This window comes from Canis aureus, chromosome 1 (genome assembly GCF_053574225.1).
Source record: "Canis aureus isolate CA01 chromosome 1, VMU_Caureus_v.1.0, whole genome shotgun sequence".
Lineage (NCBI taxonomy): Eukaryota > Metazoa > Chordata > Mammalia > Carnivora > Canidae > Canis > Canis aureus.
In genome coordinates this window covers 107129260-107395594 of record NC_135611.1, presented here as the reverse complement: position 1 = coordinate 107395594, position 266335 = coordinate 107129260, and the positions used below count along the sequence as shown (strand labels likewise).

The 266335-nt window shown below is 51.0% G+C and overlaps 14 protein-coding genes and 1 long non-coding RNA gene across 62 annotated transcripts; 7 read left to right on the top strand and 8 right to left on the bottom strand.

Moving 5' to 3' along the window:
- Nucleotides 1-4710: 4710 nt before the first annotated feature.
- On the top strand, nt 4711-38186 carry AP2A1 (adaptor related protein complex 2 subunit alpha 1). 2 transcript variants are annotated; one of them, XM_077844806.1, is made up of 25 exons: nt 4711-4921; nt 17787-17855; nt 17982-18124; nt 18427-18620; nt 25075-25204; nt 25650-25751; nt 27205-27313; nt 30538-30688; nt 30984-31152; nt 31283-31420; nt 31654-31836; nt 32293-32390; nt 32627-32858; nt 32957-33124; nt 33206-33369; nt 33651-33716; nt 34057-34113; nt 34221-34303; nt 34423-34513; nt 35583-35705; nt 35819-35935; nt 36037-36106; nt 36334-36468; nt 36781-37746; nt 37926-38186. In XM_077844806.1, exons 1-24 carry the CDS (start codon nt 4855-4857, stop codon nt 36856-36858), a joined length of 2937 nt encoding a protein of 978 aa, XP_077700932.1. In that variant the 5' UTR covers nt 4711-4854; the 3' UTR covers nt 36859-37746; nt 37926-38186. The 2 variants fall into 2 exon arrangements, with proteins under 2 accessions (XP_077700932.1, XP_077700939.1); XM_077844813.1 differs by lacking the exon at nt 33651-33716.
- Nucleotides 36999-41829, bottom strand: FUZ (fuzzy planar cell polarity protein). 5 transcript variants are annotated; one of them, XM_077844847.1, is made up of 11 exons: nt 41478-41819; nt 41094-41215; nt 40725-40809; nt 40542-40610; nt 40240-40344; nt 39260-39457; nt 39040-39135; nt 38618-38724; nt 38474-38538; nt 38324-38398; nt 37215-37482 (listed from the first exon to the last, which is right to left on the bottom strand). In XM_077844847.1, exons 1-11 carry the CDS (start codon nt 41586-41588, stop codon nt 37256-37258), a joined length of 1260 nt encoding a protein of 419 aa, XP_077700973.1. In that variant the 5' UTR covers nt 41589-41819; the 3' UTR covers nt 37215-37255. The 5 variants fall into 5 exon arrangements, with proteins under 5 accessions (XP_077700977.1, XP_077700973.1, XP_077701002.1 ...); XM_077844876.1 differs by having other exon boundaries at nt 41434-41565; XM_077844868.1 differs by lacking the exon at nt 38324-38398 and having other exon boundaries at nt 41478-41824.
- Nucleotides 41830-49486: 7657 nt separating this feature from the next.
- MED25 (mediator complex subunit 25) lies at nt 49487-65980 on the top strand. Of its 2 annotated transcripts, none has more exons than XM_077844827.1 (18): nt 49487-49676; nt 49773-49818; nt 50050-50174; nt 56777-56875; nt 57284-57404; nt 57680-57842; nt 57974-58104; nt 58397-58484; nt 58577-58770; nt 59203-59331; nt 59691-59776; nt 59854-59911; nt 60044-60151; nt 60362-60550; nt 60925-60996; nt 61130-61348; nt 61682-61859; nt 64177-65980. In XM_077844827.1, exons 1-18 carry the CDS (start codon nt 49543-49545, stop codon nt 64419-64421), a joined length of 2385 nt encoding a protein of 794 aa, XP_077700953.1. In that variant the 5' UTR covers nt 49487-49542; the 3' UTR covers nt 64422-65980. The 2 variants fall into 2 exon arrangements, with proteins under 2 accessions (XP_077700953.1, XP_077700960.1); XM_077844834.1 differs by lacking the exon at nt 64177-65980 and adding an exon at nt 62338-62469.
- Nucleotides 65981-77570: 11590 nt separating this feature from the next.
- PTOV1 (PTOV1 extended AT-hook containing adaptor protein) lies at nt 77571-86556 on the top strand. Of its 3 annotated transcripts, none has more exons than XM_077844716.1 (14): nt 77571-77918; nt 80463-80600; nt 80740-80822; nt 80898-80955; nt 81055-81162; nt 82564-82695; nt 82838-82921; nt 83508-83594; nt 83695-83768; nt 83847-83904; nt 84239-84343; nt 85810-86007; nt 86105-86174; nt 86332-86556. In XM_077844716.1, the coding sequence occupies exons 1-13, from the start codon at nt 77748-77750 to the stop codon at nt 86114-86116; spliced, it is 1308 nt and encodes a 435-aa protein (XP_077700842.1). In that variant the 5' UTR covers nt 77571-77747; the 3' UTR covers nt 86117-86174; nt 86332-86556. The 3 variants fall into 3 exon arrangements, with proteins under 3 accessions (XP_077700842.1, XP_077700835.1, XP_077700846.1); XM_077844709.1 differs by having other exon boundaries at nt 77572-77918; nt 86428-86556; XM_077844720.1 differs by lacking the exon at nt 82564-82695 and having other exon boundaries at nt 77577-77918; nt 82766-82921; nt 86428-86556.
- PNKP (polynucleotide kinase 3'-phosphatase) lies at nt 82300-93347 on the bottom strand. 4 transcript variants are annotated; one of them, XR_013350210.1, is made up of 19 exons: nt 93235-93347; nt 92793-92956; nt 92122-92168; nt 91450-91749; nt 90699-90778; nt 90562-90619; nt 90360-90467; nt 89979-90050; nt 88914-88962; nt 88765-88835; nt 88588-88680; nt 88417-88513; nt 88269-88330; nt 87997-88106; nt 87830-87917; nt 87685-87746; nt 87043-87407; nt 86746-86935; nt 82300-85980 (listed from the first exon to the last, which is right to left on the bottom strand). XR_013350210.1 is itself a non-coding variant. In XM_077844662.1 (17 exons), the coding sequence occupies exons 2-17, from the start codon at nt 92941-92943 to the stop codon at nt 87475-87477; spliced, it is 1566 nt and encodes a 521-aa protein (XP_077700788.1). In that variant the 5' UTR covers nt 92944-92956; nt 93220-93330; the 3' UTR covers nt 87431-87474. The 4 variants fall into 4 exon arrangements, 2 of the variants coding, with proteins under 2 accessions (XP_077700788.1, XP_077700769.1); XR_013350208.1 differs by having other exon boundaries at nt 86746-86908; XM_077844662.1 differs by lacking the exons at nt 82300-85980; nt 86746-86935; nt 87043-87407 and adding an exon at nt 87431-87592 and having other exon boundaries at nt 93220-93330.
- A 754-nt stretch (nt 93348-94101) lies between these two features.
- AKT1S1 (AKT1 substrate 1) lies at nt 94102-102631 on the bottom strand. Of its 5 annotated transcripts, XM_077844762.1 has the most exons (7): nt 101778-102427; nt 100972-101055; nt 99880-99935; nt 97983-98368; nt 96789-96866; nt 96530-96699; nt 94102-95175 (listed from the first exon to the last, which is right to left on the bottom strand). In XM_077844762.1, the coding sequence occupies exons 4-7, from the start codon at nt 98359-98361 to the stop codon at nt 95032-95034; spliced, it is 771 nt and encodes a 256-aa protein (XP_077700888.1). In that variant the 5' UTR covers nt 98362-98368; nt 99880-99935; nt 100972-101055; nt 101778-102427; the 3' UTR covers nt 94102-95031. The 5 variants fall into 5 exon arrangements, with proteins under 5 accessions (XP_077700888.1, XP_077700869.1, XP_077700878.1 ...); XM_077844743.1 differs by lacking the exons at nt 99880-99935; nt 100972-101055 and adding an exon at nt 102434-102631 and having other exon boundaries at nt 101778-101891; XM_077844752.1 differs by lacking the exons at nt 99880-99935; nt 100972-101055; nt 101778-102427 and adding an exon at nt 102434-102625.
- Nucleotides 102514-115005, top strand: TBC1D17 (TBC1 domain family member 17). 2 transcript variants are annotated; one of them, XM_077844621.1, is made up of 18 exons: nt 102515-102668; nt 102807-102941; nt 103218-103316; nt 103545-103619; nt 107188-107311; nt 108010-108217; nt 108724-108835; nt 108920-109078; nt 109433-109561; nt 109658-109761; nt 110342-110436; nt 110902-111018; nt 111098-111198; nt 111281-111380; nt 113030-113127; nt 113281-113397; nt 114105-114191; nt 114279-115005. In XM_077844621.1, exons 2-18 carry the CDS (start codon nt 102921-102923, stop codon nt 114477-114479), a joined length of 1947 nt encoding a protein of 648 aa, XP_077700747.1. In that variant the 5' UTR covers nt 102515-102668; nt 102807-102920; the 3' UTR covers nt 114480-115005. The 2 variants fall into 2 exon arrangements, with proteins under 2 accessions (XP_077700756.1, XP_077700747.1); XM_077844630.1 differs by lacking the exon at nt 114279-115005 and having other exon boundaries at nt 102514-102668; nt 114021-114160.
- Nucleotides 115006-115282: 277 nt separating this feature from the next.
- Nucleotides 115283-152229, bottom strand: IL4I1 (interleukin 4 induced 1). Of its 3 annotated transcripts, none has more exons than XM_077844682.1 (9): nt 152092-152229; nt 127036-127168; nt 124761-124966; nt 120762-121000; nt 120038-120150; nt 118976-119177; nt 117110-117178; nt 116718-116854; nt 115283-116241 (listed from the first exon to the last, which is right to left on the bottom strand). In XM_077844682.1, the coding sequence occupies exons 3-9, from the start codon at nt 124795-124797 to the stop codon at nt 115299-115301; spliced, it is 1740 nt and encodes a 579-aa protein (XP_077700808.1). In that variant the 5' UTR covers nt 124798-124966; nt 127036-127168; nt 152092-152229; the 3' UTR covers nt 115283-115298. The 3 variants fall into 3 exon arrangements, with proteins under 3 accessions (XP_077700808.1, XP_077700799.1, XP_077700809.1); XM_077844673.1 differs by having other exon boundaries at nt 124761-124904; XM_077844683.1 differs by lacking the exons at nt 124761-124966; nt 127036-127168; nt 152092-152229 and adding an exon at nt 121110-121269.
- Nucleotides 127437-152232, bottom strand: NUP62 (nucleoporin 62). Of its 3 annotated transcripts, none has more exons than XM_077844684.1 (2): nt 152092-152232; nt 127437-131204 (listed from the first exon to the last, which is right to left on the bottom strand). In XM_077844684.1, the coding sequence occupies exon 2, from the start codon at nt 131138-131140 to the stop codon at nt 129557-129559; it is 1584 nt and encodes a 527-aa protein (XP_077700810.1). In that variant the 5' UTR covers nt 131141-131204; nt 152092-152232; the 3' UTR covers nt 127437-129556. The 3 variants fall into 3 exon arrangements, with proteins under 3 accessions (XP_077700810.1, XP_077700817.1, XP_077700826.1); XM_077844691.1 differs by lacking the exon at nt 152092-152232 and adding an exon at nt 146998-147020; XM_077844700.1 differs by lacking the exon at nt 152092-152232 and adding an exon at nt 134403-134423.
- On the top strand, nt 151863-156782 carry ATF5 (activating transcription factor 5). 2 transcript variants are annotated; one of them, XM_077844782.1, is made up of 3 exons: nt 151863-152167; nt 154289-154585; nt 155476-156782. In XM_077844782.1, exons 2-3 carry the CDS (start codon nt 154408-154410, stop codon nt 156135-156137), a joined length of 840 nt encoding a protein of 279 aa, XP_077700908.1. In that variant the 5' UTR covers nt 151863-152167; nt 154289-154407; the 3' UTR covers nt 156138-156782. The 2 variants fall into 2 exon arrangements, with proteins under 2 accessions (XP_077700908.1, XP_077700917.1); XM_077844791.1 differs by lacking the exon at nt 151863-152167 and adding an exon at nt 152869-152929.
- A 16145-nt stretch (nt 156783-172927) lies between these two features.
- On the top strand, nt 172928-181740 carry SIGLEC11 (sialic acid binding Ig like lectin 11). 2 transcript variants are annotated; one of them, XR_013350204.1, is made up of 9 exons: nt 172928-173075; nt 173171-173551; nt 173737-174018; nt 174197-174244; nt 178106-178363; nt 178446-178730; nt 178974-179095; nt 179344-179425; nt 180997-181050. XR_013350204.1 is itself a non-coding variant. In XM_077844601.1 (9 exons), the coding sequence occupies exons 1-9, from the start codon at nt 173042-173044 to the stop codon at nt 181204-181206; spliced, it is 1677 nt and encodes a 558-aa protein (XP_077700727.1). In that variant the 5' UTR covers nt 172928-173041; the 3' UTR covers nt 181207-181740. The 2 variants fall into 2 exon arrangements, 1 of the variants encoding a protein (XP_077700727.1); XM_077844601.1 differs by having other exon boundaries at nt 178974-179070; nt 180997-181740.
- Nucleotides 181741-187160: 5420 nt separating this feature from the next.
- Nucleotides 187161-223676, bottom strand: VRK3 (VRK serine/threonine kinase 3). 9 transcript variants are annotated; one of them, XM_077844483.1, is made up of 15 exons: nt 223521-223675; nt 222551-222613; nt 218216-218355; nt 213431-213568; nt 212287-212502; nt 206317-206378; nt 204743-204809; nt 203264-203348; nt 202914-203019; nt 201319-201411; nt 199719-199851; nt 198422-198542; nt 192746-192804; nt 190138-190319; nt 187161-187531 (listed from the first exon to the last, which is right to left on the bottom strand). In XM_077844483.1, the coding sequence occupies exons 3-14, from the start codon at nt 218352-218354 to the stop codon at nt 190138-190140; spliced, it is 1401 nt and encodes a 466-aa protein (XP_077700609.1). In that variant the 5' UTR covers nt 218355; nt 222551-222613; nt 223521-223675; the 3' UTR covers nt 187161-187531. The 9 variants fall into 9 exon arrangements, 8 of the variants coding, with proteins under 8 accessions (XP_077700609.1, XP_077700638.1, XP_077700614.1 ...); XM_077844512.1 differs by having other exon boundaries at nt 190138-190286; nt 223521-223674; XM_077844488.1 differs by having other exon boundaries at nt 223431-223670.
- On the top strand, nt 223236-239342 carry ZNF473 (zinc finger protein 473). 13 transcript variants are annotated; one of them, XM_077844418.1, is made up of 8 exons: nt 223238-223373; nt 223888-224230; nt 226612-226695; nt 227429-227520; nt 227630-227679; nt 230775-230901; nt 232965-233054; nt 234256-239342. In XM_077844418.1, the coding sequence occupies exons 5-8, from the start codon at nt 227659-227661 to the stop codon at nt 236655-236657; spliced, it is 2640 nt and encodes an 879-aa protein (XP_077700544.1). In that variant the 5' UTR covers nt 223238-223373; nt 223888-224230; nt 226612-226695; nt 227429-227520; nt 227630-227658; the 3' UTR covers nt 236658-239342. The 13 variants fall into 13 exon arrangements, with proteins under 13 accessions (XP_077700531.1, XP_077700544.1, XP_077700534.1 ...); XM_077844408.1 differs by having other exon boundaries at nt 226489-226695; nt 227429-227503; XM_077844406.1 differs by having other exon boundaries at nt 226489-226695.
- A 3622-nt stretch (nt 239343-242964) lies between these two features.
- LOC144281808 (uncharacterized) lies at nt 242965-250448 on the bottom strand. 2 transcript variants are annotated; one of them, XR_013350200.1, is made up of 3 exons: nt 247440-250448; nt 245831-245968; nt 242965-244957 (listed from the first exon to the last, which is right to left on the bottom strand). It is a non-coding gene; the product is annotated as an uncharacterized LOC144281808 (long non-coding RNA). The 2 variants fall into 2 exon arrangements; XR_013350203.1 differs by having other exon boundaries at nt 242965-244591.
- Nucleotides 250449-253009: 2561 nt separating this feature from the next.
- LOC144281743 (uncharacterized) lies at nt 253010-265572 on the bottom strand. 5 transcript variants are annotated; one of them, XM_077844438.1, is made up of 5 exons: nt 265443-265572; nt 263162-263217; nt 262201-262327; nt 258890-258991; nt 253010-255427 (listed from the first exon to the last, which is right to left on the bottom strand). In XM_077844438.1, exons 2-5 carry the CDS (start codon nt 263174-263176, stop codon nt 253536-253538), a joined length of 2136 nt encoding a protein of 711 aa, XP_077700564.1. In that variant the 5' UTR covers nt 263177-263217; nt 265443-265572; the 3' UTR covers nt 253010-253535. The 5 variants fall into 5 exon arrangements, with proteins under 5 accessions (XP_077700564.1, XP_077700571.1, XP_077700577.1 ...); XM_077844445.1 differs by having other exon boundaries at nt 263162-263263; nt 265443-265568; XM_077844451.1 differs by having other exon boundaries at nt 263162-263263; nt 265408-265524.
- Between the last annotated feature and the right edge of the window lie 763 nt (nt 265573-266335).

Below are 266335 nucleotides of genomic sequence, written 5' to 3'. Positions count from 1 at the left end.
ATGATGGGCATGAAATAGTTGATGAGGACCACTTGCTTTAAAATAACCCAATAGCGAGGGTGCCTGGCTGGCTCAGTTGGTGGAGCATATGATTCTTGATTTCGGGGTTTGTGAGTTCGAGCCCCATGTTGGGTGTAGAGATGACTTAAAAAGAAAATCTTTAAAAATAATAACCCAATGGGGGTAGGGAAGTGAAATGGAGGGGTTACAGGTGAAACAATCAAGGTCATATGTTGTAGTTGGCTCTATGGGGGTGCATTATTCCCTTCTACTTTGGGGTATATTTGAAATTTTCTATGACAGACTTTTTTTTAAGAGAGTGAGAGTGAGAGAGAACACACTCATGGGGGGCAGTGGCAGGGGCAGGGACAGGGGCAGAGGGAGAGGGAGAGAGAGAATCTTAAGCAGGCTCATCACTGTGTGGTCAATCTCTTGACTCTGAGATCAAGCCTTGAGCTAAAATCAAGAGTCAGACGCTTAACCAACTGAGCCACCCAGGTGTCCTCGTAATAGACTTTTTAAAATGCTGCATAGTGTTTTTAAGTATCTACATCCAGCAGTTCTCTCTTGAGCTGAGATCTGAAGCTGGGGGAGGCTGGGTGTGGGGATGGGGTGTGGAAATGGGTCTGGAGGGTCTGAATGGCCAAGCAGAGGCCAAAGTGGCTGGAGCATTTGTGCTGTCGAAGGACACAGCTGACCAATGTTGTAAAAATGACCTGGTGTGTGTGTGGGGCGGGGGGATGCACTGTGAGTGGCCAGAATGGAAGCAGAGAGCCATGAGGGATGTCACTGCAAGATTCTAGGTAAGAGGGGCACCTGCTCAGTGGTGAGCATCTGCCTTCGGCTCAGGGCGTGATGCTGGTCCATGGATTGAGTCCCACATTGAGCTCCCCTCGGTGAGCTTGCTTCTCCCTCTGCTGTGTCCCTGCCTCTCTCTGTGAATCTCATGAATAAATAAATAAAATCTTAGAAAAAAAAAAAAAGGTTCCAGGGAAGAGATGATGGGGATGGTAGTCTGCATGGAGTGAGAAGTCCTGACAGAGGGAGGTGGGGGACTTCAGATGTCTTATTTCTGCCCTTAGTTTGGGATAAGGGACAGGGAGGGGTTCTGGCAACAGTGCCGGGGAGGTTGTTGGAGGGCCTGTTTGCGGAAATGGAAAGACTGGGGATGAATCAAGTTTTTCCGGAGAAAGTCAAGGGTTGGTTTGCTGAGGCCAGATTCTTAGAAACTATTGCTGGTTCAATCCATGGGATCCTTGAGGGGCTCCTGAAGCTTCCTCTTAATGCCCCATTTTAAAGCCAAATAGGGTCTGCTCAAAGCTCATTAGACCCAAATGTAGACATATTTATAGCCTGGTCTTAAAACCTAACAGTGGGTAAGCCACTAAGCCTCATAATGGTCTTGCTCAAAGTAGCCGTGTAATTCTTTTTTTTTTTTTTTTTAATGGTCCTATAATGCTGTCCAAGTTCACAGCCAGTATCAATGGCCTGTGGCTACTGAATGCCAGCAATGTGGTGAGTCTCAACCAAGATGTGCTATAAGTAGAAAACACAGATTTCAAAGACTTAGGAAAACTAGAATGGCAAATATGTTGCAATGATAATATTTGGGTATATCAGGTTAAATACAATATATTATTACAATTAATTTCACCTTTTTGAAAACTTTTTTTTAAATTTTTATTTATTTATGATAGTCACACACAGAGAGAGAGGCAGACGGAGAAGCAGGCTCCATGCACCAGGAGCCCAGCATGGGACTCGATCCCCGGTCTCCAGGATCGCACCCTGGGCCAAAGGCAGGCGCCAAACCGCTGCGCCACCCAGGGAGCCCCTTTTTGAAAACTTTAAAAAAAAAATTTGGCTGGTGGGGATCCCTGGGTGGCTCAGCGGTTCAGCGTCTGCCTTTGGCCCAGGGTGTGATTCTGGAGTCCCAGGATGGAGTTTCTCCTCAGGCTCCCAGCATGGAGCCTGCTTCTCCCTCTGCCTGTGTCTCCGCCTCTCTCCCTCTCTGTGTCTCTCTCTCTCTCTCATGAATAAATAAAATCTTTAAAAAAAAATGTGGCTGGAGTAAAAATGAAAATTATATATGTGGCTTCCACTGTATTTCTATTTGTAAATACGGCTCTAATTCAACAGAAGTCGGCACATGAGTTCCTGTGTCAGGGGGGCGCTTTCCATGTCTGCCCCACACAGGACCAAACAATCCTGGGTTTTCTAGAAGGTTAAATTGGCCTTCCCAATCTGAATCCCTATTAGAACTCAGAATGCCTTTGCTTTAGGCCGTCTTAAAAATTAAGTTTTGGTTACTTTTTTTTTTTTTTTTTTTAATTTTTATTTATTTATGATAGTCACAGAGAGAGAGAGAGGGGGGCAGAGACACAGGCAGAGGGAGAAGCAGGCTCCATGCACCGGGAGCCCGACGTGGGATTCGATCCTGGGTCTCCAGGATCGCGCCCTGGGCCAAAGGCAGGCGCCAAACCGCTGCGCCACCCAGGGATCCCAAGTTTTGGTTACTTTACCGGCTCTGGAATTGGGTGCGTGCGGAGGTCAGGAATGAGTTCCCCCACCTGTCTGTGATAGAGCCTAATTTCAGGACATCCTTTTCCCACCTCCCTACCTCCTCACACACTGACAAACCAGAGTAAACTTCATCTGGCCCCAGGTGGCTCTGGATGAAGGGTGGAAGATGACAGGTGAAAATAAGGTGCAAAGTTGAGGCGGGGAGGGACGCCTGGGTGGCTCAGCGGTTGGGCGTTGGGCGTCTGCCTTCGGCTTAGGATGTGATCCTGGAGACCCAGATCGAGTCCCACATTGGGATCCCTGCATGGAGCCTGCTTCTCCCTCTGCCTGTGTCTCTGCCTCTCTCTTTCTGTGTCTATCATGAATAAATAAATAAAATCTTTAAGAAAAAAAAGTTGAGGTGGGGAGACACACTTAAACACACTTTTCCTATTCTTGGGACTCTCCATGTCTCTTCACATCCCTCAAAAAGAAGACAAGTTCAAACCCCATTACTAATATATATATATATATATATATATATATATATATATATATATATATATAAAGTATTTATCCTTAGGAAGAGTTTCTTCATGTCATGAGTGGGCACCTCCAGTCCTTGCAATGTTTAATGTATCTTTCCATAAAAAGGACTTTTTCCAACTCAAATTCCTATTGTTTGTTGTTTTTAACCGGGCTGCTGTCCGTTCTCTGGGGGCAGACAGCACCCCCAACCCATATTAGGAATGGACTCTCCTGGTTACTAAAACAGCTCTGTGCATGTCCTTCTTCCTAGAACCCAGAATGATTTTCCCAAGCCCCATTCCTGGAAACCCAAATGGACTGTCCATTAAATTTGGAAAGTACGCCCCGCAGCTCTTGTCTTGGTACCCATCCCCCACCCTCACCCCACACTCCTGGGATTCCGAATGGAAGTTCACAGGATCCAGGACACTCCCCTCAAGGCTCATTCCAAGAATACTAGACGTCTCAGATTAGAAAAGTGATGTGGGGTTTAGTTCCTGTAAGTGACAGAAACAGCCGCTTCCAGTTCCCTTTGCCCCAAATTTCTCAATAGCTCGGGGCATCGTAGTTCCTGAGGCTTTGCCTTCCCCCAAAATCAGCGAATCAAAGGTCTCAGGGTGCCAAGGGGTAGTGGTTGGACCAAACCAAGCAGATTCATCTATTCCTTCCTTTTAACTAGTGTTCTTCAGTACCAGATCCCATTCTTGCTCAGGAGGAACTCTAAGTTTGGTGGAGGAGAGGTTCACGATTTTGATTTGATATCTGTAGAATGGCGTTATGGTTGCCCCCAAAAGGCATTGTACATTGGAAAGTGGTTAAAAGACAAAATGTAGGTTAAATCCCTGCTCTGTTATCCTGAGAGCTGTGTGACCTTGGGCAAGTCACGCAACCTCTCTGGACCACAGGTTTAAGGTCTGCCTAAATAGGCTTAGATTGAAATTACTGTTTCCTCGGTTCTGAGAACGGAGATTTCAACATCTTGGCCCCAGACAAGAGAGGGGGAAGGGGACGGGAAGACTTCCTGGAAGAAGATTTAAGGAGTCGGGGGTGGAAGAGAGGAGGGAGAAAGTGGAAACAGGCAGACGCTTGCGCAGTAAACATCTCACATTTTCTTGCCCCTCCCAACCACTTCTCTGCAGCGGGGAATTGCAGGCGACGCTCCACCTATCCAGGGCAAGACGAGTGACAACCCCGTCCCCCTTCCTTCTCTACCTATGATCGCCTTTCTCCCGCCCCCACAACCGCCCAATCGGGGGCGGGAACTGAGGAGGTCTGGCGAATCCGCGACGCCTGCGTGGGCGATCTGCCCGCTCATTGGTCTAGATAAATGCAAGTCCCGCCTCCCAAGCCCCCGCCCCCGCCTTCCTTCTTGTCAATCCCTCCCTTCGCCGGATCCAATCAGCAAGGGACCCGGCCTCACGGAGGGGGCGGTCCCACCACACGTAACCGAACTCCGCCCATCTCTCGGGCAACGCCCCTTTCCCCCGCCCCCCGCGAACGGAAATAGCGGGCCACTGGGCCAATCGCAGCAGCGTGCCTTTGTCCAGCGACCAATGAGAGAGAGGGCGGGGGGCGGTTGCGTCCGATTCTGAGCGGCAGTAACTCGAGCCAATGGGAGGTTGATAGCTCAGGACGGCGAACGGGAGGGGAGGGGCCGGGGGCGGAGCCGCGGCCTGCCGCCCGCCCGCCCGCCAGCCCGCCCTCCCCCCTGGCCGGCTCTGCTTCTCGGCGCTGCTTGGGGTCCTTTGCTCCCGGTCCCCGCCTGCCAGCCCCCGCTGCGCTGTGCCCTGCCCGGCCAGGCCTGGAGCCGACACCACCGCCATCATGCCGGCCGTCTCCAAGGGCGATGGGATGCGGGGGCTCGCGGTGTTCATCTCCGACATCCGGAACTGTGAGAGCGCGGCCGGGGGACACTGGAGGGCGGGGGAGCATGGAATTGAGGGGCTCGGGGATTACTGAGGGGCCCGGGGCATTGAAAGCCATCGCGGGCGAAGGGGGGGAGGATAGAGAGGCCCCGGGGGGAACTTTAGGGTGGGAGCAATGGAAGGACTTAGGGTGTCATAGAGTGCCTCTTGAGGTGACGACACGGAGTGGCTAGAGGCGTCCGGGAGGGTGTTAAAGGAAAGGTCCCGGGGCTGGGGACATAAGGGTGTCCCCTGGGAATGCTAGAGAGGCTGGAGGAACCTATCAATGGTGGGGAGAGAGAAATCCTTGATGTCGGTAGAAAGGGAAGGAGGTGCATGGGTGGGGGGTACCCTGTGGAGCGATAGAGTGGGAGAGGGCCCGAGGAGACCGGGAGGACGTAAAACACAGGAAGCATCATGGGGTCTGGCTTTGAGGGCCTAGCTGGGGGGTGTCATAGAAGGGAAGGGGCTAGGTAGGTCACAGAGGCTCCTGGGTGGTGCACAGAGCGAATCTGAGAGTAATAGAAAGTCCCAGGGGGTTGAGGAAGAGAGATGGGAAGGTGGGACTATATAGCAGGACCTTGAAGAGGGAGAGAGGGACTCCAGGATGGAGGGCAATGGAGAGGGGGGCTGAAGGGTCGCTACAGGGAAAGGAGGGGTTGAGGAATATGGAGGAGAGTTGCTGGGGGTGGAGGGTCTTGGGAGAACCCGAGACAGGAAGCTAGGGGCCTGGAACAAAGAAGAAGAGGTTACAAAGTGGGGGCTTGAGGAATGTGCCAGAATGGGGAGAGCCCAGAGCTCAAAAGAAGGGCCCAGGGAGCCTTAGGATTTTGTTGGGAAGAGATCTGGAAAGCTGGGGGTTGGGGGAAGCCTGATCCCAGAGGGAGGTCAGAGGTCAGGGAGCAGGCCAGTCCTGAATCTGGAGCCCTCTCTCATCTGACCACATCAATATGGGGACAGTGAGCAGCAGCAGCAAGAATTGTCGTGACGATGAGAGGCCTGGTGCCAAGTCAGCTTCCCAACTCCTGGGAGTGGGTGTTGGTGTTTGGAGCTGCCAAGAGCTTTGGAGGCTATATCCGCAGGGGCTCTAGGGTCAGCCGGACCTGAGCTTGAGTTTGAGTGCTGTCACTCCCTAACCATGTGACCTTGAATGGGGGATTTCGCCTTTCTATTTCCTCATCTGTCAGGAGGGACTGCTGATTGCACCTTCCTGATGAGGTTGTTGTGATAAATGCATGTGAGTGAGGCCTTCTGCACATTCCAAACACTGGACAGTCTTGGCTATTGTTTTTGTCATTTGGTGGATCTGACAAGTGGCCTCTGTTAGATGCCTGGAGATTATTTTGGAATTTGGTAGATATGAAAGGACTTAGTACATAGTAGGTGCTCAGCGAAAGAGGGCTGGAAGGTGTTGGGAGTCAGGTGAAGGAGAGATGTTGTGGTTACTATGGAAAGAGGTGAGTGAGAAGGGGCTGCGGGTTAGGTGGGGGGCCATCTATCAGGAGTAGGTGTGCATTGCCCCAGATGCCTACCAGCAATGTGAAGTGATGTGACTCTTGGCGAGTCATTTAACTTCTCTGAGTCCCAGTTTTTTCTTTTTTTCTTTCTTTTTTTCTTTCTTTCTTTCTTTCTTTCTTTCTTTCTTTCTTTCTTTCTTTCTTTCTTTTTCTTTCTTTCTTTTTCTTTTTTTTAGACTTATTTATTTTAGAGAGAGACAGAAAGAGAGCACAAGGAGGAGAGGCAGAGAGAGAGGGAAAGAGAGAGACTCTCAAGCAGACACTGCATTGAGCACAGAGCCCAACTCAGGGCTTCATCTCACGACCCTGAGATCACCACCTGAGCCAAAATCAAGAGTCAGCTGCTCAGGCACCTCGAGGCTCCTATTTTCTTATCTGTAAACTTCCTTGATAATATCATCTTGTCTCTGAAGGTTCATTCATTCATTTATTCAACAAATGCTTTTTGATCACTACTTTTTTTTTTTAGATTGTATTTATTTATTCATGAGAGACACAGAGAAAGAGGCAAGGACACAGGCTGAGGGAGAAGCAGGCTCTCTGCTGGGAGTCTGATGCGGGATCACGACTTGAGCCGAAGGCAGATACCCAACCACTGAACCACCCAGGTGCCCCTGATCACTACTTTTTGACACTACACCTGGGACTAGGCTATAACAGCCAACAAGAATCTCTGGCTTGGGAGCACCCAGGCCATGAGGGACATAGAAAATAAACACTGAACTACAATAAATGACACTATGTCAGAAGGTAATGTGAAGGAAAGTCAGGAAGGAAAGATAAGGAAGGACCAGGATTGAGATGGTGCCTGAGTAGGCCTCCCCAAGGGGGTGACATGTGAGTAGACTTTTGAGTGAAGTGAAGGAACAGACCCTGTAGATTTTGGAGGGCAGAGGGGTCCAGGTGGAGGGATGGTGCATTTAGAGGTCCTGGGGTGGCAGTATGCTTGACGTGTGTTCTGGTAAGAGGGAGGGGACTTGTGTGGTTGGAGCTGAGGGGGGAGAGGGCAGGAAATGAGGGCAGAGAGAGGGGACAGGGATTGTGGAGGGCTTTACAGGCCTTAGCACTCTGGCCTTTCTCTGGGTGAAACGAGAGAAGGGTTAGAGCACAGGAGGGGCTTGAGCTGACTGATGTTTTAAAATAATTCCTTTGCTGGCATGAAGAGAACAGACTCAAGAGGTAGTGGTGGAAGCAGGCAGATAATTAGGGGGCTGCTGCAGGCATCCAGGTGAGAGATGGTGTTGGCTTGACTGGGATGAGAAGGGAAGGATGAGAAGTGGTTGGTTTGGGGACAAATTTTGGAGGATTTGCAAGGGAATTGGATGATGGGGGTGGGGAAGGAAAGAGAAAACATGTTGGCTTCACTGCAGGATCCTAGAGGAAGAGAGTCTGACTTGGGGACAATAGAGGTAATTTGGCCAAGTGAATTGGAGCTAAAGAGTCAGGGATTCCTCTTATCCTTCGTCTTTTCATCAAATAAACATCAAGTGGCTGATGTTTCAAATGTTATTGAGGGTACAGGGGACACCATGGTGAATAGGACAGATTTATGAAGGAGACAGGTACTACATAAAAACTGTAGCCATCCTTCTCACAAACACTTGTATGCAGATGTTCATAGTAGGGTTACTCACCAGAGCCCCAAAATGGAAGCAAACAACCCAAATGTCCATCATCAGATGAATGGATGTACAAAACGTCATGGTACACCACGCAATGGAATGTTATCAAGTCATTAAAAAAGAATGACACACGCAGGGCGCCTTGGTGGCTCAGTTGAGCATCTGCCTTCAGCTCAGGTCATGATCCTGGGGTCCTGGGACTGGGCTCTGCATCGGGCTCCCTATTCAGCAGGGAGTCTGCTTCTCCCTCAGCTACCCCCCTACTCATGCTCTCACTCACTCTCTCTCAAATATGTTAAAAAAAAAAAAAAAGAATGACACACACTGTAACATGGATGAACCCTGAAAACCTTATTCTAAGTGAAAGAAGCCAGACACAGAAGGCCATATGATTTCATTTGTATGAGATGTCCAGAATAGGCAAATCCATAGAGATAGAAAGTAGGTTAGTGGCCACCTAGGGCTAGGTAGGGGGGTGGTGGAATGTGATGTGACTGCCAATGAATGTAGGGTTTCTTTTTGGAGTGATGAGAATGTTCTGGAAGTAGATAGTGGTGATTGTTACACCAGACTATGGATATACCAAAGACCACTGAATTACACACTTTAGAATGGTGGACTTTATGGTATGTGAATTATATCTCAGTTTTTTGGTGTAAGTGGAAAAAAACTTGTAGCCGTCCTAATTCCAGTGAGAGAAGGCCACAGTGTTGAAAGAAATGAAGACTCTGTCTGTTGGCATTGCTCAGACATGGGGCGGAGTTCTCCAGGCCAAGATAGGTGGAGAAGAGTGATGAAGGCAGAGGGACAGCAGTGCAAAGGTCCTGAGGCCCAGCAGAGACTAAGTGGAGGCCTATGTGGCTGGTGTACAAGAGGGATGGGATGGGATGTAGCATTGAGCAGGTGGGCAGAGGCCAGGTTGGTGTTTGTCCTGAGAGCACCAGGGAGAGCTTCAAGTAGGAGCGAGGGAAAAAGCCTGAAGGATGTAGATGAGCCAGCGCTCAGAGATGAGCAAGTGGAGGAAGGGGAGGAGTGTGGAGCCTTCCTGCTGGAAAATCTGAAGGGCATAGTGGAGTTCGGGGGAAGACTCTAGAAGGAGATGAAAGGCAGGCTTTTGAGAAGGAAAGGGCAAATTCTATAGATAAGAAGGGGAAAGGCTGGGGCGTCTGGGTTGCTCAGTTAGTTAAGCAGCTGCCTTCACCTCAGGTCATGATCCCAGGGTCCTGGGATCAAGCCCCAAGTCAGGCTCTCTGCTAAGTGGAGAGCCTGCTTCTCCCTCTGCCCCTCCCCCTACTCATTCTCTCTGTTGCTCAAATAAATAAATAAAATCTTTAAAAAAGGAGAGAGAAGGGGAAAGGTTTGGGTTGGGCCCAGCCTGAGGGCATGTCCTGTGCTGTCTTGAGCTCGAATCTGCCTCCCAGTCACTTAATCTGACTGGGAGCTTCCAGGGCCCAGGGTTGGGCTGTCTCCTCTTTGGGGTCCCAGCTCCCCCCAGGCCTGAGGAGTTTGCAAGTGATGGAATGGGAAGGGGGGTGCGGACTTGCTACAGTGGCCCGCGTGCCTCCATTAGGGTACATCCTCCAGATTGTGCCCCATTCCTTTCGTGGCTTCTCCCCTAGGCCCTAGAGCACAGGCCTGTTCTGATCCCTCCCTGGGTCCCCAGTTCTGCCTTCTGTGGGACCTGGCCCACGAGAGTCATCAGGAGACATTTGCTAGTTGAATGAATAAATGAATGAATGAATGAATGAACTAGCAGACAAACCAGTCTTTCCTGAGCACCAATTGAGTGCCAGACACTGCTCTAAGTAATGGGACTACAGCAGTGTACAAAAGTCCCCTCTCCATGGTGTTCATATCCTAAGGGGAAAAGGATCAGTACGCAAGTAAATATATAGTATTCAGGTATATAGATAGGTGGTGGGTGGGGGGTTGGGAAGAAATAAAGCAGGGAAGGGGTATAGGGACAAAGTTAGGGATAGCGCTCTTATATAAGCTGGTCAGAGTCTCTTGCTGAAAAGGTGACATTGGAGCAAAGAATCAAATTTGGTGGGTGAATTAGGCCTGCATAAATCTGGAGGAGGACATGCTTGGCAGCCTGTGCAAAGGCCCTGAGGCAGGACTGGGCTAGGAGGAATTTAGGGAGGAGGAGGAGCAGGAAGAGGAGGCTGCTGATGGTGGGGAGAGTAGGAGTTGTGGTCAGAGAGGGAACTAATAAATCTGTAGGGCCTGGAGGATGATGGTGAGGACTGTGCTTTTAGTATGGGTCAGATGGGAGCCACGGAGGGATTTGGAGCAGGAAGGGACAGGATCCCTTCAGACTACTGTGGAGAGACCAGAAAGGAGGAGTCTCACTTTGGTGGTTCTCCGACACCAGTGTGCCACCGGGGACCCCCTGCCTGCCTCCAGGCCCTGCCCTTGAAGAAATAGGCTTTAGGTTGTGAGTGTCCGCCAGATGCTGATGACAGACAGCCCCTGGCCTGAGCCTCAGGCTCACCCCCTTTCTGTGGGTCAGTATACTGACTCTAGTATACTAGAGTATACTTGGTCCACTATCTGCATTTAACACCTTTCCTGTGCCAGGACTATTTTGAGCTGTGGGGATGAAGCAGCCCTACTTCCTTGCCTTGACCAGAGGCCGAGGGTCCTCAACAAATCAGCACATACACCTTCTTAGGCTGCTGCTCAGGGATGGTCTTTGCAGCTGCGTTTGTTCGCAGCTGGTTGTTCCAAGAGACTATTTTCTCTCTCGGGTGGTGATGACTCTGATAGCACGAGCACCATCTAACCCAGCAAGCCGGATATAGAAGCTTTAAATGTTCCAGGAGCGCTTTGTGAAGTAAAGTCAGTGAAATTCATTTTATTTTTATTTATTATTATTTTAAAGATTTTATTTGTTTATTCATGAGAGACACAGGCAGAGAGAGAAGCAGGCTTCATGCCGGGAGCCCGATGTGGGACTCGATCACAGGACTCCAGGATCACGCCCTGAGCTGAAGGCAGACACTTAACCGCTGAGCCATCCAAGCATCCCTGAAATTCATTTTAATACATTTTACCTACACCAGTATGTTCATGATAGTATTTGAATGCACAGTTAGTATTTTATTTATTTTATTTTATTTTATTTTATTTTATTTTATTTTATTTTATTATTTTATTTTAAGATTTTATTTATTTATTCATGAGAGGCACAGAGAGAGAGGCAGAGACACAGGCAGAGGGAGAAGCAGGCTCCCCTCAGGGAGCCCAATGCGGGACTTGATCCCTGAACTCCAGGATCATGCCCTGAGTTGAAAGCAGACCTCAACTGCCGAGCCATCCAGGCATCCCACACAGTATTTTAAAAATGATCCATGAGACAGTTAGTGTTCCTTCTCAATGAGGCCAAATTTTCATTGGCAATACTTGTTCTGTCTTAAAGAAGCCACAAAACTTGAAAAAGCAGATTCACAAAGTAGCTGAGCTGTTCAGAATGTACCTTGCAGTGACTGAATTGAGAATTGCTTTTTGCATTTTAAATCTATGGAAAATAAGAATTTAATCCCTCAGTAGCACCAACTATGTGTCAAGAGCCCGATGGACCCATGTGGCTTGTGGCTCCCGCATTGAGCAGCATAGGGCCAATGTGTTCTGGATGTTTATGGTGGTCCAGAGTTAATATGTATCATCTGTCAGAACTCTCTTTGAGGACCCTGGGTTGTTGGGATTTGTGTGGGAGGCATAGCACAGGGGGTCCTGGTAGAGGGGAACATTTGTTACCTTGTATTGTAAACAGTAGCTGTCTCCCAGTGAGGTACTGGACCCCTTTGCCTGTTACCTCCATTAAGGCATGTCAATCCCTCTGCAGTGGAGGAACCTGGAGTTTTTAGGATGCCTTTTTTTTTAAGATTTTTTTTTAAATTGGAGTTCAATTTGCCTTTTTTAAGATTTTTATTCATTTATTCATGAGAGACAGAGAGAGAGAGGCAGAGATACAGGCAGAGGGAGAAGCAGGCTCCCTGCAGGGAGCCTGATATGGGACTCGACCTGGGACTCCAAGATCATGCCCTGGGCCAAAGAGAGATGTTCAACCCCTGAGCCACCCCAGCGTCCCTTTAGGATGCCTTTGGTGGCAGAGACAGACCCATCTGATGTTGCAGCAAAGGCTTTATCTCTCCCACCCCCGCCCCACTTGCTAGTGAAACCCCCAAGGTAGGGCAGATCTTTGCTCAGCAACCCATTGCCCTAACCTGCAGCAAGCCCTCTATTCCACCCACATGCTCCTCACACCTGGAGCTACCAGCAGAAGAGGGCCCTGCAGCCTCCCATGGCTCCCAGCACCCTGAGAAAACCCAGAAGAGGCTGGGAGGTCTGGCCTTGCCTGCTGCACTAACCTCCAGGCCCTTGCACTGCCTAGAGCACATTTCCTCTTATTTCTGCCACTCCATCTTTTGATCCTCAAATCCCAGGAGCTGTGTACCAGGAAGATTTCCTCCCCTGGGCTGATTCCAGCCTCCCAGCCCCCATCATGTTTGCATGTGTCAAAGTACTCGCTTGTCCCCAGCACCCTCCTTTCCAATCCAGGAGCTCCCCCAGAGTAGGGCTCGTGTGACTCATCTCTGAGCCTGGCCCAAGAAATGGTTGAGGATAAGAAATCCCTTTAAAATGCCCGGACATGGTTTCATGCCTCCTGTGATGGTGAACTCATTCCCCTGCCACTGGCTGGGCCTGAGTGCCAGAAAGTCCTTCCTTCCATTAACCCCGTTCTCTTCCAGCTGTCTTCAGCCCCTTTCTCCCATGTGTTACCCTCAGTAGCATCCATGTGCTATCTCTGGGCACCCAGGCTACTACTTGCCTCTAGATCCCTGCAGAGCCTGTGCCCTCTGCTAGGATGCTTTCCCTCCAAGGCTGCAGACCCTTCTTTCTGGACACTTGATGCTTTCTTCTCTTTGTGAATTCGGTGTTGTTGTTTTTTTTTTCTCCTAAGATTTTTTATTAATTTATTTGAGACAGAGAGAGAGCATGAGGAGGGAGTGACAGAGGAAGAGGGAGTTGCTGAGCAGGGAGCCTAACACGGGGCTTAATCCCAGGACCCTGGAATCATGACTTGAGCCGAAGGCAGACACTTAACCAACTGAGCCACGCAGGTGCCCCTGTGAATTCATTCTTTTTTCTTTTCTTTTCTCTTTTCTTTTCTCTTTTCTTTTCTCTTTTCTTTTCTCTTCTCTTTTCTTTCTTTCTTTCTTTTCCTTTCTTTCTTTCTTTCTTTCTTTCTTTCTTTCTTTCTTTCTTTCTTTCTTTCTTTCTTTCTTTCTTTCTTTCTTTCTTCTTTCTTTTCTTATTTATTTAATTCATGAGAGAGGGAGGAGGAGGGAGAGGCAGGCTCCCTGGGGAGCAGAGGGCCCGATGTAGGACTGGATCCCAGGACTCTGGGATCACAACCCGAGCCAAAGGCAGACACTCAACCGACTGAGCCACCCAGACACTCCGTGAATTCTTTGTTATAGCAAAGTATATCAATTGTGCAGGAGGCAATATCAAATAGGTGTGGATAGTTAAAGACTATCAAAAAAATATGCACACACATATGTATATTCTCTAAATATTCTTCAGATTGTCCTTATCTGCTTGGTACAGTCTTTTGCATAGGTGATTACTTCTCTATGAACACATATTTATGTGTAATTTAACATACAAGAACAATAATTTATATCTGTATATGTATATATATGGAGATAGAATATGTATTAAAAAGGCCACAGAAGGATGCCTGGGTAGCTCAGAGATTGAGTGTGTCTGCCTTTGGCTCAGGTTGTGATCCCGGGGTCCTGGGATCAAGTCCCACATCAGGCTCCCTGCAGGGAGTCTGCTTTTATCTCTGCCTGTGTCTCTGCCTCTCTCTGTGTGTCTCTCATAAATAAATAAACAAAATCTGAAAAAAAAAAAAAAAAAAAAGCCATGGATCCTAAATGTCAAGCTTGATGAACTTTTCCTGATTAAACACAGTTGTGGAATCAGCCCTCAGAGGCAGACACAACATCCCCCATCCCCAGTAGCTTCCTTGCTCACCCTCCCAGGCCCCTCCCCTGTCCCCACAAGAATAAGCACGACTCCATCATCCAACACCATAGGTTAGTTTGCCTGTATCTCAAAGCTTTTTTTTTTTTTTAAGATTTTATTTTTTTATTCATGAGAGACAGAGACATAGGCAGAGGCAGTGCAGGGAGTCTGATGTGGGAGTCGATCCCAAAACCCTGGGATCATGACCTGAGCCAAAGGCAGACACTCAACCACTGAGCTACCTAGGTGCCCCTTGAAGCTTTTAATAGTGGTTTATTTTTTTATTTTTTTATTTTTTTTTAATAGTGGTTTAAATGAAGTCCAGAGAATGCTTCAAGTTCAATTGCTGTTCAAATGCCCATCTCTCTGTGATGAAGTTTAAGCAGATGCTTTTGTTTTTAAGATTTTATTTAGTCATGAGAGACATAGAGAGGCAGAGACATAGGCAGAGGAAGATGTAGGCTCCCTGCGAGGAGCCCGATGTGGGACTCAATCCCCGGACCCCGGAATCATGCGCTCTGAGCTGAAGGCAGACACTCACCCACTGAACCACCCAGGTGTCCCTAAGCAGGTGCTCTGTAATTCATGGTCCATTTATAAAAGAGGGTGTTTTTTTCCTGGTCCCTACAGAATAGTTTTAAGGCAAGCTCTTGAAGCAGTTGGTGGTCATCCTCAAGAATAACATAGAGCAGGCACACTGGTTCCCAGGGCCCACCTTGCACCCTTGCCTGTCCTGGGGCCTCCTCCTCCTGCTGCCACCCTCATGCAGGCTATCCACAGTGGTGTGGCTTCCTTCCGGCCGCCCTCACCCGGTGAACTGCTCCTGAACCCTCCTCACCTTTCAGAGCTCTCCTCAAATGTCCCCTCCTCCTGGCAGCCAACACCGAGGCCCCGGGCAGCCTCTGTCTGCACATCTCATTCAGGTGTGGGGACAGGACCCATCGCCTGTGCCCTCTCAGGCCAGGAACCCCTGGGGGCAGATCAGAAGGGCCAGGTCTGCGTGGGTCCAAGGTGCTCAGCGTAGCCCCACTCAGGCCTGGCCCTTGGGGCTCTGGAAATGTGTAACTAATAAATGAAGGATCAGGTGGCCTGTGGGGCCACACAGGCCAATTCAAGCTCACCCTGAGGAACTGGCCCTTCCTCACCTGGGGCTCCAGAGACTCTCCCACCCTCATCCTCAGGCCCTCCACCCCCTTTCTGAGGATGGAGGCCCTTATTCATGTCTTCATGCCTTTTCTGAGCTTGGCACTCAGTAGGCCCTTGCAACATGGAGTTGCTGCCCAGAAAAGTGGCAGGTCCTCGGCCTGCCCTCTAGGGTCTCCTCGTGTGGTCTGGGGACAGGGGCAGACCCCAACACCGATGGCATGCGCTCTGTTGGAGGTGACACAGACCACATGGGAGCCCAGAGGAGGCCCTGGAACAGCGGTGTCTCAGACAGTGTGAGCCACACATGTGGTTTTAACTTTTCCAGTAGCCACATCCTAAAAGGAGAAAGAAACTAGTAAATTTAATTTTACTAACACGTTTACCTAATCTAAGATACCAAAATGTTGTCCTTTCAACATGTAATCAGTATTTAAAAAATTTTTTGATGAGATATTTTACATGCTTGTTTTTCTCCTACCCAGTCCCCCAAATCCAGTGTGTCTTTGCCACCTAAATCCCACCTCAGTTTGGAACAGCCATATTTCAGGTGTTCAAGAGCTGCCTGGCTGGTGGCCACCATATTGCACAGTGCAGCTCAGGGGCTGGTTGGCAGGAGCCCTGGGCAGGAGGTACTAATCAGAGAGGGCTTCCTGGAGTAGTTGATAGCTTCCCTGAAAGTTGGAGTTGAAAGTGAGGCAGGATTTCTAAAGACAAGGAATGCTCATACCCTTGCCTGTTCATTCATCCATTCGTTCATTGCACACAGCCTGCCAGGTGCCTGGCCACCTGCTCAGGGAGGTGGATGACACGGCCATAAATCTGAGCAGGCCTTTGTTCAAGTGGCCAGACATTTATTAAGCACTTGCTGTATGCCAGGTACTGTTCTGGAAGCTCCCTTGTGATGTTCCTAATCTGAAGTGGAAGCCAAGGGATGCCTGGGTGGCTCACTGGTTGAGCGCCTGCCTTTGGCCCAGGGTGTGATCCTGGAGTCCCAGGATTGAGTCCTGCATCGGGCTCCCTGCATGGAGCCTGCTTCTCCCTCTGCCTATATCTCTGCCTCTTTCTCTGGGTCTCTCATAAATAAGTAAATAAAATCTTTTTAAAAATGAAGATTGTACAGTAAATATAAATAAAAATAGTTACATGGTGTGAAAGATGCTAGGGAGGACTTTTTTCTTTTAATGGTGGAAACAAGGATAAGGCATTGGCTTGAATGAACTGGTCAGAATAGACCCTCTCAGAGGAGGTGACAAGAGCTAAGACTGAAGTGACAAGGAGATAACTTGAGAGATGGGCCCAAGCAGAGGGTATGGCATGTATTAGGCCCCTCCCTGAGATAGGAAGGAACATGGAGTGTCCATGAAAGTGGTGGAGGCCAGTGGGGCGAAACACTCAATAACGTGGTGAGGGGTGATATTGGTGGGATGGCCAGGGCAGGGCCAGAGGGCTAGGTAACCATGGGGTGGAGTTCCCCCCTCCCAGCAGGAGGCAAGGAGGTCAGAAAGGAGGCTACTGCAGTAATCTAGGTGAGTAAGCATCGGGTCTGGGTGAGGAGGTCGTAGGAGATGATCCCAGTATTCAGAAGGTCAAGCCAAGAGAACATGGCAACGGCCTGACTGGAGGTGTGGAATGCCCCGGTGTCCATTTGGATGTGCCTGTCAAGGACAAAATGGTGAAGTCTGGCTCCAGTGGAGCTAGGGGACATGACGAGGGACACAGCAAGCTGTGAGGGTGGCCAAGACCTGATCACAGTTCAGTGAGATTACCCTGACAGAGTTGCCTGGGCATCAAGAAACACAGGGAGCACAGGACCTGGCCTGTGGGGCCAGGGAGAGCCCTCTAAACTCATCCCATAAGTGGGTCTTGTCAGATGTGTAGGAATGTTGCACATAGCTTGGGGAGATGTTGGCAGCCAGGAGATGGAAGTAGTGGGTCTGTGGGCCTGGCGGCAGAGGACCAACAGGATGTAAGGAGGGATAGGACAGGAGAGGGCAAGCTCGGAACCTAAGGATCTGGCCCGGTGACTGGGAGGCAGTGGGACCTTCGTAACACTGGAGCAGGTTTTTCAGGAGATGCTGAACTTGGTGGGGATGTGGTAGGGGTGAGGGTCCTGGGAGACAGCTAAAAGACAGCCGAGCCCTTCATTCATTTGTTCCCTCGTCACATATTTCTTGCCGGACCAGTTCCAGGGGCTGGTGGTGGAGGCATGACCATAGCTGTGGGTGGAGACAGGAGACCCCAGGGCAAGGACAGTTCGAGGACCACAGTGAGAGGAGGAAAGAGGGACAAGTTGGGGATCACCCCATAGTGTGTGCCAGGCTTCTCCTCTTGGTCGTAAAGACCAACAAGCCATGGTTCCCACCTCCCAGCTAGAAATGGGGCCCAGGCTTGGCCTAAGCCCCGGGGCCCGGGGCCTCAGGGAGGAAGGAGTATGCCCTTCCAGCTGGAAGGACCTGGCCAAGGAAAGAGAGGACAGATAGTTCAACTGTCTGGGACCCTCATCACCTGCCCTGCCTTCTCCTCCCCAGGTAAGAGCAAGGAGGCAGAGATTAAGAGAATCAACAAGGAACTGGCCAATATCCGCTCTAAGTTCAAAGGTAAGCTGGAGGCCTAGATTCCTGGGTCTGAGGGAGGAGGGGACTGGGAACTAGGATACTTGGGACTTATAGGTATGATCCTTCCTCATCTGTTCCCCTCCCCCTTCCTGCTCCCTCTGGCCCTAGGGGACAAAGCCTTAGATGGCTACAGTAAGAAAAAATATGTGTGTAAACTGCTGTTCATCTTCCTGCTTGGCCATGACATTGACTTTGGGCACATGGAGGCCGTAAATCTGCTCAGCTCCAACAAGTACACAGAGAAGCAAATAGTGAGTCTGGGGAGGAAGGGCTGGGGGCCTGGACTCCTGGGTCTGAGGAGGAGGGGGCTGGGGATCTGGACTCCTGGGTCTGAGGGAAGAGGGGCTGGGGGCCTAGACTCTTGGGTTAGAGGGAGGAGGGGGCTGGGGGCCTATACTCTTGGATCTGAGGGAGGAAATTGTCTGAGGGAGGAAGTGGCTGGGGACCTGGACTCCTGGGTCTGAGGGAGGAAGGGGCTAAAAGTACAGACTCCAGGTCAGAGGATTGGGACCTAGGATCACTTAGCCACAGGGTTCCCACCTTCCTCACCCAGGGTTACCTCTTCATCTCCGTTCTGGTGAACTCAAATTCTGAGCTGATCCGGCTCATCAACAATGCCATCAAGAACGACCTGGCCAGCCGCAACCCCACCTTCATGTGCCTGGCCCTGCACTGCATCGCCAACGTGGGCAGCCGTGAGATGGGCGAGGCCTTTGCTGCTGACATCCCGCGCATCCTGGTGGCTGGGTGAGGCACTGGGGACCCAGGTGGGCTGGGGTTTGGAGTGGAATAGACAAGGTTTAGCCACGTTCGAGGGTCAGAGAGCTTGTGTCACCTGCCCAAGACCTCCAAGCCAGGATGTGGGGATAATGCTGGGCTTAGATTCAGCCCTGTGATTCTCTGTCTTCATCTCACCAACCCAACTCAGTGGTGCAACGCCAACCCAACAAAGCCAATGGGGTGTCTGTCTGATTAACTGACCTTTAATATCTAGTATAGATGAGGTGATAACTATTAAGTTACACCAGCAACAGCCCTCCAGAGCTTCTGCATCTTGGTTCATTCATTCAGCAAACATTTGTTGAGCATATATGCGTGCAAAGTGTTGTGTTGTGCTGCTTGCTAGGAATATAGTCATGACCAGAAATGGACATGGTCATCGTCTTCCCAAACACTCATGGCCCAGAGTGGGAAACATTGAATGACTGCAGAGTGAAATGTATAATTACTCTTGGAACCATGCTGTGGAGCACAGAAGTCTGGAAGGACATTTCGTTGGACACCTAGCCTAGTCTGAGGGATCAGGGAGAGGTTCCTAGAGGTTGTAGCATCAGGCTGAGACCTGGGTAAGGAGGAGTTGCTGGCTGTGTGAAGGGGAAAGGCATGAAAGACACTGGAGTCCTGAGGCAGGTCATTCATCAAATATTTTTTGAGTGCCTGCAGTGTGCTGGGCACTGTTGTGGGTTTTGGGAGGCAGGAGGGAGAAGCAAGGACTGTTGTGCCCAACCTTGGGAAGCTTACATTTTACAGGAAGCTTAAAAGAGCAAATATATACATAAAAAGTAAGATGAGTTCAGATAGTGATAAATGCTGTGAAGAAAACAAAACAGTAGTAGGGGGCGAGGGAGGTGGTGGTGGAAGCTACTTAAATACACTCATCAGGGAGGGTCTCTCCAAGATGATGACTTGTAATTTGAGACTAGAATGATGAGAAGATAATTATTTTAAAATGTTGGACACCTGGGTGGCTCAGCGGTTGGACACCTGCCTTTGGCTCAGGTCGTGATCCTGGGATCCCAGATCGAGTCCCACATCGGGCTCCCTGCAAGGAGCCTGCTTCTCCCTTTGCCTGTGTCTCTGCCTCTCTGTCTGTGTCTCTCATGAATAAATAAATAAGTCTTAAAAAAAATGTTGGAGAGTATCCAAGTGAAAGGAGCAGCACATGCAAAGGCTCTGAGGCATGAGCTTTCTGTATTCAAGGAACCAAGAGATAGTCTTTGTGGCTAGAGTGCAGTGAACAAGAGATAGAATAAGGGGAGTTTGGATTTTATTCTAATTGAAATGAGAGGGGTTGGCATGTTTTAAGTTGGCACGTGACATGATTGGCTTTGTATTTTTATTTATTATTTTAAAAATATTTATTTATTCATGAGAGACACAGAGAGAGAGGCAAAGACACAGGCAAAGGGAGAAGCATCATGCAGGGAGCCTGATGCAGGACTTGATCCCAGGACCCTGAGATCACACCCTGAGCGGAAGGCAGATGCTCAACCACTGAGCCACCCAGGCATCCCAGCTTTGTATTTTTAAAAGATCACTCAGCTTGGTGTGGGAGAAGGTACGGACTTATATTTCTGGCAACATGGTGGACTAGATTCCTGACTAATGCTCTTGCTGAAACGTATCAATGTGGGATGAAAGAGGAAAGGAAATATTCTTCAATGTATTCATGAGCTAGCAAGAGAGTAAGGAGCTTGCAGGCTACAAGCTAAGAGGAAAGATGAGCAGAGGGCCAAAGCCAGATTTTGCTTAGAGGGTGAACCTAGATATTGGTTTTGGGGCCCTGCAGCCTTTGGGAACAGGATACACAGCTTGTCCAAGGAGAGGCTCCAGAGGCCACACTTCAAAGTGAGGATGACCTAGAAATAAATCCCCTTGGGGGCTATAAGCAAAATTACCTGTTTTGAACCTTGGGTCAGAGCAGCCCACACACTGGTTTTCAGCCTGATTTCTCCCTACTTGGGTTGACTACAAATTCTTAAGCCAATCTTTAGTTTAAAGTGATTTAAACTGGTAGTAGCCCAGTGCCTGACAGAAGCAAGCAAGCCTTTTCTGGAGAAGCCTGCCCTCACCATAGATGAAGCTTCAAGTTGCTTGAGTAATTCAAGGTCAAAAATCTCACTAAACACAGGCCACAGGACACCATGAGGAAGAACCAGCAGAAAGGAAACTAGAAATAGCAGTTGAATTGGAACATTCATATACAATATAAAATAAATATGTGTAATATGTTTCAATAAATAAGAAAACAAAAAACAAGTGTAAGCAGATTTGAAAAAGAAGTGGAAAAAATTATTTAAGTAGCCTGGCTTAGCAGCAGGATCAACAGAGCCAAAGCAGAATTAGTAAACAAGGAGTAGAACTGAGGAAACCAAAAAAAAAAAGAACTGAGGAAACCAATCAGAATGCAGCCCAGAGAAACAGAGATGGGAGATTCCAAAACAGAGGTTAAGAGTCACGGAAGATGGAGGAGGTCTAACATACTACTATTTAGAGTTCTAGAGGGACGCCTGGCTGGCTCAGTTGGTAGAACATGCGATTCTTGATCTCGGGGTCATGAGTTCAAGTTCCAAGGTGGGTGTGGAGATTACTCAATAAACAAAACCAAAATCTTAAGAGCTCTAGGGGAAGAGAAGGAAGAGAATATGACAGAGGCACTGTTTGAACGGATAATGCTGGAGAACATTCCAGAACCAGTGAAAGAGGCTTATTCCTCAGAATCAAGTAGCTCAAGAGCCCATATGCAGAACTAGAAACTGGGGTGGCGGTAGCGACACTGAGATGTTTGTTGTTGTCCAGGTCAGAGCTGATGGTGACTGGGACCAGGGTTGTAGCAGTAGAGGTTATCACTGGGTATGTTCTGGGAGTGAAGCTTACAGCATGGATTACATGGGGTGGGAAAGCAGGAGAGAATGAGCTTGAATAGGTAGGTGGATGTGAAGCCTGGGGAGAAGCAGGGGAGCAAGAGGCAGGACCCAAGCTGGATTTTGCTCTTCTGGATATGAGGTGCCTATTGGACATCTGGGCAGAGACGTCCAGTAGGCAGCTGGACGACAGGCAGTTGAGCCAGAGAGGGAGTGTGGGAGAGACATGGACAGAGCTCTAAAAATAGAACTCGAGCCACACACATCCTCCACAGTTCTAGTTGCCACATCAGACAAAGTAAAAACAAGCAGATGAAACTTATTTTATTATTTTAATTTAACCTGGTCCATCTAAAGTATTTTCATTTGGATACTGGATCGACATGAAAATTATCCATGTAGTGGTTTACTTCCTTACCACATGTGAGGGTAATGTACACACACCAGTTGCAATTGGCCCCACCTCCTGTGTCCAGTAGTCACATGTGGTTGAGGCCACTGTAGGGGACAGCGCAGGATGGACGGTGATTAAAGTTGTAGCCAGATAAAGTCCCTCGGGGAATGTGAGAAGTGACCTAAGGTCACTTGGTGGTGGCCCAGTGTGTCGAGGTCTGTGGCCAGGGAAATGGGAGGAAAGTGTAGAAAGGGCAATGGCTCAGAACTCGAAGAAACTTACCCAGAGGACGGAGTGATCAGTTGTGGCAAAATTGCCGGCCATCCCAAGCAGGCAGAACTTGGTGCTTGTGAGGGCCAAGGAAACAGCCAGTGTGACAGACTCATCTGAGCAGAGGTGATATTCCAGTTTCACACCAAGGAACGAATGCTTTGCCAGAGTGGGGGCCAGGCTGGGCTTATCTCAGTGCTTGGCTATCCTCTCGACACCCAAAACTTGGCCTTGACGGTGACTGGGGCACAGAGGAATATGTTTTTTTTAGGCAGGTTTTTTTTTTTTTTTTAATTAAGATAAAATTCCAAGTTTTAACAGTTAACAGTGTAAAATTCAGTGGTCTTTAGTACATTCATGGTATTGTGCAGCTACTGCCACTAATTCCAGAACATTCCAATCACCCCAAAAAGAAGCCCCATACTCATTAGCAGCTCACTTCCCATTGCCTTTCCCCCTAACTCCAGACAGCCACTAATCTGCTTTCTGTTTCGTTGGATTTGCCTATTCTGGACATTTCAGATAAATGGGAGCATGTGATACGTGGCCTTTTCTGTCTGGCTTTTTTTTCGCTTGGCGTAACGTTTTCGGGATTCCTCCATATTGTATGCAGCTATACTTATTTCCTTTTTATGGCCCAATAATAATATTCTACTGCCTGGAGGGACCGCATTTTATTTATCCATTCATCAAAAAGTTTCCCTCTGACTCCTTTGAATAATGTACAAGTACATTGTGTGAAGTTTGTTTTTAGTTCTCATGGGTAGATACCTGGGTGTAGAATTTCTGGGTCATTATGGTATGACAGCTTTTTTTTTTTTTTTAAAGAAGGGAAACAGTTCAATTTCCCCCCTTCACACCCCTCATATCCTCTCCATCTTCTTCTCCCTCCCTGTGCCCCGCATTCGATGGTCATTATTCCCATTGTACCTCCTTGTCCTTTGATACCTGGGCATACGCACCTGTGTTACATAGTTGTTGTTTTTTAATTTCATTTATTTATTGACAGAACTTGAGCAGGGGGAGGGGAAGAGGGAGAAGGAGAATCTCAAGCAGACTCCCCGCTGAGCTTGGAGCCCAGTGCGGGGCTTATCCCAGGACCCCAAGATCATGACCTGAACTGAATGAAGACCAATGTTTAACTGACTGAGCCACCCAGGCACTCCTGCATTACATAATTTTAAGCTTTACCAAAATAGTCATATAGTCTCTGTTTAAATTACCCAAGGTGATAAATAACTCCTATTCCTCCATTCAGTGTGTGGATGGAAGTTCCCTTACACATAGCTGGAGGTGATGGTACAGGTCACCTCCCACAAGGGTTGGAGAAATACCTAGAACAGAGCATGGCTCGGGGTCAGTGCACATGACATGTGAGCTGTGAAGAGACCATTCCACTGGTTTGGGTTTTAAGTTAATGACCATCGGTCAGCGAACATTCTGGAGCCGTCACCTTGGACATGCACATGTGTCCACCTCAGGGTGGGTGTCCAGGAGCAGAATCACTGGGCATGTTCTGCATAGCTCCCAGTAGCATGCTGACCAGGGGTGGCCCCACTCCTCTTCTGAGGGCCTGTTCCCGTGACTGCATGAGGGCTCCTGTATTCCTGGCCTGGCCAACATGCATGCATCTGCCTGGCTGGCAGGAGGAATCAGAGCTGCCTTGTCGCTGCAATTCTTGTTTTCTCTTGCACATCTGGTGAAATGTCTTTTCACCTGGCCTTTGACTTGTGCGGGTCATCCCTCATGGGACTTCCTCTGTGTCTTTTGTTCAGGCTTTGGTTGGGTCCTGTCTAGGAAACCCTTGACTTTGAGGCCAGAGCCTGGGCTGTCAGGACATCCCTGCATGCCCCCTCTGTGCTTGAGTCTGTGCCAGCTTCTCGTCCACAGTGTCCTTTATTCATTCCCTAATTCCTCCTGAGGTAAAGAGTCCGAAAACAGTCTCAGCATCGTAATACCACCCATCAGTGAGGGTCAGCAGCTTCCCTTAGAACTGCACTCCATCAGTCAGGACCTCAGGCATGCATGTCTGACCCCAGTTCCTCAGTTTGCCCAAAAGAGGAGATGAATGAGTTAGTCACACAGGGTGCCTGGGTCAGAGCAAAAGGGCTCTGGGTGGTGCTTTTACCGCTTTCCCCTCGATTTTGCTGCTTCCCTGCTTGTCACCTGCAGCAGCTTCATGTCCCCCTAGGTAAAAGCAGGGTCATTACCATGGTTCTTGATGCCTTGCATGGTCTGGCTCATTGTCCCTCCATCCGATTTCCCCACCTTTCCCCCCGCATTGCTCACTCACTCACTGCAGCCACACATAGGCCCGTGGCTGCCCCAGGTCCTCCACACAGGCTGTGCCCTCTCCCTGGGTTGTGCAGTACAGAGATTTTCTGATTTTGCTCATTAAACCCAGTTCTCCACTCACCTGCCTTATTAGAGAGGCCTTTTTGCCAAATAGCATTCCCAGCGCTCCTTGTACCTGGCACTCATTGGTGCCATAGCACTGAAACCACAGTATCTGGTGTGTGCGCTAGGATACTGACTGCCTGGCTAGAAAGTAAGCTCTGTGAGGACAGTCACTTGGACCAGTGTGTTCACCTCTGAGCCTCCCAGTGGGCACAAAGTAAGTGTTTGGTAAAGGAATGAAGGAGCACAGCCAGGCTTGACATTTTGCATTGTTCTGCCGGTGGCCCCCAAGGTGACTGAGATGGAACCCATTTTGCAGATAAAAAAACTGAGGCTTGGTGGGTGAGAAGGGCAGCACCAGATTGGATCTCTGGTCCACCTGGCTCTGCCCAACTGCTGCTGGCTACCCTTCCTGAGGAGGACCAGGAGAGGAGGGGAGATCTGTGTGGGGCTGAGGTCACACTAACCATCCTCCTACCCAATCGTGTCACCATAGGGACAGCATGGACAGTGTGAAACAGAGCGCGGCCCTGTGCCTGCTACGGCTGTACAAGGCCTCACCTGACCTAGTGCCCATGGGCGAGTGGACGGCCCGTGTGGTGCACCTGCTCAATGACCAGCACATGGTGAGCCCCCTGCCTGGCACCTGGAGACTCCAGGCTGCTGGCTTCCAGAGCCACCCCCAGTAATTCACCCAAAGATCCTTCCACCGGACACCCATGGAAAATCCCAGGGACTGTCCACCCCTGCCCTGATTCCCACCTGGATGCCCAGGGCCCACCCCTGTCTCTGTCCATGCCTCTACTCAGGCACATTAGAGATCTTGGTCTAGTGTCCTTAGTACTTGTCACTAAGGACAAGTGACTAAGTCCCCGCAAGTGTCCAGAAACCCCCATATCCATCCCTGATACCCACCTGCCCCTGACTGCCCAGGGATCCTGCCCAGTGTCCCCATCACCCATCACCCACTCAGCCCTTGAGTCTCTGCTTTCAGGTCTACAGCCTGGACCCTTGTCCCCAGGCTGACCTCCAGCCCAGTAGCCCTGACTTGCCGCTTATCTGCCTCGGCAGGGTGTGGTCACGGCAGCTGTCAGCCTCATCACCTGCCTCTGCAAGAAGAACCCAGATGACTTCAAGACATGCATCTCCCTGGCAGTGTCCCGCCTGAGCCGGGTGGGTGTGGTCCCGTCGTGGGCTGCAGGAGGCCGGCCTGGCCATCTCTGTTCCCTGGAGCACCTCCCTGGTCCCCTCACTCTCCCAGAGAGGCAGCCCAGCACAGTGGTTACAAACTCAGCCTCTGAGCTAGGTTCATGCTGGTTCAGCCACTTCCTGGCTGTGTGGCCCTGGACAAGTGGCTTTACCTTTCTGGGCTTCACTTACCCCGTCTGTTCAATGGGAGACAGTACCAGTGCCCATCTCACAGTGTAGCTGCTGTGAGTCAGTCTATATAACATTAGTATGGGCCTGAGTATTGTGAGTGCCCAGGAGGTGAGAGTGGCTCTTCTAATATCCTCCCTTTTGCCCCACTATCTCATGCCTCTTCCTACTTTCCCTGCTGTTTCTCCTGACCCTCTTTCTCATATGTCTCCTTTCCTCTCCTTCCTTCTGCTCCTCTTACCACCTTCACCCCTGTCTTGGGAACATGGCCTGAGGCCGCCTGTGTGCCAGGCTCTGGGGACACAGATGAGTCAGACCCAAGCTCTACTGGAGCGCTCTGTCCTGTTGGCGGGAGGGGAAGGGGGGTGGGGATGTTGCAAGGCAGGCAGACCATCCCAGATTTTCCTAAAAGGGGTGATCTGTGCTGTCATGGAAGTAGTATAGGGCGTTATAGACCTGAAAAGAGGCACTTTAACCAGCCTGGAAGTCTAGGAAGGATTCCTGGGAAAGGTGATCCCCTAAATTGACACTTAGAGTGAATATAAACATTTCCTAGGCAGGTAAGAAGAGGCCTGGATTCTCAGGCCAAGAGAACAAACATACCAGCTCATTTGATCGCTTTGTCATCCATTCACCATACCCCTGAATACTCCCATATGCCAGGCTGGTCTGGGAGACCCAGACAGTGACACTGGAGGCCGGGCATATATGTGTTATCATGGCCGTGGCACAGGGCAGGGTGGGGATGATTCCTGGAAGAGGGATTTCCCACGCTGAGCAAGAGTTTGCCATAAGGAGAGAAAGTCCCACACTCTTTTACTAATTTTCCCACATCTTCCCTGAGCCTTTCTTACGTCTGATCTTGTCTTAGGCCTAGAATCTAGAAAAGAGGCAGAGCTGGTTCCTGCCCCTGAGCTGCTTCCAGTCCTGGGGCACAGCGACAAGGACACAAGTCCACAGTGAACTGGTGTGATCTATGATAACTGGAGGAACCCAGATCACTGTGAGGCTGCTGTTTGGATTAGGAGGCTCACTAAAGGGGATCAGATTGGCAGACTTCCTACTGGACAGCAGCATTACTGGAAAAGCCAGCGAGCCTTGGCTTAGGTCACTCACTGTGCCCCAGGCTTCCTCACTCCCCTCCCTGGGCCTCAGTTTTCTGCACCCCCTTGGGAAGATAGTGTTGCTCTGCCCTGCCCCTGTGCCATGCCCTTCCCTGTCCATTCCTCACCCCCTGTTCCGTCCCCAGATTGTGTCCTCGGCCTCCACCGACCTTCAGGACTACACCTACTACTTTGTCCCAGCACCCTGGCTCTCAGTGAAACTCCTGCGGCTGCTACAGTGCTACCCACCGCCAGGTACCACTGCCGCTGAGCCCATCCGGGTTGGGACCTGGGGCCTCTGATCTGGTGGTGGGACAGCGGGGGCCAGGGCCTGGGGTCTGTCAGGATTTCTTTGAGGCTGTAGGTATGGGGGAGGGCAGCTCAAAGAATCAAATAGGTCACTTGTGTTTTGTTGCTCCCCTGCTGTGGGGCCAGGATCCCTGTGAAGACATGCTTGTACTTGTGATCTAGCCCTGTAACATAGGGGCTTTTGTCACACCTATTTTGCAGGTGACAAAACTAAGGCTGGGGGAGGGGAGGTCCTTGGCCAGGGTCACCCAGCAGATGGAGGGGTGATTCTAGGCAATTCCAGGAGGTGCTGTTTGAATTAACATAGGTCTGTTAGACATTTTTGTGACCTTGTTGCTCAAGGCCATAGCCATGGTGTGGATGATGAGCCTCGTGTGAGCCAGGTCACACGCCAGGGGTGTCTGTGCCCTCCCAACAGAACTGGTGAAGGGGAGTCATCCCGGCAATATGCAAACAGGGAGGCTGAGGCTTGGAGAGGAGACCTTACCCTTCTAGGCCAAGGCAGTGACTTAAGAGGCAGAGCCTGACGCCACCATCTGGCTCCAAGTCCTTTGGACCTCTACCATATAGGCCATGGCTCACCCTGAGCTCCCATTTCCTCAGCTCCCCTGACCTCACAGAGCAATTTTGAGGGACCCCATGCTATGTGGTCAGCATGCAGCAGGTGATTGATAAGCTCGTTCCCTTTGGTTCACCCAGGGTACTGAGCACCCGCTGTAGCCAGGGACTGCTGTGTGGCCCTGAGTCTTCACAGCCAGCTGTGCACGAGCATGTGTGTGCACACATGTGTATATCTGTGAATGCATGATCAGGTGTGCAAGTCTGTGTGTGTCCACACGTCTGTGTGTGCAAACATACCAGAGTGTGCAGGCATATGCCAGTCAACTATAATAATGGAGGTGACACCAGAGGCCCCTTCCAGACTGTGAAAGCCAGTGTTGAATTTTGTTACATGGCCTTAGGGAAGCCTTGTTCCCCCTCTTGGCTCCTTTCTCATCCTGTAAGGAAGAGCTCAAGCCTCAGGCAGATCTCTAAGCTCACTTGCATCCCAGGAGCCCTGCCTCATCTTTTGGGGTGTGCCCAGAGCAGGCACCTCACTTCCTCTCACCCTCTGCGTTATAGGAATTGTAGCCATGGCCCCAAGCAAATGGTGCCGGGGAAGAGAGGCCATCCCCAATTTATCTACAAGAAATTTCTCTGATACTGTTATTATGAAAAATTTTTCCAATGTACAGACAGGTAGAGTACCCACCATCTAGACTTCACATTTTGTTGTGCACACGTGCTCTTACTTTGCTCTTTTTTTCCTGAAGTGTTTTTTTTTTTTTTTTAAGATTTTATTTATTCATTAGAGACACAGAGAGAGAGAGAGAGAGGCAGAGACATAGGCAGAGGGAGAAGCAGGCTCCCTGCAGGGAGCCCGATGCGGGACTCGATCCTGAGACCCCAGGATCATGCCCTGACCTGAAGGCAGACACTTAACTGCTGAGCCACCCAGGCGTCCCTTCCTAAAGTGTTTAAAAATCAGAGACATCATGATGGTTTTATCTTATATTTTGTGGCACATTTCTAAAAACTATAGGCATTTTTTTTCACAGCAGCAATTCTGTGGACACACTTGAAGAGCTAACAACAGCTCCCCAGTGGTCTCGACCCACTGTGGATTTTCTTAATTATCTCCGACATACAGTGTTCAAAATAAGATCCAATCAGGATGGAAGTGGGTTTTTTTTTTTTAATTTTTAAAAAGATTTGTTTACTTATTTTAGAGAGAGACAGAGAACGTGCAGGGAAGGAACAGGGGGAGAGAGAGAAAGAAAGACTCCCTGCTGAGTGTGGAGCCGGATGTGGGTCTCTATCTCACAACCCTGAGATCATGACCTGAGCTGAAATCAAGAATCGGATGCCCGAAAAAAAAAAAAGAATCGGATGCCCGATCAACTGAGTCACCCAGGCACCCCTTAAGATACAAGTATTGAAGGAGGCCTGGCTGGCTCAGTCAGTGGAGCATACTGCTCTTGACCTCAGGGTCATAAGTTTGATCCCCACATTGGGCATAGAGATTACTTAAAAATAAAAATTTTAAAAAGAAGAAGTAAAAGAAATATTGAATTTAATTATTTCCCATAAATTCCTGCCTTAATCTAGAAGGATTGCCTCTTTATTCTGTGACATTGACTTTCACCCCAACTTTTTATTATGAAAAATTTCAAACATAAAGATCACTTGCAAGAATAGCATAATGAGAGAGGCCCAGAGACCCAATGGAGACAGTTAATGCTGCTCTTTGTGCCCTTGTTGGCTTGCTCTCTCAAACACACACTTACTTGCTCACTTACTTGACAGAAATTGCAGACATCATAATGCCCCCACTCAAAAATACGTCTGCATGCATTTCAGGAGACCAAGAATGCTATGCAAAACCACAGTGCCCCTTGTCACACCTGAGAAGAATCAGGATCACTTCACAGCAGCATTTGCTGTCCAGGCACCATTCAAACCACCCCCATTGTCCACAGCTTTATTTGAATGGCTTGAACAAAATACAGTACGATCGAGAACCACAACTTAGATCTTATTATGTCTTTGTCTCTTTTGGGGGGTCTGGAATAGCCCTCCCAACCCCTACTACCTGTTTTTGAAGAAACCGGAAGAGTTTTGCGTTGTAAGGGTATCCCACATTCTGGATTTGGCTCAGAGCTGCCTGTTTCCTGTACCCCGAGAGCTGCCTGATATATTTGCGTGCAACATTTTTCCCTATGCACATGGTGTGACCTTGCATTCCACAGAATGGCAGTTGTTGGGATTTGTGTCAGCTCCTGGTTGGTGTGTGTGTGTCTGTCTCAGGCACTCAGATGGCTCCTCGAGGAGACCTCGGTTTCACAGCATCTCTGGGAAAGGTTTCTTTGCTCTATGAGAAACCTAAAGGGTATCAGTGTTGCAGACTGGGAAACTCACAGGGGTGGGAGTCAGCGCAGAGCAGGGCAACCATCGAGGTCTGGAGCGGTATCTTCCCTGATCACCTGGAGACCAAGGGTGAGTTTGAAGGAGCAGAGATCCCAGCCCGCACCCTTCCTGTGGAAGATGAGAGCCATGGGGTGGCCCCCTGTCCAGCCGATGGGCAGGGCCTACAGAGAGCTCATCCCGGGACATGCCCTCCATTTCTCCAGAGGATGCTGCTGTGAAGGGGCGGCTGGTGGAGTGTCTGGAGACCGTGCTCAACAAAGCCCAGGAGCCCCCCAAGTCCAAGAAGGTCCAGCACTCCAACGCCAAGAACGCTATCCTCTTTGAGACCATCAGCCTCATCATCCACTACGACAGGTGCCTGCCTGGGGCTGCTGGGGACCTGGACTCCTGCATCCTAGGAGATTGGGTCTGGGAATTGTGACTTCTAGGTGGGAGGGCAATGAGCTGTACACTGTTAGCTCACCAGATTGGGGCTGGACCCCTTCTGGAAAGCAGAATTCCTGACTCTCTTCATTTGGGCTCAACAGCCCAGATGTCTGGGTCACCAGGAGCAGTTATGACCAGGAGGAGGGCCAGAGTTAAGAGCCGGATCCTGAGGGTCCTGGAGGAGGCCCTGCTCACAGCCCCCTTCTCTGGTTCTTGCCGGCAGTGAGCCCAACCTCCTGGTGCGAGCCTGTAACCAGCTGGGCCAGTTCCTGCAGCACCGGGAGACCAACCTGCGCTACCTGGCCCTGGAGAGCATGTGCACGCTGGCCAGCTCCGAGTTCTCCCATGAGGCGGTCAAGACCCACATTGACACTGTCATCAACGCCCTCAAGGTACTGCACGTCGGAGCCTGCCCCAGGCCAGCCCCTGTACATTGGCCTGTATATCTCTCCCTCAGAGAGGTGCAGGGCTCAGAGGCCAGTGCAGAGCCTAGAACATACCCCACCTGCTCTCCTCCCTCAGACGGAGCGGGATGTCAGCGTGCGACAGCGGGCGGCTGACCTCCTCTATGCCATGTGTGATCGGAGCAATGCCAAGCAAATCGTGTCAGAAATGCTTAGGTACCTGGAGACAGCTGACTATGCCATCCGTGAAGAGATTGTAAGTTCTGGGAGGAGCTGGGCACTTGGACTCTTGTATCTGCAGGAGGAGGGGGCTGGGGGCCTGGACCCCTGGGTCTGAGGGTGGAGGGTCTTGGGACCTAGACTCCTGGGTCTGAGGGAGGGGGGGCTGGGGTTTCCAGATGGGAACAGTGGTGAGCCCAGACTTGATTATTCCACACTATGACGTGTGTGTGCACACACTCACACCTGTCCTCCCTCCCTGGCTGGCAGGTCCTGAAGGTGGCCATCCTGGCTGAGAAGTATGCAGTAGACTACAGCTGGTACGTGGATACTATCCTTAACCTCATCCGCATTGCGGGTGACTACGTGAGTGAGGAGGTATGGTACCGTGTGCTACAGATCGTCACCAACCGTGATGACGTCCAGGGCTACGCTGCCAAGACCGTCTTTGAGGTCAGCACCCCCACCTCACCCCCATAGTGGGGCAGTGAGGCAGAGTAAGGACAGCTAGGGTTGTGGGGCCAGCCACCCGTGGTCACCATCCTCCTCCCTTGTCCTCAGAGCAGCCCCCACCAAGGGACCTGGGGGCCAGGCCTGCACAGGCCACTGTGAGGGTTAGTGGGCCTTGGGGCAGCACCAATCCCCAGGTTTGGCAGTTTCCTACTCCCTCTGCCCCATTAAAGGGGGCCAGGTGGCACCTGATTTTACCACTTTGTGAGCAGGAGCCAGTCACTTAACCGATCTGGGCCTCAGTTTCCCCCATCTATTATCCCTGCCACAACATAGCATCATGAGTGTTCGGCAAGTTAATGGGCGTTGAGGGCCTCGCCCTGCTCCTGGCACCCCTGAGCAGTCCTAAGTCAGGACATGTTGCTCCTGTTATCCTCACCTGTCCTGTCCTGCCTCCAGGCGCTCCAGGCCCCAGCCTGCCACGAAAACATGGTGAAGGTTGGCGGCTACATCCTCGGGGAGTTTGGGAATCTGATTGCGGGGGACCCCCGCTCCAGGTGAGAGGGTGAATATGTGTACTTCTGAGGGGTCCAGGGCCGGTGGTGATGGGGCTCCCAGGGATCCTCTTGGCTTCTCACACAACCATGTGACTGCAGGAGAACCCAGCTCCCAGGAGCCTCTGGGACAGTGCATTGCAAAGGCCACTGCCCTGCATGGCCTCTTAGTGGGGGAGGGGCACTCCAGGAGGAGGCAGGGGAGCCACCTGCTGATGCCCCCCTGCCTCCCTGCACAGCCCCCCAGTGCAGTTCTCCCTGCTGCACTCCAAGTTCCACCTGTGCAGTGTGGCCACCCGGGCTCTGCTGCTGTCCACCTACATCAAGTTCATCAACCTCTTCCCGGAGACCAAGGCCACCATCCAGGGCGTGCTGCGCGCCGGCTCCCAGCTGCGCAACGCCGACGTGGAGCTGCAGCAGCGCGCTGTCGAGTATCTCACGCTCAGCTCGGTGGCCAGCACCGATGTCCTGGTCAGAACCACGGGCCCTTCCTCCACCCCTGTGCCTTGATTGCCCTCTCCTCTGCCATGGGGCTGTCCCTGACCCACGCTTGCCCTCTGCCCACGCAGGCCACAGTGCTGGAGGAGATGCCGCCCTTCCCGGAGCGAGAGTCGTCCATCCTGGCCAAGTTGAAACGCAAGAAGGGGCCTGGGGCCGGCAGCGCCCTGGATGACAGCCGGAGGGACCCCAGCAGCAATGACATCAATGGGGGCGTAGAGCCCACCCCTAGCACTGTGGTGAGTCCCCAGGGCTAGGCCCATGGGACTGGGTCCGCTGGCCACTACTCCTTTCTCACTTCTACCTGCACCTTCCTGCAGTCGACGCCCTCACCCTCCGCTGACCTCCTGGGGCTGCGGGCAGCCCCTCCCCCAGCCGCACCCCCAGCGACCTCGGGTGCAGGGAACCTCCTGGTGGACGTCTTCTCCGATGGCCCAGCTGCCCAACCCAGCTTGGGGCCCACCCCCGAGGAGGCCTTCCTCAGGTACCACCTGCCTGGGCCCTGGGCTGTCCCCTCACAGCCCCCACCCCCTCCCTGTCCCTGTGCCTCTGTCGCCGTGGCTGCCACTTCCTCTGGCCACTCTGGACTCTTGGCTGACCCTAGCCACCCTGTGTCGTCCTTCCCCATCACCATGTCTCAGCCTGCTCTTCCTTCTCTCTTTCCCTCTTCCCTCTTTCTCTTTCTCCGGCCCTCTGCTGCCTCTCTGGGATTGGCTGCCTGCCACGCCTGTCTTCTCTTGTCTGCTCTGGGATTGGATGGCCCAGCGAGCTGGAGCCGCCTGCCCCTGAGAGCCCCATGGCTTTGCTGGCTGACCCAGCTCCAGCTGCTGAGTAAGGGGTGGCCTCAGGGTTGGGGGGCAGATTTGTGTCCCCAGGGAGGGTTAGGGGGCTTCAAGCTCTTATCAAGGGGGTCCTGATGAGCTGCAGAGGCAAGGATTTGGAGGGGAATCAAAGTTGGGGTTCTCTGACAGGGGGCAGGGGTGGCAGCACACACCAGCATCCTAATCCCTTTAGAGGCAATCGCCAGCCTGCTTCTGGTGTTCTTTGGGGGAATCTGGGTATATGCATTCCGGGGTTCTGTCCTTTGAGGGGTTACTGTCTCCCACTTTTAGCTCCGGGTCTTCTCTAGCCCCCAACTTGTTCCCATCTCATTTGCTTTCCCCACCTGCAGCCCAGGTCCTGAGGACATCGGGCCACCCATCCCAGAAGCTGATGAGCTGCTGAATAAGTGAGTCATGGGAAAGATCAGGGAAGGAATGGGGACAGGTGGGGAGCACAGAGTGGGGCCTAGATAGGCCCCCTGGCATCCTGAGCTTCCCCACCACCCTCACCCAGGTTCGTTTGCAAGAACAATGGGGTCTTGTTTGAGAACCAGCTGTTGCAGATCGGAGTCAAGTCGGAGTTCCGGCAGAACTTAGGTGCGTCCAGAAGGGGGTGGTGTGGGGATGGGGTTTCCAGGACACTGGGGCTTGGGTGGTATCTGGAGAGGAGATTGAAGGAACTCAAACTGAGCCCTGCCTCTCCCCGCCCTCCGCAGGCCGCATGTATCTCTTCTATGGCAACAAGACATCGGTGCAGTTCCAGAACTTCTCACCCACTGTCGTCCACCCTGGAGACCTCCAGACTCATATCCTCCCGGCCTGGCCCAGCCCCCTTCCCCTCCCCCGGTCCTTCCAGGTCTGCCTTCCTGGCCACTGGGAAGCAGATGGACCCAGGTCCTGAGCCCTGGTCAGTCTTCTTACTTGAGATCCTGAGCATATGGTTACTTGATTCAGGGGTGGACCTCTCCCCACCCAGGACAGCCTGAGGACAGTGAAGTGATGGGATAAGTGTGCCTCAGTTTTTCCCTGTAAGGCCCCTTCCATGCCCTGACCTCATCCTCTATTGGGCTCCATACCCCTGATTCGAGTACCTCCCACACTCAAGAGCCAGGCCTGGCGGTCTTGGTGCTTGCTGATCAGGGTCTTCTGTGTGATCTGAACCAGTCACTTTGCCTCTTTGAGCCTTCCTATCTGAAGTATAGACCCTCTTCCTTCTCATAGCGTTGTTTTTGAAGGTCAATGTGGTTGGAAAACTCTAGAAGGGTGGCTGGCATAAAGGAAGGTGTAAGTCCTTTATCCTTTCTCTGATAGTGGTTTTCATGCCCATGAAATGACAGCAGCTAGGGTCCAAAGCTTTGAGGACTTTTTCAGCTCTTAGCTTCATTCAGTTGTCAGCATTTCCAGAGGCTCCCACAGGCTCAGCTCTGCACTGGGAATGGTGGGGGGCAGGGGCAGAGATGCATAAGACCCCATCCTTGCCAACCTGATGGTAGAGGTGATACTGCTGCTGCCATTTTTGGTGGCCTGACCATGCCAGACACACGAACAAGATGGGGCTGTGGTCAAGTAGCTTGCCTGTAGTCACTAAGGTGGTAAGATTTAGGATTCTAACTCAAGCCAGCCATCAGGGCCTCAGAAGGCTTCTGCCTTAGTACGCTGACGTGTGCCCCAATGGAGGTCACAGAGCCCATGGTGGAAGGCCGGAGTAGGACCCAGTGGGTGGCCAGAGGGCTCACTTGAGTTTGGGCCTTGTAGGCTGTGCCGGGGACGGCAGGGCCGGCCCCTCAGAGACCTGCAGGCTGGGGCTGTGGGGAAGGTTTGGAACCATTGGAGGTTCACGGCCTCTTCCTGGCTTCCTTGACCCCCGGCGGGCACAGCTAGCGGTGCAGACCAAGCGTGTGGCCGCACAGGTGGACGGCGGGGCGCAGGTACAGCAGGTGCTCAACATCGAGTGTCTGCGGGACTTCTTGACGCCCCCGCTCCTGTCCGTGCGCTTCCGGTGAGTGGGGCGGGGCAGGTGAGTGGTGCTGGGGTAGTGCCCAGCGGCTGAGCCGCGGAGGTCTCCTGGAGGCGGGGCGGGGGTCTGATGGAGCCTTCTTGGCCCCCTGCCAGGTATGGGGGCGCCCCCCAGTCCCTCACCCTGAAGCTCCCGGTGACCATCAACAAGTTCTTCCAGCCCACAGAAATGGCAGCCCAGGACTTTTTCCAGCGTTGGAAGCAGCTGAGCCTGTGAGCAGCAGGGGGGCGGGGCCGCAACGGGGGCGGAGCTGCAACAGGGGCAGGGCTACAGGGGGCTCCCCAGTACTGACCCGAACCTTCCCCACCCCCAGCCCCCAACAGGAGGCGCAGAAAATCTTCAAAGCCAACCACCCCATGGATGCAGAAGTCACTAAGGCCAAAGTGAGTGACCACTAAGCGAGACAGGAGAGGGGCCCCTGGACTCACACCCCAGTCCTGCCTCTCCCTAACTGGTCTTTGGGGAGGGGACCCCACTTTTCCATCCGGTTTCCCCCATCTGTAAAGTGGTGTAGTACAGTTCCCACTCGCAAGGGTTTTGGGGAGCTGGTTTGCCACTGCCTGGTGGCTACCAGATCTGGCCCCCTCTGACGGCTGCCCTTCTTCCCCAGCTCCTGGGGTTTGGCTCTGCTCTCCTGGACAATGTGGACCCCAACCCTGAGAACTTCGTGGGGGCTGGAATCATTCAGACTAAAGCCCTGCAGGTGGGCTGTCTGCTCCGGCTGGAGCCCAACGCCCAGGCTCAGGTGAGTGGTGGTCTAGGAGGTGGCCCTGAGGCTGACAAGTAACCCCTTGCCTCACTGTGCTCTTTTTTAATCACATCCCTGTGCTGTGTCCCTGTGTCCTCTGTCTACTGTCTGCCACTCCATTTCCTTTCCACTCTTCTGAGTTTCCTCCCCCCCCCCCCCTTTTGCTTTTATTCCTGCCTCCTCTCCCTTCCATCACTTTTATCCTTTGGCCCTTTTTTTCCTCTTCAATCTCTCTTGTGTCCTCCTCCCCTGGGTTCTCTGTCCCCTCTGCCTCCTCCCTGAGTCCCCACTGCCCTGTCCTCCACCCAGATGTACCGGCTGACCCTGCGCACCAGCAAGGAACCTGTCTCTCGTCACCTGTGTGAGCTGCTGGCCCAGCAGTTCTGAGCCCTGGACTCTGCCCCCGGGGATGTGGCCGGTGCCGGGCAGCCCCTAGGACTGAGGCAGCTTTGGTGGATGGGGCAGCGAGGGGACCTCCACTGGTGACAGGGAAGACCCCAGGGGTGGGGGGATGCCTGGGACCTTCCTCCGGCCTTTTGTATTTTTATTTTTGTTCATCTGCTGCTGTTTACATTCTGGGGGGTAAGGGGGAGACCCCTCCCTCCCTTTCCCCCTTAAGCACAGAGGGGAGAGGGGCCAGGGAAGTGGGCGCCTCCTCCCCTCCCACCCCACCCCATCGTAGCCCCTCCTGCCCTCTCCCCGTCCAGGGGCTGTGTATTATTGTGAGCGAATAAACAGAGAGATGCTAATAGCTGTGTCTGTGTTAAAGGCTCACACCCAGGGGTCAGAGGAGTGGGGTGAGGGCATGCAGAGTGTGGGTGGCCAAGCCCCGCAGCCCATGGGTAGGACTTTGGGGAGATAGCAGCAGCAGCAACCGCCGTGGCCCCAACTGCAGAGCCACCAGCCGCCATCCCGTGCCGGGCTCCTCGGGCCCGGACACCAGGTAGCAGGCTCTTGGCACCTGGGTCCTCTGGACTGCATCCTCCACCTTCTCCTCTGGTGCCCCCGGCTCTGGAGGAAGGACAGGAAGGGCCAAGGTGACCAGTGGGCCCAGAAAACTAGAATGCCAGCCTGCAGGAGCAACACCACACTTGAGCCTAAGTCTTGAGTCCTCATGGGTGAAGGCCTTATGGCTCCAGCTGGCTGGCAGTTGCGTGAAGAAAGACCTGGACCTTCTCCCCCTTCTTCCCAGCCAGCCCCCGTCCTCCACTTTCCTGGGGATGCTGTGTGCAGCCCTGAACAATCTGCTTAGCAATACAGATCACAGACACGCAGGTATGCTGACCAGGTGGCAGGCACTGGGCTCCAGGCACAGCCCTTGGAACCCTCCCACTTTACATGGGGAGGCAGGTGGGGGAGGTGGAGTCACAAACCCAGGAGGGGCCAGTCCTGTCCCTTCCTTCGTCTCCCTAGGGCCTTGGGGGTTCTAAGACAACTTTTCCTTCCTAATCTAGGCTCTGTGGAACACCTTCACCCTGAGGGGCATATTGTTGGCAAAGTCTATACTTGCAGCAGTACAATGGAGTGTGGACATGAGAACCAGGCTGACTGTGAATCATGGCTCCCTGCTGCTTACTAAGTGAGCCTCAGTTTCTTCATCTGTAGTATCAGAATGATGATATAGCGAGCCATCCCTCACCTGACCTATGATGATGAAGTGAGTCATTATGTATATAAGCACTTGGCGAGAGATTAAATCCCAGGGTTAACTGTTAGGCATTGCCCAGTAGATTGTGCGTTTCTAGGCTGGGACCTCCCTGCCCTCTGCATCAGTGTGGATGCCCCGTCCTCCCTGTGTGATCTGAGACTCAGTCCTAACATGTGCAAAGAGGGCACACTATCTGCCGCTGACCTGGTGGAAAGTGCGTGGCGGTGACCAAGGTGTAGAAAGAGCGCAGGAGGCGCCGACGCTGCTCAGGAGAAGGCTCTGGACCGGAAAAAGAGGGTGACAGATAGCCCCTCCTGGGCACAAGCCCCTCCCAGCCTCGTCCTCCTCAGTCACCTTGATCCCCAGAAGGTTCCACCGTGAAGAGGCAACGTTTCAGTTCCAGGTGGAGAAGCAGTAGCCTGTGAGAAAGGAGGTGGGGTCATGGCCAGGCCAGAGGGGATGAGGCCCCCCCAACCCACGCCCCCGTCCGAGCCCTACCCGAGGATGTCCACGTGCAGGGGGAAGCCAGCGGGCAGCGTTCGGGGTCCCAGCGGCACGCAGGCCCGCAGCAGGTCTAGCACTGGCTGCCACCAGCGGTCCAGAAGCTGAGGCCAGGCGGGTGGGTGAGGGCAGGGGCGGGTACTAGGGAGGGGGCGTGGCCAGGGAGAGGAGGGGCCCACGAAGATAGGGGAGCAGAGAGGACCAAGGAAAGGGCCAAGCCCGGAGGAACGGGATTCGAGAACGCAGACGGGAACGGGAATGGAACCGGGTCCAAGGAGGTGGGGCCTACTGGAGGGGCGGGGCCGGCGAGGGGTGGGCCCAGAGCAGATGGCGCCTGCAGGGCAAGGTGGGGGGAGAGGGGGTGGACTGGCGGGCCAAGGGCGTTAGAGGGGAAAAGCGGGGACATGGCGCAGACTGACCTGTGGATCCAGCTGGCTGAGGGGAGGGCGCGGCCCGCAGAGCAGACACAGCTCCAGGCCCGGCAGCAGCGTCAGGGTCAGAAGCCGGTGCGGGACCTGAAGCGGGGAGCCGCAAGGGGTGGCCGCAGCTCCGCCCCTCCCCACCGGAGCCCCGCCCCTCCCACTGGAGCCCCGCCTCCTCGCGTCCCACCTGTCCCCGACGCCCCGCCCCCCAACTCACCGTGGGACTCCCGTGCGGCAGGTACACCGGATAGTCGCGAGCGGCCTGAGGTGGCAGGGACCCCACCAGCCAGGGGAGCAACACAGCCTCCGGCGTCCCCAGCCGCCACCAGCTCTCTGTTGCTGCCACCACCCGGCCCGACACGACCAGGCAGCCAAAGGCCGTGCCCACCGCTTCGGTGAACCCAGCGAGGGCTTCCTGGGTGAGGAGACATGAGCAGGGGCGGGAATGACTTCGCAGGTGGGCGAGGAGTGTGAAGAGACCCACATACAATTCAGAGCTTGCCTAGTGGCATGCTCATGTGCCTCACCCTCCTTCACTTTCACATGCAAGTACAATCCCCAAGTCACACTAAATTAAACAGTAGGGTGGCTGCTCCCTAACATGACACGTGGTACTGAAGCAGAAAATCACAACAGACACAGGTGTGGTGTATTGAATCCTACTATGTCTCAAGAAGGTGCAATCAGCCACCTTCTCCTGCTTGGAGAGGTCAAATCACCTGCACCTAGTCACACCATGGGAGGCCTGCATGCCAGGGGAATCAAATAGAACCACATTTAAGGAAGCACAGATGGAAATTCACCAGCAAAAGGAACAGCATGTGCCAAAGCAAGGAAGTTGGGAAGCTGTTGGGATCGGGGGGACCCCTGAGGCAGCTGGGGGAAGGTGGATTGTGGAGTTAGCAGATGTCAGGGTGAGCACATTGGTGGGTTTCAGATTCCACAGGTCCTCAAACACGAGGCTGAGGCATCGGGAGCTTGTCCTGGGAGTGATGGAAGCCATGGGATGGCTGTGAGCTGGGGAGAGGTGGTGGGGTAAGCTCTTTGTGTAGAAAAACCCCTCTTAGGCCAAGTGGGGGTTAGAACAGAAGCCAAAAGGATGAGAAAAGGTTGAGGCAACGGTCCAGGGGTAAGAGGATGAGGACTGAGCCAGGGCCACAGTGACAGGTTTAAGGGTTCCCAGTGCATCCTCAGTACCTGCAGAAGAGACCCCTCTGGAGGAACCACGCAGTCCACACACTGGGTCAGATCCCCAATGAGCTCCGAGTCCCCCAGGAAACTGTCAATGAGGCGGTAACTGGCCTGGCAGGGGGGAAGGAGGGATGAGCTTAGGACCCAGGTGGACCCCAGATCTGCTGCCTCCCCTTCAGAAAACTAGCCCTGCTGAGCCCGGTTCTAGGGTCAAAAGACCAGGCTGCCCCAGGGGCTGCTGGGATCTGTAGTTCCAAATGTCAGTGATCTGGAATCCTAACTTCCATGCTCCTGTCCGGCAGCCTCACCCTCAACTCCTTCTTCAGTCTCTCTACGTTGCGGATATTGGTTAGTTCTTCAAGTCCTACAAGAAGAACCTAGAAGAACCAAATAAGAGAGGAGGGGCTGGGGATCTGGACTCCTGATGTGAGGGAGGACCATCCTGAGAGCTCAGATTTCTGGGTTTGGGGAAGAGGCCTGGGGAGTCTCACCATGGCCCCAAACACCATCTGGAGTAGTCTCTCCAGCCTCAGCTCCGAGGTGCCCTCCTCAGATGACAGAACAATGAGGGTGATGCTGTGAGAAAGGAAGGTGAGAAGGAAGAATGAGTCCAGGCCAAGGAAACAGGGCCATGAGGAGAGCAGAGTCTGCCCTTGCTCCTGGATGCTAGCTCCATCCTGTGCCAGCCAGCACAACCTGCTTCTCATACAGAGAAACTCAGGGGTCAGAGAGGGTAACTGGCTTGTGGAAGATTCCACAGTCAAGTAAACAGCTGGCCTTGGAGAGCTGGTAGGGCTAGGGGCTCAACAGGGGCCGTGGCCCAGGCCCTGTCCCTGCCCCCAGAGCTACCGCTTGGAGACCTGTCATGGAAGCTTTTCCACACCACGGTGGTGTCCTCCGTCCTTGCAGAACTCAGCTGCACCTCGAGATTCTGCCCAAACATGTGGACTCCATTGAGAGAACCGATGACAGAGAACGGGAGCTGGGGAAAGGTTGGGGACATCAGACAGGAGCCCCCAATCCCCTCCACCTTGAGACCCAAGTGTCCAGGGCCCCCGCCCCCTCCTCTTTCCGGATCCCCTGGCCCCACCTCTTCTGGGAACCAGGATTATTAGTCCATTCATTGCACCCTTGACTCTCTAAACTCAACTCTGAAACTTCTCCAGACCCTACTCCCTTGAAGACCCAGAGAGGACGTGCCTAGCCGCCTTCTATTTTGGAGATCCAGGCATCTAGGGCCCCACCTGCTGGCGGGCGGGGGCGCCGCCGCGGCTGCTTCTGCAGAACAAGGGGACTCCGCTGGAGGCCGCGAGGCAAAGTAGATGCACGGTGCCCTCCGTCCCTTCCTCGCCCATCTGGAACCCCCTCCAGTCCCCTCGTGGGGGCAGTCAGTGACCACTTTGGGGCATGACCGTAGTCACACTAAGTCGGGCTACCGGTCGGCCGTCCCAAGCTGCCAAAGGGCGAGATGGGGAGCTGATTGGAAGAGAAGTGGACTTCCCGCCTTCTTCATCCAACTCAAACCATCCCTAGGTCTTTATTCTAGCACCTCCCCCAAGCTGTTAGGTTCTCTTCCTCTTCAACCGGAAGTCAAATGCCCCTAACAAAGATGGCGCCCGTAGTTCTTGTAGACTTTCGTAATTTCTCTTTGAAATGGTTTGATTCCATTTATTTAAAAAGGAGAATGAAAAGCCCGGTTTTAAGGTAGTGACAGCGCCAAGGCGTTGTCTAGCAAGCATCAGGTAGGCTAGGATATCTCACTTTCTAAATTTATAAATAGCTGTGCTCCAAAGATGGTGGCGGCGCCGAGGCGTTGCCTAGCGACCACATTCCGTCTCAGACTGTAAGAGCCGTTCCCGGTTCAAAGATGGCCGCCTGTCGACTCGCCAGCAAAACCGAGAGAAATACCGTCTCCCCCTTCACCCTTGCGGATGGTTTGGTCCGGCCAACGTTGCCTAGTAACCACCAAAAGAGATGGTTGTTTTTGTTATTAGGAAAAAGAAAGATGAAATGCTTTATTTTCCAGAACCATAAAAATAAGAGTATTTCTGCAGTGAATTTATACATGTTGGTGCAGCATGCCGAACGTGAAAATGCTCCTCCCCCAAGTCCTTTCCCGAAACAAAAAGTTGACAGTTTAATACCGAGTATTCACAAATTTGGCAAATATGTTCACTGTGACAACGTTGCCTTCAAACTTTTTCTCATAAGACCATATAAAGAGACGTCGTTTAAAAAAAATATCTTTTTATAATCAACGTTATGGATGTAACAAAATCAATTTAGCTGATCCTGGATTGACATACGTTAGCTTCTTTCCTCTGTGTGTTTAAACTGATAAAGTAAAATTTCATTTAGTTACAATTTTAATCAGCTAGAACTTTTCTCTTTTGTGAGAACAGTAGCCTCCATTCACCCAAATGTATTTGCAAAATATATAGTAGTGTTAAAAAACACTTCCTTTCAGACATATTTTGCCTGCATTGTAGACTTGATTTTTTTTAAATATTGATTTATTTATTTTAGAGAGCACAGCAGAGGGAAAGAATCCCAAACAGAGTCCCTGCTGAGCCCAGAGCCGGACAAGGGACTTGATCTCCTTGAGATCAAGGAGATGATGATCTGAGCCAAAATCCAGAGTCAGATGCTTGATAGACTGAGCAACCCAGGCACCCCTCTAAATTTGATTTCTAATAGCTCATAATATTAAGACATTTATCTACACACTAAATTGCATCAACTTTTAGAGGAATAAAATATACATAACATAGTGAATTAAGTATGGAAGTGCGTAGCTGGCTCAGTCGGAGGAGCATACAGCTCTTGATTTTGGGATCGTGAGTTTGAGCACCATATTGGGTGTAGAGATTACTTAAAAAAAAAAAAAAATGAGGCAAGGGTGCCTGGGTGGTTCAATTGATTGGGCATCTGACTCTTGATTTCAGCTTGGGTGGTGATCTCAGTGTTGTGGGATACAGTCCCCTGTGGGGCTCTGGGTTCAGTGTGAAGCCTGCTTGAGGTTCTCTCTCTTCCTCTGCCTCACTCCGCACAAGCAATCTCTCTCTCTCTCAAATAAATAAATATTTTTTAAATGAAGTAAAATAGGGATCCCTGGGTGGCGCAGCGGTTTGGCGCCTGCCTTTGGCCCAGGGCGCGATCCTGGAGACCCGGGATCGAATCCCACATCGGGCTCCCGGTGCATGGAGCCTGCTTCTCCCTCTGCCTGTGTCTCTGCCTCTCTCTCTCTCTCTGTGTGACTATCGTAAATTAAAAAAAAAAAAAAAAAAAAAGTAAAATATTAATTTCTTTCTGGGTTCTATGAGTTTTTCTTTGGTACATTTATATTTATTATGATGACTACTGAGATATTTGGATGTGTTTCTACTGTCTTTTTTTTTTTATTACTGTCCTGCCTGTTTAATGTGTTTTTTTTTTTTTTCTGCTTTCCTATCTTTTTCTGGATTATTATTCATTTCCTCAAACCATTTTTTCCTCGCTCTTCTGGTTTCTATTTTTTTATTTTTTATTTTTTTATTTTTATTTTTTTAATTTATGATAGTCACAGAGAGAGAGAGGCAGAGACACAGGCAGAGGGAGAAGCAGGCTCCATGCACCGGGAGCCCGATGTGGGATTCGATCCCCGGTCTCCAGGATCGCGCCCTGGGCCAAAGGCAGGCGCCAAACCGCTGCGCCACCCAGGGATCCCTCGTTTCTATTTTTTTAATATTTTTTTCTTTATTTATTTATGATAGTCACACAGAGAGAGAGAGAAAGGGGCAGAGACACAGGCAGAGGGAGAAGCAGGCTCCATGCACCGGGAGCCCGACGTGGGATTCGATCCCGGGTCTCCAAGATCGCGCCCTGGGCCAAAGGCAGGCGCCAAACCGCTGTGCCACCCAGGGATCCCATGGTTTCTAATATATACACTGTAACTCTCTTTTGTTTTTATTGGTTACCCTTGAAATTTTACCATACACGTTTAATTTAGCAAAAAGTTAAACAAGATCTTAAGCACTCTCTCAAATAATACAAAGAGCATATAGCAGCTTACCTCTGTAAAACTTCATCCAGATAACCAACTAGATGTTGCATTCATGACTTTTTTATGCTTTCATTGAATATTTTTCTTATTTTATGCAGTGTTTATTTGTAATTACATAAATATTTATGATTCATTTCTCTCCCATTTCCTTCTTGCCTCTCAGACCATCCTTTCAACATAATTTTAAATTTGCCTCCTTCTTAAAGTACATCCTACTGGAAAGTTGTTTCTTTCTTTACCACACTTCTTTTTTAAACTATTTTTTTTTTTAAAGATTTTATTTATTTATTCATGATAGTCACAGAGAGAGAGAGAGAGAGAGGCAGAGACACAGGCAGAGGGGGAAGCAGGCTCCATGCACCGGGAGCCCGATGTGGGATTCGATCCCGGGTCTCCGGGATCGGCCCTGGGCCAAAGGCAGGCGCCAAACCGCTGCGCCACCCAGGGATCCCCTCTTTACCACACTTCTGACACCAAATGTGTGGGGTTTCCATATCAAGCAATTCTCCAGTTCTCTGTGGACACCAAGTGGATGTCTTACAAGTCAATTCATTTCTGACACTAACCACCTGGAGTCAGCATAGATCTGGAAGGTCAAGGGGATCGCTGGGTGGCTCAGCAGTTTAGTGCCTGCATTTGGCCCAGGGTGTAGTCCTGGAGTCCTGGGATTGAGCCCCACATCAGGCTGCCTACATGGAGCCTGCTTCTCTCTCTGCCTGTGTCTCTGCCTCTCTCTGTGTATCTAATGAATAAATAAATAAAATAATTAATAAGTAAATAAATAAATAAGTTTCCCATTGAGTTGGGTTTTTTTTCCCCAACAATTATATAAAATTTCTCCCAAATCTGCCTACTCTTTCTCCATATTTTCTTGATAATGGGCTGATCTTTATGATTGTGTTAGTGGCAAGCTGCTTCTAAAATGATTCCCAGTGATCTCCACCTCCAGCTACTCAGTATCTTTTCTCTTTCCGGGTGTGTGCATGGGACCTGTAGCTTGCTTTTAACAATGGAATTTATCGGAAGCGGTGGGATGTCACTTCTGAGATTAAGTTATAAATATTATGACTTCCATCTTGCTTGCATTTTCTCTTCTGTCGGTACTGTCTTGCTTGTTCTGATATAGCCAATGCTATGTTGTGATGCACCCAAAGGGGTGGTCCTTGGAATTGAGGACAGTCCCTGGCCTACAGCCCATGAAGAACTGAATCCTCCTAATGATTACAAGAGTACAGAAGCAGATCCTTCTCCAGTTCTGCCTTGAGATGATTACAGGGCTGCCTGATGCTTTGATCGAAGCCAGTGAGAGACTCAAACATACGAGCCAGTGAAATCAGAATTGGATTCCTGATCTATAGAAACTCTGAAATAATTAGTGTTGTTTTAAGCCACTACGGTGTTTTTTTTTTTTTTATTGTATTTATTTATTTGAGAGAGACAGAGCATGAGTAAGGGGGAGGAGGCAGAGGGAGAAGCAGTTTCCCTGCTGAGCAGAGAGCCCAATGTAGGGCTCGATCCCAGGACCCTGAGATCATGACCTGAGCTGAAGGCAGACCCTTAACCAACTGAGCCACCCAGGTACTCCTTAGGCCACTAAGCTTTGAGGTAATTTGTTACACAGCAAAAGATAACTTAGATAATGTCCTTTATTTCTCTCAACATTTTGCACATTATGGTACATTATGAACCCAACCATTGCAGGACCTAAAGTCCTGGAGGTGGGGATGTCACATCTGTTAACTGTTCTTTCTGTGGACTCTAACTTATAGTCCTTGCTTCTGCGGTGGTGGTCTTTGATCCGAACTCATTACCTGCTATTGACCGGAGTTCTATAAGGAGTACTGACTTCTACTTTTGCAAATTCTCAGAAATGTTACCAACCTGGAACGAGTTCAACTGCCCTGGGATGCTCTTGCTTAGCTGGAGAAAAAGACTCGGTTTTCCAATTCACAGCTACATTCAGGTTCTGTAATGCCAATGCAGCCCCTTCCCTGTGCAGGCAGTTCTATGCCAACATCCCCTTTTTTGTTAATTTTTGGCTGTCTTGGGAAGCCCCTGTGGCTTAGCGGTTTAGTGCGGCCTTCAGCCCAGGGCGTGATCCTGGAGACCTGGGATCCAGTCCCACGTTGGGCTCCCTGCATGGAGCCTGCTTCTCCCTCTGCCTATGTCTCTGCCTCTCTCTCTCTCTCTCTGTGTGACTATCATAAATAAATAAAAATAAAAAAAATAAAAAATAAAAAAAATAAAATCTTAAAAAAATTTTTTTGGCTGTCTTTTGGGGGGACAGTGGGGAGGGATTCTTGAAGACCTTTCATGAGGTCTACCTTTTAAGAAACCACCAATGTTGCAAAAATAGTATTATTACACCTAATCCATCATAATGCTAGAAGCTGAAGTCCAGGCTAAAATATCTAATTGTTCATTTTTACCATTTGTAATATATTAACAGAAATGTATTAAAAATCAGTTAAGGGTGCCTGGGTGGCTCAGTCAATTAACCGCCTGGCTTCAGTTCAGATCATGATCTCAGGGTCCTGGGATCGAAACCCACATTGGGCTCCCTGCTCAGTGGGGAATCTGCTTCTTCCTCTTCCTGTACCCTTCCCCCTTTCCTTGTGTGTTCTTTCTTTCTCTGTCTCAAATAAAATCTCTTTAAAAATCAGTTAATACAACCAGTCATACATTCAGCTTATCTAAAGAAAAGTTTCCTTTTACTTAATAGGGTGGATTTTAATTTTAGGAAGTATTTTAATCGTCTTACCTGTTGATCATTTTTCCTTTCTCCAATTTAATCTTCCTTATACTTTTATGTGATCCCTGGGTGGTGCAGCGGTTTAGCGCCTGCCTTTGGCCCAGGGCGCGATCCTGGAGACCCGGAATCGAATCCCACGTCGGGCTCCCGGTGCATGGAGCCTGCTTCTCCCTCTGCCTATGTCTCTGCCTCTCTCTCTCTCTGTGTGACTATCATAAATAAAGAAAAATTAAAAAAAAATCTTCCTTGTACTTTTATTAAAATTGAATTACACTGGCATAAAAAATGGGAGCTGCTTTAAATTAAAAGAAATTTAAGAGAGAAAAAAAGAAAAGAAATTTAAGAGTTATAATGTCTAAATATGTTTTTGGCCTTTGGATCCTAATGTAAATAAAACAATTGAAGAAAGACATTTTGAGAATCAGGGAAAGTTGACTGTGGATTCGTGTTAGATAATACCAAGAATAATTTTGTTAGGGGTGATAATGGCATAGTGGCTATGTAAGAAAATGTCCTCAAGGTTTTTTTGTTTTTGTTTTTTGTTTTTTTTGTTTTTTTTTTAAGAATTTTTATTTATGGGCAGCCTGGGTGGCTCAGCAGTTTAGTGCCGCCTTCAGCCCAGGGCCTGATCCTGGAGACCTAGGATACAGTCCCATGTCAGATTCCCTGCATGGAGCTTACTTCTCCTTCTGCCTGTGTCTCTGCCTCTCTCTCTGTGTCTCTGAATAAATAAATAAAATCTTTTAAAAAATGAAGTTTTATGTATTCATTTGAGAGAGTGTGAGCACAAACAGTGGGAAAGTAGAGAGAGAGAGAGAGAAGCAGACTCCCTGCTGAGCTGGAAGCCTGGCTGGGGCTCCATCCCAGGACCTAGAGATCATGACCTGAGCCAAAGGCAAGCCGCTCAACCATCTGAGCCACCAGGCTCCCCATCCTTAACTTTTTAGAGAGGTTTGCCAAGCAGATAGAGGTAAAATGATGATGGGATGTTGGGACTCTGCTTTAGAAGGCTTCAGCAGGCACATCTGGGTGGCCCAGTTGGTTAAGCGTCTGCCTTCTGCTTGGTTCAGGATACCAGGGTCCTGGGATTGGGCCTTGTGTAGTCAGTCAGTCTCCCTGCTCAGTGGGGAGCCTGCTTCTCCCTCTCCTCCCTGCTCCTGCTCTCTCTTGCTATCTCTGTCACTATCTCAATCCGTCTCTCTCAAATAAAGTCTTTAAAAAGAATAAAAATAATAAAAGACTTCAGCAAAGAAAATTAAAGCAAAAAGGGACGGATAAGGTAAATGTGACAAAATGGTGATATAACTGTATGCAAGAGGAATGCACCCTTTTATCTTGAAGTACATTGCCAAACGGCAGGAGGGCAAGTTATGCTAATTTACAGCCCCTTCTAGACTATGTCTGAGCCCAAACTCCCCCGACTTCATTGGCATCATTCTTTCCGATATTAATTAGCACGACAAAAGCAAAATGCTTTTTAATTGGTGAAGATAAGCAATTTTCAGGGGTTTAATTGCCATTTTAAATTGTTTTGTATGGGAGAAGAGAGAGCCTTCATACCAGTAAAAAAAAAAAAAAAAGTATTTCTCTTTTCCTACGTTTTTATTGATGAGTAAGTTATATTTATGTAGTAAAATTTCAGTCAATACATGTTACAAACGACTTTCCCAGTTTATCATATTTTTTTTCAACTTGGCTTATGGAGCCTTTTGAACAAATTGATCAATATTTTACGTTTCCTGGCTTTGCTATGATGATAAACTCTTTTCCCAGTCTTCAGGATTATGCGGTGTGTTCCTTTCTTCCTTCAGCTATTTTTAAGGTTTCATTTGTTGCATTTACATTTTTAATCCACCTGGAATGTATTTATGTTCTAGGCTAGTTTCTGGCCGCTCTCCCAGAAAACAACAATCAGGTGTTGCCTAGCAACCGCCACTTGGGTTGGAATTGGGCTTCTTTGAGAGGGAAGAACAGCTGCACTCCCCTCCGAGTGGCCGGCAACCCCAAGCGTTGCCTAGTAGCGCCATTTCAGAGGATGTGATTGGACCCTTCACACGACCCTCCCCCCATCTCTCCGCGGCAGAAAAAATTTAACCAGAAACCTAATCTCGCCGATAGAAAACTAGGGCAGCGTATGCGTTGCATAGCAACCAGGTCTCCGGCCCCTCCCATTGAAACCAGAGGCGGAGCGGGCGCCTCGCTCAAAGATGGCGGCCGACTACGGCTCTCTCCATGTCTGTCACTCTCCACAGTCCTGACAATGACCCAATCTTCCCCGTCAGGCCCCTGAAGGGGTTCGCTATGCTCTGAATCTTGCACGCGGCGGGTACCTACGAGGATGGAGATAGAACCAGCGCGCCCTGCGTGCCCCGCACAAACATGGCCGCGGGCGCGCCGAGCCGCGGCGCTAAGACGTCCCGCGCCGGGGGGCGCGCAGCGCAGGCGCACTTCCGCTCTTTCCACAGCGGCTGCGGCGGCCGCGGCGGTGGCGGCGGTGGCGGCTGCTGCGCGGGGCATGGTCCCCGGGTCGGAGGGCCCGGCCCGCGCCGGGGGCCTCGTGGCTGACGTGGTGTTTGTGATCGAGGGTACAGCCAACCTGGGGCCTTACTTCGAAGGGTTGCGCAAGCACTACCTGCTTCCGGCCATCGAGTGAGTGCCGTTTCCCCGACTTCCAGCCCGGCCCTCCGACTTTAGTTTTCCACAGTCTCTTGCCTGACCCCGACCTTTTACCTCCGACCCTCGCAGGTATTTTAATGGTGGTCCTCCTGCCGAGACGGACTTCGGAGGAGACGTGAGTCTTGGGACTCCTGAGTCTGTAGAAGGAGGGAGGCGGGGACCGGACTCCTGAGTCTGAGGAAGGAGGAGCCCGGGGACCGGACTCCAGGGTCCGAGGGGCGGAGGGGGCCGGGGATGGACTCCAGAGTCTGAGGGGGGAGGAGTCCAGGACCGGACTCCTGAGTCGGAGGGCGGAAGAGCTGGACGGGAGTTCCAGATGAAAAGTTCCTCCCTCCTCCTCTCCCAGTATGGGGGTACCCAGTACAGCCTCGTGGTGTTCAACACGGTGGACTGCGCTCCCGAGTCCTACGTACAGTGTCACGCTCCCACCAGCAGCGCCTATGAGTTTGTCACCTGGCTCGATGGCATTAAGTGAGCATTTTCTTGTGTTAGGGGGTGGGTTGGGGGACCCTGTGAGGGACCATGAACGGATGGCGGCTTGACTTGAGTTTCAGGAACCGTCGCTCACACTGGGTGGCTGAAAGGACTGAGAGGGATTGTTTTTGTCCATAAGTCACTTCTGCGGTGGGTTCCGTGTGCTCAGCGTTTTTGCCCTCCGATGTGGAAGTAGAAAAATCTTCTCAGTTTGGGAGGCCTGTTGAGCTCCAGCTCCGATCTCGTACTGTGTGGTTCTCCGCATTTGGTCGGCTGTTCCTCATCTCCACCGTAGTATTCCTATTTCACATGGGCCTCTTGAAGCCTGAGTGCAAGGGGGGCGTGGGGCCTAGGCCAGGATAGATCTCTCTGTGCTCTGAATGGGATTTGGAATGTTCACATTGCAGGCTCCCGCGGGTACAGATAGCCTGTGGTCATATCACAGCTAAACCATCGAACTCCCAGACCCAAGAGTCCCTGCTCCCTTTGTGCCTAATGTAGTTTATCTCTTGTCGCTTTATTTATTTTTTTTAAGATTTTATTTATTTATTTATGAGAGACACAGAGAGAGATGCAGAGACATAGGCAGAGGGAGAAGCAGGCTCCCTGCAAGGAGCCCAATGCGGGACTCGATCCTGGACCCCAGGATCATGCCCTGAGTCAAAGGCAGATGCTCAACCACTGAGCTACCCAGGCGTCCCTATCTCCTGTCTCTTTAAAGGGGGGGATTAACATTATAGTACTTGTGTTAATTATTTATTGTGTTATTTATTCTTTGTTGTGTAACACATTATCCCAAAACTTAGTTGCTCAAAACAATAAACGTTGATTATCTCATGCCATTTCTGTAAGTAAGGAATTCAGGACTGGCCTAGCTGGATAGTTCTGGCTCAGGGCCTCATGAGGTTGCAGTCATGCAAGGGACCAATTTGTTTTCAAGGTAGCTCACTCTGTGGCTGGGGGAATGTTCTCCTGACGTGGCAGCTGGCTTATTTCAGACGAAGCAACACAACAGAGAGGGCAAAGAGGAAGCTACAAGGGTTTTTATGATCGAGTTTTAGAAGCCACACAGCGTTGTCTCTGCCACATTCTGTTTGGTAGAGAAGTCAGTCCTGTTCAGTGCAGGGAGCATGAGGGGAGGTGAATCTCAAGGGTGTGAATAACAGGAGGTGGGGATTGTTGGGGGTGGGGGGTGCTAGCTACCATGACTTCATAGGCATAGGCATTCTTTGGGAATTGAATGAGTTAGTTGGCTACTACTTAAAACAGCACCTGACATGTATTAAGTGCTATGTTAGTGTTCACTGTTGTTTCATGCCTGTTTCTTGGTTTGTGAATAGATAATGGTAGTTCAAATGTCCATGCTCTCTGGAGGATCACAGGAACTAATTTTCCTATGGTGCCTTCATACTGCCTAGCCCAGGTCTGGTCTGTGGTTAGAGTTCATGAAACGGCACTGGTTCATGATGGCTCTTCTCTTCATTCGTTTGTACGGCAAGAGTTTGCTACTTAGCAAACTGAGTGCCTGCTCTGTTCCAGGCTATGTGTGTGCAGGACTAGGTGCTGCACGCCCACTGGGAAGTTGACACCCAAGTTTGACCCCTCATGGCCATTAGAACTAGTAGTCAGGACAGAGTAGGATTTCCCAACCTCAGTACTGTTGACACTTTGGGCCAGATAATTCATTATTGTGGGGGACTGTCCACATGGCAGGATGTTCAGTAGCCTCCCTGGCCTCTAGCCACCAGGTGCCAAGAGCCACCTCCAAGTTGTGACCAACAAAAACGTCTACAGATGATTGTCAGCTGTCCCCTGAGGCAGGGGGTAGGGAAGGACAAAATCCACCCCAAATGAGAAGTACCGAGATAGGTTGTTTTAAGACATGAATAATGGTAAGACGGGACTCCCTGATGCCCAAGTTCAAGTCTGATGTCTAAGTCCCTAGCGCCAAGCACAAGGTCTGGCACCAGGGCAGTCTAAGGAGAACTGGGTGGAATGAGGGAATATGTGAGTGAATGCCCAGAATGCATTTTATATATATATATATATATATAATTTTTTTTTTAAGATTTTACTTATTTATTTGAGAGGGAGACAGAGTGTGGCAGAGGGAGAGGGAGAAGCAGACTCCCCTCTGAGCAGAGAGCCTGAAGCCGAAACCTGGGCTCAATCCCAGGACTCTGAGATCATGACCTGAGTCAAAGGCAGATGCTTCACTGATGGATCCGCCCAGGCGCCCCCTGAATGCACTTTATACTCTGATTCTTCCCAGTGAACTATAAGCTTCAGGACCCAACTCAGAGGTCCCTTCCCTGATGCTGGCAAGCAGCCATCACTCCCTCCTCTGGGCCTGCCCCTCCCAGCCGTCCCCTGTCGCAGCCCCATGCCTCTGGACTATGAATGGCTAGGTCCCTGGTGGTCCTTCTGCTTTTTGTTTCCAGCTGGGGCCTGGCACTCAGAAGGTCTCAGAAGACCTTGACAGTAAATAAATGAGTGAAAGCCATGAAGAAGATAATCACCAAGAAACCAAAGCTTCTGGTAGGTGTTGACAGGTCAGGACAAGCAGTTAAACCCCTTTATTTGAAACTTCCCAGAGGCACCTGGGTGGCTCCATTGGAAGAGCATGTGACTCCCGATCTTGGGGTTGTGAGTTTGAGCTGCACACTGGGTGTAGAGATGACTTAAATAAGTAAAGAGAAACTTCAAAATAAAATAAAATAAAAAAACCTTAAAGATGGACAAATAAATAAATCTTTCCAGAGCCCCTGGAAGATAAGAGGGAGATACTTTTTGAGCACATTCAGCATATACCCACACCTCCTCCTAAATCAGCTTAGAATACACTATATCTTTAGCCAAATGAAAAAGCTTTGTATGCTGTGTGCTCCCTGCGGAATTCTCCCAATCGGTTGATAAACATTTTAAGCCATTTACATTGGCAGCAGTCAGCGGTTTACCAAGTCCTGTGTAACCACCTAAATTCAGTTTCTGTGACGTTGCCGGGGGAGTCTGGCAAAGAGATCACAGAGTTGGCGGGTTTTGTTCACGCCCTGAGAAGAAATCTTATCTTCTCCTGGAACGTCCCTAACTTAAGGAACAAAGTATGTAGTGTGATCTTTGAAACATCCTTGCTTTGGGAAGATTTATTTCTGATGTTCCAATTCCTTTCTTTCAAGAGGGGTGGGGATTGTTTCCTCCTCCCCTACAGCGATTGACCCAGAATCAGAAAGAATAGAGGTAGAAGGAAAAGAGCCCTGAGTGTGTTCTCCCTAGCACTGTGACAGTCTGTTTGTTCATTCATTCACTCCTTTTCACAAATGTTTGTGGAGGAAACTGTCCTGAGCCCTGAGGAACTGGGGACCTAAGACAGGCCAAGCCTGGCTGCTGTTCACATTCACTCATTTTGATCATACCTCAGTGGGGATGAGGACCCTCCAAAGGCTTATTACCCTGTGAAAGTGGGCACTGAAGACTCCAGTGGTTGTGGGGGGGAGGTGTGGGCATCAGCAAGAGACCTAGGGAAGCAGTAAGAATCAGAGCCCACCTGTAGCACCAGGGCACGTTCATCTTCATGTTTGCACCATTGAAGACTTTGCTTGGAATTCAGGTTCATCATGAACTTTATGATATTTAAAATATATTATGTAACTGACCAGATTTTTACTTCTCCCCATTTTCAAGTGTTTCTCATTTCCCAGACAAAATATTTGTTACATATCTCTCTGAGCACGGAACAGACAGCCTACACTCAGGAAGGGAAGAACAAGTTTTAGGATCTCAGGGTGATTGATTGGTCACATTTTCCCTCATAAGTTACTTTTTTAAATTGAGGTAAAATTCACATAACAGAAGTGATTGTTTTAAAGTGAACAATTCAGTGGCGTTTAGTATGCTTAACGCTGTGCAACCACACAGCCCCAAAACACAGTTTCATGCCCCTAAAAGGAGACATGCACACATGACACAGTTGTTCTGTATCTTACCCCCTGCACTCCCCCCTAGCCTTCTGGCCAGGCCCAGCCAGGGCACCTTTGGCTCTAAAAGGCTTATGAAAATAGTGGTTTGATTTATTCAGGAACAGGAAGCAGCTGCAGAGTGGATGCAGGGTTGGTTTATTCGTTGGGGTCTACCCCAACTCTGGCCTTAAAGTTCTGGTGCAGAACAGAGTCCCTGTGGTGAGGAAGAGAAGGTCTGGGAGCAGGGGGTGGGGGTAAGGAGCAGCAGCATAGCATGAATGCCCTGAGAGGGGGAAGGAAGGCATCGGAGTCATGGGGCCTAGCGGGAGAAGAGGGTGGAAGCCTGCAACTGGAAAGAATGGGCATGAGAGCTGGGGAAGGGAGTGGAGGGGTCGAGCTGCTGTGGCTTACTCATCCAGGAGGCCTTTTCTGAAGCCCTGTGTGTCCTTGAGCATGTTGGACACAAGCTAGAGATACCTCAGACCGACCACTTGGTCTCCCTCCCTGAAAGCTGCCCTGGCTCTGGGAGTCAGGTGCACTGTGGAGGTAAGCTTGACAGTCACAGTATACAGTGACATGTGATATGATTGAGGGTGGGGCCTAAAATCAGGTGGCAGCTGAGGCAGGCTTCCTGGGGAAGGTTGTTGGGCTTAGGTGGGGGGTGTCATAGGATAGATAAGCAGGGATTTTTCTCCTGGGCCAGAAGAGGGGTGAACAGCACAAGACAGAAGACTGGTTATGTGGCAGATCATGGAGACCAGGGACATGTGAGACATTCTGGGGTACTTGTACCCAGAGGAGGGTGGAGCAGGAAGGTGGGCAGAGCCCGAGGCACGGAGGGTCTCAGATGCCCAGCTAAGAGCATAGCTTTATTCTGGCCTTAACAGACATGGTTGGATTAGGCAGCCCTTTGTTACATGTATGTACGTGTGTATCTAAACTCTGTGTCACACATGGGGCTCAAAGTCCGACCCCAAGATCGAGAGTCCCACGCCCTGCCAACTGAGCCAGTCCCAAACCTTTAGCCATTCGTTTTTCAGCACACTTTTCCAGAGGCCTCCGTGATGCCAGACTGTGGGGTAAGAGAGGACTCAGACCTGTCCTTGCCTCAGGGAGACCAGCGCAAGGGCCACAACTCACGGGGACAGGGCCCTCAAAGCTCCCAGGGAGGGGCCCAGTCTGCACACATGTTCAGAGTCAGCCTTTAACAACCACGTGACCTGAAGAGCTGTGGTGATGGCAGCTGCACTCACCTAGAGGCCTTCCCTACACCACACCCCACATGACCCGGTGTCTTTTCTGCACATCAGATGGAAGAGAAACTGGAATCTGTATATTGGTTACCTGGGACTGCCAAAAGGAAATAGTAAAAACTGGTTGGCTTAGGGGCACCTGGGTGGCTCAGTCAGTTAATTAAGCGTCTGCCCTCGGCTCAGGTTATGGTCTCAGAGTCCTGGGATCGAGCCCTGCATCAGTCTCACTACTCAACAGGGAGTCTGCTTCTCCCCCTTCCTCTGCCTCACCCCCTACTTCTGTGTGTGGGTGCACTCGCACACTCAGTCAAATAGATAAGTAAAATCTTAAAAAGCAAAACAAAACTGGTTGGCTTAGAACCACAGAAAGAGGAATCCCTGGGCGGCTCAGCCGTTTGGCACCTGCCTTCAGCCCAGGGCGTGGTCCTGGAGACCCGGGATTGAGTCCCACATTGGGCTCCCAGCGTGGAGCCTGCTTCTCCCTCTGTCTGTGTCTCTGCTTCTCTCTCTCTCTCTGTGTCTCTCATGAATAAATAAATAAAATCTTAAAAAAAAAAAAAAAACACACACACACACAGAAAGGTAGTGACTCACAGTTTAGTGTGGAGGAGTCCAGGATCAAGGTGTGGGCAGGGCCATGTTCCCTCTGGAACCCCTAGGGGAGGCTCTTTGTCTCTTCCAGCCTCTGATGTCCCTAAATGATCCTTGGCTTGTGGTAGTGTTGCTCCAATATCCACATGGCATTCACCTTGTGTCTCTACATTGTCTTCCTTCTGAGCATGTCTGCTTCTGTATCCAAATGTCCACATTGGATTTTGATCACAAGGACACAGGTCATGTTGAATTAGGGCCGACCCTGTGACCTCTGTAGTCACCTCACCTCTGTAAATATCCCGTTTCCAAATAAGATCACGTTCTGGTACTGGGAGTTAGGACTTCAACATTTCTTGGGGAGCGGGGCACAATTCAACCCATGACAAGGGGAGGACGGAGGAGGCCCCCACATTGAGCTGGGAGGGTGGGCCAAGGCCAGGCTGGCTTTAAACATGGAACAGCCCAAAGGGAAGGTGCACAGGGATGGGGACACGGGATGAGATCCTAGGCCAGGTGTCCTGGGCTCTTCCCTGTTCTGTGTTCTGGCAGGACTGCTGGCCAGAGGGCCTCCATCAGGAGAAGACAAACAGCCCTCATCCGCATTCACTAGGCCTGGCGCTGAGTCAGCACGGGATAGAACAGGAAGCTCAACAGGGTCTCTATGCCCCAGTGCAAAGTGGAGTGTGGGGAGGAGGGTGACACAGGTGCAGGCTCTCCAGGTGTGAGCTGGGGGCTGGGAGGTGGCAGCCCTGGGTGCCACGGGGAACCCTGGGGCTGATAGTCTCACCCCTTGCAGGTTCATGGGCGGGGGTGGTGAGAGTTGTAGCCTCATCGCGGAAGGCCTCAGCACGGCCCTGCAGCTCTTCGATGACTTCAAGAAGATGCGGGAGCAGATGTGAGTGTGCCCAGTACGTGGGGCCCCTAGGTGTCTCCTTCCACCTGACTTTGTTTGTCGCAGGACTCCACCCACGCCTCACACCAGGTGGGGGGGGTGGGTGGGCTGAGTGCTGAGTGCTCTAGGCAGGCGGCAAGAGGTGTCCCCTGGCCAATGCCTGGTCTCGGTGTCCTCATTGGGAAGAGGAGCCTTGCTCTGGGTCTGCCGCCTGCTTCCCCTATCTGCTAGGGAAGCCAGAGGGAGTCAGGAACCTCTTGGGGTCTCGGTGTTCTCGGCTGTAAAATGGGGCTGGTACTCCCAACTTCCTGTGGGATGGACCACTTGCACCCTGCTGGGGCTAGGGCTGGGTCTGTCCCTTCTGGGGGCCCCTGTTGTTACCGGCTCCACGTCTTTCCTTCTCCCTGGCAGCGGCCAGACACACCGCGTCTGCCTCCTCATCTGTAACTCACCCCCGTACCTGCTCCCTGCCGTCGAGAGTACCACATACTCTGGGTACACCACAGAGAGCCTCGTGCAGAAGATAGGTGAGGTGAGGACTCCTGAGCCTGGGCAAGGGGCTAGGGCTCGACTCCCAGATCTCAGGGAAGAGGGGGCTGGGGCCCGGACTCCTGACTTGGGGCCTGCTCTGCAAACAAACACCTTTGGGAAGAACTATAACCCCAAATCCCCTGTGGCAGCTGATACAGGTCTCAGGGTTGTTTGTCTCAAAGCCTGATGGGAATCCTGTTTTAAGGCCCAGGAGATGTGGTAGCCTGGGGGTGGCCCCTGTGGCCCCACCCTCACCGCTTATCTCTCCTCCTGCAGCAAGGGATCCACTTCTCCATCGTGTCTCCCCGGAAGCTGCCTGCCCTGAGGCTTCTGTTCGAGAAGGCAGCTCCACCGGCCTTGCTGGAGCCGCTGCAGCCACCAACAGATGTGAGCCAGGATCCCCGGCACATGGTGCTGGTGCGGGGGCTTGTGCTGCCAGGTGAGGCCTGAGTACCAGCAGTGGAGTGAAGAGGAGAGGGGCAGGCCCCCTCAACTCTCTCTGACTTGGTTTTTTCTCCCCTTCCTCAAACCCCTTCATGGGGGGCTTGGTTGTTCATGCTTCACTCTCAGTTGGGGGTGGCTCAGCCCCAGGCCCCCTGCAGCCAAAGCAGCCGGTCCCCCTGCCTCCAGCTCCACCCTCGGGTGCCTCACTCTCAGCAGCGCCCCAGCAGCCTCTGCCCCCCGTCCCTCAGCAGTACCAGGTATGGATGTTGCCAGAAAGGGAATGTGTTCCTGGGTCCTTGTGGGATCCCTTGCCTCTTGGGGAGACCTAGCTGGGTGCTGGGGCTTGTAGGGTGACAGGACTCTCCACTGGGACGCTAGGATGGGTGGACTCTTGGGGCCAAGGAATCACATCCCTGTGGAGTGATGGGAGTCATCCTGCTGCGGTGTCACAACTGGGGTAGCTGTGCCTAGTTGGGAGGGGGCATGGTGGCATGATCCCACGGGACACCTTGACTGGGGTGTGTGGTCCTCATTGCCTTCCACTCCCAGGTCCCTGGGAACCTGAGTGCAGCTCAGGTGGCTGCCCAGAATGCAGTGGAAGCCGCCAAGAACCAGAAGGCTGGGCTGGGCCCCCGCTGTGAGTCCTGAGGCGGGAATCTGGGGTGGCCTGGGGTTGTCCAGACCTCTCTGCACATTTGTCCCCACCTCTTCTCTTGGTCTTTCCCACAGTCTCACCCATTAACCCTCTCCAACAAGCTGCTCCAGGAGTGGGTCCCCCCTTCAGCCAGGCACCGGCCCCACCACTACCCCCGGGGCCCCCTGGCGCCCCCAAGCCACCCCCTGCTTCCCAGCCCAGCCTGGTCTCCACTGTGGCTCCTGGCCCAGGCCTGGCCCCCCCTGCACAACCTGGGGCCCCATCCATGGTAGGTGTTTGTATGTCTGCCCCACTGCCCTACTCATTCCAGCTGCTAACAGAGCAGAGGCCAAGCAATTTGTCTTCCTGAGGAGGGTGTAAGGGTACATGAGTCTTGTTCTGGTTCCTCAGGGGTTCCTGGGGCTTGTGCCATGGACAACTGAGACTAGAGGGTCTGAGGATGGAATTGTGGGGCTTTGGCTTCTGGTGGGTTAGAACTGTTCAGAGGTGTCCCAAGGGATCCTGGGAGTCAGGATATCCATAGGTCTTCAGAGTCCTGGGATCCTACAGAGTCAGAGCATTTACGGTCTGAGGGACCATCGAGTGGTGTTGAGGAAGGCGCCTGTACTCTGCTCCTCCTGCTTGTCTGTCTCTCTCGGGTCACCCCTCCCAGGAGATGGTCTGACCCTGCTCCATTGCCCTCCTTGCTCCCCTCTGGCAGGCAGGCACGGTGGCCCCAGGTGGGGTGAGTGGCCCTGCCCCGGCGCAGCTGGGGGCCCCGGCCCTTGGGGGGCAGCAGTCAGTGTCCAACAAACTCCTGGCCTGGAGCGGGGTCCTCGAATGGCAGGAGGTGAGTAGCTTGAGGATCCCTATGGATCTCATGGCCTGTTAGGACTGGGGACTAGGCCAGGGTCCCTGTGGGGCCGTGGCTGGCCCTGTGGTCCTGAGTAGAGTCTCAAGGAAGCCTTGAATTGGCAACTAGGGAGCTAGTAAGAACTGGGTTGCAAGTGAAGAATGGAAAAGTCTCAGGTTTCAAGGTATGATGGGGGTTCGGGGGATCGTGGCTGATCTAAAAGAGGGGCCCAGGACTTGTGGGACTAATGCTGAGGGAGGTCCTGAGCTCCGGGCTCCCAGGGTTGGGTGGGAGAAGTGGAGGAGACTGGGCTTTGGGGCTCTCTCCGCCGTGACACACGCTGCCTTTCCACTCAGAAGCCCAAACCTGCCTCCGTGGACGCCAACACCAAGCTGACGCGATCGCTGCCTTGCCAGGTCTATGTGAATCACGGCGAGAACTTGTAGGTGACTGTAGGGCTGGGGGCTGGTTGGACCTGGGCTTGCCTCTACCTGACTCCTCTCCCATCCTGGCCCCCAGAAAGACTGAGCAGTGGCCTCAGAAGCTGATCATGCAGCTCATCCCACAGCAGTTGCTGGTGAGTGGCTCCCGGGAGCATTGCCCACCCCTGCTGGCTGGCTGGTCCCATTCTCTTCCCTCGTCCCTTCCTTGCCTGCCTTCCCCCCTCAGCATGCTGGCCGGCCTATGTGGGCCTGTGTCTCTCCCTCAGACCACCCTGGGCCCTTTGTTCCGGAACTCAAGGATGGTGCAGTTCCATTTCACCAACAAGGACCTGGAGTCCCTGAAAGGCCTCTACCGCATCATGGGCAATGGCTTTGTGAGTCTGGGGCTGGGCGGGGTTGGGCAGGAGCTGGGCACCTGCAGGGCTTCTAGAACCAAGATGGCGGGAGGGATGGGGTGCTCCCTTCTCCTTCCCTTCCCCTTCTTCCTCCTGCCCTTCTTCCTCCTCCACCCTCCTTCTCTTCCTCCTCCTCCTCCTCTTCCTCCTCCTGCTCCTCAGGGCTGACTGGTACGTGTCCTCTCCCAGGCTGGCTGTGTGCACTTCCCCCACACGGCGCCCTGTGAGGTGCGTGTGCTCATGCTCCTGTACTCGTCCAAGAAGAAGATTTTCATGGGCCTCATCCCCTATGACCAGAGCGGCTTCGTCAATGGCATCCGGCAGGTCATCACCAACCACAAGCAAGTCCAGCAGCAGAAGCTGGAGCAGCAGCGTGGGGTGAGCAAGCGGGCCCCCCTCCCTCCAGCACCCACCCCTGCCTACCTGGGTGGGCTTGTGGCCAGACCCCCGGCATCCCTCCTGGGCTCCCCTGCTGGAGCTTACTGTTCTCCGGCCATGTGGCCACCTGAATTCAGTCCCTTCCCCACGTTTTCCTGTGATCTTTGTACCCTTTAGGGTTTCCATTGTCTCTCAGACATGGCCCCCTCTTGGGGACTTGGGAGAATAAGGTTTACTTTGCAGACCATCCACCCCCAAAGAATGTTCCTAGCTCCTAACAGGTTCCCCCACGGGTTTCAGAAGGCTCCCTGACCCCCCAAACACAGGATCCCCCACTCCCACCCCGTCACTGACCTGCTCCCTGTCCCACACAGATGGGGGCACAGCAGGCACCCCCTGGGCTGGGCCCCATTCTGGAGGACCAGGCGAGACCCTCACAGAATCTGGTGAGGAGAGGGCTGGTGGGGTCAGGGCCAGGGCGGGGGAGACCCCAAAGGACACTGTCATTTTGAACTGATCTCAGAGGCCAAGAAGTGTGGGGAATCTGCCTCGTCCCTCATCCTCATCTCTTCCCACCAGCTCCAGCTCCGCCCACCACAGCCCCAACCTCAGGGCACTGTGGGGGCCTCTGCGGCCTCAGGACAGCCCCAGCCCCAAGGGGCTGCCCAGGCCCCCCCAGGTGCCCCCCAAGGTCCTCCTGGAGCAGCCCCTGGCCCCCCCCCTCCTGGACCCATCCTTCGGCCTCAGAACCCTGGGGCCAACCCCCAACTGCGGAGTCTCCTCCTCAACCCACCTCCGGTGAGATTTGGGGGTGGGGGGCAGATGGGAGCCATGGGGCTGGGCCCTAGGCCCTAGGCCCTGAGGTTCTGGTTGTTTTGTTCGGGAGGAAGGAGGTTGGCTTTGATCAGAGGGTGTGAATAGGGCCCCACCAAGGGCTCCAGGCAGACTGGTTCCTCTGTGTCTGTCTTACATGGGTTTCTGCTAAGATACCTTTAAAGAAAGACCCCCACCCCCCACCCCCTGCCCAACCACTGGATGAGATGTTCTCTGAGCACCTCTGTGCTAGAGGCTGCTTGGTGGGGTGGGGGCTCTCTACTGGGGGCCTCTGAGCCACTTTCTTTGTTCTCTCAGCCTCAGACTGGGGTGCCCCCACCCCAAGCTTCCCTCCACCACCTCCAGCCACCAGGGGCTCCAGCACTGTTGCCACCACACCAGGGCCTGGGGCAACCCCAGCTGGGGCCCCCCCTCCTGCACCCACCACCTGCCCAGTCCTGGCCCACACAGCTTCCCCCGAGAGCTCCGCTGCCAGGTAAGGAGTTCCCCGGGGAGGGCGGAGGTCTGGACTGAGTGTCCCAACAGCCCCTGGGCTAGAGCCTCAAGACTGAGGGCTCCTGGGAAGTGAAGTCCTGGATTCGAGAATGGAAGCTGCTCCCCGCCCCCTTCTTGGGAGGCTCTGAGGGCTATTGGAAAAATACAGCCCAGGGGGTCAAGATCTAGTAGGGCAAGAGCTCTTTTTGTGATTCCATTCCTGTGTGTCCCCGGGGTTGATGGGAAACCTAGTCTTAGGGCCAGAGAAGTAGTGTGGGGGATGGGCTCCTAAAGGCTCATGGGAATCAGCACATTTGCGACCAGACGGGGCCAGAAGGTGCCTCCGATGGATCCCCCTGGGGCTTCCTAGAAAAGTCATTACTTCGGGCTTCCAGAGGAAGAGGGCGGAAGCAGACCCAGGGCCCTCTAGGGCCCCAGGGACTACTGGGAGATGCAGTCCCTTCCCCACTGCCCCCCAGGTCAGATGCTGCTGAGCGGGGGTCCCCGGGGCCCGGTTCCCCAGCCGGGCCTGCAGCCCAGCGTCATGGAGGACGACATCCTCATGGATCTCATCTGAACCCCCGACACCCAATAAAGTTCCTTTTAACACACGCCCCGGCTCCCGTCACTGACGTCCCCCAGGACTGGGCAGGCGGAGACCTGGGGGGAGACCTCTGTGTCCCTGCTCTCGCTGCAGCACATGTCCCTGAGGCTCTGGGCTGGTGACACCAGGGCCTCTGCAGTGAGTCAGGCAGTCTGGTGCAGCCTGGCTTTGGGCTGGGGGGTGGGACATGGAGGTAGGCAGGCAGAGCCCAAAGGACCGTGTGCCCTGGTGGAAGTAGGGTTGGTACCCGGAAGAGGGCTCTGAGCCAGCTGAGCTCAGCAGTCTTGGAGGAGAAGCGGGAGTTGATGAGGCCAGGAAGGAAGGCAAATGGTTATCTAGGTATGGGGACAGCAGAAGTGAATGTGTGAAGGCAGGAGAAAGATTGGGATGATCAGAGGCCCAAGTCCAGCGTGAGGAAGGAGGGACCCAGAGAGGGAGGCAAGTGCCAGGTTGGGAGGAGGCTTGGGTTCTAAACTGAGTGGCTCGAGGTTTGTCCTGAGGACACAGAAGAGCCAGGGAAGGCCATGGGCAGGGAGCAGGTCTGGGCGGGCTGGCTAGCACAGCCTCTGGGTTGTGAAATGTGACGGGACAGGGCGAGACAAGGCCAGGAATGCAGGGAGGAGGCTAGGGTGGTGGCCTGGGGAGGGGAGAAGCCAGTGGAGGGGTTGGGGTCTGAGGCAGGGGGCAAGTGGGGTGAGTCTGGGAATGGCATGCCATGTGAAGGAATTGGGGGTGAAGAGGTGGGGTCAGAGTCAGTCCCTGGCTCCTGGCCTGGGTACTGGTAGATGGTTGAGCCTCCCCACGTGAGGGAACTGAGATAAGGAGCCAGTAGCGAGTGCTAATGGTCCAAGGAAAGTCGAAGTCACAGCTCACATGTGGGGAGTTCAGGATGTGTTCTTAGGAGACAGCATATGTTTGATTGTTGAAGCCACAGGAGTGGATGTGATTCCATGTGAGGAGAGGGCCAGTCCCAGGTCCCAGAGACTGACTTTCCAGGGCTTTAGACAGGGAAAACCTGGCAGGGAATAGGTTTGGAACGTGGCGAGGCAAGAATGGCCTCAGGGAGATGTCTAGGGGGCAGCTGGGTACAGACACGATGTGGAGTACAAGGATGGTCCAGCCAGGAGGCAGACAGCTCGTGGTCTGTTGCCAGACTCTAGACTATCCAGACTAGCATCACTCAGCGCGTGGTCCATGCCTGGACCACCAGCATCCGCATTGTTTGGGACGCTGGTTAACATCTGATTCCTGGGCCCCATCTCAGGAGAGAGGTTGCAATCTGGTGGCCCGTGGGCCACTCTACAGATGAGTTTTGTTTGGCCTTCCCTGTGTTAGCACCGGTAGCATTTTTTCCTAATGGGTTAGCTATAAAAATCAGGATAATTCACACACACACACACACACACACACACACAAACACACACACACACACTCTCACATACAGACACACATCCAATCTGCAGCCTTGGCTTCTCTTGACAAGTCAGAAGTTCTGGCACCTCTGGGCCTGCCCTTCTGCCTAGGAACAAGGGGCTGGAGCTGCCCCTTTCGATGGGGCGTGTGCTCTCTGATTCGCCACAGTCCCCACCACTCCCGTTTGGCTCCCCCACCGCCAGGCAGAGGGTCATTGCCTTTGGGCTGGCACTGTGGTTGTTCCTGTGGTAGCATTCAGAGGCAAGTGAAATCTCTTTTGTACCCATGTCTCTATCAAAAGTGGCAAAACGAAAGAGAGACCGAGAGGGCCACGTGTTTCGAGAAAAATGGGAGCGAGCCTATTTCTTTGTGGAAGTGAAGAGCATGCCTATGTGTTTAATATGCAAAAAAATCGTATCTGTGTTGAAAGAATACAACCTGAGACGTCATTACGAATCAAAGCACAGTAAGAGCTTCGACCAGTATACAGAACAGATGCGAGATGCGATACTCGCTGAGCTGAAAAAGGGCCTCAAGTGTCAGTAGGGTTCGCTTTGGAAAGAAAGCAGGTACGAGAAGCGGCGTGGCTGCAAAGTGCAGTTGGAGTAACGAGAAAAGCACTACCCCGGGCGTTAAAGCCTTCGACGGATGGCAGATGGCGAGTTTATAAAGGAGCAGGACAGCGGGTCCTGGGCAGAACCACTCGCCTGTTGAGACTATCCTCTTAGCCTGATGGGCGTTTGTGTTGCGCCATAAGTTGAAGATAAAACCAGAAGATTTACAAGTCCAGTTGCTTGAAAGAGTCGACTCCATTGTGGCCTTTTCTATCGTTGCTCATGAACTCTTACCACCTGGTTAGCTTTATTTATTTGTGGTATTGAGAATTTTGATGTGACCGAAGAAGTCTGTGACACGGTGCCCAGGCAGCCCCAACTCTGGGAGATGAGCTATTTTTTTGTGTGTCTATTGACAGATTTCCTAAGCACACTTGCAGACCGTCATGGTAACCTCATGATCTGTGTCACAGGGAGCCTTGTCAGGACACCTCAATCCCAGGAGGCAACATTTGGTGACACAAGTCAGCTCTTTGCCTCAGTCACCAGGACTTGAGTTGTGTTCAGAAGGAACACACTGAGGACGTCCTCCACACGCTCCTGTGCTTTAACCATGGGCAGGTGGATGGTGACCTTGACCCAATGTATTTTATAGAGGCTCTGTGACCTGGTCGTCACATGATGGTGTGGAAGGGATCTGAACTGTTGAAATCGACTTGATTCATCTCCAATGAGACAAAGGCCACACCTTCATTCCCCCCGAGAAGGTCAGGCAAAGACTTTTTGGTCGAGGTTATATGACCCTTCTGAACACTATTTCTCTGCAAAGATGTTCACAAACAGCTACTTGAATGTATGATCGTGTTTTGTCCAGGCCTGGCAAAAACAGGGAAGCCACCGGCAAGGAATATAATCCTTCGCCACTGTTGCTTTCCAGAAATGAAAGACATGGCCTGGACCATAGTCACCCAGACGGTGGGGTTCAAGACCAAATTCCCCCAAAGGCTCTCTATGTCCAGACTTTGTGAAAAAGAACTAACACTGTCCAGTTTGCCTTGGTCTGTTACTGTCGATCGTGTGAATGCAGACTACAAGTAGTAGTTCTGACTGCAGGGCGGTAGGGTGCTGGTTCCTAACTGTGATGCCATTGGAAGATCGCAACCCTACAACCATCTCCAGCTGGTGTCTTGAATCTTGGCGTTTGGAGGTGCCCATGCTTGTAAACAGCTGTTTTCCGTTACAAAATTGAATCAAATTAAATCCCGTTCCCAGTTACGGATTCAACGTTGAATTCTAAACCGCCTGTCCCACCGTGACATCCAAAGCCTGACGCTGACCTCTTGGTGCGGAAGGGGGTGAGGTCAGCCTTCTGGCTTCAAAATCAAAGGAGCAAAAGAATTATGAAAGAGAAAATTTTAATAATTAAATATTTCTATTTTTCAATTTGTATTTTTTCAATTTTGAATTTGAAATATAAACTCCAGTATCATACATGTTTGTATTATGTTCCATGCATTCACCATCGTTCAGTAAAGATACAATTTGATTATATTTCTGGCCGTCGACTTTTCTCATGCCTGGCTAGTTCACTCATTTATGTGGCCCGCCTGGCTCCTGTAGGCATTTGAGTTTACCATCCCTGCCCTGGCACTGCTGAATGGAATCTGGGGGGTGGGAGGGAGGCTGGAAATCAGCATTTTGAACGAGCTCCCTAGGTGGCTCTCACACAGACAAAAGGTGGAGCAGGAGACTCTGGAGGTAGATGAAGGGAAAGTGGGTGATGTTTCCCGGGCAGTGTGTGTAGCAGGGGTTTTTGAAAACTCAGATGGCTTCAGGGACCAGGCAGGTGATGGAAATGTGTGAAGCGGACAGGTGTAAGACAGTAGGGAGTGATGGGGACTGTGGCGAACTTGCAGAGTGCTTGCCCCACCTAGTGGCATTCAAATTGCAACAACAACAACAACAAAACACTGTGAGGACCAAACAAAATCCGGTTGGGGGTCTGACAAGGCCACCGGGCCGCCATTTTGCGACCTCTGGAAGAAGATTTGGGTCAAAGACATTCTTGGGACAGATCCACAAATCAGGGTTGGGCAGGGAGCCAGAAGGCAGGAGGACCAGGCAAGTGTGTTCTGGAAGCTGAGTGTTTTTGAGGAGAGAGAGTGATCATCAGATATGCTGCAAGGAGAAGATGAGGGGAGTGCAGCCAGCACTGTTTCCACCCGGTTGGTGGAAATAGCCCTGTAAGGAAACACAGGTTTGAGTCCGGGACAGATTGATCAAAAAGAAATGTTTCCAGCTGCTGGTTTGTCCATTTCCGGCCAGTGAGGCCCTCTTGACCTCAGCACCCAGGTAGATGAACCGAAGGGTCCAGCCTGATGCACTCACAGGCGCGTGTTCTTGAGGAGAGGCACAGGAGAGCCCAGGGTCACTAGAATGGAGAAGGAAATAGTGAAGAGCTTAGAACAGCAGGGGTTAAACTCCGGCTCTCTTACCCATTAGCTCTGGCTTCAGGCAGGTCCCTGTGGCTCTCTGAGCCAGTTTCCCCCGTGACAGGCAGCAGCTTCTCCACAGGGTTGAGCACGTGGCAGGCTCAGCACCGTCCTCCCCACGGGAGAGCTGCTCTTAGCTCTTGTTCTCACTGGTCAAATGCACTCCCAGAAGGCAAGTGTAGTGGGCCAGCCTGTTTCTAAAAGTGCAGGCCAACTTGTCAAGATCACCAGAGCATCCATGGAGGTTGTAATTGGTCAAGCGACTAGTGGAAACATTTCTTTTTAAGATTTAATTATTTATTTATTCATGAGAGAGACAGAGAGAGAGAGAGAGAGAAGCAGAGACACAGGCAGGGGGAGAAGCAGGCTCCATGCAGGGAGCGGAACGTGGGACTCGATCCTGGGTCTCCAGGATTATGCCCTGGGCCGAAGGCAGGTGTTAAACCACTGAGCCACCCAGGGATCCCTGGAAACATTTCATTTTTGATCAGTTTGCTTTGGCTGCATCCAGAGCTGGAAGCAAGACTAGGAAATTCGTGAGAATTCTCCCAACTGGCAAAAGTGGCAGAACATAAGTGTGTGTGTGGGGGGGGAGGTTAGAGCAAAAATGTTTATTTTATTTTATTTTATTTTATTTTATTTTATTTTATTTTATTTTATTTTATTTTTTATTTATTTTATTATTTTATTTATTATTTTATTTTATTTTATTTTTATTTTTATTTTTATTTTAATGAAAGACACAGAGAGGCAGAGACACAGACAGAGGGAGAAGCAGGCTCCCTGGGGGGAGCCCAATGGGGGATTTGATCCCAGGACCCCAGGATCACGAGCTAAGCGGAAGGCAGACGCTCAACCACTGAGCCACCCTGGCACCCCTGAAATATTTCATATATGTGGGGTCAGTTTATCTTGTTTTTTTCTTTTTTTTTTTCCACTTAAGTAGTGGCCTCGCATCTATATCATTCCTTGCATGTGACCCCATTAAATGGCCACATACCAATTCCACATGGCATCCAGTCTGTAGAGCTTGTGAGTGTGTAACAGACCCTACCAGGCAGGGACTTACACAGCAAGCATTTGGGGCACAGTTGCTCTGGGTCAGGAGTCCAGACGCAGCACAGCTCATACCTCCAGCTCATGGTCCGTCTGGGTTGCAATCTCATCTGAAGGCTCAGCTGGCAGAGGGCCGACTTCCAAGCTCATTCACCGGCTCACCGGTGAGTTTCAGGTCCTCGATGGTGAAAATCTCCCGCCCACCCCCGTTTCTGACCACAGAGGCCCCCCTCACGCTACTACTAGCATGGCTGCTGGCTTCTCTGGAAGTGAGTGGGTACCCAAGGTGGAAGCCAGAGTCTTCTTGTAACCCAGTCATAGAAGTGATATCCCATCACTTCGGCCATATTTTGCACATTACAACTCAGGAGGCCCAGCCCCCACTGAAGCTGAGGAAAAATAATGGGAATATAATACCAAGAGGTGTGGGGGTCCCAGGGGCCATGTTGGGAGCTCTGCCACATGGCACATGGCAGTTGGTTAGCTGTGCCAGTTTTCACTTAATCAAAAATGCTGTAGAAAATGAGCATATATGTATTTTCATATATTTTTTGTTCCTTTGTGCCAGCATTCCTGTGGGATCCATTCCTAAGAGCAAAATTTCAGGATTGGAGATCATGCCGATTTTGTTTCACTTCACTCTTTAAAAATTGAACTTTTTTTTTTTCCGTATATATAAAACCTTTATATGATTCATACTTTAAGAGGTTCTAAAACCAACCCAATGCATGGTCTCTCCCAGCTCCCTCTGGAGATCAATTACCAATTTTCTGGTGGTTTTTTTATTTTTTATTTTTTGTTTTGTGTAAGGTCCATGCTCAACATGGGGCTTGCACTCACAACCCTGAGATTGCGTTGTTTGCTTTACCGACTGAGCCAGCTAGGCGCCCCTCAATTTTTTTTTATAGATATTAGTTATTTATTCATGAGAGATAGGAGAGAGAGGGGCAGAGACACAGGCAGAGGGAGAAGCAGGCTCCATGCAGGGAGCCTGATTGGGCGGGGTGGGGGGGTTCCATCCAGGGACTGTGGGATCACACCCCGAGCTAAAGGCAGATGCTCAACCACTGAGCCACCCAGGCGCCCCTCAAGTACCAATTTTCTCATGTGTTCTTTTGGAGCTACGTACAAGCAGGTGGAAGCAAACAGAAAGACATTCATTTTCTGGGTCTGCTAACCAGTGCAGGCTAGTTTATATTTCTAAAACAGCTTTACAAAAAAAAAAAATAAATAAAACAGCTTTACAGGAGGTATAATTGATAAACAAAACCCTGCACATACTTTGATGAGTTTGGACATCTACATATACTCGTGAAATCGTCCCTGCAATCAAGGTAGACATCTGCCACCTACAAACTTATGTCCCTTTGGGTTTCTCTGTGTGTGTGTGGGGGGGGGTAAGAACACAAATGAGATCTACCCCCTTAAATTTCAGCTCACCGTAGAGAATTGCAGTCAGCATTGTGTCATACAGCAGAGCTCTAGAACTTTGATACAGCCTACTTTACTCTGTAGATTACTTTTTTCATCTGACAACATATCTTGCAATTTATACCAGGGCAAAAAGCCCTCTGTTCTTTTTCATGCCTGCAGAGTATTCCCTGTGTGAATTAGACCATTTTTTAAAGCACCTATTATTGGTCACATAGGATGCTTCTGACCTTTGTGGGTGCCCGTCTTTTTTTTTTTTTTCTTCTTTTTTTTTTAAAGATTTATTTATTTATTTATGATAGAGAGAGAGAGAGAGAGAGAGGCAGACACACAGGAGGAGGGAGAAGCAGGTTCCATGCCGGGAGCCCGACACGGGACTGGATCCCGGAACTCTGGGGCCATGCCCTGGGCCAAAGGCAGGTGCTAAACCGCTGAGCCACCCAGGGATCCCCCCCCCCTTTTTTTTCTTAAGATTTTTACTTATTTATTCATGAGAGAGGCAGAGACATAGGCAGAGGGAGAAGCAGGCTCCCTGCAGGGAGCCCGATTTGGAACTCCATCCTGGAACTCTAGGATCATGCTCTGAGCTGAAGGTAGACACTGAACCGCTGAGCCACCCAGGTGTCCCTGTGGGTGCCCATCTTAAGCTGAGGCAAAACTGCCAAATTGCCCTTCCAAAGCCATCTGGTTTCTTGTTAATTTGTGGGTATGGATCTCACCGCACCAGGAGAGGCGAGGTGGGATGTGGTCATCTCCATGAGAGGAAGAAGACCACTGGAGTGTTTGGAACAGTGTGCTGGGGGGGTGCAGGTAATGGCTGAGAGGCAGATGCGAGAAGTGCTGTGGTGACAGGGATGGGCAGGTCCCATCTTGAGTTGATAGCCATGGTGTGCCTCGGGGAAGAGGGACAGGAAAGTGAGGCATTCACTCCTGATGCCCCTCATTTTTTCCATCAGGTGGGGGTCACGAGCTTCTGCTGAGGTTAATCAGGAACCTGGGCTCAAGACCCCCCTCAGCCTGTTCTTGGCCATGATCTCAGGCTTCCACCTCCCCATCCTTGGGTTCCCTGTTTGTAGAATGAGGATGATAAGATTGCCATCCTCATGGCAGGAGTTTATTATTATTTTTTTTTTTAAATTTTTATTTATTTATGTATGATAGTCACAGAGAGAGAGAGAGGCAGAGACACAGGCAGAGGGAGAAGCAGGCTCCATACACCGGGAGCCCGATATGGGATGCGATCCCGGGTCTCCAGGATCGCGCCCTGGGCCAAAGGCAGGCGCTAAACCGCTGCGCCACCCAGGGATCCCTATTATTATTATTATTTTTTTATGGCAGGAGTTTAAAAGGGAAATGCTAAGCACAGTGTTCAGCAAGTACCTATTATTATTGCTTTGTCCCAAAAATGATATTTTTTAAAATTAAGTGTTCCAGGCTGGCACCAGCTCTGACCACCAGTCTGACCCACTCTACTGTGCGTGGCTGACGATAACCAGGCTATTGCTGAGACCCTTGAGGAACTTCATAGAATACCAGGAAGCAGCAGCAGGGGCCCAGTTAACACTGGAAGTCATAAATTTGCAATTCATTTATTTGAAAAATATCAATTGGATGCCTGCTAGGGGCTGGCGCTGAGGCGGTGAAAAAGATGGTGCGGTCCTGCCCTCTGTAGTTGGCAGGAAGCGGCCAGGTTGCTCACCTTGCAGATGGTTCTCTCCTGCCTGACCTTGAAGGGCCCTGGTGAGAGTTTAATAACTTCCCCCAGAGTCTAATGTGGGTCAGGCTGTTCCCCCTGGTGGCTGTCCTCATTCAAGAGTCCTGCTGCTGTCGTTCAATAGCCAACCCCTTCGTTTTGGGGTCTTTGGTCTCCAGCCTTGGGAATGGAGCATGGGCATGGAGAGTGCACACGGGCTTTTATCTGCCTGGGACCAGAAGTGATGCTCCTGATGTCATGTTGCTCATGCTTATGCTCCCACTGGTGAGAACGAAATCATCCCAATCTCCTCCAGGGGAAGCTGGGACAGGTGGTTTTCTGGTGCATGCTGGAAGGGGAAATGGGGTGTTGAACACATCACACCACTTCTGTAGAGGTGTGAAGGGCGTTCTGGGCAGGGGGTGGGATGTGCACTTGGACCTCGAGTGCTCTGTGACGGGCTTTTGGGACATGGCTGTGAATAAACAAACATGGTCCTTGTCTTTACAAAGCGCCCAGGCTAATGTGGAGGCCACAAATAATTACAAATGATGAGAAAGTTTAAGGAAGAATAATATATAGAGCCTGATGAGCACTTGGCAGACAGACTATTATATTTTTTAAAAATTTTTCTTTTATTTCAGAGAGACAGAGCACAAGCGGGGGTGGGGGGGGGAGCAGAGAGAGGGAGAAGCAGGCTCCCTGCTAAGCAGGGATTTTCCCCAACACAAGGCTCCATCCCAGGATCCCAAGATCATGACCTGGGCTGAAGGCAGATGCTTCAGCGACTGAGCCACCCAGATGCCCCCAGACTTTTTAAGATTTTATTTATTCATGAGAGACACACAGAGAGAGAGGGGCAGAGACATAGGCAGAGGGAGAAGCAGGCTCCCCATGGGGAGCCCGATGCAGGACTCAATCCCAGGACCCAGGGACCATGACCTGAGCTGAAGGCAGACGCTCAACACTTAGCCACCCAGGCATCCCGCCCCCAGAGTTTTCAAAAAAACAAAACATTTTGTAATCGCAAAACCAAAAACCAAAGATCTTCGAGACAGAGATCTCTTTACTCCCATTTTGTTATATAAAGCATTTTTATTTGTCCATGTTGCCTTTGTGTCCTTGTCTGTGTCACATACACATCTAACCCATACATGTCCCAGTTTGCCCTTTTAGTAAACTTAATCAGGTTGATAAAACAGGATTATTTGAAAAGGATATTTCAATGTCAGGATAGGCTGGGTTGGGTTGCAATAACAAACAACTTCCAAATTGGAGTGACTTGAGATAGCAAAGGGGTTTTCTCACTCCTGCTACCTATGGGGTCAGCTTGGAGCTGATGCTGAAAGATCTTGAACATTGCCAGCAGCAGAGGAAAGGCATAAAGAACTGTGGCCTTGCACTAGTAACTAAATACTCAAGACTGAATTCATATGTGTCATTTTGCTCACTGTCCCACTGGCCAGAATTAATCACATGGCCCCACTGGACCATGATGGGGCCAGGAAGTGCAATCCTTTTCATTACTGGGCGAGCAGGAGTTAGAAATACATGGCAAATAGCACTAATGAGCATCCAAACACTTTATTTTGTTTAAGATTTTATTTATTTATTCATGAGAGAGGAGAGGGAGAGGCAGAGACACAGGCAGAGGGAGAAGCGGGCTCCATGCAGGGAGCCCAATGCAGGACTCGATCCCGGGACCCCAGGATCACGCCCTGGGCCGAAGGCAGACGCTCAACCGCGGCAGACGCTCAACCGCGGAGCCACCCAGGCATCCCATCTAAATACTTTAAATGTTTTGTTTTAACCCAGAACATGTAAACAGACATTCATCTCTTTATGTAAGACTGAGACCTTTTAAGTATAAGTCTCCCATTTATCATACCATAGCATAATCTTATATAAACTACATCCACAAAGCACAAGTCATTTATCATTTGCAGTGTTTTGTCCTTTTTTTTTTTTTTAGATTTATTTATTGGAGTACCCAGGTGGCTCATTCAGTTAGGCGTCTGACTCGATTTTTGCTCAGGTCATGGTCTCATGGGTCATGGGATGGAGGAGCCCTGTGTTGGGTTCCAAGCTCAGCAGGGAGTCTGCTCAAGATTCTCTCTTTCCCTCTCCCTCTGCCCCTCCCACTTGCCAGCAGGATTTATTGACTTGAGAGAGAGGGAACACAAGTGGGGGGAGGGGCAGAGGGCAAGGGAGAGAGAGGATCTCAAGCCGACTCCCTGCTGAGCTCAGAGCCCAATACTAGGGCTCCACCCCATAACCCATGAGATCATGACCTGAGGTAAATTAAAGAGTCAGATGCTCAACCAACTGGGCTCCTGGGTGGCTCAGTTGGTTGAGTGTCTGCCTTCGGCTCGGGGACCGATGCTGGGGTCCAGGATCAAGTTCCATATTGGGCTCCTTGTGGGAGGCCTGCTTCTCCCTCTGCCTATGTCTCTGCCCTCCCCCCTCTCATGAATGAATAAATAAACTTAAAAAAAAAAGTGTCTGCCTTGGGCTCTGGTCATGATCTCGGAGTCCCCCCTGCTCGGCAGGGAATCTGCTTCTCTTTCTGCCCTTCCCCTGCTCGTGATCTCTTTCTCTCTCTCTCTCTCTCTCAAATAAATAAATAAAACCTTAAAAAAAAAGATGCTCAACCAAGTGACCCACCCAGGCACCCCAGTTTTGTCTTTTTTTTTTTTAAAGCAATTCACTTTTATTTCTTCAATGCAGGCATCCTGGTTTCCAAATAAACAACTCTCCTGCATTAATATTTCATTGGTTTGATAGGATTAAGTTATTAACTTAAGAGGCAAGTGGCATAAACAGGTTTGGTAGCAGACAGCTACTTTTCAGGAAGTACAGCATCATAGATGGGAGCCTAATTGCTCAGTCGTATCAGCCTACTAGCCTGGACAGCAGGTTTCATAGATGAAATGGGCAGTTGTCTTTCAAACTGGCTCCCCGGGTAAGCCAGTTGGTTTCAGAGAGCTGTACTGTAGTATTACTTAGAATTTCGGCCCACATTTTTGTTTCACATTCTGGGATGTTTCCATTTTGCTCCTGCTGGAGTGTATCCTGGCACAACTTTCTGTTTAGATATCCTGGGAATTCATACTCACACGTGTGTCCTGATGGGAGCTGAAGGATGATGAAAGAGATCATTCTGGATAGAGCAGCAGAAGTCCACCATGCGGGGCATTAGAAGAAGTGGATGATGAAAGAGATCATTCTGGATAGAGCAGCAGAAGTCCACCATGCGGGGCATTAGAAGAAGTTTGTATTGAACTCAAAGGGGATTGGGAAGCCACTGGAGTGTTTAGGAGGATGTTATCCAGGGAAGAGATTGTGGAGTCTTGGACCAATGGGAATGGTGAGAAATGAGGATTTGGGGGGATTAAGGAGGCTTCGCTCTCTGTGGTTCTGTCTCCTTGCTGCTGCCAGTGGTCAGTTGTCCTGACATGGATGATGGTCAGGGGTCTGGAGGTTAACTGTTGATATCTAACATGTGGTCTGGGTCCAGAGAGCACTGACTCCATTTGGTCACAACTCAGGTTTGGGTTCCAGTCAGCCCTGGGAAACCCTGGGCTGCTCAGCTTTAGTGGGTGGGGCAAAAAAGGACGGGGAAATACATCCTGGCCCCAGGCTTCTCCTATATCATGGGCCACCCCTCTGACTCGTTTGCTGGTTGCTCCTCAGGACTCTGACCTCTAAAGGGACAGAGTGTCCTGGTCTCTATCTATACACATGCTTTTTGTGACCTCGCTGTCTCATTGATTCAAACACATAAGACTCCTAAAGCTGTATCTCCAGACTCCCCTATCCACAGTGCTTAGTCAAGGTCTAAGTTAACACATCACAAATGGAAGCAGCGATTTCCACCTGCTCCCATAGCCAGTTTCCTTTCACTAAGTGGCACCCCTGTATGGGCAAAAACCTTGGAATCATGCTTCATATCTCCTTCTCTCACTTTATGCAAGTCCTTTGAGCTCCAGCTTGAAATAAATTGTGGAAACGACCACCTCCACGGTGGCCCCCCTGCCTGCCATCCATCCCATCTGTGCCTCTTAACTGGATTATTGGCACAGTCTTCACTCTGGCCGTCTGCTTCCATTCATCCCCTACCATCTTATTTTCAACACAGCTGCTGGAGGAATCCTTCAAAAAAATTTAACTATTTTTTTTAAAGATTTTATTTATTCATGAGAGACACACAGAGAGAGGCAGAGACAGAGGCAGAAGCAGGCTCTATGCAGGGGGCCCAATGTGGGACCCAATCCTGGAACTGAGGGACACGCCCTGAGCCAAAGGCAGACGTTCAACCACTGAGCCACCCAGGCGTCCCAAGACTTAACAATTTCTCAAGTTATTTTTCAGTAGGTAACATTTGCATATGGTAAAAATTCCAAATTGTCTAAGAGAGTAAACTGAGTCTCCCTTCCACCCTGCTGGTCCCATTCCCTCGGTCTGCTGCCTTCTCTCCTCAGAGGCGACTCACCTGTTTTCTGTAGACTTGTAGAGATATCCTGTGGATGTTTCTATGCATTCTATGAAAGACCTGTTTAAAAATAAGCGAGTCAAAAAATAAAAAATAGGGATTCCTGGGTGGCGCAGTGGTTTGGCGCCTGCCTTTGGTCCAGGGCGCGATCCTGGAGATCCGGGATCGAATCCCACGTCGGGCTCCCGGTGCATGGAGCCTGCTTCTCCCTCTGCCTGTGTCTCTGCCTCTCTCTCTCTCACTGTGTGCCTATCATAAAAAAAAAAAAAAAAAAAAAAAAAAAAGTCTATGTCACTCCCTTGTTGAAAACCTTCCCAGCAAAGTGAGATCCAAATTCAAATTTCAGGGTACCTGGGTGGCTCAGTTGCTTAAACATCTGCCTTCCACTCAGGATATGATCTCAGGGTTGTGGATGGAGCCTGACATCGGGCTCCCTGCTCAGCGGAGAATCTGCTTCTCCCTCTCCCTCTGCCCCTCCCCCCTACTCGAGTGCTCTCTCCCTCACACTCTCTCAAATAAATAAAATCTTAAAAAAACATTTCAAATCCCATCCCAAGGCTACAGGATCCTGCTTGTGGACCCCAGCACCTCCCCATTCCCATAGCTCTCCTCCACCCTCAATGCAATCCAGCTGCGCTGCTATCCTTACTCTCCTTCCAATCTCAGGATTGTACCCCTTGCTGTTCTCTCATCTTAGGACTCTTCCAGCCCAAGTAGAATCGGAGGCCGCCTAAAGGATACTTCCCTGACTCCTCATGGTCACCATGCCATTGTCCCGTGCATTTGCTCTTCTTTTTCAAATTTTTAAATATTTTATTTAAATGCAATTTGCCAATGTATAACACCCAGTGCTCATCCCATCAAGTGCCCTCCTTAGTATTCCTCACCCAGTCACCTCTTCCCCTCCCCCGCTTCTGCAACTCTGTTTCCCAGGGTTGCATCTGCGCTTTTTATAACATTTATCACAAACTGTGATTATTTGTCCTGTCCAGTGGACCTTGGGCTCTATGAGAGACCTGGTCTGTTTCGGTCATCACATTACACTTGCTGCCCACGCAAACTATAAATAGTAGTACTGATAATGATTTTTAACAGTTTTTATTTTAATCACCCCGTGTTCATCACAATGACTTTTTTCTTTTTTAAGAAAAGTTGACGTCTAAGTCGTTACCATGCTGAGTACTGATCCGACTACTTTAACTCATTGAATCCTCATAACCACTTTACAGCTACCTATTGTCCAAAGTTCAAGGACAGGCAAATTTAAGCAAAGAATGTTACACAACTCCTAGTAAGTGAATACGCAGTCGTGCAAGAGTCGAGCGAAGGAGTGAATCAATGAACAGCCCCGAGAAGCAGAGCAGCTAGAAGCCCCAAGAGGTACCTAGGGCGGTGGGCGGAGCCCAGGGCGCGGGGGCCAATGGGCACGCAGCAGTGACTGGCGGCCGCCCCTGGGACTCCTGGCACCGCCCAGGGCGCGCGGGGGCCGCTGGGATTTGTGGTCTCCGGCCCAGCTAGCCACGTCACTGCCTTCAAATATTAAGTCCTACCCTGATACAGGGTACAGTCCGTATCCCCAAACTTTTAGGTAGGTTCCTTTGCCCCCAGGCTCACTAATCCTTACTCCTCCTCTTCCCGAGGTCTCTTGGTGTAGTCTCCCGGTTCCGCGGGTCCGGGACTCGGGATAGGGTCTCTTGGAAACCTATCCCCCAGCCCGTAGCCAACTTGGTATCGTCTTCTACGTTCACCAACCCCCACCTCTACACCGTCCCGGTGGCCTCTCCCGCCACACCCCCCCTGAAGCGTGGCTCTCACGTCTTCTCAGTTCCTCCCCTGTAGCCCGAGCCGCCCAGAGCCTCTTCCAATGGCCGTGTTCCCCGCCCCACACACCCTCTCCGTTTCCCGAGGCCCCCCAGCTCTATTTTGGTACGGCCCGGCCACGCCCCCTCGCGGACGCTCTTGGTACGCGCCTCGCTCCCCCGCTCGCCGCAGTGGTTTGGCCGCGGCGACCCCTCTCCTGTGGCGCGTCCCCCGCGCTTGGTACAGTCCAGCCCGTCTCCCCCGAAGCCGCGCGCCCGCGCCCCTCAGTCGGTGGAGCCCGCAGCCCCCCGTGCGGCCCGTGGCAACCCCCAGCCCGCTCGGTCCGCTCCCGCTATGGTCCGTCCGCGCCGCGCTCCGCACCGCTCCGGCGCTGGGGGCCCCCTCGGGGGTCGCGGCCGCCCCCCGCGGCCCCTCACGGTGCGCGCCGCCCGCTCGCGCTCCTGGCCCGCCAGCCCCCGCGGCCCGCAGCCGCCGCGGATCCGGGCCCGCTCGGCCCCTCCCATGGTGAGCCCCCCGCCTTTTTTCCAGAGCCTTCCACGGCCCCGCCCCCGCCGGCCCCTCCCCCGGGCTTGGGTCTTTGTCCGCGGCCCCCTCCTCTCTCGGGTCTCCGGGTGGCCCTAGGGGTGGTCCCGCCTGGGGCCGGGTTCCCCCGTAGAACCCCCCGGGTGGTACGCGCCGGGCTCTCCTCTTTGTTGCGCGTTTGGGCTGGGGTGGCGGGGGTGGGGTACGGGGGCGGGGATGGCTCAAATTACTGCTGACTCCGCGTCCCGATTTAAACGCGGGGTGGGGGGCGGGCGGCGTTCACGCTTGTTTTTCCAATTGGAAAGTTGGTCTCTCTTCGGGCAGGAAACCTGGAAATGGGGGAGGGGGCCTCGGCGAGAGGGGCCCGCGCGTCCTGCGCTCGCGTGCCCAAGGTGTTGCACCCGGGGTGTTCTCCGGGCCCGCGCGCGTCTGCACGGCGCCCGTGGCGTGTGCGCCCGGGATTTGCACGCCCGCCCAGATGTGGGATGCCCTTACGGAGTGCAGCAAGCCCAAACATAAACATCTAGCTTCGCAGGTTTATTATTAACTACACGCGCCTCCCCAGACCCCAAATACACACGTACTTCTCAAGAATCTTAAGGTGTACCTGGAATAGTAAAACTGCACATCCTGACGTTTCACGCTTGCCCGGGTGTGCCTTTCGCCCTAGGCTGGCTCTCAGTTCGCCTCTTTCATGAACTGACCCCGACGTTGTGCAAGGCATGGAGCTGTGGCAGCCCCGCGCGAGTCTTAAAGCCGGCTTCGTGGGATCTTAAACCTGAGATACCAAGGCTCTGAACCTTCCCCGAAACTTAAACATACCCCTTCGCCCAACTGCCTCATCCTCTTAGTTCAGCAGCAATCACACCTAGTTGCTCAAGAGCGTTTTCTGGGTCCTTCAACGGGCATCCTAGGGTTTTGGTTCTCTTCCCAAGTTCGAAATAGGCTTCCTAGTAAACAACAATTCACATGTCGGAGGCACAGCCAAATTTTGCACACACTTGCCCAGATGGGAGATTTCCTCTAGGATTGCACGGAAGCCTAGTCCTTAAGGTGGTCCTCCACTTGGGTGTGTGGGCCACATTGTTACTGCAGGTGGACCCAGGCTTCTAGGTAACTGTTCCTGGTCTTTACATTCTAGACCTAAACATTTTTCAAAGCCTGCATGAGCAGTTTGCCCTCCAGACAAAGCGGACTTTAGGCACGTGCTCCTGCAGCTTACGCTGCCTGGGTCCTTAAATGCATTCACCTGGATTTCCAAAGGCTGTGTGCTCTAAGTCCTGATGCTCAGATGCTCTGCGCCCCACTTGTGGCACCTTCAAAGCGAGGGCCCCAACGCCCCTGTTCTGCATCTCAGATGTGGTCTAGCACTGAACGCTCGCCAACCTGTTCTTACACCAAGATGCTCTCTGGTTTTCTCCCTAATCTGATACTTTTGCCCAAATTCCAGAATCAGCCGCCCAGTTGAAGGACATGCAGGTTTGGGTTTTTGTTTTTGTTTTGCTTGCCTCTTAAGTCCCCGTAAGATACAACTTTTCTTGTCTGTTGTCCTGGGACAAAAGACATTTGTGTGCTTTGTAGGAAATGCAGAGTACCTGTTAGTAGTCAGATGAAAAGTAACAACCTTTACGATTTCTCTTGCTGCTCCGAGGCATTTACAAGTAGGTTTGCAGGGGTTTCTTGCTGCCAGCCTATTCCAAAGCCTTCCCTTGTTTGCCTTGAGATGTTTTTGGTTTAGAAAAAAGATACCTGGGAGAGTGCCCTGTGAAGAGTAGAATGTGTAGCTTTCCTTGGCTTTATTGCTGGAACGTTCTCCCTGTGTTCCTCAGATGCTCTCAAGATGTTGTGTTTGAGATCCCTCCAGGTGTTGTTACACTCTCTGTTCTGAAGGTCTCCTGGCCTCCCTGGATGGTTCTGTTCTGTGCTTCGCTTTACCTCCTCCATCCCCCTGGGGTCAAACTAGAGGGCAGGAGGGTCTGTGACTGCCTGGAAGGGCTGGCAGGAACTAGAGGGGAGAGTCCAGACTTCTGGAGGGCCATGGGGAGCTTTGGAAGAATTTTGAGCAAGGGTGGGTTGGGGCAAACCAGTGTGTCCAGGCTGGCCTGTGCATTGGAGTGGGGGTGCTTCAAGGAGGCCCTGGACCTAGAGACCTGGTTTGTGAGTTGAGTCAGGACAGAGGGACCAAGAGTTGATTGGGCTGGGGGTGTGAGTGAGTGGACGGCATCTTCTGAAGCAGGTGGGATGACATTGTAAGCAGAGAACACAGCTGGAGCAAAGTCTGGAAGGGGAAACAGATCAGTGTTGAGGTGACAAGTGGGATGGTGGGGGCCCTGGTTCTGGAGTTGTGGCAGGAAGAGGATGTGGAGGTCAGTCGCTTGGGGTCCTGACCCCTGGCACAGGGTTTGGATGTGACCCTGGGAGTTTCCGAGGGGGGATTTGGGTGTGAATCCAAATCCACAGACGTGGGGGGACAGCCTGTCCTTGTGGGTCCCTCAGCCTCAGTTTCTCTGCTCTCCTCTGCTGCAGCAAGGTGCTCGGGTCTTCGGCGCCTTGGGTCCCATCGGGCCCTCCTCTCCTGGGCTCGCCCTCGGGGGCCTGGCCGTAGGTGAGCACCGGCTCAGCAACAAGCTGCTGGCCTGGAGTGGCGTCCTCGAGTGGCAGGAGGTGAGCTGTGCCAGGTCCCCTTGTGAGTCCCCGAGGGGGCTGGGGGATGGCCTCAAGGGTCCCGGTTGCCCCTGTGGGTGGGGCACGCTGAGGCATCTAGGTTGTGTCCAGTGACCCCTCCCCCTCCCCCCCATGACAGAAGCGCAGACCCTACTCCGACTCTACTGCAAAGCTGAAGCGAGCCCTCCCCTGCCAGGCCTACGTGAATCAGGGCGAGAACCTGTGAGTAGTGATGGGCAGGCAGGGGGGTGGATGGCAGGGGGGCCTCCCTTGACCCTCTGCCCCCACTCCCCGCAGGGAGACGGACCAGTGGCCCCAGAAGCTGATCATGCAGCTCATCCCGCAGCAGCTGCTGGTAAAACCCTCCTCCAGCCTCTCCCCCCAAGCCCCCCAGCCCGCTCCCCAGAGACCCCGCAGCCCCAGAGTAACCCAGAGGTTCCTGTGTTGCCACCAGACCACCCTGGGCCCCCTGTTCCGCAACTCCCAGCTGGCGCAATTCCACTTCACCAACAGAGACTGCGACTCTCTCAAGGGGCTCTGCCGCGTGATGGGCAACGGCTTCGTGAGTAGAGTGGGTCCCGGGGCGGGTGGTGGTGAGGACAAGGACTCCTGAGTGCCTTGGTGACAGAGGACAGCAGGAGGCAGGGCTCTGCAGGGACCACCCCAGGCAGGGTCCCAGGACATCCCTCCTGAGGGGTCCAGGGGTGTCCTCTTGGTGGCGTCTCAGTCTCTGTCTGTAAATGAGGGTGTCAGAGCAGAGCACCTGCCTCGGGCTCCTGTAGCTTGGCTGGGCGGGGAGAGGACAGGGATGTGAGGGAGTGGAGGTCCAGGGCTGGCTCTCCCAGGACCCTGTGGGGGCCCAGCACTGTCAGGGACCTGCTAATGGAAGGTAGCTGGGGGAGGAGGTGAGTCGGGATGGGGGTGTCCTCTGTGCTGGGGCTGTTTCGTCTGGCAAATGGGGCTTCATGGTGGGACTCCCTCCTTAGGCTACGAGAAGTCAGCCTGTGGAAAGTGAGGCAGACACCCTGTAGACATGAGCTGGTGAGGCTGTGGTGCAGGGCACGTAGGGACTGAATCCCAGGGTGGTCTCTGTACCCACCCACCCCACCCCTCCCTGGTCTGGGCCTCCTCTCATGGAGGCCCTGGTATCGGCCAGTGACCCCCTCTCCCGGGGTCTGGTTGTGGAAGGAGATAGATGCTAGTAGGTTATCTGCCCAGGACACCCTAGGACTCAGTTCCGGGGTCCCCTCCAGTCTCTGGTCCCAGCACCTTCCCCATCCCTATCTCCAGGTGCTGGGTGGGCCATGATCCCCCATGTCCATGCAGATCCTGTTTCCTCAGGGTCTGTCCAGACCAGGGGTCGATTGGTGCAGGGTCTCTTGCCTGACTGGTCACCCCTTAACTCAGCACCATTCTGCGGGGGACCTGCTATCTGCCTGGCTAATGGGGCCTTCAGGCCATAAGAATGACAGGTCAGCGCACTTCTTGTGCCACCTGGCATGTTCTGCTCCTGGGGAGACCAGCTGTGTGGGGGTCCAGGAAGGTCGGGGTAAGTTCCCTGAGCAACAAGAGATGTCAGGCAGGCAGCGTGGGGTATTCTCCAAAGCGTACGCCCCTTTGTTCTGACAGCCCCGAGGGAGGAGTCTGGTCTGTCAGACTCCTAGCTCTTCCCATGTCCCACTGAGGAGGCACTAGCATCTCAAATAACAGATGTTTATGTGGTGTTGTCTCTGGAGGCTCCTGTGAAACCATTTTACAGACGGGAAAACTGAGGTCCGGGAATAGGGGATTTGTGTCTGAGCTCCCAGCTAGGAGGAAGCAGAGCTGGGTCTGTGCCCAGGGCCTCCCTGGAGGACATTCTGGCCTGGTTAGCAGGCGGGTCCTGCTCTTAAGAGACGGGGCTGGCATTGAGAGGGGGACAGGGGTGGGAGATGCATCCCTCTCAGGCTCCTTGCACCTGTAGGGTGGGGCCCGGGCCCCTGACCACAGATTGCCCAGGAGGGGAGACATGGAGATGCCCAGTCACCTCCTCTTGCAACATGTTTTGGTCTCCGGCTTCTCTTTGGTGTTGACTTTGAGGACAGAGCAGCCTCAGGTTAGCTTGGAGGGGTGGGCGGCAGTGCCCCAGGGTGCCTCACTGCCTTCCTGCTCCCCGCCCCTCCCAGGCGGGGTGTATGCTCTTTCCCCACATCTCCCCCTGCGAGGTGCGCGTACTCATGCTCCTGTACTCGTCCAAGAAAAAGATCTTCATGGGCCTCATCCCTTATGACCAGAGCGGCTTCGTCAATGCCATCCGGCAGGTTATCACCACGCGCAAACAGGTTGGTGCTGGCGGAGCCCAGGCCAGCCCTCGGGTCCCAGGCAGTGGACAGGTCAATGAGGCCTTGAAGAGCAAGGGGGGCGGTGGGGATGACCGTGGTCGCTGACAGGAGGGACACCCATGTGGGAGCAGAGCAGGGACGTGGATAGACAGGCACGAAGGCTTGTGGGGAACGCTGTGTGGCTGGTTGGAAGGCTCTGGAGGGGGGCCGTGTTGTGGCTCACCCCTTGTAAGTTACTTATGAATTTATGAATATTGTCCTCCTTCCCAGCAGTGTGTCTCTGTTGGGTGCAGTGAACTATGGGGCTGTTCAGTCTTAGAGGCAGACCCTTTGGGCTTGGTACCCCAGGTTGAGCATCTGAGACTTGTTTTCAGGGCCTTTGGGAGCCATGGGAGGTCTCGAGCAGGTGAAGGACAGGGCCAGCATGGGAGGCGGGGGAGTCCTCTGGGACTGTGGACAGACAGACTGGAGGCTGAAGATCTGGAGAGGAAGCTGGGGGTGAGGGTTCTGGGGTCAGCTCTGAGGTTTCCCAGAAGCCTCCCCTGGAGCGCTCCTGGGCACTGGTCCCCTGCTTTTGCTCCCACAGGCAGTGGGCCCTGGTGGTGTCGCGGGCCCGGTGCAGATCGTCAACAACAAGTTCCTAGCGTGGAGTGGAGTCATGGAGTGGCAAGAGGTGAGTCCTGGGGGGTACCTGGGTGCCCATAAGACCAGTGCATCCTTGCTGACTGGGGCACCTCCCACTGCTGATGTCACTTTCTTCCTCTCCCCAAAAGCCCAGGCCTGAGCCCAACAGTCGGTCCAAGAGGTGGCTGCCATCACATGTCTACGTGAACCAAGGGGAGATCCTGTGAGTGTCGGGCTGGGGGCCAAGGCAGGGTCTTGTCGAGGCCCGGCTTCCTGACCCTGGTCCCCTCATGCCCCGCAGGAGGACTGAGCAGTGGCCAAGGAAGCTGTACATGCAGCTCATCCCACAGCAGCTGCTGGTGAGAGTGAAGGGAGGCCCTGGGCCTGCCCCACCTGTGAGATAGCTGGTGTAGGCCTTGGGGCCACAGTGCTTTCCCTAAAGAAAAGCTAGAGAATTTTCTAGAGAGCATGTGCAAGGGCCCAGTGGCTGGTCATCCAACAAGTGCAGGCAGGCAGGGGTGGAGACCGGCTTGATGAGGGGGTCACACTCGGGAACCGTCCAAGGTGGTCCGTCGGGGTGAGGCCTATGGAGGCAGTGGCAGCTGCCATGTGGGGACCGTGCAGAGGCAGGACAGTGTGGCTGTGGCTCACTCAGGGTTCCTTTGTCATGGAGCCATACCGCCTTCCCTGCAGACCACCCTGGTACCACTGTTTCGGAACTCGCGCCTGGTCCAGTTCCACTTCACCAAGGACCTGGAGACGCTGAAGAGCCTGTGCCGGATCATGGACAATGGCTTTGTGAGTGGGGCAAGGGGCTGACGAGGAGGGCCCGGCTGGGGCGCACAGGGCCGGTTCCCTTTTGGGTTTAAGAACTGGGAGATGAGAGCCTGTGACCGTTCCTCCAGACCAGCTTGGGGGAGTGTGCAGGGGTGGCCCCCCAGTGACAGCAGGTTGGCCTTGTGTTTGGAAACGTGCTGCCTCTCAGGCCACATGACTCCCTGAGGCTCTGTGCTGTCCTGACCCCATTTTACAGATGGGGAAACTGAGGCCCAGAGGTAGTGTCTGAGGCTGAGATGTGCACCCCGCCTGGTGCAGGCCTCCAGGATTGACTCAGTGTCAAGGAGCTGGTACCACGGAGCGAGGATCCAGTGCCCCCAGGGCCTTCCTCCTGCTCTCCCTGGGGACAAGGAGCCACTGTCCATGCCCAATTTCTAGAGGAAAACCCAAGGCTCCTGGAGGCACCTTGCCAGGCAGGGAGGGCCACCTGTTTCCAGCCCCAGCCCTCAGAGCACTGGCCTCAGTTTCTCCATCTTTGAGGCGAGGCGTGTTGTGCTCTGGTGCTCATGAAGCACCACTGTCCGGGCACTCTGTGGGCGTTGCTGCACCGGGCCAGCGTCTGTCCTGCAGCCCTGCGACAGTGCGCTGAGGGGAAGCCCACGTGTTTCTTTTGCATTAAAAAAAAAAAATTGAGCAGCAGAGTTCCTCAGGGGAGCCTGCAGAGGCCCCGCTCCCTGTGTGCTGCGGCCGCTCAGGTAGGTGTGCGGGGCGGGCGCGCTTTGGAAGGGCTTCCCTCCGGGCACCTGCCACCATGGTCCCCCAAGGTAACGCAGAGGGAGGGCTTGGCCCTTCTGGTTCCAGGGGCTTGCTGTGAGTCCTCCAGCTCTGAGCCTCAGTTTGCCCACCTGTAGGGGGGTGGTGACCTGGGCTGTGGAGAGTCTTTTGGGGGGAGGTTGTCCAGTAAAACAGCCCTGGCCCTTGGGCCTCTTCCTTCAAGCAGGCATCACTGCTGCTACTTCAGCCATGTCTCAGGGCGGGGGAGACACAACAGCAGGGTCCCTGCCACTGGGGGGCTCACGGTCGGCACTTCAGCTGCTCCAGGGCTGCACGTGGGGGATCTTAGTGCTGGGCTTCCTGGGGCCTGATCGGCCTGTGCATCTCGCGTGGCCTCTGTGGGTCACAGCCACCAGGTGCTGTGGAGCAGCTCTGCGCGCTCGCCTGTCCGCTAGTGGGGAGCTTGGCTGTGGTGCTGCCAGCTCCTCAGTCCTTCCGTGCAGAGCCCATTGGTCCCTGGGCTGTTGTTGGTTTCTGTCCCCTTGTCCCCGAGCAGGAGTGACACTAGGGGTATGAGGACGGCTTTCAGGATGCATTGGTGTGCCGTGTGCTTCAGGTCTCAGGAGCACTGGCCTGTGCTTGAGCCCCTGAGGCTGTTGGGGGGTGGGGGGTGGAGTGGTCCGACCATGACCCGCCTGCTCTGCGCCCACCAGGCCGGCTGCGTGCACTTTTCCTACAAGGCATCGTGCGAGGTGCGCGTGCTCATGCTCCTGTACTCGTCAGAGAAGAAGATCTTCATCGGCCTCATCCCCCATGACCAGAGCAACTTCGTCAACGGCATCCGGCGTGTCATCGCCAACCAGCAGCAGGTCCTGCAGCGGAACCTGGAGCAGGAGCAGCAGCAGCGCGGGGTGAGGTGGCGAGCTCTCCCCCCAATCCCCTGCCCAGCTACCCCTCCTCACCCCCACCCCTACCACTGATGCCCCTCCCCACTTTCCTCCCCCACAGATGGGGGGGTAGTGGCCACCCCCAGGCTGGGCCCCTCCAGGAGTCACAGACGAGGCCCCCGCCAAAACTGGTGAGTAGCACCCGGCTCGAGCGCAGGAAGGACCCTCAGTGGTGTCCGGGTTTGGGATATGATCATGTGACCCTGGCGTGGAGTTCCAAGCAGAGAGGCGTATCTGTGCCTTGTGGTCCCCAGGTCTCCTGGGCAAGTATAGCCCTCTCTCCCCCAGGAGGTGATGAAGCTGTGGTTTCCAGGCTGGGATTGGAGGGCCCATGGGGTGCTGGGAGGCCCTGTCCAGGCCCTCCCACTCTCCTCCTGCCCCCAGGTCAGATGCTTCTGAGCAGGGGCCCCTGGGGATGGCTACTGCCCAGCGAGATGGAGGACAGCGTCCGGAGAGGTCTCCGCGGACGGTCCCCACCCCTGTACGTTTCCCCAATAAAGTCTTTTAAAAGCCCATTGGCCACTAGGCTCCGTGTCCAGATGCCTTGGCAGGGGAGATGCCAGTGGAGCCGAGCGCCATGGGTTCCCAGAAGGCTGATGGCCTAAGGCCCCCTGCCCTAGGCTAGAGTCCCTCAGCTTGATGGGACCCAGGAGTATGAATTTCCATCAGATTTCTGGGGGAGGCCACCTTTCGTGAGGTCACCTGAGCTAGAAGGAAGGACACTCTTCACAGAGCTGCTTGTGCCTTCAGGGGCAGGTGTGTCCCCAGCTGACTGGCCCACGCAGCGGATGGTGGCCCCATCTTCCTGGGCCTCCCTGGAGCTGGCCGGCTGTATTCCTGGGCCCAGGGCCTGCTCTCCTCCATCCTTTGGGATTCAACAGGCCTCACTTGGCTGGCAGCAAACACAGGCCATCCAGGACTTGCTGGGGGTTTGGGGCCTGGCAGGGCTCTCAGCAGCGCCCCCTACTGCTCAGGTCCGGGCTGCCATTCCTCACTCACCAGATTCGGGATCCAGCTCTTGTCCTCAGGGTCACATCATGGGTGCTCCTTGGCTGGCTCTGCAGCTGGGCAGCCCGCGGGTGAGGAAAAGCCCCCGCCCCCACCCCGCACCCCTTTGGGCCCTGCCCCTCTGGATTCCCCACCCTCTGTTTAGGGTGCCCACAGCCACAGTTCTGAGGAAGCCTAAACTACCCTCCCTGGGAAAGGCCTGTGGTCCGAGTGCGCAGCTCAGCGCAGATCCCTGGGGGTCCGTGCCCCGAGGCCTGGGAGGCCGGCAGGTCTGTGCTCCCCCATCCCCGGGGACTCGCCCGGGTGCCTGTCCTCACTGGGTAGACTACCCTTCTTTCAGCATGATGCTGTCCAAGCTTAAAAAAAAAAAAAAAACAATTTATTGGGGGCAGGGGCAGGGGCGGGGGGGTGGGGATGCGCAGCTCAGCCCTCTGAGAACTGGCAGTAGAGCCGTTCAAGCCGAGGCTCCAGGTTCAGCCGGAACGGGATTTCCAGGATTGCCGAAAATCCTTCTGCCAAGGTCGGGGCCTCGAACTGCTTTCTGGCAGCAGGGGTGATGGGGGAAGGTGAGACCCAGCTGGGGTCCGGTCCACCCCCCACCTCCTCACCTCCCCACTAGGCTTCTGTGTTTACCTGTAGCCATACATGACCACATCGGACACGGGGGCGTGAGAGGAGCCCGTCATCTCTCGGAACTGCAGGGGGTGGGGGTTGGGGTTAGGTCTGGGAATTGGGGGCCTGGAGGGGGTCGGGACGGCAGGGGCAGGGGCCAGCTTACCCGGTTATTGTGGCGTGCATGCTCCAGGGTGGTGCTGAAGAGGAAGCAGCGGCAGGGCACACCTGCGTCTCGGGCACACTTAATGTACCTGTTGGGGCCAGGAAGGGGCCAGGCTGGTAAGGGGTGCTGAGCCCACCCTATAGAGGCTGCCCATGGGAGCCCAGTACCTGGCCCGGGTCGGAGGGTCTGGGTTTGTGTTGTCAATCACAACCCGTTTCCTCTGCTTTAGAGCATTCTCACACGTGGTCACGCAGCGCTGCCATGAGCCCAGGGTGTCCTGGGGGATACAAGGTGACAGACCCTGAGTGGGAGAGGGCAGGAGAAACAAGGGAAGCAGACACCTAGGGAGAACCTAGGTGGGGTAGGGAATGGGCACAGAAGATGGAAAGATCAGGGACTCTGCGCTCAGCCTGGGCACATTGGGGGGGGCCTGTCTCACCCTGTTCACGTGCACGTATCCTGCTGACACAAGATGCTCTTGGAGGAAGGTGGACTTGCCAGCTGTGAGGCAGGGGCAAGGTCAGTGGGGGCCCAAGGACCCAGAGCTGGACTGGGGCTTCTGAGGTCAAGGGGTCAAGGTGTCTCACCCCCAGGAAATCCCACGGCGACAACCACTTCAGGGTCGTGGCTCAAGAGGGAGCTGGACTCCGGGAGGCAAAGCGGCCCCGAGGGGGAGACGGTTCTCTGGGAGGGGTGGTAGTGATGAGCAAGACCCTCTCCTCCTCTCCCGACTCCCACTCCCACCCCGAAGGCCTCACCGGGTCAAAGGTGGGGAGCACGAAGTTGGCAACGGGCCACTTGAGAAAGAACTCCTCTGGTGTGGCGAAGGGCAGGCCAAGGTTGAGAGCAAACTGGCGGGGAGGGGACGACAGGGGACACAGACATCAGATAAGGTGGGGACACAGCTCCAGGCCAGCAGGGGAAAGGAGCCTCACCAGACGGTCTGCACAAGAGAAGTCTTTCTTCTTTCGGCCAGGGGCCCAGTTGGCTGGTCGTCCAGCTGCATCTGGGACAGAAGACAGCTCCATGTCCACCAGCGGCCCAGCCGAGGGGATCCACACACTCCCCATCCCTGGGTCCTTACCTCCCACGAACATGCTGTCCCCGATGGAGACAGGCACACCTTCGTTGCCCTAGGGAGGGACAGGTGACAACAGGCAGTAAGGAACCCACCCACTCCCATGCCTGCTCCCCTAGAATACTAATGGGGGTTGCGAGGATGCTGAGCTGGGCCTGACGTCTGGCCTCTCCTGCCCCAGTTCAGCATCATATCCTGGTGGCACGTCTGGCCTCTCCTGCCCCAGTTCAGCATCATATCCTGGTGGCGCTGCCACTGCTGGGCCACTTCCTACCCCCCTTCACTGTTCCATCCCCATTGCGTCTGTTCCCTACACAGCCACCAGGGGGGTGCCAGTTCCCACTTCTGTAGATTCCTCTCCTCCCAGCCCTCCTGGGCCCCATCCCTTTGCCCCCCTGGCTGGGTAAAAGGGAAGACCTTACCTTACCCACAAGGCCTCACGATCTGACACCTGCCCGATCTCTGACCCTACGCCCACCCTTACCCCATCATCCATTCAGGTCCTGCTACCCAGGCCTCTTCACTGTCCCTGAACACACTAGTCATAGCCCTGCCTCGGGACCTTTACATGTGCTTTACACATGCTGTTACTCCCACCTGGAAGCTCTTCCTAGGTTCCCCTGCGAGGCTCCCTCCCTCACTAGCTTCATAATTACAAGGGCACCTTGGAGAGGCCTACCTAACCCCTGCAGGTAAACCCTGCCTCACCTCACTTCACTCCCACCATTTCACACCCAGTCTGTGCACCTCTAGTCTGCACCCTCGCTGGTGAGCCCCAGCAGGTCTGTTTCATACGCTAACAAATTCAGCTCAAGAAGCTGTTGAGCTTCAGAACAAAGGCACACACAAGAGAATACATGGACAACTGATGTGTCCCTGGACCATCCTGATCTTCAGAGTTGAAGAGTGCTGTCCGCCTGTACCTAGACTGGGACTGGTGGAAAAGGAGGCAAGGACCAGGGAATGAGATGAGAAGAGGAGAGAGGAGGTGGCCAAACAGCAGAGACCTGTGGCAGGGGGAGGCTGGGCTGAGTGAGGGAAGAAGGGAGCTACTGGGAGGCCACCACTCACCTGTTCCCGCAGATGGTCCCACATGCCGATCACTGGCTTCCGGTACAAGCCGGCGTGTGTGGCCACCAGCACCTGTGGGTGAAGGTCAGACACCCTCCTGGGCTCCTTCCCCAAATCCTTCGAGGGTGCATGGGTGCCAGGGATGCTACCCCTTCACCAACCCAGAGGACTCCAGATGCCCAAGAACCCATTTATGATGGGTTTCTACCAGCATAACCCTGCCGGGGGGCCTCCACTGCCTCCTGGTACGTATGCCTTCTCCCTGGGTCTCTGTTCCCTCCTGTCTGTCACGGTCTGACACCGTGACACTAACTCTGTCCCTGCCTCTGTCTGGGTCCCTGTCCCCCAACCTCTATGACTCAAGCTCCCTTGCAGCCATACCTGAAAGGGGAGGCCCAGTTTCTCCACCACAGCCTCCACTTTAGCCTTGAACTCCTCTGCCGGCAGCTTCCCGCGCCCAATGGCCATCTGGTTGGTGAAGATCACCAGCTGGGGGGGGGAAGCATGGATGTCACCTGGTGCCCTTCTCAGTGGGGCCCCAGCCTCCCTGTGGCCTGGTCTCCATGCACAAAAGCACACATACCTTGTAGCCTTCGGCATCCAGCTCCCGGAGCTTACGTGGAATCTCCAGGTATAAGATCCTAGGGTGGGTGGGAAAGCAGGTAGGTGACCTGGGGCCCACGGGGGCCTCACTCACCCCCTTGGTCTGCCTCTTATCACCTCCAGTCGGTGGGGCCGGTGGGAAAGACTTTCCCAGAGCGTGTGGTGATGAGGGTCCCGTCCAAATCAAAGCCAGCCACCTGATGTCAGCAAGAAAAGAGGAACAGCGACCCTGTTATGCCTCTGATCTCGACTCACAGGTTACATCACGTCACCTCTGCAACGTAGAGACATTACCACTTGCCCGTCACTAAATGGGAAACTGAGTCACAGCCTACACATCTTACGTTTAGGGGAAGGCACAGGAAGAATGTGTCCCTACCACCTGAGTGCAGAGCCCGAGATCTTCACTGTACCATCTCCTATTTCTCCTATGCCCCTGGGTATGCCAGCCTTTAAAATGGGGTTCACGTCATACTCACCCACCTCCCCTGGCCTTCACTTCAGGCTAATAACAGTGAAAATGAATACAGGAGTGAAGTTGGGTGCAAACCACATGTAGAGGACTGAGCCATGCGCTTTTCTGGGTTTATTACTTTACAGGGGACTGGGGGGCGGGGGGGATGGGGGGGAACTGTGAGGTCAGGTCTCTGGGTCCCTGTGAAAATGATGGTGTTCACTACTGTGCTTTCTGGGGCTCAAGCAGGAGCTGACATACATCGATGCCCCCAGGGCTTACAACACCCTCTGAACTTGTCATCAGATCCACTTCTCAAAAAAGTGGCAGCTAAGAGAGGTTGAATGGCCCAGGGGCACACAGCACACATCATTCAGCCCCAACTCCGTGTGGCTCCCTCAGCTTGGCTCTCACCTTGCTCCGAGGCTTCACCCCCGGTGCTGTAAATACTAGCAGCTTCTCGAAATTCTCCCAGCCCGGGGATGACTTCCGCATGCGTTTTTTCTGTGGCTCAACAGCCTCTGCCTCATGGGGAGCCACGGGAGGGGTGCCGGGTGGAGTGTCTTGCTGGGATACAGGCGTGCGGGCCTCTTCCCAGCGCAGGGTTAGCGGGTGGAGGCCGTTGACCAAGTACAGCGTGTCCCCCACCCTCAGAGAACCTTCTGATCCCGGACTCAGCTCCTGGGTCCCAGCAGTTGAGGGGTTAATTCCCAGCTGCAGAGAGAGACAGAGAGAGACAGAGAGAGAAAAGGAGGAGGAGGAGGAGGAGGAGCCGGGATTGGCTCCGGCCCCCAACCGGAACCTCCACGAATTAGAGGAAGGACAGCCTTCCCCCACCTGCCAATCAGACCCTTAAGCCCCGCCTCCTCACTGCGTACCACCAATCAGGGACGTGGGAGAGTTACTGTCGTCCAGCCTTAACCCAATTCAAACGTGGATGGATACGCGTTGAAAATGGCAATACCCCGAACCTTCTCTGCTGGCCACGTCCCCTTCCCTCAAACCGGGTTTTTCCAATGAGCCTGTTCCCTGCTGGGCTGCCATTCCTCCCCCAGGCCTCGCTGCGCCTTGCTGAGCAACTGGTACCTGTTTCACTGCCACGGTCCTGGTCCTGGGGTTTGCGACCAGCTCCACTGAGGGTTGAGAGGGTGGAGTGAGAATGTGCATCCTTGTGCGACGGCCTTCCTCACTACTGGGGAGCTTGGCCAGCTTCAGGCCACAGGATGGGGACATTCAGGCCATTCGGGACGGGAAAGCACTTTATTTCTAAATGGGGTCGGCTCTCTCTTTACATGCAGTAGTCAGAGAGAGGCCTCAGAATAGCCTGTGACGCCGGTCCTCGCCCAGCGGCAGGAGGCATTCTTCTGTACAGAACTGATTTCTCCTTGATGAGGCGTGTGACTGGGTGCAGGTCCTGGGCTACGCTCGTTACCACCTCGCCCTGCTTAGCAACCGCTACTTCTCACCGTAGCATCGGCTCTCTCCTTGGCAAGGGTCATGACCTGACTTAAGCCTTCCTGTGAGCATCGTCCTCTGACAACTGTCTCCCCACTAAGGGGTCTGGCTAGTTCCAGACCAGGCACAGCAGTTCTCTTCTTATGCTCCCCCGAGGGCACCTAACTGCAGGACGAGCTACACCACGCAATCTCGCCTGGCGGCCAAGCAGCTCCCTTACTGCACCGGCTGCCCACCATTCCCGCAGAGCACGTTCACGCTCCAGAGCGAGCCACAATCCCTACAGCTACGGCCCCGCCCACCTTGGTTTCTGGAGCACTTCCGGTCGGTAACCTGGGTCAAGGGTCCCCGGCCCAGGACAAGGGCTTGCCCGTCCGAGGGCAGGAAGATGGGGGGGGCTCCCCCAGGGGGGCTCTCCAGCCACAGGCGGCCCTGGGTCTCCACCTCGGCCATCCCAGGAGCCAGCCTAAGGGGAAGTAAACAGGTTTGAGTGGCAGAACGCCCTCAAACTGCTACAGCAAGTCCCGCCTCCCCCCGCCCCTCCACCAGGACTCTCCCTTCTTCCGCTTAGGGCTCCGGAAATCCCACCCCCTCGCCGGCCTCTGGCTCGCGCCGTTTCCCGGGCGACGACGCCCCGCTCAGTCCCGCGGAGAGTCCCGACCGGGACATTCCAGGGCAAAAGCCAAGAACCTCGCGCCCGCCCCCAGCTCGGCCCCGCAATCACCGTACCGGACCGGGACTCACTTCCCACTTGCGACCAGGGAACTCCTGCCCGAGGCGCTCTGCCCACAACTCGCCGGCGGCTTTCTCTGTTCCTCGGCGGACGGAAATGACTCGCCTACGGAAGGGGGCAGGGCTTTGGCTCCGCCCACGACGGAAGCCCCGCCCCTTCTCAGACCACCTGCTCCTTCGGGCCCTCGGCGGCTCTGACCTTCCTCTCTCCTCCAGCAGTGGGAGGCTCCGACCAGTAGGGGGTGTGGGTCCTCTTTCACAGATTTTCCTCTTTCCACCTGGAACTCTTTTAACATTTCATTCCCTTAGTTACAGCGGGACACACTTCTTTTTCATTTGAAGATCATCAGTCCAAGAAATGTCCACCCCTGACAGCAGCCCTGACCTTCAATACTGCAATTTTCTCATCTTTAAAGTGAGAATAATCGTTTCCCCTTCATGGGGTTACTAGGAAGAGTTACTAGATGGAACTAGTCTTATAAAAGTGGTTGATTGGCAGTTCTGTTTAAGTCTTGTCTATTGCTAGCATGTCCCAGGTGGTGGTCTGATGGGAGAGGAAGATTCCAGGTTTACTTGGCCCAGCCAGACTTCGGACCAGGTGCCATTTGTTCTCTAACTTTCAGCTGTCTTATATTAGGCAGAAAACTTCTGGCCTCAGCTGGTCGCTTCTGGCTGTCGGGACTGAGTGGATTCCAACACTCATCCCCCCCAAAGATCGGGGATCAGTGGTCACACAGAACTGGAATCTCCCCCTACAACCCCATGAATCTCTTATCTGCAAAATGGGAACAGTAATTCCAACTCCCAACTTTACACTGAAAGTCAACTAGGTGCTGCTCATTCGGCTTCAAAGTGTTGAATGAACACACTCTATACTCATTTGTCAGAGGTAAAACTCTTTTAATCTCAGACCACCGCTCCCAACTCCCGATCCCCACCCACGACTCTCTTCCCCACACAAGGGCCGGAGAGCGAGGGCCCCTGCCCCCCACCTCGGGTGGACAAGGGCCCTTTAAGGCACCTGTGGGGGTGGGGGGAGAGGGGCGGGAGCTGGTGCCGTCCTGACTGCAAGGACGGACTACGATTGGCAGGCTGTTGTGGGATGGAACCGAAGAGGGTGTCAGACGCAGGGACAGGATTGGGCCATCCCTGGGAGAGGGTAGAGGGGCACATAGTCAGGACTCGGTCAAAAGCGACCCCAGTCCCAGTAGTGTAAAGAACGTAAATTTAAGGCCGCAGGCCAATCCTGGGGTTAGGAGGGTTTGGCCACGCCCCCAGAGGGCTGGAGCCTATCAGGTGGGACAAACTAGGAAGGGTGGGCTGGCGACTCCGGGAGATTGGTCAAGCCCTTTGCGTTCAAGCCAATCAAATGAAGTTGCCTACTCTCTAGGCTGTAGTGGCTTACCACTCCCCAATCCTGTGGCTTGGCTGTTCTTTTTCAACCAATGCCGCGCGAGCGAAGCTCTGGTCACTGGGCGAAAACGACAGTTGACCCTTATGAGGGCTTAAAACTAGCCACGCCCCGGTCCGGGAGCGAGCCAATCCCTTAATCGAAAGAATCTGTCGCTGGGCAAAAAAAATGCAGCGACAGACCCAATCCGGAAACTAGATAGGTCCCGCTCCTCGGCGCGAGAGGGGGTCGTGGGCTGGAAGGACGGCGGGAATTGGCGGGGAAGGGGCAATCCTGGGACCCCGGGAACCTGAGAAGCCGGTCCCGGGTCTGACTCGGATTGGCCGGGCCCAGGGGCGGGGCAGGGGTGTAGTGTGGGGCGGGGCGGACGCTGGGCCTGGAAGCGCTCTCCCTGGGCCTCAGTATTTCCGCTTCAGCTTCTGGAAGTCGCTGGTGTTGAGCCGCGGCCGCGGCAGGTCCCCGAAGACCTGGGTGTCCTCGGCCTCCCGCAGCACCAGCGCGCGCATGCTCGCCGCGATGCGGTCCAGGTCCGGCGAAGAGGGCTGCGAGACCGGGGCGGGGTCAGCGCCCGCCGCGGCCCCGCCCCAGCACTTTTTGCCTACTGCCAGGAAGGCCCTTTACCCTATCTTGCTCCTTGTAGGATCCTTCTAACCAACCCAAATACCACCTCCTCCAAGAAGCCTTCCTGGCCCTCTCTTCCTTCCCTTCTTGGCCTAACTCTACGTGCAAGAACAGCTAACCGTCCCACTATCCTTCAGTTCCTTCTTACACAGTGGAAGTGCTGTTTCTCTGCTATCAAGGCTAGATACCAGGGGGTGTCATGTCTAAGGATGTGGGTTGGGCTTGGCATTGAGTCATGTAACAATCCAGCCTCTGCCAATGACTAGCTGTCAACAAGCATTTCATCTCCTGAGGCTTCAGTCTCCCCTTTAAAACGCGCAGCTGATGACAGCGCCTGAGACAATCAGCACAGTGAGTGCTCAAGAAGTGTGAGCTACCACGTTGCCAGCGCTATAGGGAAGGGGCCTGGTTTCACGATGGCCTCCACCCAGGAGGGGCCCTGTCATTCTGTCTGCTCCAGCAATTAGGGCAATCTCCCTTTTGGCCCCACACCTTGAGCTGGGCCTAGCCTCCAGGAGAATGGGAGAGGCCGCACGGACAGAGGCTGGACCTGAGCCGGTTCAGAGGTCAGACCAGCGCCCCCACCTCTCAGGCCTCAGATGTTGTTAACTGGCAATACAGGCAGAAGGCAGATGGATGCTGCCAATGTGTCAAAGAGGACACGGGAGGGGGGGGGGGCAGGGGCGCACGGGGGAGAGAGACACACGATGACCATGGGACTCCAGGGCTGCCTCCCTTGCAGTCTGTAACTCCTTTCCAAAAGGAGGCTGGGTTCCAATCCCAGCTCTGCCCTTTCCAAGCTGAGGTCCCGGGAAGTCACAGATACTCCCGGTGCCTCAGGGAAGTTCAGCGCTGGGTGAGGAGGAGCCACCCAGGCCAGGCCAGGAAAGCCACCTGAAGGATTGTGCCAGAGAAAGAGGAGGTAGGGGAGGAGCCAGGAACACGCAGGGTGGGGACAGAAGATGACCTAACCCCTCTGTGCCTCAGTTTCCCCTTCTGAAGGGGATACCAAAACACCTGTGCCTTGCCAGGAGCAGGTATTCTATAAATGAAGCTGTTCCTAAAACCCAGAAGAGGCTTTTCTCCATGGCACTGGGGTACACTGTAAGGCTGCAGTAGTTCAAGCTTTAGGGCTCTGGCCCAAAAATCTGCCTCCTGAGGTGGAGGGCAAGATCAAGCCCAGGAAATGTGGCTTCCATGCCAGAGGGCTTCCTGGAGGAAGTGGCTCTGAGTCCCTCCCTGCACCCTCCTCTTTTTCTCCCTTCTGCCCCTCACCGGCCCATTCTCTTCATCCGATGACCGTGCTTCTGGCCTCTTCTCCTTGAAGGCCCAGACGGGCACGGACACAGGCAGGGACTTGGCATACTGCTGCGTGGGCAGGGCTGAGGCCGGGGGCACGGAGTAGGCGGGGGGGCCAGCAGGGGTCTCCTCGCTCAGGCTGCCATCTGGGAGAGACAATGGCCTTCAGCCTCTGTCCTTGCCTTCATCCCAGCACCCTGGGGGTGGCGGAGTGGGGACAGCCTGGGACACTTACCATCTGTGCTCTCAGGGTCCGACTCACAGAAGGGGGGCAGGTCCTGGAGTGTGGCATCCTCGTCCATTACAAAGAGCCCTATGGATGAGGTTAGTGACTCAGGCCAGTCAGGTCCCCGCTGTACCCCATGTGCCACCACCACCATCTCCCCACTCCTTGCATCGGCCGGGCCCTCAAAAGCCTCAGGGCTTCTGGAATTATTCCCTCTGCCTCAAACACCCTCCCCCTTGGTTATCTGCCTGGTCATCGGCAGAAACAAATCCAGTTTCTGTCTGTTATGCCCTCAGGTGAAAACAACTGGCTGGATAAACATGAAATCTGCAAGATCTGTTTGGGATAAAGGACTCAAAATACAGACGGAGAGAACATGAGCCAACTGTGATCCCTGTTTGACAAAGAGGGACCAGGAGGCACAAGAGAAGTCAAATCACTTGCCCAAAGTTCCAGAGTTAATAATGCTGCTCGTACAGCATATTCAGTCACTAGGATTTGAATGCAGGCCTCCTGGTTCCAGAGTCTGTGCCCTGAATCCTATGCGGGTCTCCCCCAGCAACAATGAAGAAGCAAGCATTAATGGTGACAACACAGGAGTAAGTCCTACTTAGGGCACACACACCCCTCCCACAAACTCCTAATCACTCTCCAAAGCCCTAATGTCCAGTCTCTCTGAAGTATCCAACCTCCTGATTCCCCTCAAAACAGCCAGTTGCTTTCCCCGTGGCTCCCTTAAGCTGTGGCCTGCATTCCTGACTCCTCTGTAATTCCTACCTTTCTCACCAGCACTAGGCACCCCAGATTTGAAATAACTCGTTCTGCTCGAGCTCCCAGCTCAGGTTCCGACCCCATGGTCGCCACAGGGCACGGTCTCCTATTGGACTACCAATTCCTTGGCAGGACTGGGAGTCCCTCAAGAAAAGGGCCGAAGCTGGCTCTGTGTCTGTGTCTAGCACCTCCCAGCACAGAGCTGGCTCCCGGTTAACATGTAACCATACAGGCTGGGAGAGGGGAAATGACCTGCTCCAAGTCGCACAGCAGGGCCCAGGTCAAGCCAGCCTGCTCCCCCAAGGCTCTTTGAGCCTGAGGCTGCCACAGAACACCCGGGCACAGAGATAGGCGAGGCCCACCCCTCCGGGATTCTGACCTTGCAGGCCATTTGCCAAGCCCAAGAGCTACCCCAGCCCCCACCCCTCTCACCTCCATCATCGCTGACACCCAGCCGCTCCCCAGAGGTCTCCGTCTCTGTCCGCTCCTCCTCGTCTTCTTCGTCATCCTCCCTGGCCGGGGCAGGCCGAGGGGGACTCCGAGCAGGGCTGGGTGGCTGTGGTGCTGGCGGGGGCACGGGGGGCCGGGCAGCAGCAGCAGCCCTATGGGCCAGGGCGATGTCGTGGAGGCAACGGCGGGCAGCCTCAGCCAGGGCCCCACGGCCATGGGCCGCGTAGGCACAGGGGCCTGGGCGGGGTGGCGGGGGCGGCGCGGCAGTCAGCAGCACCAGCTCCGTGCCTGTCCGGGCCCGGAAGCGCTCGGCGGCCCCCACCACCGCCTCCCACAGCTCCTCGGGGCGCCCCGACGCCATCCACGCCCTGCAGGGCAGAGCAGGACAGAGAGCTGAGGCCCGGCTGGCTGCCCTGTCTGCACCTGGCCCCTACGTGTCCACCTGCCCCAAGACGCCGCTCCCACCCCTCCCAGCCACCTGGTCCCGGCTGAGCTCAGCCCCTTCCCCGAAATCTGCCACTCTCCACATTCCCCACCATCCACACCTCCTAGCACCGTCCCCAACCCTCCGGACCCATTCCTCCCGCCACGCCTAGTACCGACAGCCCCCGCCCCTCCTCTTGGCCCTGCCTAGTCCAATGTGGGCACCACCCGCCACCTGTGTGACTAAGGAGCCCTTGAGATGTGGCGGGTCCAAGGTGAGAGGTGCCATGAGTATGAAACCCACACTGGATTTTAGAAGACTTGGGACAAAAAAGGTTGGATGTCAGAGATCTCACTGGCAGTCTGAGGTTGATTACATGTGGAAAAGATGACATCTCAGATATAATGGCTAGTTGATATAAGGCGAAAATGACTTTTATCTGTTTCCTTTGACTTTTTTAATGCAGCTTATAGAAGATTTGAAGTTATATGCCTCGCCTGCATTCTTTTTCTGCGGGACAATCATTCCAGCCTCTTCCTGAACCTCTGAGCCTCCAGTTCGGGCCCCTTGGGGTCCTCCTACACTGGAACTGCCCTTGCCTCTCCCTAGTATCCCCAGGACATGGTCGTAACCCCGGCTCTGCACTCAGCTTCACAACCTTCCAGACTTCTGAGCCCTCAGACCTGCAGTTAAATAGTTCCCCTATACCAGGTCCCCCTATACCTGGATAACTTGTTCCCTGATTACTTGTTGACCTTTCTCTCACCCTAGCGTGGAAGGAGCTTCCCCTCATCCCAGATTGGCTCAGTCCCCACTCTCTGGACTCCTACAATGTCTGAGAGTCCTTCCATTCTAGCACATATTCCCATGGGGAGTACTGTCTGGATCCACCTCCATCTCCCCAGCCACTGTGGAGCCACCTGAGGGGGAGCCCATGGGATTAATCTCTGAGCCGCCAGCATTGCCCAGCACCTGACAGGCCTCAGAGACCAGGGATGGAGCAGAAAATGGTGTGCAAGCTGCTCTCTGCGCCTAGACTCCATCCATGAAGTTTTGTATTTCCTACAAGACTTTTCTGCCAGATGCCTTCCCTAGACCCACAATGCCCTGGGCTACATCCATTATACCTCACTGTCATTTGAGCTTGTGACAATTGTACCTGTCTGCCTCCTCCATCACACATCTGAGCTCCCCAAGGTCGGGGATCTGTACCCCAGAACAGGTCTGTCCTAAGCAGACAATCTACTGGATGCATCTACTTATGAAATGAAAAGAACAAGGGGTTGGGGTGCCTGGCTAGCTCAACTGGAAGAGCATGCAACTCTTGATCTTGGGATTGTAATCAAGAGCCCCACAAAGGGTGTAGAGATTATTTAAATAAATAAACAAACTTAAAGAAGAGAGAGAGAGAGAAAAGAGCAAGGGCAAGTGGGCTGGCTTCCGGCCATCTCAAACCTGCTGTGTGACCTTGGACCACTGACTGGCCCTCTCTGTGTCTCATTTTCTTCTTCCTGTAAATCAAAGTGGTTAAACCAGGACTGCTGGGAAGCCGAGAAGCCTCCTCAGGGAGGTAGGGGGCACCCCAACATTGGAGGAATTCAAGCAAGGTTCTAGTCCAGCCAGGGTTATTTGATTTCAATTTGCAGGCCCTTTTCAACTTATAATCACATGAACCAGTGTTTGCTGAGCACTGACTCTGTGTAGGGAGTCTACACCTCTCATTTCACCTCCCACCTGACCCACTAAGGTGGGAGCTGTTACCTCACTAATGAGACAGCCAAGACCCATAGAGTACAAAGCCCTTGCTGGAAGCCACACACAGTGAGGTCACAACCAGCACCATTCCTGACAGACCCCATGGCAAACTCACCCTGCACTTCCCACATGCCAGGCAGGGATGCAAATGGATCATCACCAATCTCATGCTACCTTCTCCCCAACCCTATGAGGCAGGGGTTGTTATTACCCTATTTCATGGTTGCACATCAAGGGCTTAGGGAGATTCAGTATCTCGATGAGGTAAAAGGGGCTGGAGAGGAGAGCCTGTTCTTAATCCCAAATGCCATCTTGCCTTCCTTATCAGGAAAGGTTTACATTCAGATGGAGAAAGTGAGGCTCAGACAGCCTAAGGCATTGGTCAGAGTCCCAGAAGTTAAATGGGTCAGAGCAGGGCTGACTCTGCTGTTTGCCTGACTCCAAAATCCAATAGAACTGAGAAGTGCTCAGGGTCTCACCTACCAGAAGGAGGAAACCAAGGCTCAGGGCAGGGAAATGACTGGCCCAAGGTCACACAGCCTGGCAGTGCTAGGCCTAGGGCTTTCACATCTCTGGGACATCAGGATTAAACTCTCTGTCCTAGATCTTAGAGTAGTTACAGGATTGAAAAGAGTGTAATGGGGGTGAGTGGGTGTGAGGGTCCTCCCACTGTAAAGAGGAGGAGAACTGGGCAAATACAAGGAGGGCAACTCAACTTCTCTGCCAAGGCCTGGGGGCTCTCTGGCATTAGTTGTTTAAAAGTAGAGTGGCCAAGACCAGGGGAGACTCTACCCTTTCAGCTGCTGGAGGAAGTCTTGTATCCTCTAAGGAGCTCAGAGATGGACAGAGGGTCCTCAGCCAACCAATTTGAGGAGCCTAGGATTAGGGAGAGAGGTGAGACTTGTCCCCCAGAGGAGGGGGAGGGGAAAGCTAAGGTAATTGGCCCTTTAGGATGAGATGAGGAGGTGAACTGAAAGAAGTAACTCTAGGAAGAGGTGAGGAAAGAGGCAAAGTCCACCACGGAAGGAGGAATGCTAATTAAGCCCCCTTCCGACCACCTGTCAAATTGGCAGTGCACCCCCGCCCCAAAGTGGGAGAAACTCGAGGGTGGCCCCCCAGCCCCCACCCCGCGAGGCCGGGGGAAAGGTGAAGGCCTGGGCTCTTCCTCGACCTCTCAGAAACCTTCTCCCCACCTCGCCCGGGGGTCCAGGGAGGACCCACTTCTCTAGGAAGAAAACAGGAAATCCCGCCCAGGTGGGGGGCCAGGACCGGAAGTCCCGCCTTTGGACGGGTGAGGGGAGCCCCGAGTCCCCTCGAGCAACCCCCAGACCCTGTGGACATGGTCCACCCCAAGGCAAGGATCCTAGTGGGTCTGCAGACCGGAGGATAAGTCTGTCTAGGTTTTGCCTCCAGTGAGACACAACGATTCCCGCGGGCTACCCCTTCCCAGCGCTCAGCGTAGGGTCGCTGGAAGATCTCTGCCCTCTGATCTACTCAGGCCATACCCCTCCCGCGAGCGGCTCGCCCTCCCAGCGCCCCTCTCCTCCGGACGGCCAAATCCTCCCCACACCGCGGTTCACAACGCCGCCTCCACTCACGTGCCCGTAGCCAGCATGGCCGGCCCGGCGCCGTCGCCGCCCTCAAAAGACATGGCGGCGCCTCGCGTCACTTCCGCGTGGTTGGCCCTCCTCCATGCTGCACACTCCGCCTCCCTTATCGGGGCCGCCCGAGACCATAATGACCACGGGGACATCACCGGATCACAGTGGGGCAGTGGCGACAGCAGGGTGCCCATAAGAAAGATGGTGAAAGAAAGGCTTCAGCTTGCTCGGAAACAAGCCAAGACCATTTCGATTTGCTAAGAAATACGGCCGTCGGCACGTGTATTCTCAGGACCACAGTAAACTAAGGCCAGCGACCTGACGCCCCTCACCCGTTGTCAACTTCTTCCACAGAAATGGAGGAAAGTAGTGCCCATTAACGACATGGCAACCATCCTAGCATCACTTGCCCAAAGCGTACATGGACTCTCCCTCCAGCCTATCCCCCTTTTCAGCACCAATGCTGGGGAAGATCCAATATGGCAACTTTTTTTGCTTCGCTTTGCCAGGCTTCAATATGGCGGCCTACACCGCCGCCTCCCGACGGTGACTCAGGAATTCGACTGGGTCCGCTTCGTACCCGGGGATACTGACGGCTTCATCCCGTTAACCCAAGTCCCTCAGCACCTCTCGTGACGTACGCCTCCTCTCACCTTCTTTTCCTTTACCCGTCTGTTTTCCAGGACCTTGCTGTTGCGCCCCTCAGAGAGATGGGACTGCCCCGCATTAACATGGCCGCAGCTGACAAGCTTTGGCCGTGCCCTCGAGCAAAATGGAATCTCCTTGGCTTCGATGCCAGTATACAATATGGAGAAAGAAGGAGGTGTTTCGGAGAGCGCTGGGGCGAAGGGGTGGAGCCCTTGGATCCTCCCCCTTGTTTACTCCATGGTAAGGGAAGCGGCACTGCGCATGCGCACTCTCGCTGGCCTACCCCTCCTTCCCCGTGCGTGCCATGTGACTTACACCCTCGTGGTTCAAGTTCAGCCACCCCGTTCTGAAAGGTGGTTACGTCCACTCCTGTTCTAGAACAGGCAAGGGCGCTACCACTGTCCAGGCTTGAGGGGAGTCTCCTATCCGGATGTGACAGCACGGTGACCCGGAAAGGGAGAGGGCCGGGGCAGTGGGACCTCGGCCGCGGCTATGGAGGGAGCCGGTTACAGGGTAAGCACTGGGAACGCGTTCTTTCCCTCCTGGGGATGCGAAGCGACGCCCTCTGGTAGTCGGCTTCGCCCAACGCCCTGCCGGAGCTCTGGGAGCCCGGCTGAGCCGGAGCAAAGACACCATTCCTTTATAAATACTCTGTTACCCTCCCCTCGGCTGCCCTAGGGAAGACCCTTACCTTGTGGCCCCGCCCCCGCCGGCTGGGACGTTCCTCTGGGCACCGCCCCCTGGCTGTCCTGCGCTTGGGTCCCGCCCCTCACCGATTTGTGTCCGCAGGTGGTGTTTGAGAAGGGTGGTGTGTATCTGCACACCAGCGCCAAGAAGCACCAGGACCCGGACTCCCTCATCGCTGGCGTCATCCGCGTTGTGGAGAAGGTGGGCCAGGAGGGAGCAGGGCTCCGGCGGGCCCTGGGCGAGATGGAGGCGGCGTCTAGAGGAGTATGATCTAGGAGGTCACGATGGGACCTTAAGAAGGCAGGAGCGCGGACTGGGGGTATAAGGGGGGCTTTGTAAGCCTGAGGGTCCGGGCCGGGGAAGAAGTACAGAAATACGGCTTGCGGTGATTGGAGGGGAGTCTCTCTAATTCCTCTTTTCTTTCCTCAGGACAGCGATGTTCTCCTGCATTGGGTTCCTGTAGAGGAGGCTGGAGATTCCACCCAAATTCTCTTCTCCAAGAAGGTAGGCTTTTCTCTCTTCTCGTTTCTCCATTCGCTTTTTTCCAGGTTCAGGCAGTGGAAGATGTTTGAAGGACCTGGATGCAAACCCAGACTTACTTTTGGAGCTTGTGTGATCCTTGTTGGGATCTAGGTTCTCTTTGCTCCTTGGTTTCCTCTTGTCTGTAAAATGGAGCTGAAGATGCCCGATCAAAAGAAAGCTGACACCATGAGATTTGTAGCCTAGGGGACAGCTGCCCCCTCATCTGTTTGCTCTTAGGAGAGCCCTGCCAGGGTGCGAGAGGACGGCGTGGCCTGTGGATTCGGGTTCCATGAGCTCTCAGTCCACAAGAGCCTGAAGGGGTGTGGCATGTCCCCTTCAGAGAGGAAACACACCCTGACCCAGGTGGCTCACCCACTTCCCAGGACACCTTCCTACCCTGGGTGCCAGACTTTGCCCTTCTTGTTCTTAGAGGCTCCTGAGGCTTTTTGTCACCAGGCTCTGTGCTGGGACCCAGAGAGGAGTCTGACTTGGACCCTGCCTCAGTCTTCACCCCCATTCTACTTTGGGAAACTGAGGCACAATGATTGGAAGTTCCTTTTGCAAGATCAAAAAGCTAGGAGGTGTTGGAACTTGAGTTTGATACCAGACTCTCTGATTCCAGAGGCCTGCCCCTTTCTGGAGGAAGCAGACATTGCGCTGGAACCGTAAGGATAAGGGAGCAAGAAAATACTTCAGGGATGGCAGGAGGAAATGGGGTGTCTCTGTAGAGCAGTTTGCTGGAAAGATGGTTGATTCTGAAATGCCCGACTGGGAAGCTTGGATGGTGTTCTAGAGGCCTCGGGGAACCATGGGAGGAGAAGGGTGTGGGTGTGGAAAGCTCTCCTGAGAGACCGTGCTGGGAATGGGCAGGTCCGAATAGAGGGAAGTTGGAGGCAGGGAGGTCAGGAAGAAGGTTAGAATGGTGTACCAGGGGTAGAGAGAATGAAGCCTCACTTGGGGCAGTGGGGGTTTGAATAACCTGGCGAGGGTGTGTATGTGTGTGTGAGACAAATGGAGATTCCAGAATTCTGCTCAAGCCAGGGTTGAGGAGGAAGCATCGAGCATTCTGCGTTTTTTGTCAGCTTCACAGGTCGGCTGAGTGCCTCTCTTGAAAATGTGACTGTCCTCTTCGGCAATCTTATTTTTGACTAACACAAACCCACTGAGTGGGGCTCCTGAGTGACTCAGTTGTTGAGCGTCTGCCTTTGGCTCAGGTTGTGATCCTGGGGTCCTGGGATCAAGTCTCGAGAGCCTACTTCTCCTGTCTACATTTCTGCCTCTCTCTGTGTGTCTCTAATGAAGAAATAAATAAAATCTTAAAAAAAAAAAAAAAAAAACTCGCTGAGGTAGACTGCAGTGGAAAAGGCACACACGCAGAATACGCTTAGCTCCAGGGAACACAAAATCTGGCGGAAGACAAGTTAACAGACAAGTTTATTTTTCTCATTTTATAAGACACTCAAAGAGGCTGCTGGCCTTGGCTGGCAATGTCGGGGCCCAGATTGTTGAGACCCTCCTTTGCGTGCCCTGGTAATTTTTTAATGATTTAGCTACAGCTCCTGTATCTGCCTTTTGAGGCAGGAAGAAGGGGGCAAGCAGGGTGCCAGTCACATCTGTCCTCATCAGAAAAAAACAAGGCATTTCCCAGATGCTCTGCATCAGGTAGGAGTTATATTTGGCCACGTGGAATAGAAACAGAAACGACCGTGGCTTCAGCTCGATAGTAGCTCATACTTCTCGCTTGAAAAGTCTAGAAGTCAGCAGTACAGGTTCACATGTCATCACCAATCCTTCCATCTTTGCTGTGTCCTTCTCGGCATGGGGCGCCTTCCTCACGGCTGCCTTATGGACCAAAAAGGCTGCTGGAGCTCCAGCTTTTTTGACTGGTTTTGCTCACTTTGTACGCGTTGCATGTTGGTCAGGAGCTTTGCTCGTCCTGATTACTTATGGAAGCCTGCTGCTAGAGCAGCCACCATTCCTTGTGGCAGAGGGCAAGAGCTCTTGCCAGGCAATTAAACAGTCCATCCTGGGAGGGGTACATCCCAGCCCTTTGGTCAGAACAGGTTGCATAGCTCCACCCAGCCAGTAGAGCTCAGTGAGCTACGATCCTGCCATGTGCCCAAGAAGCAGAGGGCTGCAAATGCTGGCAGAAAACAATACTGATTCTCGTTATGTTATGTAAACATTGATGAAACATGAGATTCATCTCACAAAACATGGGGACCAGGGATGGTTTTCCCAGGGATGGTTCAACAGCCCTGTGAACAGGTGTCTTAGTGACTTCCTTCATGGTCCCAGTTGGCTGCCAAAGCTCCAGACACCATGCTTTCCCTCAACAGCACCCAAAGACTGGCCTGAATAGGGTGCTGGTCAACCCTGTACATGCCTTTTTATAATCAAGAATTTCCCGGGATCCCTGGGTGGCGCAGCGGTTTGGCGCCTGCCTTTGGCTCAGGGCGCGATCCTGGAGACCCGGGATCGAATCCCACGTCGGGCTCCCGGCATGGGGCCTGCTTCTCCCTCTGCCTGTGTCTCTGCCTCTCTCTCTCTCTCTCTCTCTCTCTGTGTGTGACTATCATAAGTAAGTAAAAAAATTAAAAAAAAAAAAAAAGAATTTCCCTTTTAAACTCTCCACCAATGGCATCTCAGCTTCCACTGGCCAGAGGTAGGGCCCAAGGCTACTCAGAACCACAAAGAAGGCTGGGAAAACAAATAGTGGGAAGTTTTAGCTTCTGTTTTGGGGAGGGCTCTGTCAACGTAGAAGGAATAGCAGAAATGGCTTTCATGTAGGACCCATCTGGGTTCTTCCAACAAGGTCCCATCAGGCAGGGTTTCATCACAGGAGACACAAAACACTCCAATTACTGTCAGCAGGAAGGGATTAAAGGCAGATGAGTAGAAGCTTGCCAGATTTTACAAGGGCTAGTAGAACAGGAGTGACCTTATAGAACTGACCTGCCAGGGGAGTTGCCACCACTTCCAAAATGAGGGCAGTGAGGAGAGATCATCATGGCACCTATGGAGGCCCAAAAACACTACCACTCGAGCTGCCACCCAAGGGCAGGAAGCCAGTTGGCTCTCACCAAGCTAGATGACTGAATGCTGGGAGACTGAGCTAGCTGTCACTTCTATCCTAGTCACCTCTCTGTGTGGGAAAACAGGAGTGTCCACCATTAATGACACAGCCTGATTGGCAGGAAGTTGGCTCTTTCCTGCTTTCTACTTGCTTACATCTTGTGTCTTGACTTCTAGGCTTCAAAGGAGCCTGGGAAATGTGGTTTTCACTTTCGAGCCTTTGCCTGACAGGATGGTGCACACTAGCCTGGGAAGGGACTCCAGTCGCTGCAGCCCTCCCTGTCCTTCCCCATGGCTGGTGGCCAGCACCATCAGCTGTGACAGCACTGTGACCCTCAGCATGGCCTCATCTGCACTGCTGTCTGCCTCAGTTTCTTTATTTGTTCACTGAGGCTGCCTTCCAGGTCAGCCTTGCAGCTTGGATCTGGAAACTCTGAATCTACAGCCCCTCACTCTTTTCCTTTCATTTCCCAAGGATGTCAGTGGGGGTGACTCGTGTACTTCTGAGGAGGAACCGACCTTTGACCCCGGCTATGAACCCGACTGGGCAGTCATTAGCACTGTGCGGCCACAGTCCAGCCACTCAGAGCCCACTAGAGGTAGGCTGAGCCGGTGCCCCTGGGGGGCAGGTGGAGACATGTCTTACCCTCAGTGGTCATGGCTCCACAGGCTTTGCTGACCACAGTCAAGATGGCCATCGGTGCTGGCCTTCCAGTCTCAGGAGAATGGATCGGGGCGCAGGACTGTCCCTAGCCCAGGTCCAGCCTCGCAGGTCCTCCAGGGGTTGCAGCCTTGCTCATCTCACTGGGCTCCTGGATTGTTTGTGGGCAATCATGAGTCCTGCCTGTGAAGGTTTCCAGGCTGTAAGGGTGACAGTTACAGGGTGAGAGGGTGATGTAGGTTATCCCGGAGTGCAGGGGGCACCAGAGGAGGCATCTGGCCCCTCTGGGGAATGGAGAAGCCTTCCAGGAAGGAGTGATGCCAGCCCCTGGCTCTTGGGGGGAGACCTGGGAGTTTTCTCCCCAGCAGAGAGGCCAGCCATGCAAGGCCAGAGGCACAGGGCGGCCCTGGTGTGTTTAGGATATTCGAGCTGTGGCTCGAGTGTGGTGTCTGGAGTGAAGAGGGGGCAGGAGATAGACCTGAGGGGCCTGCCATGAGGTTGAGGAACATGGGCTTCACTCTGAGGGCCACAGAGCGCCAAGGGAGATCTTAGAGCAAGTCAGTTGTGTTTCCAAGGACATGGGAGGTGACCCAGGGCTCCCAAGCAGCTCTCAGAGGCTATCTGTGCTGTTCCTAGGTGTGGAGCCCAGTTCCCCCCGGGGCTCGTGGGCGTTCTCGGTGAGTCTTGGGGAGCTCAAGTCCATCCGCCGGTCCAAGCCTGGCCTCAGCTGGGCCTACCTGGTCCTGGTGACCCAGGCTGGAGGCTCCCTGCCTGCCCTGCACTTTCACCGCGGGGGTACCCGAGCCCTTCTCCGTGTCCTCAGCCGCTACCTGCTGTTGGCCAGGTGAGCCTCTTCCCAGCACCGGGCTTTTGCAGCTGCAGCCGGGCCCCTTGGGACTGTGAAAACAACAGCCTGATTGAAAGACAGAAAAAGGGGATCAACGGGCACGTGTAACCGTAAAGCCAAGGGATTGTCTGATTTCGGGCAGGACTTGGGTCCTGGAACATTAAGAAGAATTGTTTTTCTTCCCTCTGAGTTGGTATCGTGCTGGGGCAGGGGGGTTTCTGGAGACCTGGCTTAGCATCCCTGGTGACAGAAGCATCTCCTTCCCCAGCAGCATCCCCTGAGCTGCCTTGCACTGGCCTGTCCCTGAACCGGTCACTCTGGCAGGCAGGACGGCCTTGGCCCTCAGTGGCCAGCCCTGGGTTGTGTGGCTCGCCCCCGGGGTCCAGCTATGGTCAGGCCTTAGGTGAAGGATTTCCCGGGGGCCATTTGGCACTGGGCCCCAAGGGGGAAGGGACACAGGTGAGGCCTTTGGCCTGCATGTCACCATCCTGCCCCCTCCCCAGCTCCCCGCAGGACTCCCGCCTCTACCTTGTTTTCCCCCACGACTCGTCGGCCCTCTCCAGCTCCTTTCACCACCTCCAGCTCTTTGACCAGGACAGCTCCAACGTGGTGTCTGTGAGTGTCCCAGAGCCCTGCCTGGCCCCTGTGGGTGGGATGGGGTGGAGCTGTGACTCCCCTCCCCCTTGGCCCTGTCCACAGCGCTTTCTCCAGGACCCCTACTCCACCACCTTCAGCAGCTTCTCCCGCGTGACCAACTTCTTCCGGGGAGCCCTGCAGCCACACCCAGAGGGGGCCTCCCCCGACCTTCCTCCACCCCCTGATGACGAGCCAGAGCCTGGGTTTGAGGTCATTTCCTGTGTGAGTATCAGGCGGACCCTGCTGTCTTCTGGCTGTCACCTGGGCAGCCGACTATAAATCCGTGGGCCTCCTTTTCCCCGGTGTTGGGGATGATCCAGTCCCCCATTCATCAGATGGCATGAGGAGTGATTTCAGGGAGAGTGTTCGTAGCCTGCGTACCCATCACCTGTTATTACCGGGGGGCCCTTCCTGACGTGGAGGGTGGCTTTGGTGCTGACCCAGAGAAGTGGGTACTTCCCACCTTGCATGCTGTTTGTGGAGCTGAGAAGGACTCTGAGTTAACTTGCAGGTGGCCTGGGATGGGGCCAGGGAGGATGTGGGTGGCCTGGGGCTCACCAGCGTTGTATGGCGCAGGTGGAGTTGGGGCCACGGCCAGCTGTGGAGCGGGCCCCTCCAGTCACAGAGGAGGAGTGGACCCACCATGTGGGACCCGAGGGCCGCCTGCAGGAGGTCCCAGTGCTGAAGGCCCGCATCTTCTCGGGGGTAAGGCGCCGGGGGTGTCTTGTCAGGGGGCAGTTAGGGGGACTGGGTGGAGCCAGGGGCCCCCCTCTGAACCGCTGGACCCTCTCTCTCTCCCAGGGTCTGAGCCCTGGCCTGAGGCGTGACGCTTGGAAGTTCCTCCTGGGGTACCTCAGCTGGGAGGGCTCGGCCGAGGAGCATAAGGCCCATGTACGCAAGAAAACGTGAGTGAGAGGCTATGACCCCCCTCGCCAGGCTCCGGCTCCCCAAGTCGGACATATCCCCCATCACAGCACAGTACCTGGCACATCACGGGTGCACAGCGTCAGGCATGAGCCCTCTGTGTGCTGGGCACCGCCATCATACAGGCAGACAGCAGGAAGCAGGCAGGCTTGTCTCCCATGTCCATCGCTGTTTTTTTGTTCTAGCAATCATTGCTCTGTGGCGGGCTTCCTTACCCCATGGGGCCCGCTTCTCCTCTCACCTGGTACACGTTGCGCCCCTGCTATGTGTCCTGGCCCCCGCCCCAGTGCTCTCTGTCCAGCGAGGATGACAGACTTTGAACAAAAGCCCACAGAGGGGGCACCTGGCTGGCTCAGTCAGTAGAGCATGCAACTCTTGATCTTGGAGTTAGGAGTTCGAATCCTACGTTGGGGGATAGAGATTACTTTAAAAAAATTTCTTTAAAAAAAAAAAAACTCACGAGGATGTTCTGTGTCATGAGAGATGTCAGAAATAAGACGCTTGGGGGTGGCAAGGATGAGTAGGTGGCCTAGTTCTCACCTCCCCCCTCCCCCCACCCAGGGATGAGTACTTCCGAATGAAGCTGCAGTGGAAATCCGTGAGCCCCGAGCAGGAGCGGAGGAACTCACTGCTGCATGGTTACCGCAGCCTCATCGGTAGGTTGCGGAGCCAAGGGTGGGTGGAGAGATGGCAAACAGCAGGGAGAGGACGGGGAAGCCCCTGCCTCCCCAGGAATAGGATGACACCCTCTGCAATGGGGAGATGAGGGGGAGCAGTGGTGGGAGTAGCCAGGATGGGCAGGAGGAGATGGGGAGCAGATAAGGGAGCCAGACCCCTCAGGGTTTGGATCTGCTCTCTACTCCTCGTGAGATCTTGGCAAGTGATTTTGCCTCCTTGGGCCTCTGTTTCCCATCTGTGGATGGTTAGTAGCTGGGAGGCTGTGGCAGTGTGGCTAGCATGAAGCAGTGGAAATCCTCATGCCAAGGCACTCGAGATAGTTTCTGGACCGACTCATACCTGCCTGGGGTCTGCCACGGAGGAGTGGGGGCTGGTGCCTGGGGCCAGTAGTGATGGACCCCCGCAGCCTTTCCACCTTAGCGTTTTGCACCCTGTCTTTACAGAGAGAGATGTGAGCCGTACTGATAGGACCAACAAATTCTATGAGGGTCCTGAGAACCCAGGGCTGGGCCTGCTGAACGACATCCTCCTCACCTACTGCATGTACCACTTTGATCTCGGTGCGACGCCAGCCCAGGAAGGGGTTGGGGGCCAGGCCTTCCCTTGGGGGGTGCTGATCTCCTGTCCACCCACTGCCAGGCTATGTCCAGGGCATGAGTGATCTCCTCTCCCCGATCCTCTACGTCATTCAGAACGAGGTGGATGCCTTCTGGTGTTTCTGTGGCTTCATGGAGCTCGTGGTGAGGCCCAAGGCAGGCACGGGAGGCAGACCCCCTCCAAGGGATTGGGGTCTGGCTCCTCACGTGGCCCTCCCTCCTGCAGCACGGGAACTTCGAGGAGAGTCAGGAGACAATGAAGCGGCAACTCGGACAACTGCTGCTGCTCTTGAGAGTGCTGGACCCGCCGCTTTGTGATTTCCTGGGTAAGTGTCTCAGTGGGCCGGCAAGGAAGTGAGGGGCTGCAAGCCTGCCATGTCATCCCTGGAACTGGCCACTGACGGTGTCAAGGACATTTGGGCCGGGTCCAGACAAGAGAAACCTCTCTGCAAAAGCCAGAACCTAAAATATACACATAAAAGCAGGATTGGTTTGGAGCAAAACCCCAGTGAGTGTGGTTGTGAGCGCCTCGTGTACCCTGCCTGCCCCATGGAGCTGGCTCCTTCAGGCTACCCTCAATCCCATACTTTGCAGATGAGGCCTGGGGTTGGCTCCTGGCCCTTCTCACCTCCTCTCCCTTTGAGCCGGGGATCAGAACGCTGTTCTCTGGGCTCTGGGGCTGGGACTGCTGGAGTCTGGCTTTAAAATCATTTCTTGTTGCATATACGGTATTAAGGGGAGAAAAAAAATTCCCATAAAGAAAGTAAAAAATGCTATTGATGGTATTGTTCTCTCTTTTTTTTTTTTTTTTTTGGTATTGTTCTTTTGAACACAGATGATGAATTAACTCATTTATGGGCATTTCTTTACTGAAATTTAGGTGGCCTTGGGGGAGGGAGATATTGCTAGCATCACTTCACTGAAGAGGAAACAGTGCAAGAAAACACTTCCACGGGTGCTTGGACACTCGCTGCCCGACTTTGTGACCTTCTGTCTTAAATACGTACAAGAGGAGGTCAAACTCGATCTGCTGGACATTGAGGTTATTTGTAGTTTTTCATCAGGACGAATATTGTCTGGATAATTTCTTTACGTTAAATTCCAAGAAGTGGAATTATATTAGGGGCAGTAGATCTTTTTACAGCTTTTGAAACGTTTGTTCCTATCAGTGCTTTCCTGGAAATTTTTACCAGCTTATGTTTTTGTTAGCTGAGTTATGTGAGTGTCCACTTCCTCTCGTGTCCACTGTCATCGAGTATTAAAGATTTTTTTCCCTGAGTGTCCTGCATCCTTCTTATGAGACAGTAGAAAACGGAATTAGCTCACCTCATTTGGGAGTCTGGAAGGCAGGATGGAAAAGGTTCCTTTTGACACAGCATTCCTGGCTCACCCCTGAAGCCTTCCCTTCCTGGGCATAAGTTACTTGTCTAGACTGGTAGAGATTCTTTTTTTCTTTTTTTTTTAAGATTTTATTTATTCATAGAGAAAAGAGAGAGAGAGAGAGAGGCAGAGACACAGAGGGAGAAGCAGGCACCATGCAGGGAGCCTGACATGTGACTCGATCGCAGGTCTCCAGGATCACGCTGTGGGCTGCAGGGGGCGCTAAACTGCTGCGCCACTGGGACTGCCCACTGGTAGAGATTTTTTTTTTCTTTTTTTTTTCTTTTTTTTAATATTTTACTTATTTATTCATAAGAGACACACACAGAGAGAGGCAAAGACACAGGCAGAGGGAGAAGCAGGTTCCATGCCAGGAGCCCGATATGGGACTCGATTCCGGGTCTCCAGGATCACACCCCAGGCTGCAGGCGGCGCTAAACCGCTGCGCCACGGGGCTGCCCCTGGTAGAGATTCTTCCAGCCAGAATAGGAGTCTCAGTCTGACCACCATGCACACTGAATTAGAATGGGATTGGAATGGATTTTGAGCTTGTTCTTTGCTGAGTACCACCCTTCCCACCACTGTCTTCCTCCAGACTCCCAGGACTCTGGCTCTCTTTGCTTCTGCTTCCGGTGGCTGCTCATCTGGTTCAAGAGAGAATTCCCCTTCCCGGATGTCCTCCGGCTGTGGGAGGTGGGCCTGCCAGTTTGGGTGGAAGGGCAGAGAGAAATCGGTCAGCTGTTCTGAGCTGGGAGGCTGCTGGGAAATGGACAGAGGGGTGGGGGCAGACCTAGGTGGGACCTCAGGCAGAGCCTGGGCCATGACAACTCCCTCTGGTTCTTCTAGGTGCTGTGGACAGGCCTCCCTGGCCCCAATCTGCACCTGCTGGTGGCCTGTGCCATTCTGGACATGGAACGTGATACCCTCATGCTTTCTGGCTTTGGCTCCAATGAGATCCTCAAGGTGAGGCCCTGGCTCCTTCCCAGTCCTCCCCCTCTCCCTGCCCACCCTGACCTGGATAAATGGACATGTCAGTTGAGGTGAGAACTCTGTGGAGGCTGGCACTATGCCTGTGCCCCAGTACCTTGGGGTAGTAGGTATTCAAAATAGGGTTATTTAAAATCTGGTTGCCTAGGGATGCCTGGGTGGCTCAGCGGTTGGGCGCCTGCCCTCGGCTCAGGTCGTGATCCCGGGATTCGGGATCAAGTCTTGTATCAGGTTCCCTGCATGGTGCCCGCTTCTCCCTCTGCCTATGTCTCTGCCTCTGTCTGTCTCTCTCATGAATAAATAAAAATAAAATATGGTTGGCTAAGCGGTGAGGGAACCATGGCCATGAGACCCGGCCTGTTTTTCTCTACTCCATCCTATCCCTGGCTCCCAGCAGTGCCCTCAGTGTGGCCAGCACATGACGGGGGTACCTGTCCCTGCTCCAGTACATTAATGAGAGGCAGGGCCGTAGAGGTGGAGCTCAGTGTCCTTTCCCTTCACGGTATCCTGCAGCTGGCTAGCAGCCTAAGAGGGAATGACCTCCCCTTCCCCCCGAGTCCCCAGCTCCACCCACTGTCTTTCCTCCATTGTATCCCCAGCACGAGGCACTGAGTGGGCGCTCGGGCGGTGGTGGTTGAGTGCTGGCAGGCAGGCAGGCAGGCCTGACCCACCCCCTCCCACAGCACATCAACGAGCTGACCATGAAGCTGAGCGTAGAGGACGTGCTGACACGGGCTGAGGCCCTCTACCGGCAGCTGACCACCTGCCCGGTGAGTTCATGACCTCTCCCACAGCCTTCCCCACCGGCCACCTTTGGTAAACTGCTGACTTTTCGCATCCACCCCCCACCCCTCCAGGAGCTGCCCCACAATGTACAGGAGGTCTTGGGTCTGGTGCCACCCACAGAGCCCCGAAGTCCCTCGCCCCCTGCCTCGCCACTGCCTCTCTCCCCCACCCGGGCCCCACCAGCCCCACCGCCCCCTGAGGACACAGCCCCGCAGCCAGACAGCAGCCTGGAGATCCTGCCAGAGGAGGAAGAGGAAAGTGCAGAGTCCTAACCCCCTGGGCCGGTAGGCCCGCCCAGCACAGGCACTTTATCCAGCTCCCAGAGGCTGGGGAGGAAGGGTGCAAAAAGGGCAGGCCTTCCCACCGTGCCTCCCGTGCCCTCCCAGTGAGCTGATATCATTAAACTGACACTTCTGGCGTCCAGTTGTCCTCATGTAGGTGGAGGAAGGAGGCTGCCACCTTGGCACCGACCCGGATGGGGGAAGGGGGTGGCTTGTGGTCCCTTTTGGCCATGCTGCAGCGCTGACATCTGACCCCGGTGATCTTGATCCAGCCAATGAGATGTTAAGAGAAGGCCCCTTGTGGGCTCGTGGAGGTAGGGCTCTATCACCCGCCTGGATTTGGGGCTTTTGGAGGAGTGAGGATGGGGTGCTGGGGTATGGCCACCACCAGCAGCTGTGTGGGGACACTTCCTGGACATAATCGAGATGGAAGGGCCTGCAGAGCTGTTCAGACACTCTGGGGACTCTGCTTACCAGCTTCTTGTTATGTGAAAAAATAAACTAGTGTTTAACTCCAGTGCTTATCGAGCTTTCTGTTACTGGGATCAGGACTCCATTGTTTTGTGACAGCCAGAGTGGACACCGTGCTTACCATTTACCAGGGGCACAAAGCAGTGTCAGTCCTGTCCCTCCTCTCCCCCTCTCTCAGTGGAACCCCTACTCCCCAGGGACAGCTTCTGGGACTCCAGAATAGGTGCAGCCCCTTCTACTGTGAAGGCTACTGGCTTCGGCTCCAATGAGATCCTCAAGGTGAGGCCCTTGGGAACCCAGGGAGAGGGCAGGACCACACGGGATTTTCTGAAAATACATTTAATGCTCGGCTCTCTTGTGGGTGCTGTGCCGAACAGTAATCCTATGTTCGCCCGGGCTGTGGGTGGCACCACCCTTCTGGAACTCGCAGCGGGGATGGTGGGGCACCAGACGGGGATGGTTGGGCACCAGACGGACAAGCCCCTCTTCGCTGTTGCTGTCGCTCCACGTGTGCTCCTCTCGGCTGTTGATCAACACAGCCGCCCGAAGCGCCGACTTGACCGCGGTCTCCACCCAGCCGTGAGGGTAGGCCGTGTGCTCACCCGCGAAGTAGATGCGGCCGTAAGGGACCGCCCAGTTGTAGTCCTTCCCGTCTTCCCTGTCTTCGTGCCACAGCAATGGCGGCTGTACCACGAAGCCCCCCTGGCTGTGCGGGTCCTCGCCCCAGCGTTTGACGATGCCGCTGCCGTCCCAGAGCCGGTACACGATCGGCCCGTGCAGCGCCGCCACGTCGTCGAGCGCCACGCGCATCGCGTCTTCCGCGCTCAGGCCGGCGAATGTGGCCGCCCCGTCGGACCACGTGTACGAGGCTAGCAGAAGCGCGCCCTCGCCCGGCGGCGGGTAGAATATCACGCGCGACGGGCGGGCGGTGCTCGAGTGGCCGCCCTCGATGTGCTCGTCGTGCCAGAAGGGCCGGCGGAAGCTCAGGAACACCTTGGTGGCTGGCACGTAGTGTAGCGCGCGCAGTGCCTCCTGCCGCCTGCGCGACAGCGGCGGCGAGAAGGTAATGCGCTGCAGCGCCGGCCCGCTCGCAGTCAGCAGCACCACGTCCGCGGTCATGGCCTTCAGACTCCGGGCCCTGCGCGAGCTGGCGATGTGCACACGCACATCATGCGTCCCCTGCGTTATCGCCACCACGGGCGCGTGCAGCAGCACCGGCCCGGACAGCGAGCTCAGCAGCGCGCGCGGCAGCAGGTCCCAGCCGCCCACGATGCGGCTGTACCTGTGGGCGGGGCGAAAGAGAGATCCCGGAGCTCAGCCACTGCCCCTCCTCGGCGGCTCCTCCCCGCAGGCCCCTCCCTGCGCTCTACTGGGTCCGGGTTCTAGTTCTCACTGGTGGGTCCCCTTTTGCCTCGCCTTCTCGCAGGCCCCGCCCACTCGGTTACCGGCTCTGTCACCTGCTTGCTCCTCGCTGACCCCGCCCACTCACCTACCCCTGCCCCCGCCGGTCCCTGACATCCCGCGAGGACCAGGGAGCAGAGAAGCGTCCGATCCGGGCACCTCGCTTCATCTCCTCTGGGCCACGCCTTTCTCCGGAAGCCCGGGGATGAAGGGGCGAGGGTGGTCAGACTCGGGCGCCCCTTCTCTCACCTCCCCACTAGCCCGCCCCACCCGACGCCGACGGCCCCGCCCACCCCATCACTCGGGCACCCGGGCCCTCACCGGCCCCGCCCCCGGCCCGCTGGCCCCGCCCCTCACCGGAGGTTGTCGCTGAGGCTGCTGTGCGCCCTTAGGGCCTCCGCGAAACTGAGATAGAAGAAGCCGTCCTTGGACATCACGTCTCCCAGGAGCCGCACGGCCGGCTGGCTCAGGTTCCCCTCCCCGAGGAGATATTCCTGCGGGACGACGGGCGCACGCCAGGGTCAGGACCCAAGCCGGCTGCACCTCTCTCCACACGGTGGGGGTCCCTCCCACGCCCAGCCTCTTGGTTCTGTGACGAGACCGTGAGCTCAGTACGGTTCTCTGAAGCTCAGCGACCCAGTCCCCCTTTTTGTGCCAGATGAGGGAAGCAAACCCAGAGAGGGGGTATGTACCACCGTAGAGTCAGGCCTGGAGTCCACCCGCACAGCGACGCTGAGGCGCCCACTCACCAGGAGTGTGTGCTTTTCAAACTTCCTCATTGCCTTTCTGCAGCCCAGGGTCTTGAGATCTTTGAGGGCCTGTGGTGGAAAAAGGGGACAGCGCTGAGCTCCAGGGGCAGGACTGCAGAGGCCTCCCTTGGAGTGCAGACCCTAGGTTTCCTCCTGCACCTGCCCACGGCCAGCCATTTACCACACTTGTTAAAGCCACCAGGCGTCTGCCCATGCTGTGCCCTGGCCTTGCCCTCCACTGCAATTCAGTGTCACCACTCTGGGAAGTCTTCCCAAGTCATTACTGCCCCTCATGCCCCAGCCTCAGCCCACCGTGACAATGTCACACTCAGCCCCACTGGGCATGGTTTGGCCTGTGTCTGTCCTACCCTTTGAGTTCCGGGCTGGCTGTATCCTACTGGTGCTTAGTGACTGTCACCTGGATCACTGTGGGCACAGACAGAAGCAGAGTCCCTTCTGCCACCCATCAGCCCTGAGAGGTCTATTAACTGGTTTCTCCCCTGCCCAAAGCCCCCCCGCGCATGGCTCCCCAGTGCCTGGAGCCCCAGAGTTCTGCCCTCAACCAGCCCCACAGTCACCATCTTTTAGGGGAGCACTATGTACAGTGCCCAGGCCACCCTCAGGCCTCCCCAACATCTGCACCGCTGCACTGGTTTCCCTGCTGCCTCATCTTTGCCTGAAATACAAGCAGCTACCCCTTATTGTGCTGTTCAAACCTCCTCCCTTACTGGAAGCCTCACAGCTCCGTCTGACTTTAACCCTCTTCTCTGTCCATCTGGCTTCTCCCTCGTGGCAGGGAACTCCCCAAAGGATGTGCCCTTTCACTCACTCACTCACTTGAGGTGAACCTCAAGTCTCCCTAGGTTCCCTGAACTGGACAGTGAGTGACAGGGCACAAAATTGTCCTGGACTGGTACCCATTCTTGTCCAGGAGGGGAAATAGGCCAAGGCCAGCTCCTCCAGGAAGTCTTCCCTGGTGCCCTCCTGGAGGAGGGGACATTCAAGCTGATTCTTGGGGGATAAGCAGGGTTCTCTGGGTGAGAAAGGGTAAAGACCTTCCAGGCAGGGCAGGAAGCAGGAGCAAGCAAGGGCATGGGTACAGAATGGTGCAGGAGCAAAGTGGGTATGAAGGAGTATGAAGCGGCAGTATTTGGGCCACCATGAGGGCTTTGACGGGTAACAAAAATTTCTTGAAGAAGAGAAGATGAGGCTAGAGGGGTGAGAGAGACCAGACCATTCAGGGCTTGAACCTGAGGCTAAGGCACTTAGGGGAGCCATAGGGGGCTATGAGCAGGGGAGGAGCAGGATGAAGGTCCAGGGTAAAGGATGAAGCCGGAGCTGCAGCTGGGGCTGTGGAGACAGAGAGGTGAGAACAGTGCAGGAGATCAGGGGGTAGGAAGGACGAGGCGGGGAATTAATGGTGGAAGGGAGAGGGCAGGAGCTAGGGTGGTGCCTGGGGGTCTATCTGCCTTGTAATTGGGGTAGGGGCGATGGGACCATTGTGAGATGGGAGAATGCAGAAATAGGAGTATGGTTTGGGGAAGATGCTGAGCTCAGTGGGAGCTGGAGGACCCCAGGGTACAGCTAGGGGGCATGGACAGAACTCTGGGTCTCCGGAGATAGATGGGGAAGATGTTAGCCTGCAGATCAAAGTTCAAGCCCACAACATCAAAGGTGAGGCTGTCTGGACTGTGTGTGTGTGTGTGTGTGTGTGTGTGTGTCTGTGTCTGTGTAGGGGATCAGAGCCCAAAGCCTGATGGAGCTTTGGGGATGGGCTACATTTATGGGGATGCACAGATTGAAGAGCTAGCGATGGCAGACGGAGAAAGGAGAGAGACAAAAAGCCAGGCAAGGGAGTCCACCTACCTGGTTGAGAGCCATCTGGTAGATTTCTTCAGGCGAGTGGCCCTTCTCCCTGGGGCTCAGCTTGTAGCCCAACTTCTCAGGCATCTTCTCTACCACATAGTTCCGCAGCTTCAGGTTGTTCACTTCTATCCATGTGTTCTCGTCGTATTGAGTGAATTTGGTCAGGTTGAGTCCCAGGCTCTTGCAGAGCTCATGGAGGATCCTGAAGGGGCCGGAGAGGGCTGGGTGGTGTGTGTGTGTGTGTGTGTGTGTGTGTGTGTGTGTGTAGGGGCCCCTCTCAGGGTGCTTGGGGATAGGCATGAGACTGCAGTGGGGCCAGGATTGGAGTCATGAGTGTTAGGGCCCAGAATGAAATGGAAACACAGCTGGAGGCTAGAAGGCTGAAGGTAGAGTGGTTTAGGATTGTGTTTGGAGCAGGAGCCAGTGGTGTTCACTGGTGGATGAGGTGGGACTGGGGACAGAGTTTGGGTTGAATGAGGGCTTTGGGGAAGGGGCAGGGTTAGAGTCTGGAAGTCTGGCTGGACGTGGAGGGAGCGGAGAGATTTTTGTTTTAAAGATTATTTATTTATTTATTTATTTATTTATTTATTTATTTATTTATTTTATTCATGAGAGACAGTCTGAGATAGAGAGAGAGAGAGAGAGAGAGAGACACAGGTAGAGGGAGAAGTAGGCTCCATGCAGGGAGCCCAATGTAGGACTCGATCCTGGCTCTCCAGGATCCCCGGTCCCCAGGATCATGCCCTGGGCTGAAGGCTGCACTAAACCGCTGAGCCACCCGGGCTGCCTAGGAGCAGGGAGATCTTAAAGGTAGATTAGAAGAAGGACAGAGGTGGAGGTCTGGAGGTCTGGCTGGACCCAGTGTGGCTGGAGCTGGGAGATCTTGAAGTTAGATTAGAAGACAGAGGTGGAGGTGGAGTCTTGACACACCTTGGCTGGGGGGTTAGGTATGGGGTCAGAGTGGAAGTTCAGGAGATGGAGTTAGGGATCTGGCTGAGTCTGAGCACAGGGGTGGGGCTGGGGTGTCCTCGGTGCCTGCCTGGCTGCCAGGTCAGGCCTCACCTGTGTGAATTGGGCATGCGCATGGCTCCCAGCTCCCCAATCCAGCCCGTCTTCCGGTCCCGGTAGGTGAGGATGCGGCCTCCGATCCTGTTGTCTGCCTCCAGGATGGTGACCTGAGGGATGTGGGTGGGGGGAGGGAGGGGGGCCAGAGGGCCCTTCAGCTCCTCCCACTGACCTCCCATCCCCACAGCAGCCCAGACCTAGACTACAGAAGGATCCCCTTCTTTATGGAGAAGTGAGAGGAGTTGCTAGAATAGGTGTCATATATGATAATACATCACAATCTCCAGACTGCAGCAGGAAGACTGCAAGCCAGATGGCAAAGGGACTTCCCAGCTCAGGGAGTGGGGAGATTTCTTGCGAGGCACAATAGACCTGGCCCAGCCCATTCTTACTCTTGGATTTCAGTTGAGAGGAGCAGCAGTTAGACCTCAGGGGGCCCTTCTCCTTGAGGGGAGTTTCCGTCTCCACCATCACAAAATCCCCCTCGCCGCCCCAGGTTGGAGGACATTCAGAGGGACTTCCCTCAGGAATGAAGCAGGGAATGTCAAAGGCCTCTCAGCCTCCCTCTGGGTTTCACTCCCCAGACCATGGGGAAAAGCATAGCTTTTCTCCCCCAGGCCCTTAAACCTCAGCAGGGGTATGGCCAGGCCCCGACACCTGGGACACCCAGCCTGCATGCAGCAGGAGAGACTCAAGGTAGACTGCAAGCAGCACTTCTCACCTTGTGTCCAGCATCACTAAGCACCTTGGCAGCTACCAGCCCAGCAGCACCAGCACCAACCACAATCACCCTCTGGGGCTTCGAGGTCCGATTGAGGCCCAAGGTCACAACCTTGAGCAGCACCTCATAGTCAGGATCATGCATACATTTCTCAAAGGAATCCTGGCCGTGGGAGGTCTTCCAATCCAGGGAGCCCACCAGGCTGAGGAAGGTGGAGACCAGAACAAGCAGGTACCGGACTGGAGGGAGGAGGGTGGGGTCAGCGCATAGCTCAGCAGGCACATGTGGGTAGAGAAGTGGGCTCCACCCCTCCCACCCCATCCAGGTGCCCCCTCCCTGCTTACTTACCCGATGAGGCCATAATTCTCGGCGGGAGATGGTGTCTAATTTGGAGGGGAGGCAGGGGTCACTGTGACAAGAGCCTGGATCCCACCCCAGGCCCTGCTCCTATGGCCACCTGTCTCTCTGGAGCCTCATCCCTCCATCTCTCCCATCTAGCAGTTCTGGGCTCACCTGTCTGTCCCTCTCTCCCCCCTCCCTGCCCTCCTGCCCCTCCTCCCTGCCTTGTCTTTCTCTTCTCTGTCCCCCTCTCCTCTGCCCTGTCTCCTGTTTCCAGGTGTCTGCTTCTGTGGGTCCCAGGCTCTGCAGCCTCCTGCTACCTTGGCTCTCCGTGGACAGCAGCACCGCCTCTCTCCTCCGTGGCTTCCACTGGTCTGCCCCATCCCCCTCCTCTGTCCTTAAACTAGCTGAGCCCCGCCCTCCCCTCCCTTTGGGAAATCTGTGGCGGGGGAAATGAAACTACTTTCCTGGGTTGTAGGGTTGGGTGCTCAGAGTTTAATTGAGGCTGAAGGAGGTGGGTGGTGGGGAAAGGGGGTTGAGAGGAAGCAAATCAGTCTATTTTCTTCCTCTTGCCCCAAATAGTTCTGGGGCGGTAGGAAGGCTGGAAATGAATGCTCAGGTAACCATGCTAAGGGTGCCTGGTCTTGGGGTCCCTGTGTCTGCCCCTGGGGCTGCATGCTCCTGTGAAGGCCTCCGAGTCCTTCTGTGTCACTTGTTACTGGGCCCTCCACTCCCATGTGGCTGCTCTGAGGCCATTGTGCCTAGGTCCTGAGCCTGGCGCCTGCCTCTATGGTTCTGGTCTGCAGTTATCAAGTGGGGGCCATTACAGTGTTGGTAGGATTAGGCAGGGAGTCCAGGTCAGGCCCTGTGAACAAGCACCTGGGTCAATACTAAAACTTGCTCCTTAGGAAATGCCAGCTGCTGCCACTGGGGGATACTGGAAGGGGCTCAGGGAATGACCCCTAGCTTCCCAGTCCTGCATAAGGAGCAGCCCAGGACATGTGCTCACCCTTCCCATCCCTGCATTGAGAATCACAGTGGTGCTCAGCTCAGGCTAGGATGCCAGAGGGCACCTCAGCAGGAAGGCCGCAGGAGCCTCTGTCTCTGGGCTCAGCCTTCACCATTCTTGTCTGAGGGGTGCTTTCTTTCTGAGGTCAGGCAGTGAGAACAAGATGACCTGGCTCTGAGGAGCTCCAAGGAGTCGAGGTAGCAGGGGTCCCTGGGCTTTTGGAGCTTTAGCCAAGGAGACATGTGGTAGTTCCCCTGAAATGGGTGGAGGTAAAAGAGGCAATTTGGGGGATTTTTCTTGGGGTGTGGGGAGAGGGTACCTGGCAGCTGGTGAGGAGTAAACCCAGGAGCAGTAGATCCTCTACAGCAACAAGATTGGAAAATCCGAAACAGTACATCAAAGAGGGATGTGGTTTGATGGAGGATGGCGGGGGCAGGTGGGGGGGCATATGAGTCACAAGGCATATGATGCAGGGGCCTGGGAGGCAGCAGCTAAGAAGGAAACAGAGCCTTGAGCCTTGAGACTGAATGCCAAGAAAGCAAAGGGCACAAGTCAGCAAAAATGGCAGAGACCATCCCCACGGCAACTACCCACCAAGGTGGTCCTGTGCTTAGTGCTTTGCACTCATTGTGGACCTCACAGCACCACCCTTGACAGAGGAGGGATCTGAGAGATGGAGAGGGGCAGGCAGGGGAAGACCCCAGGACTCGCTCAAGGCTTCAGAGTCGGAAGGCCTCCCCCTGGCGGCCCCTGCCTGCTTCCTTCCCTGTGATACTGGGATCTGAGCACCACGCTTGGACTGTACTCACAGTGACAGCAGCTACACGTGCAGGTGGCATCACCTCTCATCTACCCCTGGGCACTGTGTTGGAGGGGAACCAGGCCTGTCAAGGGAAAGGCTTGTGCCCCAGGTCTCACAGTGGGGAACCAGAGAGCTGGGGGTCCAGCTGGTCCCTGGCTGGAGACCCATCTGCTCTATTTCCTCTGGGAAACAACATGCACAGAGAAAGCGAGCAGCCAGATCATGGAAGCGGAGAAGGGTGGAGGCAGCAGAGCCATGGAACTCCTGCACTTGTCTAGGCAAGGAGTGTAGGTCCCCAGAACAGCTTGGGGAGCCCTGCTGGGACCCCTGAGCCCCCGACCACCACCCTGGTCTCTCTCACACAGTATGGCTGTTCAAAGCCCCCTGGCTCCAGGCATACCCTTGGCTCGCTTCCTAAGTCTAGAAGTGAAATGCTGACCTCGTCCAATAGAGCTCTCAAAGGGTCAGCGAGACAGAGAGGGAGAGGAACCCAAGTCATGAGGCGACCCAGGATAGGGACCCAGCAGCACCTGAGAGAGTAGGGATCCTGTAGGGCAGGACCTGATCAGTCTCCTTGCTCTCCATAAAATGCCTATGGCTGCTGTTTAGTACTACCTCCCAGATTTTACTTCATTTACTCCAGCAGTGATTCTGGCAAGGTGGGCTTAGCTGTCTCCATTTTATAGGGGAGGAAACTGAGGCCTAGAAGTCACCAGCTGAAAAGTGGCAGCACCTGGGTTTGATCCCAGTAGCTTGGCTCCAGGCTCACATTCGGAAACACTTGCTCATCATCAGCAAGCTTGGGCTTGTGTGCTAGGGACGGGGCCCAGGCAGGGTCTCTCTGCCTTGTTACCGTTGACATTTGGGGCCATCTTTGTGGGGAACATCCTATGCATTGTAGGATGTTAAAGAGCTTCACTGGCTTTTACCTACTAGATGCAACACTTGCCTCTTGAGCTGTGACAACCACAAACGACTCCAGACACTGTCAATCATTCCCAGGGGAAGGGGAGGCAAAATCACCCTAAGAATCACTGAACTAGGGATGCCTGGGTGGTTCAGTGGTTGAGTGTCTGCTTTTGGCTCACGGCGTGTTCCCAGAGTCCCAGGATCGAGTCCCACATCGGGCTCCCTGCATGGAGCCTGCTTTTCCCTCTGCCTATGTCTCTGCCTCTCTCTGTGTGTCTCTCATAAATGAAAGAAAGAAAAGGAAAAGGAAAAGGAAAAGGAAAGGAAAAAGAAAGAAAGAAAGAGAAAGAAAGAAAGAAAGAAAGAAAGAAAGAAAGAAAGAAAGAGAGAGAGAGAGAGAGAGAGAGAAAGAAAGAAAGAAAGAAAGAAAGAAAGAAAGAAAGAAAGAAAGAAAGAAAGAAGGAAGAAAGAAAAGAAAAGGAAAGAAAAGGAAAGAAAAGAGAAAGAATCACTGAACTACACTTAGGTTGATGTTGAATGGAACTCCCACAAGTGGCCACATATGGTCCAGGACAGAGACCTGGATAAGCTGGCAGGACAAGAAATACTGGCAGCCACACAGTTGTTCAGGTTGTTCAGTTGACAGGGCTAGTGCCTTATGCATATTATTTTCTCTAAGGCGGTTCAAAGACTGTGAGTGATTGGTACTAAACTTTCTCCGGGTCTTCAAGGGGCTAAGCCCTGCCCAGGGGATGCCCAGAGCCCCAGGTGGAAGTTGGTGGTCCAGACCAGGATCGGGGAGGGGCACAGAGGGCGGAGGACAGACTTACCCAAGGCCATTGATCTAAGGCTTGACTCCTGGACAGAGCCCCCCTTCCCACAGAGCCCTCCTGCCCCTCCTTCCCATTTCCTGAACCCTTGGGCCCCATGGGGCACTCACTGCATGGCTGGTTCTGGGGGGCTCTCTCAGTGCCCATGGCCTTTCTGGTTAGCCCGGGACAGAAGTCATCATCGGGCGTGTGCGGAAACGGGGTCAATGGTGGTGGCTTTGTCCTGATTCCGTTAGACCAAAGGTGCCAGGGTCCTAGTGTGGAGTCAGAGCAGTTGGGAGGCTGTGGAGGGCAGGTCCTCCTCCCCTCTCAAAAGCTTTTTATTATGGAAATTTCAAACACATATAAAAACAGAGAAAAAAACTAAAAAAATAAAAACAGATTAGGATGACAACCAAAGCGCATCCACTGCCTCCTAGTCCATCTTCCTTTAGTTCATTTTCTCCCACCCCCATTGCGTTATTTTACAGCAAATTCCAGACATGTTATTTGTACATAAATAGTTCAGGATGTTTCTCTGTAACAGGGGTCTGCAAACTTTTTCTGCAAATATTTGGGGCTTTTGGGCCACACAGTCTCTGTCTTTGGCTACTCAATTATGCCAAGTAGCCATAACATGTATAATGAATTGGCGTGGCTGTGTTCCAATAAAACTTTATTAACAAGAAAGTACTGTAGTTTGCCTATCAATTTCTGCTCTAAAAAAGCTTAGAATGGCATTAGGGCAGCCCCAGTGGCTCAGTGGTTTAGCACCGCCTTCAGCCTGGAGCCTGATCCTGAAGATCTGGGATCGGGTCCCATGTTGTCGGGCTCCTTGCATGGAGCCTGCTTCTCCCTCTGCTTGTGTCTCTGCCGCGCTCTCTCTCTGTGTGTCTCTCATTAATAAATAAATAAAATCTTTCATTTTTTTTTAAAATTTTTATTTATTTATGATAGTCACACAGAGAGAGAGAGAGAGAGGCAGAGACACAGGCAGAGGGAGAAGCAGGCTCCATGCACCGGGAGCCCGATGTGGGATTCGATCCTGGGTCTCCAGGATTGCGCCCTGGGCCAAAGGCAGGCGCCAAACCGCTGCGCCACCCAGGGATCCCAAATAAAATCTTTCAAAAAAATAAAAATAAAAAAAGCAAAAAAAACAAATAAAAATAAAAATGGCATTAAACCAAAGTCTAATTTCCCTGATTGTCTCAAAAAAAAACTTAAAGTATGCTCCACACACAGTGTGGAGCCCAAAACAGGGCTTGAACTCATGACCCTGAGATCAAGACCTGAGCTGAGACCAAGAGTTGGACACTACCTGACTGAGATACCAGGTATCCCTCAAAAAATTTCTAAGTTAATTTGAATCAAAATTAAAACAGGAGCCTGCTTTTTCATTTGAATGATACTGAGGGCCTTTGGCAGAGTGTTACTTTCAGGTCATTGGATTTGGGGTCTGTGCCTGAGCCTGGCAGAGCAGCACACTGGGTCTGGTTTCTGCCACAGGGAAATCCATGGAGGTCATGGGGTTGATCAGGATGGTGTCTGGACGTGAGGTGTGCATGCACCTAGGTGAGTCACTGATGTTTGAAGTGATTAGTGCCACCGTGTGAGGGCTGTGGGACAGGTGCAGGGGCAGTGTGGGACAGATAAGCCTAGCGGGAGGTTGGCGAGTGTCCAGAAGCCGATGTGGCTTGAGGCTGAGGGATTTTGTTTCTGGGAAGTTCTGCAGAAAGCCCTTGCTCTTAGAGTCTGAGGGCAGACTTTTCAAGAATTCAACTAATTTCAAGGTTGAAAACTTGGCAGCAGTGGTGTGCTGGGCTGGCTCATACCAGTGCACAATAACTGATTTTTAAGACCTTTGGTTTTGTTTTGCACCCATCCTTTTAAAAAGCTTTATTTATGATTAATCTTACTAAAAACACATTTATATACTCAAACTCATCACTTCCCAATCACTTGATTACATTTTACTATTATATATACTCTTGAGGCAAATTAATTGTATCTATGTAATATGTGTCTATTTCCTAAATTCGTATTCAGTGACTTCACGTTTAGTGACTTCACATTGTTGACTTGAAATCAGCCACAGTGGGAGTCGTTACACTATGGGCATGCATCAGCATTTGCTGGAGACTGACCATTAAACATTTACCAGCACACCACTTCTTGGGAATCATTGGTTTCAACCTCCCCTAGATCAAGGGTGCTATGGCTCTGGAAATCTGTTTGAAACACGTGATCCTTATGATCCCAGGCTTTGCCTGACAGGCAGAGGCATAACCCTGGGAAGCGACTGGGCCACAGAAAGTCATTTGAGGGTTTCCTTGAGATAGAAAAGCCATACATCTAGTTGCCACTCTTATCCTTGAACTGGAAGAAGAAATGCAGTTAACAGCTTACTGAGAGATTCGCCTTTAAAAGCCTCTGATTCCAAATCTAGTCACATTTGCTGTCTTCATACTACTTAATGAACAGGAACTTAAGTAAAGGCCGTTTGTCAGGACTGGCAAAGAAGCGCATCTGTGTTTTCTTCCTGGAAAGGGAAACTGCAGTTACAATGAAGTCATCATCTGCAGGGTGGCACTCAGTCAGCTGCTGGTCCTGTGGGAATCCAGGGGATCCCCTCCCTGCCGCCCTCAGGAAGCCCGGTGGGGCCATTTTCCCCCATGGTGCCAGAGCACTGTGGCCATTGTCCTGATTTATCATTGTTTTCCAAAGTGGGGTGCCCATGGTCCCCTGGGGCATGGGAACAAGTGAACTCAATGTTTTCTTTAAAAACAAAAGAATCTATGCAAAAGCAATTAAGCTTTATTCATGTTTAATATGCAAAACGGGTCAAATATATACATTGGAAATGCAAGCTCAAAAAAAATTCTTTTATCAGGATGGCATGGCCCCTGCCAACAACCTCTGTCAGGCAGGAAGCACTTCTTTTTGTGACTCCAATGCCAGGTCAGGATCTGGCATACAGAAAGTGCTCCAAAACTGGATGCTGCATGAATCAATGTGGATAAAATACAAACAACTTTCTACTTTCTAAGGGGCCTTGAGGCTGCCCCATTTCTCTTTCCTGCAGGGAGAGGATGTGGGTCATGCAGTTTAGTCAAGGCTCAGATTCCGCTCAGGGGGCAGAGCTTTCAGAGAGAATCAAGTGGGTCAGTCTGTTGGCTTCTGCTTGGATAGGATACTTATTCTCAGAAGCTGAAGATGGTCCAAGGAAATGACTTGTGACTGGGAAACTAGACTATACATCTCCGGGAATAAGCTTTGGGCATTCCTTGGCAAAAACATGGCTTAGTGAGGCAGAGGCTGAAGGTACAGACTCTCCACCCTGCAGTGGGATCCAAGCACTTGGCATCATTCTTGCCCATGGAACTAGGGACAGAGACAGAATGCTGGGCCAATATCTGGAAACCAACCCATACAAATACACATCCCAGCTTCATTTATTTTCCACCATTGAAGCACGACCAGCACCCTCCAGCTAGCCCCAGTGGGCAGAGAGGGATGGTACTTGTGATCCCTGAGCAAGGCCTTAGGGATGACGGCAGGGAATTCAACATTTATGTGTATCTAAGATGGAACCCAGACCATCACCAGCACACATTCCCTCATGTGTGTTCCTTCTGCCCTCAGCACCAGAGGAACCCATGACTTGCATCTCTGTGTGTATGTGTGCCTCAATGATGTATTGTCTAGTTCTGGTGGTTTCTGAGTCCCAAACAGCTCAGACTGCACAACTGATATAGTCTTCTGGAACCTGCTCTTTTCCCCCAGCTTTCTAAGTGATCCACATTATTGGCATCTTTTTCCTTCCACAATACATTTTATTTAGGAAAGCAACATAGAGTCATAGACAGTGCAGCAAAGTATAAAGACAAATACAAAAAGGTATTTGGGCAACAACTGGTTGTCTTCTGGACATCACCATGGATCTCACTGTAACCAGTTAGGTTTGCTTCAGCATCAACAAGTTCTGAACCAAGTCTGTGGCCATCTCTGGTCCCTGTGGCCATTTCAGCAGGCATTTTGGGGCTGAACATTTGATGCCATGTTTCACCTCCGTTGTTCATTCATTCAAATTTGAAAATGTGAGAGGGACTGTAGTGAAGACACAAAAGGGAACAAGAAACAGTCCCGGCCCATGGGGGCTCATACTCTAAAGGGGAAGCAGAGAAGTAAACAGTCTACACAAGACAGTGTGGCAAGTGCTACCAAAGATGCACGCTCTGTGGTATAGGGGCCACAGGATAGCCACCTGACCCAGCTTTGGGGTGGCTGAGAGGGCTTCTGGAGAGATAAGGCCTAAGATAAAGAGACCTGGAGGATGGGGTGTCATGTCAGCCAGACAAGACCTGCTAGTGCAAGTCTGACCCTTGTCTTAACACTGCACTCATGTCCTTCCTCTGAAATTCTACATCTCCTGGTCAGTCCTATTCACTATTCCCTTCTTTGTACAGGTGGTGAGTTTCCACAGGTACACACCTCACACCAAGATGCTGCCTTGTCGAGGACAGAGACTCTTTTCCCTGTACCTAAGACTATGTGTGGGACATAGTGGACCCTAAGCAGATCCTAGCTGGGAGACAGATGGTTTTGGATGAACTTCTCCAGCACTTCTCTAGCACTTGGCTGGAGCAAGAAGGATGGGGTAGGTGGTGGTTATAGTGAAAACGGGTCAGGGATACACAAAAGATACACAAAGAAACCACATCCACCAGGCCGTCTGGACCAGAGCACTGGAATATTTTCATTTTCATTACTGCAAAGTCAAACCACAGAAGTGTTCTCAACGGCACAGCCATTTGGAAGAAAGGAACAAACAAGTATTCATTGCAACCAAAAACTAGACAATAATTTGCGCATCACCCACTGCCCCCAACACCCTCAGAACCCACAGGCCCTGAAGCTGGCTGGCGCCTCAGTCGAATGTGATCCGGAAGCTGCGCTCCTGCTCCTTGCGACGCCCCTCGCACACCTTGGTCACCTCCTCCACCTTCCTCTGCAACAGGGCCGAGTTCTGGTCGATCCACTGCAGCGAGTCCATGTGCGCATTGAGGATCTTGCAGATCTGCTGCAGTGGGTCGCTGGTGTCGGCAGGGCCTCCAGATGTGTTCAAGTGCTCGATGATGTCCTTGAGGTCTTGGGCCATGCGCTTTAGCTGTGCATCGATGTTCTCTGCCAGCTTGTAGGTTTTCTCACGCTCCTCATCGGCATGCTGCAGGTAGACAGTGCCACTCTGCTCCTTGACCGACTCCTCCAGTGGGCTCAGCAGGTCTTCCAACTCCTTCTGCTGAGACAGGATGAAGTCGAGCTCTTGGTCCAGCCTCTTCTGGTCCAGCTTCACTTTCTCCACCTCACGGTGGAGGGTAGTGATCTTCTCCCCATTCTCAATCAGTGTGCGGTCCCAGGCATTGACCTGTGTGGCCTGCTGCAGGAAGTGCCGTTCCTGGTCCTCCAGCTCCAGACTCCACTTGTTGATCAGACTCTCCAGCTGGGCGTAGGTCATCACAGGGCTGGTGGATGCCCCAGTGGCTGCACCAGGGCCAGGTGGTGCGGCCACAGCAGCCGGTGCATTGCTGGTGATCCCGGCCGGTGCAAGGGGCTTCAGATTCAAGGCAAAGCCAGTGGTGGTAGTGGTGGCTGCAGTGGTGGCTGCAGTGGTGGTGGTGGCCGTGGTGGTGGATGTTGTTGTGGAGGCCGTAGAAGCTGCTCCAGTGGCCTTTAAGCTGAAGCCCAGTGTTCCAGCCCCAGGAGTTCCAGCCGTGGTTGATGGGGTACAAAGAGAAAGCCCAGTGGTGGTCGATGAGGTTGGAGCAGTTGCTAGAGAGGCAAACAGTGTGGGCCCAGCACTGGTAGTGGCAGCAGTGGGTGCAGGAGCAGCTGGCTGTGTGGCTCCCGCTCCAGTGGCTGCTGGAGTGGCAGGAGTGAAGAGCAATCCAGCAAGTGCCGTGGGCTGGGTTGAAGTCCCCATTGAGCCAATATTAAAACCTGAGGTCCCGGTCTGGGACGTGCTCCCCGCTGTGAATGAGAATCCCCCTGGTGTGGTGGAAGGAGCAGCAGAGGTGGTGGCAGAGCCAAACATGAAGCCGGTGGGTGCTGTGCTCTGGCTGGAGGTGACAGTGCTCGAGATGGCATTGGTGAGGGTGCTGCTGCTGAGCCCAAAGCCGCCAGGGTGTGCTGTAGCTGGGGTGGCAGCCACGCTGCCCAAGTTTAGCTTTGGTGTGCTGATGCCTAAGGAGAATCCAGTTCCTCCTGTGGCAGGAGTTGTGGTTCCAAAACTGAATCCTGGGGTTTGTGTTGCTGGAGCCTGGGTTGTGAGGGAGAAGAGGCCAGTAGAAGGAGTACTTGCAGCTGGCTGGGAGGGAGTCCCAAAATTAAACCCACCAGTGCCAGATGTAGAGAAAGAAAACCCAGTAGCAGGAGTGGTTGTCGCCGTCTTTGCAGTGCCAAATGTGAACCCACCTGTGGGGGCCCCAGTGCCTCCAAAATTAAACCCACTCATGGCTCCAGATTCTGGTGGCGGCAGCTACTCTGGCTCCCAAAGCAAATCCGTCGGTGTCTGAAACCTTGGGAAGATTTTTAAAGCAGAGTAAGTCACATGATCAGATGGCAGTTTTGGAAAGGCAACCTCAAAGCAAGATGGAACAGTCTGTAGGGTGGCGGGACTGGATAATTAGAATATGTGGCCACCATCTCACTCCCTGTCATAACCTAGCCAGGCCCTGCTAAAACTAGAAAAGAAAGATCTGGAAGCATAAGCTCATGCATGGGAGTCATGTGCTAGGAGCCAGATGTGCTTGGGACATGCACGGCCATGCTCAGCACAAGGAGTAATCTGTTGCCCTAGAGGAGAAGGCCAAAGGGCAGGCACCTGAACTGACCTCAGCCCTGAGGAGGAGCTCAGATTCAAGACACTTCAGGCAAGTGGGACTAGAAGCACACAAAATAACACCTTTAGGAACTGCTCCCCAAGTTTCCCTGCTAAATGCAAGTGGGAGGTGGTGGGTGGTGGACTGATCTGGTTGAGTGCCACCCCGAGTACCTTTCTGGAACTCACAGAGAAGCCCCAGAAAGCTGAGCTGTATGGTAGGACATGAGGCACTGCCCTGGTTTAGGAGGACAGAGGGCAGGGCCTGCCCTCTTCCTAGCTCAGGGATGGGACATGGGTCCCAGGACTGCTAACTTGGACCAGGGTCTCAAGAAGAGGTGGCCTCCTTCACCTGGAGGTGTAGGGCACAGATAATGTGCATATCAGGCACCCCTTCATCTTTCCAGCCATCTGCAGCTAAGCTGCCACTAGAGAGAGTGACAGAGTGGGGAGGAAGGAGAGGGAAAGTGATCACGTGCCCAGAGGATCCACACATGCTCACAGGGCCCTGAGCTGGTGCTGGTGAGGGAAGAGAACGGACCCCAGGAGGGCCTATGAACATTCAGCTGTACATAAGTTCTCAGAAACCTAGGGCTTGTGGCTGACCTCAAATTTAACATGAATTCACAGTCAGCTGCCACTGCTCAGTGGGAGGTCCCTAGGTTCCATGACGAGAAGTGTAGATTCTAATGTAGATACTGGGGTGATTTCCAGGCAGCTTGCTGTGCTCAGCACCCTGTTATATAAATTCTCTTTACCCAGACCCTCAGCCAACTTCATAACTGTGCTACAAGGAGGCTGGGATGATGGTCCCCATGTGCAGATGGGGAAAAGAGAGGCTCAAACGGAAGGAACTTGTCAATTCTTATCATGAGACCTGAACCCTGGCCTTGCTGTAAACTCTTTATTTCTACTCCATCAAACCAGTCCATTTGATCACAGGGCAAACAGCCCTGCTTTGGGGCATGGCTGCCATTGTGTACCCCAGACTCCAACACTCCAAAGAGCTTATCTTCCCTTTATCTAAAACAGGTCAAGGGGCAGCCCGGGTGGCTCAGCGGTTTAGCGCTGCCTTCAGCCCGGGTGTGATCCTGGGGACCTGGGATCGAGTCCTACGTTGGGCTCCCTGCATGGAGCCTGCTTCTCCCTTTGCCTCTGTCTGTGCCTCTCTCTGTGTTTCTCATGAATAAATAAATAAAAACCTTAAAAACAGGTCAGGTAATTCCGCAGCAAGATAGCTCTTGTTCTCAGGCATGAAGTTGGTTCTCCATATGTAAAGAAGAGACCCAGGTTTGGATTCTGCTTCTGCTACGAGCTGTGGGTCCTGGTGTACTTTATTCCTGGAGCCTCTCTATATCTCAGTTTCCCCAACTCTAATGAGAAGGGTGATCCTCTCTCACAGTGAAGGATAAACAAGGTCATTACCGAGAAGCCAAGTGCCTGGCCCAGAGAAGGCAACCACAAGTTGTTTCCTCTTCCCTCTCTCTCTTCAGGACCAGTTTTATTTCTTCAAGTGTCCTCAGGGATCCTGTCACAGCCTGGGCTAGAGGAAACCTGCTGTGGCTGCCCCTCTCCAATTTCCACTGCACCCTCTACCTTCCTGCCAGACCCTAACATTTCCTTCTCCTCTTCCACACAGACACATGCTTCTAGGGAGAGGATCTCAGCACCACCCACACTGCCACTGGGGCCACCCGTGCTTGGGACATGGTCTAAGTCAGAAGATCCCCCACTGGCTGCCCAGGAGCCCCTCCAGGGGTGTTCAGAATATATACACTGCTGCCAGACCAATGGGGTAGTTTTATGGGCGGCAAGGCCCTGGCCATGGCATTTTTATAAAGCTCTACTGGGGGCTCCTGGAAAAGGTCCCTTAACTCCCACCACAGCAATGTCTGAGGCCTCAGTGCCACTGGCGCCGCATATTGCCGTGCACTAGACTCCTTCTTGCGTGAGCGCACACATCTCCTCACTCAAGAGCCACGTCAAGTCTGCCGTTACTGGCAGCCCAAAGCATCTGAATAGCTACACCTACGTGTCTCAGTTCTCAAGACCTCAGCCCAAGAGAGCTTCTATTAATAAGTTGTGGCTAAATTTTTCCACAAGAGCATTTATAAAAAGTTCTCTGCAACTATTAAAAAACTAAAAGAAAAACAATCTTCTGTGGGGGCTTTTCTGGTTTAATCATTCACCATTTATTAAGTGTGCCTCATTGGTTTCCCATACTACAGGTGCTAGGGATCTACTAACAGTGGCACATACATATTGATTTAACCCTGTGCTATGTGCTTTAGATGTATTATTACTCATTTACTCCTGAAAGCAGGTCCATTGGGGATCCCTGGGTGGCTCAGTGGTTTAGCACCTGCCTTCGGCCCAGGGCATGATCCTGGAGTCCCAGGATCGAATCCCTCATTGGGCTCCCTGCATGGAGCCTGCTTCTCCCTCTGCCTGTGTCTCTGCCTGTGTCTCTCATGAATAAATACAATCTTAAAAAAAAAAAAAAAAAAAAAAATTAAAGCAAGTCCATTTCACAAACCAGGAGAGTGAGGTCCACAGAAGTTACCTAAGCCATGGCCTTGCCTTTGTCCTTGAGGTAGCCAGAGAAACGGCAAACGTGAACTTCAGTACCAGGGTTCCAGGCAAGCAGGGATGGGGGGAGTGGCAGTCGCATAAGGGAGCATTTTCCTGAGTGTGGAAGGATGTGATGTCAGCCAGGGTTGGTCAGGTGGGTTAGAGGAAGGGCCAGAGAGAGGCTGAGATAGCAGGTCTCTGGGGTGCTAAGTGACTTGGTGTGGCTGGAGGGAGTGTTTGTGTATGAAGTAAAGGGCTGACTCAGAAGGCCTGGATTGTCCAAACCCTGCACATTCCAAAGAAAAGACTGGTCCTTTTCAGTTACCTGTGAGATAACCTCCAAGCCCTGCCAGCTTGACCTCTGCAGGGCCAGAGAATAACGACAGTCACATACACAGACACTCCATGCCCATGGAACCGACCCCCAGGGTCAGGTGAGCTTCCCTGGAGGGCAATACTCCACATGTGCTGTCACAAAGTGTTGCTGGGAGAATTAAGTGCTGTCACTATGACTCCACCTGGAGAGAGAACTGGAAGCTCACATCTTGTCTCTCCCAGATTCTGCCCTGTGCACCTTTTACCTTTACTGATTCTAATCTCTCTCCTTTTGCTGTAACCATGAATCTAACAGCTTTGCTGAGTTATGTTGAGTCTTTCTAGCTCATCACTGAACTTAAGGGTGGTCTCGGAGACCCCTGTGCATAACGTGTGTGTAGTGCTGTGCAATGTGATGGGAGCTGTTGGTCGGGAAAGGGCATGCTGATGGCTCAGACTTCATTTTGAGTGAGCCACGGAGGGACGTTACGGATGGCCACATATCTGTGTGGGGAATGGGCTGGAGGGGGAGAAGCTGGAGGTCAGGTGGCTGGGAGGAGGCCAGGGGTGATGGTTTAGGCCAAGAGCTAGTCAGGACCCTGGGGACAGAGAAAAGAGAACCCAGGCCGGGGAAATGAGTGTAAGTCTGCACAAAACGAAATGTAGTAGTTATGGTTCTGCAGGGGCTGGCTGTCTCAATGAATAAAGCCGTCAATCAAGACCAGGACTCTGGGAGTTTCTCAAGAATGTGTCTGAACAGATACATACTATTCTGAACTCTGATACATACTTTTCCATTTTTACCAAAGGGGTAAGCTTTCCTACAAGAGCAGCAGACAGTGCTTGGGTCAGGTGCTTAGGGCAGATGTGGCATCTGTAGCTCCCATGGGCCTGGAGTGAGGAGAGACTGCCTCCAAGTCACCGAGGTACTCATTGAGTTGCCTGACCTGCATCTGTTGTTTTTCACACCACATCTGCCTGCCTTCACAGCCCAGGGAAGTTACAGGTTCTGACCTATACTCATCCTGTCCCCTGGCTTTGAGGACTATGGTTCCCTGTCATCATCTCCAACTTCACACAGGACCATTCACCTGACCTCTACAGTTCCTTGCTGCTCCAAATCCCAACTTTACAGGGGCAGCCCCGGTGGCTCAGAGGTTTAGCACCGCCTGCAGCTTAGGGCGTGATCCCGGAGACCCTGGATTGAGTCCCATGTCAGGCTCCCTGCATGGAGCCTGCTTCTCCCTCTGCCTGTGTCTCAATGAATAAATAAATCTAAAAAAAAAAACAAAACCAAAACCAAAAACAAAAAACCAACTTCACAAACTTCACAGTGATGGAAGACAGAGACAAAGCAAATTCTGTAGTGCAACATCCACTCAACACACACATCTGAGCACCTGCTATGCACTGTTCAAGGCCCTGGGAATATGGCTGTGACAGAGAAAGCAAGGCCCTGCTCTTACAGAGCTTCACTTCCAGCAGAGCAGTCAGGCAGGCAGGAAAACCACAAACTTCACAAAGGAATTACACAGCATGCTAGAATAGGCTAAGCATTATGGAGGAAGAGAAAGTAGGACAGGGAAAGGGGAGCAGGGTGGTGGCATGCAGGTAAAAGGGCTGAATGACTCATACTGAACAAAGTTCTGGGGGTCCCTGAGGGCCAGGACGACAGGAGGACAGTGTGATTAAGGGGCAGGAGCCACTGCTCCTGAGCCTGGGGACTCTCTCCCTCCTTACCTCTCCCACTCCGTTTGCTATACCTGGAACAGGGGTGTTTGGGAATGAATATGGGGGGACCTCAGCCTTGGACCAAGGGGAATGAAAGGATTAAGAAGGCAATGGGGGTTGGGGGGGGGAGGCAGGTATGTCTGTGTGACAGAATAATGGCCTCCATACATGTCTACTCCCTAATCCCAGAATCTACGAATAGTAGACCTCACAGGACTCAAAGGGACTTTGCAAACTGTGATTAAATTAAGGATTCTGAGATGGGGAGATTATCCTGGTGGGCTGCATGGACCCTAAATATAACGGTGAGAGTCCTTAAGTGGAAGGGGGAGGCAGAAGATGTGACCATGTAACAACGTTCTGAGAAATGCTATGTTGCTGGCTCTGAAGACAGAGGAAGGGGATAAAAGCCAAGGAATGCAGGGGGTCACTAGAAGGTAGGAAAGGCAAAATATGGATTCTCCCCTAGAGTCTCCAGAAGGAAGGAGGTCCTGTGGACCCATTTCAGACTTCTAACTTCCAGAACTATAAGAGGATAAATGTGTGCTGTTTTAAGCCACTAAGTTTGTGATTATGTTACAATGACAATGGGAAGCCAATACAGGGATGGGGAGAAAGAACAGGATGGCCTCCATCTAGATAAATGGATGGGAAACAGATCCTAGAGCTGGGGCCGAGGAAGGGGCTGGAGAAGAGAGGTGATGGGGTCAGGGCACGTCTGCCTCTGTGCCTGGGGGTCCTGGGGAGAGGATGCTGTAGTTGCTGGGCCCTGGCAGCTGGGGAGCTGGTGGGAAAAGAAGTGAGCTGTGATTCTGAGAAACCAGACAATCTCTGCTGCTAGAGTGACCTCACCAGGGGTGTGGATGTGTGCAAAACCCAGCAACAACAGGCCACCTATGACAGAGGGAGGGATGAGGTGGCCTGGGAGCATGAGGAGGGCTGGTGATGGTGTCAACCCCCCAGGCAGGATTTCCTGCTTTTGTTCACTGTTGCTATCCCCAGTGCCTAAAATGGTGTCTGGCATGTAGCAGGCACTCCATAAATAACTACGAGTGACCAACTATCTGACAATTAAGAACTGCCATTTACGGAGTGCCACTTATGTAATGGCACCGGGCCGGAATACTGGGTAGAGCACAATAAATCCTTCCTGGATGAGAAACAGGCTCAGAGAGGTGATGTGACTTCTTCAAGGTCACACAGCAGCAAACGCTAGTCCCAGAATGGGAATCTAGATCTTTCTTGGGGCATGTCCTGAAGTTCTGCCCAGAGCTACGGAAATGTCAGAATTAAGTCTTAAAGGACGAATGGGGTTCTCTGGGAAGACATGTCTCCAAGAGAGTGATATATACACAGGCCAGCTTCTGTACAGCAGGCTGTGGGGAGGTGAGGCTGGGGACCAGGTCAGTCCATCCAATGGAGACAAAGCCATGATGAAGTTTCCCTTCCTGATCCCACAGCTGTTCTTCATTTTATCACCTCAGAAACTAAGTGACCCTTCCACACTAGGCTCATCCACTGGGGTGGAGATAGCTGCTGTCCCCTTCCTTTTTTTTTTTTTTTTTTTAAGAAAGATTTTATTTATTTATTAATGAGAAACAGAGAGAGAGGCAGAGACATAGGCAGAGGGAGAAGCAGGCTCCATGCAGGGATCATGCCCTGAGCCGAAGGCAGATGCACAACTGCTGAGCCACCCAGGAGTCCCTGTCCCCTTCCTTTATGCCAGTTCTACTCCACTTCATTTGGGGCAGCAAAAAGTCCAGCCAAAGGGCTCTATTTCCTAGGGCTTTTTCGATGGGGCTTGGGATTGTTATGTCCAGGGTTTTCCAGTCCATTTATGGGCAGGGGTGGGGACTGTAGCTATCATTAGAAGTCCATACTGCAGGGACACATGGGTGGCGCAGTGGTTGAGCATTTGCCTTTGGCTCAGGGTGTGATCCCGGAGCCCGGGGATCGAGTCCCACATCAGGCTCCCTGCATGGAGCCTGCTTCTCCCTCTGCCCATGTCTCTGCCTCTCTCTCTGTCTCTCATGAACAAATAAATCTAAAAAAGAAAAAGAAGTCCATACTGTGGACTTCTATGTGTTCTGAGGACAGGGACCTTTGTTCATCCTTTTCTGTCAGTCATTCCGCAAGGCTGTGCAGCCCACTGGCCAGGGCTCCTGATTCTCCACTATTAAACCCTGGGATCTCAGGTTCTAAATTCACTCCCATGCCTTTTCCTCATATGAAAGACAGAGATTACAGGTCACAGATCATGCGGTCTTTATGAAAATGAAACTGTCTGATCTGCACTGGGCGCTTAGCACGGTGCACCCCTGGGGCCCCAGAAAAGCTAACCTCGTAATAGTTACAAGTTCTGGGAGCAATTGAAGCAGAGCCTCCTGACATTTCAGGCCACAGCCACCTGGTGGCGCAGCCAACAACGCCGAGCCCAGGTGGGGCCCAGGAAGCAAGGAAGGAAGAGCTACCTTTGTGGGATCCATTCTTCCCCCTCACCCCACAAAATTAGCAATTTAATGGGGCACCAGGCTGGCTGAGTCAGTAGAGCACGTGACTCTTGATCTTGGGGTTGTAAATACGAGTTGCGTATAAAGATGACTTAAAAACAAAATCTTGGGGATCCCTGGGTGGCTCAGCAATTTAGCGTCTGCCTTCCATCCAGGGCACGATCCTGGAGTCCTGGGATTAAGTCCCGCGTCGGGCTCCCTGCATGGAGCCTGTTCTTCCCTCTTCCTGTGTCTCTGCCTTTCTCTCTCTTTCTCTCTCTACGTCTATCATGAAGAAATAAAATCTTAAAAAAAAAAATATTTAAAAATAAATAAATAAAAAATCTTAAAATAAGTTAGCAATTTAAGACTTGGAGGAAGTGTGGTGATAGGCTGAGAAAGACCAAAGAAGAGAGACAAAGGGAGTAGGAAGTGGCGGTAGGAGAAAAAAGGGGAAAATCAGAGACCGGACAGATCTTTGCCTTTGGTTCCCATCAGTCCAGCCAGGGAAATCTGATCCCCACAGAGACTCAAACGCCTGCTGGTACCTTTGCCATTATGCCAGTGCAGTTAACTCCCTGTTCGGTCTGCTGTCTCTTGCCCCCACCATCATCTCCTCTGGGCTGTCTTACTAACCTATGAAACAGAGCTCATTGGCCACTCACCCCAAGTCTGCCAACTCTGCTTCTTATCTCTTGAATTGGTTCCCCTCTCTCCCTTGAGTCAAAGAAAACTCCTCTGACCCTCAGGGAACAGGTTCGCTCAGAGATCCAGCCCTTCAGGAATGCAAATCAACTGATGAGAGCAACCTGCTAACTAGACCAGAGCCAAGGCAGTCTCCACTGTTCCAGGCTAAAGAGACAGCAGCGCAAAGGCCGAGGCAGCGGTGGTCAGTGGGCTCCAGAGCAGTGAGGGGTCGGTGTGGTCAGACTGCGTGCAGCATGATGCTACAGAGTCTATGTGAAAGGATCTCATTTATTTTGAGGAACTGTCCCAGGTGGCTGGGGAGGAGCTGGTGGTGGTCTGGGTCACCCTGTTGGGCTCTTACACAACCACCTTTCCTGGTGGGCATGGCCACCTGAGCTACAGGAAACAGCCTCCAAGAAAGGCAGGGATGCTTTTCTAAGCCAAAGCGGCAGCAGGGAAACCTCAGAGCTCACAGCAGCGTAAAGGTCTTCTCTTCCATAGTGCATAGTGGCCCTAACAGGGAAGGCAAGATAGACATATGCCTGTTTTCAACTGCCTCTTACCCCTTAGGCCGCTCAGGATTCTGGTCCCAATTTCCTCCAGCCTGCTCCTCCCTGAGGACCTGCACATTTGAGGCCCTTCGATCTCTCAGGTATAATGAACTTGTGTTAAATATTAGATAACTGTGAAGAGACAGCAAACAGGAGGCGTCTCTGTCTGCAGTCTCTGACTGCCTGGTCTGCTCTTCAGGGGGAGGAGCCACAGAAAGCCTCATTGCTCATCTTACTGCTGCCTATCTTTTCCCCCAGGTGGAGTCACATGATCGGTTCTTAAATATCCTGCATGCTAACTGCTGAGGAAGCTTTGTCACACATATTCCATTTCTCAACCTATTTTAAAGAATTATTCATGGGCAGCCCTGGTGGCCCAGTGGTTTAGCGCCGCCTTCAGACTGGGGCATGACCCTGGATACCCGGGATCAAGTCCCACATGGGGTCCCTGCATGGAGCCTGCTTCTCCCTCTGCCTGTGTCTCTGCCGCTCTCTCTCTCTCTGTCACTCTCTGTGTCTGTCATGAATAAATGGGTAAAATCTTAAAAAAAAAATAAAAATAAAGAATTATTCATTTATTGTAGAGAGAAAGAAAGTACACATGCATGCACACGAACGCATACTAGCTGGGGTGGGGAAGGAGCAGAGGAAGAAAGAGATGCAGACTCCCCGTTGAGCAAGGAGCCCTACTAGGGGCTCAATCCCACAATCATGACCTGAGCTGAAATCAAGAGTTGGACCCTTAACTGACTGAGCCAGCCAGATGCCCTGGTGCTGGCTATTTTAAAAATGTAATTTAAATTCTTTTTGTGGGGACACCTGGGTGACTCAGCGGTTGAGTGTCTGCCTTTGGCTCAGGGAGTGATCCCAGAATTCAGGGATCAAGTCCCACATCGGGCTTCCGGCGTGGAGACTGCTTCTCCCTCTGCCTGGGTCTCTCTGCCTCTCTCTCTCTCTCTCTCTCTGTGGGTCTCTCATGAATAAATAAAATCTAAATAAATAAACAAATTCATTCTTTTAGTGAACACAGTTTGTTCATGTGGTTCTACATTCCCAAAGGAACACTGGTCTTGGACCTCCTCCACCCCCACAGCCACCAGCTCTCCTCCCTGAGACAAGCGGTTATATTCCCTGTGCTTCCTTCTAGATTTTCTTGATACATTTAAGCAAACGATGTATGCTCTCTATGCCTCTGTACACTGTACACAAATAGTCACATGTCAGACCCACTGTCTCCATTTTTCACTTTCTAGATCTTAGGACTCATCTTAAGCAGGCTTATTTTCCTCATTGACCCAACATCCTACTTGCTCCTGTAGGATGCCTCAATTGATACCCAAATGCTTCTTGGATTCATTCGTTCCCTTCCTTCCTTCCCCTGAAAAAAACTAATTTCACCCCAAGAAGTCATTTCCCAGCTAATTAGCAATTGCACTCTCCTTTACTCCAAGGCCTGGAGCTACACCCAAAGGAACTCAGGTGGTGGGGAAAAACAGTAGTATTCCCATAGGGAAAACAAATCAGGTTAAGACCTGTATGGAAAGAAGTCAGGAAAAAAAGAAGAGTCGATTTTAAGGAAGATTTTAGAACAATAATTCAATATAAAATAATGGGACTGGAAGAGATCTGAGGAATACTCTGGTGCTGGGCCCCATACCTATTTTGCCAAGAACGGTTTTGTTTCTCTTCTATTGAAATATTTTCTCTAACTGCATTTTTAACATTTAAATTTTAACTACACAATTAATACATCAGTCCTTATTTTAAAATACTATCTTGTGGGACACCTGGGTGGCTCAGCAATTGAGTGTCTGCCTTCGGCTCAGGGCATGATCCCAGGATTGAGTCTTGCATTGGGCTCCCTGCAGGAAGCCTGCCTCTCCCTCTAGGTCTCTAATGTAAAAATAAATAAAATCTTAAAAAAAAATTTTTTAAATAAAAATAAAATAATATCTTGTGGGGCCGCTGGTTTGCTCAGGTCATGATCCCAGGGTCCTGGGATCAAGCCCCACATCGGGCTCCCTGTTAAGCAGGGAGCCTGTTTCTACGTCTCCCTCTGCCTGCTGCTCCCCCTGCTGTGGCTCTCTGTCAAATAAAATAGATAGATAGATAGATAGATAGATAGATAGATAGATAGATAGATAGATAAAAATAAATGTCTTGCACATCAACAGAGCCAAAATTCTTCCTTTCCTTTTTCCTTTCTTTTCCTTTCCGATTTATTTATTTGAGAGAGAGAGAGAGCATGAGCAGAGGGAGAGGGAGAAGCAGGCTTCCCTACTGAGCCAGGAGCCCAATGTGGACCTCGATCCCAGGACCCCGGGGGATCATGACCTGAGCCAACCCAGATGCCCCAAAGCCAAGATTTTCTTGATTACTATCCTCCACCGTGGTCCTCACACCTGTGAGGTAAGCGTTGTTAAAAAAGCTGCCATGTATCTTTTACCTATGTATGTGTGTGTGCATTCATAGCCTGAGGAAATGAATCGATTCTAATTCTTTTCATCAACAATACTGCAACAAACATGCTCGTTTACACCTTCTTTGGCACAAATGATTTTTTCAGGGCAGATCCCCAGAAGTAAACTTGCTGGCCATGGATGCTTGCATTTTGGTTTTCTTGAGGGCCACCAAATCGCCCTCCAACCTGCCTCTACCCATTTTTATTCTAACTGGCAGTTTCTGGAAAGATCATTTCCCTGCAACCTGCCAGCACCTGAGACTAGGAAACCTCTGTCAATCTGATATACCAACTGCATTTATCAAAAAATAGTGATAAAAGCACTAACCATTCTGCACTCATATGCCAACATGTATTGGGTAATTCACAAATATACCATTAAAACTTAGAACAGGACAGGCCCTGTGCTGAGCAAACAAAGACAATATTATATGGTCACTACCTTCCTGAAATCCAGAGTGATATTTAAATATAAAGTTACCAGAACTGAAAACAGGCACTCAAACAAAATCTTGCACACAAATATTCACAGGGGCATTATTCCCAATAGCCAAAAGGCACCCTTACTGGCAGCCACTCTTGCCCTCCTCCATCATTCCACTCCAACTCCACTTGTTCTTTTTTAAAAAATATTTTATTTATTTATTTATGATAGTCACACACACAGAGAGAGAGAGAGAGAGAGGCAGAGACATAGGCAGAGGGAGAAGCAGGCTCCATGCACTGGGAGCCCGATGTGGGATTCGATCCCGGGTCTCCAGGATCGCGCCCCGGGCCAAAGGCAGCCGCCAAACCGCTGTGCCACCCAGGGATCCCTCCATTTGTTCTTAACTGCCTAAAGTACTCTTGCCCCAGGGCCTTTGCTGGGTCCCTCATCCTGGAACACTTGCCCCAAGTGTCCCCGTGAATCACTCCTTTACTTTCTTCAGCCTTTGCTAAAATGTCACCTACTCAGTGATGCCTTCCCTGGCTATCCTTAGGACTTAACACCATTTGAAATAATATACCGAAATTATGGATTTCATTTACTATCTCTCCACTAGAATATCAGCTACATGACAGGCAGCATTTTTGTCTGTGATTTCCATATCCCAGTGTTAGTAACAGTTGCTAGCTATTGCAGGCACTCAGTGAATGCTTGTCAGTGGAATCAACAGATCCAGGGGTTATTTTGTGCCGGGTGCTTTTTGTGTACTGACTCTGTTAGTCCTCACCCCCTTCAACTGTGAGGTAGGTACCACCTGTATTTACCTTTTAGGGTTAAGTAATTTGTCCAATGTCAACATAAATGTCAAAGTCTGGATGAATAAGATAAGATCCTTTGCCCTCAACTACTTCAGAATTTACTGAAAGTAACAAAGAGACAAATGATAGGATGACACTGTGAAAGAGCTCTGGTTAGAACCTACTGGAAGCCTAGGGGAGACAATGATTAACTTCACCTGGGGAATGAGTTAAGGAGAGGGTCAAGAAAATGCTCCTTAGGAAGAAAGAGATCTTTAAATTTGGTTTTGGGGATCCCTGGGTGGCTCAGTGGTTTGGCGCCTGCCTTCGGCCCAGGGTGTGATCCTGGAGTCCCAGGATAGTGTCCCACATCGGGGTCCCTGCATGGAGCCTGCTTCTCCCTTTGCCTGTGTCCCTGCCTCTCTCTCTGTGTCTCTCATGAATAAATAGATAAAATCTTTAAAAAAAAAAAAAAAATGGAGTTACCCTGTATGTAATTCAACAATCCTAGTGCTTGGTATCTCCCAAGAGAAATGAAAACATATGTCCACCTCAAACTTGTACATGCATATGCCTTCAGCTCAGGTCATGACCTCAGAGTGCTGGGATCAAACTCCATGGTGGGCTCTCTGCTCAGTGGGGAGTCTGCTTCTCCCTCTGCCCCTGTCCCTCCCCTGGTTCATGCTTGCATGCTCTCCATCTCAAATAAATAAATCAAATCTTAGGGGGAAAAAAAAGATTAAGTATTAACATGTGCTACAAACGGATGAACCCTGAAAACCAAACAAAGGACCATCTATGACACGATTCCATTCATATGAAATATCCAGATAGGATAGACAAATCTAGACAGAAAGTAGGTTAGCAGTTGCTTAGGGTTGAGGGATGGGGGAACAGGGCGTGGCTGCTAAAGGATGTGGAACATGGGGTTTCTTTGGGGGATAATGAAGATGTTTCAAAATTAGATTGTAGTAATGGTTGCAAAACTCTATGAATGTACTGAAAACCACTGAATTATATACACTTTAATAAATGGATGTGTGTTATACAATGCTCAAAATAAAGCCAATAAACAAACCAACCAGGCATGGGATGCCAGAAAGGCAGAAGTAAGGCTGCAGTGGTGGGCAGGGGCCAGGCTCAGTCCTGACTTTACCTTGAGGGCAGGGGCTGGGCAGAGAAGTTTCCTCTGCTTACTCATGCTTTCCCCTGGGAGAGCAGTAAAGCTGGCCTGGGAAGGAGACTGGAGTTGAAATGCTCTAGTCAGCTGTGAGGCCATCAGACGTTCCCTGAGATGCAGCTGGGCATGGGGGTGACATGGAGAGCGATTCTAAGAGCACAGCAGATGGCAGGTGGGGAGGGTAGTGTGCAGAATCGCACACACCTGTGCTCCCTCCCCAGCCTCACTCCCTGTAATCAACACCAGCATCTCAGGGGAGAGACAGTGATGTCACTGGTGAGGGAAGAAAAGGTCCAGGACAGGTTATGGTAGAGACAGTTGCCATGAAGATAGTTTCTCTGGGAAACTGGTGAAAAGCCACCAAAAGTGGGAGGCAGAGTGGCTTTGGACTCTGAGAACTAGAAACCAATCACAGCTCCCACCGGCCTCTGGGTAACAAACACCATGCTAACATTTCTGGGTGTTTATTTTGTGCTGGGCTGTTTGCAGTGCTTTACCTGCACCGACTCCCAACTTTATGAGGTGGGAACTGTTTGTGACCCCATTTTACAGATGAGCAAGCTAAATTCAAGAGAACTTTAGCACCTTACCCAAAGTCACAAACAGGTAGTCAGTACTGACCCAGGCTGTGCAATCCCAGAGCTGAGTTAACCCCTCATGAGCCTCTCCAATGTGACTTTTCCACCTACCCAACACCCTCTCACCCCCTGCATCCACCATGTGCCAGGTCTAGTACTTCCTCCCCACTCTCTAAAGACATCTCGGACATGTCTGTCACCTTCCAGACTTGTGTAGATTTCACAGTGAACCCAATTCAGTGCTGTCCACCTTCTCCAGCCTCAGGCTAGTCTCCTGAAGGATTGGAGTGAAGGGGGGCATCAGCTGCTCTCTCCCGTTCCTATCTCCGAAATCTGTTCCTGCTCTGGGTGGGGGCTGGCAGAGGAGAAGGGCAAAGGGCTCTTGAACTGAGTGGGACTCTGCTGATGCTGACCCAACGCTCTCCATGGGGGACACCTGGGGACCTTGGGGGCCTGTGAGGTTTTCCCGTTATGTTCCCCCGTCTCTGCTTCTTTCCCTCTCTCCTGCCACCCTCAGCTCCCACTATGGCCATCCCACAAGGGCTGGCTGGGTTCAGGTCCTGCTACCTTCCTCTGTGCTCAAGCCATCCTGTGGGAACTATAGGTGTGTGGCCCACCACACAGCAGGGGCTCCCCAACTCTCCTCCCCCACTTGGAAGGATGAGTTCATTTGCTCTGAGAAAGGGAAAGCTGCCCTAGGAGCCAGGTCTGGCAGGCTCCAGTCAGACAGAACAATTTCAGAGGTGACCAACATCAGGCAGGCCACTGACTGTGGGGGACCAAGACAAAATAAGATCACTCTGAAATGCTTCTACACAGAAGCACAAACACTGTCCAAAGCATAAAAAGGACCTAAATCCCCTTCCTGGCTCAGAGCTGACACGTGCTTCTTACATTAATCACAGTGTTAGCTCTGTTCCTTCCTCCTGGCTCTAGATAAGATAAAGATACCCAGTCACAAACTTGCCTCCAATCCAGAGCAAAGCCTGCTTCCCTGAACCCTCCCCAAAGTTACCTAACTTAACCCAGCTCCCATAGTAAGTCCTCCTTAACACTCACTTACTGAGATGCCCTGAGGGCCCCAGTAGTGGATAGCTCCCCAGCTGATAACAGCAAGAAACCCAAGTTGTGTTCCCGATGGCCTCTGGCTGGAGGTATGGACAGCTGATAAGGACAGACAGGGTAATAAGACACCAGCTCCTCCTTGGCAGACACCCAATCCCCTAAGGACAATTCCTGAGACCTCCCCTCCTGCTCTGCATAAACACAGCTCTCTTGATTTGACAGGGGACCGGGTGGGAACAAGGCCCCACTCTTCCTCAAACTGGATCAGTCCAGCAGGGAGGGGTGTGGTCCAAACTTTCAGCAATTCTGGAATGAGGAGTACTTGGTTTCTTTTGTTCTCTGCTCTGGGCAGAGAGGATTAGATGGGGGGGTGGGGGGATCACTGAACCAAAGGTCAGGGAGGACCCACAGACTGAGTCTATCCACACTCATGGTTTGTTGGGGGTTTCTCTTAATTACTTGCCCACTTTTAAAACTTGGATCTCAGAAAATGCTGGATTTCCAACTTCTGTAAGATTGGAAGCTCTGCGCCGCCAGGCCAGCACTGCTGTGGGGCAGGCTGGGCCACCTCTGAGTAGCCCAGAGGCTTTGCTGGCCTCTCCCTGATACAGGGCTGTCGGGTTTATGGAGATGGCTTACTTGCTGAGCCAGGAACTGTTATAGGCCTTTTCATGTATTACCCCTTTGATCCTTATCCACTGCCCTCTGAAGGTTCTGTTACTGTCCCCACTTTAGTGATGATGCCACAGTGGGGGTGCAGTATCTTGCTGGAGGTCACACAGCAGTAAGTGACAGCATCCTGAGTTCTAGGGCACTATGTGGTCAATTACCTTCAATTTGCCCAGTACTTTTCCTCTAGGAAGGGGCACCCAAGGGCTGCTAGCCTTCATCAAGATGAGAAAAAGAGCTCCCAAAGGAAAGTGTAGTGGGCTGGATAATGTCTCCCCAAAGAGGTCCACATCCTAGTCCCCAGAACCTGTGACTGTATTATTCTACATGGCAAAAAGAAGTGTGCATATATGATTAAATTGAGGATCTTGTAATGGAGATACTCTCCTGGATGATCTGGGTGAGCTCTAATGTAAGGCCACTGATGAGAGAGAGAGCAAGAAAATCAAAGGAAAAAAAAAAACAAGAGAGGAGATGGTGGAAGCAGAGGTCAGATTGATACAAGAAGGGCCATGAGCCGAGGAGCACAAGCGCCTCTGGAAAGAGAAGAAAATGGATTCTCCTCTATAGTCTCCAGAAGGAACACAGCCCTGTGAACCTATTTTAGACTTGCAGTCATCAGAACTAAAAAGGAATACATTTAAATGTGCTGTTTTGAGCCACTAAGTTTATGATATGCCACAGGAAACAATATAGATGAACGAGGTGCCACAGCTGGTACAGCAGTGAGGGGCCTACCTAGGCTGGAAGAGTTGAAGCTGCCTCTGCCCAGAGACACACAGCAGGAAAGAGTGGAAGACTCTGAGCTACTGGGCCACGTGGCAGCTTGATGCTCTACATGCCTGGCCCCTACACTGCCCTTTCCCCAACTGGGATGGCCTTGGCCTTCCTCTCTTGTTTGCTAGGACATCCACTTCCAAATCCTGCCTACTCTCCCTCCCCCTCTGCATGACCCAGGTACCTGCCCTAGCACCTCTTCAGAAAGAATCTAGGTCCATCTGATGCAAACTCTGTCCATTTTCCATCACATGCCAGGCTGTCACCTTGATTGGGAAACCACTGAGGGGTGGCTGGTGAGGAGGGCCTCCACTAGGATAGGGGAGATGGGGAGGAGTACGTTGGGAATCGATAGAATTTGGCAACTGTGAGCAGCAGCAAACCTGAGGTGAAGGTCTGGATGAGGTGGCCTCCCAGTAGGCTATGCTCTAGGCTGGGGGTCAGGGACCTCATAGATCTGAGAGAAAACAGGCTCTCCCTGGGGCCCGTAGGGCGTTGGAAGCTGTATGGTACCATGGAAGCCTGGGCTCTAACCAGCACTGTGGTTATGCACAACCCTCTTCATCTCTTGGGGCTTCTCTTGCGTCTGCAAGACAAGCAGGTTAGCTTTTCTGATCTGAGGCCCCTTCTCAGCACTGAGTCTCAGATACTTAGGGTCCAGCACAGGTAGCTACTCTCCTGTCCCCTCCTTTGCTGTGCTGGGACTTCTTCCCAATCCAGGGCTCTAGGGCTGTGCTAACCAGGAATTGTTGCCAGGTGCGCTGGGGGCCCCCAGAGAATCCCCCTACTCCCCCTCCCCATCAAAGAGCAAGGGTGATGCAACCTGCCTGCAATGCCGGCCTCATTTCCCAAGCCTGGCTCCTCCGCACTGAAAAAGAGTCCCCAGAAGCCCCACCCATGCTCCCAGCCCCAGCTCAGGAATTGAAAGGGACTTGGGCACCTGGACCCTGGAAGACTGCAAGCTGAGGGAGGCAGAGGCATTTGAGTCCTGGAAGTGCCACAAGTCCAGGTCAAGAGCAGGCATAGGAGAGGGCTCAGGGTGCCAAGACCTGGGCTCAAAGGCAGCCACTGATAACCCACCACCCACAAATTAGAATGTACCAGGAAGGACTAGGGAGAAAAGTGTGCAAACTGGCACCCATTCAGTAGGAATCAGTCAAGCTGTTTCAGTGGGACAGCTGGCACCAGGGTTGAACTGGGTGAGATTCAACAGCCAGAAAAAGGTGCAAGGGGGTAGGACAGGGGGAACCAGGGTCCTTGCCCGAACGTCTCCTCAGTCAGCATATGTGGCATACAGCTGGCAAAATGATTCCCATACTAAGCAAATTCATTTCTAGTTACTAAAAGGTATCCTACCTGGCCACCCTCTCAAAAACCCATAGTCCCCAGTCTATGAAACAAAACCAAATTAAGGGATGTCACATACAAGAACCAACCAGCACTCTTCAAATCTCCCAAAGTCATGAAAATCTAAGAAAGTCTGAGAAACTGCTGCAGACCAGAGGAGGCTAAGGAGACACGATGATTAAATGTGATATGGCATCCTGGAACAAAAAAACAGCATTAAGAACAACTAGCGAGGGGTGCCTGGGTGGCTCAGTTGGTTAAGCATCTGCCTTCTGCTCAGGTCATGATCCCAAGGTCCTGGAATCAAGCCCTGGGTAGGGCTCCTTGCTCAGTGGGGAGCCTGCTTCTCCCTCTGCTGTTCCCCCTGCCTGTGCTCTCTAAAGTAAATATCTACAAAAACAAAAACAACTAGTGAAATCAGAATATCAAAATGAGGTGTGCACTTTAAAATCCCATACCGACGTGGGTTCTTTAGTTGTGACAAATATATCACAGAAATGTTAAAGAGGTCAACAACAGGGAAAATGGATGTGGGGTATATGGAAACTCTCCGCACTATGTTTGTAACTTTTCTGTAAAAATAAAAAAAAATTTTTTTTAAAGATTTTTAATTTATTTATTCATGACCAACACACACACACACAGAGGAAGAGACACAGGCAGAGGGAGAAGCAGGCTCCATGCAGGAAGCCCGACGTGGGTCTCGATCCTGGGTCTCCAGGATCACACCTCGGGCTGAAGGCAGTGCTAAACCGCTGGGGCACTGGAGCTGCCCAAAAATAAAATTATTCTAAAATAAAAATTTACTTAAATTGCCTAGTCCACGTGTACATACTAGATGTTTTTAGAAGACTTAAGATTTGGGGGGGCAGAAAGGAGGACTAATCTAAATGCTTGACCTGAATTATGAATTAACTCATTGAATCCTTGTGACAGTACTAAGTAGGCACTACTTATTATTATTATTATTATTTAAGATTTTATTTATCCATTCATGAGAGACACCGGGAAAGGCAGAGACACACGCAGAGGGAGAAGCAGGCTCCATATGCTGGGAGCCCAATGTGGGACTCGATCCCAGGTCTCCAGGAACAGGCAGGCCCTGAGCTGAAGGTGGCGCTAAACCGCTGAGCCACCCAGGCTGCCTGGCACTATTTCTTTAAGTAAACTCTACTTCTGATGTGGGGCTCAAACTCACAACCTGAAGATCAAGAGTCACACGCCTGAGCCAGCCAGGCACCCCAGAAGTAAGCACTGTTAGCTGCCACATGTATCGCTAAGTTTCTATATGGAGTTAATAGAAACGTAGCGATAAAATAATGTAGCCACCATCACAGGTCTGAGATTTGAACGTAGTGGAAACCGAGGCACAGGGAAAAAAAGAAATTGACAGTAAGCTAATAAGTGGAGTAGAGACAAGGTCTGAACCCAAAACTGGGCGCCAGAGTCTGCACTTAACTGCTACTCATGCTGCCTAGGTAATAACCTAGCCCCTATAGGTCAAATCTTCAAATACTGGCACAGTGCACAGTAAGTGCTCTAAGTGAAAGTGGTCAGATCCCAAGAAGGACTTCCTGCATGCAACTGAAGCCTGCTATCTTCATTCCCAAATAAGTCTCAAGATCAGAGTTCCCCCACCTTCTCTGGACCTCAGAACCACCACCTGTGATGTTAAGTTGAACTCTAGGTGTCCTGCTGTGGACAGATGCAAGGTGGGAAGTAAAGACCCATACCCACTTGGGCCAGTGGAGGGTCTAGTGCATAGGAGGGAATGGCCAGGAAGCCCCCTCTCTTTTAGCAAAGGGCAGTGCAGATCTCCCTATTTTGGGGCAGGGTTGTAAACTGATCCAGTGGGGGGCAGCTGAAGCAGAACCAACTGGCCTGAAAGGAGGGCTGAGGATAAGGGCTGATGGGAGGTGGGCAGAGGATGGAGAAAAGCTACAGTCAGGGTGATGATGCCTGCTTCTCTGCAACTGTGCTGGTGTTGCGGGTGAGCGTCCATCATCTGGAACAGGGAAAGGTGGGGATGTCTGGCAATTACTGACACCTTGAAGAAGTGAAGAAGACACAAGAATGACCTACTAGCAGCTATTGTATGGTCAAATGTCTGGGGATCTTGCCAGGGCAGGAGGTATGGTTGAGACTCAACCCCAGAGTTCCTATTAAAAATAAGATACATTAAATAGGCAATTAAGAGCCGGGCTCTGGGTTTCACAGGCATCGACTTGATTCTCATCAGGCAGAGTTGATTATTTTCTTCATTTTACAGGCAGTTCTCGATCTACGAGACTAGAGAACTTGATTATTTGGCCACCATCGCAGGTCTGAGATTTGAACGGCGCGCGCGGTCTCATTGTAACTCAGACAAGAGTCTAACCCACAAAAAGGGTTCTTAGCGTGGGGCGGCAGTTTGGGGATAGGAGTCCAGCATGTGGCTGGCCGGAAATTCGAGAACTAGGGCAAAAGAAACCAAAAGTGAACTAGGGCAGGTCTCAGAGAAGGCGAGGGATCGAATCCCTAGAATTGGGGGGGAGGGGACCTGAGTCAGAGAGACAGAGAACAGGACCCCAGAGTTGGAAGGAGGACGGGGGCCGGAACCCCTGGGGTAGGAAGACGGAGCTGGTCCCCGGGTCAGAGGAAGGAAAAGGCCTAACTCCGCGTCGGGGGGAGGAGGAGGGGAGTGGATCCCAGGATTCCCGAGAGGAGAGGCCAGGCCCGCCTCCCGGTTGGGGCCTGGCGGGGCGGGGCGCGGATGGATCCGGGGAGGCCGTGCTGCGCCATCCCCTGTATATCTGTCCCCACTCCCCGGGGCCGCCTCATTCCCCATCCACAGATCACAATCTCCTCTCAGGCTACCGAGACGCCATCTCCGCCCGCCCAACCCCGGCTATGGCTCTGTAGCCGCGACCCCTCCGTGTCCCGGCCCGTTTCCGCGCTCACCGCGCTTGCGCTCTTCTCTACCGCCTTCTTTTCTTCAGCTGAGGCTGCCGCCGCCTCTCCTTTCCGTAGCCATGGAGTGAGTAACCGCTCGCCCCTCCCTCTCCAACCGCCTTTCCCGCCCTTTCGAAGCTCGCGGCCTTCACGACCAGGCCTGGGGGGTGGGGAGACGAGAGTGAGGAATCACGGTCGCGCAGGCGCAGAAGAGGGAAACGCGTCGTTGGCACGCGGCCGAGCATGCGCATTCGGTCCAGTGGGGGAAGGGTACGTTCTTCCCTAGAATGCTGGAGTTTAAAGATGGCCTGCACGCAGTGCGCCTGCGCACTAGCCCCGAGCGGGGGTCGCCCCCCGCTCCCCGAATGAGTCTGTCCGCGAGCGGTTGCTCACGTGCACAAGCCCACCAGACTCCGTATTTTTTGAGTGAAGGGCGGGCAGTAAGCAGCTGCACATGCGCACTGACTCCCCAACCCCGCAGGCCTGAGAGAACAATTGGATCGGTGGCAGAGCATGCGCTTTAGCCCTGCGAGAGAGGCGTGTGGCTCCGCCGGCCGGCTCCCGTCTCCGAGCTCCACCTTGCTCATGCGCACAACACAATTTATGTTTCATTCGGGCACCTGCTGGGGCGGGGTTGGGTGGGGCTGACTCAGATTGACAGGGCGGAAGGCGAGGCTTAGAGGCCACCTGTAAGGAGGGGGGTGGAGCTAGGATCAGCGGCTGCGACGGGTGGGCGGGGGTCTATCGTGAGAAGGGGCGTGGTTAAGCAAATTTACCTGGGGTGGGGTTTCAACGGAGAGAAGGCGGGGCCTCTGGGGTATCCCCGGGAATGAAGTGGGGGGCTAAGGTAATTGGACGGGAAGGGACTGGGGCGGTCACCGCGAAGCTAAAAAGAAGCCGTGGGACTTAGTAGACCACGGTTTGGAGGGGCAGGGCTGGGGGAATTCCCCTGGGAGCTGATTTTTTTTTTTAATTTTTATTTATGATAGTCACACAGAGAGAGGCAGAAACACAGGCAGAGGGAGAAGCAGGCTCCATGCACCGGGAGCCCGACGTGGGATTCGATCCCGGGTCTCCAGGATCGCGCCCTGGGCCAAAGGCAGGCGCTAAACCGCTGCGCCACCCAGGGATCCCTGGGAGCTGATTTTTGAGCCGAGTGTTTAGATGGGATGGAGCCTAAAGGAAATACTTTAGAGGAAGGGGTGTGGCTGGAAGAAAATTCTCCTGGGATTGAAATTTTTTTTAAAAGATTTTATTTATTTATTCATAAGAATACACAGAGAGGAGAGAGAGAGAGGCAGAGACACAGGCAGAAGGAGAAGCAGGCCCCATGCAGGGAGCCCGACGTGGGACTTGATCCCGAGTCTCCAGGATCAGGCCCTGGGCTGAAGGCGGCGCTAAACCGCTGAGCCACCCAGGCTGCCCTGAATTTTTTTTTTTTAATGAAGTGTAATTTTGTGAGGTGGGAGGGAAGGGCTTAAGGAAATTCCCCTGGGAGACCATTAGGTTTTTGTATAGGAAGGAACAGGGCTTGGGAATTCTAAAGAAAAGTAAGTGGGGCCCAAAGAGGGGCACCTGGGTGGCTCAGTGGAGAAGCATCTGCCTTTGGCTCAGGTGGTGTGATCCCAGAGTCCTGGGACAAGTTCTGCATTGGGCTCTCCAGGGGGAGCCTGCTTCTCCCTCTGCCTATGTCTCTGCCTGGCTCTGTGTATCTCATGGATTTAAAAAAAAAGAAAGAAAGAAAAGAAAGAAAAGAGAAAAGAGAGAGAGAAAGAAAGAAAAGAAAAGAGAAGAGAAGTGGGGCCCAGGGGATCCCTGGGTGGCGCAGCGGTTTGGCGCCTGCCTTTGGCCCAGGGCGCGATCCTGGAGACCCGGGATCGAGTCCCACGTCGGGCTCCTGGTGCATGGAGCCTGCTTCTCCCTCTGCCTGTGTCTCTGCCTCTCTCTCTCTGTGACTATCATAAATTAAAAAAAAAAAAAAAAGTGGGGCCCAAAGAGAATTTCTTTGGGAGTGGGTGAGGCTCAGAAATTGGGGGAAAGAAAGCATAGATTTAGAATTCTGATAGGGCAAGGTGCAGTCTCAAACCCAATTGGAAGGGGAAGGTAGGAAGGACCTTGGGGACATGGAGCTGTGGCTTGGTTTCTCTGTGACTTTGGCTGTGGATGAGGATGGCCTCTGACATCACCTATTCTGTCTCACTTGTAGGTCTTCCACTTTCGCCTTGGTGCCTGTCTTTGCCCAGCTGAGCAACCTCCAGAGCCTCCTTCCAGCTGTTGGTTCAGCCTTCTTCATTGCCACACCTGCCCAGAGCCTGTGCTGCAGCCATGTCACTTCTGGCGACCCTGGGGCTGGAGCTGGACAAGGCCCTGCTCCCAGCTAGCGGGCTGGGCTGGCTCGTAGACTATGGGAAACTCCCCCTGGCTCCTGCCCCCCTGGGCCCCTATGAAATCCTTGGGGGAGCCCTGGAGGGCGGGCTCCCAGGGGGAGGAGAGCCCCTGGCAGGTAAGGGCAGGTAGAGAATGGAGGTGGGGTGAGCTGGGCATGGATCAGGGGAGAAGAATTCATTGATTCACTCAATAAATAGCTGTAATGCTCCAGTGGTGGCTTTTAGGGGCTAGGGAATATAGCGGAGACAAGATCAACATAACCCCAGCCCTCTTGGAACTCACACTGAAGTGGGGAGGCTGACAAAAGAAAATTAGGTGATGATGTATTGGGATAAGTGGAAAACACTTTGTAGCTAACTAAAAAATGAAAACAAAGTCCTAATTTAGAGTCTGTAGCCAGGAAACACATAGGTAACATTTTGACTGAGACCTAAAGGCTGGGAAGGAATAAACCATGAAAAGACCCAAGGGAAGAGCTTTTCAGGTAAAGGAAACAGCATCCTCAGAGGCCCTGGGGCAGGAGTTATTTTATTCATTAGCATATCTCAAATACTCGGCACATAGTGGGTTCTCAATAATTAATTAATTAAGGATGAAACAGGGTGTGTTGTGTGTGTGATCTAGTTTGCCTTTTAAGACTAGAGAGTAAATCAGAAACTACAGATGTAGGGTAATCAGGAAAGCAGGTGTTGGAATGGTTGAAGAAATGTCTGCTCGACTTGTTTTTTGGGTCGTTGGTTGGTTCACTGGTTCATTGACTGGTTAGTTAATGGGTTGAACTGTTTGTTGATTGATTGGTTAACTGGTTGGTTAGATGTTTGGTTTCTTGGCTGGTTTGTTGATTTGTTGAGTGGTCTGATGATTCGTTGATTGGTTGGTTGACTGATTGGCTGCTTGGTAGTTTCACTCAATGAATGGCATGTATGAAGCAGGCATGGATGATCACCAGGTTGGGTAGAAGACCAGGAACTCAAGGACGTTTATGTCCCTCCTCCAATCCTCCAGGTGACGGCTTCTCTGACTGGATGACTGAGCGGGTGGACTTTACAGCCCTCCTGCCCCTGGAGCCCCCCTTGCCCCAAGGTGCCTTCCCCCCACCTTCCCCACCCCCTCCTGACCTGGAAGCTATGGCCTCCCTCCTCAAGAAAGAGCTGGAACAAATGGAAGACTTCTTTCTTGATGCTCCACTTCTCCCACCATCCTCCCCCCAACCACAGCCACCACCATCAGCACCGCCCCTCCCCCTTCCACTTCCCCTCCCCACCTTTGACCTCCCCCAGCCCCCTGCCCTGGATACCCTTGACTTGCTGGCCATCTACTGCCACAGCGAGGCCGGGCAGGGCGACTCAGCGTTGGCATCCTTGCCCCCACCACAGCAGCCCCCTCCTCCTCCTCCACCTCCTCGCCCAGCCCCCTACCCCAATCCTGCCACTACTCGAGGGGACCGCAAGCAAAAGAAGAGAGACCAGAACAAGTCAGCAGCTCTGAGGTACCGCCAGAGGAAGCGGGCAGAGGGCGAGGCCCTGGAGGGCGAGTGCCAGGGGCTGGAGGCACGCAACCGAGAGTTGAGGGAGAGGGCTGAGTCTGTGGAGCGTGAGATCCAGTATGTCAAGGATCTGCTCATCGAGGTGTATAAGGCTCGAAGCCAGAGGACCCGGAACAGCTAGAGGGCAGGGGCTTTGGGCTATAGGGTACACTGGTCTTCATCTCCACCTACCCTCTGTGTCCGAGTTTGAGGTAGGAGGGTCCCTCCATCATCCCCCTGTCTGTCTCCCCCCTCCACCCCACCTCTGCCGCCTCCCATCATCTTTGTTTCCTCTCCTGTCCATTTCTGAATCTGCTCCCCTTTTCCCTCCCCAGAATCATGTTTGGCCATAGTCAACATCTGCACTCATCTAACAGCTGAGGGACTCAGGCCTGCAGGGAATTTGGGGAGCAGAGGAGGGCCTGCAAACCTGGCCTCCCGGGAAGCTATGCAGAACAATTGTGCAGCCAGGGACAGGAGAGCCAGCCTGGATGTGAGGCAGGGAGGGTTTCAGGAATGGTGGCCTTATAACAATAGAAACAAAAAAGCAAGCCAAGTGACCTTGGGGAAATGTATTTGGGCAGGAAGCCAAAAGGCAGCCAAGTTCACAGAGCAGGTGAATTTGCAGGTAGATGGGGAAGTGGGCAGGCTGGGGGATGGCCATAGTTGGTGACTGGGAGTTCATTTTAGCTCTGGGAAGAAATCAGTGTTTGTGATGAGGGTGGGGGAGGGGCTGATTGTTTTGGTGGTTTGTGAGCAGAGAAATAAAATGAAGAATTTCCTCTGGTCTGTGTCTTTGTCATGGAGAGAAGTTGGGGAGGGCAGTCTTGGGCCAAAGGCGATACCAACAGTACAGAGAACATATAATACCTGGGTGGCTCAGTGATTAAGCGCCTGCCTTCGGCTCGGGTCCTGGGATCGAGTCCTGCATCAGGTCCCCTACAGGGCCTGCTTCTCCCTCTATGTCTCTGCCTCTCTGTGTCCCTCATGAATAAATACATCTTTTTAAAAATAATACTTAAGGTTAAGCATGCACACTTGGCACATGGCCAAGGTCCAGATCCAATGATTGTACTGGTAAAGACACAAGACCCATTTTTAGATCCAGACCATTTATTTATTTAAGCATGAGAGTGTGTGCAAATTGGAGGTGAAGGGACGGAAAGGAACAAGCAGACCCCATGCTGAGGGTGGAACCCAATACAGGGCTCAATCTCATGACCCTGAGATCATGACCTGAGTCCAAAGCAAGAGTTGGTCACTCAACTGACTAACCTACCCAGGTGCCCCAGATCCAGACTATTACTTACATCACAAAAGAAAGAATAGCAAAGGTATTGTGCTTCTTGTCACACACACCAAAAAGGACCACATTGAAACAAAAGGGCCTAGATGCTGCTTCAAGGGTCCTGGGCTACCCCTGCCGAGGAGCCAGCTGTCAAAGGCTGCTGTTGCTGAGGGCTCTTTGATTCTCTTGGTTTTTCCCTCATAGTCACAAGATGGAGACCACAGCTCCAGGCATTATGTATGAATTCAAGGCAGGTCAAAACTTTCTCAGTCTGGTAGATTTCTGCCTGCACCTCATCCAGAACTATGCTACATGGGCCTTTCTAGCTGCAGGGGAGGCTGAGTATAGATACGTAGTGGAATATAATTCAGTGTTAAAAAGGAAGCAAATTCTGACAGCTGCTACAACATGGATAAAACTTGAGGACGTTATGCTAAGTGAAATAAGCTGTCACAAAAAGATAATTAGTGTATGATTCCACTTATACGAGCTACTGTTTCAGGTCCTCAAGGTTTATCTAAGAAGTGGAATTGCTGGATCATATGGTAATTCTATTTTTAATTTTCTTGGGAAATGCCTAACTTTTCCATAGCAGCTGTACCATTTTACATTCCCATCAACAGTACACAAAGGCTCCAATTTCTCCACACCTTTGCCAACACTTGTTGTTTTCTGCATGTTTTTTTTAAAGATTTAATTAATTAATTTTTTAAATTTTTATTTTATTTATTTATGATAGTCACACACAGAGAGAGAGGGGCAGAGACATAGGCAGAGGGAGAAGCAGGCTCCATGCACCGGGAGCCCGATGTGGGATTCGATCCTGGGTCTCCAGGATCACGCCCTGGGCCAAAGGCAGGCGCCAAACTGCTGCGCCACCCAGGGATCCCTGCATGTTTTTTAATAGTAGCCATCCTGATGGGTTTGAGATATATGCCTAAAATTCTTTTTTAATTTTTATTTTTTTAATTCTTTTTTTTAAAGTAAATATTTATTTGAGAGAAAATGCACACAAGTGCACACATGGGAGGGTAGGGGTAGAGGCAGGGGAGAGGGAGAAGCAGACTCCCCATTGAGCAGGAAGCCATTCAGGGCTGATCCCAGGACCCTGAGATTGTGACCTGAGCCAAAGTCAGATGCTTAACTGATTAAGCCATCCAGGCACCCTTAAAATTCATTAAAAAAAATTTTTTTTAATGATTATTTGAGAGGGAGGGAGGAGGGGCAGAGAGAGAATCTCAAGCAGACTGTGTCAAGTGTGGAACCCAATGCAGAGCTGGATCTCACCACCCCAATATCATGACTGAGCCAAAATCAAGTTGGTCACTCAACTGATCTAGCCATCCTGGTGTCCCTAAGTTTGTTTTTTTTTTTTTTTTTTAAGATTTATTTATTTATGATAGACAGAGAGAGAGAGGCAGAGACACAGGCAGAGGGAGAAGCAGGCTCCATGCCGGGAGCCCGACACGGGACTCGATCCCAGGACTCCAGGATCGCACCCTGGGCCAAAGGCAGGTGCCAAACCGCTGAGCCACCCAGGGATCCCCTAAGTTTTTTTTTTTTTTTTTTAATTTAAACTCTACATTCAGTGTGGGGCCCAAATTCATGACCTGAGATCAAGAGTTGCAGGCTTTTCTGACTGAGCCAGTCATGTGGGACCCAGGAAATCTAACAAAAATCTACCCCTGGACAAGCAGAGCAGGACTAACTCCATTTTGTGGATGGTGGGCTCCACCTGCTATCTCATGTAAACCCCCCTCCCCCGCACGACCTGCCTATTGTTTAAGGCACTCCCTCACCCTAGTTTAGCTATTAAGCACACCCTTATCAGAAACCAGCACACTTAGGAATGCGGGACCTCTGACCTTTAACCAGCCAAGGAATGAAAACCCCTCTTTTGCCCGCCAAACCTGCGTGCCAATTCTAACCAGAATAATAGGCTAGTTCAACTGGTCACTATAAGGTGAATTCTAATTCAGTTGGTCCACCTGCGTGTAGACCAACAGGACTGTGCAACTTTCTGCGTATGTTACAATCTCATTGGCCACTGGCCCCTATAACACTGCTGTGCTTCTTAGTCTCGGGGTCCAAGCCCCTGCTCTGCTGTATGGAGTATACTTGGACCCAAGCTCGAGCTTGCTAATAAACCCTCATGCACTTGCATCAGTGTCGGCTCCTTGGTGGTTTCTCGGATTCGCAATCTTGGGCACAACAGTCAGGCATCCCCTGAAATTCATTTTTTTCCCTTAAGATTTTATTTACTTATTTGACAGAAAGAGAAGGAGAGAGAGCACAAGCAGGGGGAGAAGCAGAGGTGGCAGGAGAAGCAGGCCCCCCACTGAGCAGGGAGCCCCATGTGCAGCTCAATCCTGGGATCCTGAGATCATGACCTGAGTCTAAGGCAGACGCTTAATCAACTGAGCCACCTAGACGCCCCCACCCCTTGAAATTCTTAATTCAAAAAAGAATCAAAGTCACCTTGCTGGCTCAAGTCAGTGGATCACGTGACTCCTGATCTCAGAGTTGTGAGTTTGAGCCCCATCTTGGGTGTAGAGACTACTTAAAAATAAAAATCTAAGAAAAAAAAAATTGGGGCACCAGGGCAGCTCAGTAGTTAAACGTCTGCCTTTGGCTCAGGTCGTGATCCTGGGGTCCTGGAATCAAGTGCTGCAGCAGGTTCCCTGCAGGGGAGCCTGCTTCTCCCTCTGCCTCTCTGTGTTTCTCATGAATAAATAAACAAAATCTTAAAAAAAAAATCAAGGCTGTTTAATCAATATTTAAGTATATTGTTGATTAAGATATTGATTTGATTTACCAATGACCAAATAACAGAGGCTTTAATAAAATTGAAAATTGGGGATCCCTGGGTGGCGCAGCGGTTTGGCGCCTGCCTTTGGCCCAGGGCGCGATCCTGGAGACCCAGGATCGAATCCCACATCGGGCTCCCGGTGCATGGAGCCTGCTTCTCCCTCTGCCTATGTCTCTGCCTCTCTCTCTCTCTCTCTCTGTGACTATCATAAATAAATAAAAATTGAAAAAAAAAATTGAAAATTGATTTTCTCACATTAATATCCAAACTGGTCTCCTGAGGTCATTCACTCTTGCTGCTCTGCAGCTCCCAGCTCAGTGGTCCTCAAAATTGAGTGTTCATCAGAATCCCCTGGAGGGTTTTTTGAAACACAGAGTGCTGGGCCCAAAGCCCCAGCGTTTCTGATTCAGCAAGTCTTGGATGGGCCTGAGAATTTGCCTTTCTTGCCAACTCCCAGGTGAGATCACTGCTGGTCTGGAAACCTTGGAAGCCATTATTCTAAGGTGTTTCTTTCCTCCTTCAGCTCGGTTGAAGCAAAGTCACCACCACCACGACCTTATTACAGCAAGCGGGAAAGGGGACAGAGATACTGGAGAGCAAGCTGCAGCCTTTTAAGGACTTGAGCTGCGGTTTTTCCACATCTTTACTGGGCCTTTCCTTTGATGAGAGCTTAGTCACACGGTCACACCTACCTGCAAGGGAGCCTGGGAAATGTAGTCGCGAGATGGGCGGCCATTTTCTCGGCCAGAACCTGGGTGATCCTATTTGGTGGGACTTCAGGGACTAAGGTTAATAAAATAAAATTGGAAGGAAATAAAAGCTTGGAAAAAATAAAAAAGGATGCCTGGGTGGCTCAGTGGTTGAGCATCTGCTTTTGGCTCAGGTTGAGATCTCGGGGTCCTGGGATTGAGTCCCACGCATGGAGCCTGTTTCTCCCTCTGCCTGTCTCTGCCTCTCTCTCTGTTTCTCTTGAAAAAATAAATAAAATCTTTAAAAAATAAAAATAAATTGGAAGACTCAGCGTAGGTCAAGAATGCTGGGGCTTTTAGGCCAGCAGTGTTGTCTGGAAGCCTTGGGGTGGCCAAGATCCTTTCAGGTGATTTGCATGGTTAAAAGTATTTTGATAATAATACTAAAATGTTACTTGAGGGACGCCTGGGTGGCTCAGCGGTGGAGCGGCTGCCTCTGGCTCAGGGCGCAATCCCGGAGTCCCCGGATCGAGTCCCACATTGGGCTTCCTGCATAGAGCCTGCTTCTCCCTCTGCCTGTGTCTCTGCCTCTCTGTGTCTCTCATGAATAAATAAATAAAATTTTAAAAAATGTTATTTGCCACCACCCCACACCACCCACCCCACAATCTGGAGTTTTGTCAAGGTTATGTGATGTGTGATGCCATCATTACTCTGACAGCTAATGTAATATGTATTTGTGTATTCCTGTGACTTAAAAGTTTTGTTATTTTATTTTATTTATTTATATTTATTTATTCATGAGAGATACACAGAGAAAGGCAGAGACATAGGCAGAGGGAGAAGCAGTCTCCCTCCTGGGAGCCTGATGTGGGACTCAATCCCAGGGCTCCGGGATCTCAACCTGAGCCAAAGGCAGATGCTCAACCACTGAACCACCCAGGTACCCTACCTCCATTTGGTTTTATCTGACACTTGCACTTCTGTGAACTGGTAGAGTGAATTTAATCTTTTTCACCCTTGATAGTGTTAGTCTTTGGGATCTATAGATAGATAGATGGGTAGAATAATACCCCCCACCCCAGAAAATATGCCTATGTCCTTACTGAACCCTGGAAACCTATGAATGTGACCATATTTGGAAAACAAACAAACAAACAAACAGGTATAGCTTGTAAATGCAATGGCAAGTGTCCTTATCAGAGACAGAAGGCACACACTATCAGAGAGGAGGAGACATCATGTGATCACAAAGGCAAAGACTCGGGTGATACAGCCACAAGCCCAGGAATACATGGAGCCACCAGAATCTGGAAGAGATAAGCATGGATCTTCCCCCTAGAGCCTTCAGAGGAAGTAGCCCTGCCAACTCCTTGACTGCAGACCTCTTGCCTCCAGAACTGTGACAGAAGAATTTTCTGTTGCTCTAAGTGACTAAGTTTGCGGTACCTTGTTACAGGAGCCTTAGAAAACTCATACAGGACCCCAGTTTATTGGAAACTCACACAGGACCCCAGTTCACTGTGGTGAGGGTCTTCTTTTAATTTTTTTTAAATTTTATTTATTTATTTATTTATTTATTTATTTATTTAAAGTTTTTTTTTTTTTAAAGATTTTATTTACTTATTCACGAGAGACACACAGAGAGAAGCAGAGACACAGGCAGAGGGAGAAGCAGGCTCCATGCAGGGAGCCTGATGTGGGACTTGATCCCGGGTCTCCAGGATCATGACCTGGGCTGCAGGTGGCACTAAACCATTGAGCCACCAGGGCTGCCCTAGGCTCTTCTTTTTAGATGCCGCACTTGGGTAACTCTAGGCTTTTCATTATCCTTCATTTCTTGGCACCCCGCAGAACAAGATGAAGAGAAGAAGGAAGAGGAGGAGGGGGAGGAGGAGGGGGAGGAGGGGGAGGAGGAAGAGTACATCTCTGAGAAGCTGTGGCCACAGCTGAGACTTCCTGAGGCTGGTCACCCTGGGTACTCACAGCCGGGGGTCAAGGAACCCTCAGAGCTTGAACTGAGCTTGAAGCACTCCTAGCTGGTAGTTGCTCTTTGGCAGGAACAAATGCAAATGTCAAGACCGAAGTTCAAGTTCATCTGGAGCAGCCAAGCTCCTGCTGGCAAAACATTGCAGCACTGACACCTGCCTCAGGTTTGGGCATTCCTGTGGACCTTGGCCTGAGCAGTCCCTGCAACTGCTGCTCAGAAGATGTTCATATTTTACCTGTCACCTTTATATACATTTAAGTGGGATGGTTTGGGTGAACCATGGAGAATAGCCACAGACTCTTTATCTCCATCTCTGGTTCATTTTGTTACAGATGAAGACTTGCAGTTTTAAGCCTGAGCTCTGCAATGTCAGTAATTTACACTGTACCTTAGAAGAAAACAGCAGGCCAGTGCCCCTCAGTCAAGCTGGCTGAAACAGAGAGAGGACTAAATTAAGCTTTATTCAACAGTGAAATTAGGAGCATTTAATGGTTTTTCTCCTTCATAAGGCAGGCAGAGGCTGGCACTGCAAAACTGAGCTGTGTGGCCTTGAACAGGTATCTTGGCCTCTCTGAGCTCAGATTCCTTATCTGGAAGCCCGGGCCTGGGCGCTAACCTTTGCTTCATCATAATCTTTCTGTGTGAACTGGGGAAAAAATGGGGCAGCAGAGTCCCCATTATAGAGTCCAGGAATCAGTTGAAAAGATTCTGATCAGTGTTTACAAATAGGAACAGAACAAAAAAAAATCAAGCCGTACAGGGGGGCATTTCCTGGAACTGTGTTATTGCGAAATCGTTTCTTACTGTGCATCGCAGAAAAGCCTGGAAGCCACTGGGAGACGCCGCCAGCTTCCCAGACTCCCAGGCCCCGCCGCGAACCCTGGCGAGAGCATCTCCGCTGGGCCCGACCCACCCCGCCCAGAGCAAACCGTCCGGTCTCCCGGCGGCGCTGTGCTGGCAGGACTCCGCCGCCAGGGGGCGCGCGTGCCCCGCCGCGAGCGCGTTCCGTTCCGTCCGAGCGGCCAGACCCCGGTTTCCCCCGGGTCCCGAGTCGCCCCAGGATCCCGTTTGCTGGCGCTGGAGGCCCCGGCCCGGCACACAGCTCCCCCAGCAGAGCGCGGCGGGAGGGCTGGGGCGGCCTCCGCGCTTCATTCTGCAGGGTTCATGCAGTGCCTCGCCCTGTGCGCCAGACCGCGTGGCCGCTCCCAGAGCCCGCATCCCGGTGCGGGGGACACACAGGGACCCTCAGTCACGACTCCCTCCGCCAGGACCAGGCCTCCTCCCCGCCTGGGGCTCGGGGTCGCGTGGTGCCGGACAGCCCGGGGTGCAATCCCCCCCCCACCCCGCCCCGGGGGCTGTGTGACCTCGGGCAGCTTGCTTACCCTCTCTGTGCTTCCGTTTTCCCTGCTCCAACATGGGGAAACAACACGCAGGGCACAGGTCGTCACGGGCAGGAAACGAACTAGTATTTGTAGAGCATTTAGAAGGGGCTTGGTGTGTTTGTTAAACAAACATTGTTACAGATTTCCATTTCTAAGAAAAACTGGGGACCGGAGCAGGGCAATTGAATGGCCAAAGTCACATTTCCAGCCTCTAGGAGGATTTCTGAGTTGGGTTCAGTGATTGATTCCCAGCCGGCAGGCTTTCCCTCTGCATTACATTTGCAGTGGGTAAACCCAGCTCCCTTTGCATGGTTGGTGGAGGGCAGGCCAACCCCAGAGGGAAATCTTCCACACACAGGCCAGTAGTGGAGTCAGGGCTGGAACCAGAGTGAGACCCTATGTCCGGGTCAGTGGACTAGCTCAACGAGTAAATAAATCATTTTCATGTAATGAACTCCATCCTGATTGCAGTAAGAACACAGAGGAGGGACTCCTGGGTGGCTCAGTGCTTAAACATCTGCTTTCCGCTCAGCTCGTGATCCCAGGGTCCTGGGATCCAGTCCCACATTGGGCTCCCTGTGTGAAGCCTACTTTTCCCTCTGCCTATGTCTCTGTGTCTCTCTCTCTCCCTCTGTGTGTGTGTCTCTCATGAATCAATCAATCAATCAATCAATCAATCAATCTTTTTTTAAAAAAGAAAGAATACAGAGGAAAAGTGAAGTGAGCTGGCCAGGAGCCGTCATGGAGATACCCTGACTCTTGAGTGCTGGATTGCGATGATTTCTGAAATAAGGCTGGGCGTGGCATCAGCTCTCCCCCAAGAGAAGAGATCTAAGGAGGCCCAAGGGCACAGACCAACTGCACGAACGGGTACTCCGAGCACCCTACCACCTGCACCTGCTGCTCTGTGGTCTTGCCCTGGATGTTCAACCATGACTTCACGCAGAGTTCCCTATGACCATCTGAACAAGTGGGCTGGGTGCTCCCCCATCCCGTTCTCCCCCTGTTCGTGTCCTTCCCAGAACCTTCGAATGTGAATTATCTGGAAATAGAGTCGTTGCAGGCGTCATTGGCTAACATGAGGTGGGGTGCGTGGTGAATCCAGTATAACCAGTATTTACAGAGACAGACATGCGGGGAGACGTGTGCGAAGACAGAGTTGAGGAGGGCACTTGAAGGAGCCTTCAGAGGGAACAGAGCCCTGTCCAAACTGCGATTTAAGACTTCCAGCTTCCAGAACTGTGAGAGGATACACTTCTAATATTTTAAGTCCCCTCTGCGCCTCCACACCCCCATTTGTGGTGCTTTGCAAGAACTTGCAAGAACAGAGATGTGCAGAGAAAGGGAAAATGGGCTCTTCAGATCCTGGTCAGGGCTTCTTGTCAGACAGAAATGATCTCGTGGAACATGAACATTGGTCAGGGTCGTCACTCTTTGGTCTTAATAAGGTAAGACAAAAAACTGAGACCAGGGCAGCCTGCGTGGCTCAGCGGTTGAGCATTGTCTTCAGCCCAGGGTGTGATCCTGGAGACCCGGGATCGAGTCCCACGTCGGGCTCCCTGCATGGAGCCTGCTTCTCCCTCTGCCTGTGTCTCTGCATATTTATTTATTCATGAGAGACACACACACACACACACACACACAGAGGCAGAGACACAGGCAGAGGGAGAAGCCGGCTCCATGCAGGGAGCCCGATGTAGGACTCGATCCCGGGTCCCCAGGATCACGCCCTGGACTGAAGGCAGGCAACAAACTGCTGAGCCACCCTGGCTGCCCAATAAATAAAATCTTAAAAAAAAAAAAAAAGAGACCATTTCATAATTTTGTCTAAGTGCAGGCAACAAACCAGATCCTGTACAAGTCTTGAAGGTACCAAATATCCTTCTACCAAATATCCTTCTCTACTGAGTAATAGGAGTGACCTGTGCTGTTTCTTCTTCTTTTTAAAAAATATTTTATTTATTTGGCAGAGAGAGAGACAGACAGACAAGCAGGGGAACAGCAGACAGAGGGAGAGGGAGAAGCAGACTCCAGACTCCCTGCTGATCAGGGATCCTGATGCAGGGCTTGAATCTGGGATCATGACCTGAGCCAAAGGCAGATGCTTAACTGACTGAGCCACCCAGGCACTTTGTGATCTGTGCTTCTTGAGTGGAACCACTTCTCACTGTCTCTGGCTGGCACGGATTGACTAACCAGGAGGAGGTGCTGTTTCATAGCCCCCTGGAAAGTCAGGCAGTGTCATTGGAGAACAGATGACTCATCCTACCTCTCTCCCTATTTTATTTTTTAAATTTTAAAAAGATTTATTTGTTTGAGAGAGAGAGAGAGAGAGAATAAGAAGGGAGGGGAGAGGGAGAAGCAGACTCCCCACTGAGCCGGGAACCTAACATGGGACTCAATCCCAGGACCCTGGGATCATGACCTGAGCTGAAGGCGGACACTTAACCAACTGAGCCACTCAAGCACCCTGTTTTTTAATTTTAAAAAAGATTTTATTTATTTATTAAAAGATTTCATTTATTTATTCATAGACACAGAGAGAGAGGCAGAGACACAGGCAGAGGGAGAAGCAGGCTCCATGCAGGGAGCCCCATGTGGGACTCCACCCCGGGTCTCCAGGATCACACCCCAGGCTGCAGGCGGCGCCAAACCGCTGCGCCACTGGGGCTGCCCGATTTTTTTTATTTTTGATAGAGAAAGAGAGAGAGAATGAGCAGGGGAAGGGGCAGAGAGAGTGGGGGAAGCAGAACAGGGAGCCTGAGGCAGGACTCGATCCCAGGACCCTGAGATCATGACCTGAGCCAACGGCAGATGCTTAACTGAATGAGCCACCCAGGCGCCCCTCATTTCCTATTTTAAAGGTCCTGGATCAAAGGGCCTGCCTACCCTGCCCACCCCTCATCATTGAAATGGGTGTTGCCATCTGGGATAGGCTGAATGATGTCCCCCAAAGATACCAGGTCCTAATCCCTGAAACCTTAATTCGGGGTTTAATTAAACCGTAATTAACCTTAGCGTTAATTTTTATGCGACAAAAAGGACTTTGCTGACAGAATTAAGTTAAGCATTTTGAGGTGGGGAGATTATCCTGGGTGATCCAGGTGGGCCCCAAATGTAACTCCAAACATTTATTTTTATTTTTTTTATTTTATGATAGTCACAGAGAGAGAGAGAGAGGCAGAGACACAGGCAGAGGGAGAAGCAGGCTCCATGCACCGGGAGCCCGACGTGGGATTCGATCCTGGGTCTCCAGGATCGTGCCCTGGGCCAAAGGCAGGCGCCAAACCGCTGCGCCACCCAGGGATCCCACCAAACACTTTTTTAAAAAAAAGATTTTATTTATTTATTCATGAGAGACCCAGAAACAAAGGCATAGGCAGAGGGAGAAGCAGGATCCATGCAGGGAGCCTGATGCGGGACTCGATCCCAAGGTCTTGGTATCACGACCTGAGCCAAAGGTAGATGCTCAACCACTGAGCCACCCCAGGTGCCTCTCCAAACATTCTTATAAGAGGGAAGCAAGGGGATACTGGAACACAGAAGAGAAGGCCAGGGGACAGAAGAGCATCTCAAAGCAGAGTCAGAGAAGATGCCACACTGCTGGTTTGAAGATGGAGGATGCAATTCTAGAAGCTGGAAAGGCCAGGAGATGGATCCTCCCCTGGAGCCTTCCAAGGGAGCCGGAGTTAAACTTAAATGCAGTGGCTAAAACAAAACAAATGTATTTTTGCAGTCCTGGAGTCCAAAAGTCTGAAGTGAGTCTCACGAGGCTAAAGTCAGGGTGTTGGCAGGGTTGGGTCCTTCGGGAGGTTCTGGGGGAGATTCTGTTCCTGGCTTCTTGAGGTTCCCAGCGGCTGCCAGTGCACCTGGACCCCCAGCACTACAATCTCTTCTGCCGTTGCACATCCTCCTATCCCTTCTGTCGTCAGATCTCCCTCTGCCTTCTTACAAACTTGTGATCACATTCACTTTCCACTTGGATCATCTCTCCATCCCAAATCTTTAATGTAATACCTGCAAAGTCCCCTTGCCCTGCGAGCTCACATATTCACAGGCTCTGGGGATTCGAGTGTGGGCATCTTTGGGGGCCATTATTCTGTCTGTTACATGTGCTGCCTTCTTGAATCCTCCACCTGGGTTATGGTATTTCTTTGATTCTCTCTTAGTCCCCATCCCCCCATCACCATCTTGGGTAATGTCACATGTCCTAGACTTAGACATCCCACCACTGCACCTGCTCTGAGCCCTTTCCCGGGCCTCAGCCCCCAGAAACCACAGCCAGGACTCTGGGAGGAGTCTGGAGGAAGTCACTTGCCAACTCTGCAGTTGTAGGTCTCTCTAGTTTATGTCCCTGAGCACAAGTGAATTCGCCCTCTCACCCTGAAGTCACCTGGGGCAGCTCAGGGACTCCAGGGTTCAAGGGCTGTGGAGGCTTGAATTTGGCTCAGGATTTGGCTAGCTCTCCCTGGTCCAGCCCAGACTGACAGGTACGTTACGGTCAGCAACACAGATTGGGGCAGAGATACCCCTTCCAAGCCTGGAAGAAATGAGTCTCGCTGTGCAGAACGAGCCAGAGACTGAGAGCAGCTCCTTCTGGGTCTTCTCTCATGAGTGACCAGGCTCTGCAGGACCACTTAATATTTTCACTGTTATAAGCACAATTGTTCTGCTTTTATTTTTTTAAAGATTTTTTAAAAATTTTATTTATTTATTTACGATAGTCACAGAGAGAGAGAGAGAGAGAGAGAGAGAGAGAGGCAGAGACACAGGCAGAGAGAGAAGCAGGCTCCATGCACCGGGAGCCCGACGTGGGACTCGATCCCGGGTCTCCAGGATCGCGCCCTGAGCCAAAGGCAGGCGCCAAACCGCTACGCCACCCAGGGATCCCCTTTAAAGATTTTATTTAATTATTTGGGAGAGAGAAAACGACAGAGTGCATGAGCTGGAGGGGAGAGGCAGATGGAGAGGGAGAGGTAGGCTCCCTGCTGAGCAATGAGCTACATGTGGGACTTGATCCCAGGACCCTGGGATCACAACCTGAGCTAAAGGGAGACACTTAACCAACTGAGCCACCCAGGTGCCCTGTCCTGCTTTTAAACACTTTAATGGGGCTTCTGTTGCGCCAGAAATAAAGACCCAAATCCCTAATATGGTACCCAAGATATACATGGTCTCTCTCACTATTAGCTTTGGAGGCTGGTTTCAAATACCTAGCATGTGAGCATGTGTGCACATATACACACACAAGTGTCCTCACCCCCTGTGGATACATGAGTACAAAACACATACTCAGAGACACAGGCATGCACATCCACAGTCAGGGCAGCTGTCCCTGCAGCCAGACCAGGTTGTGGACGATACAGTAGCAATGGCAACTGGACGGATGGGCAGGGGACATGATGACCTTGGGTCGACAACTCATGGCTCGGGATGTGCTCTGCTGATGCTGTGCGACACCTCTCTGGTAACCCCTGGCATCATTTAGTTAAATGTGACAAGTCGGGATCCCTGGGTGGCGCAGCGGTTTGGCGCCTGCCTTTGGCCCAGGGCGCGATCCTGGAGACCCGGGATCGAATCCCACATCGGGCTCCCGGTGCATGGAGCCTGCTTCTCCCTCTGCCTGTGTCTCTGCCCCTCTCTCTCTCTGTGACTATCATGAATAAATAAAAAAAAAAAAAAAAAAAATCTTTAAAAAAAAAAAAAAAAATGTGACAAGTCGCCTCGTGTTTGAGAGACCAGTGGTTGAGCAGTTAAGTGAGGAACCAGTTACAGATGAAAAGGAACTGAAGCTCTCGCTATGCAGTTGCGGATTGTGCTCCTCTCATTTCCTTTTCTGTATTTGTGATCAATTCAGCAATTTTCCTGGTCAGCAACTTCCCAACCTATATTGGGGCTCTGGGCTGGGGCTCGCAGCGAGCAGACCGCCGTGTGTCCACCGGGGGCGGGGGGCACAACAAAGGCAGATGCTCAACTACTGAACCACCCAAGCACTGCCCCCCCCCACCCCATAGGAAAGTCTTGACAGCTTGACCTTGTCAAGCTTAGGGCAGCTCTGAGACTGGAAATTTCTCACCAGGGCCATCTACATAATTTGCAGGGCCCAGAGCAAAATGAAAATATGGGGCCCCTTTGATAAAAAGGTAAAAGCTTTCTTCCTTTCTTCCAGTGATGGTCTCTCTTGACCTGGGGCGTGGTTTGGTTTTCGTTTATTTTATTTTTTTTTAAGATTTTATTTATTTCTTCATAGAGACAGAGAGAGAGAGAGAGAGAGAGAGAGAGAATGGCAGAGACACAGGCAGAGGGAGAAGAAGGCTCCATGCAGGAGCCGATGTGGGACTCGATCCCAGGTCTCCAGGATCACGCCCTGGGCTGAAGGTGGCACTAAACTGGTGAGCCACCCGGGCTGCCCCGGTTTTTGTTTATTTTAGACTAAAAAAAAAAATTGTGTGGGGGATCCCTTGGTGGCTCAGCGGTTTAGCGCCTGCCTTTGGCCCGGGGCACGGTCCTGGAGTCCCGGGATTGAGTCCCGTGTGGGGCTCCCAACATGGAGCCTGCTTCTCCCTCTGCCTGTGTCTCTGCCTCTCTCTCTCTCTCTCTCTTTCTCTATCATGAATAAATAAATAAATCTTTTAAAAAATGCGGTAAAAACATAGAACATAAAATTTACCATTTCAATGTATACAGTATCCAGTTCCAGAACTTTGCCATCACCCCAAAAGGAGACCCCATGCCCATTGGAAGCCACCCCCCTCTCTCCTCTCCCCCAGCCCCTGGGAACCACTAATCTATTTCTGGTCTTCATGGATTTGTCTTTTCTGGGCATTTCATTTGTGTCTGGCTCCTCTCACTTAGCATAATTTTTTGAGGTTGATCCACGTCATAGCATGTGTTGGTAGCCAGCAGTTCTAATAAGCAAAGGGAACTTACATACGAGGTGTGTCTTGGGCTGCAAGATGAGTGGATCCCCACATCTGCCTCCAAATCTTAAAGTTTATATACGGGGCCTTAACTGGGCTCACTCACCTATACCATGTGGGTGTTCAAGGAGCAGCCTCTGGGAGCAAAAAAGACACGCAAAACCCACGTTTCACAGACAGGGGCAAGGGTGAGGTGCTGGGTCCAGCTCACAGGTCAACTGGTGGTCCCATCCTCTCAGTGACCTTCCCCCACAGCTAGTTAATGTCCAATCCCTCAAGCTCGACTGGGCGGTTTGCAGTGTAGGGGAGACACAGGTGTCTAGGCCTCCCACCTCTCAGCTCAGCAAGGCTCAAACCCTCTCTGTGCCCTGTAGGGGCATGGGAGTGGGAGTGGGACTGAGAACCTGCTCTGGGAATGGAGGAAGTGGGGGTCGGAGGAGATGTGTGATCCAAGGTTCCAATTTCCCCGGTGCGTGCTCCTTACCCCATTAAGTATTACCCCACTGTACCTTCATCTACAAAACACAGATTCAAATCTAGGGGTACCTGGGTGGCTCAGTTGGTTAAGTAACTCTTGATCTCAGCTCAGGCGTTGATCTCAGGGTCGTGCATTCAGGCCCTGTGCACTTAAAAAAAAAAACATCCTTTCCTTTTTTTTTCTTTCACTTTTTAAGATTTTATTTATTTATTTGAGAGAGAAAGAGAGCACAAGTGGGGATGGGGGCAGAGGGAGAGGGAGAAGCTTGCTCCCCAGTGAGCAGGGAGCCCTATGTGGGGCTTGATCCCAGGACTCTGGGATCATGACCTGCGCAGAAGGCAGATGCTTAACTAACTGAACCACCCAGGCACCCCTTTAAAAAAATCCTTAATAGGGCAGCCCCGGTGGCGCAGTGGTTTAGCGCAGCCTGCAGCCTGGGGTGTGATCCTGGAGACCCTGGATCGAGTCCCACATCAGGCTCCCTGCATGGAGCCTGCTTCTCCCTCTGCCTGTGCCTCTGCCCTGCCCCCCCCCCCGTCTCTATGAATAAATAAATAAAATCTTTAAAATAAAAATCCTTAATAGGGGATCCCTGGGTGGCTCAGCGGTTTAGCGCCTGCCTTTGGCCCAGGGCGCAATCCTGGAGTCCCGGGATCGAGTCCCACGTTGGGCTCCCAGCATGGAGCCTGCTTCTCCCTCCTCCTGTATCTCTGCCTCTCTCTCTCTCTCTCTCTCTCTCTCTCTCCTTCCCTCCCTCTCTATCATAAATAAATAAATAAATAAATAAATAAATAAATAAATAAATCTTAAAAAAACTTAAAAAAATTAAAAAATCCTTAATAAATACAATTATTAAGGATTTCAAGGTGGCAACTTCAGAGCATCACACCCCAGGTGTGAGGCCCTTAGGAGTGTGAGGAACTTGTGTCCCTGCCTGCTTCTCACTGTGGAGCTGGGAGCTTGTGTGGACTGCAACATAGCCCCAAGGCAGGCTGGGAAGCTGAATGCTCCTGAGTCGGGGGTCAGGGGCATTGGGTTTGGGGGTCACAGGAGATGTGGTGCCTGCAGGCAGGAGTCAGATGATCAAGTTCTTCTCTTTGTCCCCAGCCCCTGTGGGGAGTAGATGTTTGCCTGGTGAATGAATGAATGAATGAGTGCATGAATGAATCCTGCCCCCAGCACCTCACCTGGAGCCCATACTCCCTGAAAGCCCCACTGCTGGGGCTGCCCTCCGCTGAGGCTGATGTAGGGCTCCTTTTCTTTAGGGCCAGACCTGCCTCCTCTCTGCTCTGCTTCTTGCAACTGCGAAAGGAGAAGTTGGAATAAGGGTTTTGTCAGGACTTTGTGATTTCCTTCCTGGGGTTCCTCTTCCGTAGATGATCACTACCTTCTTCTTTCCCTGCAAAAGCTTCCTGTTGGAGCTTCCTTCTGGGACAGACAGGCACATCCAGAAGCCAGACTGAGGACAGACCAGCCCCGGACCCCTGGAGATGCTGGTATTGCTGCTGTCTCTGCTGTGGGCCTGTGAGTGGGTTGAGAGCTGGGGATGGGGGCGGTCCTGGCGGGGGAGGGGGCAGTGCTGGTTCTGACGCTGCTGCTAAGCCTCGATGTCCCCCCAGGGTCCCTGCAGGAGGACCCAGGCTATGAGCTACACGTGCAGGACTCTGTGACGGTGCAGGAGGGCTTGTGTGTCCGCGTGCCCTGCACCGTCTCCTACCCCCAGGTTGGCAGGCACAGTGCTACACCTGCTTATGGCTCCTGGTTCCGGATAAAGGGTAATCCCAAAGGGGAAGTTCTCATGGCCACCAACAAACCAGCCAGAGAAACAAAGAGGAAGATCAAACTTCCCTTCCACCTTTCTGGAGACCCTGGGGCTGGCGACTGCTCCCTGAGTATCACAGACGCCCGGAGGGAACACAGCGGACACTATTACTTTCATCTGGACAGAGGTCCCATGAGACACAGTTACAGGAGTAACATGCTCATTGTGAGTGTGAGAGGTAGGGAAGGTCCCCAAGAGTCAATAACAGGTGTGGGGGGGTGTTCCTGAGGGAAGAAACAGACCCCCTGCTGCTCATCTTAAACAGGAGAGTAGAGCATAGTCAGTTCAGGGTTGGGGTGCCTCTTTGGGAAGCACACAGGGGAGTCCCCTCTGAGGTCCGGCCTCTCTTTCTCTCCTCTCCAGAGCTGACACAGGCTCCGGATATCTGGGTCAAGGAGCCCTTGGAGTCTGGCTGCCTCAGTCACCTGACATGCTCTGTGCTGGGGGCCTGTGATGGGGTGCTGGCCCCCACCATCTCCTGGACAGGGCCTGCCCTCAAACCTTCGGGACTGGGCTTGGAGGCTTATAACTCCTCGGAGATCCTGCTCATCCCACGCCCGCAGGACCATGGCACCAATCTCACCTGTCGGGTGACCTTCAAAGCTGGCATGAGCACTCAAAGCACCATTACGCTCAACGTCTCCTGTGAGTGTGGGGCAAGGACTCGGTTCCCCGGGGGGTGGGGGGAGGCAGGGGGGCTCAGGGGGGCTGCAGGGAGGACACAGGACTTGTCTGTTTCAATTCCCATTTCTGTGTCTCCTGGGGGTGGGTGGCATGGGAAGGGTGGACTCTGACTCCATTCCTCACTGTGTCTCTGTCGCAGATGCCCCACAGAACCTGGGCATCAGCATCTCCCGAGAAAATTGCACAGGTAGGTCAAGATGCCCTCTCCCTGAGGCTGGGATGGGAGCTCTCCCTGGCAGAGCAGAGCCTGGGGCTCGAAGCCAAGCCAGGAGGGCCAGAGTGATACACAGGGAGAGCAGAGCGGGGAGGCGCTCCCACCCCTTCACTGTGACAGATGATTTTTGCTTACTATTTATTATATGCAATGACAGGTGATTCATTATATGCAAAGACTATTTGTCAAATACATGCAGGTTATGAAGAATCGCCATCAAATGAACACCTTGGTACTCACCATCCAGGTTAAGAAATAGAACAGGAGGGCAGCCCAGCCTCTCTCTCTCTCTCTCTCTCTCTCTGTGTGTCTCTAATAAATAAATAAAATCTTTATTTTTTTTTAAGATTCTATTTATTTATTCATGAGAGACAGAGACACAGGCAGAGGGAGAAGCAGGCCCCATGCAGGTAGCCCGACGTGGGACTCCATCCGGGGTCCCCAAGATCACACGCCGGGCTGCAGGCGGCGCTAAACCGCTGCGCCACCGGGGCTGCCCTTTTTGTTTTGTTTTTTGTTTTTTTAATAAAATATTTTTAAAAAGAAATAGAACAGGAGCACCTGGCTGACTCTGTCCATGGTGCATGCAACTTTTTTTTTTTAAAGATTTTATTTATTTATTCATAGAGACACAGCTAGAGAGAGAGAGGCAAAAACACAGGCAGAGGGAGAAGCAGGCTCCATGCAAGGAGCCCGACATGGGACTCGATCCCGGGTCTCCAGAATCACGCCCTGGGCTGCAGGCGGTGCTAAACCGCTGCGCCACCGGGGCTGCCCCAACTTTTTTTTTTTTTTTTTAAGATTTTATTTATTTATTCACAAGAGACACACACACACAGAGAGGGAGAGACACAGGCAGAGGGAGAAGCAGGCTCCATGCAGGGAGCCCCATGCAAGACCGATCTTGGGACCCCAGGATCACACCCTGGGCCGAAGGGAGGCACTAAACCGCTGAGCCACCCAGGGATCCCAAGGTGCATGCAGCTCTTGATCTTAGGGTCATGAGTTCGAGTCCCGCATTGGATGTAGAGCCTACTTTAAAAAAAAAAGAACAGCAACCTTGCCTTTGGAACACCCTAAATGCCCCTTCCCAATTTCAGCCCTTTCTATCTGGCATCGGAGAAAGCCACTATGCTGAATACTGTGTTACCATTCTTTCTCTTTATTTTATTTTACTTTACTTTTTATTTTTAATTTATTTAAATTTATTTTTAAAAGATTTATTTATTTATTCATGAGAGACACGAGGGTGGGGGGAGGGCAGAGACACAGGCAGAGGAACTGGCAGGCAGAGACACAGGCAGAGGATCTGGGAACTCCGAGATCACACCCTGAGCTGAAGGCAACCACTCAATCACTGAGCCACCCAGGCGTCCCTATTTTATCTTATTTTTGATGAAAGTATAATTGATGAATACATTGTATATATCTAAAGTGTACAAGGTGATGATTTGATATATGGAGATTTGATATACATTTACACTCCTAAAGGATTCACACAACCCAGTTAATTAACACATCCACATACCTTCTATTTTCTTGTAATTTTACGAAATAACACGTCTGGCTTCTTCCACTCAGCATGATGTGATCAAGGTTCATCCACACTGTAGTGCGTGCAGGTCAGTGTTTCACTCCTTTTTGGGCTGAATATTGTTCCATTGTATAGAGGGACCACCATCCATCCATCCATCTGTGGGTGGACATTTGGGTTGTCACCTTGTAGTTCCTGTCAACAATACTGCTCTGAACACTTCCATACAAGGATCTGCTTGACTCCCCACTTCCAGTTCTTTTGGCTCTAGGAATGGATTTGCAGGGTCACAGCTACCTTGACTTTTGTGATGTGGCACCACCTCGTGTTCTTGACATTCATCTGTATTGCTTGCTGCTGTAATTTCTGCCTCTCCTTGTCTGTAGGTACCACATTTTAGTTTCACTCTTTAAAAAAAAAAAAGATTTTTATTTATTTATTTGAGAGAGAGAGAGAGAGACACTGCAAGCACAAGCAAGAGGAACGGCAGAGGGAGAGGGAGAAGCAGGCTCCCCACTGAGCAGGGAGCCTGACATGGGGCTCCATCCTAGGACCTTGGATCATGACTTGGGCCGAAGGCAGACGCTTCACCCACTGAGCCACCCAGGCGTCCCTCACCTTCTCACATTCCACTCTTGGTGGGCACTTCAATTGTCCACAGAGTTTAGTTTTCTTTCTTTCTTTCTTTCTTTCTTTCTTTCTTTCTTTCTTTCTTTCTTTCTTTCTTTCTTTCTTTCTTTCTTTCTCTTTCTCTCTTTTCTTTCTTCATGAGACACACACCCAGAGAGAGAGAGAGAGAGAGGCAGAGACACAGGCAGAGGGAGAAGCAGGCTCCCTGGAGGGAGCCCGCTGTGGGACTCGATCCTGGGTCTCCAGGATCACGCCCTGGGCTGAAAGTGGTGTTAAACCGCTGAGCCACCCGGGCTGCCCCAGAGTTTAGTTTTCATGATCATGCCGCCTCTAACATTCCCCTCATGAACAGAGGAATGTTTCTTGAGGCCATACTTCACAAGCTCTGTTGTACACACAGATTTCTCAGGGATCTTGTGACAATGCAGATGTGACTCAGGAAGCCGGCGGAACCTCTGGTTCTGCATTTCTTTCTTTCTTTCTAAAATTTTTTTAAAATTTTATTTATTTATTCATGAAAGAAACACACATACACACAGAGGCAGAGACACAGGCAGAGGGAGAAGCAGGCTCCATGCAGGGAGCCCGATGTGGGACTCGATCCTGGGTCTCCAGGATCATGCCCTGGGCTGAAGGCAGCGCTAAACCGCTGAACCACCTGGGCTGCCCTGGTTCTGCATTTCTAACCAGCTCCTGGGGAGTGCCAGTGCTCTGAGGAGTGAGACTGTAAATTTCATGCCCAGGAACAAAACTGTGAGGTCTCAGGGATGTATATTTTCAACGTTCCTACATAAGGCTGTTATAGAATAGCCCCGGGAGACCACACCAGAAACTGGCAATAAATGTTGCTTTTGATGAGACAGATTTGTTGCCCGGGGAGACATCACGGAAGGGAGATTTTGCTCTGAGCATCCCTTCCTCCTTTGTGAATTTTGGAATGCAAAATGTGGATACCCTATTTATCCTGAGACAACCGGGGCAGGGAAAGGAGGTGAAGAGGTAGAGGTCATGTCCTGAAAAGCCTTGAAGGGTTTGATACTTGAATTTTGGGTGCTTGAGTGAGGGGTGTTCAGCAGTTGGGGAAAGAGAGGGAGAAATGTAGTTAAGGGCGCTCGCCTCGAAGGAGTCAGGGTCTCTCAATGGGTGGATAAGCACCACGCAGCCTATCCATGCGACGAACATGAGTCTGCCATGAACAGGGGTGAAGCATCAACAGGGGCCACCAGCAGGAGAACCTTGGAAATGTCATGCCACACAAGAGAAGCCAGATACAAAAGCCTACATGTAGCATGATTCTATTTGCAGGCAATGTCCAGAATAGATCTATAGGGACAGAAAGGTGGCTAGGGGTTGCCAGGGGCTCGAGGTTGGGGGGATTGGGAGTAAGGGGGGGAGGCAGTTGGGGGGATACAGGGTTGTTTTTAGGGGTGATGAAAATGTTCTAAAATTGATTGTGGCATGACTCTAAGTGGTATGTAAATGGAATTGTATGGTATGTGGATTATATCACCATAAATCTGCTTATGAAACTATTTGTGGAGATCTCTTCCCAACTTAGGTGAAATTCAGAGGAGAGAGAAATAGGACCAGGGCTGTGGAGCCTCTGGGCTGGATTCAGAGTGTGCATTCTCTCTCTCAATCTCTCTCTCTCTCTCTCTCTCTCCACCCAGAACTGAAATACCCAGGGAATAGCTCATCTCTTCAGGTCCTGGAAGGGGAATCTCTGTTCCTGCTCTGTGCTGCTGACAGCAACCCTCCTGCGGAGCTGAGCTGGTTCCAGGGGTCCCCCGCCCTGAATGCCACCCCCATCTACAGAAGTCCCATCCTGGACCTGCCTCAAGTAGGGGTTTTGGAGCAAGGAGACTTCACCTGCCGAGCTCAGAACTCGCTGGGCTCCCAGCACGTCTCCCTGCACCTCTCTGTGGTCTGTGAGTGAGGGGACTCCTGGGGGCAGGACACCGGGGCCTGGGGAGCAGGGGCACCGCTGACCCCTTCTCTTCCCTCCCCCAGACCCCCCGCGGCCGCTCAGCCCCTCCTGCTCCTGGGAGGGCGAGGCGCTGCAGTGCACCTGCTCCTCCCACGCGCGCCCGGCCCCCACCCTGCGCTGGCGCCTGGGGGAGGGGCTGCTGGAGCGGAACCACAGCAATGCCTCCTTGACCGTCACCTCCAGCGCTGAGGGGCCCTGGGCCAACAGTTCCCTGAGCCTCCGTGGGCCGCTGGGCTCTGGCCTCAGACTCAGCTGCGAGGCCTGGAATGTGCACGGGAAACAGAGCGCCGCTGTCCTGTTGCTGCCAGGTCTGGATGCTCTTGGGGGCAGAGGTGTGGGAGGAGGGAGTCCGGATCCTAGGAAAGATGTTCTGGGGGTGGGGTTGGGGTCTGGATGGGAAAGGGTGAGAGAGAGGAAGGGCAGGGGGGCAAAGTCCTGGTTTTCTCCTGGTTGGGGGCTGAAGACCATCAGAATTGGAGTTTCTTGGGAGGAGGGCACACAAGGATCCTGAGGCTTGGAGGGGACTCACCCAAAACCCCACTCCCCTACAGGGAAACCTGAGCATGGGGGAGGATTCCTTCTGGGGGCTGTCGGGGGTGCTGGTGTTGCTGGCCTGCTCAGTCTCTGTCCCTGCCTCATCTTCTTCATGTGAGTGCTGTCCCTGGGAGAAAGGGTGAGTGCATGGGGTGGAAGGGGTCCAAGTCCTAGGGTCCCGGGCAGCCCCAGCTGGAGGCCGTAAGATTTGGGGATTGGGCCAGAAAATCAAAGAAGTGTCTGCTGCCACCCTAATCCTGGCCATGCCCATTTTCATGAGTTATCAGGCTCTGTGGTCCCTCCTCCAGCCTTCCTTAGCCTGGCCAGACTTGTAAGCAGGGGACAATAGTGAGTCAATTGGGCTGCTAACTGTGGCTTCCCCCTCAGAGTGAAGACCTGCAGGAAGCAGGCTCCTGAGCCTACAGCTGGTGGGAAGGATGCTGCCTGCATGTTGGGTCCCCTCTCCTGGGTGAGTGATGAGCCCTCTGTTCATTGGGATCCTATCTGGCCACCACCCAAAGATGGCCACACCCCTCTAGATGACTTAGCTGGTCATCATGTCCCAAACAGGCTTATGTTCTCGGGTCCCCATGGACTCAGTCACCTGGGCCAGTGACCCGGGAGTCACTCTCCTCTCTGCTCTGACTCATCTTGCAGAGCCAAGGACCACAGCACCTTCCTGTGTTCACCTGGGCCCTCCCTACCCTAACCTCCTCCCATGGAATCACTTTCCCCTCCTTGCTGTCTCTCCTCCCCAACATACGGGGAGGAGATCAAAATAACCATGCCAGGGGGATGTCCCCAAAATAACAAGTACAAAGTTCACAGGTCCCCAAGGCACTCTCAGGTTCAATAGCTCACCAGAGGGACTTATAGAACTCACTGAGATTTGTTATACTAATAGTTAGTTGATTACGGGGAAAGGATACAGATTAAAGCAGCCAAGGGGAGAGGCACCTCGACTCTGCCCAGGGGAGTTCCATGCAGGAATCTTCCAGGCATCTCTTCCAGTAAAGACCCCATACACGGCGCTGATTTTTCCCAGCACTGATGTGTAATAAAAAGCAGGGAGTGTGGTGTGGCATCATGTGTGTGGGCATGATATTGCCACCAAGGAAGGTCACCCTAGCCCTGTGTCCTGGGTTCCTATCAGGGGTCGGTCACATAGGTATGGAGCACCTTTATGACCTTTGTTATATGGTCTCCATCCCCTCTAGAGGTCAAGCTGATACCATGTGGCTCAAGGCCTCACCATAAGTCACGTTAATGTAAACTACTTGGTGTGGCCTAAGGCCTCAGGTGAACAGAGATGTTCCCATCAGGCAGGACAGTCCATTGACTTAGAGGTTCCCTCCCAGATGCTGGCACAAAGGGTCAAGCCTTTCTTTGGCCATGGTGAGCCCTTTCCTGAACAATATCCTTTGCTTTAAGGGTTCCTGGTACAATTTTGTGATTTCGTTTGCCTGAACTTTTGAAATGCTGAGTGGTCCCAGAGGGCAGTTCAGTTCTGAGCAAATCTCTGTCCTCACACCACCTCTCACATCACAATTGGCCATTAGATGGAAATATAAGTGACTACAACAATGTCAGCTTCCCCCACTGCAAGCTAGTCAGCGGTCATGGATGACGTCTGCTTTGTTCCCCACTGAAGAGCCAGGGCCTGGCACAGGGCAGCTGTTCCATAGGGTGGAAGGCACTGGGGCTAGAGAGACCCAGATGTTAATCTTGGCCCTACTGACAACTCAATGTGTGATTTTTGGGATATTTACTTAGACTCAGTTTCTTCACCTGATAAATGGGAATAGTAATGTCTCTCTAATAGCTTGTTGTGAGGAATCTAGGAGCCTGGCAATTGATTACCAAGGGCCAGGCAATATTTATTGAATGAATGAATAAATAAATGAATGAGGGTACAGCCAATGTTTGTGGAATGAATAGATGAAAGAGTAAGTGCTCAGTTTCTAGGTTTGCTTGTGGATCCTCCTTGCTATCTGCCAGGTCCAGTTATCCTAATTGGACCCTTCTTTCATCTCCATTCAGGGTTATAAGCATGAGTGTCCATTAGGGGCATCCATGCCCCTAGCCCACCCGCCTGCAGCTGTTGGTGTTCCCACCTTAGAGGAAGAGGAGGAGGAGGAGGAGGAGCTCCATTATGCCTCCTTCACCTTCCAGGGGCTGAGGCCCTGGAAGCCTCAGGACCCGGAGGGCACCAGCGTCACGGAGTATTCGGAGATCAAGATCTGGAAGTGATGACCCCCAGCTCCAGCGAGCTCCACGACCTCTGTGTAGAGGGCCTTGGGCTTCTCAGGGAGGGAGACATCGGGTACAATTCCTGAGAGAATGGTTTTCCATTCCATGGAAACGGGTTGCCAAATAATGAGTGGGAGTCCCACTAGTACGATGGACAGAGCGGGGCTCAAGTTTCAGCCTGTCACCAGTTTCAAGCCTGAGTTCAACTTTACTTCTCATTCTCCCTCTCTGCAAAGTGGACACAATACACCTAACTCCCCGGGTCGTTGAGGGGAGTCAAGGTGGCAATGAACGTGAAGGGTCTGACAGTGGTGCAGATGCAGAGAGCAGCCTGCCCGAGATCACGCCTCTTCCCAGGGCAGCCCACCTGGTGTAAGGCTCTGCAGGGCGGTTCCAGCTCTGTAGCCCTGACTCCCTGGGCCGCTTCCTCAGGAACACTCTGAGCCTGCTTCTTGGAAACCCAACTTGCTGTGTATTTTCACCACACAGAAAATCATTCACAGATTTTCAGAAATAAATGATAGGTTATCTGAATTATAGATGCCTCTTTCTTTATATGTCCTGGATGTTTTGGTTCTCCTCCACAGTGTCTTCTCTTTTGTAGAATTTGCTTAGAAAATTCCTTGCGATTATTACGGTCTGGGTTCCATTTCCATTTTGATATCATGTTAGCCTTAAAATAGAAACTGCCAACTGCTTTGCCAGCAAAAATGGGTTTACTGGGGAATAAAAGAGAACTGCAATTGTTAATAAATTAATTAATTAATTTTAAAAAATTTTAAAAAGAAAAAAAGAGACACCTGGGTGCCTCAAAGGTTGAGCCTCTGACTTTGCCTTAGGTCGTGATCCTGGAATCCTGGGATCAAGTCCTGTATGGGGCTCCACACCGAGAGCCTGCTTCTCCTCCTGCCTATGTCTTTGCCTCTTTCTCTGCATCTCTCATGAATAAATAAAATCTTAAAAAAAAAAAAGAAACAAAAAAAGTTGCCTGCAAAACTGTAAGGTGAATCTGCAGCAGAGGCACGCTCTTATGCAGAAAAGGGGCAAATGGGGAAACCCATTGGAGTAAATTGGGAGTTGGAAGTATACTGGCTGAGCTGTTGGGGGCAGGGTGGGATTAAGAAAAGCCAGTCTCCCTCCCGCAGGGATAGTGGAATAGTATACTGCCTGCAAGGTCAAATCTGTCTCTTCCTGTTGGGTTTGCAATTGACTATGAATGGTGGGGCATTAGGGCTCTTCTTATTGAAACCACCCCACTTCATTTTAGCACAGTTTCTTGTTACTAATTTTCACTGTAGTTTTTTTTTTTTTTCCACTGTAGTTTATGTAGTGGTCACATCCAATTTATTTTTTCCCTTTGAATGTCCATTTACTTTTTTCTATTGTGTCCGTTAATGAGAAAACATGTTCAACCTTAGAATTATGATCCAATATAGTGAACATGTGTTGGCATAAAGTTAACTGCTCTTCAAATATGATGTGTCAAGGGGTGCCTGGCTGGGTCAGTTTCAGGGAACCAACGACCCCTGAACTTGGTTTTTTGCAGGTTCCAGTTCCAAGTTGGGTGTAGAGATTATTTAAAAATAGAAATTAAAAAGAAAAGTTGATGTGTCAAATTCCATCTTCCACAGCACAATTTGCTTTGCCATTCAAGATTATGCAGCATCTCTTGATCAACGTCTTTTTTAAAAAAATTATTTATTTATTTATGAGAGACACTCAGAGAGAGGCAGAGACATAGGCAGAGGGAGAGACAGGCTCCATGCAGGGAGCCTGATGCGGGACTCAATCCCAGGATCACGACCTGAGCCAAAGTCAGAGGTTCAACAACTGAGACACCCAGGTACCCTATTTTATTTATTTTAATTTTAATTTTAATTTAATTTAATTTAATTTAATTTTTTAAATTTTATTTCTTTTTAAAAGATTTTATTTATTTATTCATGAGAGACAGAGAGAGAGAGAGAGAGAGAGAGAGAAAGGCAGAGACACAGGCAGAGGGAGAAGCAGGCTCCATGCAGGGAGCCCAATGTGGGACTCGATCCCGGGACTCTAGAATCATGCCCTGGGCTGAAGGCAGGCACTAAACCGCTGAGCCACCCAGGGGTCCCCTGTTTTTATTTTTTAAAAATATTAAAATTTTTTTTATTTATTAATGAGAGACACAGAGACACAGGAAGAGGGAGAAGCAGGCTTCCTGCAAGGAGCCTGATGTGGGACTCAATCCCAGATCCTGGGATCACATCCTGAGCTGAAGGCAGACCCTCAACTGCTGAGACACCCAGGCATCTCTAAAAAAGATTTTAAGTAATCTATACACCCAGTGTGGGGCTTGAACTCACAATTCTGAGATCAAGAGTCACACGCTCCACCAACTGAGCCAGCCAGGTGTCCCTATGGCGTATTTTAAAAATCAAGAACTTGGGTGGCTTTTCTTCAGAATTAAAATATAATTTCAGGGGATCCCTGGGTGGCTCAGCAGTTTAGCGCCTGCCTTTGGCCCAGGGCATGATTCTGCAGTCCCGGGATCGAGTCCCTCGTTGGGCTCCTGGCATGGAGCCTGCTTCTCACTCCTCCTGTGTCTCTGCCTCTCTCTCTATGTCTATCATAAATAAATAAATACATCTTAAAAAAAAGAATTAAAAATATATATAATTTCAGCATTTCAACTAAACAAACGGGATTTTCTTAACTTTATTTGTTAAAGAGAACCACTGGAAATTTTGAATGATAGAGAATTGAAAAATATTGAATGGCAACAAATCCTAATAATCTTTTACTCCCTCAGTTCCAACAGCATAAAAAGTAAGAAAACAATTTCCTGAAACTTATTTCAATGAGAGTAGACGAGCCAGCAGTACTGTTTGAAAGGCATCGTGTAGAAGGGCAGGGCAGCCAGTGATTCCCACAGAATCATGCGAGCTGTGTTCCTGCTCTGAATAAACATTGTCTACATCTTTCACAAACACCCATCAAAATTTGTATTTGTAGAATCTCCATCAAAACCAGTAAAATTCTTCCTGTTAACTTCCAAGTCAGTGTGAAAAATAAGACAACAGGCCCCAAATGGAGTTGCTTATGCTAAGCCACGTGTCACCAAACCCAAGCTTACAGTTTCAGCTCTCCCAGTCATGGAATCCCAATGAGTCACTCAGGAATCACCCTGATGAGCACTAGTCAGATAATCCCCCTGCCAGACCCCTGAAGGAAAGCAACCCTGCACTAACCAACCTGCTTTTTGGCCTCTTCCAAACTTTTTTTTTTTTTAAGATTTTATTTTTCACCAGACACACACACACACACGCACACACACACACACACACACACACACACACAGAGGCAGAGACACAGGCAGAGGGAGAAGCAGGCACCGTGCAGGGAGCCCGACGTGGACTCGATTCCGGGTCTCCAGGATCAGGCCCTGGGCTGAAGGTGACGCCAAACCACCGAGCCCCCCGGACTGCCCCTCTTCCAAACTTTCTTGTTCCTCCTTCCTTCTGCCCACAAAAGTCTTTCACTCTGTATAGCTCCCTGGAGCACCTATTTGCCCAATTGGATGCTGCCTGGTTCATGAATCATTGAACAGAGCCAATAAGGTCTTTAAAATTTGCTCAGTGGAATTTTGGTTTTTAACATCAGTAAAGGAGTCTCCATGAACATTTGCTGTTGTTCCTAGGGTCTCATCCGGAAGAGATTCTATTTGTACTAGTCTTGGAAACAAGCTTTTATCACAGGAAAATTATTTCATAAGGGAAATGTGTCTTCATTTTGCCTTTGCAGTTGTCTACTGGGATGCCTCTTTTTTTTTTTTTTAAGATTTTATTTATTTCTTCATGAGAGACGCAGAGACAGAGACATAGGCAGGTTCCCTGCGAGGTGTCTGACACAGGACTCATTCCAGGACCTCAGGACCATGACCAAGTCAAAGGCAGATGCTCAACCATTGAGCCCTCCAGGCGTCCCATACCGGGGCACCTCTTGGAGCCATACCACATACCTGCATTTACTGAAGGCTCACAGGTGTCCTGCATTAAAAATTATTTTTAAAAAAAGAAAAAGAAAAGAAAAGAAAAAAAAAAAAACCAAACCCACCACCAGCCTCTGCACTACAAACATCTGATTAACTTTGGGCCAGAGTTTCATTTGGGAGCAGAAGCAAGGTGTAGAGGACAAGGAATGGGTTCCAGCCACCATTGACCACATGTTGCCATGTGATTCTCACCTAATGACAACACCCTCCTCTCTCAGAGGTTGGGGGGACAAGCTGCCAAATATGAGCTCAGGAACCTGGGCTCTGCAGACAGACAAAAGTGGATTCAGAGGCAGAGGGAGGGAAACTGTCCACACACTCCCTGCTGTCTGGTTGTTTGAGTCTCCTGCTGCCTGAGCAGCACTGGGTCCTGGCTGGCTTTGCCCACTCAGAAATGAGGGCAGAGGACAGAGGGGCTGCGGGGACTGGACAATGTCACCAAGTGGCAGTGTGATGGAAAGGCCCGATGTTGACACTGTGACCATCCTGTAACCTGATTTGGGGCCCTGAAGGGTGACTGATGTCCGTATTCTTTTGTGGACTCATCACTCAAGTGCTAGAGAGGCTTTAAGGAGATTTGCAGGCGAGTTTTCTCTCTCATTGAGGAATATTCCCTTCTGGAAATCGCTATACACACCTGATCTTAACTAGGAAATGATCATCAGCCCGCTAATCTCCCCTACACCTTCTGAGCAGGCAAGAATTAGGGAGAATCAAAGTAGATTCTTCTCCGAACCGGCCTCTTACCGCCCTTTTCCAGAGTAATGGTGAATGATTCCACATCCTCAAGACCAAGTCTGGGAGGTGAGTGTACCCCTCTGTTCTGAGTCCCTCTCAGTCTGGTCACTGGCCACATGCTACTGGTCAGGCTGCCTCTGAAATCTCTCCACAGGCCCTCCCTTACTCCAGCCATGGCCACTGCCCATGCCTCATGCTCCCAAGGGAGCGGCTGTGCCTGCCTCCTCTACCGTCTCTCTATCCAGGCTCTCTGCAAGGTGCCTCCCAACCCTGGGCCCCTGGGTCTTCATCACAGCACCGTGCCTTTTTTCCAGCACATGGAGTATAACCCAGTCATCTCATTTAATGCCTTCTCCTCAACTGGATGCTCCAAAAATTCAAGGACTCAATGTGTCTTCATCAGGATCCTCCGTGCAGCACAACTAATGTCATGCAGCAAAAATTCAAGATATGGAATATTTGTTGAATACAAGGAAGGATAAATGTCTGGAAGGGTAGATGGATGGAAGAATGAGCAGATGGATGAAAGGATGAAAGGTGGATAGGAAGGTGGGTGATGGAAAAGTATATGGAAAGATGGGTGGATAGATGGAAGAATGACTCGGTGGATAAACAGATGGATGGATTGATATGTGGATGGCTGATGGTTGGATGAATAAATGGATGCCTAAACAAATGGATGGGTGGATGGCTGGAAGAATGAATAAATGGATGGGTAGATGGCTGAATAAATGGATGGGTGAGGGCAGCCCCGGTGGCGCAGCGGTTTAGCGCCGCCTGTAGCCCGGGGGGTGATCCTGGAGACCCGGGATCGAGTCCCACATCAGGCTTGTTGCATGGAGCCTGCTTCTCCCTCTGCCTGTGTCTCTGCCTCTCTCTCTCTCTCTGCGTCTCTATGAATAAATAAATAAAATATTTTAAAAAATGGATGGGTGAATGGGTGGTTGGTTGGATGGAAGAATGGATGGCTGGATAAATGGACAGTTGAATAAGTGGATAGGTGGGTGACTAGATGGAAGAATGGATAGATGGATGGATGGATAAATGGATAGACGGGGGGGTGGGTGGATTGGTATCTACATAAACTTTCAATATATGGATGAAAGGTTGAAGGGATGGACAGCTGGAGAAAAAAAGTAAACTTTTCCAAAATGAACTCCTTTTGCAGACACTTGACTCTCCACGCTCCAATGAAACAATTTATTACCAAAGCATAATAGTGCCAAGAGTAGCAGGAAGGGTCCCCATGGAGGGGACTGGCTCACCTCCTACCATGAGTTGGGGGTCTTCTCTGTCTACAACCCCAGTGGCTGGTGGGAGATGACAGCTGAAAGGATGGGACAGTCGAACTGAGGAATTCACATTATCTGGAGCTTAACTGCTGGGTTCTCTGAGGCTAATCAAGATTGATTCATAGTGTGGTTTAAGCAACAGCAGGCATAGGCATGTGCATTTGAGGGATCTTTCCAGAAGCATATCTGTGATATTACAGCAGGCCTTCAGTCACATTTCTTGCATTGTTTTTTTTTTTCTATTTCAAACCTCGAGTCAAAAGTTCTGAAAGACAATAAAAATGGCTGTTAGTATCTTACTCATTCAAGGAGCACCAATGAAACCCCTACTGTGTGATGAACACTTTCTAGAGGTTGGTGATACTACCATGAACAAGAACAAGAACCTAGGAGATCCCTGGGTGGCGCAGCGGTTTGGCGCCTGCCTTTGGCCCAGGGCGCGATCCTGGAGACCCGGGATCGAGTCCCATGTCGGGCTCCCGGTGCATGGAGCCTGCTTCTCCCTCTGCCTGTGTCTCTGCCTCTCTCTCTCTCTCTGTGTGATGACTATCATAAAAAAAAAATTAAAAAAAAAAGAACAAGAACCTTTGTTGGACTTGGAAGAGGGGGTAGACACTACAAATTAAACATCCCCACTTCTTTCCAGAAGGGGATGAGGCTGTGTGGAAAACCAGTAGTGTGATGAGGGGGTGGGGAGGTGCCTCACGAGGGCAGTCAGGGAAGGCTCAGGTCTGAGAGTCAATAATGAGAAGGAGCAAGTCATTCAAAGATGAAGGGAAAAGGTGTTCCAGACTGTGAGAATGGCAAGTGCAAAGGTCCTGAGGTGGGATCAAACTTGGCCTGATTTAGGATCTGAGGGGAAGGTAGTGTGGCTGGCACAGAGTGTACGGGAGAGGTTGAGGGGACGAGGGGAGGTCAGCCACACAGGACCCCGGCAAGGAGCTTCCATAAAGCAGAAGTGGGATGAAAAGCAGAGGTGGGATGATCTTCCAGTTACTCCAAGGTCACCAGGTTCTTTGAATAGCATCTCCTCATTAAGTTCCTAACCTTGGGACAAACCTGCTACTGAGCAGACTTATTCAGTTTCATATCCCAAACCACAAGGACCCTGAAAAGGGATGTTAGGTTCTGAGGGTTTTTTTTTTTTTTTTTAGATTTTATTTATTTATTCTTGAGAGAGAGAGAGAGAGAGAGAGAGAGGCAGAGACACAGGCAGAGGGAGAAGCAGGCTCCATGCAGGGAGCCCAACGTGGGACTCAATCCTGGGCCTCCAGGATCACGCCCTGGGCTGAAGGTGGTGCTAAACCACTAAGCCACTGGGGCTGCCCGTTCTGAGTTTTAAATTTTCCATTGCACCAGGCGGACAGGGAGGCACCGCAGGACCGGCCAGCACCCACAAGGAGACCTGAGTCTCGGTCTGTTAGATTTGGGTGGAGTCTCTGTGCAGCTGGCCAGTGAGGGGCAGGTGGGGTCCCAGACAGGCCAGACAGAGGAGACCCCACCCTCATAGAGCTCAGAACCAGTAGGTGGCTATGACAGGTGACCTTGCAGTTGGCCATCCCCAGGGTGATCCTGGGAGAAGGGCAGAGGCAGAGACCTGAGGGGATGGGCAGGGGAGGCTGGCAACCTCCTGGAGGGATAGGGTAAGTGAGTGAGGGTGTGCGCAGGGTGGGGGCGGGTAGAGGTTTCCTGGACAGCTGGGGGACACAGCAGCTGTCTGCAGCACTGGAGAGATAGGCAATGGGCAATCTGTGTGGGTGGAGTCATGTTTTCACTTTTGCAGAGTCTCTGTGCTGGGGGCCAGCTGTGTGTCATGGGGCATTGAGTGGCATCCCTGGGCCTCTACCTATTCAATGCCAGTGGCACCCTTTCCCCAGTTGTGACAACCAAAAGTGTTTCCAGACACTGGGGCACAACATGGCCTCCATCTGAGGACCCCTGACTTTGGACAAACACTGAGCTTTTGATTCCAGCTAGCCACCAAGACCAGAAATTATAACTCTGTGGACGGAGGAGGGCCTGGGGGGAAGCTTCTCTTCGGAACAGGTCCACAAAGCCTTGCCAAAATTAACTGTCGAATTAATTAGTTTATGTAGTCTTGACCTTCCCCCAACATCTTTACACTCTCACGGGGGCTGATGGGAGTGCAGACAGGTACAGGGCTCCGATGGGGAGCTATCCAGTTCTCTCTTGCAGAATAAGAACCCCCTTCACAGACACACACGAGCTCACCCGAGTGAGGCCTGTGCACACAGGTGTTCAAAGCCACACTGCTTGTAAAACAGACCCCCCACCCCCGCCCGGGAAACCAAGCAAATGCCCAGCCACTGGTTCTAGAGGGTATCCTTCCAACCCACAAGGAAGTCTGGTGCTGCCATATACAAGGTTGTGGGCCACAGGGGAGAGCAAGGTGGCACCGGGCACAGAACCAGCGTGTTTGGTGGTGGGGTGGGGAGACAGGGAGTCAACTCGAAGGAAAGCAGAGGCTACAGGTGGTGGGATGGAGGGATGGAGGAATATTTCCTGAGGGCTGAAAGGTTCAAGAACCTGTGGAAAAATCCAGTATCTAACTGGTAAGTTGGCTCTGGAGTAACCATTTAATGGCATCTGGGAGAGTGCATGCATGGCTCAGTCTGTTGGGCATCTGCTTTCCCCTTGGGTCATGATCCCGGGATGCCAGGATCAAGCCGGCGGGCTTCCTCCTCAGCATGGAGCCTGATTCTCCCTCTCATCCCTGCTCATGCTCTCTTTCGCTGTCTCTCTCAAATAAATAAGTGAAAAAACTTAAATTAAAAAAAAAGCATCTGGGAAAGCAGGGTTGGGGGCATGGAGGGCTGTTAAGACTCACGAACTCCTCCCACTGGAACCTACCTAGGGTACCATCTGGAGGTCCACGGGGTCGTAGGCTGACACCCGCAGGTCCTGCAGCAGGGCTTTCAGATTGTTCCTCAGCATGACGTAGGGTGGCTTCTCATCATATTGGAGGGTCATCACCACCTTCATGTACTCCTGCAGGGTCTCTGTGGTCCAGATATCCCTGTCACGGGAGAGGCCTGAGAGGGGGCCCAACCCAGAGCCTGAGAGGCTGTGCCTGTTTGCTCAGTGCTTCTTCTGCACCTGGAACTGCCTCAGGCACTTAGATTAATTTTTTTTTTTTTTTTTTTGTAAAACATCAAACCTATGCAACAGTAGAACAGTATCACCAACACCAGCATACCCATCATCCAGTTTCAACAACTCACAGCTGATCTCATTTCCCCTCTGGTATTGGTAAAGCAGAGGCCAGTTAATTATATCATTTTACCTATAAACCTTTAGTGTGTATCTCTAAAACAGGAGTCAGCCACTTTGAAGTGTCAGAGTGGTGGCACCTGGGTGGCTCAGTGGTTGAGCATCTGCCTTTGCTCAGGTCATGATCCTGGGATCTTGGGATGAGTTCCCCATCAGGCTTCCTGCAGGGAGCCTGCTTCTCCCTCTGCCTCTTTCTGTGTGTCTCTCATGAATAAATAAATAAAATATTTTTTAAAAAGTGCCAGAGGGTAAGCAGTTTTGGCTGTGTGTGTGTGTGTGTGTGGTCTGTGTACCACAAAAGCAGCCAGAGATGACAGTAAAGCCGTGGTCAGGTTGTGAGGCCAGACAGGTTTGTTTTACAGATGCTGTAACCTCATTTTAGACAAGTTTAATGTATCATGAAATGTTCTTTTGATTTTTATCCCTCAGCTATTTTTTTTAAAGATTTTATTTATTAGAGAAGAGAGAACAGGCAAGAGAAGGAGCAGCGGGGAGAAGGAGGGGGAGGGGGGAGTGGGGGGAGCAGCAGGCAGAAGGAGAAGCAGGCTCCCCATTGAGCAGAGAGCCTGATGATGGACTTGATCCCAGGACCCTGAGATCATGACCTGAGCCAAAGGCAAATGCTTAAGTGACTGAGCCACTCAGGAGCGCCGCCAACACCCCCCCCCCCCCCGCCCCCTGCCACAGTCATGGACTTGGCTTAGAATGGCTAAGACTCAGGGAGCTAACCCAGGGGTTCATTCTTCAGCGCCCAAGAACCCAAGGCTAGAGGGAGGGGAAAGTGACTTGAAGAGCAGAGCCATAATCAGAACCCAGGATTTCAAGGTAACTAAAAAAATGAGCCCTTACAGAGCCGGAGGAGACAAACTATCTGTTTCTTTCTGCCTCCTCTTTAGAGGGCAATGTGGAAGTTCTACAGAAGAGGCACTAGGAAAAAAATAAAAAGTCTAAATCTCCAATCATGGAGATTTAAAAATCATGGTTTAGAGCAGCCTGGGTGGCTCAGCGGTTTAGCGCCGCCTTTGGCCCAGGTCATGATCCTGGAGACCTGGGATCGAGTCCCGCGTCAGGCTCCTTGCATGGAGCCTGCTTCTCCCTCTGCCTGTGTCTCTGCCTCTCTGTGTGTGTCTCTCACGAATAAATAAAATCTTAAAAAAAAAAAAATCATGGTTTAGTGGGGCACCCGAGGGGAGGCTCCTGCTCAGGGGAGAGCCTGCTTCTCCCTCTCTGCCCCTCCCCTCCCACTCGTGCTCCCTTTCTCCTGCACTTACTCTCTTTCTAATAAATAAATAAAATCTTAAAATAAAAAGATGGTTTAGCCAAATCACGAATATTGTGCAGCTGTTTAAAAAAGGCTACAATGGATCTAGGAGTAAGAACACAGAAAAGCCAGTGTCGAATGGAAACAAGATGTTGACCAAAATGCGTGTAAGGTGAGCCTATTTTCATTTTTTTTAAATAACAGTTTTGTAAAAACAATGGTTTTGTAAAACAAAACCACGTGTGAATATATTTGTCTATGTTTGCTTCATACACAGAGGAAGAACTGGCAGCAGATTGTAGGGGTGCGGCTCCTCCCATCTTGGTGCCGTGTCCCTTTGCAATGTCTGCGGCTTCTCTCATCTCATGAGGTAGAGACACCTGGTCACCTGCTGAGTCAGAGTCAGCCTTGTGACTTGCTTGAATGTGGCAGAGTGGTATCTTGGGACTCCTGTGCTCTGCAGCTTCCACTCGTGTCCTTTTGGAAAGTTGTCCTAAGAGTGCTTTGTGAAGAAGCCCAGAGCTGAGGCCTCCCAGGCCTGCCAGTGACAAGCCAGCGCCAGTTGCCAGATGGGAAAGAGGAGCACTTGAACAAGCCTGCCCCAGTTGAGCCATCGGATGGCAGCATCAGCATGAATAATTCCTCCTCCCTACTTACTCTAGGACCAGGAGAAAAATCACCAGGCAGGACCTGGCCCATATTTCTATCCCAAAGAAATTTTCATAGAGAAATACAATTTTGTGTGTGTGGTTGTGTATGTGCATGTGTGCTGTTATTTAGAGACACTTCTGAATTTTGGGGTCAGGCAATATTTTTGTTTTTAAACGATGGGCATATATGCACATGGAGAGGCAATGCCAGGATGGACCCACGCCACCTGGTCCCCACCAAGGCCCTCAACGCTTCCTTTCCCCTTTCAGGACATACCTGAGGGACACATCCAGCGACTGCACTGTCCCACGAGGGTCTCCGGGTTGTCAAGAAACCTGACAGGACAGGGGCGTTTGCAAGACGTCTTTTAGGGAAGGAAGAGCAAACTTTTAAAGCAGAATGTCTAGCAGGTGTACAGTAGACTCCTGTTATTTGGGGTCACTCTCCTGTAGTGTGTCCTCCAACACCAGATTAGTAAATGCTTTTAGGGGAAACATAGCATCAGGTTCCTGTGAGGTTCTGGTTACAATGTTTTCACTGTGACTTCAATTGATCATTACTTAAGTTTGTCTTCTGTGTGTTTGGGTTTAAAGATACTTTAATACACTGTTGATTTATTCACACTGAACTCACAGCTAGCAGCACTAGGACTCATGCCTGAAGGAAACTCACAAACACAGGTATTTTCTCTGTAAGACACGTCTCAGCCTTCTTACACTTCAGGGACACTAGATAGCTCTTCAGCACCGAGTGTGGGACCTTTTTAAATAGTGAAATCACCAACAAAAAGCACAAAAATCTGGAAAGTGTGGCATTAAAAGGACTGCATAAAGGATCCTTGTTTACGATGTGAGATTTGCAATGAAAAGGCAGAGCATCGCCTTTTTCAGCCTCAGCTGGGACTGCATGCATCAGATGGCTCAAAATTTTCGCTACTCTGTGTGTGTCTGAGAATGATCTAGAAAGCACTGTGAGTACTGATTCTGGTGAATTCACAAATACAGAATCTGTAGATAACTGAGGGTTGACTATCTTCCTCTTTATAAATGCACACGTGTATTTGTACACACACACACACACACACACACACACACACACACACAAACCGTCTTGGTGGTCCACTCAAGAAAAATAGAAATTCATCCACTTCCCTTGCTCCGTCCTCACAGTCCCAGCCCACTGGTCCTCACGGTCCCAGCCCAATGTATCTTCTCTGGCCTGGACCACCGACCTGGCTCCCCACTCTCCACACAGTGCCTGGGTGCTGTCCTTGTCTCCTCCAACCCAGCCCAGAGGTCCCCAAGCTCCACCTTCCTGTTCCCTGACCCTCTCTGTCTAGTTCAGGCCTCATACTCTCTCCCTGGACCTCAGGCTTCCTCCCCAGTTTCCTGTGCATCCCCCACATGGCAGAACAGAGTTTTGATGCCTGGAACTGACTCTGTCCCTTCCTGCTCACAGCCCTCAAGGGACTCCCCAGTGCCCTGGGGAAAACCCCAAAACCCCCAGGATGTAGGGCTGCCAGTCCCTCTGAGTTTGTCTCTCTGACTTCCTCCTATTGTCATATGCTTGGGTCACACCAAATCCCTTCTGGTCCCCTATCTAGGTCAAGCATCCACCCACATCTCTTAGCTTTGGCACATATTGTTCCCTCTGCCCTGGACGGTTGTCACCCATCTTGGCCACAGCAGGTGGCTGCTCTCCCTTCTGGACACTGCTCAATGGCTGATCGTAGTCCACGGATGCCCTAAGGCAACTGTCAAGACACAGGACGGGCCAGGTCTGACCTTCCTCTCTCCTGGCAGCCTCAGGATATGTGTGGCAAATGGCTGAGTGATGGCACCCAAGAGCTGCACCCCTAGCGTGCCATAAATTACATGAGCAACTCTACCACTGGCTGTTGGGAGGTGGGACCTCCCTGCCCAGCCTGCTGCTTTAAGAGCAGGGACCAAATCCCAGGGGCACCTGGGCTTTCCCAGAAGAGGATGGGTCCATCAGAAAGCCTTGGAGAATCAAAATGTCTCCCTTTTATTCATTCATTCCATCGTGAACTAGAATGTACGGAAACTGAACAAATGTTGAACAAAAAGGCAATGCACACCGGTAAAGATGACCCAGAGGACAAGTTAGGGTTCCAGAAAATGTGCATGTGGCAACATCGCCCCCTCATGGTCTTTTGTGTTACTGCCTCAGGTCTTGGGCCGGATGCTGGGAGGGGGTAGGAAATGAGCATCTCACCATGGAGAATCTTGAGATTTCCGACCTTCCTCCTCTGTGGTTGTGGTCGGGATCTGGGGCTTAGAAATGAACTGTTCCTCGCACTTAAATCATCTATATTAAGATTATTACTAAGACTTATCATATTTACTCTGCACTAATTTGGTAAGTACTTCGGGAAGCACATCCTCTCATTGATGATCTCTCTCCTGCGAAGCGGAAGGTGGCAGAGTTGTGAAAAGGAGGACAAGGCTGTTCTTAGGAGTGAGAGGAAGTAGTGGAAGCAGGATTCGACCTAGTGGAGCCTCAGTGGAGCCTCGATGGGTGATTTCGCTGATGACAAGTGGTGCCCTCAGTGGATTCACATCTGGGTCTCCAGCATTTCCTAGCACAAGGGCTGGCACATAAATGCCCTCAGGGAACAGGTTCTGAACGGATGAGTAGTTCATGGATGTGCTATCCTATCTGCCTAGAAACATTGCCTCCCCTTGCCTGCCTGGGGAGGTCCTCTGCTCTGTACAGACTGGGTCAGGCATCTCTTGGATGAAGGCACCCAGTGGCTTGAGGCCAGGTAACCTGCCTCCCCTCCACTCCCACGATGTTTCTGGGGCTGCCTCCGCTTTCAAGAGCAGCACCTACTTCTGCCCAGGTGTCTCCTCCCAGCCCAGGAACTGCTTGAGGCTGGGGCCATGTCTGCGTGACCTGTGTGTTCACACTGAAGCCCGGGCCTGTGAATGAAGGCTCATGCATGCTTTCCTTATTTTGTGAGCGCTCACTGTGAAATTTGACTGAAGGTGGCACCGTGGAGTCTCTACCTGCTGCCCACTGTCACTTGTGCCCTGTTAAGGGCAGAATCCCATGGGTCAGCAGCCCTAGGCTGGAGACATTTCCTAGCCCCCCCGCTGCAGCCCGGGGTAGCTATGTGACCAAGAGATGCATGTCATCCCCAGTCCTGCCCTTCAGAAGCAACGAGAGATGGGGCCAGCAGAGCTAGCACCATAGGAGGATATATGCATGTTGGAGGGGCCAAGGCACTGTTCCTGAGCGGTAAGTAAACATCTACCTCATTTGATCTACTGTGTTTTGGGATCTCCTCATAAGAGCAGCTCAGGTTTGTCCATAACCCAACAGAAGAGCATAAAGGAGCTGTTTGTAGGCTTTGGTCACACATAATGCTTTAGCAATTGGGCCATATGCTCCTATTGCCGGTGTTAACAATTCTGCGACTCATTTTCACCTGGCTTCATTTCAAAAATGGAAAGCTACTGGAAAAACTACAAAGTGCAAAAATCAATTCTGAGAAAATAGGGAAATGGGCTCATGTTCTGGCGGGTTCTGAGGCTGGCTTCTGAGGCAGAGGTTGCCTGTGGAAGCCTGGGAGCCAAGCGCCCCTCTCCTTGTGTCTCTCCCTCCTTCTGCAGAGACATCAAGGGCGTATCAGCGCCAAAGTGAGACATCCTCCTTGCCTCACTGCCCTTCTGGAAGGCAATTGTCATCTATCACCATTGCCATGAAACCTGGCCTAGCCATTAAATCTAAAGGAGCAGTGCATGCCTGCACCATGACAGTCACCCTGGGGGACACCTGAGTCTCCAACTCAACGGTCCCAACTAGTCTGGCCTGTGACATGCTCTGAAGAGACATTCACTCTGTCTCTTCACTGTCTGTCACCTCCACTAGGAGATGAGTTCCCAGAGGGTAGGGATGTTAGGCTCAGTTATTTCTGTCTCTCCAGGGACGAGAACAGAGTGTGGTTCATAGAAAGTATTCAACAAGTATCTGTTGAGTGAAGGAAGCCTGCATCCAAGTGCCACCAGTCCGTTTGTGATAAGCCTCTCACCTGGCTTTGAGATGAAAGAGCCTTCCCTGGAGTCGAATCGTCTGGCTGTGAGTCTAAGCACCTCTACTTAGTAGCTGTGTGACTTGGCCTGTTTCCCTGGGTTTTCTGTGCCTCAATCATAAGAGCATTTACCTCAGAGTTGTTCTGAGGATGACACAGGAAGCACTGGGTGCAGTACTTGGCACAGATGAGTGCATGATAAATGCTGGCCTCAAATAGGTCATTATGAGCAGGCCAGTGTGACTGGGACAGATCTCTCCCTCTGAGCACCACAAGCAGGTCACCTGGGGAGGGGATAACTGAGCAGATACCTGAAGAAGGATGAGATTCATGGCATGGTACCATTTATGCCAATCAAATACACACCCAGCTGCAATATCACATATTTTCTATGGATCCAGATACATCCAAACAAATTCAGGAGCAGGATTTGGAGGCAGTGACCTTAGCAATGAAGTGAAAGATACAAAGTACAGCACTGGGTGAAAGGAAGCAGGAAACAGAATGAAAGTTAGAGCTCAGTACCATTTATGCAAATTAAATACACTCATCAGAGATTGTCCAAGGTCACAGATGTGTCTACATAAGCTCATTGAAAAGCAGTAGTTGGAAGCAGTAAACTTGATGCATGTGCAACGATGCAGTTAAAGTTGATGAACATGGTGCTGAGTGAAACAGCACCAGAAACAGTTAAGATTTAGAGCAGAATACAATTTATGTAGGTCAGACGCACACAGTGCCACCACCACCGCACAAGTTCAGGATACAGATACACTTAAGCAAACATTATCAGTAGAATACAGATTGAGTTCATGGTTGAGAAAAAATGGTGGTGGTGGGGTATAAAAGGGAAAGAACAGAACAAGAGAGAGAGAGACCTACCCAACATGAGCTAGTGACACAGCATAGAGAACTGAGCAGCATGAGGGACTTGATGCCATTCCCTGGAGTTTCCCCTTTTCCTACCAGGCACACTTTCCCTGGATAATCCCATTCTCTCCCAGGGCTTCTGCTGACAACTCCTGAGAGAGCAATTGAGGTCTGAGTCTCTTTAGACGTCATTCCTGCACTTCAGACATGGATGGCCAACCACCTCCTAGATGGACCCTCCTGGATGACTCCTGGGAAACTCTCACCCCTGCCCCCAGGCTACACCAGATCTTGAATCCCAACTTCTGGGCTTGCAGGGCTTTGGAGGGGGTGGTGGTGGTGGTGGTGGTGGTGTCCTGCTGTCTCCCGCCCTTGGTGCTGAAGAGCAAAGTGCCTCTGGGCACTTCCTTCCCAGCCCCGCTGCTCGCTGTCCTTGGTACTGAATGTCTCTTTGCATTCAGCTACTCTTCTGCTGTCCTTGGCACTGAATATCTAAACAAGAACTAGCAGGATCTGGTGGTTTTACAAGCAGAAGGCAGGAAAGGAAGTGTGGACACTGGTGGCTGGTGTTGCCACATGCTAAAGCAGGGCCCAGGCCTAACTGCTCACACTGGCCACTTGTCTGTGAAGGAATGAATCATGGTGTCCTGTGCATGGTGAGTATTTTCTACAGGTCAGGCTCTGTGCTGAGTGCTGTGTACCTTATTCCCCCAAACCTTCCATAGACCTTAAGGTAGGTGCTAATAAGATCTCATCCCATGGAGAACACTGAGGCCTGTGGAAGTTAGACTTCCCTCCCAACACACTGCAGTGGCAGGGTTGGAGCCTGACCCCAGGCAGTGTGACTCCAGAGCCCATGAGCTTGTTTGCTGGAATGGATACTAGAGGACATGCCCGAGAACTGCAAAGGCTTTGGCTCTGCTGGACACTGCCTCCCCCTCCTTTTTGTTTCCTGCTGGGTTCTGAGCTTCTGCCCCACCTACGAGGGTGCCGGGCCAGTGCTGGGTTTTGCTGACCCCAAGACTCACTTCTCTTTCAGCTTCATGATATCTTCGATGTTGGGAAGGCAGTTTGTCCATGGCAGGATCCCGTAGAGCCACTTCAGCAAACAGTAGCCCAGGGTCTGGAGGTCACTGCGGCGGGAGGGCCCTGGTGAGGGAGGGCAGGTGGTGGCAGCTCAGTCTGAATGCTCCACTCACTGACACATCCACCCTCTTCCTTTCTCTCTCTGACCTAATGCACTCATGCACTCAACCATCCAAGCACACAGGCACTCACCTGTTTATTCACTTTTCATTTGCCTGCTCTTATGTTCTCGAGTCTCTCAATTACTCTTGTTCACTCTCTCAGCCATGCCCACATCCCTGTTTTCACTAGTTTACTCCCTCATCTACTTGTCTTTCATTCATGCACTCATTCATTGAGTTTTCAGAGCTCTGTGCACCAGGCCCAATTCCACATTCTTAAATCCCAGACAAGAGTTTGGTTGGGTCCTTGTCCTTGACAGTCTCATGGAGACAGAGTATGGTGTGGGATTACCTGAGCAACAGGGGTGGCAGAGCAGGGCATGAAGGAGCCCAGATAGAAAAAGGTAATGAAGACTGTGGGATTTTATTTTTTTATGCTTCCTGAATGACATGATTTAGACAACAATTCGTATATGCATTCAACTTCTCAGTCAGCACTGAGAGTTGACTGTACCAGAACTTCCACCACTTGATGCTGGAGGCACAGGTGCCAGGCCACCCCTTCCCTGTGGGAGCTCAGTCTGGTGGGAGGACATGGGTAGGTATGTGGATGGCCATGCTATCAAAGGATTTGGGAAGGAGAGGCTGAGATCTCAAGAAATCTTCTCCTCAAAGTACTCTCTTCTTACTCTGTACACTTTCTTTGGATAATCTCATTCCTCTCCCAGAGCTTCAGCTGACAAGTCCTGAGATACTGCTGATATGTGGTTCTCTGTCCAGACTTATTCCTGTGCTCCAGACATGGATAGCTAGTTGTCTCCTTGACAGCCTCTCCTGAATGACTCTCTGGAGTCACTGGGCAACTCTCAAGTTCCAAGTCTAAACCAGATCTTGGATCTGAACCCCTGGACATGTGGAACCTCCTTGTGTCCAGCCGCTTGCTGAATGGTCCTTGGTGCTGAATGGCTGCACTACAACTCCCTAATGCAGGCTATTCATGGTTCTGAATCCCTATTATAACTCCCTTAGTGTGATTCCTGTGTCTGGCCACTTTCTGTCTGTGGCTACAAAAACCTAGCGCTGCCCTTGTGTGAGAAGCGTGTCTCCTTGGCCCCGAATCCCTTCTCTGGACTCTTACCGCATCCCTTGTGCAGGTCAAGGCTAATGAACTCGAGATCCCCCTCATGTGGGCTCCTGCTGCCTTCCACATATGCCACATGTTTGCCTCTGGGGGCATAGCGGAAGGTGAAGCCATAGCCGGCCAGCATCACCTGTGTGGACATGTGGAGAAGCCATACAGTTTGGAGCTTAGGACCCAGAGATTTCAATCATGGGCGCAATTTGAAGTAACTGAATGCCAAACAGTACAGAAGGCTGTGAAGTACAAAGAACCCAAACCAACCACCCCCAGCCCACAACCCACCACTCAGAAGTAACCACAAATAATCGTTTCTTATGCCTTGTTTCAAATAGTTTTCTTTGAATAACTGGTAAACACACATGGATGCAGAAGGGGCTCTAAGTTTTTCACAAAGGGATCACACTATACCTCTTCCTGGGTACCTAGTTTTTTGCACTGTAAAGTTTATTTATTTTTATTTTTTTAATTATTTATTTTTAGTTTATTTATTTTTAAAGTAATCTCTCCACACTCAACGTGTGGCTTGAACTCAACCCCAAAGATCAAGAGTTGCACGCTCTTCTGCCTGAGCCAGCCAGGGGCCCCTGCACTTTTTTTGTTTGTTTGTTTTTTAAAGATTTTATTTATTTATTTGAGAGAGAGACAGAGAGAGTGATGGAGAGAATGAGCCCAGAAGGAGAGGGTGAAGTCGATTCTCCACTGAGCAGGGAGCCCAACTCGGGGCTCAATCCCAGGACCCTGGGATTATGACATGAGTGGAAGGCAGTAGTTTTACTTACTGAGCCACTCAAGTGCCCCAAGGGCCCCTGCACTTTAATAGTGGTTCCAGGCATTAAAATTTGGAGCCAGATAGACTGGTTCAGCCCTGTCTGAAGCCAATGAAGTTCTGCATTTTTCCACTCAATGGGCCAATAATTTGCAACACCCCCTTAAACATTTTTTTAAAAGCCATGTTAAATTGGGTTTCTCCTATTTGCAACTGAAAAAGTAATTAGAATTACTTCAAAACGCTATTTAATCAGTATCCTACCAGTAGTTTAAGGTTTTCCCATTTGAGTATTACAATCAATGCTGTCAGAAGCATTTTGTACATACATCTTTCCACATTCCTGTGAATATATGGATAGGACACATTCCTAAAAGAGGAACTGGTGGATCAAAAAAATATATATATATACATTTAAAATTTTGACTGCTATATCCAAATTACCTTCCAGAAAGGTTGGCCAATTCACACTTCCAACAGCATATAAAGAATTTCTGTTTCCTTACATCCTTATCAGCAACAGATACCATTCTTTTTAAGTTTTGCCCATCCCTAAAACAGGAAGTTTTAATTTTCATTTCTATGATTACTGTATTAGTTAGGGAGACTGAGCATCTTTTAACATATTTAACTGACCTGTGGATTTCTTTTTCTATGAACTGCTTTTCCCATCCTTTGTCCATTTTTCTACTAAGTTGCTTATCTCTTCTTATTTATTCAAAGGAGCCCTTTATATATGATGGACAGTGATTCTTTACCTGAAGTAAGCTTTGTGAAATACATGTAGATTTTGAGGTGGATGAGATCCTGAGCCCAGAGAGCCCCTATTACCTGGCTCAGATCCTCTGGATTCACAAAGATGTTCTCAGCTGTCACATTTCCATGGACATATTCATTCTCATGGAGGAACTCCAGGGCATCCAGCTGGGGGAGAAAGCAGCATCTCCATGAGTAGCATAATGAATACAAAGAGACTCTGAGGCAAAGCCTGGTGAAGGAACCTCCAGTTAGGCCTGAGGTCAGGAGGCACTACTTGTGATTGAAGATTGCTCATCTCCTCAGGCCTGTCCTCTCATGCCAACCTCACCCGGCCTCCTTATCACCCCCTCCAGCCCATCCCCATGTGGCCCAGAGGGTCTATCTGTATCCAGAGCTGACCCTGCCCCTCTTTTGCTCCCAATCCTCCCATAGCTCCTTACTGCCCTCAGGACAGAGTTCCAGATCCTCAGCTTGGTGTTCTGTGCAATCTGGTCACTACTGACCTTTCCAACCCAATACGACCTAACCCTTTCCGTCACGCATGTCCCACAGCAGACGTCCTTAGCACAGAAGCTTTGGGGATAAACCTAATAGGTCGCTGACCGGCCACTTCCATCTCTCCAGCAATTTCAATTGGGTCCTTGTATCCTCCATCATAGTAGAGGGACACTTCACACTTCTATTCAGGAAACTTTTTTTTTAAGATTATTTATTTATTTATTCATGGGAGACACACACACACAAAGAGAAAGAGAGAGAGAGAGAGAGAGAGAGAGAGACAGAGACAGAGACACAGGCCGAGGGAGAAGCAGGCTCCATGCAGGGAGCCTGACGTGGGACTTGATCCTGGGTCTCCAGGATCAGGCCCTGGGCTGAAGGCGGCGCTAAACCACGGAGCCACCAGGGCTGCCCTTCAGGAAACTTTCATAGCTTGTGAAACTGTTAAATTTAGTATCACCCTCTCCCACTAGATGTAAAAACCATGTCTGTGTTACTCCCAGCACCGGGGACAGTGTCTGATACCCAGCAGCAATTTGATAAATATTTAATGAAGGGATGAATGAGTGAGAGAATAAATCAATGAACAAATGCCTCAGGCCCCCTCTCCTATACAAGTCTTAGCTTACACTGTATCCTTGGCCTGGAATATTTTCCCCATGTATCTCCACTCCCATCCCACCCAGCATCCTGCTATTTCTTTTTTTCTTCTTTTAAAATATTTTATTTATTTATTCATGAGAGACACATAGAGGCAGAGACATAGGCAGAGGGAGGAGAAGCAGGCTTCATGCAGGGAGCCCGATGAGGGACTCGATCACTGGATTCCAGGATCATGCCCCGAGCCAAAGGCAGATGCTTAACCGCTGAGCTACCCAGGCATCCCAACACCCTGCTATTTCTCACTCATAGTTTAGAAACAAACTCCACCAGAAAGCCCGATGGAGGCCCTCATTTTGAGGCTGGGGCCCCTTCCCCCAACTCCCACATGCAAATACTTGTCACTTTGGTTCTAATGGCCTTGTGTTCACCTGTTCCGGTCAAATGCCAGCCCCCAGTGTCCAGCAGAGGGAGGCAGGGGCTGAATGTGTCAATGAACAAGCCAATTGAGAATCTGGGACCCAGTGTGCCATTCCCTGGACGGGAGCCAGCAACTTTTGGGTACATACCAGCCGGCAGGCCATCTGGAACACACACCTCACTGACATAACATGCTTTGGGCTGTCATCCAGGGCCGACTGAAGGCTCCTCCCCAGGATGGGAAACACCAGGAACCTGGAAGATAGAAGTGTCCCAGGAGGTGGGAGAGATGACCAGGGGAGGAGGCAGGATACAGGCCAGCACGGATGGACTCTGGCTGGGGGGCTACAAGGTCCTGGCCCTGAGCGAGATCAAGGGTTCTTGATCATTAGGGGATCTGCCTGGCTCAAAGCTGGGGAGAGGGAAGCAAGTGAATGGCCATGTGACAGGGAGAGAAAGAAAGAGACCAGCCAGGTGGCTGGCAAGTGAATGAAATCACCTGTATTTGTCCTGGTGAACGCCAAAACCAACACAGGTGGGGATGGCCAGGAGGGGGACTGAGTTCAGCTTCTTCCACTTGTTCACTGTGGGAGGCAGGGAAGTGAGAGGTTAGAGCCAAGCTGGTCCTGGGGCCCATAGCCCATTCTCAGAGCAGAAGCAGAGTGTGCCTGAGCCCAGGTCAGACCCTTAGTCTCCCAGATGGAGACACCACTTCTGTAGGTGGGTGACAGCAGGGTGGTGACAGAGCACTCCTCATTGACCTCTGCCTGTAATCTTTATCTGCAGGTGACGGGGGGTGAACAAGGCTGAAAGCATATACAAATCTGGAGCGGAAGGGATAAGAACAGAGGGACCTCTGAATTCACATGTATAACTAGTAAGATCAGGAAATGTCTCAACTGGGCATGGTAACTAGAGGTCTGTGCCCTCTTCCTGGGTCTCAGTTGGATGGAACAGATCCAGTGGCATGCTCATAAAAGTTTAATGGCCATCTGTCCAGGGGAAAATAGCCCTGATTGGTAGGGTTTGCCAATTTTTGTGGTAACAATACTTTCCACCATAGTCCATTTCAGGCCACTGATCCTATATCACAGAGTGTGGAGCTGGAAGAGATGCCAGCGCATCATCATATAGTATTTTCACCAAACATACAATGGATGTAAGCAAGGATGAGGTCTGTGTTCCAGATGGCCTGCCGGCTGGTATGTATCTAAACAAACAATTAGGAAGTGATGAGTTTGGGGTGTGTGGGGGGCTCAGTCAGTTCGGTGTCTGCCTTTGGCTCAGGGCATGGCCCCCAGGTCCTTGGATCAAGCCCTGAGTCAGGCTCCCTGTTCAGTGGGGAGCCTGCTTCTCCCTCTTCTCCCTGCTGTCTCTTGCTCTTTCTCTCTCAAATAAATAAAATCTTTTAAAAATGTTAAAAAAGGAAGTGATGTTTTGAGTACTTAAATATTCATTATTTTTCTTAATCTACTTGATTATAAGTTGATGGAATTAATTTTATTTTTATTTTTTTAAAGATTTATTTATTTATTTATTCATGAGAGACACACACAGAGAGAGGCAGAGACATAGGCAGAGGGAGAAGCAGGCTCCATGAAGGGAGCCTGACACGGGACTCGATCCTGGAACTCGATCCCGGGACTCCAGGATCACGCCCTGGCCCGAAGGCAGGTGCTAAACCATTGAGCCACCCAGGGATCCCCGATGGAATTAATCTTAAATAATGACTGTTTAGCAACTGCCTTGCAGTCCTTCTGAAAATTTAACACTTGGCTCTCCAGAGCTGGTACATATAACCAGCCTCCACCCCTGTTGTCTGTCCTCTGAGGCCTGAGGCCCAACGGGTGACAGGGCACATACCTCTGGGCCTGTGATATCATGCCCATATTTCTCACACCTTCAGAGGCAAGCTAGTTGTTCTGGCCAAGCTAGTATCCCTAACTCTCTTCCCTTTGCCCATTTCCCTGCAAAATACCTTGCAAAGGCTTGGCGGCCCGCTGGAAGAAGTTCTGCTCATTGAACAGGCGCCCATCCTTGGCATCCTAGTCGGGAACGGCAGGGGGAGAAGGCTGTCACAGTGGAAGCTCTTTGGCAAGGGCTTCCAGGACATCACTGGCCATGCATCACCCCGGGTTAGTGCCAGCAACCACCACCATGACCCCCACATCATAACCAAATCCCCTAGGGTGCTTCATGTGACCACATGATCTCCCACTACCCAGATTCCTCTTCCTTTATGAGAGGATTCACAAATTTCCCTAGACATGTGGCCTTCAGCTAAAAACTACATTTCCCAGCCTCTCTTGTGGCGAGGAATGACCCTATCGCCAATTTCTGGCCCACAGATGTAAGCAGAAGAGATGTGAGCAACTTCCAGATTATGCCCTCAAAGGGCTGGGCAGGCTCTCCCTTTCCTCTTCTGTTCCAGGTGGCTGGAATGTAGAAGACATGGTAGGAGCTGGGGCAGCCACCTCAGCCCCTGAAATGGAGTTTATATACGACTAGTACAGCTGGCTTCTTAAGAGCACTGGGCTAAAGAGCTAGGTTTGAATCTCAGCTCTGCCATTCATTCCTTCTTCCTATAAAGCACCTATTATGTGCTGAGCATTCTACCGGCACTGGCGATACAGCAGTAAACAAAGCCACTTGCATGCTGGGTGTCTCTGGGCAAGTGATCAAGTCCCCATTTTCTCATATGTTAAATGGGAGAACAGAGTAACTATCTCACAGGCTTGCTTGTGAGACTCCTAGCCCAGCACGGGCATGGAGCAGGCTCTCAACAAGCAGGTGCTATTACTCATCTGTGAGCCTGGCTCTGGAGCCCACTTGCATGGCCTCTGTCTAGAGCTAGGGAAGGGCACTGGGACTGGCTGCCCTGTTTTCTAGGGGTGAGCAAATGTGAATAAATGAAGAGAAGAAAATAAAAGTCATCCATCAGTTCGGCTCTTAGGGATAATGATGATGAGGCTACTAACCAGGACAATATCCTTTCATTGGGCTCTTCCTCTGTGCTGAAGAACACGACTCATCCGCCTTGGTTGCTCTCACTTTCTTGGTTTGTTTTTCCCTTTTGGGCCCCCCTCGAGTGCATGTTTCCTGCATGCTAGGGTTGTGTGTGATTTCACAGGGACCCCCCTTCTGATTGCTTGTCTGATGGACCCCAATACCCAGCACAGTGATATACAGTGGGTGCTCAATAAACACAGGACACAGACAGGTAGTGGGCAAGGGGGCCACACACTATGGCTATTAGTGGTTCCCTCACACAGATGAGGAAACTCTGCCCCAGGGGGGAAGGCACTTGCCCGGACTGCACAACCAGACAGCACCAGAACCAGGATTCAGGGCAGACCTCACTGCAGCTTCCCAGGCCCCCTCTGATAAAGAAGCTGAGGCTGGAGAGAGATGTGCCCCGCCCAAGGGCATGGACCCCCTTGCAGGCCCAGGCCGAGCTCTCCTGCCTACGCCAGTCCTCACAGGGACTTGGAGGTCAGTGGTGCCCAAGCCCCGGGCCCTCCCCCTCTTGGCACTGTCCCAAGGGACACTCACGAGTTTAAGCGAGAATCTCTGTTTCTGACTTGACTTGCAGGCGACGGTGGAGATAGACTCAGCTGTGAGTGGACAAAATGAGCAAGGTTATAATCTACAGGGAAGGTGAGAGTCACAGGCCTCAAAATCCCAGCACTTCTGCTTCTCTGGCAGGGTCAGAGAATACTCGACCTCAGGGCTTTCAGAATTCCTTCCTTCCTATTTCCGAATAGGTTCTTTTTTTTCCTTATTAATATTCAGCTACATAAAAAGGGTTATTAACAAGAACGCCTGACTTCTCTCCTTGAGAAGGCTTGCTTGCAAGGGTGGTCTGTGACTGGTGTCTGGGAACCTGGATTTGTGGAGGGTGCCAGCATTCTCTAAGAGTAAGAGAGGCCCCCAGTGCCCAAACTCTTATGCTGAACAGCTGCTTTCCTTCTGGGTGTCTAGAATGTTGGTATGTTCCAGGCAGAGTGTGCCTATGTCATCAGCTCCCAGGAGAAACCCTAGCTGCTGAGTCTTTCAGAAATGGCCTTGGTAGATGACATTTCACACCTGTTGTCATTTCTTGTACATCCTGCATCTCCCTGTGACTCCACGGGGAGAGGACTCTTGGAAGTTTATGCTCCCCTGGACTTTCTGTGTCTTTCCCTCCTTTGCCTGTGCTGTGTCCTTCTGCTGTAGCGAGTCATGGCATGAGAACAAGTACACGCTGAGGCCTGTAGGTCTTTCTTGTGAATAACTGAGCCTGGTGGAATGGTCCTGAGGACCCCCAACACATCAGCTATTTGCATTTGTCTACATGTTTGGGTGACCACCGTGTGATGGATGCAGATCCCCCCTGTGATAAAGGACTTGCCACCGGGGGAGTGCTGTCACAGGTAGCCTTCAGCTCCTCAGGGATCCCCTCAGCTGCAATTCTGGGGCAGCCCATATCCATTGGTGATCAAGGAGGATATAAAGGCCCAGCTGTGTTGGCCTGACACAACCATGCTGGAAGACCACTTCCACCCCAGAGCCCCCATGGGGCCAGCTGAGGCTATTGCGGGGCTGCACCCACCACTTGCTTCCTTCCTCCCCTCTACCTTGTAAACACCTGCATGTTTGTCCCTTTCTGCTCAGTTACAAACTTCATGCTAAAGTCACCTGGGTGGCTCAGTCAGTTAAGCGTCTGTCTTCAGCTCAGGTCATGATCCCAGGGTCCTCGGATTGAGTCCCAGATCAGGCACCCCATTCAGCAGGGAGTCTGATACCCCTTCTCCCTCTTTTTTTTTTTTTTAAGATTTTATTTATTTATTCATGGGAGACACACAGAGAGAGGCAGAGACATAGGCAGAGGGAGAAGCAGGCTCCTCACAGGGAGCCCGATGCGGGACTTGATCCCAGGACCCCGGGATCATGACCTGAGCCGAAGGCAGATGCCCAACCACTGAGCTACCCAGGTGCCCCTCTGCCCCTTTCCCTGCTCATGCTCTCTCACTTTCTTTCTCTCATTCACTCTTTATCTCAAATAAATAAAAAAGATCTTAAAAAAACAAATAAACAACCTGGTGCTAAGTGTGGGCTTTACACACATGGCTTTTCCTTTAATGCTCATGACAGCCCTGGGAAGGTCTACTGCAATGTTATTATTACTGCTGTTGCTGTTAGCACCACCTGCCCAAGGAGATGAGAGCAAAGGTTCAGACAGGCCAAGGGATACAGGAGGGAGAATCCACTGGGCCACCAACTCTCTGTGTGACTTTGCATGAGGGGCTAGACCTCTCTGGGTCTCTGCTCCCACACCTGTGAGACAGCAGTGATGAAGTCCGCCCCTGGGACTGGACACAAGGGTTCAGATGGGCCAGCAGGAATGATCATTGTAGTAGCTCAGCAGGCATTATAGCTAGAACTAGTTTCTTCCTGCATACACATCACTCAATAAACCCACCCAGCCCCAGGGCCGAGCACAAAGCTGGGCTCACTGGGAGTGCTCAACATGTGAGAGGTCTTAAAATATCATAATTGACACAAGGGCCCACAGCCAGTAAGTGGCAGAGCTGCCTTTGCCTTGCTTATCCAGAGCCCATGAACTGAAACACTGTAGTCCATCCCCTTGGCTCGGCTCTCTCAGTCCTCCCTCCTTTTTCTCCTTTTTCCTACCCCTTAACATCCAGGTTGGTATTGTCTAAGAAGCTGAGGGACAGGGAGGTGAGCCATCCTTGCGCTCAAGAAGCTCTAGCTGGAGCAGGGTAGGAATCCAGGGTTAACAGATTCAGGACCAAGGGTGACCTGAGCCAAGCCTAAGAGAGGGAAATGTGTGAAAGGCTCAGACCTCAGGGGACAGAGGGGTCCTCTGTCCAGCTGTGAGAAGGGGGTTTGGAGAGATCGTCAACAAGTGTCTAGAGCTGACTGTGGCACCTCTCACACATACAAACACTACCCAGCTCACAGGGTTCCCACAAGGGCGGATGACAGGTATATTCCTGCCACTCAGAACCAGGCAGGAACAGCGGCAATTTTATGTTTTTAAATTTTATTTATTTATTCATGAGAGACACACACAGAGGCAGAGACAGGCATAGAGAGAAGCAGGTTCCATGCAGGGAGCCCGATGTGGGACTCGATCCTGGATCTCCAGGATCACGCCCCGGGCTGAAGGCAGACACTCAACCACTGAGCCACTCAGGTGTCCCACAGCTGGCAATTTAAACATGATCTCCCATACTACTCTGCAGATTATGAAGGGCTTTTCTCTTCCACTCCTCCTTTTGGCCCTCCTGCGAATAGCCTGGGGAGCCAGCTGGGGAATTCCCATCACAGAGAGGAGCCAACAGAGGCCCAGGAAGGGCAATGGGGTTGGTCAATGGCTCCTGCAGAGCCCAGCTACCAACCTCAGCTCCAGACTCTGGTATCCAGGAGACACCTGTCTGATGCAGACCTCTACATGGAGAGTCCCTACATGCTCCAAATGCAGACAAGGGTGTAGCAGCCAAGCAGGTGGAAGCCCGCAAACTGCCAGAAGACGGGTGATGCTGAATCCAGAGCAAAGACGCTGCTCTGGGATCCATCATAACCAGAATGGTGACAGGAAGCACTTATACTGTGCTGGCTACTTTCCCATGCTTTCTTCTACCTATGTAATTTTCCCCACAACAACCCTGTGAGGTCGGTAGTATTACTGTCCCATTCTGCAGATGAGGAAAATGAGGTACAAGGTCACAACATCGCTTGAACAGGTCAGATAACTAGCTGTCAGCAGAGGCAGGAAGATAGCCCATGAGGTCTGGCTGCACTCTCCCACCTCTCCAGGTTGGGGAGAGTTTGCTGGGGACCCAGGCACCCCATGGCCCCTTCTCACTGCCAGCAATGCCAGGGTCCTGATGTTTCCCACTCCCGTTCCTGGGTTTCTAGCCTCTACGCCTTTGCCTATGCCCCACCTTAGCTTCGCATGCCCATCTCTACCCCAACCTCTTTGTTGTGGGCCTGGTTTGAAAGGTGCCTAATAAAATCGTAGCGCTGGGGTACCTGGGTGGCTCAGTCAGTTGAGCATCTGACTCTTGGTTTCAGCTCAGGTTGAGGTCTCAGGGTCATGGGGTTGAGCCCTGCTTCAGGCTCCACGCTCAGCAGGGAGTCTGCTTGAAATTCCCTTTCTCCCTCTTCATCTGCCCTTCCCCAGCTTGTGCTCTCTCTCTCTCAAATAAACTAATAAATCTTAAAAAAAAAAAAATAATAGCACTTCCGCCTGACAGTTACCAACTGATGGAGTCTCTCCCTAGCTGGAGGCATGTTTGGGATGCCCTGACTCAGTGGTTCTTAATCACAACCAGTGGGCATCTGGCAGTGTCTGGAGGTAGTTTTGGTTGTCATGATGAGGGGAGGAGGCGCGACTAGCATACTAAAGCTATTTAGTAGCTTTTCTAGTGGGATCTACTGGTTCTCCCAAATTGTTCCCAGGAGACAGGGAGGATGACGTTGTAACTTGGGAACTGACAAGGAAGAGTGCCCACTTATAGCACTGTAGGACTAAGGGATAAGATGAGCCGACTGGTGGTGTGAATTTAGGACAGGGTACAGAGTGGCTAAGACCATCAGCGGCTATTAAAAAAAAAAGATTGCAATTCTGGCTGCTGTTGTTTCACTGTGATTGTTTTTAACTACAGGACATAAAACCCCACCACTTCTTGACTGAGGCAAACTGGCCAAGGAGAAAGGTGACATGCCTGTGGGTAATGCTGCTCCGCATTCCACGGCCCTCACCAGTCCTGCTGCCACCTCTCTTACAGTGGTCCCGCTGACACTTCCAAATCAGAGGCTTCCGATCAAAATCCAGATTTCTGGCTCTTCCTGAATACTTGGAAGACCTCTGGAGCCAGATCTCTGGCTAGTTATTAACAACTCTGGGATTCGTTTTCCTCATCGAGTACAATGTGGACATCCACCACGAGTTAGGAAGTACAAAGCAAATACATGGCCACATGGAAACACAGATGTTCACAGCAGCACTAGTCATCATGGCCCAAAGTGGAAACAATCCACACCCCCACTTATTGGTAAATGGAGAAGCCAAACATGATACACATACACCCGGGAGTATTACTCTGCCACAAGAAGTCCTGACACATGCTCTGATGTGGATGGACCTTGTAAACATCATGTGGAGGGAAAGAGAGACACAAAATCTGAAACATCCACGATAGAGAAATCTAGAGAGACAGCAGATTAGTGGTTGCCCAGGGCTGGGAAGAGGGGGATGCAGAGTGAGTGCTTTCACACATGGCTTCCTTTAGGGGTGATGGGAATGTTCTGGAATGAGATACAGGTGAGAGCTGCACCATGAATGGACTATAGCCCATTGAACCACAACTTTATTATTATTATTATTTTTTGTTAGAACCGCAACTTTAAAATCATCAATTTCATATGTTGTAAATTTTATATCAATTATTTTTTTAAAGATTTATTTATTTATTTATTTATGATAGAGAGAGAGAGAGAGAGAGAGAGAGAGAAAAAGTCAGAGACACAGGAGGAGGGAGAAGCAGGCTCCATGCCGGAAGCCTGACGTGGGACTCGATCCCGGGACTCCAGGATCGTGCCCTGGGCCAAAGGCAGGCGCCAAACCACTGAGCCACCCAGGGATCCCCAATTTTATCTCAATTAAAAAAAAAAAAAAGACAAAGCTTCCTACAAAGTGCTTAGAACACAGAGTGGCCTTTTTTTTTTTTTTTTTTTTTTTTTTTTCAGAGTGGCCTTGAATAAGCACTCGATAAACATCAGGTTCGTTAATACTAACACTTCCGCCCCAGTTCTTTTTTTTCTTCATTGTAACAGGTGTCTGACTCCATTCTTTAAAGCTTGATGATGCCAGCTTCTAAGCTGGATCCTGCCTCTGGTCCCACACCTGGGCAGGCTGGTGAGCAAGCGTGGGGGCTCCCTCCTTTGCTGTTGGTGGGAGATGCAAATCATGGGAACCCTCGCCTTATCCCTTAACCAAATAAAAACCCATACCAGGTGCCTTTCCTTCCTCTCCTCAATAAGGTTCAGGCCTGCTCTCCCCAGAGACCTCAATTAAGTGAGCAATTAGTTGTTCATAGCCTCCCTCTCCACTCTCAACATTCAAACCAAATTTTTTGGGGGAAAGGGATTCCACACTACCTCTGCAAGATAGATAGAACCTTCATCTTCATCCTTATCATTCAGCCACACCAGGCCTGCACATGACAAAGGCGGAGATGGAGTGCCTCTTTACACAGGGCGCCTGCTTTCCAGCTGGCCACAATCCCCACCATTCCCGATGGCTCACACTCAGGCTCCTGCACACATTTGTTCTACCTGCCCAGCTCCCATGGGTAGGGGTAGCTTGGCAGTCCCAATTCTAAGAGAAAGCTGTCTCGAGGCATGTCTGCACAGGGGAGGTGGCTTCCACTTCCATTCTCAGAATCCTCCCCCTGACCTGGCTTGAAGACACCCCCGCCCAGCCCAGCGGCTGCCCACCTGTGGGTGGCGTACCTTCATAAAGAATGCCCTGGTTGTCCCTGGTCTGGAAGGATGCCAGGATCCATTGCCTCCCACTCTTGTCCGTCACTACCGTCCTCGTGGGTAAAGCCTCAAGCGAGGCAGTCACCTGGCTCCGCTTCAGTGTTTGAGGGCTTTGCCTGGTCATCTGTGGGCTTCGCTTGGTTGTCTGTGGGCTACTTTGGGGGGTTGAGGATATACTCCAGGACCCTGTGGGAGGATGGTCAGAATAGAGGAAAAAAGCAGCATCCGGGAAAGAAAAGTTAGGTGGGTAATAGGACAATGCTCATCATACTGTTAATTTATTCATTTGTTCATTCAACACATGCTTCTTGGAACCTTTCATAAGCAGGTCCTTGTATGTGAAAGCTGGAGATCCAGACATGAGTCAAACCTGGGCCCTTCCCTTGGGAGCCCATAATTTGGTGGGGGAGTCTACCCTGGACACAGCTGGTCAGAACTGAGTCTGAAACAGGGCAGTAAAGAGGAATATGAGAAAGAGACTGATAGTGCCTCAAGAAGTCAAGAGAGGCTTCCTGGAGGAGGGGACATTTGGGTTGGGTCTTTTTGGATGAGCAGAAGTTTATCAAGGGGAAAAAAAGACATTCCCGACATTCAACCCCAAATATCCTGAAATAGGACTGGCCTTGTGCTGAGTACAAGGGAGGTTCAGAAATTTGTCAGACAGAGGCCTTGCCCTTGACAGGCTCCCAGGTTGGCAAGAGAATGGGATGGCATGGTGAGGAGAGAGACATGAACACAGGAAAGGATATTACCTACTCCATTCCTCCCACCCACCATCCACCCAAGGCACAGAATGGCAAGAGGCTGTGGGGCCTGGAGGAAGACAAGGGACTGAGGGAAGACACCAAGGGCTGAGGCTTTAGATCCAAGGGTCTACTGCGAAGGAGATGGGCACATGGTCCTCAAGACTGCCATGCTAACTGGCTGGCACAACGCCTATGCAGATGAGTCTACCTGGTCCCTGCCTGTGCAGGACTGCCAGTCCAGCAGGTGGGGCAGAAAGGACAAGGGTCCAGGCAGGGTAGGGGGTGCCTGAGCAGGGGAATGAAGCCCCAGACTGTCTGACGCCTGCCTTCTCCCCATCTAGTTGGGCCAGGTTGACCCCAACTCTCACCTGTGGGTCTCACGGTATCTTCAGACCCAGAACTGTCACCATCTGAGAAGAGGGATGATGAGGGGGAGGTGACAGAGCTGGACCATTTCACTTTTTTGGAGGGGGTTTCAGGACTGGTGTTGTTCTGTCTCCTTGAGCCTAGAGGAAGGAAGACCGGATGCAGACTACGGTTACAAAGGCTTTTTCCAGGAATCTCTAAACCAGGAACCCTGAGGGTGGATTAGACCACTCTCTTCCCTCTGATCTCTGGAGCCAAGCCTTGCTTCTCTTGTCATCTAAATATCTAAGCAAACTGTCCCTTCATTTCAGTTATTTTTTTCCCTCCTTGGATCTTGGCCTCTCTTGTGTATCTTCTATCACTTTGTCACTCTGTTCTCTTCTAGGCAATTTCTTCAGACCTACCTTCCAATCCATTAATTCTCTTTTTAGCTTTGTCTGGTCAGCAGTTAAAACATCCAACAAGTTTCTGGTTGTCATGATGGTGTTTGTGTTTATCATTATAGGTTTGATTTGGTTCCTTTTTTTTTTTATTGGAGTTCAATTTGCCAACATATAGCATAACACCCAATGCTCATCCCATCAAGTGCCCCCCACCCCAGTGCCCATCACCCAGTCACCCCCACCCCCCGCCCATCTCCCTTTCCACCACCCCTTATTCGTTTCCCAGAGCTAGGAGTCTCTCATGTTCTGTCTCCCTTTCTGATATTTCCCACTCATTTTTTCTCCTTTCCCCTTTATTCCCTTCCACTATTTTTGATATTCCCCAAATGAATGAGACCATATAATGTTTGTCCTTCTCCGATTGACTTATTTGGTTCCTTTTCAAATTGATTTGGTTCCTTTTCAATTCTAACTAATGTCTGCTTCTTCATTAGATTTTTAATTTCTTCTCTTATTTCTTTAAACATATTAAATGTGTTTTGGACATATTCTCATCTGTTAATACTGAGGTCTCTGGTCATTGTGGGTATGAATCCATAGTTTGTTGTTTATCCTGACAGTGGCCTTTTCCTGGTGTCTTTTGATTGATTAGGAGCTCCTGGTCCTGTGGGAATTATCTAAGGCAGAGGGAGAAGGAGAAAGAGAATCTTAAGCAGGTTCCATGCCTAGCACAGAGCACGATACTGGCCTCCATCTCATGACCCTGATACTATGCCCTAAGCTGAAATCAAGAGGCAGAAAGTAAACTTACCAAGCCATCCAGGCACCTAACATCTGTCTTTAAAGGGTGTTTCCCAAGAGAAGGCTCACCTCTGCTGGGGAGGGGCACCCACACCTCATTGCTTTATACTAACTTTCCTTTTTTTTAAATTTTTATTTATTTATGATAGTCACATCAGAGAGAGAGAGAGAGAGAGAGAGGGGCAGAGACACAGGCAGAGGGAGAAGCAGGCAGGCTCCATGCACCGGGAGCCTGACGTGGGATTCGATCCCGGGTCTCCAGGATCGCGCCCTGGGCCAAAGGCAGGCGCTAAACCGCTGCGCCACCCAGGGATCCCTATACTAACTTTCCCATGTAGGTTTTTATGGGAGGCTACACAGATCATATAAATTCTGGACCCAAACTGGTAAGGATGTGAGTTCTTGGTTAGGAATTCTCAGAGAGGACATTCTTCCATCTTTCACCCACAATCGAGGCTGAGACAGACAAATAAATGTCTTCAGCAACCTTTTCCGCGGAACATTTTTTTGTTCTGGTTTACCCACTGAAGAGTCCCAAATTTTCAGTTTTCCAATCTCATCTCTTGGACGGCTCAGGCCCTAAGCTTTGTCTCTTATGCTCCACTAAAACCCAGGCTTGGGATGCCCGGGTGGCTCAGCGGTTGAGTGTCTGCCTTTGGCTCAGGCATGATCCTGGGGTCCCAGGATCAAATCCCACATCAGGTTTCCTGCATGCAGCCTGCTTCTCCCTCTGCCTATGTCTCTGCCTCTCTCTCTGTGTATCTTTCATGAATAAATAAATAAAATCTTAAAAAAAAAAACAGGCTTGAAACCACCAGTGACTGGCAAATAGTCCAGGACCACCATCAACAGGACTCAGAGTGATAGGAACCATTAAGCCCTACTTTTCAAAAAAAGATACTTTTCATATTTTATCCAGCATTTTGTGGTGTGCTGAACCATAAGGGGCTTTTGCCTATCATTTAGTCTGCCATATTACTAAAAGCAGAAATCTTTCAGTTGTCACTAACTTAGCTAGTGTGGTTCGTTCCTGGTTGGAATGAATGGCCTCCTGACTGGTTTTCATACCTCTGATCCACTTTCCTCCTCCTTTCTTTCTCTCTCTCTATAGAGTGCATGTGAGCAGGGGGAGGGGCAGAGGGAGAGGGAGATAGAGAATCTTAAGCAGGTTCTACACCCAGAGTAGAGTGGAGCCTGATGTGGGGCTCGATCCCACGACCCTGAGATCATGGTCTGAACTGAAACTAAGAGTTGGGCGTTTAACTGACTGAGCCACCCAGGCACCCCCACCTCTCACTTTCTAGAGAGGTCTTTTTATTATGCAAATCATATTGTATCTCCCACTTGGTAGAAACCCTTCACAGCTCCCCACTACATCAGTGATTCCTGAACTCCTTGCCCATGGTCTACATAGCCCTTGGGTGTCTGCCCCAGGCAAGATGTCTTTCTTTATTTTTCCAACATGTATGGCTCCTCCCATTTCATGGCTTTTCCCTTTATCATGTTCCAATGCCTGAAACTCTTATGACTCCCTCACCTTTACCCCACTCTTCACTTATCATCTTTTATCATCCCTTGGTCTCAGCTTGAATGTTAATCCACTAGGGAGGCCTTCCTTGATCCCAGAAACAAAGTTCCCTCACATGGGTTCCAGGGTCTATCTACTTTCCTTCTGTTATCATATGCTTTCCTGGCAATTGTGTATTCAATGTCTGTTTGCCCTACTGGCTTCCAAAAGCTCTGAGAAACCAGAAACCAGGTACGTGTCATGTTAATACCTACCTGGGACAAGCAGCAACTAACTACACGGTAGATGGTACATGTGTATTTGTTGCCTGATGACTGGGTGAGTGAATAAATTAATGGAGTCCTAGGTTGGCAACAGAGAAGGCTATAGTTAAAAATAAGGCTCTGGGGTGCCTGGGTGGCACAGCTGGTTAGTGTCCAACTTTTTTTTTTAATTTTATTTATTTATTCATGAGACACACACACATACACACACACACACACAGAGGCACAGATACAGGCAGAGGGAGAAGCAGGCTCCATTCCATGCAGGGAGCCTGACGTGGGACCCGATCCCGGGTCTCCAGGACCACACCCGGGACTGAAGGTGGCGCTAAGCCACTGAGCCACCCGTGTTGCCCAGTGTCCAACTTTTGGTTTCAGCTCAGGTCATGATCTTAGGGTCATGAGATTGAGCTCTGCATTGGGCTCCATGATCAGCAGAGTGTGCTTGAGATCCTCTCTCTCTCTCTCTCTCTCTGCCCATCCTGCTTGCTCTCTCTCTTTCTTTCTGAAATAAATAAGTACTAAAAAATAAAACCAACAACCCTCCCCACCCTCAGGCTCTGAACTCAGTTTAAGGTAAATACTTTGGGTATATGTCTGGGATGTAGACCCAATATTGAAGATGAAGAGTCATCTTGAAAACTCATGGCAAGGGGATCCCTGGGTGGCTCAGCGGCTTGGCGCCTGCCTTTGGCCCAGGGCGCAATCCTGGAGTCCTGGGATCAAGTCCCACGTCAGGCTCCCAGCATGGAGCCTGCTTCTCCCTCCTCCTGTGTCTCTGCCTCTCTCTCTCTATGTCTATCATAAATAAATAAATAAATCTTTTTTTTTTTTTTTTAAAGAAAACTCATGGCAATAAGCATGGGTGGGGGGAACCCATCTGCTAAGGATAGCTTATCAGAAAGACAGGAGCAGCCTGGGTCATCATGGGTACACCTTTCCTACACTGGACTGTCCCCTGCAGATTTTTTTTTTTTTTGCAGATTTTTTTAGTACAAAAAATAAACTCGTTCATTTTTTTTAAGCTCTTGAGAGAGCATTTTCTATTACTTGCAGCCAAATGCAATCTCAAATGATAAAATGAATGTCATGTTGACTTCCTTCTGTGGCCTTCTGACAAGTAAGCTCATTTTGATTTATCAGAGCAGGATCTGTGCTTAGGCTTTCCATTGGCCAGGACCCACTGCTGCTATTTCATTCAGTCAATCAGTGAGATTTCTCAGCACCCAACTCTGCAAGGTCCTGGGTGCCAAACAAGTTACCAGTGAGAGGTGAGGGAGGGACGGTACAGGATGGTGGTATGGAGGTTGCAGAAGTGGTCTAATGATTAGGCACCAATTTTGAAGGGACAGTGGATAAGATTTGCCAGAGGGTTGAAGTTGTCGGGTTGGAGAGAAAGAGGTCCTAAGGATGGCTACAGTCTGGTCTGAGAAACTGGATTAACATGGCTGCCATTTATACCGTGATGGGAAGCCTATGGAAGGGATGGGTGGGTGGCAGTCACATCAGGAGCTCAGCTCTGGACATGTGGGAATGCGTACGGGACACACAACAGGTGTTGTAGGCAGTCTGATATATACCTATGACTTTGGATTTCATGGGAGGAGTCCAGGCTGGAGACAGAAATGTGTGAGTTGTCAACTTTAAAGCCACGAAGCTGATCAGATATTGAGAAACTGAGTGTAGACAGAGCCTGAGTCCTGGGCAGCTCCGGGATCAGTGCAGGGTCAGACAGGCTGCAAAGACATCTGTCCTCTCTCCCCAAATGCATGCATGCACAAACTCATCATCCCTCAAGGGCTCAGTTCTTACCTCTGAAAGATGACGTAAGAGGTTTGACAAAGGTCTGGGACCCTTCATGTCCCTCTTCAGGCAAAATGTTTCCACAGTAGGGGCAGAATTTGAATGTTGCTTGAATATTTTTGCCACAGTCTGGACAGAAGGAGATCATGCTAGAAAACAAGAGGTGGAGGGAGGGAATGGGAAGCTGAAAGCAAAACTTAATGCATTGCCAGTGAGTAGTTATCTGAGCTCCCTGTGGTGACGAGATTGCAAAAGAGAAAAGCCATCACATTGGAATACACTCTTAGGAAGTGGCCACTTCTTTTTTTAATATTTTATTTATTCATTTGACAGAGAGAGAGAGAGAGAGAGAGAGAGAGAGCGCGCACGCAAGTGAGCACAGGCAGGGGGAGTGGCAGGCAGAAGGAGAAGCATGCTCCCAGTCAAGCAGGGAACCTGATGTGGGGCTTGATCCCAGGACCTCAGGATCATGACCTGAGCCAAAGGCAGACACCCAACTGAACAAGTCACCCAGGCACCCCGGAAATGGCCACTTCTAAAATGAGCTCCTGCCCACTGCCTCTAGCTTCTAGCCATGCATCTCTCCCTAGAGGCCCAGAGCAGGTAAAAAGCAGAAAAATGGAACATGAAACTACAGGTTTCACAGAAGATATGGGAATGCCTTGAAGCCCACAAAAGTTATGCAGGAGAACTGCTCCAATCACAGAAGCACTCTGGGTCTTCCACTGTATCTGTGATGATCATTTCTTGGAACACATGATAGGGATGGGAGAGATGGTAAATGCTCACCAAATAGCCACATGCTCTCCTACCACTTCCCAGAGGGCCCTGCTACCACTGCTACCACTTCCCAGAGGGCCCTGCAGTTAAATTGTGGACACATGACTAGTTCTGGCCAATGGTGTGTGAGTGGAAGTCACTTCCCAGCTGAGGCAGTTAAGAGCTGGAGGGCCGGGATGCCTGGGTTGAGCATCTGCCTTTGGCTCAGGGCATGATCCCCGGATCTGGTCCTCCATCGGCCTCCCCATGGAGAGCCTGCTTCTCTCTCTGCCTCTCTCTGTGTGTCTCCCATGAATAAATAAATAAAAATAATTTAAAAAACAAAAGAGTTGGAGGGCCTCCTCTGTCCACCCCTCCACAGCACGGATGCCTCTGAAGGCCACATACTCCAGGTAGAATAGCCAGATGGAGAAAGGCTGTCTGTTTCACACTGGAATCTCATGATCAGAAAATAAATTTGTATTATATGAAGCCATCAGGACTTTAGGGTTTGTTCTAGCTGTACAGCCCATCTTATCCTGACATACTTAATGAGACAGGAGTTCACTATATTATCCTCTAGGTTTTGTGTCTCTGGAATATTCCCTAAGACTTGTAAAAATCAAAACCAAAATCACACATAGAGCCTGTTACAAGTGAGAACATGGCAGGAATATTCATTTGCTTGGATTGCTATCCCTAAACACCACACACTGGGTGGTTTAAATGATAGAAATTTATTTTCTTAGAATTTTGGAGGCTAGAAGTCTGAGATCAAGGCGTAAGAATGGGGCACATGGGTAGTTCAGTCGGTTAAACATCTGACTTTTGGTTTTGGCTCATGACCTCAGGGTCCTGAGATTGAGCCCCTCCTTCTCCCCTCCCCCTTCCTGCTCTGCTGGACATTGAGCCTGCTTAAGATTTTCTGTCTCCCTTTGCCCGTCCATGCTCCCCACCACCTGCACCCTGCACATGCACATGTGCACTCTGTTTTTTAAAAAATGGTGTGTTTGGTTTCTCCTGGGCCCTCTCTCTTTGGCTTGTAGACGGCTGCCTTCTGTGTTCACATGGCCATCCCTCTGGCTGCAATCTAATCTCTTAAAATTTATTATTTATTATTATTTTTTAAAGTTTTATTTATTTGTTCACCAGAGAGAGAGAGAGAGAGAGGCAGAGACACAGGCTGATGGAGAAACAGGCTCCATGCCGGGAACCCGACGTGGGACTCAATCCCGGGTCTCCAGGATCACACCCTGGGCTGAAGGCGGCACTAAACCGCTGAGCCACCAGGGCTGCCCTTTTAAAATTTATTTATTTGACAGAGAGAGAGAGAGCAAAAGCAGGGGGGGGTGGCAGGCAGAGGGGGAAGTAGACTCTCCGCTGAGCAGGAAGCCCAATGTGGGGCTCAATCTCAGGACCCTGGGATCATGACCCGAGCTGATGGCAGATGCTACACCGACTGAGCCACCAAGGTGCCCCTCCAATCTCTCCAATCTCTTTAATAAGGAACCAGTAATATGGGATTAGGGCCCTGCTGTTTTTTCTTTTTCTTTTTTTTTTTTTTTCTTTAAGCTTTTATTTATTTATTCATGAAAGACACACAGAGAGAGGCAGAGACATAGGCAGAGGGAGAAGCAGGCTTCCTGCAGGGAGCCTGATGTGGGACTTGATCCCAGGACCCTGGGATCACAACCTGAGCCAAAGGCAGATGCTCAACCACTGAGCCATCTAGGTGCCCTGGGTCCCTGTTTCAGTCTGGGTTGCCATAATGGAAAATCACAGACTGAGTAGCTTACAAATAACAGAAACTTATTTCCCACAGTTCTGGAGAGAGCCTTCTGGCTTCCAGACTGGCAATTTCTTCCCCCTCATATGGTGGAAGGGGTTAGGGACCCTGAGATCATGACCTGAGCCGAAGGCAGATGCTCAGTCAACTGAGCCACCCAGGTGTCCTAGTAGCTATGTTTTCAATAGCAAAAGAAAACAGGATTATTTCATTTGTCCTTTATTGTAAGGCTTGGTGCACAGTACTGATTATAAGCTGGATATCAATACAAAGTAAGAAGTCAAAGTAAGTTTGTGCTTGTGACTTGTCACCTGGCAACAAAGTTTTATTTTTCTTTATTTTTGACAAATAAAAATGGTATATATGTAAGGCATACCACACAATGTCCTGAAATTAACCTATCTGTCACATCCCATAGTTGCCACTATTTTTGTGTGTGCGATGAGGACACTTCAGATCTACTTTCTTAGCAAATTTCAGGTATTTGATAAATGCTATTTACTAGGTCTCTAGAACTTGTTAATTTTATAACCAAAGTTTGCCAAACCCTGAGATCAAGAGTCGCATGCTCCATCAGCCAGGTGTCTGGAAGGCTTATCCCATGTGACCAATATATTTTCTCCCACAGCCTCTATAACCACTGTTTTACTCTCTGTTACTATGAATTTGACTTTTTTTTTTTTTTTTTAAGATTCCATATATAAGTGAGATTGCGCCCTAACTATCTTTTTGTGTCTGGCTTAGTCTAATCAAACACTTTTCCTGTACTCACTGTAAAGCTTGGTGTCTGTTGCACCTGCAAATAGTTGAGTCCTTAAAATCAGAGGCTCTGGTCCCAGGCTCCTGAATTGGAATTCCAGATCTGCCACATGCTGGGTATGTTACTTATTCTCTCTGTGTCCTGGTCTGCCCAATGGTAAAACGAGACTTCTAACAGTACTTATCTGATAGAGTGGCTGCTGAGGCCTATATGAATATATTTATAGCAAGTACTGCGTACAGGGCCTGGCCCATAGAAAGCTTTTTATATTAGTGGTTGCTTCTCTTTCCACAAGTTCTGAGCCTTGAAGGCCTCCATATTTCTTCTTGCTGCTGACTATGGAACTCTAGTGCTTGCCCTTGAAGACTCCAGGCCATCCAAACAGCTAATGAAAGACATCTCAGTCAGAGGAGACGAGGGTTCCTTTGGTCTGCAGAAGAGAAGAAACCATACTGTGGGAGAAAACTGCCCTTCCTTCATTTCATACAAAGGTGTGTTGTATGACATCAGATGGCAAAGACTGTTGCCAAGTATCCTTTAACCTCTAAGCAGCCTGTAATTCTGATTGGTTGTGTAATTTAATAATTGTCCTAGTAATGACATTTAAATGGACATCTCTAGGGGCACCTAGGTGGCTCAGCCGGTTAAGCATCTGCCTTCAGCTCAGGTCATGATCCTGGGGTCCTGGGCTCCTTGCTCAGTGGAGAGCCTGCTTCTCTCTCTCCTTCTGCTCTGCCCCACTTGTGCGCTCTCTCTTCTGCTCTCTAATAAATAAATAAAAATTTAAGAAAAAGAAATATGAAAATCCATGACAGTTTTAAGTGGCTTTGGAATTTTTCAGGGTGCCACGTGCCCTTAGCTAAAGATGGCCTCTAGGATGGGACAAGTGCCTAACCCAGTGACCATGCCACACCCATGACTCTGCCACTTCCTCCTGGGAGTAAAGTCTGAAAGCAGCAACACAGAGTAGATAGAACAGGAGCAGACTCTGGGTGGAGGAGAAAAGGTCTTAAGGGACACGTCCCTGAAGAGCTGGTACCTTTATGGGGTCACAGTCTGGCCCTCAGATTCACTGGGCTGGCAACTCCATCTTAACAGTGTCCTGTAAGTAAATAAAAGTAGAGAGGTCGACTCAGGCTCACTTCACATATAAGTGGACGATGATGGTTAGTGTTTATTGATCATTGGCGAGGTAGCCAACATGTGCTAAGTTCATTCATCCATTCAGGAATGGATGTGTGCTAACTGAATTCCTAATATGTGCTAACCACGAGGGATTTAGCAGTGAAGGAAACAAACAGGCTCTTGATCTGAGAAAGCTCACAATCTAGTGGCAAAAAAGGAAATTAATAAGCAAATGTGCAATTGTTCAATAGATCAGATGGAAAGAGTGCTATAGTCAACGCTCAATAAATATGGATGGAAGAAGGGATCTCAGAGTGAAGTCATATGGCTAGGACTTAAACCCAAGACCATAACATTCAGGTGTCTTTATCATTTACTCACCCACTTATTTATTCAACAAATATTTATTGAACATCTGCTCTGTGTTTAGAATTGCGTCCCTCCTAGAATGTTCTCAGCCACAGCACAGCAAAAGGGACAGGTGTCTAGGTGACCAGGATTCGCCCAGGCCCCGCCCACCAAAGAAACCAGGGATGACGTAGTGCCAAGGAGGGGCACCTGTCAAGCTCCCCACTAGTTCCGCCCACCTCCGTCGTAGTCACGACCACCGAGAGCCAAGAGTGGCTTGGAGGGGTCGCAAGGGCAGCTCGGTTATCCCGGCGACCAGAAGATTCTTTCATCGAGAACCCAGCCCCCGGGAACTCTGTCTCCCACAAATGATCGTGCTGACATCACAGGTACCAGGACTGGACTATGGTCAGTGGATCGGGAGACCTCTCTCTACTCCACCTCACCTTCCCCTCACCTCCGGACTTGGTGAGCGGGGTGAGGAGCCACAGGTCTGAGGCCAAATTCTCCAACTCTTTCCCGGGAGTAGGACTCACCTTCTTATTTGTCCCGCGCAAACTTCCGGGAGGCAGAAAACCTGCGCGCGCATTCCCCATCCGGAGGGAGGACAGCGCCCGCGCAGGCGCAGCTGACCTCCAGACTGCCCTCCTCCTGTGCGGGAGAGGTATTATTTCCTCATCACCCACCCCTATTCCACCCACTCTTGGAAGTTTCCTCGTTCTACTGCGCATGTGCCATCTTGGAGCCAATCGTAAGGAGGGATGAACTACGGGGCATCTCTCCGCCTATTAGAGAGAGGTCATATTATCATTTTCCCGCCTCAACCCCGCCCCTTACTTCCAAGCGTCTTTTCAGGAACTTCCTTCTCAAAACGTTTCCATGGCAACCCTCCGTCTCTTTCAGGTTGGGCATGCTGATTAGGTTGTTGTTCAACAGGGTAAAAAACTGGACTACAATACCCACACGCCACCTGGTCCCGAGTTTGCGTCTACTCTATTTCCCAGGGTGCTCAGCGGAACCTCTAAGGCCGAAGAAGCAGGCGGAGATAGGAACACAAGGGAAGGAGCCCGCACAGTCTTCTGGGAAACGAAGTCCGCCGGCTGGCGCGGAGGCTCCTGGGTGGAGTAGCTTGAGGAAATTCACGCGGCGCCGGAAGTGATTAAGAGGCGCGAGTGTGAGGAGATGGGTCTGCGTCTCCCTCGGGGCTGGAGTCGCGTCTGTTAACCCGGCGGACGGCAGTCTTCAGGTGAAGAGATGCCGAGGCTGGGGAATCTCTTGAGAACTCCGAGGGTTTGGCGGCTCGGTCCTTCACGAGGGGTGACGGAATGTTCACGGGGCGATTTCGGCAAAGGGCGCGCCGTCTTGGGCGGTGGGTGTCTGGGTGGGGTTGAAGTGTCTGTTCCGAGCCCCTTCTGGGCCGAGCTCTCGCAGAAACGGTTTACAGCCCTCACCGGAGCCCGTGAAAGGAGCGGTGATATTTTATTTCACCTTTTAGAGAGGAGTCTGAGGCCGAAGTTGAAACGGGCAGATGACGAGGGATGAATGAATGAATGAATGAATGGATGGATGGGAGTTCTTCAGGAGGTCCAAGTATTTCGCGTCTGAGCGCCTCGTGTCTGCTGCTTTTCTTCCTGTGAACTCCGCAGCAGCGCCTAGTGCAGCTCCTCGCTTTTATCGGCTCCCTCGGCACCAGGAGCATCAAGGGAATCACAATTTTTCGGAGTTTGGGAAGTTAATAGGCTCCTTATTTCATAGTTAGGCAACACCTCAGAGGGATCTGGGGCAGTTCTTGGAAATCTATTACTGTGTGTGGATAAATAGTCACACTGTACATAGACTGTGGCAGTTCGTTCAGTCCAGTTTTACTGTCAGTTTATGAATAAAGTTCTGGCTTTCAGAGCTTTTTTGTTTTTGTTTTTAGAATTACAGATTGGGACTGTGGATCTGTTTCATTTGTTTCGCTTTGTACATGTGGGAACCAGGCGCAGAGAGTGTGAATGATCTGGCCGTGGACCCATGCTTAGAAGAAGCAAGACTTCCCCACTGCAGGGCCCAAGATTTTTCAGTCCTGTAATTGTTTGGCTCAGGTCATTCTGACAGGCTGGGTGGACTTGAGCTTCACGGGGGGACTCCAGTTTCTTCTGTCCTAGGTCTTAGTGTGTATAGATATGGACAGAATGTGATGTGAAAACTGTAGACAGAGGTCTCAAACTCAGATGTCTCTGAGAGTCAGGCAGATAAGGTAAAGGAGAGAACCCACCTGGGAAGGGCTGTGGGGCTTCAGGGAGCACTTGCCCATCTAAGGGGGAGGGAGTGTTAGCTTTAAATTGGCACTAACAGCTCAGTGGGCCAAATCCTAGGATTTTTCATTAACTGGAAATTGAAATTTTAAGCAAAATTTCCCAACTTTCAAGTTTGGAACTACTTAAAGTAATTTTCTTTTAAAACCTCCTATCTTCCAGCCCTATGGGGGAAAAAAAAATCTGTGGACCAAATTATACTCTGTCATGTGAGGAAAATCACTATTGAGTAAATGTTAGCACTTACAAGTCTACCACATTGTCTTATCAAAATCTAGAAAGCTGAAGCTATTTTTTTTCCATAAATTTGGTGTCCAAACCTGACTAGAACTGCTAAGAGTTATAACCTTCAATTATCCTACCTAGAATGAATATTTATATCCTTCACTCTAGAAATATCGAGGTGTTCAGTTACAAAATGCTGCCAATCCCACACTGCATGGTGATTTTAATGAAATATAATGTATATATGGTATCTCACCATTTTAAAAATCTGAAAATTTCTGAATTTCAAGACACATCTGGCCCCAGAGGCTTAAGCATTATGGACCTGTCATTAGGTCATCCTGCTGCTTTGTGATGGGAGTGTTTTCATGACTCCATAGATACGGCAATGGCTACTGATCTGTGAAAAGCTGTATGGCACTGTGTTTTGTATATTATGGGTCATGAAAATAATTCAGTGGGCAGTGGCCATATTTTTTTTTTAATGGAGTAAAACAAATTAGAATAGAAAAGATCCCGGTACATCCTACTTTGTATGATTTAGTGTTATTTCATGAAGCTTTGCTTAGTTACATGTGAGAATGAGTAGTAACAGTATATACTGTCTTTGTTGCTGTGGGTCATGGTTTAAAAAAAAGTTGGAGAAATCTTGCTGTTGTAGAAATAGAAAGTGTTGGAGGCCAACTCGCCTGGACTCAGATCCTAGATATGGTATCAGAAATCCCAGAAGCATCATTCCAGGGGTACAATTAGACATTATGTTCTGTCAGCAAACCTTGAAAAGTATCTACTGTGCTGTAGTAGTGAGCAGAACAGAAGGTCTCCAGACCTGAAATGCCACCTCTTCCAAACATGTATCTACTGCCTATAACAAGTGCCAAGAACGGTTCTGAAGATACTTGTAGGCTCTGAAGCACAGGGTAAAGGAGGGGCTGGGGTAGTTTCAATAAATACCAAATTGTTACTGTGATTCCTGCAGGGAGACTTGCGTCCTGCCTGATCTTCCTACTTCCTGACGTTTTGGGGGCTCCTCCAGGATGGCCAGGGAGTCTGCCCTTGGCCGAAGGGAGATTTTGCCCCAGCTCCCTTGTCCCCCCTGCAGCCCTGCCAGCCCGGAATGTGGAGAGAAGGAGAAGGAGCTTAAATGAGACCGTCAGCTGCTGGGCCCTAGTCGGCTATGACCAAGGTGAGTTGAGGGCCCCTCTCTCCTGCTCGGTCATCCCCAGAGCCTGCACAGCTGGCCTGCCTTTATTTTATTTATTTTTTATTTTTTAAAGATTTTATTTATTCATGAGAGACAGAGAAAGGCAGATGGGGAAGCAGGCTCCACGCAGGGAGCCCAATGTGGGACTCGATCCTGGGACTCTGGGATCACGCCCTGAGCCAAAGGCAGATGCTCAACCAGAGCTACCCAGGTGTCCCCCCCCCCCTTTTTTTTTTTAAGATTTTATTTATTTATTCATGAGAGACACACACACACACACACACACACACACACACACACACAGAGGCAGAAACACAGGCAGAGGGAGATTGGCCTGCCTTTATTCTGGGCTCTTTGTCTTCTGGTGATCCTCTCATTATACTGTCGCTCCCCTGCTCAGGACCCTTCCGGGAATCCTTACTGCTTATAGGATAAAATCTACATTTCTCAGCACAATCCTGTATGATCTGAGTCCCACCCCCTTCCACAGCATCTTCTCTGTTTCTGGACACAACCAAAACTTCCCTTCTTGGCCTGGTGGTAAGATGTTACACTGTGCTTTCCAGATTCATAGCCTTTGCTCAGGTTCCACCCCCTGGCCAGAATACCCTACCTGCCATTCCTGGCTATTAAGGCTTACACAGCCTTTAAAACCCAGCTCAATCCCTCCACCTTCTCTGAGCAGTCTGCTCTTCCCTGCTCTGCTCTCCCACAGCACCCCCTGCTGCCTCCACCATAGCACAGATCACCTGGATGCGTTGTTCCTGCCCTGTTAGCCTCACCAGACAAGGTGCTTCTTGGGTACAGGTACTGATTGCGACTCACCTCTGGGCCCCCAGGAACTTTCATAGGCCTGGTACATAGGAGTTCTTTTTTTGTTTGTTTGTTTGTTTGTTTGTTTGTTTTTTTTACATAGGAGTTCTTAAAGTGTTGCTTGAGTGATGAATGAAAACCTTCCTCTACCTGGTAAGTATCTTCTTTTTTCTTTTTCTTCTTTTTTTTAAAGATTTGAGAGAAGAGCGAGAAAGCATGGAGTAGAGGAGGGGCAAAGAGAGTGGGGGAAGCAGGTGGGGCTCAATCCCAGGACCCCGAGATCATGACCTGAGCTGAAGGCAGACACCTAGCCGACTCAGCTACCTAGGCGCCTCTGGTTAATTTCTTCTTATCCTTAATGACCCAACTTGAATATCTCACTGGACCAGGAAGCTTCCCCTGACTCCCAAGGCAATGTTTTCATGCCCTTTCGCCGCAGCCCCAGATACCACTCTCTGTTACAGACTTGTCTCCTTATGCTCCCTACCAGCATCCTTGAATGTCTCCTCCAGGCCAAGGACTGAGTCTGCTGCCTCTGTGCCTCCAGCATCCCTAGAGGGGTCTGGCACACAGGAGAAATGACTGTTGAATTAATGAATGCATGCTCTACCTTGTCAGTGTCCAGTATAAAACTCTCTGTAGTTCCCCAGTGCCCTACAGATCAAATCCAGAGTCTTCCCACACCATCCACAACTGTTTCCAGGGGTGCTGTCCAGGAAAGTTGAGGAGTCCAGGAAAGGAAGCTTCTTGGGACTCTAATCTGGCTCCTGCTGAAAAAACCTCTTTGGCTAACCCCTTCCGACAGGGTATGGACAGCAGCAGTTTCAACCAGAACTAACGGATGCTCGGCTCATGATTCAGTAGAGCACATAACCAAAAAGTCCAGAGGAGGTGCTGGCTTGATCTGCCAGTTCACACAGTGTATTCAAGACCCAGTTTACCATCCCCATCTCTCAGCCACACTACCTATTATCTCCATCCTTATCCCGAAACAGATGCCAGAACTGCATACCCCCTCCCCGCTCCCCCCCGGGCCTCCTGTAGGTAAGCTTTGTTCTAGGTGCTGTATCTACATGCTGGGGAATCAGCTGATGGAGGCTAGAAATCTGAGGTCAAGGTGTCATCAGGGCACCTTCCTTTTGGAGGCTGTGGGGTAAAATCCATTCCATGCCTCTTGTAGCTTCTAGAAGTCCCTGTGTTCCTTGACTTGTGGTCACATCCTTCTGACCTGTTTCTGCCATCACATTGCCTCCTCCCTCTGACTCCTTATGCCTCTTATAAGGATATTCAGGGACACCTGGGTGGCTCAGTGGCTGAGTGTTTGCCTTCAGCTCAGGTTGTGATCCTGGGGTCCTGGCATTGAATCCTACATCAGGCTCCCTGCTCAGCAAGGAAGCCTGCTTCTCCCTCTGCCTATGTCTCTACTTCTCTCTGTGTCTCTTATGAATAAATAAATAAAATCTTAAAGAAAAAAAAAAGGGATCCCTGGGTGGCGCAGCGGTTTGGCACCTGCCTTTGGCCCAGGGCGTGATCCTGGAGACCCGGGATCAAATCCCACGTCGGGCTCCCGGTGCATGGAGCCTGCTTCTCCCTCTGCCTGTGTCTCTGCCTCTCTCTCTCTCTCTATGTGACTATCATAAATAAATAAAAAATTAAAAAAAAAAAAGATTGGTCATGACAATTAGGGGAGAACCTCCCTATCTCAGGATCCTTAGCTTGCCACACCTGTAAAGTCCCTTTTGTCATATGAGGTAGCAGTCATGGGTTAGATTAAAAATATTCATATTGGGGTGTCTGGGTGGCTCTACTGGTGAAGTGTCTGCCTTTGGTTCAGATCATGATCCTGGGGTCCTGGGATGGAGCCCTATGTTGGGCTCCCTGCTCAGTGGGGAGTCTGCTTTTCCCTCTCTGTCTCCCCTCTGCTTGTGCTCTCTCTCAAATAAATAAAAATCCTTAAAAACCCCAAAACTCGAAAAACCTTCATACCATGTCAGCCCAGTGCAGGGCTCTTTGGATTCTGATTCAAACAAGCCAGCCATAAAAACATACTGTTGAACCTAGAGTGGTCAAATCACAGAGTCAGAGACAAAAGTAGAATGGTGGTACCAGGGGCTAGGACAGGAATGGAGGGGAGACAGTGTTTCAAGGGGACAGTTTCAGTTTGGCAAGATGAATAGAGTGTTTAATGCCCCTGGATGAAGTGGCATTTTCTTTTTTTTTTTTTCTTTCCACAATTAAAAAAAAGGGAAAAAACAAAACAAAACAAAACACCATTTAGTTGTCAAACGAATCTGCATCCAGACTTTGAATTTGGTCTAGGTATTCAGTGATTAAGGAGTTCTGTGCTAAGTATTGAAGTATTTACAGGTGAAATCAGATGCTGCCTGGACTTTTGAAATATTTTGTCCTCCTGCCCCCACAAAAACTTTTTTTTTTTTTTTTTTTTTAGAAACTATTTTTTTTTTAAGTTTTATTTATTTATGATAGTCACAGAGAGAGAGAGAGAGAGAGAGAGGCAGAGACATAGGCAGAGGGAGAAGCAGGCTCCATGCAACAGGAGCCTGACGTGGGATTTGATCCCGGGTCTCCAGGATCGCGCCCTGGGCCAAAGGCAGGCGCCAAACCGCTGCGCCACCCAGGGATCCCTGCCCCCACAAAAACTTTTAACAAACAAAATAGACCAGGGTTAACAGGGGTTGAAGTTGGGTGATGGATACATGGCGGTCTGTTACGTGTAAATCTCTACTTCTGTACGTGTTTGAAAATCTCCATAATAAAAACAAAATCTTGAATGAACACTCAAAAGCAAAAGCCACAATAAGCAGATTTCAGGAACAGAGAGATGTCCTGCCTGTGTGGCCCTGAGGGGACTTCACGTCCCCTCTACAAGACTCCATGTCTTACCTATAAAATATGGGGATGCTGGGGTGCCTGGGTGGCTCAGTCAGTTGAGCGTCTGTCTGCCTTCGACTCAAGTCATGGTCCTTGCCCAGAGGGCAGTCTTCTTCTCCCTCTCCCTCTGCTGGTCCCCCTGCTTATGTGCATGCTCTCTCTGCCAAATAAATAAATAAAATCTTAAAAAAAAAAAAAAAAAAAAGTAGGGATGCCCGGTCTCTTATGTCTCAGGGTTCCCAGGAGATGATTTTTGTCAAAAGGCTGGTACATTGAGAGCGGAGGTGCATGGAATGAGTCATTGGGTCCCTCCTTGACCCCAGTCCCAGTGTCACTGACAGTGTGTTATGTTTCAGGAACTTGTAATCCTCAGGGATGTAGCCATGGACTTCACCTTGGAGGACTGGGAGCATCTGGGGCTGGACCAGGGGGACCTATTCTGGGACACAGCACTGGACAACTACCAGAACCTTTTCCTGCTGAGTGAGTGTCCTCTCCAACCTGGGCAGTGAGCAGAGCAATGGCTCCTGAATGCCAGAGAAACCAGCAGGATGTGTGGCCCAGCAGTGCTCACACCTCGGGGATACCAGCAATGCCTAGTGACCTTTCTGATTGTCAGCCCTTGGCAGTGGGGGCATGCGCCTGGCATCTCGTGGGTGAAGCCCAGGGTTGCTGCCACACATCTTGGAATGAAAGGACAGCCCCTTCCAAAGGGGATTATCCAACCCCAAATGTCAGTAGAGCCAACGTTAAGAAACTCCCATTACCTTCCACCTGCCGCTCTGGCCTCAGCACTTGCCTCTTTGTCCTTGTAGAGCTGACACTCAGAGTCTTCGGTTTGCCTTCCCCTCCTCTGCCTAGAAGCCTTGTCCCCTCCCTGCCCCCAGGACAGCCTGTGAGCACAGCCTCCTCTGTCTCCTGCCCAGCTCGCCCACCACCCCTGCACTTTCTAACTGCTCATTTGATACTCAGTCTCCTGAGGCTGGGAGGGGGGCTCCCTGAGGAGGGGAGCTTTGCATTGGTGCTGCTCCCCGGTAAATCCCCAGTGTTAGGAACAGATGGTACAAGCGGTGGCTCAGTAAACGAAGGAGTAGGTGAGCCAGGAGCCAGGTCTCATGCTGGGTCAGCGCTTAGACCTGTTCTTCAAAGCTGCAGTCACCCCACAAGGAAGTCTGACTCCCTGTTTTGTTGGCCCTTCTGAAATCAAGGCCCAAAGAGGGGACGTCACCTTCCCTGCTATGTTGAGGTCCCCAGAAGCACCCTGTGTTTGGTGTTTTATGAGGAGGACTTGTAGGACTCAGCATATATTCATATTCATGGCCAGGACATATTACGGAGAAAGGACACAGCACAGGCAGCAGAGGGGAAACCAGGCCACCTTCCAGAGCTGTCTCCCTGTGGAGTCACACAGGATATGTAACGAGGTGACAACACTCATTAGAGACTCAGCACCCATAGTTTTTATTGGGGACCAGTCACATAGACGCACTTTGCTGGGAACTTACCAGAATTCTAGACTCCCAGCAGGAAAGCAGGTGTGCAGCATAACCATTGAGGCACAGGGGGCCCCTCTTCTTGGTTCAGAAATGCTGACATTTCCTCAGATCCAGGTTCCCAGACACCAGCCAAGGGCCAGCCTCACAGATTTTCTCTTAACTCTGCTCAGTGTGTATTATAGGAGCAGTTTTGGGAGGCTCAGCCCTCCGTGTCTTTTCTATTTTTAAACTACAGCTCAAAGTAAATGTACGTTTCCCTTGATTCCCTGCACATGTGTGTGTACGTGTGCAGCATATCAGCAGCATACCTATGCGTGTATATATATCCGAGTAGCGTGTTAGCTTCCTATGGCTGCTGTTACAAATGCCACCAGCACAGCAGCTTCAAACAATATGCTTATTCTCATATAGTCGTGGAGATCAGAAGTGTGGAACAGGTCTAACTGGTCTAAAATCAGGATGTTGGCAGGGCTCGTTCCTTCTGATGGCTCCAGGGAAGAGTGTTTCTTTGCCCTTTTTCAGCTTTAGAGGCATCTGCATTGCTTGGCTCATGGTCTTTTCATTTTCAAGTCAGAGGGGCACTTTTCCTCTATTGTAGCACAGAGTCTCCAGTATTATGACTCTGCTACCTTCCTTGAGCAGTTTACAGAGGGCAGGGTACAGGGCTGATTGGGCTGTGGGAGCTCGGCATGCTCTATGACAGGGCCCAGCCGGGGAGGCCTAGGGTCAGATGGGCTCCCTGTGTGAATGTGTGAGCCACGGATGGCAGGGTAAGTGTGATCCTCTCTACCTGGCGAATTGCTCATTCCTCAAGAGCTGTTATAAGTCCTTTATGTCCCCAGCCCTGGTGTCTCAGCTCTGATCACCCTGGATTGTGAGTGTCTGGGTCCCTCTCCTCCATGGGACTGAGAACCCTGCAGGGAAGGTGTCCTCAGAATTGTCCAGTGCAGCATCTGGCCCTCAGGAGGAGTACGCTGAATAAAGCATTGGATAAGCAGCTGGCTGGCCCTCCATGTCCTGGTTGGTGACAGTGCTCTTCTCTACCTGCAGACCCCTCCAAACCCAAACTGACCTCTTGTCCGGATGGCGGGGAAAAGCTGGAGGTGCTGGTGAGAGCAAGCACAGAATCAGAGTGCCCTGGTGAGTGGGCAGGGAGGGGGGCGGGCAGTGGGCTTGTAGGACATGGCCCTTTGTGTGCCGTCTATCTTTGGAACTTCCATCCAGACCCAGAACGTTTACCCAGACATCTTGACCCTGGACCTGATGAGCTTCATTCTTCTATGTGCTGGCTTCTGTTCCCTTGTCCTGGCAGGGGTTGGGACCCTTCCTCTGCTGGGCTGTCTTGTCTCTGTCTGCATCTGTGTCTGGCAGGCAGCTGTTTAGGTGCCTTTCCTCTGTCCCCTCTTCAGTCCTTTCACACTGAGCAAGAGGTGGCCTTCCATGCTTTGGGTCCATCTCTCCACCTTCCTGCCTTGTACCCCTTGAATACTGCAAATCCCTGGTCTCTCTTACCCCTCTTTGTACAGGTCATCCCACAGGGGACAACAGATGGCTACATCTGTGAATAACTCAAACCCAGGCTGAAATGTAGCCAAGAATGTTTGTTCTGGTCTCTCCTAGGCCACGGTTCCTCCAGGGGAAGCAGGTTAGGCAATGAGGGTGTCACACTGGTTGAGATGTACCCAGTGGGAGAAGGCAGAGGCAGGGACCGCCTTTGGGGCACAGGAGGCTTTTCTCAGGGTCAGATCATGATCATGAGAAGGCCCGCTGAATGAGAGACCACATAGCAGTGGCTGCATGGCTCCATCTTGGCCTCCACCATCCCTTGAGAGCTCAGGAACATGGACCTCTGTAGCCTCCTGTGAGGTTCACCAGTGTTTGTGCATAGGTGACCAGTCCAGAGTCCTGGCACCTCAACAACATAGTCTCTGTTTCCAAGCATGTGTAGCCGTGCCTCTACTATCTAAATATGTCCTCCAGTGATAATAACCATACTGAATTATCATTTATCTCTCTTTCCATGTGGAACATTGCCCTTCTCCAGGAAGTGGGCTATATGTAGCTGGTGGGGGTGATGGTAGAGAGTATTTGCTGAGAGGCTCATCATCCCTGCAGAACCTGTGTGGCTGCCCAGTTCCCTCTTAACTGCCCTGGAAATGGGCTCTTTGTGATGCCAGTTCCAGCTGGATCACCACTTTGGCCCCTCCTCCTCCATCCCCTTGAGGGACAAGCTTACCAACGAGCCATCACCCGTTCTCCCTCTTGTCTGTGTTGTCATCCTGCAGCTCCTGATATTTTATCCTGGGGAACGGGAGACATCCATACTTTCCTTCTCTTGCAGACACAGCTGGGGCCAAGACCTGTCCTCTGGCAGAAGACTACTTAGAAGGACTCTCCCAAGAGGTCACAGAGACATTGTCCAAGGATGACCTTCAGAATTCCAGTTGGGGGAAAGCCTGTGTAGGTGAGAGTTGGTTAGATAGTCTGCTAGGAGATTCAGAAAATCTTCTGAGGTCTGACATCATTACCAACAAGGAGAGTCCTACAGAATGCAGGAGTCATGAACTCAAAACAGACCTTGGGCCAGAGTTCCTCTTTTCCACAGGAGAGGATTCTGGGATGTACAATCTTTCTGAAAAGAGCCCTGCACTGGCTACATCTCAGGAACATGAGAGTGACCTTGGCTGTGTCTTAGATCAGAACCAGCAGGAGGGCATCCAAGAGGGGGAGAAATTGTATAAATGTAGTGAATGTGGGAAGAGCTTCAGCCAGAGTTACCATCTTATCCAGCACTGGATTCTTCATACTAGAGAGAAACCCAGTGTGTGTCAAGAGTACAAGGAGGGTTTCAGCCAGAGTTCTTGCCTCTTGGCACCTCTGACAACTCACACAGGCTACAGATCCTTTGTGTGTGCCAAGTGCGGGAAAACTTTCGCTCAGAACATGCACCTTGTACAGCATCAGAAAATTCACACCAGGGAAAAACCATGTAAGAATCAAGATAGTGACCAGCCATCGGTTGTCGGCCTACAGCCTGCTGAGCACCAGAAAACCCATACGGGTGGTCAGTCCCACAGATGTAATGAGTGTGGCAAGAGTTTCAGCCAAACCTTTCATCTTACTCAGCATCAGAAGACCCATACCCAGAAGCTCTACGAATGTGCCAAATGCAAGGTGACCTTCAACCTCAGGAAATACCTCCTCCAACACCAGAAAATCCATTCCACAGACCCTCCCTCTGAGCATCAGGAATGCAGGAAGGCTTTCAGGCAGAGCTTGCTGCTTATCAAACACCAGTCTGTTCACACTGGAGAAAAGCCTTACAAATGTGATCAGTGTGGGAAACCCTTCAGGAATATCTCAACCCTAAAGATCCACCAGCGGGTTCACAGTGGAGAGAAGCCTTACAAATGCAATGAGTGTGGGAAAGCCTTCTACCGGAATACTCACCTTAATGAACATCAGAGGATTCACACTGGCTATCGGCCCTACAAATGTCACAAATGCATCAAGAGTTTTAGCCGGCCCTCCCACCTGGTTCGACACCAGTCTATCCATGCCATAGAAAAGCCCTACAGCTGTACCAAATGCAAGGAAACTTTCAGCTGCAATGAACACCTCGTCCAGCACCAGAAAATGCACACTGTGGAGACCCCTTATGAATGCCAGGAGTGTGGTGAGCGCTTCATCTGCAGCTCCACACTAAATTGCCACCAGACTGTTCACACCAGAGAAAAACAAGGACTTAGTGAGAGCGGGAGGATCTTGAATCAGGACTCAGAGCAGAGTGAGCAACTGAGGATCAGTGAGAAGCACTTTAAGTGTAACAAATGCGAGAAAACCTTTAGCTGCAGCAAATACCTGGCTCAGCATGAGAGGGTTCACACCAGGGTGAAGCCCTTCGAGTGTAAGCAGTGTGGAAAAGCCTTTAGCCAGAGTACACAGCTCATTCGCCATCAGAGCATCCACTCTGGGGTGAGGCCATATGAATGTGGGGACTGTGGGAAGGCCTTTGTTCACAGTACTTCCCTCACTAAACATCAGTCTATCCACCAGAGCGAACACCCTTTTAAATGTAATGAATGTGGAAAGACCTTCAGCCAAAGTGCACATCTCTCAGAATATCGATTAATTCACACTGCAGAGAAACTCTTTCAGTGTAATATATGTGACAAATCCTTTGCCCATAGTAACTGCCTTACTCAGCATCAGAGAATTCATGCTGGAAAGAAGTTCTTTGAGTGTAACGAATGTGGAAAGTCATTCCGTCAGAGCTCATGCCTTTCTAAGCATCAGAGAGGTCACACCGGTGAGAAACCTCACAAATGCAGTGACTGTGGGAAAACCTTCAGCGTGGGTGCTCAACTCATTCAACACCAGAGAGTTCATACCGGAGAAAAGCCTTATGTTTGTCAGGAATGTGGGAAAGCCTTCACCCAGAGCTCGTGCCTTTCTGTTCACCAGCGAGTTCACACCGGGGAGAGGCCTTATGTTTGTCAGGAATGTGGGAAAGCCTTCAGCCAAAGCTCGTGCCTTTCTGTTCACCAGAGAATTCACACTGGGGAGAAGCCTTATGTATGTGCTGAATGTGGGAAAGCCTTTGCCCAGAAAGCAAATCTGATGCAGCATGAGAGAATTCACACTGGGGAGAAACCTTATGTCTGCAGGGTGTGTGGGAAAGCCTTTGGGCTCAGTGCCCATCTCAGTCAACACCAGAGAATTCACACCCAAGAAAAACTGTAGCAATGTCAGCCTTGTCAGCCCTTTGCTGTAGGTCTCAGCAGAAATCGGCAAGTTCATACTTAGAGGTAATAAGGAGTTAAGTAGAAGTAACAAGTAGCAATACTATCTGCTTCTGAGTGGCAGCAAAGTCCCAGATATTTGAACATAGTTCATCTAAAGTTGAAATTGTTGAAAGTCCTAAAGTTGAAATTGTCACATTGTAAGCTCCTTCCCCCCAAATAAATACACTCCTTATCCTTAAAAAATGGTAAGAAAACTTGCACATAAGTCTTATGAAAACACAGTCGTTGAGAAGCCATGTAACATGGGAATTCAGAGGTAGATCCGAGCTAGTCAGCTGAGTTAAATCTCGGCTCTGACACATGCTACCTGAGTGATCCAGGGAGAGTCATGGGACCTCCTAGGGCCTCTGCATCCTCATCTGTAAAATGGGCACAAGATGATTACCTACCTCAGAAGGCTGCTGTGAGGATAAATAGATATAAAGAAGCACTTAGAACTGAGTGCCCAGCACACAGTATGTACGCACCAAATGTGAGCTACAAATACTCGTGAGATACAACAAATATATTTAAAAGAAGGGAAGAATTAGTAATCCTCTATTTATTGCAGTTAATGTTCTTGCTAGTACTATGTGGTGACTTTCATTTCTTATTAAAGATTTTATTTGTTTATTTGAGAGAGCAAAAGAGAGCATGAGCAGGGGTGAGGGGCAGAGAGAGTGAGGAAGAAGCAGACTCCTCACTGAGCAGGGAGCCCGACATGGGGCTCAATCCCAGGACCCTGAGAGCATGACCTGAGCTGAAGGTAGATGCCAACTGACTGAGCCACTCAGGTGCCCCTCATTTTTCTTTAAAAAGACTTTAAGTAAAATCTATACCCAATGTGAGGCTCCAACTCACCATGCGAAGACCAAGAGTCACATGCTCTTCTGACTGAGCCAGCCAGGCGCCTCTGTGTCACTTTCATTTTTTAAATAGTTTTTTAAAAAAGATTTTGAGAGAAAGTGAGTGGGAGAGGGAAAGAGAATCTGAAGCAGACTGTGTGTGAAGCCAGAGCCTGATGCAGGGCTTTATCTCATGACCTTAAGATCACAACCCGAACTGAAACCAAGAGGCAGATGCTCAACTGACAGCCAGCCAGGTGCCCCGCATAGCTCTCATTTTTAAAGTTTTCTCCAAAATGCCCCTGGCTAAATTTGGTTCCCCAAACCCAGCACCCTGCTCTTTTTTTTTTTTTTTTTTTTAAAGAATCTAGCCTTTTCCTTCCCCTCTGCTGTGTCATATTTTCTTAATTAACCCACAGAAGCAAGATTAGCACCAAATAGCAGGAACTTTCCACTCCTAACTGTCAAAACCTCACTCAAAAGGACATTCTCCCACATACACATGCTACTTCTTCCCATAATCCCCTTCCCTCATTTAAAGTTGGTTATTCAGTATGAGAGCCAGTTTGCTGTGGAAGTTAATGGTACTAGAAGCAGTGGGATTCAGTTGGGAAAGCTGCATTGTATATTGCTACATGGTTCACAGATGATGTGCTTGATGGTGAAGATTGTGGTTATGTGGAAATGACTGCTAGAATGTTCTTTATGTACCCTTTGTCCCAGCCACTCACCAGGCACTTTGCCAGGCTCCAGGATAGGGAATACCAACACAGTAAGCCACACCCTTGCCTTGAACCTTCTGGAATCAAAGGGGAATGGATGTTTCCATTTCCACAGAGAAGTACTGTTCGTTTGCAAGTCACATTTTATTTTATTTTTTTAAAAGATCTTATTTATTCATGAGAATACACAGAGAGGAGAGAGAGAGAGAGGCAGAGACACAGGCAGAGGGAGAAGCAGGCTCCATGCAGGGAGCCCGACGTGGGACTCGATCCTGGGTCTCCAGGATCACACCCTGGGCTGTAGGTGGCGCTAAACCGCTGCGCCATCGGGGCTGCCCTACAAGTGGCATTTTAAAATGCCCCATTCCTTCATGTCACAGCAAGTTCTGGGACTGTGGAGGATTGCTGGAGAGCCCAGGGAGGACACCATTCTTCCTGTTGGTGCCCTTAAGTCAACTCTTCACCTTTGGCCAAGCCTGTTCTACAGTGGAGACCCCTCATGGAACCGCACGATCAGCTCCCTCTTGATGGTGCCTGCTCAGCTCTGGGTTTCACACCCACCAAGTGACCAGTCATGTTTCCTGAAGCACAAACAATCTATTGAAGACACTAACCCTCCTGATATCTTTCATATTTCTGGTGCTAAAATGCTTAGGAGTATGTGCTCTTGCGCTTTTTAAGCCTTGTACCTTAAGTTCTGCTGGTTGATTTTGTTGTTGTAACTGGGAACAGATTGGCTGAGCACTAGGCTTACGCCACAGTGGGGAGCATATTGGTTTCCAAATGGCCAAAATACCGAACTCCCTGCACGTGGTCCCTGCCCTCAGATTGCTGTGTAGTGTGGGCAACAGGCCTGTTCTGTACCGTAGGGGCAGCACAGAGGCAGGAGCTCCGAACCAATGAGTGTGTTCAACAAGAGTTTTGACACCACAGATCGAGGCCAGAGGCCTTGTAGAAAGTTGGCAGCCATGGTGGGGGCAGACTCTGTAACTACCAACCTGTGTTGCTGTGGGCCAATGTGGAAATGCCTTTATGTGTGTGTGTGTTGGTTCTCTGATTAAAGTTTTGAGTCTGTAAGCACTGGTTGGTTCTTTCAGCCTGGTGCCACATACCTGGCCAGGTGCTGGGCACACAGAGGCCCCTGTTCCTGCCAAGTGCTCACATTCTGGAGGAGGAGGGCTATAACGGTGAAAACTAGCCCATGAGAGGGGATGATTATATCTGCCTTACCAAAGTGTGGGTGGGGCATGGACACCCGGGAGCCATACAACTTCATCAGGTCCACAGATATATCATCGAACAACACTTCATTCTAAGGTGATCCTGACTGAGGAGAAAGCATGGACACTGTTGTTCGCTCTTTAGTTACAAAGACATTGCCTCAGGCTCAGGCAATCACAGTAGCTAGAAATGAATATTGCCTTCCTCATGGTATTTAGTTCCTTTCTCCCCCTTCTTCCTTGACTAACAAGAAATACTAGTGTCCCACTCATGGCAGTAGTAGAAAGTCCTTAAACCTATTTAGGGGCACCTAAGTGGCTCAGTTAAGTGCTTGACTCTTGATTTTGGCTCAGGTCATGACCTCGGGGTCCTGAGCCCCACATTGGGCTTCACACTCAGCAGGGAGTCTGCTCGGGATTCTCTCTGCCCCTCCCCCCACTCATGCTTGCTCTTAAATCAATCTTAAAAAAATTAATTGATTAGGGGCACCTGAGTGGCTCAGTTAAGCATCCCACTCTTGATCTCAGTTCAGGTCTTGATCTCAGGTTGTGAGTTTGGGCCCTGCATTTTAGTTACTTAAATAAATAAATAGATTTAAGTTAAAAAGTGAGCTATTTAAAGGGAAATGCATGGCACACATCCATAGCAAAAAATTTGCAGTGCACTATAACTGAACGAGGTGGGAACACTGAATTGGCTAAGGCCTCGCATCCTGCCAGCAGATAACTTAGCATGTCAGGGTGGACCAGATAAATGCTGTGATGACACAATTAAGTGTCAAACCTCAGTGGCTGAACACAAGTTTATTTTGCTCACTCATGCTACATGTCCACTGTGGGTTGGCAGGGGTGAGGTGTGGTAGGGAGTGATCAGGGCTGGATCTCTATCCAACAGAGAGACCAGGGTTTCCATTTTGAGTCCATTGATCCTCCTGGTCACCTCAATGAGGAAGTGGCTTTAACACCCTACATCTCCCTGTGTCCTCTTCCAGGCAGAGCAAGACTCCAGCTTTGCACCCGGGGGTAGACAATGCTATCAAAAAAGTGCAAAGTTTTTGCTGCATTTACTCTTACAGCAAACTTTCATTCATGGCATGTGATACTGGTTGTCCACTCACAGTTATGGGTGAAAGGTATAAGGGGTGTGGATTGAAATTAGTGGGTCAGGAGAATCCTGGTGCAGGCAGCTGGGAGCTTGGGTGGGCATCTTGTAGCTGCTCTACAAAAACCCAAGCAGGTGACATGCGGATGCCTGATGTTGAAAAGATAGTACTCTAAGAAAACTGACTTAGACACCTACTTTATACAACCTATCCTACTTTATAAAACATGAACATGGATGCACCCCCTGCCTCCACTGAGCCCCACCCCCAGGGTGCCACTGAATGGCCTGCAGACCTCTTCTGGAGGAGCTTTCCAAAGCCGCCTTGAAATAAACAAGCCTTCTGATGCGATCCCAGGCAGGGTAGATCCACCGAGATCCGAGCAACCAGCAGAGATCTCTCTGCCAAGGGGACTTCCCGGGAGGCTGGGAAGTACAGCACTCTTGAAAGAAGTAGCTCTCCAGCTTGTGCCACCATGACCGAAATGGCCACAATGTCCCTTGCCCTTCGTGCACACTGGGTTACGAGATAAAAGCTGTTGGCACTGCTGGTGACCGTGAACGTCTCTCTCTTCTGAGATCCACCCTTCACCTCCCCAACAGCCCTGCCATCTCTCGGGGATGCATGTAGTTCTGCATCCCCCTTACATCCCATCTCCCATTCTAGGCAAAGACTATATGGCCCAGTTTGGCTGAACAGCATTCCCATCTCTAGCCATTGTGATTGGTTCAGAAATGGGCCTGACCTAAGCTGGGCAAAGCACAGTGAATCTCAGGACCTCTACTAAGGGGCAAAGATGTTTTCTCCTTCCTGCTGGTCACGAGCAAAAGAATGCATGGAGCTGTCGTTGGCACAGCCACCTCGAGCTGCTAGGGACAGTAGTGGTTTAAACAGTGCTCAGAATTCATGCTCATCCAGAAACACAGAAGGTGGCCTTGTTTGGAAATAATTAAAGGATTGAGATGACATTATTCCAGGAATAGGGTGAGCCCTAAATCCAACCACTGGTATCCTTACAAGAGGAAGGGCCACAGAGAGACAAGGCCACATGAGGATGGAGACTGAGAAGGAGGTGATGTGGCCATGAGCCAAAGAACAGTGGAAGCCACCAGAAGCTGGAAGAGGCAAGGAAGAAGTGTCCCATAGAGCCTTTGGAAGGAGCACTGCTCTGCCTACATGTTTACTTTGGACCTCTGGCTTCCAGAATCGACAGCATAAATTTCTCTTGTTTTAAGCCACCAAGTTTGTGGTACTTTGTTACAGCAGCCCTAGGAAACTAATACAGGGACTCAGTCTTAGATGAATCAATACTTCAAAAACTAATGGAAGCAGGACGTACCTTGGTGATACTGTTGAGCTCCTGGATCAAACCTTACCTGAGCACATTCACTTGGGACTTTGAAGTTGGCCAAAGCCCATGACGCTCCCGTGTTGTTTAAGCCAGGTGGAGGTGGGTTTTATATTCATCCCAGCCAAAGAATTCCTGGCTGATACTGGTTTAATTTACCACCTCATTCCTCAGTCAGAAAACCATGTTAATACCTCAAGTGAGGGAGACGTTAATGAATCCATTCTCACTGAGGTTTTCAAACTGATTCCTTGCAAGCTTTGGTGCCATTCTAACTACACAGAGAAGACCTCCTAACTCAGTAGCCCCCCCCCCCCAGTGGCTGGAAGGCATCACAGTTGAGATTACTGGTCTCACTCTAGACCCAAAGCGTTGCTTGAGTGCCCCCAATGGGTGTAGCCCCTTTAATGAAAACCATCTGAGTTTTGTGAGCGTCCTGCTCTGAATGCACATGAAAATGATCATGCACTTTCTTCCTTGTGGGATCCTCACGTCTTAAGGAGATACCATGATCCCAAGTCTAAGGTTCAGAGAGGAAAGACACAAACACCAAACAAGGGGCAGAGCTTCAGCATCTTACCCCATACTTCCCACCATGCTGCCATTTCTGGCCCTGCCACAGGTGGCTCAGTGGGCAAGCCAATGTTGAAGCTTTATGGTCAGAAGCCATAGATTTCAGTTCACGCCCTTAGTGATAAATCACTAAGATGAGTTACCTCTGATGTCACTGAGACCAGTGGGATGGGAGAGAAAATCCTATCGACATGCAGGTTTTCTGAATTTCTTATCCCAGTGGTTCAATGCAGCAATATTATCAATGAGGTCAGGGGTTGCAAACCTAAATTTTAGCCATTGGAGCATGGGCCCTGCTCAGAGTCATCCTTCTATCCACCCTTCCAGTTTGCCACTTTCAACTAAGGTAGAAGAATCAGTGCAAAAGAAACAAAACAGTCCGACGGCTCCAAAAAGCTGAAGAATTACCCTCTGACCTGGCAATTCCACTCCAGGGTATCCACCCAAGAGGAATGAAAATGTGTCCACAAATGTTCATAACAGCATTATTCCTAATAACCCAAAGGTAGAAATAATCCAAGTGTCTCCTCACAGATGAATAAACAAAATGTGGCACGTCCACACAATGGAATGTTACTTGGCCTTAGAAGAAAATTCTGACACACACTACAACATGGATGAAGCTTGAAGATATTATACCAAGGGCACTCAGCCAGCAAGAAAAGAACAAATACCAAATGATTCCACTTATATGAGGTACCTAGAGTAGTTAAATTCAGAGAGACAGGATGAAGAATGCAGTTGCTGAAGAATGGGTGGATGGGAGCAACTGATAGCTAATGGGCATGGGCTTCTGAGGTGATAAAAATTTTCTAAAAATTGGCGATAGTTGTGCGTATTTGGGAATATACTAAAAGATCATTTAATTGCATACATTAAATGAGTAAATTGTACAGTATGTGAATTATATCTCAAGAAAACTTTATTTTTTTAAGATTCTATTTTTAAGCCCAAGATGGGGCTCGAACTCACAACCCCGAGATCAAGAGTCAAACACTCCACCAACTGAGCAAGCCAGGAGTCCTTCAATAAAACTTTTTTTAAAAGGATAAATGTGATAATAAAAATAGTCAGCTACAGGAGAGATAAGGTGGTAAAACCCAAACCCACGAGGCTGACTCAAGGATGGGAGTTGCAGCAGCAACCCAGCTCCCTCATAGCTCAGAACTGGGGACCCCTTGTCAGAGCAATGCCCCAGCTAAGGGGCTAAGCAAAGACTGGGGCTAAGCAATGCCCCAGTCCTTCCTCATGAAAGACTGGAACTCAATCCCCCACTCTGTGCACACCAAAACCAGGCCTCAGGACATCGTGCTAAGCTGCCTCGTCCATCAGCCCAGCCAGAGCCCCCGTGGGACCTGCTCCAGCCCCACCCATGTGCTGCTGGGGGGATTGCAGCTCGGATTTGTGTCCAAATCAGCCCTGCATAGTTTCAACCAAGCTTAGAGGTAGTTTTGCATTTCATGAGCTCTCAGACACCAATGACACCCACCCAATCAAATCCAACCCAGGCTCGCATAGAGAGAGAAGAAATCTGTGCCAAGGGAGGTAGCATGGCGTGCCCGCCGTATGAGACTCCTGGGGCTCCCACAAACCCAGGGGGCTGAAAACAACTGAAATTTACTGTCTGCCACAGTTCTAGAGCAGGGAAACCCAAAATCCAGGTGCTGGTAGGGCTGTGATCCCTCTGAACACCCTAGAGGAAGAGTCTCCACTTGTACCTTCGGGATTGGAATTTATGAAGGTGACCAAATGCCAGCACAGAGAGGGTAATGCCACTGAGGAAGGATTTATTTCTTACATTTCATGAGAGAAGAGGGCATGCCACCTCACATAGGGCTACACGAGGAGGTCCCAGTGTCAACTGAGGGCAGGAAAGCCAAGTCCAGTTTCCATAGAAAAAGCAAGGAAGAGCACAGCTCAGGTCTGATCAATCTGGATGATTCCAGGGCTGATCCCCAATGGCCTGGTACGTGGCCCTGGGATGACTTAGGGCGGGGGACGTTGTGGCTTGGTGGCTGGAAGTATCAGCTCCAGATGGGTTGATTTTCACTATCTCTGAGAATGGGCTGGCTCTGGGAGAGGCTATATATATATATATGTATTTTTTTTTTTTCAATCCAGAGCACTGGAGATCACAATGAGTAAGAGCAAGAGGCCTATTATCTCCTAATTGAAAGACCAGTGTCTTTTTGGCCTATTAGGAGCTGAGGAACTGGACTGATAAACATCAGAGTGACCAGCAACCCTTTAAAAGTAACAACCCAGTGGCATCTAGTACACTCACAGTGCTGTGTGACCATCACCCTGACCTAGATCTGAGATTTTTACATCACCACAAAAGGATACTCCCTCCCCATTAAGCATGTGTTCCTCATATTCAGCAACCCTGCCCTTGGCAGCCTCCAGTCTGCTTTCTGCCTGCATGGATTAACCAATTCTGGAAGTTTCCTAGAAGTGGAACCATATGATAAGGTGACTTTTTTTTTTTTTTTTTTTTTTTGATAAGGTGACTTTTTGATGTGGTTTCAGTTAAACACCCGCTTTTGTTCTGGGTGTCTCTAATTTTGTGCATTCCAGGCCAAGGGTATCTACAGGACTAGGCCCCAGTACAAACTCTGGGCAATGACTGGGTCTCTCATGAGTCTCCCTTGTAGAGAACATTCCACATGCATTGTCACACCTCACTGCTGGCTGAGTTAATATGGCGTATGTGGTTCCATAGGGAGAGGACCCTGGAAACTGGTGCTGGTCTCCCACGTACTTCACCTCATATGCCTTATTCCTTTGCTGATTTTGTTCTGTGACATTTCACTGTAATGAGTTGTGGCCATGAGTATGACTATCAGCTGAGTCCTCTTCAGGAATCATCAGACTGAGGATGGTCCTAGCGACCCCCAGGCTTTATGAACTCTTGTGGCATGAACACAATGTCCTTCCACAGGAGAGTGGGCTTCCTAGGGTGGCACTCAGAACAGGGCTTCAGAACAGTTTCAGAAGACAAATCCCAGGTGAGCCATGCATACCAGAAACTCTAAGAACTGCCCCAAAGGTGAACCAGCCTTCAGCCACCATTCAAACTTCACCAGGACCTCAGAACACATGCAGATGGACCCCTCGGGCATGACAACTATGGGAAACCCCTAGATCGAAGTTCACCACAGCTAAGCGTGGTCCCTCCCACCCAAGAGACAGACCACGCTGCCTTGGATGTGACTAGGCCCCCCCTCCCCCCACTGAAGGGAAATCCTTTCTGACCACCCTGGGGCAGGGACCATGGTGACAGACACACCCTCACCCCACCCATCCTGCCATGTCTGTCACCTCAGGCAGTGCTGTCCTGATGCAGATGCCCTGTCCATGCTGTCCAGGTTGGTGGCTACCAGAAGGTGTGGCTCATGAACTCTGGGAATGAGGCTCATCAGAAGGGTTGCCCTTGGAGGTGACCTGATGGCCTCCCATCTGAAGGAGACTGAAAAGAGAAGTGTTATCCACATCCTCAGCTTACTCTTCCAAATCAGGAAGGAGCCTTTGACCCAGATAATCCATGAAGGGTCAGGCATGGGTCAAAGGTCTTACAGGCATGATTGCCCCCTAGACTTTTCAGTTATTGTTATTCCAGCTGGAACACTCCGTTTTGCTTCAGCCAACTGGAGTTGGATCTTCTGTCAATTATAATTTAAGTGGGGAGGGATCCCTGGGTGGCGCAGCGGTTTAGCGCCTGCCTTTGGCCCAGGGCGCGATCCTAGAGACCCGGGATCGAATCCCACATCGGGCTCCCGGTGCATGGAGCCTGCTTCTCCCTCTGCCTGTGTCTCTGCCTGTATCTATCTCTCTCTCTCTCACTGTGACTATCATAAATAAAATAAAATAAAAATTTAAAAAAAAAATAATTTAAGTGGGGAGCCCCCTCACCTGGGCACATGATGCTCCTCTGGGTCTTGCACTGGAAGTCCCTGACCACAAGTCCCTGAGTATAGTCCAGGTCGCCGTGTCTTTCATGGGGAAACCTGCAGCCCTAAACATGGAGCTTGTCTGTGTCCACATGGGAATCCTCCAGGCTTGGATTCACTGGACCCAGGACAGAAATCCTCTCCATCTCCAAACTGCTTCATCTAAGGCTGGCCCTGCCCCTGGTCATGGAATGAGTCCATGTGGGCCACTGGGGAAAGATCTAAAGCCGAGCTTCTCCAACATTCAAATGTGCTCCAATCACTCGTTCCTGTCCCAGGGCACACTCTGTCCTGGCGGGCCCAGCAGCACAAGACTCTGCATTTCTAACAAGCTCCCAGGAGCTGCTGTGGCTGCTGGTCCTCTGGGGCATTCAGGTGACTGGCAGGGGCCCTTCCCATTATCACCGTGACTAGTGCATGAGTGGGCAGGAGCTGGAAATGCCAGATCCTTCCAGCCGCCAGGACAGCCCCAAGTAACAGAAAAACTTCCCAGGTCCCTCTTGACTTCCTGATGTCCTCAGAACATTCATTCAGGCAGAGGGTAAACTCCTTACTGAGCCTAGAATTGTGTTCCACCATCCATATAGATTCAAAGTATTTTTAAAAAATATTTTATTTTTTAAAGATTTATTTATTTATTCATGAGAGATGCAGAGAGAGAGAGAGACATAGGCAGAGGGAGAAGCAGGCTCCCTGGACGAACCCGATGCAGGACGTGATCCCAGAACCTGAGATCACTACCTGAGCCAAATGCAGATGCTCAACCACTGAGCCACCCAGGGGCCCCAGCCTATGAATTCCTAAACCAAGAGCACCGAGAAGATCAGTTAACAACCCAGGTCGAAGCCCCACACCCTCTGAACCTCAGTTTCTCCACTGGACTCAAGAAGGAACCCCTGCACAGGGATTTTCAGAATAAATGTCAGCATGTTCTGCCCAATCGGCTTCTTTGGCTAAGGTCCCGCCTCTTTTCCGAGTACCTGGCCGTTGTGTCCTGGACCCCGGGTCGGCCTCTCACGCGGAGTTCGGTCCCCACTGGGAATCCCCAGGATGGCGGCGCTGCTGCGAGCGCAGCCCCAGTGCCCTGCTTGTGTATGCACCTGCACGGACTCCCTGATGGACTACATTTCCCAGATGCCCGCGGGATGCGGGCTCCTTCGGGCAAATGTCCTCAGAGGTCAAGGAGGGAGGAAACCTAGAGGAGTCCCGGGTGGGGCTTTGATCTGCGTGTCAAACGCTTCTTCAGGCTCTTCCGTAGGCGGAGTGGAGAAGCATTGCCAGCGTCCGTCTCCAGGGCAACCGTCGGCTGGAATCGACTGCGAGTCTGTCTCCATGGCAACTGCCAAAGGGCCGGCGCTAGGAGAAGGCCCTTAGTTACAGGCGCTTTTAAGTAGCAGGGATGCTCAGCAAAACAGGGTACTCTGCTCCTAAAACTTAATGGGTAAGGTATGTTTGAGCACAAAGAAGGGAGGAAAAGTAGGTAGGGTGGGAAAGAGCTAATGAGAGGAAGGTTTCTCAGAGGAGGGGATCTTTGAATAAGATTTTGAGGGATGAGTAGGAGGTCAGCAGAAAGAGAAGAAAAGGAGAAAAAAATACCATATTTACTTCTCAATCTGGTCGAAATTTTAAGCTGAATGACCTAGATCTTAAGGAAGGTGTGGGGGAGCTACCATTCTCGTGCCATGCGGGTGGGGAGGGGAATGACTTCAGCCTTGAACTAAATAAGGCAATTGACTATTTTCTGAGAACCTACTATGTTCTAGGCAATGCTCTAGGCGGTGGGGATATAGTAGCGAAGGACACACATGGACCTGCCTTCAGGGAGTCAGGGAGCAAGCAGTACGTAGGAGACATTAAAGGGATATTATGATTTGTGCTATAAAGTAACCAGGCAAGGGGCTGAGACAGAAATGAAAGATTAACTCTGTGATCAGAAATGCAAATATTTGAGAACATATGTGTGCCAAAAGCCATATAATTCTCAAGTGAACTGTAGAGAAATCTTAATGTATAGCAGCTAGAGATTGCCCTTCCTGTAGATTTCTTCTTTCTAGCCTGAGTTGGGGTTTTCTTTTACTTGCCACTGAAGGCATCCTGAAGTACCAGGATGAACAGATTGACTGCCTTGCTTTTGGTCTTTTTGGCTACTTGAGTTGGTAAATAGTCTCTTGTTTGAGCTATTTTGAATTTTTCTGTAACCTGAAAACCAATACATCCTTCATAATAAAGTCTTATTATTCTCCTTTGAAAAAATAAGGAAACAGAATCAGACAGCAAGACAATGACAAAGGCAAGATTCAAAATTAGCTCCTTTTAGACAAAAAATCCAAGTGTTCTACATTAGTATGTGAGTAAAAGGGTGGGCGTGAGTCTTTGAGAAGGAAGGGGATCAAATGTGGTGATAAATGAACATACATGGTGGGATATACTAGAAGAACGAGTTTTAAAGATACTACTCCACTGGCTTTGAACATGGGAGAAGGGGCCACAAAACAAGGAATGCAGCCTAGAGCCTGAAAATTCACACCATAAGACATTTTTTAAAAATGTAGATGAAATGAAAATTTAATTGTTAAAAAGTTGTAAAAGTACTAGAATAAAATATAGGATAATCTTGGGGGTGAGGAAGGCCTTTCTTAGTATGATATTTAGGTCCAAGAACTATAAAAGAAAATACAAACAGATTTGAATACCTTAAGTTTTAAAAATTCTATATAGAAAAATACATCATAAACAAAATTGAAAGAGCAATAAAAAACCGGGATAAAATATTAGTAACATACCAAAGGGTTAATATATGTAATACATAAAGACTTGCTCCTATAAATCAATACAAAAAATGGCCCAATTAAAAGTGGAGAAAATACATAAATATGCAATTTTTGTTGAAGGCAAAAGTTCAATAAACACATAAAAGGTCATTAATTTCACTATTGATAGGACATTTTTACTTATTAGATAAAATTAAAAAAAAAACTCTTTTAAAGATTTGCTTACTTGTGAGACAGCGGAGCAAGAGAGAGCACAGAGGGAAAAGGAGGAGCAGATTCCTCAATGAGCAAGGAGGCCAACGTGGGGCTCAATCCAGGACCCTGAGATTATGACCTGAGCCAAAGGCAGACACTTAACTGACTGAGCCACCAGGCGCCCCTAGAAATATTTTACAAAGGTAATACGGAGTGATTTTTGAAGGAAGTTGGGCAACAGAGAAATAGGAATTCATGTACACTTCCAGGAGTCATGCAAATTGGTTCATCTTTTTTTGGAGGATTATTTAGCAATAATTATCAAAATTTTAAGTGTGGACATTCTGTTGTCCCACAGGTTTATTTCTAGGAATTCATCTTATGGAGATTTCTTGCACAAGTGTGAAATAGTAAATGTCTAATGATGGAAAAGAAAACAATCTCAATGTCCATTAATAGGGTTTGGTTAAATAAGTTCAAGAAACCCTAGCATGAACTATTATGCAATTGTTAAAAACAAGGATATGTGTATAAATAAATAAATAAATAAATAAATAAATTAAATAAATAAATAAATAATCATAGGAAAATATCCACATTATAACAAGTGAAAAAAGTCACTTCTAAAATCACAGGTGTGGGGGCGCCTGGCTGGCTGTCAGTGAAGCATGAGAATCTTGGTCTCGGGCTTGTGGGTTTGAGCCCCATGTTGGGTGTGGAGATTACTTAAAAAAATAAAAGTCTTAAATCATATGTGTGTGCATATACTGTATAAATTGTATAGTGTGTATTTATGTGGATATACACTTGTGTGCATATACCCACACACACAACCAGTATTTCATAAAAACAAAAAGGAAGTTCATATTCACAGAAAAATATCTAGAATCTTTGGAATGAAGATTTATAGAGAGCCATTGCTTTCATTTTTGTTTTCTGAATTATTCACCATAAAGGAGTATTTTGTCAACCATGAAAGGAATCATATATTAAAAGAAATACCTGGGAAGACTTTAAACATGGTAATAGGGATCCCTGGGTGGCGCAGCGGTTTGGCGCCTGCCTTTGGCCCAGGGCGCGATCCTGGAGACCCGGGATTGAATCCCACGTCAGGCTCCCGGTGCATGGAGCCTGCTTCTCCCTCTGCCTGTGTCTCTGCGCCTCTCTCTCTCTCTCTGTGACTATCATAAATAAATAAAAATTAAAAAAAATGTTTAAAAAAAAAAAAAAAAACAAAAAAAAAAAAACATGGTAATAGTTACCATATATGATGTTGGTGAGATGAACCTATCTTCTGCTAGTCACATTGCCAATGGATACAGAACTTCTGGGAGGCCATTGGCTCACACATCTGGGATTATGGAAACATTCTTTCTTTGACTCCTGACTTCCCTGCCAGGATTTCAGTTGGAAACTGGTTGGATGCTCAGCTAAAGACTTTAGTAGAAGGGACCTTTAGAAAATTAAAAAACTGGAAACAACCAAACTGTCCAATGGGGATTGGCTAATTCACTGGATGAATAAACTATGTAACCTCCCCAAACATTTGGTTGTTAAAGATTATTTAGTGACATGGGTAAATCATGATATTTAATGATAGGGACCCATGCTATAAAGTTAAGTAAACTAGAAGTATGCCAAGTTGCATATTTAGTATACCCCATATTTATTAAAGCATATATAATATATATAATTTTTAAAAGCAGAACTAGGGGATCCCTGGGTGGCGCAGCGGTTTGGCGCCTGCCTTTGGCCCAGGGCGCGATCCTGGAGACCCGGGATTGAATCCCACGTCAGGCTCCCGGTGCATGGAGCCTGCTTCTCTCTCTGCCTGTGTCTCTGCCTCTCTCTCTCTGTGTATGACTATCATAAGTAAATAAAAATTAAAAAAAATAAAATAAAATAGCAGAAGTATATCCAAATGTTAACGGTTATCTCTGGGTGGCAGTGAACTTTAGGTGAAATTGTCTGGATTTCTTGGATCTTCTAAATTTTCTATAAGAAGCACATTTTGATTTTTATAATAATAAACATTATTTTAAGAATGAAAATACTATATGTGAAATGTGTTCAATCCCCATAGAAGTTCAGAGCATAGCTTGTGAGCCTGACTCCCTGGGCTTGAATCTATACTCCACAAGCTCAAAGGTGTGAGGCTTTGGCCAGTTCACCAACTTGTGCTTTGGTGTCCTCACCTGTAAAATGGGACAATACAGCCCCAAACAGGTGCGATTGTTGAAAGAATGAGGATTCATACATACCAAGGGCTTGGGACAGTACTTGGCACACAGTAGGTTACTGAAAATACTAGTCATTCTTTATATTTGATGTAGGACAAAATTATGGCTGTTCAGTGCTGGCAAAAATATAGTGGAACTGTGGTCTCATGCTCAGCTTGTGCCAGGTAGACTAGTTCCAGCTCACTTGAAAAGCAATTTGATAAAATGTTCCATAATCAGGAAAATCATTAGAATCTTGCCCCTGCTATTTCCATCCTGGGAATACAACTTTGAGAAAAAATCTTCTCAGAAAGAGAGAGGAAGCAAGCATGTAAATGTTCATTATAACATTTCTAATAATTGGGAGAATTGGTGAATCTGTGTCACTCGGGGCTTAGAACAAAGCCTAATGGGGGAATGGATTTGTAAATTTCTTTGCACCTGCCAATGAAATATCATTAGCCTGAGTAAGGACGAGTATGAAATGTATGTGATTACAAAAGACAATGCTCATAGTATAATAGGGGCAAATCAGAGAAGCCAAAATTTTGTCTATACTCTGATCACAGGAAATAAAATAACATGTTGTTAAAAATGATATTTGAGGGACGCCTCAGTGGCTCAGTGGTTGAGCATCTGCTTTTGGCTCAGGTCATGATCCTGGGGTCCTGGGATCGAGTCCCACATCAGGCTCCCCGTGGAGAGCCTGTTTCTCCCTCTGCCTATGTCTCTGCCTCTGTGTATGTCTCTCATGAATAAATAAAATCTTTAAAAAAATAAAAATAACTGAAAATGATATTTGGAAGAGAATACCAAAATATCAAAACAATAGGATTTCTGAGGGTATTTTCCTTTTGTTTTATGATAAAAAATATGAATATGTAATACAGAGTAAAACAAAACCAGAAATACACACAAAATAACTGGCACTTTCTGGGCTGTGTGGTTATGAGGAATTAGTATTTTATTCCATACCTCTCTCACTTTCCAAATTATTCTTTATGATGAGCATATTTTATTTTACTTAGAAATGTTTCATGTTATAAAAGTATGTGCATTATTTTTATAATAAAAAAATAAATACTATTGTTGGTTTGTTTTTTTGTTTTATTAGAGAGAGGGTTCAGAGGCAGAGGGAGAGAGAATATCAAACAGGCTTCACACCCAGTGCAGAGCCCGATGCAGGGCTTGATTTCATGATCCTGAGACCAGGACCTGAGCTGAAATTGAGAGCTGGATGCTTAACTGAGCCACCCAGGTGCCACCCACCTCCCCCACCATGTTTTCTTAATACAATGTTTTTATGATGAAAACCTGATGAAAGAAAAACTTCCCTTTGAGCATGAATAAAAAGAGAAAATGATGTTTAAGAGGGCAACTGCTTTATAAAACATAAATCTTGGATGTGGGAAACATAGAAAAAATAGGCCTTTAAAAATGGCTGTAAATATGTGGAATATATTGTTTAAGCCAACTGCAGATTTTACCATGAAATCTGCAATTTCAAGTTTTAAAGGAAACTAAAATCTAGTATTTATGTTCTGCTACATAAACTTGTACTTGAAAGGGTTAATCTTTCCAGCTGTGTGTTTTTTTTTTTTTAATATTCAAGCTCCGATTTAATGAATGATCAATAAATTTAAAAAGTTCACAGAAACCCTCTGGGACACTGTAAGAATGAAAAATTGGGGGGAGGCTGAGATTTTAGGGGGAGATCCTAAAATGATCAGAAGCTGTCCCAGCTGGTGATGAACTGTGTCAGCTCCTTATAGGTAATAGAGAAAGTGGTTCTCTCGATATATGGTGTTAGGGTTCCTCTCTGGGAGGAAGTTACTGGTGTTGATGAAGGCTAAACCGAACCCAACAGCAGAGCTGCCCATCTGCTCCCTTCTCAGGCTTTCTGGTCAGCAGCTCTCTGATAATCAGCAAGCTGTGTGCTCCACGCAAAGACTTTCTCAAAATCATCACAGATGTAGGCGGCATGCACAGTGTGAAGTCTCTGGTGTTTAGTCAGGTGGGAACTCCAGCTGAAATCCTCCCCGCATTCCTTACACACATAGCGTTTGCCACCCATATGAACCTTCTGGTGTTGAATAAGGTGTGAAATCTGGGTACAGGTTTTTCCACAGTTGTTACATTTATAGGGCTTCTCTCCGGTATGGATCCTCTGATGCTGAATGAGGTGGATGCTCTGGTTGAAGGCTTTCCCACATTCCTTACAGGCATAGGGTTTCTCGCCAGTGTGAATTCTCTGATGTTGAGTGAGGGACGAGTTGTGACTGAATGTTTTCCCACACTCTTGGCACTTATAGGGTTTCTCGCCTGTGTGGATTTTCTGATGCTCGATAAGATGGGTGCTCCGGCTGAAGGCTTTCCCACACTCACTGCACTCATAAGGTTTCTCTCCGGTGTGAATTCTCTGGTGTTGGATAAGGTGGGAAATCTGCGTATAGGCCTTCCCACAAACTTTACACTCATAGGGCTTCTCCCCAGTGTGAATCCTCTGGTGGCGTGTAAGTGAAGAGTTCTGGCTGAAGGTTTTCCCACATTCATTACATTTGTAGGGCTTCTCACCAGTGTGAATCGTCTGGTGCTGAGTGAAGGAGGAGGTGTGGCTGAAAGCCTTTCCACATTCACTACATATATAGGGTTTTTCCCCCATGTGAATGCTCTGGTGCCTCATTAGGTGGGAGATCTGTGTATAAGCCTTCCCACACTCATTACACTCATAGGGCTTCTCGCCAGTGTGAATTCTCTGATGCTGAGTGAGGGATGAACTGTGGCTGAAGGCTTTGCCACACTCGGAGCACTCATAGGGTTTCTCTCCAGTGTGAACTCGCTGGTGCTGGGACAAGGATGAGCTGTGGCTGAAGGTTTTCCCACACTCATTACATTTGTAGGGTTTCTCTCCAGTGTGGATTGTCTGGTGCTGAGTCAAGGAGGATGTGTGACAGAAGGCCTTGCCACACTCACCACATTTGTAGGGCTTCTCCCCTGTGTGAATTTTCTGGTGGCGGGAGAGGTGGGACACCTGTGAGTAGAACTTCCCACACTGGTTGCATTTATAGGGTTTCTCCCCAGTATGGCACCGCTGGTGTTTAATGAGAGAGGAGCTCTGTGTGAAGGCCTTTCCACATTCTTTGCATTTGTATGGCTTCTCTCCAGTGTGGATCCTCTGATGTTCAGTAAGTGATGAGCTCTGTGTAAAGGTTTTGCCACATTCGCTGCACACGTAAGGCTTCTCTCCTGTGTGAATGATGTGGTGCTGAATGAAATAAGAGCTGTTGCTGAATGCCTTCCCACAATCATTACACTTGTAGGGTTTCTCTCCAGTGTGAATTCTCTGGTGGAGAATATAGTCTGAATGGTAAATGAAGGCTTTCCCACATTCGGTGCAGTTAAATGGCTTCTTTTCTACAAAGGTCCTTTGGCACTTCAGGCTCTTTCTTGGACCATTCCTCTTCCAAGTTTGCTCTCCCACAGGCCCTCTTTGCTTCCTCATGAAGGCTGAGGTCTGCCTGAAGCTCCGCCCAAGCTCACAACAGCCCAGGCCTCTCTCCCCATAGATGTTTTCTTTGGGAGTAGCAAACAAACACCTTGAATGCCTCTCTTGCTTTCCCTGGTTCTCTAACCAATGGCTCCATGTCCAGGATCCCCCCAGCCTGGCATCCCCAAGCACTGCTCTTAAAACTCCCTCCATCTTCCCCATTGGGGAAGTGGCTTCTTCAGAAACCCTCCTTTTCGTAAGTGTCTCCTGAGTGGTTGCAGAGCTGGTGTCCAAGTCTGAAAGAGACGAAAAGCAAGACCAAGGAAGCAGATCAAGAACTGACCAAGAACTGACACTGGAAGACTTTAAAAGACAAGTTACAAAGTTGATGTTGCGATTTCAAAAGACATGAGACAGATTCATGTTGTGACATGGAAGGATGGCCTCAAAATATTCTAAAAATAAAAAGAATGGAGTTGTATATGTTTATATATGCATGAATGTGTGTATGCACATGCCTGGTGGGATGGAGGGTTTTTTTATTCATTACTATTTACTTTTTTATTGTGGTAAAATACATACAACATAAAATATGACACTTAGATAAATTTTTTAAAAGATTTTATTTATTCATGAGGACAGAGAGAGAGAGAGAGGCAGAGACACAGGCAGAGGGAGAAGCAGGTTCCATGCATGGAGCCTGATGGGACTTGATCATGGATCCAGGATCATGCCCTGGGCCGAAGGCGGCGCTAAGCCACTGAGCCACCGGGGCTGCCCGACACTTAGATAATTTTAAATACTAGTGCACATTCCCCCCTTTTCAGCCCCTGGCCATGACCATTCCCCTTTGGCTATATGAATGTGCATACTCTAGGCACCTCATGTAAGGGGAATCATACCATATTTATCCTTTTGTGTCTGGCTTATTTCACTGACCATCATGTCCTCAAGGTTTATTCACATTGTTATTATTTACTTTTGTAATTAAAAAATAAAGCTTTTGGGGGTAAAATCTTAAAAAAGCAAGCAACATTTTTTGAGTAAGAAGCAGGATTATGGGGAGATTTCCATTTCCTGCTTTATTTAGATTTTCAAAGTTTCTGTGATGAACACATATAAGTGTAATTTGTTCAAAATATATCAATAAATAGGAGTGCCTACATGGCTCAGTTGGTTCAGCATCTGCCTTCATTCAGATCAAGTCATGATCTCAGGGTCCTGGGGTTGAGCCTCACCTCTGGCTTCCTGCTTAGCAGGGAGTCTGCTTCTCCCTCTGCCCCATCCCCTGTTTGTTCTCTCTCTCTCTCTCTCAAATAAATAAATAAAATCTTTAAAAAAGATATCAATAAATATTAAATGTATGTGAGGCTTTTATAGTATTGTCTTGCAATTTGGAGAACAGGAAGTGCAGAGAAGAGATGATAAGCAGGAAACAAAGGCATGTGGAATTTGTTGAAGGGGATGGATTTTTTTTTTTTTTTGATGCTAGTAGATCTGTTCATGGAACACCTATTAATAGCAAAATTGTTATGTGCTAACCACAGTGCTGGGGGTGCATGCCTCTGTGCTGAACGAGACATCTGACCCTTGCCCTCAGTGAGGGAGAGGGACAGACTTGTATTCAGACATTTTGGACAAAGCTTCCTTGTCTTTTTAGCATCCTTGCCCTTGAAGAACCACTGTTCCCCTTTCTGTGTAGTCTTGGTGGGGCTGTTAATCACAGTCTCTCCCCCCTCTCCATTTAAGGAGGGGGCATGAGAGCAGGCTGGCCAATGAAAACACCCTATCCCCCAGGGCATGACAATTGGGTCAAGATCCAAACAGAGCCAATCAGAGTCTTCCTTGAGATTGATAGATGGTGTTGCTAAGCAGAATATAAATTTGAAGCTGCAGGCAGCAGAACCAGTTACCACGTGGAAAGGCCTAAAGAGGGGTGCCTGGGTTGCTCAGTCAGTTAAACATCTGCTTTCAGCTCACATCATGATATCAGGGTCCTGGGATCAAGCCCCACATTGGGCTCTCTGATTAATAGGGAGTCTGCTTCTCCCTCTGCCTCTGCCCCTGCTCATGTTCTCTCTCTCTTGCTCTCAAATAAATAAATATAATCTTTAAAAAAAAGGAAGGCCTGAAGCTAGACTGAAGCTAGAAACAGAAGCTACATGGGGTGGGGGAGGAGAGAGAGAATGAGTGAACCCTGACAACACCGTTTATGGTCTTAGATCTATCGATGCCTAAAATCTTGCACTGCAATACTTTCCACATACAGGGATCAAAAAATAAATCTAATTTTACTTAAGCTCTTTGATTCTTAAGCTCTTTCAATGCAAAAGAGTCCAGACCAATGCATCCAGGTAACCACAATACTAAGAATAGGATAAAAACAATTATGATTGCATTAGGTAACATTTATTAAATGTGCCAGACACCATTGTAAGCTTCTTCTATCTTTTACCTAATTGAGTCCTCAAAACTAACTCAGTGAGGTGGGTACTATTAGTGTCCCTACTTTACAGATAAGGAAATAAAACTAAGTCACTTGCCTACAGCCATACAGCTTATCAGTGGCAGAATGGGGATCTGAGCTTAGAGAGTCTGGCTCCAAAGCCCATACTCCTTACAACATGAACAAGTGCAGTGACAGCAGTTCAAGTGAGAAGCTGTGAAAACACTCAGAAGAGACAGGTAACTTAGCCTGGAAGTCAGGGAAGGCCTCCTGGAGGACTTGACCTGATGCCTTAGTCTTGAAACATGAAGGTGTTTGCCAGGCAGATGGAGCTGGGAAGAGTGTTCCATGCAGAGGGAACATCATGAGTGAAGGCCCAAAGTTCCTTGAATGAGTGAACATTCAAGTTCAGGTAGAGACAGGTGCTTCAGTGAAGTCAGGGCATGGGGTACAACCATGGGTGGATGGTGATGAGAGGTGAGACCAGAGATAGCACAGCCGGGTCACACAGAGCCTTGAGTGCCAGGCTGAGGGGTTAGGACTTGCTCTCAGGGGTACTGGGAAGCCAAGGGAAGGTTGTGAGTAGGGGAGGAGTAGGATTAGCTCCCAGTGTAAAAGACCCCTTTGGGGCTGTGTGAGATGAAGTGAAGGGCATAGGACTGGAGGCTGGGAGGTTAAGGTGGAGGCCAGGGTGAAAGTCCAACTGAGGGAAGCTGAGGCCTGAACCAGGGCTGTGGGAGAGAGTGCAGGGGACTGGGAAAAGTTAGGAGGTGGCTGAGACAGGACTGGAGACCCCTGGGCTGTGGCGAAAGGGAAGAAAAGGGCAATCCCCCCACCCCAACCCGCAGGACAGTGACAGAAACAAAGATGTGTCAACCCCCTCCCCTCATAGAGGTCATGGACCAGTGGGGAACAAAACTCTGGCTTCCTGTTCCCCACCATGTCAGGCAGGGTCCCACTTCTGGATCTTTACATAGATGACTCCCAGTAAAGAATCACCAATAATCACTGTAGCCTATTCTGACCAGGGGGTTACCATGCACCAGGCACTGGGCTATGCTTCCTTGTGTTAATTCATTTATCTTTCCCCACCCTGGATACTAGTATTGACCCCATTTTGCAGATGAGGAAATTGAGGCACAGGGGGGCTAAATGACCTGCCTGAAGGTCACAGAGCCAGGAAGTGGTGAAGCTGGGATTTGAACCCAGTGCTCACAATTATGGCCTGTGTGTTATGCTGCCTTGTTCTTGTTACTGATCAGGACAGACAGGGTAGGAAGATGCATCACACCTGCTGGACAATCTCACGCACCTGGACAGGTAGCTTGTCGGGCTTCTCTCTTCTCCATTTTGGGCTCTTCCCCTCGTTCCAGACGGGTGATCACCTCAGGTTTGGATCCAGGAGGCCCCGCCCCTGGAAAAGACACAGGTTTGGCCATGCCTGCCAGTCATTGGGACGCCCCTGGGCTAGGTCCCAGGCCCTGGGTCTGCAGGGGAGATGCATACATGGGGTGTCTAACAGTTCGAAGCTCTAATGGTCCGGGACCCTGGGTGGCTCAGTCGGTTAAGCATCTGACTCTGGGTTCCGGCTCAGGTCATGATCTCAGAGTCCTAGGATTGAACCACTTATTGGGCTCCCTGCTCCATGAGGAGTCTGTTTGAGATTCTTTCTCTCTCTCTTTCTCCTTCTGCCCTTCCCCTAGCTCACACTCTTGCTATCTCTCTAAAATAAGTAAATAGGGGATCCCTGGGTGGCTCAGCAGTTTAGCACCTGCCTTCAGCCCAGGGTGTGATCCTAGAGTCCTGGGACTCTAACGGTCAATGCAAGATTCATTTACTGAGTGCCTACCACATTCCAGAAAGAGTCCGAGCCTTGACATCACTGCTAAGACTCTGGTTCTGTGCTGCTCAAGCTGAGAATAGAAATGTACATCAAGGGGCATCTGGGTGGCTCAGTGGTTGAGTGTCTGCCTTCAGCTCAGGTCGTGATTCCAGGATCCTGGGATCAAGTCCCACATCAGGCTCCCCGGGGCAGTCTGCTTCTCTCTCTGCCTATGTCTCTGCCTCTCTCTGTGTGTCTCTCATGAATAAAATCTTTAAAAAAAAAAAAGAAACATCAAAATTCAAAGACTTACTATGGAGAAAAATGTAAAAGTATCATCAATAATTGGTCTATCAATTATCATCTTGACAGGTACCAAAATAATCATATTTTGGACACACTGAGTACAATAAAATACATTACTAAGATTAACTCATTCCTTTCTTTCTACTTTTTCACGCCTGCTGTCTTTGAGACCACCAATTTCTCTTTGCTGATAGTGGGTTGAACAGTGTTCTCCCAAAATTTTGTCCACAGAAACTTCGGACTGTGATCTTACTTGGAAACGGGGGCTTTGCAGATGTAATAAGTGAAGATGAGTTCCTAGGGGAGTCGGCTGGGTCCTAAGTCCAAAGACTGGTGTCCTTGTTTGAAGAGGACAGACACACAGACACACATGGAGGGGAAAGGTCATGTGAAGATGGAGGCTGTGATCGGGATGATGGGGGCTTAGGGCGGGGAACAGCAAGGGTTGCCAGGAGCCTCTAGAAGCTGCATCCAGGAAAGACTCTGCCCTGGAGCCATCAGAAGGAGCAGGGCTCTGTCCACATCTGGACTTTGCACTTCCGGCTTCCGAACTGTGAGGGAATTCATTTCTGTTGCTTTAAGCCACCAGGTTTGTGGTATTTTGTTACAGCGAGTGCTGGGAAACTAGTACACTTGCCTACTGACCCTTCCCACGGCAGACAAGTGTGCTGACACAGTCCCCACCTCAGAAGGCAAACCTGCCTCCGGCCGGAGAAGTAAAAAACAAACGGAATGGATGGAGATGAGACCAAGGAGGTTGGCAGGGGCCCAGGCACAGAAGGGTCTGAAGCTGGTGAAGGCAGTGCCCAGCACTAGCGGGGGACTGTCCCTGAGATGGAGGGGCCAGAGGAGGAGTGTATCTGTGGGGCATAGTGAGCTCAGGGGAAAGGCAAAAGGGACCTATTTCTTTACACCCAAGTTGTGCAGAAAATGGTTCACACAACAGGCTGCCAGCTCTCCTTGAAAGGCCTGCTCCCATGGCTGCCCAGGGCTGGCATCTGGGAAGCTGGATTTCGGGAGGGTTCCCAGAACTCCCCAACCGACAGGATGGGGGGAGTCCCCATACCTAACTGGCTTGTGCAAAAAATATGGTTTCTGCTGGACAACTGCTTTCCTTCAGGGAGTCTGGAATTTTGGCACATGCCAGGCTGGGGGTGCTGATATGACCAGCCCCAGCTAAAAACCCAGGGTGCTGACGGGGCCTCTAAGGAGTGTCTCTGGTGGACAATACCTCATGTGTTGTCATATCTTTTTTTTTTTAAGATTTTATTTATTTATTCATGAGAGATGCAGAGAGAGAGGTAGAGAAACAGGCAGAGGGAAAAGCAGGCTCCCTGTGGGGACCTCGCTGTGGGACTTGATCCCAGGACCCCAGAATCACCCCCTGAGCTGAAGGCAGATGCTCAACCACTGAGCCCTGTCATATCTTGTGTGCCCTATGTGACTACACAGGGAGGGGACTCTGGAAGCTGGCCCTGGTCTCCCCTGCACTTGGCTCCATGTGCCTTACCTCTCTGTAGCCTGTGCTCTGTGTCCTTTCACTGCAGGGGGTCAGGGCTGGGAGTCCAAGGACATGCTGAGTCCTGTGGGTCCTCCTAGAGCCTGGGGGGCTTTCCCGGGGCCCCTGACACAGAAGTTTATGCGGGTTTTTGGTGAGTCTGTCCAGTGAAAGTGTGTGAATGAGGATGGCTGAGGAAGGAGTCTTTAAGCCACCAGAGCTTATAGAGAAAAGGCAGGACAGAAGGATGGGAAAAGGAAATTGAAGAGAGACAGAGGTGGACGGAAAAATAAACCACTGAGGAGGCTGGACTAGGGTCAGGGGGTGAGGATGAGACCAGGTCAGGGCTGGGCTTCTGAGATTGTTGGGAGGCTGTCAGGGAGCAGGGAGGGAGAAGCAAGGATGGTGTGGAGATGGGGTAGGGGGATGAGGGTCTCGTCTGGGGATGGGGGTGGGAGGGAGATGCAGAGGAGGAGGAGAAGGAGGTCAATGAGGAGATGCTGAGCTTAGGGTGAATATGACAAATGTGAGGGGCCTTACAGGGGTACAGGAGGTGCATGGGTGAACAATGTAGGGCAAAGAAGACATATTTGGGGAACAGCATTTATGTGCTTTGGAAAGATTCTTAGACAGAGCCAGAGGGCTGGAGGACACCCAAGGAGCATTTGGAGTCTGAGATCCTAGAACAGACGTTCCAGTGAGGAGCCTGAGGTCACCACGTATGGAAAGGGGAGCAAGAGAAGGTGAGGGCACAGCCTGAAGATTTTGCAGGACAGGCGGAGAACTCGGGGCCCTTGGGGACACAGGGACTCTAGGAGGAGTAGCAGAGAGACATGGGGATAGAGGCCAGCCAAGAGGGACTGGTGAGAGGAGCAGAGAGGGCAACATATAACCTCAGAGAATCTCTGCTCTTAAGAAGTGGGTGGGCGCAAACAAGATGAGGGCAGAAGAGGGTGCATCAGGCATCTTCCTGGGAAGGCATGGGGCAGGGCCTCACCCAGTGAGAGAAGGTTCCGGTAGTTCTCCAGCATCACATCCCAATACAGCTCCCTCTGGCCAGGCCCCAGCTGGCCCCACTCCTCCAGGGTGAAGTCCACAGCCACATCCTTGAAGGTCACTGATTCCTGCAAGGGCCAGTTTCACATGGTGAGGGGGCACATCCTTCTAGAACTCTGGGGCTGGAGAGGTCATGGGTCAAGAGCCGCACTGCTGGTGGCTGAACCAGTTCTAACATTCCAGGCTGGAACCTACTGACTCAGCAGATTTGAGATAACAGAATAAAAATGGCCCACAGAAATACAGAAAGTTTAGTGCAGCTGTTAGCCCACTGGCACCTGGGCAGAAGGAAGGAATAAAGTTCCCTTTTGTGTGACTCTTTAGTGCCCTCTGTTGGGAAACTCATGATAATATGCCAGTTATTTTAGTATATGACCATTTACTGCCATCTGCACGAAAACTGCCATAATATGTCAGTGTATGAGGTGTAGGATGTGAATCTTTTCACTGAAGTGAGGCACCCTTGTGCAGCGCAAAACCTGCACATCTGTGTATGACACCCCTAAAAAATACTTAAAAAAAATCAAGTCATTGTGTGAAAGAGTGATGCCTAAGTGATGCTCCATCCCAGACCTGAGCTGGGATCCCAACCCCCATCCCTGACTCTGACAAGGCTCAGGGGTGAAGCAAAACCATCCACTGCCTGCTTCTCTTGGCAACCCAAAGGCTGCTGAGTGTTAATTAATGATTGATTTTTGGACTCTGTCATAATGTCCCAACTCAGAGCATCCTGTTCCCATCACCCCTCCTCCCTGCACCTCCTGGCCCCAGAATCCTTCCCACCACCATATCCTCTTCCCCATGACTGGGAGGGACAGAAGATCTTCAGGCCACAGGCAGAGATAAGGATGACTCCCTGGGATCCACTAAATCATCTTGGGGAAGAGGAAGCCCAGACTCACCTGGTCTTCGGCCATCAGGGTCCTGGTGGCCACTGCTGGGTCCTGGGCATGTGCCTCTAGAAGAAAGGACCAGGCCTGAGTCCTCAGAGCTGGATGAGGAGACTGGAGCACAGAGGGAGTCAGTTCTGGCCCAGACAGACAAACACTTTCCCAAAGATGCCTAATGACAGACGGGACCCAGGTCTCCTAGGAGCTTGAGCATAGGCTCAGGACAACAACCACTAGCAATCAAGAGGTTCAGCTCACTGCACCCACATAACAGCTCCAAGAGAAGTAACTAGAGTTATCCGCAGAGAAGGAAACAGAGGCACAAGAGGTCAAGGCCTGGGGCACCTGGGTGGCTCAGTGGTTGAGCATCTGCCTTTGGCTGAGGTTGTGATCCTGGGGTCCTGGGATGGAGTCCTACATCAGGCTCCATCTGCCTGTTTCTCCCTCTGCCTATGTCTCTGCCTATGTCTCCGCTTCTCTCTGTGTGTCTCTCATGAATGAATTAAAAATAAAAAAGAGGTCAAGGCCCTTGCTCAGGTCACAGAGAAGTCAAGTGTCAGAGTTGGATTCAGATCCAGAAGTCTAGCTGCAGAGCCAACCTGACTTTCTTTCTCTCTCTCTCTCTCTCTTTCTCTTTCTTTTTAAAGACTTTATTTATTTATTTGAAAGAGAGAAAAAAGGAGCAGGGTGAGGGACAGAGGGAGAAAGAGACTCCCTGTCAGGCAGGCAGCCCAATGCAGGGCTCGATTCCAGATCTCTGGGATCATGACCTGAGCCAAAGGGAGACGCTTCACCCATGCGCCCTGAAGCCATCTTTTTATTCTAACTTTTTTCTTATGGTGAAATACGTACAACATGCAATATAACATTTTAACCACTTTAAATTATACAGCTCAGTGGTACTTAGTGCATTCACAATGTCATGCAACCATCACCACAATCTGGTTCCAGAACATTTTCACCATCATCCGAAAAGGAAACTATATACTGCTGATCAGTCACTCTCAAATCTCTCTGTTCTGTTCCAGCCCTCCAATGCCAGATTGATAACTACTCATCTATCTTTCTTTTTTTTCAAAAGATTTATTTAGGGATGCCTGGGTGGCTCAGTGGTTGAGCATCTGCCTTTGGCTTAGGTTGTGGTCCCAGGATCAAGTTCCACATTGGGCTCCCCACAGGGAGCCTGCTTCTCCCTCTGCCTGTGTCTCTGCCTCTCTGTGTCTCTCATGAATAAATAAAATCTTTAAAAAAAAAAAAGATTTGTTGGGGATCCCTGGGTGGCTCAGCGGTTTAGCACCTACCTTTGGCCCAGGGCGTGATCCTGGAGTCCTGGGATCAAGCCCCACATCAGGCTCCCTGCATGGAACCTGCTTCTCCCTCTGCCTGTGTCTCTGCCTCTCTCTCTCTCTCTCTCTCTCTCTCTCCCTGTGTCTCTCATGAATAAATAAATAAAATATATTTTTTAAATTTGTTATTTATTTTACGGAGGGGGGAGGGGTAGACACAGAGGGAGAGTCCCAAGCTGACTCTGCACTGAACCTGGAGCCCAACTTGAGGCTCAGTCTCACGACACTGAGATCATGACCCAAGCCAAAACAAATAGGTCACATAACTGACTGTGCCACCCTGGCACCTCTTATCTTCCTATCTTTTTTTTTTAATTTTTATTTATTTATGATAGGCACACAGTGAGAGAGAGAGAGGTAGAGACACAGGCAGAGGGAGAAGCAGGCTCCATGCACCGGGAGCCTGACGTGGGATTCGATCCCGGGTCTCCAGGATCGCGCCCTGGGCCAAAGGCAGGCATCCCAAGGGGATGGCGGGAGGAGGAGATCAGAGAGAGGAGAGACCCAGAGAAAGGATGGCATGCTCAGGATGAGGGCAGAGACGGGACGTGACTGTGCGGAGTACCCGGGGACGGAGGGGGGCTCTCGGGTCAGACACCTCGGGTGTGATCCCAGGCCGACCATTGTGACCTGCGAGAAGCCACAGAGTCTGTGTCTTCACCTGCTAAGTGAGGAAACACACGGTCTCCCTCCTGGGAGACCGCGGCAGACCCGCGCTCCCCCGCCTCTTGGCAAACAGCAGGCGCCCAATTCTTGCGCGCTGCGATCGTCCGGAGCGGCGCGAGTGGCAGTCTCTGGGGCCGCCTCGCCAGTGACAGGACCGGGCGGGACACCGCCCACAGCGCCCACCGCGGCGCGACTCGAGCCGCCCCCCGAGCGCCCGCCGGCCTGCCGGGCTCGGCCCGCACCCACCTGCTCCGGCTCGGGGCCGCCAGGTCGGGACTCACCTGTGCGCCCCCGCGGTTTGCGCGGGGCGACCAGGCCTTCCCTCCCTCTGGCAGGCCGCGGAATGCGCCTGCGCGGTCGCTGTCTCGGAACGCTGAAGCTCTGGTTCTTTCAACTCGGCTTCACAGCTGGACTCCGTTTCCCAGAAACCATCGCGGGCTCACGCCCCTTTCGGCCTAAGCTCACTGGAGGCAGAGGAATGCTGGGAAATGGAGTCTAGGAGTACCATGGGGGACCGGAGGGAACGTGGTATTTTGAAATGTCTGGCTGTACTGGCACCGGGAATATTCCTATTTTAGCCAGAGACTTTTCGGTGCCCTTCACAGGAGGGGATGTCATATTCCATTTAACCTATTTAACGAAGTTTCCCCTGGAAAGTCCACAGGACATGAGGAAGCTGGCCCCATCTAAATTGATGGGAGCGAATTGAGCCTCTGTCACTTAATTACTATCTGTGGGCATCCGCTTCTGTTTGCCTCGGTTTCACCTATCACCTCCTAAAGGGTGGTGTGGTAAAGGAAATAGGCCCCTATAGTGGGAGCTGGAATGCAAGGATGGTTTGCTATTGAGCTATCATATAATTTGCTAATTGGTATTTCAAAGAATACCACACATCCGTGGATATGAAAAGGGTTTTGAGAATGTTCAGTAATAAGCCATTTCTACATAAACTTCATATATTTAAGAATAAGCCCATCTTGAATAGTAATGACAATAATCTTTTTTTCTTTTAAGGATTTTATTTATTTACTTGAGAGAGACTATGAGCAGGGGTGGGGGAGAGGAGAAGAGGGAGAGGGAGAAGCAGACCCCCCACTGAATATGGAGACTGACTCAGGCCCTATCCCAAGCCCCTGAGATCATGACTTGAGTTGAAGGCAGACACCAGGTACTC

Bases quoted from the DNA above. Each gene is read 5' to 3' on its own strand.
- FUZ (XM_077844847.1), bottom strand. From the start codon at position 41,588: ATGGGCGAGGAAGGGACGGAGGGCACCGTGCATCTACTTTGCCTCGCG. The intron at 39,136-39,259 runs GTGAGTTGGGGG...TCCCCGCTTCAG, and splicing joins TGCCGCACGGGAGTCCCACG to GTCCCGCACCGGCTTCTGAC. The intron at 38,399-38,473 runs GTGACTGAGGAG...TTTCCGGTCCAG, and splicing joins GGAACCTTCTGGGGATCAAG to AGCCTTCTCCTGAGCAGCGT.
- AKT1S1 (XM_077844732.1), bottom strand. From the start codon at position 101,974: ATGGGCACCCTGCTGTCGCCACTGCCCCACTGTGATCCGGTGATGTCC. The intron at 96,867-97,982 runs GTGAGAGGGGTG...CCTCATCCATAG, and splicing joins GGGTGTCAGCGATGATGGAG to GGCTCTTTGTAATGGACGAG. The intron at 95,176-96,529 runs GTGAGGGGCAGA...CCGGTCTCGCAG, and splicing joins CGGATGAAGAGAATGGGCCG to CCCTCTTCGCCGGACCTGGA.
- TBC1D17 (XM_077844621.1), top strand. From the start codon at position 102,921: ATGGAGGGAGCCGGTTACAGG. The intron at 111,381-113,029 runs GTAAGTGTCTCA...GTCTTCCTCCAG, and splicing joins GCCGCTTTGTGATTTCCTGG to ACTCCCAGGACTCTGGCTCT. The intron at 114,192-114,278 runs GTGAGTTCATGA...CCACCCCTCCAG, and splicing joins GGCAGCTGACCACCTGCCCG to GAGCTGCCCCACAATGTACA.
- ATF5 (XM_077844782.1), top strand. From the start codon at position 154,408: ATGTCACTTCTGGCGACCCTGGGGCTGGAGCTGGACAAGGCCCTGCTC. The intron at 154,586-155,475 runs GTAAGGGCAGGT...CCAATCCTCCAG, and splicing joins GGGAGGAGAGCCCCTGGCAG to GTGACGGCTTCTCTGACTGG.
- LOC144281743 (XM_077844438.1), bottom strand. The intron at 258,992-262,200 runs GTGAGGCCCTGC...TGTCTTTTCCAG, and splicing joins CCGGAACCTTCTCTCACTGG to GGGCGGGGCCTCCTGGATCC. The intron at 255,428-258,889 runs GTGCGTGAGATT...CGTCTCTTTCAG, and splicing joins CCGACAAGCTACCTGTCCAG to ACTTGGACACCAGCTCTGCA.
- PTOV1 (XM_077844716.1), top strand. From the start codon at position 77,748: ATGGTCCGTCCGCGCCGCGCTCCGCACCGCTCCGGCGCTGGGGGCCCC. The intron at 83,905-84,238 runs GTGAGAGTGAAG...CCTTCCCTGCAG, and splicing joins TCATCCCACAGCAGCTGCTG to ACCACCCTGGTACCACTGTT. The intron at 84,344-85,809 runs GTGAGTGGGGCA...TGCGCCCACCAG, and splicing joins GGATCATGGACAATGGCTTT to GCCGGCTGCGTGCACTTTTC.
- ZNF473 (XM_077844405.1), top strand. From the start codon at position 227,659: ATGAAAACCTTCCTCTACCTG. The intron at 227,680-230,774 runs GTAAGTATCTTC...GTTATGTTTCAG, and splicing joins TGAAAACCTTCCTCTACCTG to GAACTTGTAATCCTCAGGGA. The intron at 233,055-234,255 runs GTGAGTGGGCAG...CTTCTCTTGCAG, and splicing joins CACAGAATCAGAGTGCCCTG to ACACAGCTGGGGCCAAGACC.
- VRK3 (XM_077844483.1), bottom strand. From the start codon at position 218,354: ATGATCTCCTTCTGTCCAGACTGTGGCAAAAATATTCAAGCAACATTC. The intron at 206,379-212,286 runs GTACGCCACCCA...GTCCACTCACAG, and splicing joins CCAGGGCATTCTTTATGAAG to CTGAGTCTATCTCCACCGTC. The intron at 204,810-206,316 runs GTGAGTGTCCCT...GTTCCCGACTAG, and splicing joins AGAGATTCTCGCTTAAACTC to GATGCCAAGGATGGGCGCCT.
- SIGLEC11 (XM_077844601.1), top strand. From the start codon at position 173,042: ATGCTGGTATTGCTGCTGTCTCTGCTGTGGGCCT. The intron at 178,731-178,973 runs GTCTGGATGCTC...ACTCCCCTACAG, and splicing joins CGCTGTCCTGTTGCTGCCAG to GGAAACCTGAGCATGGGGGA. The intron at 179,071-179,343 runs GTGAGTGCTGTC...CTTCCCCCTCAG, and splicing joins CCCTGCCTCATCTTCTTCAT to AGTGAAGACCTGCAGGAAGC.
- AP2A1 (XM_077844806.1), top strand. From the start codon at position 4,855: ATGCCGGCCGTCTCCAAGGGCGATGGGATGCGGGGGCTCGCGGTGTTC. The intron at 25,205-25,649 runs GTGAGCCCCCTG...CTGCCTCGGCAG, and splicing joins TGCTCAATGACCAGCACATG to GGTGTGGTCACGGCAGCTGT. The intron at 36,107-36,333 runs GTGAGTGACCAC...CTTCTTCCCCAG, and splicing joins CAGAAGTCACTAAGGCCAAA to CTCCTGGGGTTTGGCTCTGC.
- IL4I1 (XM_077844682.1), bottom strand. From the start codon at position 124,797: ATGGGCACTGAGAGAGCCCCCCAGAACCAGCCATGCA. The intron at 116,855-117,109 runs GTGAGTGGGCGC...GTCGTCCCGCAG, and splicing joins TTGAAAAGCACACACTCCTG to GAATATCTCCTCGGGGAGGG. The intron at 116,242-116,717 runs GTGAGGGGCGGG...CCCCGCCCACAG, and splicing joins AGCCTCAGCGACAACCTCCG to GTACAGCCGCATCGTGGGCG.
- MED25 (XM_077844827.1), top strand. From the start codon at position 49,543: ATGGTCCCCGGGTCGGAGGGCCCGGCCCGCGCCGGGGGCCTCGTGGCT. The intron at 49,819-50,049 runs GTGAGTCTTGGG...CTCCTCTCCCAG, and splicing joins AGACGGACTTCGGAGGAGAC to TATGGGGGTACCCAGTACAG. The intron at 58,771-59,202 runs GTAGGTGTTTGT...CCCCTCTGGCAG, and splicing joins AACCTGGGGCCCCATCCATG to GCAGGCACGGTGGCCCCAGG.
- NUP62 (XM_077844684.1), bottom strand. From the start codon at position 131,140: ATGAGTGGGTTTAATTTTGGAGGCACTGGGGCCCCCACAGGTGGGTTC.
- PNKP (XM_077844643.1), bottom strand. From the start codon at position 92,943: ATGGCCGAGGTGGAGACCCAGGGCCGCCTGTGGCTGGAGAGCCCCCCT. The intron at 90,051-90,359 runs GTATGGCTGCAA...CTTCACCCACAG, and splicing joins AACTGGGCCTCCCCTTTCAG to GTGCTGGTGGCCACACACGC. The intron at 88,681-88,764 runs GTGAGGCTCCTT...CCTCCCCGCCAG, and splicing joins TCTCTTGTGCAGACCGTCTG to TTTGCTCTCAACCTTGGCCT.